The sequence below is a fragment of the Numida meleagris genome, chromosome 7 (assembly GCF_002078875.1).
Source record: "Numida meleagris isolate 19003 breed g44 Domestic line chromosome 7, NumMel1.0, whole genome shotgun sequence".
NCBI classification, from domain to species: domain Eukaryota; kingdom Metazoa; phylum Chordata; class Aves; order Galliformes; family Numididae; genus Numida; species Numida meleagris.
In genome coordinates this window covers 24,007,828-24,258,705 of record NC_034415.1, presented here as the reverse complement: position 1 = coordinate 24,258,705, position 250,878 = coordinate 24,007,828, and the positions used below count along the sequence as shown (strand labels likewise).

The 250,878-nt window shown below is 40.5% G+C and overlaps 5 protein-coding genes and 2 long non-coding RNA genes across 22 annotated transcripts; 4 read left to right on the top strand and 3 right to left on the bottom strand.

The window, feature by feature from the left end:
* NRDC (nardilysin convertase) lies at window positions 7-25,209 on the top strand. Its single transcript, XM_021404344.1, has 31 exons — window positions 7-210; window positions 3,793-4,108; window positions 4,297-4,378; window positions 4,766-4,919; window positions 6,049-6,122; window positions 7,470-7,565; window positions 8,507-8,629; window positions 10,099-10,156; window positions 11,147-11,220; window positions 11,395-11,464; window positions 11,862-11,939; window positions 12,402-12,522; window positions 12,601-12,659; window positions 13,026-13,080; window positions 15,187-15,291; window positions 15,551-15,674; window positions 16,185-16,271; window positions 16,880-16,999; window positions 17,763-17,814; window positions 18,755-18,905; window positions 19,093-19,220; window positions 19,548-19,710; window positions 20,069-20,100; window positions 20,388-20,526; window positions 20,811-20,858; window positions 21,242-21,294; window positions 22,231-22,314; window positions 23,464-23,554; window positions 23,867-23,983; window positions 24,179-24,268; window positions 24,548-25,209. Exons 1-31 carry the CDS (start codon window positions 20-22, stop codon window positions 24,743-24,745), a joined length of 3,333 nt encoding a protein of 1,110 aa, XP_021260019.1. The 5' UTR covers window positions 7-19; the 3' UTR covers window positions 24,746-25,209.
* Window positions 25,490-80,833, bottom strand: OSBPL9 (oxysterol binding protein like 9). 7 transcript variants are annotated; one of them, XM_021404353.1, is made up of 24 exons: window positions 80,615-80,833; window positions 71,989-72,039; window positions 67,973-68,051; window positions 56,645-56,721; window positions 48,754-48,849; window positions 46,967-47,014; window positions 42,982-43,011; window positions 40,472-40,522; window positions 36,360-36,398; window positions 33,514-33,607; window positions 32,900-32,998; window positions 31,913-32,072; window positions 31,211-31,323; window positions 30,894-31,012; window positions 30,152-30,237; window positions 29,731-29,905; window positions 28,528-28,612; window positions 28,172-28,282; window positions 27,940-28,003; window positions 27,688-27,828; window positions 27,276-27,354; window positions 26,873-26,964; window positions 26,366-26,501; window positions 25,490-26,258 (listed from the first exon to the last, which is right to left on the bottom strand). In XM_021404353.1, exons 1-24 carry the CDS (start codon window positions 80,723-80,725, stop codon window positions 26,184-26,186), a joined length of 2,211 nt encoding a protein of 736 aa, XP_021260028.1. In that variant the 5' UTR covers window positions 80,726-80,833; the 3' UTR covers window positions 25,490-26,183. The 7 variants fall into 7 exon arrangements, with proteins under 7 accessions (XP_021260028.1, XP_021260030.1, XP_021260031.1 ...); XM_021404355.1 differs by lacking the exon at window positions 36,360-36,398; XM_021404356.1 differs by lacking the exon at window positions 46,967-47,014.
* Window positions 80,920-84,173, top strand: LOC110402361. Its single transcript, XR_002441052.1, has 2 exons — window positions 80,920-81,041; window positions 81,239-84,173. It is a non-coding gene; the product is annotated as an uncharacterized LOC110402361 (long non-coding RNA).
* EPS15 (epidermal growth factor receptor pathway substrate 15) lies at window positions 100,090-143,196 on the top strand. Of its 7 annotated transcripts, none has more exons than XM_021404347.1 (26): window positions 100,090-100,219; window positions 106,290-106,331; window positions 108,093-108,182; window positions 108,531-108,578; window positions 109,514-109,609; window positions 110,017-110,082; window positions 110,538-110,663; window positions 111,114-111,173; window positions 111,461-111,661; window positions 113,235-113,380; window positions 114,283-114,442; window positions 118,033-118,118; window positions 123,627-123,699; window positions 127,856-128,017; window positions 128,581-128,778; window positions 129,962-130,159; window positions 130,653-130,730; window positions 130,980-131,070; window positions 132,336-132,371; window positions 133,245-133,381; window positions 134,775-134,844; window positions 135,915-135,991; window positions 136,445-136,607; window positions 139,293-139,393; window positions 139,975-140,025; window positions 141,295-143,196. In XM_021404347.1, exons 1-26 carry the CDS (start codon window positions 100,193-100,195, stop codon window positions 141,439-141,441), a joined length of 2,730 nt encoding a protein of 909 aa, XP_021260022.1. In that variant the 5' UTR covers window positions 100,090-100,192; the 3' UTR covers window positions 141,442-143,196. The 7 variants fall into 7 exon arrangements, with proteins under 7 accessions (XP_021260022.1, XP_021260020.1, XP_021260025.1 ...); XM_021404345.1 differs by having other exon boundaries at window positions 139,215-139,393; XM_021404350.1 differs by having other exon boundaries at window positions 139,989-140,025; window positions 141,295-141,437.
* Window positions 121,669-123,691, bottom strand: LOC110402362. The gene is made up of 3 exons (XR_002441053.1): window positions 123,575-123,691; window positions 121,877-121,916; window positions 121,669-121,781 (listed from the first exon to the last, which is right to left on the bottom strand). It is a non-coding gene; the product is annotated as an uncharacterized LOC110402362 (long non-coding RNA).
* Window positions 147,110-190,888, top strand: TTC39A (tetratricopeptide repeat domain 39A). 4 transcript variants are annotated; one of them, XM_021404360.1, is made up of 18 exons: window positions 147,110-147,131; window positions 156,856-156,960; window positions 164,000-164,131; window positions 164,698-164,774; window positions 165,277-165,344; window positions 167,361-167,425; window positions 169,829-169,928; window positions 170,634-170,699; window positions 176,215-176,323; window positions 176,968-177,035; window positions 177,166-177,225; window positions 177,979-178,140; window positions 179,756-179,847; window positions 180,843-180,963; window positions 182,526-182,637; window positions 184,722-184,836; window positions 185,540-185,656; window positions 188,996-190,888. In XM_021404360.1, the coding sequence occupies exons 2-18, from the start codon at window positions 156,896-156,898 to the stop codon at window positions 189,114-189,116; spliced, it is 1,650 nt and encodes a 549-aa protein (XP_021260035.1). In that variant the 5' UTR covers window positions 147,110-147,131; window positions 156,856-156,895; the 3' UTR covers window positions 189,117-190,888. The 4 variants fall into 4 exon arrangements, with proteins under 4 accessions (XP_021260035.1, XP_021260036.1, XP_021260038.1 ...); XM_021404361.1 differs by lacking the exon at window positions 147,110-147,131 and adding an exon at window positions 154,653-154,810; XM_021404363.1 differs by lacking the exon at window positions 147,110-147,131 and adding an exon at window positions 156,653-156,733.
* On the bottom strand, window positions 197,113-225,126 carry RNF11 (ring finger protein 11). Its single transcript, XM_021404365.1, has 3 exons — window positions 224,544-225,126; window positions 199,702-199,871; window positions 197,113-199,138 (listed from the first exon to the last, which is right to left on the bottom strand). The coding sequence occupies exons 1-3, from the start codon at window positions 224,664-224,666 to the stop codon at window positions 198,967-198,969; spliced, it is 465 nt and encodes a 154-aa protein (XP_021260040.1). The 5' UTR covers window positions 224,667-225,126; the 3' UTR covers window positions 197,113-198,966.

Sequence of the window (250,878 nt, the reverse complement as noted above, 5' to 3'; positions counted from 1 at the left end):
GCGCGGCGCGGCCGCAGCCATGCCCGGTAGGAACAAGGCGACGTCCAACTACGGCTGCCCGGAGCTGACGGTGGGGCAGCAGGCCGGGGAGAGCGGCCGCGACGCTAGGGGCCGTTCGCCTCACGGGGAGGAGGAGGAGCGCGGGGAGCTCGGCGCTAACCTCGGCGACCCCGACATCGTCAAATCCCCCAGCGACCCCAAGCAGTACCGGTGAGACCCGGGGGGGCTGGCTGCGGGCGGGGGGCGCGGAGCTGGGCCGGCGCTGAGGTGGCGGGGGAGCGTGAGGGGCCGTGAGGGAGAAGGAGCGCGCGGCGGTGCCTTGGCACGGCCTCCGTGCGCCCGTCCGACGGGCGAGGTCCGCGTTTCGGAGCAGCGCCGGCAGGAGCCCCTTCCCGGTTGGAGTTTCCGAGTTGTAACGCGTGTCTGCGAGTTGAGGCGACGACGTGACGCTGCCATTTTGTTGAGCCGTACCCAAGCGGCACGCAGCCGCCCCGCGGCTCTCGCCGGCGCCGTGTGAGCTGCCGCTCCGTGCGGGCCCGGGCCCCGGGCTGCGCTCGGGGCTCGGTGACATTGGCTGAGTGAAGTTCCCGGCTGGCTGCTGGCCGCGCGCTGCTCCCATTGGCTGTGCTACAGCACACACTCCTCCCTTCTCGTCCTGCTTCCTTGCTGCTTCCTGCTCGTGCCGCTGCCTCTCCCGCTTGCGGGCTGAGTTCGCAGCTAGAGGCTGTCGGCTCAGGAACCTTCTGCCTTTGGTTGAGGGTTGGGCAGCCCGCGGGAAGCATCGCTGGCAGCGTGTTCTGAGGCTCGGGGGCTTCCTCTGCGTGCGTGGGACCGGAGAGTGCATTTACCTGTACCAAGGAATAAACGAATATCGAGGTCTTCTGGAAATCCAGTGCTTAACAGATGGGTTTCAGGTGGAAGCCAGGAGCTGTGTCTCGTAGGGTTGGTTTGTGTGCACGTAGGACAGAGAACTTAGTGCTACCAGAAGCAAAACAGACCATGGTCAAAGAACTGTATTTCAAACTTTCTGAGACACTTAAAAGATCTGATGATGCACGTATGCTCTTTCTCCTCTGTTCGTAAATTACCAGTGATACATAATGCATCTCACTGTTGTTTTAATTTGTCTGGGGTCTTAGACTTTAGAATATAACGATCTTAGAATATAACATGCTACCAAATTATCTTCTCAAATACGCTGCTCGTAACAGCAAAGCAGACTGCAGAATGTATTTTCAAAAGTTTGTTGGGACAGAAATGATCGTAAGGGATCTTCTCCTCAGGGGATGTATTCTGCCAGAGTTAGGAGTGGATGGTTACTGAGGTGTGTTTTTTTCTTTATTCCCCCCAAATTTATTTTATTTAAGTGCCTCCACATTCCATATAAAGCGGAATTCTGGGCCATTTGGGAAATAAAAACATATCTCTTAACTGTTAACTGTGCATTGATACATATTTTAGCATTTACTTAACTGCTGAACAATTATCAGTGAGGTTGGTGTGAGAACAATCTGTTCCAACTTACCAAGAATGCATTCTGAAGAAGTTTATATTTAATACGTTATTTGCGTCAGTGCCCATTCAGTCAGCAATTGAACTACCTTGCTTCTCTTGCTACGTTGCGATTGCATTTTTCTTGCTGTATGTTGCATACTAGTTGATACACTTATGTATTGATTGCACTTGTTCTTTTCCATTGGACTGAAACATGGAAAAAGTAAAGAACACCTGTGTCAGTGGTGCTGCTAGGTACAGCCTGCTCCGTGTTCCTTCGGTGGAACCCGATAGCCTGCAGCAGCCGTGGAGTTACGTTGTTGCCTGCTCCTGGGCCCTGTTAGCGTGTAACACCCGCAAGCCTGCAGATGAATACTGTCAAATTAGTATCATCTGTTCCCTGGGTTTAATGGCAGTGTAGGGGAAGGATAAACACAGCTATTGGATACACCTGGCTGAGCAGCTCCGTGGTAATGGCTCTTCTGGAGGGGTAGCTCTGTGCTGTTCTCTGCCTGTATGGCTGTATTGCTCCCAGAGCTCCTCTCTGGGCACAGACAGCTGAAGCAGACAGCTGCACGAGGTTGTGGAGGCGGTGCTGGAAGGCGTGCTGCAGCAGTGTTGCCTTGTGCTGGCTGCAGCTCCTGCCTGGCACTCTCCGGAGCCTGAAGCAGCTGAGTGTGCGATGCTCCTGGCTCTGGGACTCCGTTGTGCATTCAGAAGTGCTGCAGCTGCATGATGTGACGTGCGTGGTACAAGCACACTCCTCTATTCCAGACCTTTGGAACACGTGGGTGATTGACTTTGTGCCCAGACATCTCAGCACTGTCTGTACCTCCTGCAGTTAGTCATACATCTGTGTACGTTATACCCGGCTCTGTGGTTTAAATGAACCAAGATGCAGTTGCTCTTTCACCTGGTTGTATCGAGCCTGTGGTGCTGAGCAGTCCTGCTGTGCACAAATCAGGTGTTAGTGATTAGGAAACCCTGGACAGAGCAGCTGCTGTCAGTTCTGCATTTGAGGAGCAGTCATAATTTATGAGCTTAACACAACTGTTACACGTTTGCTCTTTAGCTTTTTTTTTTTTTTTTTTTTGTAGACTTGGAAGTCTTAAGAAGTGTGGTTCTTTGACACAGAACTTCTTACCTCTTGTCACGGTTACCTTCCTTACCCCATTCCTCCATACTTCCCCATGACAGTCAGAAGCTGTGCCATTTGTTTTCAAGCTGATCATTTGGCTGTTTTCCCTGGAGCTTGATCTGCTTTGAAATTTATGCTGCTTCATTAACACAGTGGCCACACTGCAATGTTCTCATCTGGTACAAACTTGCTCTGCAGCTCCCATTTCTCTGTGAAGTGGGGTGGGCCCGTGGGGTTAGTTTTCATAGAATGGCTTGAGCTGAAGGGATCTTAAAGCCCACCTGGTTCCAGCCCCCTTGCTGCGCACAGGGCTGCTGCTCACTAGAGCAGGATGCCCAGGGCCCCAGCCTGCCTGGTCTTCAATGGCTCCAGGGCTTGATTCCTCTGGGCTTTGTACTGGAGCAGGTGCTGCCGGCTCTTAGGTTGGGTCAAGTAGTTTCCAGATCTGGAATTCCTTTGTTTCTGCAGTTGGCAGCACAATGAATAAATGATGCTGGGTAAAAATTTATAGATAGACATACACACTTTGTAACATACGTAGGTATACTCACATGTGTGTATGTGCACGCTGAGACCTGTGTGAGTTGATTCCTGATAGCAACCCACCCAAGCCACTGTGACTTCTTAAGGTTGTGGAGATGTGTTCTTTGAACACGTACCTGCCAAATCTCTGCACCCCATTTGATGGAAAGCATTCGTAAAATCAAATAAAATGGAGTCTCTGTGGCCTACTTTGAGGCAAAAACAAATATCTTAATTCACCTGCATAATGTATGTGACAAGAGCCTGCCAAGCATAATAGTCTACTGATGTTTGGTTTCACCTATTCTGAGTACATACAGCTTTCTCTAAGCAGGTGCTAGTAGCTCGTATATTTCAGAGAGAGGCATAAAAACCTAAATCAATGTCCAGAGCACTGTGGGGAGAAGGGCTTCTACTACTGCCTGTAATTGCTTGCTCCTTACTCTTTTAGCTGTTAAATATCAGAAGAGTCTTTTTACTTTTCCGCTGTAAAGCTGCTCGTCTTAGCTGCCTTTATTTTATTAGGAAATCTCAGTTGAAGAAGACAGAACTATTATGGGAAATACAGAAACGTCCATGTTTCTGAAAGTTCAGATCTGGGAACTGAGTGTATCCATTGTAAATAATTGTTCTTTCAGGTATATCAAACTGCAGAACGGCTTATGTGCACTTTTAATTTCGGATTTGAATTACTTGGATGGTGCCCCATCTGCGTTCTCTTCAGAAGAAGAGGAGGATGGTGATGAATCTGAAGAGGAAAGTGATGAAGATGATTCTGGAGCGGAGATTGAAGATGGGAGAGAAGGTTTTGATGAGGACTGTGATGAGGGGGATGAGGATGAGGATGACGATGATGAAGAAGATAACGAGGATTTCAATGATCCCGATGACAGCGAATTAGAAGAGCTGGCTGAAAAGGAAGAGACGAGAAAGAGAGGCTGCACAGAAAAGCAGGTGTGTATTTAAAGCAGTAGAGCGAACAAATATTATCGAGAGCTTCCTTGTGCTCTGAAACCTTGTGATTAAGCATTCAAACTCATTCTTTTTATTATGCCTGCCCTGGTTGGTTTGTCTTGTACGTCTGCCATTTTCCTGAAATATTTTTTGAAGCAGCTTTTACTGAAACTGTTCTATTTCCTCAGTCTGCAGCGGCCCTTTGCGTTGCTGTTGGCAGCTTCTCTGACCCTGAAGATCTGCCTGGATTAGCACACTTCCTGGAACACAGTATGTATCTGCTCCTGTTTTGTCTTCACCAAGAGCAAAATGAGTGCTAGCTAGCTCTGAATTCCTATGGTATTTCTAGTGCCGTTTTGTGTTCTAGCTTCCTGGCATTTATTTTCATTAGTTAAATAATTTTGTCCTTTTATAAAAACAATGCCCTAGTGAGGAGCTCTTAATGTGGGAGGAGGTGTCAGGCTATGCCTTAATGCATGCTGTTCTGTTAACCGTTAAACGTGGAGGGAAACATTACGTATGGTTTTATAAACCTTTTTCTCTGTAGCAGCAGATGGTCGATGCATAATACAGGCACAGAAACCACAGAAAGTTTCTGACCAGACATCTTAAAATGCTCGTTTTAATTCGCGGTAACTTTGCTGATTCCCATTTCAGTGGTTTTTATGGGCAGTTTGAAGTACCCAGACGAGAATGGGTTTGACGCGTTCCTGAAGAAACACGGGGGCAGTGACAACGCCTCCACCGACTGCGAGCGGACGGTCTTCCAGTTCGATGTGCAGAGGAAGTACTTCAAAGAAGCGCTTGATAGGTAACTTTGCAGAGCTGGTGGTTGGGTGTCAGTGGGTGTGTGTGTGTCCAGAGGCTGCTGTGGGATTACTTAGGATCCGTGTGCAAGTCCTAATGCGTGCGGCTCTTTGATTATTTTGCTTCCTTTAAGCTAGTAGCGTTGGTGATGGGAGAAATCCTGTGCAAAGCGACAGCTGTTCTGAGGGAGGTGCCCACAGAGCCCTGGTGGGTGACTCATCCTTTGGCAGGTCTGTCCTGGTGGAGTTAGGGCTTGGGTTTTGACTTTGCTGTTTCCAAGTGTAGTCTGTAAAGCTGCATGGGAGAATAGCCTGGAGTGTTTTGGTACAACGTGTGCCTCTAAATGATGCGTTTCACCCAGCCCTGGTTATCCAGTGAAGTGTGTGTCATTTGCGAGGAATTACTTAACCTACTCCCTAACGCTGCAGCCCCACCTTGTGAGTGGCTTCCTTCAGTGAGAAGAAATTACTCATTCACGAGGGCATGTCTGCTGTCGCTGTGAAATATCTCAGGAGGAGAGCAGACACCAGTGTGAATTTATTTTGATCAAAATACATTGCTCCCATGAAGCCAAGAGCTAGGGCTCGCACATTTTACCAAGTACTGTCCTGAGCTTTTACTTTATTAGATCAAATTCAGCTTTTATTTGCAGATTAGTCCAGCTTTTAGATATTTGAAAGTCAGAAAGAATAAAAAAAAAATGTATTTGTAATCTGTCACAGCAGCTCACTTAGTGGAGGGCAAACAGAAATTAGGAGTTGTAAGGAACAAGTGAGGGTTCTTGCGTTTTCCTTCTGAAGCATCTGGCGCCTGCCACTGCTACAGCCAGGAACCAGACTAGGTAGATCACTTGTCTGATCTGGAGTGATCATTCTCGGGACGTAAATGCAGATAATCCTGCGTTCCTCTCCTCTCACACCACAGCCTTGTCAAAAAGCAAAGGGCACTATCACAAGAATGGCTTTTATCTTTCCTTAAGACCACTATGGGTACAACTGACTTTATAAACAAAAGAGTAGATGCCGAGTTTTCTTTGTTTTCTGTTGTTTTTGTTTGATCACTTTGCTTTTTTTGTTTGTTTTGCTTTAGTTTAAAAGACACCGAAGAAAAGTAGAATTTTTTCTCTTCCATAGGTGGGCGCAGTTTTTTATTCACCCGCTGATGATCAGGGATGCAATAGACCGAGAAGTCGAGGCTGTGGACAGTGGTAAGAGTTTGTTTTTCTGCATATTTTTTACATCATCTTAAAAAAAAACAACAAAACACTTATTTTTAAACACTGTTTATTGGTTTCTGTTTGGGATTACCTTTACCTTTTGGTCAAGTTCATCTAATTTGACTGAGAGACAGAGCTCTTACATTTCTTTTAAATTTCATGGATATCAGTGGCTGACAGAGGAGAAGCAGTATGGTGCCACCACTGAGAGGTTTTACCATCTCATTTTTAATTTTAGGTTATTTGTCAGTAACTGGTAGGACAGTTCCATGAGCACGTGGGTAACCTTCAGTGAGCAACATGCCAGTAGCTCCAGCATAGCCCCAGTGTTCCCTCCTGCCCTCTGGGGCTGCTACAATAAGTCATGGTGATTGTACTTGTCTCCTTATCCTAACGCAGATTTCCCTCACAGAAGGAAATTGAACCTGACACAGAAGTGAGTGGAGCATTCACTCAATTTTTTAGTATGTAATGAATAGCTCCAGACTGCCTATAAAACTTCACTGCTTTAGGAGAAAAAAATGTTATTGGCCAATACTCTAAGTGGTTCACATATTTTTCCAAGCCTTCTTCTTCATCTATCCTCTGGTAAGAAAAACAGGGCAGCTTGATCTTGAATGTAAGGAAGTGTCAATACAAGCAAGGACCTGCCTTGTGAAGTAAGGCGTAGTTTCTTGAACATTTTAAGCTAACTTACACCTTCACTTGTGCTGACAGTGCGGCAGTGAGATGCCCAGTGGGTGCCCTTGTGTCACTCTGATGAACTGGCTGCAGAATAATGCAATCCAAAGAGTTAGTTCACAGCTCTGCTGTGCGTGTTTCCTATTACCAGAAGAACATGCATTGGAGAGGGTGAATTCTTAATTTTCTTATACTCGGATTAGAGTGAACTGATTGCAAAACTGCATTTTTGGAAACTGTCTTGCTCAGTTCTCATTTTCTCATGTCACTGTTGTACTAGAAGCTGTTCCGTGTGTTCTGTGGGAGAAGCAGGTTTGTAATTGTTCTCTGGCCTTTTTTTGCAGGGCCTGCCTGTAGAATATCAGTGGCCTTGTGTTCCCCTTAAATTTTACAGATGGAGGACATTCAGACAGGACAAACTGGAGCTTTCTATGCTTTCCCTGCTTATCCCTTTCTTTTCAGCAGTGAATTACTTTTTTTTCCTCTTCTGTTGGCTTATTTTCATCGTTGCTAGCATGTACTGTTTCGTATCCTATTTTACTATTTCATCATCCATTAAAACAAATATTCTAGATTCAATCAGTGTTTTTAGTTTATTTTTTTGTATGGGAACATGACCCCAAATTCTTACGCATGCCACTGCAAAATCTTTAACAGAGTATCAGTTAGCAAGACCCTCCGATGCAAACAGAAAGGAGATGCTATTTGGGAGCCTTGCCAGGCCTGGACATCCTATGAAGAAATTCTTTTGGGGTAAGTTCTGAATTAGTGTTATACAGCAATAATAGTATTTAAACTTCTAGCCACTTAAAAGATGCACTAACGTGAGCTGTCTTAACACAGCAAACACTCGTTTTTCTCAAAAGTATTTGTTTTATAGAAAAGCCCTTAGGAATAAAAGCAGCTGCCTACTTGAGATATTTTTCATTGCTGCTTTTTTAGCAGTTACTGCTTTTTGCTGATGTTGGAACTAGGTTGCCATAGGCATATCATCACGTAACTTTCTGTTAAGGTAAAGGTGGTGCTGTGTGACTCACCTCTGTCTTGTTTAAGCTTGTTTTTGCAATTGAAATCCCATGGAAAAATAACATTCTCGGATTTGAGTCTATTGAGACTTTTCAAAGCAAATAGTTCACTGTCAAGGTTGCAGAAGCAGACCTTCACAGTTAGGTGAGTGGAGCAGAGGGGAAGTTTGTCCTTTCTGTCCTGGGCAATGGAGTTTTCGAAGAGCTCCCTCACTCTAATGAGGCTGGTGGGCGTATAAATTGCATTGTGATGGCTGTGATGCATAATAGAGATATCCAGCTTTGAAATGTAGGTAATTTTTACAAAGTTCTATGGTGACATGTACTACATCACATTTTCCCCTCTTTTTTCCCTCCCCTGTTCTGTAAGTTCCATTGGTGAGGAGAAGCTGGTGGCAGACAGTGAGCTGTCCAGTGCACAGTATGGGCGATCTGATAATACAGGAGGACTTTGTCCTTTCTTGTCATGGAAATATCAACTGTCTTTATCTAGGAACTGGAAAAAATAAATTTCGGTTAAAATTCCCTTAACTCCAAACTTCTAACAAGTATTTTTAATGTGCTCACCAGGACTAGGCTCAATGACAGGGGAGAAGAAATTCTCAGTGTATCTGGCCTTGCTGTAACCAGTATCTACATAACTAACTAACTGCCTTTCAATGCTTACAGGTAATGCGGATACGCTCAAACACGAGCCTAAAAAGAATAATATTGATACCTACACAAGACTGAGGGACTTCTGGCAGCGCCATTACTCAGCTCACTATATGACTTTAGTTGTCCAATCTAAAGGTAACTTCAGTTGCTCCCTAAAGAAAGAATCACTGCTTCTCTTGGGGTAGTGTTCTTGGAACTAGTGCAGCATTAGCCCAAGCCATTAGAGTGGATTATCCTGTCCTGCAGGAGGTATTTGTATGCAGATTTAACCTGGTTTCCAAATGAGAACTTAAGTATTTGTGCTCTGTTGCTGTCCTTCTGACACTTCTTGAGGAATTTTTGACTGAAACAGATGAATAGGTTCCATATTAACTCAAAAGGTAAAACCTCAAAGTTATATTTAGAAGAGAAGCTTGTAGGATTTTAGCATCAGACCACCTAAGTGACTTAATGCTGCTGCTTTCCCTGCTGTCCACATTGAATCACCACAGAAAATGATACTTGGTGTCCCAGTTGTCTTGTTCTGTATGGGGCTTTTTCCAGGGAGGTTTTAAAATAATACACATTTCTCTAGGAAAAGTAGACATTGTAAGTGGGTGGGTTTTTTTTTTCCCACAGACTGAAAAATTATTTGCAGTGGAATTGAATTTCATTTCAGCAAAGATCTCCAGACTTATGGGTCGTTTTTGCTGAGACAAAAGGAAAGAAGTTGCTGAGAAGTTCAGTACGTAGTATAGAGCTGTGCTGAAAATGCAGCTGTGTGCATTCAAGTCAGATTTGTGCTTAGGTGTTTGCTGAATGCCTAAACCTGATTCCAGTTTCTGTCTGTGAGATGGAGGGGGTAATCTCAGAGGTGCTGGTTCTTCTCTCCTCCCGTGCTTTTATGTTCTGGTTAGACTGTAGACTTATGGCATTGAATATCTCTGGAATAATCATCTATGTAGTGATGGATTCTCATGTTGTTTCCTCTGATGTTTGAGAAGAAAAGCATGAGAACCGATAGCCAGACAGGTCAACTTTGTATTTCTATCTCTGTCAAAACAAAAGAAACTATGAATGCTCCCTGCAAACCCCACCCTGATTTTTTTTTTTTTTGGTCATTATTATATACAGTATTGCTATTGGAATGCAGAGTGATGTTGGCTCCAGCAGCACTCTGGTCATTGAAGAAATCAAACTTCTGTTTTTTGACACATCTTCTATAGAAAAGGAGATGGGGGAAAGAAATTTGTAGCGCCGCATTAGGGTGTGAAAGCTGCTGACTGTGTGCTGAATGTAGGAGGATGGGACGAGCCTGCTAGCACTGGTGGTTTGGCAGATCCCTGAGTCAGCAGTTCTCTTTCCCAGTCACACCAGCTGCTACCAAACTTTAAATCCCGATTGTATCAGGCCGGCTTCTCAGGAGGGTGTACAAGAGGTGTGACCCGAGACGTGTTTCAGTGGAATTGACTCAAACCAATTTAAAGCTTGTAATTTGGAACTTTGCAGTCTTAAAGTGTGCTGACCTACAGCCTCTTTAAAATAACTGAGAGATAGGATAGAGCATTTGTCTTAGGTCTGCAGGAAGTTACATTTCTGGCTTTCTTTTTTTCCTTCCTTAATAGAAACACTGGATACATTGGAAAAGTGGGTGACAGAAATCTTCTCCAAGATCCCCAATAAGTAAGATTTTTTGATATATAAAGGCGTTACAAATTATAAAATTCTCCATGCTTAAGATGACTGTTTTTGTCGGTTTGTTTTTTTTAAATCTCTTAATGGAGATATTGAGGAAATAAATATCTGTTTATCCAGAAAATGGACAGTTTTGAAAATTAAAGACTGATGTTAGTTGTTTCAGGAAGACTTTGTTTGCTCACAGCAGTCATTTAACCTGCACTCTGTGTAGTGCCAACATGCAGCTGTGTCTGCCTGATTTGTGCTGGTGCCTCAATTTTACCATGGATCATTTAAACCTAGTTTGTCATTTTTTCTTTCTTTTATTTGCTTTCTGTGAAGAGTAATTAAAAGCAAAATAAATTTAGACAGTTTCTTGAATTTTAATGTCATCATTAGGGTGGCAAGTGATTAGAACTTACATATATTTAACAACTCCCTTGCAGTTTGCTATCAAAAAAGGATGCTCTGCAGAGGCTTAACTAGCTTGGAATGCATTTCATTTCCTCTTTCAGTTTCTGCTTTTGAGTGACATTTACTTATGAAGCATATAGGAAGTGTGCTGGTGTCTAACACCATAGAGAGACATGTTTGTCTTTCTGACCCCTGTCCTTCTCTTGTTCCTTTTCCATACAACACAAGGTAGCTGGCCTCTGTGAATCTAAGGCTGGGGACAGATTGGTGCTGTGTTTGGCTTTCCGTTAGGAAAGCAAGCTTCTTATTGTTACTGCCTTGGAGAGGAGAGGGAGGAGCCGATGGATTAATCTAAATCCTGGGTAGTTACTCTGTTGTGTGGGCAGAGTGCAAGTGAATGTCAGGTTTCCTTCCCAGCTGGGTTGGGTGGGTCCTGAACTGCTCCCCTTGTTAAGGGCCATTTTCTGCTTATCTGCTGCTCTGCCTTCCTTGCTTCAGAGCTGTGGGTGCTGACTCTTGTGATTATCTCAGTGTAGCCTTGAGTCCTTGCCAGTAACACCGTGCTGTCATTTTGCTTTCAAGTGGTTTGCCCAAGCCCAGCTTTGGCCATCTGACTCAGCCTTTTGACACGCCAGAATTTCACAAGCTTTACAGAGGTAAGTAAAGTAGATTTGTTACAACATTTTGAATACTTAGGTGCATATTTCCTCTGTTTTCTGAAAGGATAAGTAATTATGTGGCTCTGAATAACTTTTAATCATTCTTCCTGCATTATTTAACATTTCTATTCTTCATTACGTGTTTATACTCATAAACTTATTTCTGCTTAGTTGTTCCAATCAGGAAAGTTCATTCATTGAGTATCACCTGGGCACTTCCCCCACAAGAAGAGTATTACAGGTAAAGTGGTGCTGTATTTTCCTTCTGCTGCGTTTGTTGTAAATAAATTTAATGACTTTCCCAAGAAGCCAAAGAATCTCATTTGTTTGTATTACAGATTACTTTGGGTCAGCGGGGAGAACATTTTAAAAATGAATTGAACTGATGCAAATACGATTCTTTTTATAAATTGAGTGTTATTGATAGACGGCTCATTTAACATCATTCCTCATGACTCATATCAGCCATCGTGTTCTGAACTCCCACATCCTTAGCTTATTACCCTGATGCTACCTGAAAATGCAGCGCTTGTCATGGAGGCGCAGTCAGTGTGGTTTTTAGTTGTTTGTGTAGTAATTTGAATTCTTTCTGTAAAAAGTATGACCTCGTGGCATTTGATTTTTAAACTTTCTTTTAGAGTGAAGCCACTTCATTATATTTCCTGGTTGGTGGGACATGAAGGCAAAGGCAGCGTTCTTTCTTTTCTTAGGAAAAAGTATGTATTTCTTAAGCATAATAACTAAATGCTTTGGTATGATTAAATGAAAGAAAACTGTTTTGTATATATATGTTTTATATATATAAATATATATTAAATGTCTTTTATATATTTATATATATAATATATATATATCCAGTCTACCTTTTTAATGTATTTTATAGTGGTATCTTTTGAACTGATATTTGTCACAAGTGTGAAATAAGTGGTTTCTGGTCTGTGTTCTGTGGATCAGTAGCACCGTGCCTGATTTTTAAGAGATCTCCAAAAGGTAACTCGGCTTTTTCACTCTTTCTCTTCAGCTCTGTATCTTGAGGCTTACCTCTTTATGCTGGAAAAACTTGGTGTGAAGTGGAAACAGATTGAAAGGCACTGGAATAAAGCTATGATAGCAAACTGTAACTAAGCTTAAATAAAGCTGAAAGGAGTTATTAACAAATACCTTTAACTCTTCCATAGGTTTTGGGCACTTGCATTATATGGAGGAAATGGTGAGACAGGATTTGAACAGAACTCTACATACTCCATCTTCAGCATTTCTGTAACTTTGACTGATGAAGGTTACAAGCACTTCTACGAGGTATGGTTTACCCTAACTGGATTTTCCTACTGTTTTCCTACTGCATGGAAAAAGTAATCCATTCCTTTCTGCCTGCAGGTGGCCCACGTTGTGTTCCAGTATGTGAAGATGCTGCAGCAAAGAGGGCCAGATAAAAGGCAAGCGTTTGCCATTACAGCTGCTATTGGCAAGGCTCTGCCTCTCCATTAACCTTTTATTTGTAGAGTTTGCATGTTTTGCTGGGTCATTGGCACACAAACTAGTCAGTAGGAAAGCTTGTCTGTGAGGGAAGTGTGCCTGTATTTAAGAACTAATTTATTACAAGTTCTTGTTTCCTGGTTTTAGTTTGATTTATTGTTATTGATCGCTAATTTTAATAAGCTGAAGTAGTGTAGATGCGAGGTGCACTTGTGCATTGATTTAAATAAATGTGTTACGACAGATGTGTGGAAGGCTGTGGTGTCCTGGTGTTAATCTCTGCGTTAATTTGGTATCTGTTTCACGTTCTTTCCTCTCATTTACAGAATATGGGAGGAAATCCAGAAGATTGAAGCTAATGAATTTCACTACCAGGAACAGGTATTCATCCACTGTTTTCTGTTGGCATATAGGTAAAGCATAAAAAGGATTTATTTTGTTCTTTTTTTAAATTTTGAACCGTTTTTTCAAAGTTCTGTGCACCAAGAAACAGATAATGCACTTAAGTAATGGGGCTGCATTTTACAGAAAGCTTTTTCCTCAACAAATCCCTATTCTTTTCATTCTCTATGTCCTAAGCTCTTGTTCTCTTCCAGTGTCAGTCATTAGGCTGCATGAAGTTCTGTGCCAATTAATAGGGTTCTGTGAACTGTCTGCTGCTTTTCAGTACTTCTTGGTCTAATTTCACTTTTGATAATCTGTTTTGGTGCTGCTGATTTCTAGGAGCAGGACAGCAGTGTGGGCTGGAAGGTTTGCCTTGCTAGCAGCTGGCCTTGCAGGGTTGGATGTTAATGACCCTTGGTCTGCTGTTACACCATTATACTGATGAACGTGGGTTTGGGTGAAGACTTACTTGCCTTATCAAAACAGTAGTTAGCAAAAACCTTAGGTCGTCTTATTAAAGTTACAAAAACATAAAGAAAGGAACAGCTTAGTTAATTTGAGAAGCCTCACTTTACCAGCTTTCTTACTCTCCCTACATTTAGCTGTGTTCTCATCTTTTTTTTTGGATGGCACTAAAATGTACTTTTGGGAAAATAAATCCATGTACTATATGTGGCTTGAAAACATCACTGAAGTTCATTGATTTCTTTAAAGTACACAGATGCAAGAAGGACAAAAAGAAATAGAACAGGAAATATTGGAAATGGAGATTTTTCCTTTCTAGATGCTCCAAGTCTTGGCAGACACTTGTAAGACCTGCCAGTCTGCGCTGAGTGTCAGGATGTTGGAAGCATCATCTGTAGCAAATCCTCCCCTCCGTAGCTCTGCCTCCAGAAGAGCATATGGAGGATATGGAGTGTCTTGAGTGGCCTTTGAATAGCAGAGGAAAGTGATATTTGCAAGTGGTACAGACAGCAAGGACTGCTGCCAACAACCCTAAGTAATGCATAACAGAGCAGATTTTTTTTAATAGGGATTGAGTTAACACTAATTGCCAAGTGCATTTTTGAAGTGTAGCGTGGTGTTATTTATTGTTGCAGTACAACTTTTATGAATTTGTTAGCCAAGTGTGATTATTTCAAAATTAAGAGCTGACAGTCTTCTAGCAAAAGCTTTCTGCAGAACAGCGGGGAAGAACTACACATCTCTAAGGGATGGCTGTTTGGTACCTTGGATATGGCAGGAATATCTGCTGCCCTGTGTGCACTTCTGTGATTCAGTCTTTAACCATTGCAAACTGTGGTTGTTCAGTTTGAAGTCTGACATTTTCATCAGTTAATCTGTTTAGTTCTGAAAGGTTCATATTATATATTCATATTCATATAGCTCAAGCTATAATTTTGTGTTCCCATTTCTCAGATGTGCAGTGTCTTAAGAAATTCTTGATCACGTTTCTGACTTCATTTATAAAACCCAGATGTGTCAAATTTGCCTTTTCTCGGGGGGAGCTGTGGTCCATACCAGGCCCCAGGATCTTTGCAGTATGATGCTGGCTGGTTTAAAAAAAACAAAAAACAAAAAACAAAACAACAAAAGCATGGAGTAAAAAGTCTCCTCTAGGCAGTCGTGCACAATTACCATACTTTCATGTCCAAATAAGAAATCTCTTCCTTCTCATACTGGACAGCGTGCCAGAGAACTTAGGAAGGAACAGAATGAGAGATATCTGTTAACAGCAGATCCTCAGCTTCTCTTTTCAGGTTCTAGAAATCCTGAAATCTTGAATTGTGGACCTCTGTTCCCTGGAGACAAGGAGCACGTTGTGCTAGGGCTTGAATCTTGTAGGTGTAACGGCTGTAAGATGGTCAGGGCTGTTTCTTTCCTGAAATGTCATCTCTGATGTTTTGGGAGTCTTAGAGGAGTCCTCAGGATTAGATACGGTTATGAAATATATTTAGTTTAATAACCAAAACTAAATGCTATCCCAAACTCAGCATATAACTCACACTCAACGTACTTGACCTCTCGAGGTCTGCTCTGACCAGGAAATTGATATTTTAACTTTTGATTATGCAAAAAATAGCTTTATTTATTTGTTTTCAGACAGACCCAGTTGACTATGTGGAAAGCCTTTGTGAGAACATGCAGCTGTTTCCGAAGGAGGATTTTCTGACAGGAGACCAACTCCTGTTTGAATACAAGCCAGAGGTGAATGTTCTTTGAACTCTGATTACATGTTTGGTGTAAGGAAAATATAGGCATACTATGTAATATAGGCATATAATTAGGCATGTTACAGGCACAGGTTTTGTATTTATTGAGTCACTTTTAATACTTAGGAAACAAGTTTTCCTGTGTGTGTAAGGTTGTGATGTCTTGTTATTCGTACGCTGAGATTAAGGAGTCCCAGCTGTGTCAGGCAGAGCCACAGTTGCGTGTGAACTGAAGTACTGTCTTGAAATTACAGATCATTGCTGATGCCCTTAACCAGCTCAGTCCTCAGAGGGCCAACCTTGTTCTGCTGTCTGCTGCCAACGAGGGCCAGTGTCACCTAAAGGAGAGGTGGTTTGGAACACAATACAGCGTGGAAGGTAAAACAGCAGCTGAAACATAAGGAGTGCCTGGTTCGTGCGTCAGAGCAGCACATAACACACCACATGGAAGTAGGGAGGTGGATCCCCAGTGGTAAAGTGACTTTGTTGTTAGTCAAGTACTCCGTCCTGCTCTGTAATGTGTCTTTGTATCTTTTGATTCCCGCTCCCCAGGTTTATAGTTTGAGGAGGCAGGGCTCTCAGTGAGTGCTCCGCTTGGCTGCAGGTCAGGTCCTGAACAGAGAAGTGAACACAAATAGTGGGGGACAGGGTGTCTTGGTAACTGGATTACTGATGCAGGCGGGCTTGATTTACTTCTAAATAGGATTGCTTCAGTCCTGCTTCATGGGAGCTGTTAGGAACAGATTTAGAAAAAGATGACATGAAGAAACTTACCATGCTGCAGATGCTCATGTAGATAGTAGGAGCTAAGAGATGAGATGACTGATCTGGGAAATAAGAAAGCATTAGCTTCCTGCTGAACTAAATGTATTTCATATTTATTAATAGATATTGACAAGTACTGGAGTGATGTATGGGCCAGTGACTTTGAATTAAATCAGGATTTACACCTTCCAGAAGAGAACAAATACATAGGTAAGGCACGCGAGCATGGATGAAGTCTTCCCCTGGTAGTTTATTTGAGAGGTGAACGTAGTTAATGTAGAAACAATCTTTATTTCCATCTGAACATCGACCTGTTTTTGCAAATGAAAATATACGGGAATTCTGTTCGCCTGAATTTTATTTAATAAACTTTTATGTCTAAGCTTGAGAACGGACTTCATAAAAAGCATCAACTTAAAGATTGCATAACCCTAACAGATCTCCCACGGTCCGTGAGCATTAACACAGAACTGTGGACACCTGTGAGGAGGAATCTTATTTGCTTCATCTGCTTTTTTTGAAAGTAAATAGCATCTGGCTTTGTTGCCAAAACCAAATGAAATAAAAGCCATAACTTACACCCTACGTAGAGCATAGCATTACCACTTCTGCACGGTTTCTGAGCCAGTATTCTGTTGGGAAACTGAAAAATGAATGTTCTTTGGACCCAGGGAAACATATTCTGTCATGTATAATGTAGCAAAATGGGAGGAGAAAAACCTGTTTTGCTGATAATTTTGAAGACTACAATGCATTTTGCCTGACTGACTGTGAAAGCCACTAACTTCTGCTTTTGGTTTGGTTTTGATTTTTGTTAGCCACTGACTTTGCTTTGAAGGTTGCTGACTGCCCGGAGACGGAATATCCAGTGAAAGCACTAAGCACACAGCAAGGCTGCCTCTGGTACAGGAAGGATGATAAATTCAAAATCCCCAAAGGTAAACGCCTTAAGGCTTTCCTGAGATTATAAAGCCCCTGTTTTCAGCAGCTGGAATTGATTTGAGGGGCAGTAACTCATGCAGGTCTTCACCATTTAAGATCAAGTGTTTTCTGCCAGCTCCTCCATGGGCATTCTGATACATTCATTGGCTACAATACAAAAGGAGCAGGTAAACTACCCTGCAACTAAGAAACCCTGCTGGTGCCCCAGGTTAAAAAGTGGAATCACTGAAAAATTTTGAAAATATTGGCTTCAGAGAGTCTGGCTATGGACAGAATTTGGCATGCAGAATGTATTACTGAGGCAGGTTGTGAGAGCAAAGAACATGATAGTTAGTGAAAGCTGTAGTCTCTTCTACAGGAAAAGAAAGATAAAGTCTGCATCTGGGACAAATGTGGGAAATACATTGCTGTCTTCAAGCAGAATGTCACAGTCCTTAGTGCCTGCTAAGCATAAATCTTGTGGAGTTATGTGGAGTTTTTTGTTTTTATTTATATTGATCACACCAAGTGTCGAAGTATCCTATGAAGCATGACTTTGAGTTTTCTAATAGTTGATATTTTTAAGGAAAGATTTTGGCTTGAAAAAGAGAAGACATTTGATGGTGACTTAATATAAGCAAAAACACGTTCTTATAGCTCAGTGACAATTTTCATTAGATTTGAACTGTGACCGAAGAACGATGGGATGGAAGAATGTTTGACTTTGGGAAGCTGTCACTTTTTATACAAGGTCTCACTGAAGTCTCTTTTCCCCACCAGGTTATGTTCGTTTCCATCTGATCTCTCCGTTGATCCAGCGGTCTGCAGAGAAGTAAGAGCTGTGTTAGTTGTGCATACCGTGCAGGGTAATCATAGTCCTGTACACAGTGAGAAAGTGTGAAGAGAGACTCATTTTAAACTGGAATAGCATAAGCCTTCCTTTCCTTATTCTTACATTTTGTTGTCGTTTTTTCTGTCATTTGGCAAGGGTGGGTTTTGCAGCAGGCCGTCACTGTAGCGGATGGGTGTGTGTGAGTTTCCTGGTGTGTTATTCCCCAGTGCAAGTTTTAGAAAAACTGATGTGCCAGCAGCAGCGTGCGTGCCAGAAGGAAGTGCTTGGGGAGGAGCCGGTCCCGCAAACAGCACAGTCATGCCCTAAACCGGGAACTCGGGGGCCTCTAGGAGCAAGTGAAGAGCAGGATGACAGCGTGTAGAACCGCGTGTTGCACAGACTCAAGATTATAGCTCTGCACATGCTGCTCTTCTGCTAATCTTAGGCTGGCGTTGCTGTCTGCAACAAATTTCATAGTGGTTTAATCCTAAGCCTGTTGAGACCTGCACAAGGAGTGTCTTAGAAATGCCTTGGGGCTTTATTTATTGCATTTTGAATTGGAATCCAGGTAGCAACAAAAATCTGGAAGTTTGAGACAGGACAACGATGCCCACACTGCAATCTGATTCACTGGAGTTTATTTACCTTGGTAGACAGTGACCTCATTCAAGCATTGTTACAATGCGCGCTCCTACGCTGAAGAAATCCTATAACATGTGAAACTGGAATCATTCCTTGCAAAGAACTGTTGAATGTCAAAATAATTTTTAAGCTGTGCATTCTGGGTGAAGGGAAATCTGTATTGTGTATTTCCAGATTTGTTAGAAATTGGCTTTCAGTCTCATTTTGCTCAAATTTTCATTTCTGTTGGAGAATTTCTTATGAGTACAGCTAACTCATGAGCCTCGACGTTTCTCCCTCTGCCCTTTTCTCTGTGCAGCATAGTGTTGTTTGATACGTTTGTAAACATCCTTTCTCACAACCTGGGTGAACCAGCTTATGAAGCTGATGTTGCCCAGCTGGAATACAAGCTGGTGGCTGGAGAGCACGGCTTAATCATTCGAGTGAAAGGATTCAATCATAAACTACCTGTAAGTACCAATTAATTAATTTGCTAAGGAATTGTTTAGTGAAGAATATCTAGCAGAATTGAGGAATGTGCTTTAAGTTACACTGTCTTTTATGTTGATCAAAGGATTATTTTTTTTTAATTATTATATTTGGAATAATTCTCAGTTGGTTGTCTTTTCAGAAAAATGACTTCTGTTTTCTTTACAGCTTCTATTTCAGCTCATCATTGATTACTTGGCCGACTTCAGCTTTACTCCAGCAGTTTTTGAAATGATAACAGAGCAGCTGAAGAAAACATACTTCAATATCCTTATCAAGCCTGAGACTCTGGCCAAGTGAGTTCTAGGGAATGGTAAAAGTGGCTGCGCAGCAGCTGTTGAGCTGCTCCGTGCTGGTGGAGGTTTGTTCCAGGGTGGCTCGTGGCTCTGAGAGCTCAGGCAGCTCTGCAGCCGGTGATCAAACACGAGGCTCAGACTGGGCCTGCAGGTAGCTGCTGTTGTGAGGCAGCCTGCAGCCAGCAGCAGGAGCTGAGGCAGGGCAGGGTGAGCCCACAGCAGTGCGCCTGGTGCCATCTCCTGTGCGTTCCTGAGTCGGAAGCGGGATCGCTTCCATTAAGCAGCTCCTGGTGACTTGCGGTTTTGTTTTCCTTCTGTTTATTGCAGGGATGTACGTCTCCTGATCTTAGAACACAGCAGGTGGTCCATGATAGACAAGTACCAGACGCTGATGAAGGGCCTTTCCATTGAGGCGCTCTCATCCTTTGTTAAGGCTTTCAAGTCACAGCTCTTTGTAGAGGGTCTCGTGCAAGGAAACTTCACTAGCAGAGTAAGTACAGCTTCTGGAGCTGATGCGCACTGAGATGTGTTCTTAGAATGGACTTAAACGCTGTTGCAAACACTCTTTAATCTCACCTGCAAGCTGGTGGCCTCTTCTGTACCAGTCTGGCAGCTTACTGGTGCAGGGCAGCTTCATCTCCAGCAGCTCAGGAGTGCCCATGTGGATAAGGCCTCGTGGTGCAGAGGTGTCCAGAGGGACTTGGGATGAAGTGAGGTAGTGAGGACAGCGGGGGCTGGGCTGTTCTTTGCTTGCGTGGCCACTTTCCTCACATTGTGTGCTTTGGTGTGTGTCTATGAATTGCAGCTAGTAATTCTCTTCTGAATAAAAACTATATTTTCTCTCTTAGGAAGCAAAGGATTTCCTGAATTATGTTGTTCAGTGAGTATCTGACTCCTACACCATGCATGTGGTAACTGTAATCAAGTTAAGGTTCTTTCCTGGAGGAAGGGGCTGGGGTGGGAACAGTGCAGAAATTCCCTTCTCCCTCGTGGGACACTGCTGCTGGCACATCCCGTGGGTCCCTGTTCCTCACGGCAGCACAGGCAGGACATCGTTCTGGTTTGGGGAAGATAATGGCAGTCTGAGCACGTGAAGGTCTGGGTATTGTACTGGCTGCTGTGGCTGTGAGCAGGTGTTTGACACTTCACTGCTTGTGCTCCCTTCAGAAAGCTCCAGTTCGCGCCGCTGGCCCATCCCTGCCCTGTGCAGTTCCGGGTGGTGGATCTGCCCAGCACACACCTGCTCTGCAAGGTGAAAACACTCAACAAAGGCGATGCCAACTCTGAAGTGACCGTGTATTACCAGGTAGCGTGTCGGCTCGGTGTGTACTGCCCTGTTCCCTCTGGTAGCTGCTGGTGCTGCAGTTGTGCTCATGTCACAGTTTTGAGAGCGGTTTCTGGACACGGATGTTACAGAGCGCTCCAAAACCTAACAGTGTGACCGTGTTCCCGCAGCTTCCATAGAGACAAGATTTTTCAGCTGTCCATGCTGCGAATTGTGTGTGTAGTCCAGGCTGGGGTGGGTCAGAGTTGTCACCTTGATCTATGTAACTTGATGAAATCACCCTAAATTCTTCGTTTTCTTTCTAGTCAGGTGCCAGGAGCCTCAGGGAATATACCCTTATGGAGCTGCTTGTGGTAAGTTGCAGTTTGTGTCTCATAGCCCGTGAAATGTTCTTACCTGCAGATAGTGCTTAGGACTAAGATAAGGCCGTGGGGCTAAATGGACAAAGGGGACAGTGAATATCTAACAAAGGGCATTGTGTATATCTGCTGCTCATTCCGAGTTAAAGTGCAAGTGTTTGGGACAGGATACCCAAACGGCTGCACTGAAGGGCAGTGTGGAAGACAGTTTTCTTTACTAACCCAGAAGACTGAGGCCCTTCTTTACCCTCTGGGTGTGGCTGGAAGGGCAGCAGTTCAGTTGTGTCCTTTGTTGTGATCACGTTTCTGTAGTGAGCCTGAGTGGTGGCTGCAGAACAGCACCTCTTCTGTTGTGACATGTTTGTGCTTTGTTTCAGATGCACATGGAAGAGCCCTGCTTTGACTTCCTGCGAACCAAGCAAACCCTCGGGTGAGTTCACTGTGGGCGTAGCTCCCGCACACCTGCTTCTGGGGTTCCCTGGTGTTCTACCTCTGGAAACTCTTTCCTGCACAGTGGCTCATTCCTGATGTAGTGTAATAGAAACAGCACTGGAACACATTAAAATTGCGAGCACCCGTTGACACAACCTGCAGCTGAGTTGCTCTAGAGTCTCTTTAAGAACCGCATCTGCTGCCTGTGTGTCGCCAGGGGAGACCTCATCACTCTCTATAACTACCTGAAGGGAGGTTGTAGTGAGCTGGGGGTCGGCCTCTTCTCTCTTGTTAACTAGTGATAGGATGAGGGGGAATGGCTTCAAGTTGCGCCAGGGGAGATTTAGGCTGGACATTAGGAAATACTACTTTTCTGAAAGAGTGGTCAGGCGCTGGAACGGGCTGCCCAGGGAGGTGGTTGAGTCACATCCCTGGAGGTGTTCAAGAAACGTTTAGATATAGCGTTGAGAGACATGGTTTAGTGGGGTTGTTGGTGGCAGGTGGATGGTTGGACTGGATGATCTTGTAGGTCTTTTCCAACCTAGCTCATTCTATGATTCTATGACATGGAATTATTCTGCACGAAGCTGTTCCTTGACTTCCTCTATCAGCTTCCCATTTCCCAGGGCTGCTTTCACAGCCTGTCTCTGGTGCTAAGAGTCAGAAGTACTTGTCTGCCCCACGAAACTGGCACAAGCCTTTCACAGCTACAGGTTTATTGCTGTGTTTGTTAATTGTAGAAGACGAGTTCAAACAAATGCTCTGTCAACCTTTAAAGATTTCCCAAAAACAAGAAAATACTGAAAAAAAAATTTGAGGTGTTCTTGGGTTTTCTTATTTTGTAAAGCACCAGCATTGCTATAACCTGTAGCATGTCCTGTGAATGGAAATGTAATTGTTCTTGAGGAATGACTTGTTTCCTCTTTATTTTAAGCTACCACGTGTACCCCACCTGCAGGAATACTTCAGGGATCCTTGGCTTTTCGGTCACGGTAGCAACGCAGGCAACCAAGTACAAGTAGGTGTGGAAGCGTGGCTGCTGCAGGCTGAGTAAGAAAGCCTTCAGTGCAGGATGCGTGGGGGGTGGTACTAGAACAGGGGTGCTCACAAAGGCAGGCTCTGGACCTTGTGCATATTTGGGCACCGAGTATCTTGGACATGGGGTGTAGAGAGTGATCAAACTGTTGTAGTTCATGGTGTATTTATACAACATCCAGCTGAAGAATTATTATTGGTGTTGCACAAAACCTTCTTTTTGTTTTGCCAGAGCAGATGACAGCTGTCTTCAGTTTGCTTATGAGTGCACCTGCTCCCATTTCAGTTGGTAGCATTAACAGGTGCCTGTCTCAGGCCATGGGCTTGGCTCTTAGAGGGCAGTTGTGTAAGAGCCCAAAGGGAATGTCAGAAAACAGCAGCCACTGCTTTAGCTGTGACATTGCTGAATGCAACTGTCACTGAAAACCATCACCTAAATAAAGCAGTAGCCTTAAGCTTCTTAAAACTGCAGCAGTCCTAACTTCATTAGGAAAAATAACTCAAGGACTACATCAAACATCCCGCTGCTCTCTGGCTCCCTGCAGGACTGCTAACTGGTACCAAGCAGATTCCATGTACCTTTTCTTCCAGCTCACTTTCAGGTGCCAGGACAGTCTGATGGTTTTGTTCACAGCTGGAGCTAACTACAAGTATTTGACCTGCCAAAGTTGAGGGGGTATATGAAAAACCTGCAACTTAAGAAACTAATTCTGTATCATTCAAAGCTGAGTAAGCACAGAATAGTGCTCTCTCCAGTTATTATATTAGGGTGGGAGTGGTTAAATCGATTGAGGTTTTTATGTTACAAACCCCACACCCTATTGCATGCCATTACATTTATATTACATTTATTTTATCTTAATGAAGTATTCACCTGCAGGGCTGCAGCTGGGGTCCTGACAGAGCATGCTGCTGCTGGCTGTACCACAGCCTGGTCCCTGCATTTGAGCAGTATTTAATTTAAATAAGAATCAAAGCACTGTTTTGATTCTCCAGTATAAGGGAAATAGAACTGCTGGTTTTCATGAGTGTGTGGGCTTCTGGGAGTGGGGAAAAGCCCCACGTGTTCCATAGATTTTTTTTTTTCCTTGTTTTTCCTCTGAGCTGATTTAATTATTTAACTCTTGTTTAGTTCTGAATTGGTTGACAAGAAGATAGAGGAATTCCTTTCTTGCTTTGAAGAGAAAATCAAGCATTTAACCGAAGAAGCGTTTAGCACCCAGGTAAAAGCTAAGCTTGAAAAGCTTTTTCTTTAACTGCTAAATAACACCTGAACTGGAGGATTTGGTGACACCAATCCAGCCTATTTCTGAGGCTTTCTAAACAAAAGACTGACACTGAAGTCCTGGCTCTTGCTCTCTTCTCTGAGCTGTTGCACTGAAAAAAATGTACTGACAAATTAAAGAACAAGGAACTGCCTTGTTAAAGCAATCCGTGTTTCCTTTTAACTTCAGCGAAGGTGAGGGTTGATAGGTAGCAAATTAAGGATATTTAAACCCTCTGAACCTTTTCTTTCCCCCTGCTCCCAAATGTAGGTGACAGCTTTGATAAAACTTAAAGAATGTGAAGATTCCCATCTTGGAGAAGAAGTAGACAGGAACTGGAATGAAGTTGTGACGCAGCAGTATCTCTTTGACCGGCTTGCCCGCGAGGTGGGTACACGTCCCTGCACACAGCCTGCTGCAGCAGTTCTAAATACAGCACAGACAGTGGCATTTATGCTGCCAATACCACATGGATTGTAAGCTCAGTGCTTTTAAAAGGTCTAAGGGGATAGCTTCTGTAGAAAAAAAGATTGTTTAAAGTCATTATTGTGCTATTTAAAACCTCTTCCCCGTGGGTTTCAGATAGAAGCTCTGAAGTCTGTTACAAAATCAGACCTGGTCTCCTGGTTCCAAACTCACAGAAGCAGCAAGAAGAAGGTGCTCAGCGTACACGTGAGTAGTTCCAGTCAGCTCGGTGTTGCCAACTTGTGAACTGCCACACTTTGAGAGATGGCAGTAAGGCTGTATGGATGGTAGGAGAAGCAATGGCCTCACTTCTTTTCATTTGATGGTTATCCACATATCTGTTTATATTACTTACCTTTCTAATATTGGCTCTCAGATTGCATTTAAGTTATCTGTACTTAATTGTCAGGCAGGTGGACACTGAAAGATACCCATATTATAGAAGCTTGGACCCAAGTTTTTTCTATATGGTAACTTTTTTCCCAGGTGGTTGGATTTGGAAAACACGAAGGGGATGCAGAGGTTACAGCTGTCTCAGAAGCACAGAATTCTTCATCTGGTGAAATACCTCATCTTAATTTCTTGCCCCCCTCCTCCCTGATGGCTCACGTTACTTCCATCAAGGACATCAAAGCTTACACATCAACTCTGAATGTTCTCCCTTACCATAAAATCTTAAAATAAAAATGACATCTTGCCCTGCAGTAACGTGTAATACAGGTGCTTTCTGCAACCGCTCTTACAAACAGATTTATTTTTATTAAAACAGGGCTGTAATATTAGCAGGGGTGAGGAAGCTTCCCTCATGCGGTTTTCCACCATTCCCCCCCACTCCCTCAGCACATGCCCAGCCTCCAGCAGGAGAGAAAGGAGAGCTTTCCCTGCCAGCAGAACGAGGCAGCGTTCTCCTGTTGTGTGAGGGCAGGGGCTGCTGTTCTGTTCCAGCCGTCTTGCACATCATTCCTACAGTGCTGTAGCCTTGTTTAATAGCAGTTACGTCTCCTCCAAGAAAGAACGTTGCAGTTCCCCTGTAGGAATTAGAGGGGGTGGGGAGAAACAGCCTAAGGCGTTAATCTGACACTGCTTTTTAAATTTTTCTGTATGTGTAAAATAAAACCGAGATGAAATAAAATAAAAACTAGATTTAACTGTGGAAGGAAAAATAGTTTGATTGCTGCATCCACCTACTTACCCCAAGTTTATTCAGCTTCAGGCTAAATCACAGAAATGAAGCAATTCCCGGTGCTCTAGCTGGTAAGTAGAAAGGTGAGGCCCGATGGAACTTACAGAGAAATGCTGTAGGTGCTGCCATTCTGCTCCTTGTGCTAGCTCATAACTTCTTTTAGGAAGAAGGTCTAACTTACTTGCAGTGGAAAGAAGCCTGCTATCAAAACGTTTTACATAAAATGGTCACCACTCAGCTGCAGATACAGACTTGCTGCAAAGGTTTATTATGAAATAAATAAAAAGTCCTTAAGAGAAGTTTGGAAAATCTATTTATGAAGCTTTAAGATGCATTGAGTAGAATTATCTATGGTTACATTTTAATCTCAAAATAACAAAGTTATTTTGGGCAAGACACTGAAATGCCAAAAGATTTGATTATCATACAGGTGGAAGATAACATTTATGTAGCAGTTTCTAACAAACCTTCCCCTCAAAGGAATCCTCATATTTACACATAGCAAACATTAGCTAGATTTAAATGATGTCTTGCATGTTGTTGTTTTTTTGTTTTTTTTTAATATGTAGGACCCAGGAATATAATGCAACTGATACCAGATGTCAAGGCCTTCACAGTGGTTATACAAGGTGTGTATGTCGCAGCCCAGATGCTTCAGAAGCATCAGTCGCAGGGCTCCAGCAGCCTGCCATTGCAGCCTGCGTGCACGACCAGTCTAGCAGAGTCCAGCAGAAGTCACCACACAGCCAAGACGTTTCCTGTTTTGTTTAATTGCTTATCTGCATCAGTAAGTCCGGTATCCCTGAGATAGGAACCACTGTAACTGGAGGGGACAGGTGCTCCAAACGTTACGTACGTGACAGCAGATGACTATCCTGGTATCAGACGTAAACTCCGCTAAGTCAAGGCCTGAACATTTTCTGTTTTTGTAGCCCCCTCTCAGTGTTTACTGGCAGCGAGTCGTTTCAGTAGCGGCTCATCATAAACCCAGCATTCTCCATCTTCATGGAATAACTAGAGAAAAGGGAATAACTAAGCGTAAGCTTTTTATGCCTAAATTGCAAAGGGACAGTAAAATACTACAGGCTGTAAGACATTAACACTCCTTGAATGAAGCTCACCCTTGTTTCCCATGGAGTCTCATTCTCCTTTCTGGCTCTGGCTTCAGCTCTTTGTCGTTCTTCAAGTGCATGCTTTGCAGCTGTAGCTGCATCAATGTCTCTTATTTTTAAGTTGTAGGTTACGTCTTTCCATAAGCTGAAAACAGAAATTTGAATGAAGACAGCTTTATAGAAGCACATTACTGCATGATGTTTGAGCTGATCACTTATCCAAAGGACAGAAATACAATACATATTAAACCACAACTGCATTGCCTATTGCCAGAAACAGGGAGGTTGTAGCAAAGCTCTCTGGCCCTCCCAGTGAGGATGCGACCAAGAGCTACATCTCCTCTTCCCTGTTAAATCCCAACTTGCTCATGCTTCAGTTCCTCCCTCAACAAGGGCCCAGGCAGAGCACAGCTGTCCATGCAGTGAGCAGAGTAAGGAGCACCCGCTCAGTCCCACTGCATACTGCTCAGCTACAAAAAGTAGAGCTGAATTTGTCAGTTGAACTGAAGTTCTTACCAGCGAGATTCAAAGTCCTCTTGGTCCTCCAATTTCCTTACCTTCTTCTTAATTATAGGCATTTTCTTGGTATCTATAAAGACAGTATTCTCCTAGTGAGAGAATTAGAAAAAAAAAATCAGTTCTTTATCTAGACTTATAGTTTATATTCCCTCTCATTCTTACGTACTGGTTGTCAGAAAATACATTTCAAACATTATTTCTTTGATTTTTTATAGTGAGAACAGAACCCAGTTACCTTAAAAAAAAAAAAGAAAATAAATTCAGGACTTCTATCCTGAATTCAGCATTCCTTTGATCTTTTGAGCATCCTCACACGAGTTCCCAACTGCTAATGTTTAATTTTATATTTTCATATACATATATATACACACACACAGTTAAAACATAAGAGGTACTTTACCCCTGTTGAATATTTTGCATACATGACACCATTCCATTCTCCTTCAACTGAGCAGAAGGGTTTCTTGTCATTAGGAGAACTAGAAAAAAAAAAACCAGACGTTTCTCAGTTATACTACAGTAACTGAAAAACCCAAAGGATCAAAACTTGATCTTAGGTAATTCAGAGGTGAAAACTTGAATTCCTTTCAGGACAACTAAGAATGCTTAAGAGCATGGCAAGCTGGAATGCAGGTTTATGGAGCTCTCCTCATGAATCCTCTGGCTGTAAATGGCATCCCATGGCACGTAATCATCACAACCCAAGTTGCTGGGTCCAGATGTTTCAGGATTTCACATTGGTGTCTTTAAAAAGCACCGTCAGCATTTAAGTAGAGAAAACTGAAAGGAACTGAAGAAAATTGTTTGCTTACAAGATTTCAGCTGTAATTCTGTGCTTCTTTCCTCCGTAAAATGGTTTTGTGTGGAAGACAATGGAAGCGTTATAGCCTGTCTTTGAGCAACTAATACTGCATTCTCCACCAAGCTCTATCCACGGCACAGTGAGAATAGACCTGCAATTATAAACATATGTTCACACATGTAGAGCCTTTTAAGAGATAAATATAACGTGTAAGATGTTACAAGGCAAGAAAAATAAAAATAGTAATAGAGTATTTACTTGCCTTCCATAACCATTAGGAAAGGTCAAAATATAGTGTTCATCATGATCTAGGCATGTGACACACCCTATTAAAAAGAAAAAATAAGATTTAAAAAACATCCAGCAAAACCTTTATAAAGATTTTCATAACGATCTCCTGAGATGCTTCATTAAAAAGAGAAAATATTTTTTTGTCAAAGTTCTAGTTGCACAATGTAAATTTCTGTTCTGGTGTTAAATTTGCACACACATACCTTGCCCTATGTTATGAACTCCAATAGACATTCCTAAGAATTTTGACTTGGTCCATATGTGAGCATTGAATTGTATCCTCTTGTTAAAACACTCTGCGTAAAATGCTGAAACTGAAGATAAAGATGAAAAACAACAGCACAAGAAATTAATACTGCTTCCAAATTCCTGTGTCAGGAAATATCTCAAAGTGCCTACAAATATGTAGCAACAGTTCGAATTTGTTTCTCTCTGTGAAAAAAGTTTATTGAAAAAGCATTCAGCTTTTAAATTCACAGAGAAAATGTAAATCCAAGATTTAAACCAAATGCCGACTTCAGTGTTGCCATTTCTGTTAGCAAAGTTATCGTCAGCTTACTTGGAGGATGATGAGAGACCTGCTCTGCCACAAACGTTACGTTGCTTTTGCTGACCCAGGGAACTGGTCCTTCTGAAACTGGCTCCTGCGTGATAGTAGAGAGGATTTTCATCAGTGATAGCGTTAACAAAATACCAGAAAGTAACTGAATGCTTCCAAGAGAAGCTGCTTCCATGTGTAAAGTAGGCTTCTAAAAAGACACTACAGTTGGGTTTTGTGCATTTGTCATTTTGCTAATTTAATGTGGAGTAACTTATTCCTGAAACTACGATGCTTTCCAAAGAACATACACTTTCTGCTCTCTGGGTTTTCAGTGTGAATGTATTTGGGGGTGATGACCATGACACTGAAACAACAGTTAAAAAGCCATGCATAATCCAAATTTAAAAGTAATGTTTAAATTCTCATTATTTTTTATTAGCTAATAACAGATGGGCAGCAGAAATCATTTTCATTTTTACTTCTCAGAAAGTCTGACATGCATACTAGTAATGGTCAGATTGTGTGTCTCACACAACATAACACCTTTTGTTTCTTGTGGCAAATCACAAAAAGAAATTTGTCAGAAGCACTGGAAGGAAAAATACAACTTGTCTTTACTCCAGAAAGAGTTCAAGCATTCACCTCAGAAACAAGAAAAAGACTACATATGATCTCATACACTAGAAGATTATTTCAGACTACGCCTCCTTTACCGGAGCAGGCCTACTCCAGTGAAGTGCAAGAGGAGGAGTGGCCAGACACAGATGTCCAACTAAAACATTGCACAAGCTCAGAATCCAAATTTGAGAATTTGTATCTTTCAAAGTTTCTTAGGAAAAGATTTTAAGACAAGAACTCAGTATACTGGACAAACTGTGCTGCTTTCCACATTTTAAGTGATGGACGTGTTCAAAATACACGGCATTGGAGAACTGATAAAAAACTGTTCAGGAAATAAAAGAACATTGTCAACAAGTCAAATAGTTCTTAAAAGAACCTGAAGGCTCATATTTTGTTATGTGTGGTATTTAAAACCTCTATCCAAAGAAAAGGAAGAAAAAGGAGGCAGGAAAAAAAAAATCAGTTAAGAAATGGCCACGATTTGTAAATCTTGCTCCTTGAACACAGCATATGCAACTTTAGCCAGTAAATTCATAAAGCTTTGGGAATTACTTGCATGTGTTATAAGCACCAAAAAAAACCATACCACAGAAAACTAACCGTATCATCTTCACCTTCAGTGCCTGGTAATACCCAATGACATCGGAAGATCTCGCCCAGAATGGGATTGTAAGGCTTTTTAGCAACTGACCCTTTTCTTCCTGCATGAAAAGCTGAGAGGTACCATTTAACCACTTGAACCATTCTTTCTTTTGGATCCTTCTGGTCACTAATGCTTCACAGTCCAAAACAGAGAAAAGAAGAACAGGCAACACGTCATACAAGTAGATATCTCAAATGGGAAAGTTTTTGAATGGTTAATTGCTTTACAGCTGAAGGTTTGACTAGACTACTATGACTATTTTTCAAGTTTTTAATCAATACTTAAGCATTTTCCCTCAAAATTAGTAACTTACATTTGATAGCCCACAAGAATCATAACATAAGAACCAGTTAATGTTCTACTTTAAATGTTGAATACCTGACAAATAAGTCCGGATGTGCAAAAAAGTCAGCATACATTTCCAACAGTGATCTTCTTTCCAGGATAAATGTTGGAAGAACCACCTGAGTAAAGAAAAGGAGCTCTTACAGACAGATCAAGGTATTTTGACATCCTGCACTGAGGCATTCTACATGCTAACTGTAAATTGCTTACAAACCACCCAAGGCTTTGTGTGTCTGTGAGGCAGTTTTGCTCTCAAATTCACCAGTGAATTCCCACTTAAGCAGATCACATTCAGGAAATATCCAGCTCTTTAGTTCTACATGCAGCAGTTGAAATAAACAACTTACTCAAAGAAATCCCAGTTCAGCAAAGTGTTTCACTACAAGCTTAATACCCCCTTTTGATTCACGTCTTACTGAATGTTACCATACGCTGGGATATCGCAGATCTTGTTCTCTTTGAACTGATCCTTGACATGCCTATAAATCTGGGGTAAGAGGGCTGCTGTATGCCGTAGCAACATTCCACCTGTCCTGCTTCCTACAACAAACAGTTACTTTCCACAGAAAACTATTTGTCCAATCAGATTCCAGGAGTCAGATATACTTATTCAGCATTCATTTTTCCTCTCCCAGTAACAATTCCAATTAAAAATAAAATGCCATAGCATAACTAGCCATTAAGTGCACAGTTAGATTATCACTTCAATGTTGAACTAATTTATACAGAACTCAGGGCTTTCCTCTCCCTCCCCATGAACAGTTGGCAAGTTTACCTTTGTTAGATCCATTCCTAATCTGACTTGTGACAAGAGATGCATGATAACACTCTTATGTTCTTCCACTGATTCTCCTTCTGCATCATCATCTCTATCATCATGAGGATCGAAGAGATCTAGGAAGACCAAATTGCTTTTTTCTCTGAACCTTCAAAGACTCTCTATATTTAACTAGCATATATATATACACATATATAAGCTGTTAGAAAGGTCTTATTTTCCACAAGTATCTTGTCGCATACATATATTGACACAATTTACAGACAGATTAACAATTAAGAGTTCCTTTCTTAAAGTTCAGTCAGTCCACATACCAGCATCATTTGTCCCATTAGACATGGAAGAATTGAGTGACTCTGTGGTATCCGGACGTTTCAAACTACTCCCTGTGCTGCTGCGAGTCAGGACTGCAGCAGACCCTGAAGAACTAAAGAAGAATCATAAGTTCTTGCAATTCACAATGAGAAAGTTCAGAAATTATTATAAGATTGCTGTACATAGGCTTCGGTTTTCTAAGGAGTTTGCATGCTGTTTCACAGAAAACTGTGTAGCATCTCTTAAGTTTCTTGTTAATAAAGAAGTAGAGTCTTTGGGCAAAGGTAGGCAACTTAAGGGGTTTTGTTTTCCCCCCCCTTTTTTTTTTTTAAATAATTGTGACAGGGATTTGTCTATTTACACAATACATACATATGAAATACACCCTAGTCTCAGATTAATTCTCTGAGCTGGTGGCTTCCCTATTTCAGTATATGTTCAGAGTCATGTCAGCATGTATTCCAGCTGGAACGGGAAGGAAACCGCATCCCTGACAGACAACTGTGCTGGGGATGAGATATTCTTGTTCTGTTGCATAAAGAGTGGCTTGCCTTTTTTGTATGTTTATTTTAAGCCACTCTGTCTTGTTTGATTAAACAATCTCTACAAGTAGATAGGCCATACACTTGAGACTAAAAAAAAAACAACAACAACAAAAATAAAATCTGCGTTCAGCACACACTGCATTTTCAGCTACTTACTCCATACATCGCTTTGGGGAAGAACTGCTCTGATAGAATTCATCAGCATCATAGAATTCATCCTCACTGCTTGAGTAAGAAAAATCCGGAACTGTGTTTGGAGACAGATTGACATGGCTTGGAGAAGTGAGGCTGCTGCTAGGTGCTGATTGCCCGCTTCCTGGAGAGTATTAAGAGTTACAAATTTCATTTCAAAAGAAAAAACAAAACAATAAAAAGAACCAACAAAAAACGAAATCCACCAATTCTAACTTGTGAGTAAGACTGATAAAAAAAAATCAATAAGCACTTAAGCAAACCCAGAAGCTAGGACAGCTTACAAAATTAGAAGCAATCATTAGTCAGGTTCATATTCAGCTTAACAGGTAACAAAAAAAAAGTCACAACAGTGAAGTGTAAGGATGTATTTTCTCCAAAGTTGTAGATTAAAGGCAAAATAGCGATACTGAAAACTTTTACAGATACATAGTATGGTTTATGTTGGAAGGGACCTCTAGAAGTCATCTGGTCCAACTCCCACTTGAAATAACTTCAAAGTCAGAACAGTTTGTTCAAAATCACATATAGTCAGATTTTAAGTATCTCCCAAGATGAAGATTTCACAATCTTTCTGCAGAACCTATTCCAAATTTGACGGCTCTCACTGTAAGAAAATGAAAACAAACGTTCCACTCTATGTGTTTCAGAAAAAAAAGACCATCTGACAAATCTACCAGGTTAAGTCAAGCCATTAACATGCAGTAAGTAAACAATAAGATCACATCAATGAAATTTCTGATGAAGGATTCCACCAATGGGAATTGTATCAATGGGAATGAGCAATGAGTATTGCTCCCAAAGAGAGTAGACTAACACATAACTAATAGTTTAAGATCTTCCTTTATAGTTGGCCTATGCAGTGTTACTTTAATAGCTAAGCAGACTACAGACAGCATATATTCAGCTTTTTTTTTTCCCCGTACGTCAGTCATTTACGCAGAGCTGTACCTGTACTATTTGGTGTTGGAGTCTGATTTCCAAGTGCTGCTACTACGGGTCCCACAGGTAAAGATGAGGGCCGCTGCTCTGACTTGCACAGCTGAGGTTCTAGGACATATTTTGATACGTTAAACACAAAAGTTACGTTTAATTATGAGAACTGTGCGTTCTGGGGGAATGAGATTGCACATTATGTCACCTCATTAAAAAAAATAAATTTTTGTCTAGAAAAATCTCTCAGAAAAACATATTTCTGTCACAGTTAGTTGGATTCTTATTCAGAAAATTTTTAAAATTTCAAAAGTTGCCGTTAGCTAAAAAGCATTTCTTTTCAAAAAATTACAGTTTCATTTATTCTAGGAGAGAATATTAGAAATGTAAGCTAGTAACTCAGGACAAGTAAAACACACAGGCTTATCCACAGAACTAGAGGCAGCGTTACCTGATGGCTGAGGAAGCTCCATGCTTCCTGCTCTTTTCTCTTGCTTTGCACCACCAGGCGCACTGAGCACCTGTACTGCACGCGTGGCATAGAAGCTATCCACCTTTATGCAGCCCCTCCATCAGGAGTGCAGCTGCACCTGCTTGTTTGTGAATGTTTCTACCAAGCTTCTCTTCCGTACCTGGAGGTATAACAGTCTGGGAAGGCATTGCACTGATCACTGGCTGTTCCAAAGGACTGGGCTGATATACTGCATCAACAGGGTTTATAGTACTCTGAGATAAAAGAGAAAAGCACATTTTTTTTCCTCAATTAAAAAAAAGCAGCATAGATAGAAAGAACACCGTGAGCACAAGAAATGCTTAAATGCAAGGCAACAAATTCCTGAGAGAGAAAGTGAAACACATATTGACAGCTGAGGACATGAGAAATACTTTCAAAATAGTAATATTCTGATTCCTTACACAAATTTTTAAACATTAAACTGAATTTGCTACAAGTTTTGCTTGTCCTATAAAGAATTCATACTTCAAGTCCTAGCTACTGGCACCCTCATGCCCATTAATAAATACTGCACGCAAAGAGTGGAAAGCTAGACACAAATCATCGGGCAAAAATTAGGACGGGTAATCCATATTTTTAAAAGACTTTTTTTCCAGAAATTAATCTGGTCAGACCAAACTTAGCTAACCCATACATTCAGTCAGGAATCACTGGCACATTTACACACATGAAGTGCCACTTTCTTGCCAAAATTCTTTGGAATGCAAGCTGGCAGTTTTCAGTAAAGGACACCTCAATCTTCTCATGAACACAGGTACTTCGAGAGCAAAGTGCCAGTTTGAATCACCATTCACAGAAGTCACTGGTTTCAGTATGAGTTCTTGGTTTTTATACCAGAAAAGCTTCCTGGAAACCTAAACTGCAACATCTTTTAATTCAAACCGGCATGATTTTGCCTTGCTTCACTGACCTGTTATTTTGTTATCATCTAAGCATTGTTTCTCATACATGTTTACATGGAACAACCTGAATTTGTATATTATTCTGTCTCATTACTTGGTTAGAGACATGTAAGACCCTTTTCCATACATCTTGCAATTGGAAGACATTGATCTGTGTCAAAACTGGGAAAATCTTTCTTTGCCTGCTTACTAGGAGATCCTGCTTCTGTACTTAAACCGAAAGCTATCGAGCAGAGGAAGTAATGCAATACCATCTCCTCCCAGCTTCCTACAGAAGGAAAACTCCATTCTTGCCTCTTCTCTGGTTAACTGTTTTCCTGAACCTTATCCCAAATTAAAAATCTGTGAAGCTCAGAAGACTTCTTATAGCACAGAACTTATTTCATATTAAAACAGAACTATTGTTCTCTGGTTATCTTGAAAGAAAAATCCCTAGTTAGAGAAAAAAGTATAAAAATTACCAAGTTTTTGTTGGTGTCATTAACTAGTATGCAAATAAACAGTCCAGTGCATATACAGTAACATATACTGTTACACCAATGCATTGCAGCACAAAGCCAACCTCCCTTAGACACAACCGTAATCGTTGTGCATTTATGCATGCAACGAAGGCAGCTCCCTGTGCCACAGACATCACAGTTCAAAATCATCATCCTGTTTTCAGAGTTGACAGACTTTAGAATAAAGATAGTCCCATGATACACAAGACAGTATTGCTGTATCTGTCTCCCCTAGTTCTTAGGGAAACTAGTAACATAATAATACAGAACACTGCTGTGATAAAGAAAAAAAAGAACTTCACCTTTTGACTTTGTTTGCAGGGTTGTAACCTTATTCTTAACTAATTCTGCACTATGCAGCATGAACTGGAAGTTTCTCCTCAGATATTTTGGGCTATGCCTTCACGGTTTAGAAACAAATGAAGGAAGACCTGAACATAACCATACTCTAACAACAAGGTTAAAAAAAAAAAAATAGCACGTAGGAACAGCCAACCTGTCATTCCACCGTGGCAAAAAGTTCAAACTGAAATCCTGACCTTTACCCAAGACAACACTGACCTCAGGAGAATCAAAATTTCAGCCTTCACAGCATCTTGCTGCATCATTTAATATACTTTCTCAGCGTAAGCCAGACCACAGATGGTAAGAATAGCAGAAAATCAAATTTAGACTGTGGTAAGTTGCAGTATCTGTATTAACATTTCCAAGCTGTAGATCTGATGTCCATCTCACCTCTACCATAGGAAACCACCACAGTGCAGGGCTGCATGCCCTCTCTTTTCCAGAACCTACTCTATTACACTAGGGTCTGAACTATGTGACACACAGGGTAATTGTTCATCTTGCAACAAGCATGAGGCCAAAACCTGTATGGGCATCTTTACTCCAAAGTTCACGACAGAAAACCATACCTGTAAAGCTGTATACAAAGGAAAAAACAAATAAAGCTTGGGAATTACTATCAACTGTAATTAAAACAATTTTTCATTTTTATAGTCATGTTTTACTGGAACCAATTTCCTATTAAAAGTATCTGAAAATGTACTCAGGTGACAAAAAAGAGAACGAAGAAAGAGAAGTGACTTAAACCAAAGAGGACAGAAGTTACATTAAAAATGCAGAAGTTATATTAAAGAAGGAACACTGCTTAAACAGACAGACTACAACTGTGTTGAATGAGCAGCACTGCAGAAAAGACAAGCTACTTGAAGCACATGGATAGCTGATCTATTTTATACATGAAGTTATTTCAGATGGAACATAGAACTATTTATATACCAGTGATTTCCCTTTCATCTGCTCACACGGCAGACTTCTCTAGGTGTTCAGTCATAACAATGCCATTTAAAACACTCAGTGTAAAGCTGGCCACTATATTTTCTAATGGCAAGGCTGTGAGCCAATCTCAGAAGTTAATAACTCAACAGGAATTTTAACAAGATACTTGAAGCAGTAAATTAGAGAAAGGAAGAAGAACATTGCAAAATGAGTGGAAAGTCAGGTCTCTGCTCACATGTTCTGCAGAAGTAAAGGGAGATAAAGATTAGATTTAAACTTACTATAAGTCCATCTGCGTGCTTCTCCTCATTATTTTGGTCCTTAAGGAAAAAATGTTAAGAGTATCAACAAATCAATCTTGTATGACTTAGCAGTTTTGTGTTATGTGAGAGCTCTAACAGCAAGCTTCTTTCAGGAACCTTTACATTTTCAGCCATAAGATGTTAGTGCTCCTCACCATGTGATACAGTAACTAAACTTAGAGGAAACAACTCCATTCATCATCACAGCACTCAGCAGATTAGTGTTTTCTGAGGATCTGTTCAAACAAGCTCAATAAATTTAGAAATATCCCTTCTACCCTGCAGAACACAGTCACATTTCACAATGTAAGTTCTTCCCAAATAGCTGAGCCCCCCAAACCACGGTCTGCAGCACTGGCGAGTCCCTGCAAACTGAAAGCTGAAGTTCTCAGTTTCTGAAGAACAGCAATTAGCATACAGAACAAGTTTTCAAAAGCATATTTTGCTTTGGAAAGGCAAAAGTACTTTTATAGATTAAATGTTTTGAACTTTTTCTTATCTATTAGACTTAAACCTTTTCAAAATATTTACAATCTAGTGTGGCTTATTTTTGTCTAGGAGCATTATGAGAAGGAGCAAGCAGTGCATGGAATAAACTGTCATCAAGGGAAAATTACACTAGTAACAGGCAAGTTCAGATCAACCTATAGCTAGCACAGGTTTAACACTGTACCAGTATTCAATTTCACTGCACACCAGGTGAAATTTCTTCACTTCTGCTGTCAGTTCCTATTAGCCAGAATCTTTGTGTAAACTTAAGACTTTAGCTTAAGACTTATCTAGAGATTATTCCCCAGATTTCCAGTTAAAGTTATGAAGAGGCTCAAGGGTAAAAAAAACCTGTAAATAGCATGAACAAATAAGGGGAGCATATACTTAAATCTCAATACTTTGTACGCCCTTCCTTAGCTTATACACTTGGCAAAAACCTGCTCAGACTTTGCGTCAGCTAGCTGACCTTTCCTAAGCAAAGTTATCCATGATGAAAAACAATACTAAGGGCAATGAGTTCCATCAGGTTGTAAACTTACAAAGAAGGAAAAATATCATTTTTTTTTTCCCCCCTCCAAACAAAGCTTCCACATCATGTTACTGTCTCTAACTCCTAGCACATAAAACACAAAGAAGCTGCTTTTATACTGATGCTTGCTACCCTATGCCCACAGCACAGCATCAGCTGCGCAGCATGCAAATGAGGCAGTGAAAGAAAGAAACGCCACTGAGGCGGGCGGGCAGGCAGAAGTGGCCAGAAATGGTGAAAGCAAAGATGTAAAGCTAAATATTTGAACTATGAGAATTACTTCATGAAACACGTCACATGTATTCCTGTCAGTTTACCAAATCATTGACTGACTATGACATACATTCATACATACAGTACCAGCAAAGTTGGGCAACTCCAATGGTCATACACAGCCAACGCTGCTCCTCTCCTCCCACTCAGTTTGGCTTAATTGCTTTTTGTAAGTCAGGAATATTATAATACATACAAAGTATTTATTTCATTATTTTCAGAGTGCCCTGGCTCACCTCAAATACAAGAGGCACAATTAGACCCTGCATTTACCAGCAAGTTTAACAAAAATGCAACTGCCCAATTCCTAAGGCAGGCTGTCTTAACGTGTAAAGCAGCTCAACACAACACACAGTAAGAAAACAACTTTCTTCAACACACCAATAAATGCAAATAGTAATTGGCTGTACGATGGAAACAGATGTTCTGATACAGAAACGTGGTAACAATTTTCACGGTATGCAAAAAAAATAGAAGGTAATTATGAAGCCTGACTCCTAATGAGAAAGGTGCTGCAGAAGTAGAAAGGGCAGATGTGGTGGGGAGGGGGGAAGAGGGTGAGTGTTAATACAATGATTTCATTTCAGCAGTGTAAGTCAGCAGCCATATTTGCCTCACAGCTTCAGGAAAAGTTTCCAGAATCTTAATAGGTTATACACTGGAGAACAGAAAGCTATCGGTCAGACGCAGTACATTTTTACATCCTTAGAACTTCACAGACATGGAACTAAGAACAGAGAGAAAGAAAACAATCAACAAAAGAAACAACACAAAAATCATCAGCAAATGTTTAATTATCTACAGCAGTAAGAAATCAAGATACCAACGCAGGTGAGGAAGAGGGGGAAGGGATGGGACAGAAAGGCCATGTCATGAACAAGTACGTTTGTCTAAGAGAGAGGAAGGAAGGAGATGGAAGAGATGAAGCAGAGGAGAGGTTATTAAGATACTGGGAAGACTTACTGCTCTACGAGAGCTTTAGATATGATTATTCTTTAGTAAAAAGAAGGAATCAAAATTTATACACCTATCGTTTTACAGTGATTAATATTAATTGCTAGTACTGAAGGACTTCAAAGTGGTTCAGCGTTACAGAAATCAAGAATTTTAGCATTTTTCTGGGACACAGATTCCACCTACCTTCACACTTACATGGCAGCTGGAGCCATGAAGCACTGAATCTCATCACAAATGACTATAACTGCCATTTCAAGTTCAATTCTGTCCATTCATGGCAAACTGCCTAACCAACTTCAAAGCAGTATACTTAGCATCAGCGCAAGATAAGCAATCATATTTGTCCTTAGCCCACTAAACTTACCCATAGCACACAGAAGAAATGGGATATGATCTTCAATGGGAAAAAGATTGGAACTCTGCTCTTTCAAATTTGCTACTAATTGCACAGTAGAACGTTCAAATAAATAATATTTCACATGAATTAAACTTCCCTGTAAATAACAACTATTAAGCACATTTATGTAGAAGTAACAAAAAAAGAGGATTGTTCCATATGGTTTCTTTAACAGCTACCTTAATACAGCAAGTCAGATGTATCTGTGTAAGAAAACAATCCTATTACAGTCTCATCCATCTATAATTGTTTCCTCCAAATGCCCCAAGAATGGCAGATTATCTACCAGTTTCATTATGCTAAAGCACTTTAAATATATTTAGCATTAAATAACAGCAAAATATTCGGTACTGTCAAGTCCCTTCTTGCTGTTACTACTGTGAAAGATCCAGATAGCATCACTGTACGTTAAACGTAAGCTGTTCTCACTCTACGTTAATGTGGCACAAAACTACTTCCATGTACCCTACTATTTGTAAAGACTTTTTTGTATGAACTCGTTAGCACCTTTCCTTCAGAACCTGACCATCTTTTTAAGCTACAGATGTGAAATCTAAGCATCACAAGATATGCAATGATTTTTAAGTAACGACTTCTGCCTCCAAAGCATCCTGATTCTGAAGGTTCCAAATACTTTGATTTTCACTAGCCTCAGAATTTTGTAAAATGTATCTGTAATGAAGATAAGCAACAGTTTCCTATTTGAAAACCATGACAAAAGAAAGAGTTGATTTAGATTGCAGAAAAAAATGTATACACATATTTCTGGATAAATTAGCATATGTTCTAATTGTCTTAAATTCTTTCTTTGCAGAACACTGCCCACCTTCACTTTGCTTTTGATGTACAAATCAGCATCTTAAATAACATATCCTAAATATATAGCATGACCTGACAAGAATCTGAATCTCACTAGATATACAAAAGTAACAGAAGTACAGTGAAAAGCCTAACTGCATTACCCAGATTGCATTCTCAGATAATATAGCCTAATTCAAGATGTTCCAACATGGTCATAAATTTCAGACCTATCAAACCTTGTCAAACCAGCTTAGATTATTAGCGTCATTATTTCCCCTTTCCCTATTCCTGCTAGTCACACTCTTAAATGAAACAGAAAGAACAGTTTTGTTAAGCTTATATTCTACTGCTCTTGTATTAGTTGAAATTCTGACTTACTCTGAAAATTCTGCAAGTTCATCTCAAAAGAAAAAAAAGCTTTGTCATCAACACAGCTATTAATATGAACAGACCAAACTGTCTGCTATGGAACTCAGTATTTCAGAAACTTCATTAAAACAGTAGCAGAAATCTACTTAGCATTTTTTGGATTTATATTCTGGATTATGAAGAGTACATACAGATTTCTAATTCTCAGAAGATAAAAGTTCTCACAGATTAATGTCGTATAAATAAAATTAAAATAATTTACAGTGTACTCACTTTAGCAATCTGTAGCAAGACAATGCAGTGTTTTATTGATTCTACCATGCTCTAAGAAAAAAAAAAGAAAAAGAAAAAACCTTATATCAGCATCTTACAATAATTGTATTTACGTGTATTTTCATTAGTTACATGAAATATTAACAGAAATATTTGTCAAGACTTAAATAGACACTTCTGCAGAAGCCCTACTTTCCCTCCCTTCACCCACCCCTTCATTCTGTCCTTCTTTTGCCAAGCACAGAAACGCAGCAGTAGGAAACTGAAGTTTCCAAAAGCCACATAAAGCACAGCATTCCAAGGAGAAATGGAAGTCAGCTTCCAACTTCCACAGAAAAGCAAGCAGGCAAATTCTGAGCAAATGCTGGTTCTAATGCATTCAGCAAGTGCTACTTCTTCCGTTTTGATTAGAAGTATCCCTCATTTACATACTTGACAAGTTCTCTCTGTAAGATGAAGATAAGGGGGAAAGGAAGAAGGAAAAAGTAATGAAAGTAATTAGTGTGAAGGTAATGGACGTTCTGCAGAAGATGATACTTTACACAACATAAGGCGCAATAAAAGAACAGCAGAACACCAAAGAAAAAGCTCAACACATGAGGCTGAAGCGACAGTAACAGAATATGAAGAAGGAGCACTGGAAAACATTAACATCAGTGTATAAAGAGATTCAGGATGACAAAACATGTAAAAAGAGAGAGAATTAAGGAAAGAGCAAGAAATGTTGCCTTCTTAAGAGAGTTGGCTAATGTGCTTCTGCACCTTGTCAACTGAAAACCAAGGGCCCTATAGTGGATTATCTTCGGCCATGCTGGGCACAACTAACAGGACAGAGCCACAGCCATTATCCACCACAGCATCCTGGGGAAAGCAGAAAAGGTCTGGCCTAGCTCACATTTAATTAGCACTAATAAGCAGACTCCTGCAGAGCTGTCTGAGCCTGTACCACACTTTAGAACAAGACAAACTTGGGTATTTGGGAGCAAATTCCAACAAAGGACTGGAAACAAAAATGACCGGAAATATGATTAAAGGAAGCCAGGATTGTATAACCTGAAGAGGAGGATGCACAAGGGAGACCTTATCAATGGGTATATATATCTGATAGGAGAGGGAAGGCATGAAGACAACAGATTTTTTGCACTGGTATCCAATGACAGAACAACTAGCAATCACCAGAAATCAAAATAAAGGAAAACCCGATGGTTTTCTAGCTGACCTTGCTCTGAGCACGGGGCTGGGCTACAGACCTTCAGAAGTCCCTTCCAACCTCAGCTATTCTATGATTTTACAATTCTAAGATGCTAGACATAAATCTGAAAGCAGCACCAGAACCAGGCTTTTTGACATTACACTACTTGATTTAATACAGGTTCCCAGAAACCCAGAGCACACACTGGGACAGTGCTCTGCAGGAGCTAGCCTTGCTCTGATATCAGAGCTGCTACAAGAGATTGAAATCCAGTGGGCCCCAAGCTGACCATGTACTGTGCTCCTTGAACTCCACATTGTGGTGAGATTTTTACATTATCCAGGGTAATCCACTGAGCACTACTTCAAGCAATGGACAGAGGAGGAGAAAGGGAAGCTGAGGACATAAGTGGAAGATTAACAGGCAGATCTGTGCTCTAGACGAATGCAGAAGCATTCAAGAAATAGAATCAGATCCTATAGAAGACTCAGTATAAAAGATAAGGTGAAGAAAAAAAAAACTAGAAGAATATGACAACATTTAACTGGAGGGGAAGATACTGATTTATCAGAACTCAGAGAAAATTAATTCAAGGCCAAGTGGCAATCTTCCACAATCATTACACAAACAGGACATCCCTATGATTTACCAGGCATGAAGAAATACTGATAAAGGACTAGAGAAGGCCTGGAGCAGACTCAATGCAAAAAACATAGATCGAAGAACAAGACATACATCTTAATATTCACTACAAAGTAAACGTCTGAAGAACTGAGATGAAGGGATGGAACAAGCAAGACAGAATGACAGAAAGCAACGTTCTCAGAGCACAGAATCCATATTCCCCACTGCAGGCAACGAATGAGATGTCAAAGTTTTAACAGATCAGGAGAAGCAAGTTATCCATGTTAGTACAGCTAAGCAGTCCCTATCGTGTGACTCTAAAGAGAACATATGTTTTTTTTTTTTTAAACAGATGTTTCTGCTGGAAGAATTGTGCATTTATCAAATGGGAAAGATAACCTCTTAAGAGGTTTGGGTTTGTTTTTTTTTTCTACTGTCCAATAAGGTTTTGTAAGGTTGAAATATGACCAAAAGAGAGAGACAGGTTATCAACATTTTCTGCCTGGAATGAGTGAAATAAAAGGTTATTTTATTCTGTTTCTCAACATGAAGTTTGAAATTCCATCACCCTTAATGGAAAAGCAAACAAAGAAACAACCTTCCATTATTCAGTAATGAAGTTTAGAATTTTTCAGAAGAAAATATGGTGATTATTCAGAATCTATGTACTAGTTAAAAAATTAAAATAACTTACACTGGTGGTTTCTTTCAGACTTTCAATTTTCTGTAAAAGAAAAATCCCAACAGTGTGGTTAAAGAAAGAACTTCCAGCATGCAGCCTGATCTAAATACTGTACAAACGTCATATTTTAATCTTAAACACATGGAGGGAATGAAAAAAAGCAATCAACACAAAGATTATTTCTACATAAAGACAAAATCTTCATTTTGCAACTGAAAAGACTGAGATCAAGCTGCTAATTAAAACCCAGAGCTGCCAAGCTTAGGAATTTCTGAGCAGTGACATTACACATATTTACCCATTGAAGTCCACACTTTACCTTTGCCTAACACTAAGAGCAACAAAGATGAAATTCAGTACGACGATTCACTCTAACAACACTACTCTAACGTAGTGTACTGGAAGCAGTACATTCCAACAACCAGTATCACTTGAAATTAATCTTTATTCAAGTGTAACAAGCAAACACAGGTAAACCGGATTTAAAAAAAAATCATGGAAAAATAGCAGTGCACACCTTTTCTTGCTTGTTCTAAACAGACAGTTCATGCACCTGGAAATCTGTCCTCTTATCTGGAAACACTGGTTCACAAGTATTTCCTGTGTGGAATTACACATCAGGCACACGAAAGGCATCTGCATGCCCTTCTACACATAAGCATGACCTATCTAAGAAGAACGTGCATCCTGTTGATGTCCTTGTGTCTACCTGCTGAAGGCAAAATTATCCAATTGGACTCAGTGCTGATCCTCTACAAATTCAATTACAGGACCTCTTTGTTTTGATTAATATGAATGTTTCATGTGACTTGAATCAGCTTCTTTATGATTCTTCAGTAATCTAAGTGTGTAAAGGAACGTTCTTCCCCACACAGCATTGCAAGCCAAATTCTACGCCATAAGAGAGCAACAGGCATCTGTTCATTCCTGTGGATTCATAGTCTTAGTTTATGTGAATAAAAATGCGGCGATGGTTTCCCAGCAAATGCCTAGGGAAAATCAGTTATACTCTGTTCTATACACTATTCATAACGATGCCATACATTTCCTTCAACCTCTAATTATGATTAATTGGCAAGAGGTGGCCAAATAGTGCCATTGGAAAGACTGGGCCACAGCCACGTAGGGAACTGCCTCTCAGGGATGGGACATTACATTTACTTCTACTGCAGGCACAAAACATGCCAACAGTTAAGAATTCCTTTATTATTTTTCATGTCTCTGTTACGCTTCCAGCCCAAACTTCATGAGCATGCACTGAAAAGAATCGTTTTAAATATGATGACAGCACTTCAAAGTTTTGAGCTTTACAGTACCAAAATACATGCACCCAAACACAAAGTTTTCATCAGCTGAAAGACGAAACAGCTGCAATGAATCATTCTGCCTCAAAGCTTTATAGCCAGCTGTAGGCAGCTGTTGGCAGTTTGATTATTCTTTATCTACTTTTTCCAAGATGTTATAACAATATTTACATGCCACAAAAATCAGTATTTTATTCCCCTTGCAGATAGCTGTTGAAATCTGTTAAATCTGACAGCGATGACAGGTCATGTAATGCAATTTGGTCACAGTGTTTTCCCAACCCGTCTGCAATCTTTCAAACAGTCAAATTCAGACATCGCTATTCTTGCACACAGACGCAGACAAAGCGTAACACATCTGAGGTTGCACAGAAGATCTGGGATGGTATAAAACTCAGGTACGCTGGTTACCAAGGCCTAGCCACAAATTATGCAATCGTAACTTTTTTTTCCCTTAGAGAAATGAAAAGTTTTTGTGAGGAGGCCAACCTAAGCAGAAATATTCTGCATTAATCCGATTTTTTTCTTCCACATTTGTGCCCTGTGGCTACGCTGCAAGAACAAAGCATGTGCAAATGGAATATTGTCTTCTAACTATGTTTATACATATACACAGGGGTTGGAACTTGATAATCTTTGAAGTCCCTTCCAACTCAAGCTATTCTATGATATCCTGAAAAGCCAGACAGATTCAGTCCTTGTGAAGACCCTTCTGAGGAGCAAATAGTGATATCAAAGTCTCCAGATTTTCATTAGCTAAATAAGATAAGAAGTATGTTGAAGATGAAAACCATTAGGCAATAAAAATGAAGCCAAATATCATATTCTACTAATTTATCACAATTTTCTCTCTTCAAGATCCCTATTCTTATCAATTAAGAAGAAATTTTCCTAAGATGGTTTCCCTGGTGTTAGGTATTAAACACATTTTCAAATGAAAGCAATTTCCTGCAGAAACTCTATCTGCATCCCTTGGAAAGTCAATCTTCTTCCAAATTCTTCAATTTATATTTGCAGAATGTAGCCACATACTATAACTAATCTAATCAACTCGCAGGCTTCCACTGGAACTGCTCCACCTAGTTGCTGCTTTTTGCACCTCCTTGATACCTGATTTCTTTTTTTTTAATTTTAAATAAAGCCACTGGTGATCAAACAGAAAGCTAATTTTATTTCACTGATCAAGATTTTTGCCTCATTCAATAATCATGTGGCTACAAGAGTCAGATCAGCTTGTCTGGCACAAGGAAGCGGCCAACTCACGGCCGGAATTAGTGAAGTGCAATTTAAATCCCTGCATTCAGCTTTAGATTTACTTCACCAAACCTACTTGCTAGGAGCCAAACAGCTTGATCAGGCTACACCTCCTCCACAATATTTCTCAGTCTTCACATCAAGTCTGAATCTTCTTCCAATTTCCACAAATTACCCTGTCTGAGAAGAAAATATCCAAGAGACCTTGAAGCACCTCAGAACACTCATACCCTAATCTACAGCATCATCTTCAAAAGACAAAGTATGTCCAGTGTTTTGTCCAATGCTCTTGCAAATACAATCACTCAAGTTTTAAAGGCCTGGCCACAAACAGCTGCAGAAAACAGCATTTAGCAATTTGGGAAACACGTAACACACAACTAATCACCAAATCTCACTTCCTCTGATGAAAAGATTATGGCTGGATGGCAGTACCCTGCAGTGCAGACTCAGTCCAGAGCCTGAAAGCTGAACCGTATTTACATAAACAGGAGAACTGCTAAATACAGTATTAAAAAGCCTCTTAGCTGCTTCAGTCCAGGAAGAGACACGATCAAAAAAAGTGTTTTGTCAGATCTTTTTCATTTTTAACAGAGAATAAGTGGAATCTATAGTAATACCAACACTTAAAGACTTAAAACTGAGGAAGCTGACCTCCTCTATATAAGCTTCCTTTCTCTACAAAGTCAATCTGTCTGCTCCATGGATTACTCGCAGAGATGAAGGCAGAAATCAGCACAATGTGCAGAAAGTCTCTAGGGATGAGAAGCACTGTCACGGGGGGGGGGGGAAGAGAAAAAAGTACTGCCTGATCAGCAAAGTAGCACCTGAAGAGACGTCAGCACTGAAGGAGAATTCTTCCCCAGCAGTAAATATGGACGGAAAAATAGACTGCCTTTAGATCTTACTCTTTTGGTCAGTTGTCTACAGTTTAAACACACTTATACAATCACCTGAGGAGAATGAAGTCTGATATTCTCAGACTGCCAACCCATAGCTTTACTGGTCGCAGAAATAGAAAAAAATGCAGATTTAATATGGGAAATACATGATTCTTGGTGTTTATTTTTTCCCTTCAGAATAGGTTTGCTATTCCTATAAACAAATCCATTCAATGCTCACCTTCATTATAAGATTAAAAAATAATTATATTGCAAATTTAAGTTATAACGCAGTGAAGTTGGATAATAGAATAGTAATCATTTCCTACAGACTGAAATCTTTTTAACATTATAAGCATGGCACCCAGTATCACTAAAAAATTAAGTTTACCATTTCCTCACAACACAAGTTGCAATGTTATGTTACTCCAGTTGCTTTTAGTGATTTAGACAACTTGAGAAATAGGAAAATAGAATATTTAAATATATATCATCTACTGGTGCCCAAAACCATCAGATCAAGCAAAATAAGCAATATTTAAGACAAAATGTACTTGCTTTTCTCTGTTCGTCATCTTTGCAGTTCTGGAGTTTTTCATCAAAAAGCTGGAAGCAAGAGAAATATTGAAAGGGTTTTTTTGCTATGTATCAGATAAAATGACTGAAAATTCTGAAGTAAGCACATTTAATAATTACTTGTGCTATATGATCTTGGTATTATTACCCAAAGCAGTTTTTGCTTAATATTTCTTTACAGTATTCATGATGTAACAAACTCATAACTCACTTTTTACATTATTGCATCCTGTCAGAGACAAAGCCTCAGCTCCCGAGGCCAGTCCCACAGCTCAAGCTGTCATGGTTCTACCACAGTTTCAACAAAAAGATGAGGTTAAGTAACAAAAGTGATGCTCATCAGAACACCTCAAACTATCATTCTCTTATTTCTGTAAAGATCTCTGCAGCATATGGAATGCTTACCAAAAAAGCCTAAATTCCTTATCAACACTTCCAGGTACCTTCTTAATTCAGGTTCATGATTCAAATCATTTAAGACTTGCAAGACCTTCTTTTACAAAGACAGAATGATTTCACACCTTTATCACTGCTTTTATTTATTTTATTAAGAGTGGAATATAAGATGCATGCAAATAAAGCAGAGACCCCCTTTCTCTTGAGAGCTCATTTCTGCTTCTACAGAATGTGATCTCTGGACATCCTCAAATTTGCTTTTATTTCTTAATTAATTCCTACATTCCCTCCTCTCTGCTGGTGTGAAATAGCAATTAAAAGGAATTAGGTTTAAGTACCTTCCTTCAGTGAAGCATGCTTCTCTCGTATAGTCCTGCTAGATGGCCTTGGAACATGAATTAAAGCTAACTTCTGAATGAAACCTCTGCAGATTAGCTTCAAATTTTGCTTGCATCTCTTTTCCCATTTCCATTCCTGTTGCTGTGCTCTCCCCCGTCTGCCCTGCCCTGCAACTGAATTTTTGCTGAATACTCCATATACGGTACTTGTCCATTATATCAGGGAAAAAAAAGTTCAAACCAGCAGAACTGAAGCAATCCTAAGAGCAATTTTAATCTGCTGAGTCATGGGAAAAAGCGTCCTAACCAGCAGCAGAAACTTTGTTTTTCCTCAGCAAGGTGAGTACTAAGAGATATGACCTTATCGCTCCCCACCAACCCCCCCTCTTGAAATAGATACACTAAGTGGCAAAGAACTGTATTGGTACACAACTTTTGACAGAATGTTTTCACTCAAGGACAGAAAAAACTCCAAACATTATTATTACTGCAACAAAGTCTGAAACGTATTTGCAACTGTGTTTGTATATTACTTGATAAAATTCTAAAATGCCACAAGTCAATGATTTAATTGTTTTAAAACTAAACTTCACTAATCTCTAATATTTCCAGAAGTTACACATACAAAAAGATGTTTCAACCATTGCAAATCATCTATATAATAAGTTCAAGTTATTCTGATTTTCTAGCTTTAACAATCTCAAGATCTACTCTAGGAGAACTAAAGAACGTCACTCTCAGCTTCTTCAGCTTTTAGCCTATTATAGCTTTTAATTTTCTTAGTCCTAGGAAAAAAATTGCTATTTCACATGAGAGCAAGAAATAATAAGGGAGCAATTCTAATATCAGCAGGTTTCACATATAAGAAAAGGATTGCTTTCTCCAGCACACATTCAGCTCAGCCAGATGAACTCTTTGCTTCCCACAATTATTAGAACACGTGCAAAGCACAAAACATTACTTTCTCCCTCTGTTGAGCTTCCTTTCAGACAGACCTTGAAATCCCCCCAGCACAATATCAGTTCATTAACTTACCTTCAATTGGTCTATCAAGATCTGTAAGTAAGCATCAGCCTCAGTAAGTTTCTTATCAAAATCATGAACGCTGGGAACAAACCCTGAATCCACACCCTAGATAGGAGAAGAAAAAAAAAACGTAAAAAAACCGAACACATAATTAGATGGCTTTTATGGAGAGAAAAAATTAACAGCAATATGGTTTTGACTGCCAACTGGCTGATAAATGTTGCCTTGCATGCACTGTATAAACAGGCACACAGCTGAACGCATTCATCTTCTATTTGCAGCTAAATCAGTAAAAGCAAATTGCTGCGCATTTTCAGTGTGGGTATAATCATAACACTGCAGAGCATTTCATTACTTATAATTGCAAAAAAAAAATCCTTAAATAACACTAATTAAAGTTCCTTTGGAAAATACAAAGGAGAATTCAGTTTTTTTTCCTGAAGAATGCCTTGTGATTCCATGTTCTCACATTTCAGTTAAGGAGGACAAAACCATACTCAAGTGCATGATTGCACTTTTCACACCTGAAACCACTTTTGCCAATTACAGTGCAGCTGAACTCACTGCTTCCCAGTGAAGGACGGAACAAACGAGTGCTAAACCAATTCTTAAACACAGGCTCACCTTCATACTGCAAAAACTTGCACTTCTTCCTCCTGTCTCTAGTTTCTTTACAGCTACAGTAATTTGCATCCTTTTCCTATATTTGATTTATTACATTTCATTGCTTAAATACCAGCGTGGACAAAATATAATTGCAATGAGAATGATTACTTTTCTGTTTTCTTGCTTGCAAATTTGTTTTCCTTCATAATGTAAAATTCAAAACATGCTTCTGTACAAAAACGCCCACTGTAACAAATTCACAAAACCCACTAATGGGAAGATCCTCCCAGCAAGAAATTTTTGACGCTCCCTCTAACTAGAGAAGTTAAAATATACAGAAACTAAGGCTAAAACTAGATGAAACTGGTATTCCATTCCCTTGTTGAAGAAGGGAGGAAGCAACCAGCACCATCATTTCAGGAAACGGTCTACCATGCTCAGTTAAAAAACTGTGGGGATAAGGTTTCATATATCAAAACTGCATGAACTGTACAGAAAATTTCTCCTGAAGATACGCAGCAATATAGCTTATGGTGCAAATTATCTGTATGCTGCATTAACATTACAGTTTTTATTTTAGTTATCAGTTTAAGTCTATTAACATGCAACAATCTAGTATTTATAGTGGTGGCTTAAAGATAAAACGCCATTCCTAAATTTCCTAAATTTTTTTTTAGTCAGGAAAACCTGACTAAAATGCGAAGTGCTACAACTGAACAGACATCAACACCAAATATTGAGTGAAAACTGTAACTAAAAAAGTTCTATTAGAAAGTTAAAACTTCAGTCAACACAAAGAGAACATCATAAAACCCAAGTGCAGTGAGTGCCAAGCTGATCCAGCGCAGAAATGAAATGTGAAAGTAATTAAAAAAAAAAATGCTGGGTACATGAAGTTGCATTTCACTCCAAGCTTGCTCTTGATCTGCATAAAGGCTATTTAGATGAAATTTGATAACCTACTGAAAAAAATTTACTAGTCTATGTTATAGGAGATTAGGTTAATAATTTTAAGTCCTCACATGGTTTAAAATCAGAAATCAGGAGACAAGTTACAAAAATATCAAGATTAGCAAAAGTATGGAAAAAAATTGCATAAACAGCAAAAAAAATTAATCCGTATTTCAAACTGGGCAGTAATTTACAGACAGCAGGCATACAAATAAAGAGCAGACATGAATGACATCCTTATTTCTTTGCTACGTGGTCACCCAAAGACACAGGAGAAGAAAAAGGGAGCCCTACCTCCTCTCTCTCCTCTCTTCCTTCCCATGCCATCTAGGAAACCAAGCTTCAAAAGAAATGAGTGAGCGCACTCACCTGAATGGCATTTAACAGCTTGTTAAATTGCTAAACTGCCTATCAGAACTAGCCATCACATTTTTTATTTTTTTTTTTCAAATGAGGAACTTGTATTATATAGCACTCAGCTACTCATAAACTGACAGAAGAGCTGCCTGCAGAGACTACAGAACCCCTACCCTCTTGAGGACAGAGTTCAGAACTCCACTGGGTTTGACCCTGGCCAAGTTTATCTAACTCAGGAGCTGGTCCCGCAGGAGGACAGGCTCAGACCAGGTTCACCTCCAGCTGAAGTTATGCTGTGAATAAGTATCTTCAAATCACAGAAAAGAATAGGAACTCAGGCTGTTTCAGCTCTTCAAAAATATAGATTCTAATATCAGGACCAATCCAAAGTAATATGGACTTTTGTTTCCACTGAACAACTAGACTTAGCCATAAGTATTCCTTATTTCCCTCAAATAAAGACTATGTTAACATCATCATTAAGGAACTGACAGCTGTGTTACCAGATGAACTGGCTGCAGAAACAAGTAGTTAATAAAACTTCTAGTCTGCATGACACCTCCCGTAACAATACGCTCAATATTTCTCTTCTCCCACAAAAAATCCCATATTTGATAAACAGGCTGTAGAAAAAAAAAAAAAAAGTATTCTTTTCTCTTATTTCCCCCATCTCTCCTCCATTTTCTGAGATTTCCCAGTGTCCAGAAGATAATTTTAAAGACTAGACTACACAGGGCACATGCCAGTGTTCCATCTGTGGCAGTTCAGCAGCACACTGACCTCCCCCAAGGAGGGGTCTCGGGTGTGACCTGCAAGATGCCCACAAAGGGGGTGAGCAGACAGGACAGCTGTCCTAGGAAAGAGTTTACACACTGGTCTGAGGTTGAGTAAGGAATTCCCATGCTAGAAGCCCTGCAGAATGCAGTCCTTTCATACCTATCCATGCCTTTTGGAGGGGGTAAATGAGAGGGCAAGAGCAAAATATAAAACAATTAAAAATATACATAGCATAAGCTTTATTTTCCTTACAACATTGCTAGCACTAAAGAATTTTATATGGTGTTCCCCGTCCTTCAAATCAGAAGTTGTGTACACCACTAGTGTATTTGTATTCAAAACTTGTCCATGCCAGGAAGTAATTCCAGCCTAATTTCAACTAGTTCTTTCAAACAGGATGGGATGAAAAAATTTAATCACTCTCAGAAGCAGCATAAAAGAAAAATTCAAATGTATTTCTCAAATAAGAACCTCTGTGGAAAATGAGCTGAATGAAGGCAGAGAAGCAAGGAATAAGATCGAGGCAACAGCGAAGACTTGATGGGGGTTGTTCTTGTAGAAGAGCTTTCCTGGGGGAGGAAAAGAGAAAGCTGTCCAGAGCAGGCTTTCCTTTCTTTTTAAAGAGACTTTTGCTACATCCTTCATCTAATTAGGCTTCCAAGTCCAGCAAACAATTTTGTGACTCAGTTTAGAGGACTAAGTGTTCTCAGTTCACTTTCAGTACCTCATCAGAAACATATGCTCTGCCTACAGAGTGTTTGATATTGTGAAGGACAGTGCCTGCAAGAACTACTGATAGAAAACTGAAAAAAGGACACAATAAGTAGTGAGCCAATAAACAACGGTATCTTCTGGTCTTTTATTTGCAGTCGTGACAAGCACTTTTTTTTCCCCTCTGCCAGATTTTCAAGCTCTATTAAAAGCTCAGAATATACCTGTCTCAATAAGAAAGTTTTATTCTATCCACTATTCTTGTTTGCAGCTTTAAGAAATTCATCAACAAACATCTTGCATAACAGGAGGCTAAGGGAACTGCTACTAGCAACACGTTTTCCTGAACACTTTACCAGCACACTTGAACCAGAAACAACTCAGTTTTCCTGTTATTTATTCCCACCCTTACTCTGCTCTTTCTTTTGAGTCAGCAAAACAGTTGCCTTGCTACATAGCCAACACAATATGCAAACTAATCCGAGCTGAAACTTAACTAGGAAACAGGGTTGCAGGAAAGTAGTTTGAGTTTCAGTCAGTTCTGACTGCAGCTCCCAGTGCAGCTCTTCTCAGTATGCTATCTCTTCCCTTCTGCTTGGGCAAGCAAGATAGGACTCCTTCCAGCAGCAGCACCAGCAAGTATCAGCGAAGCCATGGCTTAACTCCTAATATTTAAGCCACTGTTATCACCTTTCTCCTCAACCATCACAGATCCACTTCTTAGAACATACTTTTCTTACCCTCCTATTTCATAGAATCATAGAATCAGCAATGTTGGAAAAGACCTACAAGATCATCCAGTCCAACCATCCACCTACCACCAATATAACCCCACTAAACCATGTCTCTCAACACAACATCTAAACGTTCCTTGAATACCTCCAGGGTCGGTGACTCCACCACCTCCCTGGGCAGCCCATTCCAGCACCTGACCACTCTTTCAGAAGAAAGTATTTGCTACTTATGAGGTAAATATCTTGGTCAAATTATGGGGGCATCAAGCAATCACTTTTTAGCTAGTCACTACAGTTCCTTTGTCACCACAGAGTTCACTGGCAAATCAGGAGGAGGCTGGAATAGCCTGGGGTTTTACCTCAAGGATTTTCCTAAGTTTGGGTATGAAAGCCTTCAAGCTTGCAAGTATTTCGGTGCTTTCTAATGTGGATTATTCCTGTCATTATCTAGCCAGAAAGCACGCACATTCAGACAGTTACCAGATGCTCTAGCAACACTGGAATGGCGAAGGGGAAAAGTCCATCTCAAGACATGGGTTATGAAGCAAGAGTGAGAGCGAAGGTTTGAGCTAACGGGTGACGAAAAATAAAGAAAAAACAAGAAAAGGCTCGTCCCTCCAGCTCAGGGTGGGCATTATGGACAGGATCCTAACACTACCAAAGCACTACCAGAATAAATGCAGACATTATCAGCCTGTTAGAATGCTTAAATTTGTTCACTTTTTTTCCTAAATTCCCTTAAGGTATAAGAATACTTCCTGGAATCTTTTAAATAGATAGCTCCTGGAGGTTTTGTTGTTGGTTTTGTTTCTTTAAAGAAGACAGATATTTTAACAGGGCTCCTGCACTTTCCAAATCAAAAAACGAATGAACCATGTTATCATGGTACCAAGAGACATGAGTTCAAGTGGCTTTAACATGGGAGAACTCTGGAGCCAAGAAGCACCTGCAGCACTACAGTGCCACTTGGAAGACTGAGCAGGACATTTGTACTGAACAAGAAGACCTGAAGCACTTTCTGCTCAAATGGAATCACTGGTTGTCATCAATTCTGGTGAGGAACAAAAGAAAATTTGAAACAAGTTATCACCCCCCTACCTCTGCCCAGACAAAGAAGGAAACCAAGCCACAACCTATCTTCACTTCAGGTACACTCTTCCCCTAATCACTTGTGGGTGCAAAGCAACCAATGTGCTGCAACTGCACAGCCACTGACTGGGTAACGGTCAGTGCAGGATCTGCGAGGGGTATGGGGAAAAGCACAGGGGAATTCCAACACTATCACACCATCTGCTGTGGTCTTTTCAATAGACAAAGATTGTACTCTGAGAACTAAGAGTAACTTACTTTTAATATAGGAACATACAAAGACAGCAAGGAAAACAACAGACTTCAGCTTCAAAATTGAGAAAAAAATAGATTACAAGTGTATATGAAATGCTTCCTTCCCATTTTTATTTCATTTGGTACCATATTACTGTCAGCCCTCTGGATAGCAAACGTCACTTTGTTCATTTCTACATATTTATGACTCAGTTCTTCCTCAGTTCCTTGATCATAGCTCATTCTCACAAATTTTTTTTTCAAGTGTTTCAAAATCACTTGTATTCTAAAGACTGAAGAACAACATGGGACATTAAGGCCAAATAAAGCCAGCAAGCTTACATCAGAGCAGGGAGCACCCAGGCACCGCTGCAGCTCTCCATCTCACACCAGTTCCCTGTCCTTCACTGATCTGCTTCACACACACAAAGACTACCTCCTTTCAGCAAACTTTCTAGTGCCTAAGAGATGTCTGCTTCACACTAAAAATGAATTTAACCAAAGTCTCACTATCTGAACTAGAACTCCAAGACCAGACCAAGAAGACCGTTCTTCACAAAATACTGCAAGCTGCATGAAAATGTGATGAAAGAATCAAGAGAGGTATATAACTGGGGGCAAAAATAGATGCATTTTTTTGTATCCATTTGCACAGTTTTATACGACAGCAATCCACATTTCTGCCTGTGCCATCTAAGAAAACACCTTTACAGAAAATCCTCTCCACAACAGCACGGTGAGATCCGTAACTGTGGGGCCAATAATCCCTCACAATTAAGCAATTAATTGTGCAATTAATTGAGCAATTAATTTGTCTTTATCGTCCAGATAAGAGAAAGTGAAAGAATCGGGGAAGCCCGCCGGCGTTCGGGTGGGGAACCCGAGCACGGCCGGAGAACACCGCCGCTGCCCTCGGGGCGGAGCCGGCTTCCAGTCAGGAAGGACTCGGCCCCGGCGGCCCCCGGCAGCCTCGCCGCCACGGCCCCGCTCCCCGCCCGTACTCACACCGGCCATCCCTCGGCGCGCAGCAGTGACACAAGCAGCACGGAGCGGCGGGGCTGGCGAAGCGCCCGACCCAACAGCGCCGCCTCCGGCGGGGCGGGGAAACGACCCCGCGTGCCGCGGCCCTGGCCCCGCTGCCCGCATGACGGGAACAGCGGCCGCCGGTTGGCTGCCCGCCGGTTGGCTGCCCGCAGGGGGCCGCCCCGCCCCGCGGGGAATGGCGGTTGCTGTTGTGAGGCGCGGTGCGGGCGGGGTTGCAGCGGGGGCTTGTCCCGCGCCGGCTTCTATAGCCGGCACATTGGAAAAGGTTCTTGAAAATGAGCGCTGAACGCAGTACAGTGGCCCATGAGGTGTTACTTTCAGTGCTGAATTTATTTAAGAGGGCTGAAGATGTTTCTTACTGGTCTTTCTTACAGATTTTTATTTACTCCCTCAAATATTACTAGGTGAAGTAATAATTTAGTTGTTTGTGGTTTCTTAAGGAATGTGAAAAGGTTCTGTAAGAAAAAAAAAACAAAAACCCAGAACATTGCCAAACACTTTTTAGCAGGAAATTGAAGTAAACTGACTGAGAAAGCACAGGCGCCTGAGGTTGGATGGGATCCATTCAGGCTTGCTTAATCTAATGCTTTAGATTGAGCAAATGTCACATAAATCAGTCTTATAAGCTCCTTCTCCTTCTGTGATATTAAAGATTTTAATATGTTTATACAATGACAGCCTTTAAGACAATTCCCTTGCTGTACTCTGAAAACATTCTAAACCTTTATTCGGTACAAATAGCAAATAGCTCTGTTGTATTTCTACACTGTCACGATACACCTCTGTGGTACAAACCACGTGTGAGAAAATCCCTTTCTGAGGTCTAGGTTTCTGTCCAGGGCAAAAAATAAGGGATTATGGAGTCTCACGGACATGCTCATGTCTAGGACAATGCTGAGAACCACCCTCGCTCCACCATCCATTGTCAAAAACAGAGAATTACCAACATCCAGCTTGTGCAGTGGATTCAAACATAAGTATCATTTTTGTTACTCATAAAGAGGTTCAATGCTGCTGCTCTAATTTCAAAATGAGATGGCATACAAACATACAACAGGCTTCCAGACACCTCATTCTGCCTGACTGAAAAAGGACCAAATCCCAGTTTAAAAAAAGAAAAAAGAACTAAGTGTGTGACTATCAGTCTGGAACCAATTAAAATACCAGCTAATGAAGAGAAGTTTCATGCTGACTTTTCAAGATGGTAAGACAAGAAAATAGTAACAGGAAGATTAGAACCTAATCTCTGGTACTCATACTGATATCTTACTCTATCTTGATTGTATAGCCCATAGAACAAGCAGATGCTGTGCAAGATTTGGTTGATATTAGCAGTCATACCATTGTACTTTGTTGTTCTGAGAAGTAAAAAAAGCAAGAGCAAAAGTGAAACTTGCCTGCAGCTGGAGGGTATGGCGGAGAATGGTGTCCTCTAAAGCGTGAATCCACTTCTCTCTCTCATCAGCATCTCGAGCTGAAAAAAGCAGTCAAAAGATATTGTTAAGTTACATGGAGTCTCATGTACTAAAAGCCATAAGCAAACAGATCTGACGTTCTCACTAAATATGGAAGTAAAACTATAATATTTATCTTAAGTTATCAAGGACATAATTCCACAGTTTTCTTAATATCCTGTTTATTTTTCCGTGGTTACAGCTCCATAACATTACTGTGTTCATCTGCGTTACTGGAGAGATGTTTTAAGTCATCATGCAGGCAAAAAAACATTTATGCTTTGTAGAAATTTTCTTCTCCATACCATTAATATTCTCAGTTCCTGCTCTAATTAAGAATTTATTATTCCTTTACTCGTGAATTTGTTTGTTTACAATTGATTATTTTAATTCATGCTACTTTTTCTAATATTCTTTTAAGGGTAATAAAAATTGAGGCTGATTTAGATGCAACAATGTTCAGGTATGTAAATGTTTGACACCATCACAGTGCCCTGTAGTGAGACTTTGCGTGCACAATACTCACATAAGCAACATTTTTGTCAGGGTTGTATTTCCCTTTGCATATACCTAATTTGGGTTTGTCAATCAAAAGAAAACCACCAGAAAGATATGGTAAAAAGAAAGACTTAGCACCATGGGAGCAGAGATGATAAAACGACCGTGTTGCTGTGTCACTAACACTAGGAGTGTATTTCTTCAGCTTCATCATTACTTACAATGGAGAAAGCATGACTTGCTATATAAACAAACCTATTTTAATCTGAGCCCGTTTTAAATATGTGTGTGTTTTTCTGCTCAACAGACAGAGAGAATAATTTAAATACAATAATATTACATAAGAGTAATTCTGCTTTATTTCCATTTCAGTGATTATTTGTCCCATGTCCATCGTTAGGGACATACATGGGAAGAAAGTTTGCACAGACACTTCCTCAATTAATTAAATCATTTTTACATTTTCTTAGTTACAAGAAGCCGTTCAACCAGTACTAAGTTATCCATTAAAATTTTGTTTCAGCATGAACTTAGTAACTGAGCCCTGATGAACAAAGAATAAAACTGGAGTATATCTATACAGACATGTGTAAATCCAGATATGACATCTTCACTTTGCCGGTCTGAAAGAGCTCCTTGCTGCGCTGGAAGAGTGTTTAAAAAACAGAGGAGCAGAGTAAGCAGACACTAGGTGCATTAAAAGAAAAAAAGAAAGAAAGAAAAATCCAAAGGCCTTACATAGACAGTAGATAAACTGGCCCCTATACAGATTTAGAATAGTTCCTGACAATTGTTTCTCATTCCTCATTCAAGTGGAAAGTACTTAGAAGAAACAGGAAGTCTGCTAAAAGCAAGGAAAGCTGAAGTGAGCGAGCACCTATTATAAACCCGAGCACTAAGATTCCTATCTGACTTATTTGTTATGAAGGTTAGAAAAAAATCTCCCAGTTATTATATCGAAATGTACTTTCCAGACTCAAAAGGTCATTTTCAGTCTCCCCATTCTCACTCTTCTGCTTCCATTGCTTTTATTCCTCACAATTCTGCAGCCCAAACCCACTCATGCTCAAAACCAATACAGATCTTCCAAATATCTAAAATAAAAATTCCTCTGAAAAAAAATATTTATTACTTTCTCACCAATCAATTCCTTTAAAGCATATTTCATTGGGTGGTGGAAAGGGTGAGGGAAGGAAAAAATCAGAAATCCACAGAAGAATCCATCTCCTGCCTTTGGCAGGGGGTAACTGTAGGATTCCTTCTACTTAAGCATACGTGCACACAAACATCCTGTTCTTTTCATAGCATAGCTTACACTTCAACACTAATTTCAGGATCAGGTACATTTTCTTCCAACATTAATTTGAATTGTTATTTGCTTCTTTGGCTCTCTGCAGCAAGAACAGACCCCTTTGCCTACTTTGTGCTAACTTTCCAAATGTGTGTTCTGTGTGGCAGTGGTTGGCGTATTTCAGTGTATGTAAGGATTCTCGGGCTTGCTTTCTCTGTTGTTGTTTGTGTTTTTTACATAATCACCTCCCGGTCCTAAAGAACATCTCATTAGACAACTGTGGCACAAGTCATTGGACCAGACTGGTGCGTAATTCACAAACTACGTGATACAAAAATCCTGTGTTCAAGCTTTTTTGCCTGAGACTATTTAAACTAAAAAAGGAACAATTAAGCTGCGGACCAGTGAATTAATCTTTGTGTTGCAGCAGACTTCCTATGACCTTCCAGACTGCCAGCAAAAGGAGGTCACTGTATTAGTTAAAGGCTAATCTCAATACACAGTGGCCCGTTAATAAAGGTTATCACATTTAAACTTGTGTATCAAGTGCTGTACTCACAGAACAGAGAAGGCTTATAGCAACAGGGAAGACGCAGAAACCAACTATTCAGTCCAGCTCAAAACCTGATCTCTTTCTCATGCTCATGAACAAACAAAACTTTTGGAGGTTCTATTCCTTTAATAGCCCATCTTACAGCTGTTTTTGCCAGGGTTCAGCAGAAGGAAAAAAAACAAGCTATCTTTTTTTCTCATATACAAGAAATGACTACGCTACAGCATAGCGTGATCAATCTAAATGCACAAATCTCATCAGCCTTGCTACTAAGACAATGTCTCAGACATATAAACACAGGAATATTGCCACGGGAAGACAGCTTACTGCACATAAACAGACAGTACTGAAACCTTTGTCAGCATTCTCTGACCAGGACCTTAATTTCAGACCATCTCTCACCACTAACGGATCCTTCCAGCTCTCTATACACTCTTTTAAAAAAATCATGGAGAAAACAGTAGGTTACATATTTTAGTAAAGCAAGCTGCAAGGGAAGTTACATTAAATCTAATCAAAATGGCTGCTGTGAGATTAGGTGCAAGTAAAAGCTCCCTAATGGTAAAAGCAATTTAGAACTGAACAGCTGCCAAAAGATCACTGATGAAAAAAAATCAATGGGAACATTCAAAAAAGAGATTAGCTAACATACTCAGAAACAATTTATGGGAAAAATCTGCACACAATGGTCAGAGATCATTATCCATCTATCTGTAGGAAAAGCTGGCTATCCATTGCATTTTACCTTTAAAAAGGGTAACTCTGGAAAAAAATATGATAAAAATAAAAATACTGCAATATCTTTTCAGTTAAAAAGATTGTGATGCACACTGTGTAGTACTTGCTCTGCACCAGTAAATGCTGGAGGCTTTCTTCAGCTGATAGGAGACTCACCCTGCTCCTCAGTCCCCATCCCTTAGCGCAAGTACGCTGAAGTCAGCCTGACCTTTGTCATGCTTCGACCAGGCCCCATTTTAAAGTTAGCACCACTCCCCTCTGCTCCAGTTCTTAAGGGAAATTCTACTCCAGAATTTCTTTCTGCCAATATATTTGGGATAAGGCAATTAGTATCAGGATCAGGGAATGTCACCAGTACCTGTGCGTTTCTAAATGTGGAAGGACAATGTCTGGTCCCTCCTCACAACAGCTCTGACAAAGGGATGGAGGGTAGGGAACAAGGGAGAGACACGAGTTACTTTCCCTAAGCTGATTCTAGCTAGACTGACTGTAAGAAAACCAAACAAGGAACACAACATCTACACGAGAACTCTTTGGCATTTAAAAACCATAGAGGTGTTCGGCTGCTGATAGGTGATTGAAGCGCTTTTACACTAACTGGAAACAGCAACGAAATAGAGGAGCCCACATCACTATATGAATATTTGCTGTGGCCTTAGCCCGATGGGTTAATGCAGTAGCTACCTTGTTAGCCACACGTAAATGGTAGTGGGGCATCTGCTACCCACCGAAATATGCATACTATCTGCAATCTAGAGAACAAAACCAGTCCCTGTGTTGTCCCCTATTTTAAATGCAAGCATCATTACTTCAGTTTTTACTGTAATTTGCCAGTAAACATTTGCAAATGGAAGCAGCTAAATCCACAGAGCTATACATCAACTGCTGTATGCAAGACGCAGGAATCACTGACAGGTGAAACACTGCAAATTTACTGTGATTGTGCCAGTTAAGCTCCTGTTACATTTTTCTATTAGAACTAGAATTTAGGAGAGAAATTACAATTTGTTCCCTTACGCTTAACCTTTTAATCCTTTGAGTCTGCAGCACATCCTTCAAAAGTTACCTGCATAATTCATTGCGACATCTCAGGCATGTCACAGACAACCACTGGGTCCTTAAAGCAATCACAGCCCTATTTATGACCTGTAAGAAAGGCATGCTTAACCGGTATGCAAGTGCACTGCAGTGAGATTTACAATGACAATAATATTTGTACAAACTGTATTTCTTGCCATTCCACTAACAGCACTAAAGATGAGAATTACAGCTTCTGCTGAGGGCCTGCTATCATTCAGAAAAAGGATGCTTCACAAGGCCCAAAATATGCTCTTATCTCTGAATCTCCCAAACTGCCAAGCCGGATATGACAGGGATTAAAAAAAATTTTTTTAATCTATACTATGAGGAATAGGAGGCAGATGAAACGCAGCCACATGAAATGCTCTCGGCCTTTATTATGATTTTCCCAAATATAGAATAAATGTTGTAATTCAGAGTTCCTGTATTTGTTTTGTTGTGAAGAGGATATATATTTAAATAATGCACACCAAATGTTAAAGTACTATGTAACACATCACTTTTTCTGGCCTAAGCTTGGTAGCATCTAAAGATTAGATATAAGCAAGTTTGACAACTCTCCACAGTACGCGCTTCCCAGCAGCATTTCTAGGTCATGCACAGAAGTACTAGGAACACAGAAACTACAAAACACCACCTCAGAATTAGCAAGCTGGTGCTTTTTTTTTTTCCTGTGTGTGTCTACATGGGCATCGGGATGAAAGGAAAGCCTCAAGATTTAGTTATAAAAACACAAGGTTACTTATAAATACACCATACTGTCTCCGAGTGAAATGCATACTTTATTTTCATTCACTGTGACCTACTTACAGGCAGAACTCAGTGAAAAAAAAAAAGTCTATTACACCCACAGAGTCAATAGAGTCAATTATGCAGTCTTTATTCAGACAAAACTTCCAACGATTTTTACACAAAACTCCTGTATTTTCTCACCCCAGGTCAGAAGTAATGCAGTATCCTTACACACAAACGTCCAGATGACAGACATGAGATTCTTCCTATACTGAGATCAATAGGATTGATCCACCAATATCAATAGAGAGATTTTATCAGCAGTGCCCAGTAACGTGGAAAAGTCACATTTCATAGCCAATGTCAAAGGGCTGTTCTGTGATTAACTAAGTGGCTTTTTAAAGACATTGAGAGCCTTTGAAACCACAGAAAGACATGAGACAAAGCAGGGTTCCATACAAGCATACCAAAATACCATCACTGCATCGCTTACGTGTATCCTTCTAACACACAGTTCCTACACCTATCAGTAGGTTGAACACAATCTCAGTGCCTCATCCCCTCTGTATAATTGTGGAGCTGTCACAATCATCCTTTCCCCTTCTCCTAATCCTCTTGATGCCATTCTCCATCCATCCATAGAAACCAACCCTCCTTTTGTTCTTCCTCCACCCACTGAAGACACCAGTGCAGTTACTATAGATAAGCAAAGTCTAATCTTGTTCAAAGAAAAAGCATCAAATGGTCTCCTGTGCAGAACGTATTAGGAAGCTTTATCCGTGATCTTAAGAAACCAGTTAAAGTGCTGCTTCACTGTTACCTCATTACAACCTCCCCATTGCTTCATTGTCATCTGGAATCAAATGTATGGGTTGCTTTTTGAGTGAGCTCTATAATCAGTGCATAAACACAGCCTCAGGCAGAAACTTTTGTGACAAAGGCAATCTATGAGCAGGAAGCTATTGGTTCTCTCTGGGAATTCACAATCTGTAATGTAGCAATCAAGCATTTTTCAATGTGAGACAATCTACAAGTACCCATGTTTTCACTAGGAAGTGTCCATTCCAAGTGTCAAACTTGGAATTTCTTGTTAAAACAGAAGAAAATGTTGAACTTCTCAGTATCTGCCTATCCTTACAGTGAGACCTTTCCTGACTATTTCTCCCCCCTTCCTCACACAGCTCCTTTTCAAAACAGCTGCCACGTACCATACCTTGAATTCAGATAATAGATTCTGACTGGTTCCAAAAGTAACAACCAATAAATACATTGTTTCTTCTACAGGAAGGAGAAAAGACAACAACAGCCACACATACAGATACTGTTTCAGGGTATTATTTTCTTTGCTACTGCCAATTTTAACAAACATTTCAAAATTTTCTACTTCAGCCTTCAGGAAATGAAAAAACAACAGATGTGTACATGTGAGCATGAGAACTGAGTGCAGGCAGCTCCATCGAAGATGGCAAACTTACTGTACAGTAAGAAAATGATTTCAGCAGTAGATAATTGTAATACAAGATGCTGAGGGTGCAAGAAGGAATGGCAGGAAACAGTAAAAGCAGAGCCAGGCACCATTCCCTGCACTTTGGTCACAAGTTCTGACTTCCCAAAATGTTACTGAAGAATTTTGTAAGAAAAAAACCAACAGACAGACCGAATAGAGAGGATGTCAGAAAAATCATACTGCAAAAGCTAGACCTAGTTCTGCTTCCCAGGGGAATTTTTACAGTTTTTCCAAACAGAGGAGGACTATTTCAGCCTCAGAACTCTGTGTAGCACAGACCTTGCCAGTTTCAGAAAGCAAATCTATTCTATCATGAGAAGGGAGAAGGACAGATAGCACAGCTCTGCAGAAAATGTATGAAGAGACAAGTCTGGAAATTTTGCTGTTACATAGCTGCTCTTCCTCTTAACTATAATAGCATTGTTGAGCATAGAATAGAGAGGGATTCGCTGTTTCAGCATCACCAGAACCCCAAAAAGCCCTGAAAAATGTTAGGTTAGGATAAGTGATGCAGTCCCAACAGATAGAAAAATCACTGAGGAAACCAGCACACAAGAAGATTTTATACCAAAATCACTTGGCAGGCATTTTTCTATATCAGATAAAATTAAAAAAGCTCTCCAGATTTTTCAGAGGAAGGCTGCAATTCACAAACTGTCATTTAAATGGGGTAATGTGATGGACTGAACTGCCTTCTTACACCACAGGGGCAAGCTTCTGTCCTCCATTTGGTGGACAATGGTAAAGATTTACAAGAAGCTATAAATACTGAACATTTCCCCAAGTAGTAGTGAAACACAGATCTAAAGCCACTATATTTAATTTTGACAGCTTAACATAAATACGGTCTCAAATTCTGATACAAAATCAGCAACTAAGGCCTTTGTGGGCCCCAGGATATCCTTGGTAAATGCTGCACCTCACATTAAGAAAAATTCCCTGCATTTATAGCACTACCTTTCGCTGTGCATATACTCCCTCTTTTTTCAGCTGGGATGGTATGCATTATGCATCACAAAATAAACTAGAAACTGGGTCAGGATGGGGAAGAAGGAAAAAAAAAAAACAAAACTACCTTTACCAGCTGACAGGACTCACATAATGGAAGAAACAGCTGCACAGCAATGTTCCTGCTTCCTCTCTCAGATTACTTTTGCGGCAGGAATAGGAAAGGAGAGACAAAAGCTAAAGCAAAATCATCTCAGATCAATGCACTGGACCACCTCCAATCTTTCAGTTCTTTATTAAACACACAAAACAGTGGAGAGAAGACTTGTTTGCCTTCCAAGGAAGCATGCTGCAAAAATAAGAGCAGAGTTTTCAGGTAGGACTTTAGAAATCTGAATTCTTGTTTCTGAACACAATGCATGCTTATTGAAGTAATTCAATACAAATAAAAGCTGTGATTGTTTTTGGGTTAGATAGCAATTTGAACATCAAGAAAGCAAGAACACTTGCCAAACTATCCTGAACTCCTGAATTCAAGTCATGAGCACCCTGTGAGCAGAAAGAGCAGCTAAGCGATATGAAGGACAGAAGAACTTACTTTCCAGATTGGAAGAGCTTATAACTTGGTGATGATACGAAGATACTAAATGGGAAAAAAAAAAACTCACAATGTTTTGAAGGTTCTGAAATGTTTAGAACAGGGATATGTATTACAGCATGAAAAAATATAGTATCAAGAAAGAGCTTCCTGCCAGGAAGGTGCATTAAACTAACAGTATTATCCCAAACGTCTTCAGCTACTCGAACAGATCATCACATCTGAAATGAACAAACCCATGAGAGAATGAATGCCTTGAGATCTACCTCATTTGGAAGCCTTAGAATAAAGCCACAGAAGTGTATATATATGATGATCAAACAAGGACCAATCAGGAGATTAAATACATTACTTTTAAATATATTTTTAAATTTCTGTAGACGTTCTGCCCCTCCTTTAGAACCCCACAGAGTAAACAAGTACCAATACTGCAATATGTAATAACAAAGGGAACGAATCTGTGTGGCAGTGCCAAAATTGTGTTGACAGTAAAATCAAAACACGCTGTTTGTTTTATTGCCCACATGTATTCAGTTCTATTCCTTCCTTTAAAATCAGGTATTAAGTGTATGGATGCCATTTGATATTTTTGCAGTCATCATTCAAAGCCTGCACTTTCTTCCTAATAAAAAACTTCTCAACTTTTACTAATTTTCAACATAAAGATGGCTGCTAAAAAGCCTGGTTGCAAACAGAACAGGGGGAGATTGTCTCAAGCAGCGACAAAATGCAAACTACATGCTGGAAAGATTGAACTTCCCAAGATCCAGTCAGAGGCAAATCTTAATGGGAGATGCGGGAGGTTTAGTGCTTCAGAAATTCAGTTTCACACATGTGGAAACAACATCCCTGTGACAACCTGACAACTTATTTGGCCTTCATCTCATCACGGAGAGCACTGGAGTGTTAGACAGATGTGCAATTTTAAGCAACTGAAATTAAGAAATACAAAATCCAGTAAGAAATTTTTCCTTTGTTTCCTTCAAATTCTATCACTGCCCGTCAGCAAAATTTCCCTGAGGCACAAGAAGATCCAAATCTTCGCCCATCGGTACTGAGAAACTGTTCCCCTGCAGATGGGACTCTAACTTACATACAGGTCAGCAGATGGTTGAAATCTTGACATTTTTAAAGTTCTGACATTTTCCCAACTAGGCCCCAGGTTGTTTGGACCTCTGCCTGACTTTGGGAGTGAAAGAGATAAGAAGGAAGATGCTGTATGTTTTGAAAGTTGCTGTTTCTTTAGTGCTCCTCTCTTGCACAAGAGTTCTCTTACAAAGGGGGGATACACTTGCAGCTGTGACTATCTTGCAGAACAAAAGTTCCATCTGAATCATGAATAAAAATCTTAGAAAGAAATTCTTAGGAATACTGCATGTAGTCTGGGAATCTGTTCTACATCCTATGTAGTCCCAGAATACACACTGTAGTATTTCCATAATTATCCATTCACTATTTGTAACTGACAGTGATCTGTAATTCATCTAAACTAAAGCCTATATAATACTGAGTGAATTTAATATAATGAACAAACTTTGTATGAGGCATACAGCACGCATTTACACTGACCATAAGAACCACAGATATAGTTCCACAGAAGATGTTATACACCAAAATATCTCAGCACTAATATCTTACCTATATTTTTACATTTTCACTTTACAGACATATATTGTGATACTGTCCTAGCATCATTACAATTTGCCGGATGGCAGGGATGTTACTTTAATAATATGCTAACAGAAAATACTGTACAAGACCTTAGTTTTATATTAAAAAAACATACATACGATTGCTGACTTGATATAAAATGCACACAAATCAAGATTAAAAGCTTGTGGTGTTATGTGACAAAACTGGTCTTCAAAAATTAGCAGTATGATCTACAGCAGTATTTGGTATACAACACTGTATATATACATATACAATGCTGTATACCAAATACTACCAATCTTCTAAGACATTTAGCTACTCAATAGAGAATACAGTACATACAATATAATTGCAAGTCAGAGACATATTACAAAAGGTTTATCTTAGTAACTAAAGATGAGAGATTTCTAGATTTACCGCTATCAAGTTCTCAAATATTCAGCAGTATTTAACTTCATAGTACTGAAAGACTGCCAGAGTACTGCATTCCATTACTGCATTAGCAATTACCTTGCATTTTATCAGTTATCCTTGGGAATAGTAGACTTAAATACTACTGTTAGCTCAGCATTATGAAGGTATGTTTATGAGGCTTAATGCAGTGAAAAGCCAGAGTACAGCAGCAGCATTTAGGAAGAATTGTAGCACAAGGAATACAGATGCCAGCGACAACATGGTGTACAATAAATATTTAACATCAGAAATATTCACACAAACACAATAGGATTAATGATAATTTCCATTTCCAAATCACTGATTTAAAAAACATGTACAGTACAAAATACGCTACAGAACTGTTCCAGCTTATAAAAATTAACAACTGCTTACATGCTAATGTGCCTTTTGGATATTTAGTTTCCAGCTCTATGCAAAATAATTTAATTCTTCAGCTAATTCATATTAGAGGAAAAGCAAAGGGACTAACAAACATTAGCTGAAAATTATTTTAACCAAACTTCCCTAGGATTTTAACATTAGGAAAAGAGAAGTTATCCAGACAATATTATCACCGTATTTTGTTCTACTGCTGCAGAAAAAATCATTTAAGGAGTACATAACAATGATAATAGTACCTTACCCTTTCTACCGGTGAACCATAGCATGCAATGACGAAACATAGCAGTGGCAGATGGCATTGGTGTTAGTAAATGTGAATAAAAGGATAATAGCAGAGAAATGGTGACTGGCAGACAAGACAGAGAAATGTAGATGAAATGAATGCAAGCTGGTAAATCTTGAAGCAAAGCTCCACCTTTAAACCAAATGTTGCCTCTAGCCTCCTCATAATTGAGCATTAAGTTCTATTTGGATACAAATTGCAACCTGCCGACCAGTCTTGATTCTCTTCATATAGAAACGCATAACTGTATCTTGATAACGAAGATCGGAAACGTTCAGTAAGCGAAACCCATAATCAGAAGCCCATTACTTTCTCTCAGAGAGTGATTTATTCTTTGTATTTTAAATCTCCAAATCCTGCCAGAACCAGTCTCTTTCTAGCACATATGTATCCACTGCAGATGTAAATCCCTGCCTAACCTGCAGCACCCCTGGATCCAGAATGTTCTCAGCGTGCTCATTTACGCTGTTCTGTTGCCAAACATTTAAAATCATCCATCAAATACAAGTGGAATCTATTACAAGAAAAAAAACAATCTCTTCTTTCAGCTCACCCTGAAAATGGAAGGTTTTCTGATCAACAGTTATTGTGAAGGTGCTGTCGTCCTCATCGTCTATACCAATCACAGCTCCCTGTGAAACAAAGAACAAAATCCTGATAAGGCAAGCAGTGACATCAGCAGCATACACTCTATCACTACACCACTGGAATTTAAAAAGCCTTGACAAACTGCAAGCACACCAAATACTGGAAAGAGCAGATTCTCTGTTTAATCAAGGGTTGTAAGCCAGCTCTTTAATAGAATAAATTATAGAATTTACTAAAACAATATTTGTAAAACTTTGTGATTTGCTGGATGATAATACAAATCTCCTACCTTTGCAATGGTGGCTTTATGCTACAGCATCATTATAGTAAACAATATTCTACTCTCTACTACATTTTAGCTTACATTTTAAAAAGTGGGGAGCAATACTTTTAAAGTATTCTCCATGTCTAAAAAATATCAATTTGCTGCTGCTCTACAAAAGGAGCTCCTGACCTAATTTCGTCTACCAGTCTATAAAAAAATCATTCCAGCAAAATGAATTTGTTCCATCATGTTGTGTCACTGGTACACTGCATGATCTAATTCTCTGTCCCTAAGTAAATATCAACAATAATTCAATGGGATGCATCAAAGGCAGCTAGCTTTGTGTTTCAATTGGTGGTGACATTTCAGAAGGGAATGTAAAGATCATACAAAGATGATCTGTGCTCAGCTGTTTCCAAATCCATCCACTTCTACCATTCCTGACCCCTTCCCCCACAAAATATACAAAAAAAATAGCACAATTTCACCCAGGGGAGGAAGACACTGAAAATGAGTCTTTCTAGGCCTCCACCAACTCCAAACAAATTATGACATGTAGTTCAAGATACTTCAAAGATCCCCGAAGGATTTACTTGATTTCTTTCCTCTTTCTCCAGGAGATCCAGCATCACGTTCTGTCCTGTCCTTCCCCCCTCCCACAGATCAGGAAGACATCCCTGGCAGGTGAGCATGTTTAAAGGTTACATCCTGCCCTTACTGTGAAAGTACACAGCAAGTAACACCACCAGCACCTGTGAGTCAGCCCCAACAAGTGCTCTATCTTAGCCAAGTGTCACGCTTAGCCAAGTGTCAGCAACAGAGGAGGGGTAAGCACTGGGCTGGCCCAAACATCAGAATCATTTTGGTACAGAGCTAGGGGCAGGGAGATCTCTGTCAGTCTCATTTGTACACACTCCTCACAGCCCCTCTATGAGGTGTCTGGCCGATGGCATCCATGCCTTTTGCTGGGCTGGTTCCAGGCACCACAGGGCAGAGGAAGGAAGGAACAGCTCCTATATAAGAACAGCACCAACCATATGTAACTCAGGGCTATACAGCAGGCAAGGAGAGCTCCAGACCTTTTCCCCTTCACTGCCATAAGCGCACCACTTAACTTCTCCAAAAGCACACTTTTCAAGGACAGCTCTGCAATCACTAAACGAGGCACCTCAAAAGTACAGCCAAGCCAGGGTAATTCCGAATACTCTGGTACCATGACATAACAACAACCAGATGACTAGCCATTACACAGAGGTCACTCCAAAAGTAATGCCTCCCATTTATTTCCATGGAAACTACAACAAAGAGCACAATAATGTCGTTTGATAGAGCAAATTCTCAGCTACAGAACGCTATTTTTCAACAGTCACCACCATTAGCTGTGCATTTTTGCCAGCAATGAACAAGAGCCTGCATGCCCTGCTCAGAAACATCTGCCACTGCCGAAATGCACCACCCACAGCCTCACTGTGCTCACATCCACTGTCTGGTCTCCATAAACATTCAGCAAGTGTTGATGAATGTCAACGAGTGCCATTTTTTCCGTACGGAGGAATTCAATGACACATCTTTGCTTCATACGCACTTCCATATCAGATGTCATTTTGTCAGACTGCCCCTCTGCTGCCATCTGTCACACAGCAACAAAATATAACGGAGTATTGGTGGGAAGGTTCAACCTCTGCGGCCGTACCACCAACATCTGCCTCTGACATAGTGGGCCAATGCAATAAAATAGGAGGCATTACTTTTGGAGTAAATGCCTTGTATTTGAGGACTATCTGGTAATCATGCAGCATGCCAGTGACACGACATGATGGGCCAAAAGCATTTTGCTTACAGAAAGCTTAGGCAGGACCTAAGCACAGTACATATGACATAGATTCTTCTACGAACACAACTTCCAAAATAATCCATGACAGTAATAAAATACAGAATTCGAAGATGAAATTTCCAAGCCTATGAAGCATGGGTATAAAACAAAAAAAGGCAAGGAACAAGCTTTTAAAAATGCATTCAAGAAAAAGAAGGAAGCGCTTTAGAAATCACATGTTTGTTTATGTTCGCACCTACAGTTACAAATCAACAATTACTCTAAACAGAAAACCTCATTGATAGAATTTCACATTGCAGAAGCCCATCTGTTCAGGTCCTGGTATTGTCATCTGCCAGAAGAGCCGTGTTACAAAAGCAGAAAGAAGAAAGACCCCTTCCTCCCTCACAAAATCAACCCACACACGTTCAGAGAAAGGAGTCAGCAAATCTTTGCAAAATTCCTAAGAGTAATCTGGGGTGGGAACATGGCAGATGGGGAAAGAGAGAAGGATTCTTTTATCTTAAATGCAAGTAAAAATGAATAATGCAATGTTGAACAGATTGTTCACTTTTAATACTTCCTAAACTGACAGGCTGATGCCAACCTCCACACTGACAGGCTCACAACACTATTAAAGCAGACATGGTTTTTCAGACTAAATTTTTTTACACAATGCAAAAAACAATCTTTAGGAATGTAACGTTGCAAAAAGTGGTTTGAGTTTATATTATACCCTTAAAGAAGTTACAAATTATGATACCAATACACTAAAAAGGGGAAAGTGCAATAAAGTTATTTGAAATGCAGATGAACGGGGATTCTCTGTATGAGTCTAAGGTTGTTGGGACCCCTTTATTAGGCAGGCCCATAGGAAGATCGGAAAGTGCTAACAACAGAAGGAAGGAGTAACTGCAGTAAAAAGAGGCAGAGCTCTACTGCAACACTCATCAGATTCTGTGTCAGGCCACAGATCACCTTCCCTGTATTTCTCTTACTTCAAGACTCAAAATGCTCCCATTCACTTCCATTATCTTTCTGAGCTATTCACCCTGTTTAGATCAGCTCCTCACGAAGTTTACTGGAGCCAGAGATTCTCTGAGAAATCGGGAAAAAAACATAGCAAAAGGACATGTGCATGACCACTAAGCAGAAACTGAGTACATGTAAAGCCATCTCAGTATTCCCAGCTCACTTCAGTACTGTCACCTCAAGCCACAGAATGTCACAAGCCAGGACAGGGAACACTCTGTTTCCCCACTTCCGACCTCTGTTTCCCCAGTTTTTATCCCCTTCTCAGCAGACATTTTGAAATGTTCTGTCCTTCCCTTTCCAGTACTCCTTTGCTCTCCTTCTGTACAGACAACTGGCTGTGTGGCATGACTACACAAGTACCCAGAATGAAGCAGAGTCTGGTGGTAAGCCTACAGCACCCAAACTGGCAGAAGGACACAAGAACAGAATAAAGGAAAACTAGAAGAAGAGAAAGAGCAGTTTTGCAGTAACTTCTGTAGGTACAGAACTTATATCTACATACATTTATATCCACATGAAATGAGAACTGCAAAAAGCAACTATTTTACAGCCTTTTATTGCTAACCCATCGTACTTTATCCTGTGATGCTTTTTAGACAATGTATAAAAAGCACAATGCTTTTATACAATATCACAGAATAACCTGAGTTGGAAGGGAGCCATAAGGATCATCGAGTCCAATAACAGAATGCAATTAGTCTAGCATGTCACTTGACCTCTGATGTTTTCTTTCTTTAAATACTTTCACTACTTCATTGTTTTGCAGAGTCAGCAATAGAGCATAAACCTCAAAAGTCTCCTTGCAGTTCTCTCCCCAGACCATATTATCCACAGTGAGACATTAAGTACCAAAGAAAATAATACTCACCCTGAGTCTAACACATCCTCGGCGTGATCCTCTCATCATTTTGTCTTTTGACTGAAAGAAATAAAAAACAGATCACTGGATTAACAAATACAGTAAGAATTGCAAGGATGAAGTTGTTCAAGACAACTGAAGAACAGAAAAAAAAACCTTTTGGTACAATGTTTAATTGACTAATTGAACAATCTCATTTACAAAATAGGCTAGTTCTGACACAAACGAGAGTACAGCACCACAGCATGAAGAAGTACTGCTTCCAAATGTAAGAATACAATATCGTGCTTCAAAGAAGTTCTGTAGGTATCTTGAAGAAATACTTAGAAGATGCAGTCCACACCTTTATAGAAAGTAGGAAGATGTGAAGGAAGGCATTTATTAGGGAATATTAGAAATTCGGAGAGTACTGATTTACATCCTCCTCCTTTCCTGCTCTCAGGAAAGTGTCAATATAGCAGAACCAGCTGTGCAGGCAGAACTGAAGAATCAAATAATGTTTCTGTCAGAAAGTTTCCTGTATTCATCATCCTTTATGTACAGGCATAAATGTCATATTCAGACAAGTTTCTGACTATTTCCTAGATAGTACATCCTGCTTATATTCCAAGAGTTAGAAAAGTTATGTTTATAGCCATTCAAGTGATAAGATTCCAGATCAGAAAACAGGAGTCCTATGTCCACAACCAGTGCCTAAACCTGTAAATTACTGAACCTCTTCCTTAGTGTCTCTGCTTGAGGCACTGACCAGCTACTTATAAATATTCAACCCACTTCTAGCTTGTAACTGTTCTAAATTTCCAGGTACTCCTATCACTGATACAGAGTACAGTAGTGCATGGGAATTGCCAAGTCACGGCCTGAACCAATGGCTGAGCACCAAGTGAGAAGATGTGGCTAACCCAGGGAGCTTGGGTGCAAGCAGTGCATCTGAGCAACAGGAAGGAGTGGAGCCTGGGTTCACTCTTCCTCACCTTCATTTAAGGGTTCGCAGTGGAGGGAGCAGCATCTCTTTAGATACTGCACTCCTCTTGAGCTGTCTCTGGTTACTGGGAGGAGTGAGCTAATTTTTCTTTGTCGTCTTCTATTGTTCCATAGCACTTATATCCCAGTAGAAGGCAGTGCTATCGCCTTCTTTTGCCCCACCAGCTTCAAATGAAGTGAAGGTTTTGCTACCAGGGACACAATTCACTAGAGTACACTTACACACGTGTCACGTGTTTCTTTTACGCTCATTGCCAGGAGTGCACTTCTAAAATGGGAGAACACTACCGAGAGCTTCCTGCTCCCTCTAGTGGCTTCCAGAAGAAATACTAGCATGAGCTCAGCAAGAAAATAACACTTAGGCTGAGGACGCACCTCCAGATGAGCAGGAGAGAGGAAAAGCAATGCAGGCAGCTGGCAGCGAGGAGTGCAGGCAGGCACCACGCCTGGTGCCACCAGGTTTGGTCCTGCCCGGGTTCTGGAAGCAGTTGAGAGCAAGGATGATGAGAGCAAATCCTAGTGCAACGGAGGGCAGAATCCTAACAACCCTGACTTTCTTTGCACAGATTGATCAGCAACTCAACCGCAAAAGGTGCTATAAAAGCCTTTATTTTTCTTGTACATCACATTTTAATGGAGTGGAAACCGAGTTTAAACTTTATAGTGTGTAATGTTCCTAATCTGCAAAAAGATTCACATGATAAATCACAGGTTCAGTGTGGACCTATACACTGAGTAATTCCCCATCTTCAGACAGAGCTTTAATTGGTTCACATGATGACAATGAAGCAGCAAATCTAATTCAGTCTAAGTGGAATGAAGCACCTATCGCTCTAGTATCCAAACTGAAGCATGCAGCTATCCTCACTAATCGCGCTGTGCGCTCTCAGAAGAAAGCACATCTTTTACTCATCGCTGCAGAAGAGGACTTTAAAACATAGATCAGTTGACATTTCAGATTTGTTCCCCTTACCACCCCCAAATAGGATTTTACAAAAAAAAAAAAGAAAGAAAGAAAGAAAAAAAACAACTTGGACAGCTACTCCTTAAAGCTGGAAGTTTTACTGTTTGGTTGAAAGGGAGAACATTAGGCATGGATTTTCAACACGCTCTATGCTTGATCAAGAATTCCCGAATAAATAAAGCATCCTATAACTGTTTTAAGGAATGGTTCCATTTCACTGAACAAAACCTCATACAGCAGAAAGACATCTTGGAATGGGTATTAAAAAAATCACATTTTCCTTTCTTATTATACATAAAGTTTTAACATGCAGCTATCTTTCTTCAGTGATCAGTTTTAAAGCAAGATAAAATGGCATTTTCAATAAAATTCCCATACACTGTGTACTGATTTTGATGATAACAGACTTGAATAGGTTACAAGCAGAGAGCAAGAAAAGATAAAGCTCAGCTGAAGCTCAAATACAAATTCATAAAGAGAAACAAAGATATACGGTGTTACTGCATGGGGACTGTACATACCTGCCAAAAAAAATCCGTCCCTTATTCATTTCTTTTTGACATTCACATAGTGAAGTCTGATCAAGTACAGAACTGATCTAACATATGGCATTTCAGGCGACCTACAACGTCTTCGAGAAATGAAAATATTACCTGGGTCTATTTTAAAAACAAACAAAATTGAAACAAAATGAAGATCCCAACCTCACCCTCCGCAAAGCCTTCAATCCCCCTTCACATCTTTAGAACTATTTCATTTGCATTTTAGCTCTTGCATGGGAAGATTAAGATTTCAATATAAAATCCCACTGTTGTCTGCCTCCAAAACCTCTCAGGCACAGGCTCTTGAATAGGTACATTCTTTACTCAGGTAAGTACACAGATGAGCAATAACATCGTTCATGTCATTTATTTCCCCTCAGGGAGGAGGGGCGTGGAACAAGGTCTATTTATAAACAGTTTTTTGCAGTTTAACTACATGTACGGGACAATTTTTATAATAGCTTTTGTTCCTGTCAAATGCTAAGGCAACACACATTTTTCAAGCCAAAATAAAATGTGACAAATTAAAACCCCAACACACTGCTCCCAACCATTCCTGTAGCTCACCCCTCTCAAAGGAGGGCCTCCCCAAGCACAGAGACAGCACTGACATCTAACAGCAGCAACAGCAGCGGTTGGCAGTGCTTACAGACTGCTACAGCATCTTTAACCCCTTTAACCATTCTGGGTCAGGTAAAATTTACAGGAACAATGGCAACACCCCTAAAGTTTCTTGAGATCTCAATTCCTCAATTCCTCTCATTTCATTCTCTGAAATGAAAACCAACTACAGGCAGCTGCTGTGCCTAATCCTTTGACTTACGTGGACGCAGTCGTAAAGCAGGAACCAAAAGCTCAGCCACCTCTAAACAGCGAGTAGAAGCAAAAACTCCCCAAAAGCACTGTACCTCTTAAGTGCTTAGAGTCTCAGTTACATTAAATCAACATATTTCTTGCCTGACAGCGCACATGCATATATTAATTTGCACCGGCATAAAGGCTGACTGACTTGTAGAAATTAAGCACAAATTACAGTTTGCTTTTTGAAAGGAACATGCAGGCAGCTGAAGATGACAGTGAGCACTGGAGGGAAAGTTGCCTTCTATCAGCTGGAAAACTTTAGTACTGAACTGTTTTTAGTACTTCAGATCTGTGTAAGTAAAATCTTCAGAACCACCATTAGAACGTGACTTGCACACTACTGCTTCATCAAACCATCCCATCTCAGTTCAGAACCTGCACGGTCCCACCTACACTTCATCAGATCAGTGGAGCACACAGCACAGCTGACTTTGGGAGGGCAGGTGACATGCAGTTCTGAGTGCCAATACAAAATTACCCCATCAGATGCTTTTAAACAAATCTGAGCAGGCACAGTATATTTATAGCAGATGAGAAATGCCACAGACATGCAGCACAAAGTGATGATCAAGTATTGAGAGAACTGAAACCAGACACATTATCTAAATACTGAAGAGAACAGTACTAATTAAGCATTACTGAAAGCAAGTCATGTGGTGTCACACAGAAATCACCTCTGTTTGTTTCCAAGAAATAAGTACTGCTCAATTCTTTGAGTGAATATATTGCCTGGGAGGAAAATCCAGTGCCAGTCATGAAACCCTAGCTACCTGAGAAAGAACAGATTTTGGAAAGACCACATTTCTAAAGATACCAACATCTGCACCACTGTAAGAGGTCTTACATTACAGACAGAATTATGGCAACAGATTGAGGTATCACCTGCAAATTGGTGATTTATCTCCCAACCTTAAAACCCCCATGAAGAGAAGGGTTACCACACATCTAAGGCCAGCTGATGGAAATACCTGCTCCTCCTTTACCCGCACCCCTATCCTAAAATGGACAAAGCTTCAACAAGCAGAGTTATTATATTTGATGAAAAAATATTTCCAAGTTAAAACATACATTAACTCGTAGGAATATTCTTGCATTATAAAACTATACAGTGTCTATCAAATTCCTTATGGGTAATTTTCTCTTTATAAAAAGAGTGCTTTAAAAGATAGACAAAGCAAAGCCATATCTGTGTATTTTAAAAGAGCAGTACACACTAGATATACAAGTACAAGAGAAGTAGGAAAACAGATGCCTGGGGACACAGGATAAGAATGACAAACTGGTACGTATTTTGCTTGCTACAAGGAGTCCATTATGTAAATTATAATCCTGTAACAATTTAGTGCATCAGGACCTTTGAAACACATAGTTATAACTAGGTCAAAAATTCAATCTAGTGCTGAGTAACAGCCACCTCAATACTTGTATCACATCTGTAAATTCAGAATTCTCTTTTTACTATATAGTTCACTTACAGCTTTGTCTGGTTTTCAGATTCAGAACTGTTTGCAGTGCATGTGACAGACCAAATTATGGCAGAAAATGTGTCACATCAGCTCAGAGTGGAAAGCAGAGACCTCAAAAGGTACGTTTGTACAAAAGCAGATTTTTTTTCCTATTCTCCTCAGATTTTTGCACACAGCTGTTGACTGAGAAATCATATTTGGAAAAAGCAGGAAAATATCTTCAACTGAAAGTCTCTTATGATAGGGGCACTGAGCCACGGCTCCAGCTTCAGAGGCATCATTTGAAATCAAGTTAATAAGATTTGTTTTCAGTTAACCATCAAAGAAAGAGTCATGAAACCGTGGCAAAATCTGAGCTTCCCTTCTTAACATCTGGATTGTACACTGCACAAACAGTTCTTCAAGGCACCACAAAGAGCACTGAAGTTGCCAAGCAGCAGAAATCTTTCAAAAGCATAAGGGGAAAAATGCTGTTACAACATCACAACTGCTTCCTCCTACCAACTGTTTTCATACAGCTTTTGCTCCTGAGAGTGTTTAAGCATTAAAAAGTATTTTGATGAAACAACTAACAGAATCAACAACAGAATATCTACGCACTCGAATCTCTTCTTTAGGAACTCACTGGTACAAGAACTACAAAATGATTGGAGGCTACCCACTTTTGTTCCAAAAATGTACACTATGCTGGTATTTTTTTCTTTCAGCCCTCAGTCACTACTCAAGGCAGCTGTAAAGTCTGCAACAGTTCCAACAATAGCTCAAATAGCGACAAAGTTTTAAATACTTTAAGGAACTGCCCTCCCTATATCCTGGCCTTGCTTTTAGCACTGTTGGCATAGCTATGCCAATTCAGCTTTCCTTACAATTAAAATATTTATGTACAGAATACAGACGCAACAAGAATTTTAAATCAGACTTTCAACCTCAAGGGGCTCTCCGGATTATTTCTACAGGATTCCCAAGGGCAATCACAGCTAGAGTTGTGTATTTAAGACAGCACTGCTAACAGAAAACGCAACCAAGAAGCAAACTGTGTTCACCTCCCTCTTCCTCCATAGCCATTTCTTTGTCTTCGTGCTCCCTGCCAGCACAATGCCAACACGTTTTCACACTGACATGCAGAAAGCAAACTACAGAACGAACACTGAAAAAACAAATCAGCAGAAAGATATTTTTCAGCTGGAATCCAGCTTAAGGAACAACTTCACAACTCCTGTGACAGCAGAGATGATCTATTTGGAGACTTTTCTTTAAAATATTGTCAGTGCCTCCAGCTATGTTCTGAAAAAAATGCAGTGCTTCAGCAGCCTTGCTGCACCTCTAAGAGAAATAGGGGATTCACAAATCAAAGAATGTTAAAGGAATAAAACATAATTTGTCAAACCATTGGCCAAACCGATTCAAAATGGGATACAGTCATTTATTTCATATTTTGCTCTTCTTAAGATGAAAACAAAAGAAAAACAAGACAACAACAACAAAACAACAACCATTTACTGCTACTAAACAAATTATTTATCAGAGCTAAACTATATAAAGATGATCAATATTTGGATGGCAAGTCCAGGTCATACTCTCCAGAATACATCACTCATAAAAAAATGTACACAAATATAATTATAAGCAAAACTGAGGATGAGAATTGATGAGAAATGTACAAACACAAACTGCAAACTACACCAAAAGAAAGTAGAAAAGAGCAAACTTGATGTAAAAACTTTTGCCTTGCTCCTTGAAATTTTTTATCATGTCAGGAATGTGAATGTCATTGAATACATTCATTTCTCATGTATGTATTCAAAACATATTTAGGTTAATAACTACTCAACACTAATTTAGGTGCAGTACTACTGTACAGCAGCTCTGTTTAAATGCTCATTCTGCATGAAGGAGACTTTTCTGAAGCATATTTTACACTATTATGAAAGAAGATAAAATACAACCATGCAAGGACACGCCTAGGAACAGATCTACTCTTTGATATCTCTCTCTAGCAAAAAGTTCGGCTGCATCAGAAATTAAGGCCTTGCAGCTTTCCACAGCTCCTCTGCCAAAGGCTAGCTGCCACTTGCACCTGCTGGAGAAAGTTCCCGCATGCACAACTTTTTGGACTGAAATGGGCTAAGGAGTCTGTAAGAGGTGACAAGAAGGTAAAAGCAGATGAGTTAACCGTAAGCTTTCCTGTCAGCCAAGTTGTTTCCAGGTGCGCACTTATGCAGCCAGGCGCAAACAATCTCAACATACCCCACCCCTTGCATTACGCACATCAGGAAGAGCTAGTTTCAGGCTCAAAATCATGCAGATGCACCCACACACAAACTAAGACTGTATTGCTTCAGACTGAAACTGGCTTAGAGTGAACAGAGTGCTCAACTGCAGGTACTTGATCACACAGGTAAGCCTTTATTTCAAAATTCAAGCACACATACACAGAAACACAAGCAAAATCTCTGAATGGCCATTTCCTACACAAAGGTCCCAAACTCCTAACATTCCTAATTATTATTGCTTATTCAACACAATCTTTAAAACTACCATTCTAAAACTGAAGTACTTTGCAGACTGATACAGAAAGCATTCTGTAGGAACGGTTAACTGCAGGACTTAGTGGTAGAGACACAGAGCAGAGAATGTGGTTTGATTTTCTGATCCCAAGTAGAACTTGCAGGGCAGGTAGGTAAAAAAAGAACGTTTTAATCTGAGAACTGAAAGTCATTATAGTAACAGAGTACATTCTAAGTTATACTGAATAGAAGTGTAATGTTTATGTAGGGATATCTAACCACAGGAAGAATGAGATTTCAGAACCAGCATTCATTAAACTGACAAATACCACAGAAGGAAAGTCACTGCCGTAACTGGAATTATCATTCATCAGACATCAGTGACTGCTTCTATTTCTGCAGCTGAGCATAAAAAGACTTTGCACCTTGGACCTTCTCTCAGTAATTCACCTCAAACAGCTGACATATGAACAACCATTAAAAAGCTATAAACTATAAAGGCACCTTTATTTCTCCATCATATTCCAGATGCAGGTAAAGCAAGAGTTTTGAAACAACGCTGCTTTAGGTTTTATAACTGGTTTATGCTGAGTTATGAACTCAGGGAGCTGGGGAGCTAAGCCTTTCCCTAGCAGAGCTGGAAATTCAGATTTAGAGAGCCGAAGTTTTACTCTTAGTCATACCGTGAAAGTATTTGTACCAATGCAATTTTTACGTAAGAAGCTGAACATGCCAGCAAGTCGGTAGCAGTCAGCAGTTAACACAAAAAAAAAAAAAAAAAAAAAAAAAAAAAAAAAAAAAAAAAAAAAAAAGGCAAGAAACGCGTTGTGACACAGTTTTCTCTCACACTTCGTGTTCAAAAAAGGGAAACCCTCGACGGAAACGTAAAGTCAACGTCTAACAGGAAGTGCCCCGCAGCTGAAGCGGTGAACCGGGCACACAGCAGTACCGCAGCTGTGCCAGACCACCCGAGACCGCGGCTCTGAGGAAGCCACCAACGGCCGCCAGGGAACGCCCCTCAGCACCAACGGCCGCTCCCGCCCAACGGCCCCGCCCCATGGCTGCCCCCACCCCCGCGCCGGCCGCCAACAATAACAGCGCCGCTCGCCCCCACCGATAAATCTCCCCGCAGCGCCACCCCATTGGCCACGCCCGGCGCCTCTTCCTACCTCATTGGCCGCGCCCGCCGCCTTTTCCTTCCTCATTGGCCGCCCGAGCGCTCACACCGCCCCGCGTCCCCTCCCCGCCCCCACCCTGCGCCTCAGCCGGGCTCCCGGCTCCCCGCCCGGCCGGCCCGCCGCTGCCCCTCACCGTGTAGTAAGAGAGGAGCCCGGCGTTGTAGTCCAGCACGAACCAGCGGTACTGCCAGCCCTTCATGACATTGGTCCATTTGCTCAGCGGGCCCTCCATGATAGACGCCATCTTAGGCACCGAACCGGCACCGCCGCGCGCACCGCCCGTGCGATGAGGGGAGCGGGGAAAGACACGGCGCCGGCCAGGAGGGAAAGGGGCGGGGCCAGCAGCCACACAGCCCCGGGGGGCGGGGCGGGGCGGGGAGAGGGGCGGGGCTTGCGCGCGCAGCGAGCCCGCGAGCCGCTTGTTGGGGCGGGAAGAAGGCGGGAGAACTTGCAACCGCTGTGGCGCGGCGGGGTGTCGTGAGGCGCCGGCTGCGGGCGGGCGGGGCGCTGTGAGGAGAGCGGGAAGGTGGAGTGTGAAGAGAGACAGGGAGCTTGGATTTGTGAGTGTTAGCGTGGCCCTGAGGCAGTGGGCCTCCCCTTGAGCCTCGGGAGGCAGAGGGCGAGGTGCGAGGGTGGGCTGTGTGGTAAGGGCGTGACGCTCCGGTGCTTGGGTGGGGGGAACAGAGTTGTGGAGGCCGTTTTTCTGTCAGCTTTCCTTTTGCTGTTGTTTTTTTTTTTTTGTCCCCGTGCCTCTCAGTTTGCTTGACCTCTTGGACTGACTGGTCAAATCCAAGTGCCCAGATCTCCACGACCAGCATGTGTAAAAGTGTTCAGGGTGTGAGGTGAAAATCGCACTCTTTGGCATCAGAGTCACCTTGTAAGGGTAAGGCTGATAGAAACAGGACACAGCTTTCCTGCCGGCTGATCCAAGAATGTGGAATGAATTTCTCTGAAGCTGTGAACAATGGTAAATCTCCTGTTAAATGCAAGGCGTGTTCTTTGGCACTGCTCCACTTCAGCATAAATATGTAACTTCTGCTGTGCTTTAGCACAAACACTCTTGACATAGAGATACTCATGTTCCTCCCTAGGGATTGACAACATAGCAGCAGAGATGGTGCTTGTATTTGTTGAGTGAACTTTACAATATTTAGGGAATAACCTTTTTATTATTTATTTCCAAGCAATTTTTTTAATGTGATTTAAGTATAAAGAGCTCTTTAATGTAGGGCTGAATTGAATCTAGTGTCTTACAATGCTGCACTTGTTTACCAAATTAAACTAATTTTAACAGAAAAATCACCCCAGCTTCCTCAGTTGTGAAAAATAATCAGTCCAAGGCAGTTTCTGTGTTTGATTTCCAGAAAGAAGAAATGCTTCCTTATTTCTAATTCACCCTCCCATTTCACATACCACATTGCTCACTAGTTTGTTACCAAGTGGAGTTCGTAGTTTTGACTTTAAAGTGCCCCTTATTGTCACCTGATGATGTGTTTATGCGTGGTGTTACCAGTTTAATCTAGCTAATGTGTGAGTCTGTCTTGAAGCCCAGTTTGCTCATTTTGATAATGGTCTTTTCCAGACTGTGTATGACCTCAGTAGTCCATTTTCTTTAGTTTCACTGACTAAACAAAGCACGGCTGCCTAGAGATTATACCCAGGCAAGCAAAACAAAAACATCAGATGGTGCCAGAACATTACTAGTACTACCATTTAAAGCTTTAGCTGGATTGGAGCTTTATCTCAGATCGCAACTTTCACTGTTTTGTGCCACAAAAGTTGAAAGTATGCAAAAAAAAAAAAAAAAAAAAAACAGAAACCCTTGGCTTAACTGTGAGAGGGCTGTCTGTAGGCAGAATGTTCTCAATGAGAAATTCAACAGAAGGGCTTTCTATTTACCTTGGTTTGCCAGAGGCTGAAATTGCTAAACTTCACCATACACTGGAAATTTGTTCGTTGTTCTCTTTGACTTTTTTTGTTCTAGCAAAGGCAAGTCTTTGGAATGTTTCGTCTTAAAAAAAGAAAAAAATAAAGCGTGTGTTTTATCTAGCTCGGATTAACTAATAAAAGCCCTGCAGAGAATGGAGAAGTTTTAGAATGTATCTAAATATATTTAAAAATATAGCATGGGTATTCTTTTTAGGTAATTTGGCAAAGATAGGAAAATCATTGTTTTTAATTTAAAAAGAAAATTGTAATAAATACATATGAAATTGTGGTTTGTAATGAGCATTCAGGATACATTCTCATACAGTTTAAGTACTTTCTTGACGTACAAGGATGATGTGTCTTCTGCAAATCTTAAATTATTCCAGTGTACGTTGAACATGGATCATAAGGGTGTTGTTGGAGGGATTAGACTTTTTTTAGCTCCTTTAAGTCAATTCTAAGTGTCCATTCAAATGGTTTTGAGAGATCGGTGTCATAATTTTAATCAACAAACAGAAATCAGCCCCAGCTGTGATATAACTTGCATTATATACTCTATATATTACATCATCACCACCACCAATTTTGAATAAACTACTTGAAATAGAAGTTAGTAAGTTACTTCCTTAACAGAAGAATTTAGTTTGCCCTAGAGTGTTCCGTCTGTATCCAATTTGGAAGAGTTACAAAGAGCTGTTATTTTTTGTAATTATAGACAGTTTTATTCTGATGTTCTCCATATTTTGCAAAACTTGAATTAGACCAGTATGTCACTGTCTTTAACACCGAGTTCTTAGTGTCATCCCAGAGGATTACGTACCACAGAGATCGGCAGAGCTGGACGGAAGGTAGCAGCTGTTACCTTGTGCTGCCTTTGACACACGGCTCCATCAGTTCAGAATCTTGCCCAGCGTCATTCCCTTGGAGGCCTCGACTGAGTCATTTTGCTGTGGTGTCCCAGCTACAACATTTAGCCCACAAAGATAAGGCTAGGTCTCTGGGGTACTCAGACTGCCCCAGCAGGAATGCAGGGCAAAACCTCAGATATGCCTGATCCTTACTATGTTTTCCAGGACTTTTCAACTTCCCCTCTACTTTTTTTCATTTCTTCTTTCTTCTTTTCCTTTGCCCAAGCTTGTCAAATAAATTGCATCTGGTTTTTTGGCCGTTACAGTTTATGGTTTCTAGGAAAGAGAAAGATGCTGCCCATTTACAATAAATACCAGAGAACCAGATTAAAGGGATTGAGGAGGAGGAATACACTGAAGGAAAGGCTGATGCTTTGAGGGGGAAAATACTCTTCTATTGTAAATTTGCCCCCAAATTATAGCTGAAGTAACTTTAAAGAACCTCAGTGATGGAGCTGTGTGGCTTGTGGTTTTCCTTAAGGGTGTCTGGAGTGTGACTAGCGTCAGTGAAAGCAGCAATGGCTTCTCCCGACAGCTGCAATTGCTTGGGGTTCTGTGGAACATAAGGAAGCCATTTGAGGACAGAACAAATGACGTTTTGTTTCCTTTACCACTTCAGGAACGGGCTGATAGTTTCATTTTATGTTTCTTACCCTATGGGGTCATTGCCTCAACTGCTGATAAACGTAGTCATTGTTATTAAGACTGATGGTGTAATTTTAGCCTGGTGGTGGATGATTCTTTTTCTACCTGTTGGTAGCAAATAATGTCATTTATTTTTACCTTCAGGAAAAAAAAAAATCTCCATTTGATTTATGTGTTACAAATGTGCTAATAAATTATGATTAAGTGGAAGATGAAGCCTTCTGTGTCATCTTTGGTTTCCTGCTGCTGTTCTGTAAATACATTTTCTGGTCCCTCTGTGCATATGCCAGCTACACTAAGAAGAGAAACAATAGCAAAACCTGAACATTGTTTATTTTATTTCTTCAAAATTATGTTTGTTTCAGAGGATTAGGGAGAGGAAGATAAATAGAAAAGAATCACCTTTACCCTACAAGCAGTCATTTTTATAACAGGATAATTAAATTGAGTGTGCCAGTAAGGACTGTCATAAATAGATTTTCTCAATAGATTTATTATGCTGTCACTGTTTTTAATACAAGTGTTTATTAAAAAATGATCATTTAAAATGTCGAGAAGACAGTAGCTGGTTCTCTTATCTTTCTGAGGTAAACAAATAGTTCTATCTTGGGCCTTTCTTCCCACTATTCCTATATGGTCCCAGCTAATAAAAGCCATTAGCAATAGAATTTCCCGATCTTGTCTATTTTCATCTTATTTTTCTCTCATCTAAATGAATTGTCATAAATTCCTCTAGGTCATGGATGAAGAACATTGCTTAGGGCTAAGCAGACCTTTCTGACTCTTCAAAGAGACTGCAAATTACAGCAAGTTGAATGGAATAAAGTACTGGGCTTGAGAATCCCTGTTCTGTTTCTACTTAGAGCTTGTCCAGATGCTTGTCCTTTTGTTGCACATTTGCAGCTGCACTGGGAATATTACAATATTGGAGCTGTTTCCAGAAAACACACGGAATGTGTTCAGTCAGAATATAGTGCCATTTAAGAAAGGGATGAAGATTCTCTCTTGTATTTGAAGCAGAAATAGAGATGAATCTGAATCTTAAGATTTATTTTGTGTTTAACAGTGCAATATTTATGGAGGATTATCCCTCAAAAAGGCAGCTGCCTCACCTATCTGACTCCTGACTCTGGGCAAGAAAAAGTCTGTCAGATGTTGCAATATGTGTTAGAGATGGGGTGTGATGACATGCAGTTAAGCAATTTGTGTGACTCACTTGATGACCAAATCCCACTACAAGGCCTGTAGAGAAGCACATATTAAGGGCGTCATGAATTCAAGCAACTTTATAGCAATAACATAACTTTAATTTCGGTCTGGACTCAGAGTAAATCTAGATTACAGTTTTGCAGAGCAGTTTGCCGTGGCGTTATCTTGGAGTTGCAGGAGGTGTCAGCTGACATTTTAGGGCTCAACGTTTCTTCAGGAAGATATTTCTGAACTTGTGGAGAGGCTTTGCCCTTACATTTACCACGTGGGTACCTTCTGCATTCCTTTTGTACAGCGGAGTGCAAGGAATTCCTCCATGTGTCCATGTTACACCTGAGGTCTCTCAGTGATTAGTGATGGAGGTATTAACAGCAACACAAATATAATATAGAAAGTGCTTTCTAACTATCTGTAACTTAAATATACTATAAATCCATTCCAAAAGAATGAGGAAATTTGCCTTGCCTTTATACTGAAGAAAGATGAGCTGTTTTTCATCTGCAAGTAGATTGAGCTCTTAAAATCTAGAAATCAGTCTAGCAATTAGACAAATGCTGGAATGAATTTTGCAGGTAGAATGATTCACTGTAATCTTAGTTTTATTTTGTTATAAAATCTACAACAAAACATAATTTAGTTCTGAGAGCAACAGGCCCAGTATCTTTGCTGAGTGCTGGAGTTCAGAGTTCACAGCATGCTGAATCACGTTTTATGCCCCTAATGCATTGCTCAGATGGGTAATGTCTCAGCATTTGATTTAAGCATCCTATCATCTTGTGGGCAGAATTTATTTAAAATTTAATGCAGCAGTCCATGCTATTTTCTCAACCGCAAATAAGTGATTTCTACTCTAGTCTCCACAGAGACTTAGAAAAGATACAGAGGAATGCTCTGCAACTGGAATGTTTACTTCCCTGCCGCTTCAGTATGCGGCCTACTGGCACAAAAAGGCAAATAAGCATAATCTCCTTTCCCAAAGCTTTCCCACCACCACCTCTTTTCATAGTGTCTGGCCTATCAATACGTTTCAAATAAGCTTATTTGCTTCTCTAGTCAACGTGTTTTGCAAGTGTGCAATAAATGCATTGTTTGCTCACAAAATTTTGGCTATGTATAGAGGGGTTTGATGAGTTGCAAATTTAACAAGGAAGAGGTAAGAATGAGTTTAATATTCTGAACAGTTTTATTCCTAATCATGGGTATTATATATTTTGTTTATTTTCAAGAAGGACTGTTTCTTTTTTCATTATACAATGCATTTATTTATTATTGATCGATACTGTAATATCAATGTTTTTAAAACTAGCATACATACATATACAAGTAGGTTCCAAAATATGTGCGTGTTATTAGGCTGATATGAAGAGTGTCCACAGTGTCTGGTACGCAGTCTTATCTCTTGTTCCTTTTTTTTTTTTTCTGTCAAGGGGCAAAACCAAATAGTAGAGAAGCATAAATCTGAGTCCATTAATTTTTAGAGTACTAGGTAGGAAATCTGATGAAGTGAAAAGGAGGATAAAAGGGTAGTCAAGGAGATCTAGAACTGAACAATCAATCATAAAATACAAGTAGGTAGAATGAGCTCTATCCCGTGAGTACTACTATTATTCAATTTATTCCATAGCTAGCAGAGTATCTGCTGAAACTAAGTTTCAGTTGTGTCAATTCAGAATGAATTCTTGGTCCCTTCTGCATTTCAAATCTAGAATTTGAGGCCAAATTGTTGTTCCTTAAATCTAGAATCACACCGAGTGATTTCTACGTAGGAAGGGCCCTATATGCAATATAATTCCTCCTCTAATGCCTCTTGATTTTGGAATGCTGAAAAGACCTTTCTTGACAATTGCTGTTTATTGTATAAGGATTAGGAGACAAAGGTAGCAAATCTTATCCTACCAGAAAATTGGAGAAGGCTTTTCTTATCTGAGAACGGAAATACGCTTAAAGGATTTGCTTCCTTCTTGTTCTGATGAAAGTGAAAATGCAGGAACATTTTTTACCTCTTATTCAACTCCCTCTCTTCTATGAGAAATGAAGAAACAAGCAGAAAATTGATTTAATAGAAGAAAAACAGGTAGCCACCAGAATTTGCAGAGTAAACTCAAATTTATCACCAAAAAATCATGGTCAGCATTTAGACCTCAAATTTAGAGAGGAGATGGATGTTTTGCTATTTTGCAGCTGTCAGATTGCTTCAGCAGCATGTGAACTAGCAGGCCCATGTGCATAATGCAGCCACATCTGATCCTCAGATGAAGTGAGACCTAGATTCACAGCACCACCTCCTGCAGCTTCCCAGGGTTGGTATCAGCAGGGAGAAAAAACAGTCTCAAAGATCAGGGGAAAGCTCTAGCCCACCCTGGCTAGTTTCCAACCGTGGTGGTATGAAGGGAAAAGTCTGGAATGTGCTTTACACATTCATTTGAAGTCCAGACTAGAAACATGTCACACCAATGAAACACAGGCTCAGGTAATTTCTGATCTGCAAGTCACTGGAGGTTTGGAAAGCACACCTGGTCAGTCTCACCGCACGCTTATCTGCTCTTACCATCTTCCATAGCTACAAAGCATTGCCACTGCTGGAGATAGGAGCCTGGGTGATTTGGACCTTTGTTCTGAGTCTCTGCCTCTATTAAATTCTTATTTTCACAGTTAGTTAAAAGACTCTATAAGTATCTTTTTTGTTGTTTTGTACCTTAAAAGAGTGGGATTTCTATGGGAATCCTTAATGAGATTATAGTGTAATTTTACATTTTAATGGTAGAATCTTATTTTGCTCATTTTCTAACATTTGCAGTTTCACAGACTTTCACTGAAGATGAAATTGGTCAGAACTACTGAAATAAGCCCAGATGTTATGGACTGAAACAAAAGGAATCTCACTTAGCTCATAGGCAGCAGCACGGACAGGGAAGATGTGGCAGCTGTTACTCAGTTTTTAAGCCAGGATCTTGATGAAAATCGAGGCCTAGTTACAATTATTATTTCCACGTTTCAAATGTTCAGTCTGTTCAATTCATGCTTCCGAGTGTCCCGAGAAACTAGGCTGAACTGTGATTGCTGCGTAACTTCTAAGTAAATGCTACAATAACATAATATTCAAATCTGTAAAAGCTACTGGAGTTAACTGAATTCTCTGGATGATTGTCAGAAAATGGGGAGGTACATCAGTTGCTTTCTGTTGCCCAAGGGAGTTAATTTTTGAAAACGGACTTGTGGACAATATACTAACAAGCGAGTCTAACTACAAAATAGTGTGCAGTGAGTAATTTACATAGCAGAAGTTGCAGATGGTAAATTTTAGTACTTAATCATTTCTTACAGTTGTTTATTAACTTGAGACACAAACAGTAAATAATTTGTTTTAGTTTACCGTTCACGTTTGTGATGTAGTGTGTAGAGAAGAGGAGGATCTAAACTTTTTGTTAGTATTAAACTGGTTTATGCTGACTAGTTCTAATTTCATTGTTTCTAGTTGCAAGTAGAGGAAAGATTCAGATCTTCTACAGCAAAGTTAGTAGCTACTAAACTGTTTTATCAATCGTACAGATTTTGATTTGCATGTCTGACAGTTTTAGACAAAACAAAATCCAACCCACAGTTTCCCTTATCCAAGTATTTACATTTTGATAACGTTAGCTTATTTTGTCTGTAGCATGTCGTGTCTGTGTGGCTTTACACTTTTGCATGGTAGTTTAATCTGTTAAATATCAGGGGTGGTGTCTCATACATTTAATTGCTACAGAGTCTTTGCATTAAATGTAGTAATTGCAGTGAATTTCTGAAAGGAGAGGTGCACAAGGGAGCTGATCAGCCTTACTCTGAGTATGTTTCTTGTCTGTCGAAACATACATGCCTTTGCTTTATGTTTTTTTTTTTTATCTTGAATCCCATATGCCCACTATCCTTAATTCTAGACTTACAGTGCTTGAAGGATTTCTGGGGATAAGCAGTGCAGCACTGGCCGATGCAGTGCCTGTGTGAAGCACAGGTAATACTCCACTGAATAACTGATAGAAGTAATATTTGGCTGACTCAAGTGATGGCTGTCATTTCTGTTCCCAGTAGCAATACGCAAGCATTCTGTGTAATGAATGCTCAAACTAATTACTTTACAGAAATGCTTGATTTTTTTCATGCATAGTGAAAATCTGTGGTAAGTAATATGCCATTCTTTGTGGGTTTTGACTATACTATGCCAGGATTCCTGACGTTAAGAAATGCAGACAACTAGACAGAGTCTGGGGGGGATAGACAAATTATAGACAGATATATATATATGTAGATAGATGTGTGTGTCCTCAGAAAGAAATCCCAGATGGAAAAAACTGGCATATCTGGGCAAATCAAGATGTATGGTAGCTTTAAATCAAGTTCGCTTTATAGCGGAGGTGCTGCCTAAGACTTAATGATGCCTGCATGAACAGTGCAGGCTGTGAACCAAGTGTTCAGCAGGGGGTCCCATGGAAAGGCTAGGATCTATTACAAGCTGGGGAGAACTTTCTGGAAGCTGATTCCATATTAGATTGTTTAAATGGGAAATCAGTAGACTTCATACTCTAGGTACTTTGTTTGTGCTTAAGTCTTGCCAACCAAAGTATAATTTTAAAGAGAATTTTGGTTTCTGAACTCTCATTATATTTTCAAGCTTTTCTTGGCAAACTTGAAGGCCAGAAAGGCCTGATGTTTCTCTGCCTTTTTGTTTGATTTTCCTAATTAAAGCTCAGATAACACATTCAAGCTCTTAACTCTAGAGGCTTTATTAAAACAAACAAAGAAACCAAAAATTGGAAAAGAGAGAATCTTGCTAGCTGGTAAAGATGAACTTGTTTTCTCGAGCATGCCAAATTTGAAAAGAATAAGTAGAAAGGTAGAAAATGAGTAAAGAGCATCTTCCAAGAAGGTTGGCCCTATTTGCCTGAAAGTGGGACAAGGAAAACTTTTATCTCACTTAACTTTTACTTTTGGGTGGCATTTGAACAGGCCTTGTGTGTTTGGCAGCTCATCTGTTGAGCCATCTGTTTCAAATTATGCATGTTCAGAAGGCACTTTGCATCCAGGGATACAGTTCCCCAGAACACAAGAAATGTGAGCTGGATTTGCAGTCTAGCTATCTGTAAACATGGATATGCAATCATACATGCAAATAAATTCTGTTCATTTTGGAGAAATTGAAGCATTCATACAGCTGTGGAGGGCCTGTTTCTCTTGTACAGTGCTCAGGCAGTGCAGAATGAGAGAAAACCACATAATGGCTCCAGGTAGGAAATTTCTCTTGTAGATTGAAAAGTTCTTGGTAGACCAAGAGCTGACATGGTAACCAGTTTTACAGCCCATTTAAACAGTGTCTTACAGTGATTGTAGGGTAGAGAAACTGCAATTTGGTTCACTGCATTCACGAATCATCTTCAGACCCAGCACAATGCTAGGCATGAACTGGATGGTCAATCAGAAAGCTATAACCAACTCTTTGAGAGCCTTTGTGCTAGTACATCTTGGCCAGGAAACAGGATTTGGTCCATAAACTTTAATGGTACATTAAGTAAATTCTGTATTATTTATGGCATACTAGTGGCACTTAACTTTTTCATATGCTAGCTGTTTTGAACATGCTTTCTTTTTTCTGAATATACTGCTTGTTCTACCCCTCCCTATTCCTTCCTTTCCCCAGAACGCTGACTCAATTCCTTTTACTCTTTCAGCCAGCTTGCAGTTTTAGGCATTTCCTTGTCCAGTTTCCAGTGAAACACAATACTTCCCTCCTAGCTGCACTGGGCAGCTCTCATGCAACTGCACAGTAACGTAGACCACAGTCTTTTCAAAGAATACACTAAAACTATGGATTTGAGCAGCATGCAGGAGAAGAAAATTTTGCTTGTGTGGTGCAATGCTGGGAGTAACGGTAACTCTAGAACCAGCCAGCAGACTTCAGGGATAAGCTTCATTTCGTCAAAATTATCTTCCTAGAGTATTCTGTTTCCTTTCTATTGCTCTTCCTATTAGCCAAAGGCACAGCTTGTTTGCATTATCAGCAAAGCTTGAGTCTTCTGGTGATGAGGATCAGATTTAAGTGATATTGTTTATAATGAACTGACCAAACGGTGGGTCTGCTACGTTGTTTGGGCAGATCTTACTCAATGTGATAAGCATAAAGGTTCTCATTATGATGTCCAATCCAGTGAGGTGCTAGGAAATATTAATTTCTGCTAGAAGTAGCATGCATTATTATAATTGCATGTGCACAATTTGCACATCTACAAATTCAGTAATTTTACTTTTTGTGATATATTTCATCTGTTCATCTTATCCTAGATCTTGATAACACATTGCTTACTCAAGCCATATTACTTTTTAAATTAGTCCCCAGAAAAGTACAGGAATCGATGAACATTATTTCAGCATTGTTACAAAATTGTGACACCTAAAAGAAGTGAGTTCAATTAAAATTTTGCCAGCTTGGATCTTGTTAGTAGAATAAATGCTTTTCTCATTTGAACAATTTGTCAAATTACTATGAAGCTACAAGAGTAGGGGACAAAATTGTAGGCATGTAGAAATGTCAGATATATAATAACGGTAAGGAGGAGAGAGACAAAAAGAGAGACTCTCTGCTGTTTTTAGAACCTGCCAAGAGTGTGGGTGAAATATTTTGGGAAGAGGAATCTTTTAGACTAACACCATCTGGCTGGGTTTCATCTGTGCCAGTTGTTATACAGGCCAACCCCCGTGTCCTGCCTCCAAAACATTTCTTGAAGAAGAAATTTGATTAAAAAACACAGTAATTCCCTGTTACCTGACTGGAAATATATCAGTTAAGTGACTTAAAAACCCAAGCAAGCAAGCCAAGCTTTGGTGTGCCTGTCAGAGACCTTGATCAAAAGCTTCTTCATCCATGTTCTGAAGAGGTTTTTGGATACTCTTCCCCTTTCAAGCCTCTCTTGGAAGCAAGAAAGCCTGGCTGTACAATCTGCTCCAATTTGCTGTCCAATGCGCATGACAAATACGCTGTTTAAAATGAAATAGGTCATTTGTCTCATTCTTTTAATTAGCAATTACTTCTGAGATGCCGTGCACATTGGTTTTGTTTCTTGTACCTTATTTTTCCAAAAGACAGAGGTCTATCACACCAAGGTTTTTCAAAGCCTATGTCTGTGTGACAGTATTGGCAACTCAGTTAATCTATCCAATTAGTCTGTGAAGGCATGTCTCAATCCTATACTGCAGGTATCTGTATGTTTTTAATTTGTGATTGTGGCAATTCCATGTGCTGAAAAAAGGATTTGAAATTATCAGAATTAGAGATTGTATTGACTTTTCTTAATGAATTGGATTTGAATATTTTGTGATGCCATCCAGTTCATCTTTTTATTAACTTTAAATTACAAAAGTTAACAGACATATTGTGTATCTAAGAGAGACAACTACAAAAATAAGGAGACTTGAAAAGCAAGAATAAACATCAGATGCTTATAAATACAATGACATAGATTTTCTTGACCTTGATTTCTGGATCTCTGCCAGGTACTGGTATAGTTTGTATTTTTGGGCCATATTTGTGTCATCTGGCTCATAGGTCTGTTTTGTAGTCCTGTGCAGGAGACTCACAGCTCGTTTCCAGCCTTGGACTTATTCCTTGCTTAGAAGAATTGGGGATAAATGAAGCAACTCATATATTCAGTTTACAGTTAACTAAATAGGTCTACTGATGATTTCCAAATACTTTTTTTTCTTCTGCTCACTTGCATGTATGTAATTAACAGTCATCAGCAGCTATCACAAGAAAAGGAGACAAAAGCTCATTCAATCATTTTTCACAAATATTTCTCTAAATAAATTCCCTAGGGTAAACTCGATTGGAACAGGAACTAATTATATCTCTTCAGTAAACAGGAAGAGACTGACAAGAATGTTTCAGCTTTGGAACTGGAGTGCCTTTGAATCATGGAGATTCTTTTAGGAAGACCAAGTCCTCTTTTCCTGCAAAGCTTATGTAGTTATCTGGTCTTATCTAGTTTACAAGGCTTCTTTTGCTGTTTTATACTGAGGACCTTGTTACTTTCTTCTTTTACACCTCCATGTTCTTTGCGTAATTTTCATACTTCATTTCTATTTGTTATGTGAGCAATTTGGGGGTTTATCCTTCTAAAGAAGAACAAATCTGTCATGTTTGCACAAATTAAACTGATATAGGAATCTGAAAATCTGGTTTGATACTTTTACGTTGTCAGTAATTTTGACAAATCTGATACAGAAATTTATGTATAAAAACTGATACATTCTTCAATTACTTATTAGCTTTTTTGCATCTCATTTAAATAAATATTACCAGTAATAGCAGAAATTAACTCAGATTATCTTTCAAATTCTGGAAAGCATTTATAAGGGCAGAATATTTTTAAATGTAATTTTGTTTGTAAACCAAGCAACTTTCATCAAAAAACTGTCATGAGGCCACTGAATCCATGATGTAGTTTTCTCAATCATGGTAATTACTGCTCTGGAAATATTTTCCATGGCTGCTTTAAGAGCTACTAAAACTCAGTTAAAGACACTTTTTAATGGGTGATCGCCAAACCATTATAGTTACATCTGTTGCAATGCAAGAGGTGAATCTGCTTCAATTTTCTTACTACAAACAACAGAAAAGAAGCAGAAGATCACAGAGTTATGCGAGTCCTTGTCAGCTGGTGACGTGTGAAATCAAGCTCCATAATCTGAGGTTAGCTTATAAAGCAGGTATGTTTATTACGGTGCTGCGCCCACACCGGATGCGAGGGGGGTCGCCGCCCTACCAAACTCGCATCACCATGGGCAGAAATGTTAGATATTTAAAAGCCAAGCTTATACATATTCAGCAGGTTTCCCGGGACCTATCTACATGTTCATCATTTCCCGGGAATTCCTTTGCATACGGTCCCTCCCCCTGGCGCATACGTTGTAGTTCCTGCTGGTGGTCGTTGGATGAAGGCTCGACGTCTTCATCACTCTGCCCTTTTCACCCCCCTGCTGCTTTGCAGAGTCACTCCGGCGTCGGCCGGTTCCTTGTACTGGTCTATGCTGATAATGGAGTTTCGCCGAGTTCCTTTTCTTATCTTGCCTTATATTCTATTTCCCCCATCCCCATGCAATAGTTAACCCTTCGATCGTCCTTTCTAACTCACTGGTGGAGTTCAAATTTCACTTATGTTCCTTTACGTCTGATCGGTCACGTGCACACCTTAAGTAGTTCCATTAAGGCTGAATCATTACTGCGTTAGTTTTGTAACTTAATCTCAAAACAAAACAGAAAACAAATGAGTCATTAAAGCAATAAGTTGGTCATCTCTAATGGATTTCAAGTTTTCACTGCAAGTTTATGCAACCAAACAAGAACAAATACTAAATTTAGAACTTCTCACTGCACCCATACTTTGCAGTAAGGAGGTAATAAACTCAGACTTTGATATTTATTGTATGTTTTAAATATTTTTCACTAAAGAGCATATTTTAAGTGCCATCTCATCAGCTGTGTTACAGTGCTAAGAGTTCACAATACCGAACTGATTTAGAAGAATTGAAAAGGAAAGGTGATGTGTTTTAATTACATGTCAGTAGTTCAAGAAAACAAGGGAGGCTTTAAGGCAGCATTCCTCGCTCTTACATGCTGACACCAGCAGCATTATTTGTTTTGCACTTAAAGGAACACTTTGCCTGCCAGTGTTGTGCAATTTTTGGCCAAGGAACAGAACATATTTCATTCCCTGCTACAGAGCATTAAATCAAGAATAATCCCACAAGCTGGGGCTTTCTCATTTATGGACATACAGCAGGAGTGATTCTGTACAGGAGGAGAGCAGCAGAAATAAATTCCTACTGAATCACACCAAATTCCTTCAGTCTGCAGAAGGGACTGCACTATACTCTGATAGCCTTCACAAAGTGCAGCCTGCAGTCCCTCTTATAGCATTTGTGCCTGGTACCAATGGAGGCAAGTAATGCTTTGCTCTCCTTTCTCACTATTGTCAATAATTCATGATCTCCTCCATAGCAACAAAGGCAATGAAACACATATTTTAATTAGCATAGTTTTAAGTGTAGCTTAATCATGGTTAGCTAACGTAGTCAAATCAGCCTTGTCGACTGAGGGCAAAATCATTAACACCTTTTCAAATGCCATTGATTTTCCGTGGTTGTTAAGGCTTTTGACCCATCTGCTCACCGTCCCCTTGGCAGTCACAGTACCATAGCCCACCTGGCATCTCTGTTCCATCACCAGTGGTCTTGTAACCGTAGCTCATATACACAAGAGAGGTTATTGCTGAAACCAAGTGGAACATGACTGAAATGTAGGAAAGATTTTTACTAATGTAAAGTTAAATGCATGACTATTATGTTGTCCTGAATAAGGATGAGTTTAAATGTGTGTTTAAGTAGTTTGCTTTTTTAGTGCTTGAATCAGTGCTTGGCTTGAAGAGTTGCAGGTACTAGGTGAGTGATTTGGGAAAGTTAATTTTTTTGTCTGATGGCCCATATTATTGCATCAGTGCCACTTTATTACCATTATTTCCAAACCATGTTGATATTCTTAGGGTTGTAATTAAGAATAGAAGAAAATGAAAGACAACTGAGAGGAAACTAAGAATTTATAAAAGAGAAAAAGAAACAGGAGAACTGAAAAAAGAGAGAGTCAATGTTTACAGTGATGCCCTCAAAATGGCATAATGCCACAAATAGTCATGAGTTTGTTTTACTTAAAGACAAACGATTCCATGAGAAGAAAAACAATTTTAAGGTTCAATAACATGCTCTTTTACCTAATTACTTAATGTATCTTATAATTCTGAAATGAATTAAGAATCTTTCTGATGGGCAGAGTGGATTTGTTTTATGTTAGTTACATGCTGGGAGTTCAGCATGTAGGTTTTCAAAGTATATTTTATATTCATTTTAAAACAGAATGGACCTGTAATTGTTTTAGAAAGGCAAATCTTGCATTCCCTGGACTTAAAGTATGGACAACATGCCTCAGGAAAAGCACAACAAAGGATAAGCTTTTTTGCTTGCTGCTTTGTAAGCATATTAGTTTTCAATCTTCATTATTGTTGAATATACAATACACATTACAATATTGATGTGTTTAATTTATAATGAAGACTGTAGCTGTTGCATCAGTGGTATTGCTTGTTCTATTTCTGTCTGAGTGTGTATTAAGCTGCACAAGGAATGGCTGCATCTTCAACTACTATACCTGTACTGCAACATGTCAAATTAATGCTGTTGAAGATTTTTCTGGTTTCCAAACATGATCTTGAGCTAAAAATTAACTGCTATGTGAAAAATGTTATTCTGCTGTGTGTCATCCATTTAGTGTATTAGAGATCAAATTCGTATTTTTAATAAATATCTACATTTTGTCTAATTCTTTTGGGGCTTGAGGTATTGCCCCATGAGATTGGCCCATAAAAATAAGAGAAAATTTGCTTACAGTCTTATAAATTCTAGTCTCTTAATAAAAATTCTAAATATCATAGTTCAAAAATGATTTTGCTTTTTGGGTTTCTGAGTATTTGCAATACAAACTGCATCATTTCCCCAAAACAGAGAGGTAAAACCAATTATTCCACCCCATACTCTATTTTTATGTGACAGAAGACTGACAGAACAGAAGACTGTGTGTTCAGATGAGTAAATATTAAAGATGCCTTAACATCCTAGTTTGTGCTCCTTTAATACCGATACAATTTTGCATAAATTTGATCCTCCCACAGCCCCTTTAAAATGTTTTCAGTGCATCTATAACTTTGAAAGCCTGCAAACCACCAAGAGGAGTCAAGAGCACAGCACAAGAGGAATAAGCAGATTAGTCATTCGGATACAGTTTTCAGAATGATTGCTGTACGTTTGCTAGTAAGTAGGCATCTCCATAGAAGTCGTGCTGTAGCACTCAGGCATTACAGGCTTTATGCACAAAATTAACAGATGCCTGTGGGAGATCTCATGAAGAAGGTCAAGCTAGATTATTTTAATGGTCTCTTGTGGCCTTAAAATATAACAGCCTATCAGGAATCCTACATCCAGAAAACTTGCAGCTGCAGATAACATAAAGAGCACATAAAGCATATCCTGGGGTGTGTTACCGGTTAGACACACCTGCATTTGAGATTTCCTAAAGCAACTTGTGTCACTAGTCCTGGAAAGTACTCAGACATTTCTGATAAAAGATACCTTCAGTCCAAAAGGTCGCAGAGCTCCATGCTGATCTCACTTCTCAGGAGGGACCTGTCAGTACCAGAAGCGTGGTAAGATGCTGCTGTGTGTCAGGAGCCCAGCTGTTGCTTGACTTTCGGAAACCTGGGCAGCCTAAGGCAGTCGTTGCTTACCTGTAAGCAATTCTTTCTCATTCCCACTCTTCAATTAGAGAATTGCAGTTCTTTTTTCCCCAGGATGTTGTGTGTTTGCGCATATGTTTCCTTTTGTTCAGTGAAAATCCGAGGGTTTTTATCTCACAGTTTTAATCCTCCATTTGGTATCCGTAGCATTGGAGCTCCTAACCTGCCTTGCACTGAAATGCCAGAAAGCTGGCAAAGTCATTTCATGTTGAGGTGTGCAGGAGGCAGGAGTGAGTCATCGCTCCTGTCAGCATCTGGAGCACTCACGGGCTGTAATAATACTTTTCCTAGAACGAGCAGAACAGGTCACACAGAATGCCTACGTGTTGTTTGGGAAAAAATAGTGGGCTTCCTGTGTGCTGAGCCATAAACAATGCTATAATAAAGGAAGGCATGGACGCTTAGACATTATTTCCAGGGAGACCAGTGGATCTCATTAAAATATTATTAGCCTTACGAAAGGTACTTGATGACTAGAAGAGGTGTATAAAACACAGAGGTCATGTGTGTCTGATTCTCACTTGTGTGAGGCCTTTCTAAACTGTTTAGTTGTAGCACAGCTTCAAATTTGACTGTACTAGAACAAGTCCTGTTACACACTTGCACTGTGTCTTACAAAGGGGTTTTGCACTGAAATAGTTATGCTGTTGCTGCTGTAGCTGCACACAAACCATTTGGCTGTTTTTGACTTTTTAGTAGTCGCTTGTTTGTCCAATGTAGGTTACCTTGGACGTTTTGCTTTAAAAAAAAACAAAGAATGCTAAGGTCTGGTACCTATTTGCCAAAATGTCATACAAAATCCCGTTACACTTAAACCAGCTAGCTGTTTTAACTCAGGTAGTTGGGGGCCCAGGACAGGACTTCTTTGCAGAAGGTCCGGAACATCAACACCAGCAAAGCCCTACGTGACCACACCAACACAGTGTTGACTGAATGGAGCTCATTATTTTAATTTGCAGAGGCCACATAATGACTTTGAGTGATTCTTGCGCTCTGACTCCAGGCTGGGCAGTCATGTGTAGTGACCATGTGTCTTGAAAGTCTGGCTGCCTCTCAGAGGAGCTGGGCTTTAGAGGTCCATAACCACATCCCAGAGCTGCCCGTTAGCTTCTAACTTCCTACCATCAAGTCTCTGGCAGTTTATAGGGATCCAGGCACTCTCATTCTCTTCTGTGCCCCACAAACACCGACAAGCTCCAATACTGCTGTCTCATGGAGACACAGCTGTAGTTTTGCAATCTTCTGGTTTATTTTCCAGATACTTATTATTGTGGGATAGTATTCCAACTTTAATCAAAGATGAAAAAAGCAACCTGCAAAGATAAGTCTGTGCTTTTTTCTAGGAATTTTACTTCAGAGGAAATGAGCGTGAGGTAGAGGTGTGACAATCAATGTGAATGGTGTGAATACATTATATTATTTGTTTTTAATATTCTTCCCCTCCACCTCATCTTTTTTCTTGCTGAATTGATGACTCAGAAAGAGGTCTGTAAAGCAGAGCTTCTAGAAAACCTTTATTAGAGAAGAGGTGAGAAAGAGGGATCCCACGTGTCCCATACCAGATGTAGATAGCAGCTAACAAGGACTGAGGAATGACAGGATGCAGAGGTGGGTGTGAGCATTACCATAAGCATGAAACTGAGCTGGAAGAAGATTTCAGTGGTAGGGAATGAAGAACAGAGGAAGACACAGTGCACACTGTGAGGCCTTTCCAATAGATACGATTCCTGGTGATTTCCTCTGGGCTGAACGGTAGACTTGTACCTGGTCCATCTTTGGCTAAAGTACAAAAATAAGAATGCTTTTCCTCCCCCCTCAGTTCCTGATGTATGACTTTGTGGTCATGCAAAGCAGTCAGAAGAGGACAAAATAGCTGCTGAGTGGGAGGGTGCGGGTACAGGGGCAGGTTCTGTGTGAGGCCAGGCCCTGTGGCACAACACCAAGCGCTGGGGCATCCTTTTTAGCTGGTGCGCACGCAAATGTTTCTCAAATGCTGGGAGAATGCGGCACTCCCACCTGCTCCTCTTGCTGGCATGTTTTCTCACCGTTTCTTCTGCTTCCTCCTTGTAGGGACCCACTGTTCACCTAGAGCCTTGCAGGGAGCAGGTTCCTCAGTGGGCATTTCCCTCCTGTGAGCAGACAGGCCGGGGCTGACCCTGCCGAGGGATGTGTCAGTTCAGCGCGCCTTGCCGGATCCACTCCGCTTCCCCCTGGGCCCTGTTCCCAACTCTGTCACAACCAAAGTCCGAAAGCTGCTGCAGCTCTGGTCTGCGGACTTCCCAGCTAGGCGATGGCTGAGCCAGGGGTTCGGAATGCGTGAAGCATTAGTGCCGGCGGGGGCGGTACGGGAAAGACTGGGAGCCGAATTTTTGGCCACCATAGCAGGTCCGATCCGTGTCAGCCCGTAGATCCGGCTCCGGGTTTTTTCTGCAGCCGCCTCCAGCGCTCCGGCTCCAGCTGCGCTCCGCCGCCCGGGTTTGCTTTGCCGCTGCCATCTGCGGGCGGAGGCTCCGGCTCCGGGCCGGCGGGCGGGCGGAGATCCGGTGCCGGGTTTTGGCCGGGGCCGTCCGGGGAAGTTGCCGAAGTTGGGCAGCGAGTGCTGGGTCGCGGCGCGTCCTTCCTGCGGCCCGGCCGGTGCATGATGGAAGCAGCATGGCCGCCCACCTCTCCCTGACACAGGTACCTATCGCCGCAGGGAGGGGGCCGCCCGCCTCCCTCGGGCCGAGGCCCGCCGCCTCCCGGGACGGAGGAGCGGGGCCCGGGGCTGGAGTGAGCGGCGCGGCCCCCAGGAGCGGTTCGGCGCCGCCTCAGCCCGCGGCTTTGTGCGAGCCCCGCGCTAACGGCCCCGCGCTGTCAGGTGGCGGCCGCGGCGCGGTGCGAGGGCGGGCCGGGCGGGAAGCCCCGAGCCGGCCGGGCGCCCCCGGCCCCGCAACGCGGCTCCGCAACACGGCCCCACGCGGCTGCAGGTGCCGCTGCCCGCGGCCTGGGCACGGCCCCCGGCGTCCCTCGGCCAGGGAGCGGCCCGCAGAGGGCTGCGGCGGCTGTCAGCGCGGTTGGGCTTTTGTCTCGGGGAAAGAGCGGCTGGCTTCAACAGAACAAACGGAAAACAAACCCCAAGCCCTCCCCGCGGATGGCGAGGGCGGCTGGCGGAGCCGTGGGGCAGGGCAGCGTTCGCGGAGGGCTCCGAGGCGGTGGCCCGGGGTCTGGTGGCAGTGCCCGCGGGCTGTGCGACTCCGACGGAGCTCGGGAGGGGCCGTGGGCTGTGCCTGGTGTTCTGATGTTCCGGCGACGGATTAGCTCCAGAGGTACTTGTGTGGAAGGCGCGTTACCTCATTTTCGGCTACCTGCGTGCCATGGGGACGCCGCTTTGGCGTGCTGGCTGTAGGAGCGCCTCGCGGTGAGGGGCTGTGTGGATGATGGCCTTAAAACTCGGAGAATTTTGGCGTCATTTACTGATCCCGCTTCGCGTGTATCTCTTTGTCACTGGAATTCTCTACCTGGTGACGGTAGAATTACTTCTCTACGATTGGGACCACCTCTGGATTCCCTAGGGGTTCGATGGGTGATAAACTGCTAGCGGGGCTATTTTATGCAGCAGGGACAGGGGGACATTTCATTCCGACCCGGCAGGCCTGAGGCCGCCTCGGCACCCGTGCTGGTTGCTGCGGTGCTTCAATCCCGCCATCGATTCTCACGTTTATTTTAACAAAGAACAAGCTGCTAAATAAGCGTGACTCACCGAAGCACGCATAAGGCAATTATAAAGTTCTGAGCAAGGCTGCTCAGTTTGCAGTTATTCCCCCGTGGAGCTGGCTTTTGAGGAAATCCTCAGTCATTTCAAGTTTGAAACGTCCCCGTGCTGCAGAGGAAAAAAAGTATGCACAGAGCAGTAACTGATTCCATGGGCTGTTGTATGGGTACGGGCTGTTCTGGCTCTTCATGTGGGGAGAGGGGAGGAGTATCTGCTGTAGTGCATTCTGCAGTAAAACATGATTGCTTACAGGCTGTGTAATCCTGTCATTGTGGAATTAGTTGAGTTTTTTGGTCACGTGGAAGAGGAACTAAACAGAAATGTGTTATTGTTGACAGAAGCAGAAAAATTGCCGCTGTCCTTAAAACCATTGTGACTACAACTTGCATTAGTGGTTAAATTGAGGAAGCGTTTTCTGTTGTTGTTGACCATGTATGTGAGCGTTTCTTTTTTGGGGAGTGGGAGGAGGGTGGGTTGAATAAGAGTAATTTTAGAAAGTCAAACAAGCCTGAAGATAATTTCTTAAATATAGGCCCTAATTCTTGGCATTTTATGGTTATGAGAAGTCCTAACAAATCCTAAGTGTTCTGAATGTGTTTAGATGTAGTATGAGGAAGTGAAAATGAGTACGGGGTGGGTGGATGGGAGGGTACAGTTACCACCTGCAGTGAGATAATTACTTACACCAGCAGGAGAAGTATGCAGGCTGGTCCTTTGCTGCTGTAGACCTCAAGCAGAGTATCAGAAGCAGTCACGCTTGACCCACAGTTGAGCTTGCAGTTGTCTCAGATTTTCTTTTCCCCTTCCCATGTGTGTTTGACTGATTTAACGTAGCTAGGAAGTTGGGGGTTTCCAAAATCAGTCTGGGGTAATTTCAGATGGCTTTGCATCCGTGGTGTCTGAGAAGGCCAACATCCTTTATTTGAATATTAAGGCTCTACTAAAGTAACGTGGAACTTTGTTGGTTGATAAGTAAAAACATTTCAAACCTGTGTAGTTGTAATGAAATTAACTACACTGAGTCTGCTTACAGAGCGTTACAAAATGAATGTGATTATCTCTTTTCCTCTTACCCCCAGTTTTAGTAATAATCCAAGGTATCTTTAGTGTGGAAACAAGATAGCAGCACTAGTGAGGAGGAAGTGTTGGGTTCTAGCAGTGTCATTTGTTGCTGGAGAACTCAAATTAAGCTATAGCCAAGGAGAAGAGTTTTATTTCTGACCTTCCAACTATGGGTACTTATCTTGTTTAATTTAGAGAGGGAAAAGCAAACAGAAAATGCATATCAATAGTATGGAAGGAACGTATGTTGGAGGCTGGTAATACAGACATTCAGAAGCTCTGTTGTTTTTCAAGCTGTGGTTCAGCATGACAGTCTGTGTGCGACTGAAAGTTTGGAGAAGTCAAGGTGGGACTGCATCAAAGTATTCAGGGAGAATGGGAAGATAACTTCTTGTTTTCCTCATGTCTTCAAATATGTTTTTATGGAAATTGTGATAGTCATCTTAAAAAATAGTTGCGAGCTGCTTTGGAATACCCAAAGTCACATTGCAAGGATGTGTATCCTGTGTCTCTGTTTCAGCTTCAATATTTTGGCATAGGAGTCTGGAATTCCATGTGGTGTTGTCCAAAAGACTCATTGAATATTACAATGAGGCTAAGTTAGATACCTGTTAGATTCCTATCCAGTTACTGGAGTGTATAGGATATAAATTCACAAGAGGATGAAGGACTGGTTTGTAGTAATAGGTATGTTATGATGTAGAGCCGAAAAGCAAAGCTCTCCAGTGACTTAATTCTTTTTCTCATGAGGTACCTGGTGAACTCCAGATTTTTGTTAGGGATCACAAAATGATAAAATCAGGATCTTGATTTTTATTTTTAAATAAATATACATATATTATTTTACAGACAAGAGAAATCTGTTGTTCCACTTCCTGCTGTCTCTGAAAGATCAGGGAATCTGAATGTATGTGTGCAGGAATGTGTGTTGCAGCTTGTGCAGGACCAGTGAGCCTCCTCTGTAAAGCAGATAGGACTTAATTTTTTGGTTGAGATTGACCAGCCACGTTTGTTAGTGGCTGAAAGGCAGTGGAGCTGCTTCTTTGTGTTGTACAGACTTGGTTCAGCACTGATTGGAAGATGGTTGAGGTTTCCTGGAGTGATTTGAAAATAAAATTGAACAGTATTTAATTATGCAGTGACAGATGTCTGTGCAGAAGGAAGATGGCAGAGTATCTGTGCATGCTTCAGCTGCTTAAGGGGAACGAAAGTTTTGACTCTTGAAGATGCATATAATTTATAGAAAATATTTGCCTAACTTCACCTGTGTTGTTGTTAGAGAGGGAAAACCTTGTAATCTGAAAGAAGCTTTCACTCGATAACTTCCTTTAACATCTTCATCATAAATGTGAGAGAAACAGTGTGATTCCAGAAAACGATAGGCTATTTAAAGTATGAGCAAGAAATGTCTGTAGAGAATGCCTGCTCTTGTTTAAGAGTTTGGAATATATAATGCCGTGTGGTCAAATGAATGTGGAAGAGCCATGTAGGCCTAGGTAGGACAAAAGTTCGGAAGAATGGATGGAAACAATGTGAACATGCAGAATGTGCAGTAGTAATTGTCATTTTGGTCTTCTGTTGTGTGTATGGGAACAGAGTGACTGCGCGGCTCCTCTGTGTGTGAGACTCTAATAGTGCTGATGTCAGTGTAGTAATAAGAAATGGTATTTAGATGGAGGAATTCTATAGTGGGGAAAAATACACGAAGGCTAGATCCAGATACTTCTTTCAATGGATGCGTCGCTTGGGTACGTGTACTTTCTATAATGAAGCATGTCAGCTTCAAGCTGAAGTTGAGTTGTTCTTTTCTGTAGCATAGAAAGTGATAGAAAGCTTTACCATTAAATGCTTCAAATAAGAAAGAAAGGCAACAGGAGAGAAGATGGGTTTGTTATTGTTTGGAAGGGACATCACAATAAACATAGCTTGCCTTAAACTTAACTGCGTTTTGGTTGTGTTGTTGTTGTTGTTTGCTTGTTTTCTTGCTGGTTTCTCTTTTGCTTGTGACTCTGTCAGTACTGTGCCCAAACTATGCACTGCTGTAGGGATTCCAAGTGTAGTAGTTGTCTCTGGATGTTAGATTTGTCTTTTTTGGACTAATTTCATACTCTTCTCAACCTTTAAGAGGCAGCTGCTTCTAATAGTGGAAGAAGAACTGCTTGTACTTTATTCTTCCTTCCCTTTTTAACTTCTCTGAAATGGAGAGCTGAGATTCTTGCTATGTCTGAAAGGTTCTTTTCTATCATGAATCATCTTGAGACCCAGGAAAGAGCAAGAAGATGGCTATGTGAGGAATATTTACTACCACATGGTGTCATTCAGCATGGCAACTGTTAAAATGAATCCTAAAGTTGGGCATCGTGATAGAATACAGTATTTTGGTTGATACAGAACATCTCACCTTCTATCTTACCTCCTATCTCTTTTGGTTTGGAGGGATGCTTTATTTTTGTGGGTTTTTTTCTTCTGCAGATAGCCCCCCAGCCTGAACTTTTTCACTTCTGTGAGCAAAGGAAGGCTGTGGATGTTAGACCTAAATAGCACCGTGACAGAGGGGTGGAAACGTGGGTATAAAGGCTTGATTGCCGCTAGAAAATGAGAAAGACAGGTGTCCCTGAAGGTGGTTTTTTTATTTCCTGGGTTAGTATTCTGAAGTTCAAAGGTTTTGTAACAAAGGTGATAGTTACCAGAACAGACGTTACTCTTGTGAAGTGATAAACTTTTAAATGCAAACACAATAACGTATTTTTATTTTTGCATGCAGTGGAATCTGACCTTTTCTCCCCCCTCCTTTTTGCATTGAAAACAAGTTGAGGTTATGCTCTGCAATTGCACCTTACAAATCCCATAAAAAGTGTGCTCACAGGTAAATTCCATAGCAACACCTTAGGAAGGTGCTGAGTTGTATTTTTCTTCTTGCAGATAACAGACCATTCCTGACAATATCTTTTATTGTGTTACTAGTAAAAATAGTTGGGAATTTTTTATTACTATTATTCTATTTGGTGTCACGGGAAATTCCACTTGTTGCAGTGATACTGATGTTGAAAAGAACATTGGAAACACTGCTGAAACAAATAAGAATGACTGGCTTGTACTCCAAGTGTTGAATGAAAAGATTGTTTTGCACTCAGTGTTTTCCTTGCAGGACTCCAACGTGATATTTCCTGTCCAGGAGTGACAGTGATAAGTTTGGCTGTAATCATGAAACATTTGGCTGAACAAAGAGTGATATTGGGCAAGAGGGATGATGCGAGCTTTTACTTCTGGAGCACACACTGCCCAACTTTGTTCCAGTATTTTGCTCCTGGCTTTAGTGGTATTTTGTCTGTACTGCTACATTATGATGAATTAATGAATATAGTAAAATATGGTGTGTGGTAGGGGGTAGTGGAAGTAAGGCAGAAGTGGTCTTTGGCAATGATTCAAGTTAAAATGTCGCTCCTTTTTTTTCATCGTTGCTGTGGATTTAGTTAGGAATCCACAAACTTACTTAGGTATCTGGAAATTTTGCAGACTAATTTGCTTAAGCCACTGAATTCTAAATGATGATGTTGTGGATAATGAAATCCAACTATCTTCCTTTGTATTCATTAGTGAGCACTTATTAGACTGTATCATCTCAGGCTTCTTTTCTTTTATCTGCATTGGATCTTGCATAAGAATTTGTGTTGCATACTGCCTCGCCTGGTGACCTGTCTGACAGTAACCTGATAGTGATTAGTGTCAGTGACTCCAAAACAAGAAGTTAGTCTCCTGAAAGTCACAGTATAACAGTCCTCATCATTTTGCAAAATAAATAGAATTATATAAATTTGTAATGTTTTATGAAGACCAGCAAAAGTTGTTTACTAGCTCTAGTTATCTAGGGAGAAGGGAGTTGAAATACAGATTTTGTGGTTAATTGAATATCTCTTGTTTTCCCTTTTTTTATAGCTATCAAGTGCAAATCCTGTGTATGAGAAGTTCTATCGACAGGTACGTATGTTCTTGTTGAGAAAACAAACTTTATTTTACACAAAAGAATATTCTTTTGCTGAAGACTTCAGCATGGCCAGCAGTGTGTGAATGATTGAAGTTCAAGAAAAACACTGCTGACTTACAATATATTTTTTGTAGTAACTGACACTTTTGTCTGAGCTATATCAGTACAAAAGATTTGTATATGGCAGTTTGCTAGCAAATTCAACAAGACGTACATCTCTTTACAATCAGACTGTTAGCTATTGGAATGGAGTAAACCCTTGCCAAACACTGTGCTGATGTGGGTTTTTTTTCTATTTATAAATGAAACTGACTTGTTGTGTTTGTAGACCAGTCAGGTTTATGTAAGACTTACATTGCTCCTTGTTTCTCCAGAGGTTCTTACCCGCTGCTGTAAGGAGTGAGCTTGGGATGAAAGGCAACTGAATGCCAAAAGAATACGTGTAGTTCTTGCAGCTTCACTCAATAGATATAAATGTTTTGACTTTGGAATTTTATTTATCACTTGCCTTTTTATATATTTTTTTATATTTAGATCCAGAAGAAAATAAAAAGTTTGTTTTCATAAATACAGGGTTTAAAAAAAAAAAGTAGGTATATAAAACCATTTATCAACTTGTCAAGCCTCAAAAAGTTGAGCTCTCACCTCTTAAGAAGGACTTTTCTCCACTAAAGGGGAGTTTGGGAGTTTCAGTTTTGAAATTGCTAAACAAAAAGAGGGAGTTTAGCTTGGTCAAAGTCAGCATGGCTTATGAGAGTTGAAAGAGAGAGTTTTGTAAGGGTGATACTGTCTTTCAATCTGATGAACAAACTTTCTCTCTCTCTCTAGGAATTCAAGTCCTTTAGAGGCTACCATCTTATGGTTATCATTAGAAGGTCACAAGAAAAGACAAGGAACTCACTTTTCTCCATGTTAGATTTCCTAGCTCCACATGAGTGGCTGTATGACTTGCATAATCTTAGCCACACACCTGTCTGTTTCTTCTTCATGGTTGCAATTGCTTAATCACTAAAGTATGAAACAAAAAGTTGGATGTAGAAAGGGAATTACAAGCACAAATGTGATCCAGCTTCTGAAGTCACTTAGAATCTTGCATTCATTGGCTTCTACAGCCTAGTGACATTGGAGCATTGTTGTCTGGCAGCCTCAGCTGTATACAGTCACAGGGATTCCTTGAATCTGATGTTGCTGTTAGTTATGTTGTGTCAGTGGATTTGTTTTCCATTGAATTAGTCTTCTGACTTACTCAGCCAAACGCTTTTTTCTGCAAGCATTTGTACTAAAAAGTAGCTTTGGAATGTACTGTCTAAACGCTTTCAGTTGCACATGATAACTTTTTCCTTCTCCTCCTTTATATAAGGAGATGTCAGCTTTCAGAATAGCAGTGTTAGAAAGACATTTCCCTTTGTCTTATAGTACTAGTACAGCATGTCTTGTTTCTCTCATACTTGAAGCACTTAAGAGCATTCTGTACAAATGAAGAATAAATTCATCACCTGAAATAGCACTGATGCTTAGTACTCCTCCAGTTCCATCATAAACTTAGTCATTCATTTTACACAGTATGTACTGTGAAATCAAAAATAAACACAGCTGATACTGTGTTACTCTCTCTTTGCTGAAAGAGATTCTCCCAGTGGCTATGTTAACCTGAGTATTCTGTGCTAGCTTTTTGAGAGCCTCTATAAAAAGACTGCATCAATTCAAAAGCTGGTTTGTGATGAAAGTTGGCTTTTTTTTTTTTCTACCCCCAGGTTGATTCTGCTAATACTGGAAGAGTGTTAGCTTCTGATGCAGCTGTTTTCTTGAAGAAATCTGGATTGACAGACTTGGTACTTGGAAAGGTATTTAATGACAAGTATTTAATTATCCTGTCTCTTGCTTCAGTTAGTGTCCTCTGTAAATTAAAATGCCTTGGAAAGGTATGGCAGGATACATGATCTTCCCTAATGTGTTTTCAGTAGTGCTATTTAATAGTTTCAAACTTCAGTACCTATGCTTATTCTACTGTATATGTTACTTGTGATGGAAATTAAAACAGCATTTAAATTTGTCACCACGAATAATTGCTATAATAAAAGTTCAGAACTGGACTTCCATCCAAGAATTAAATTGTTTTTAAAGCGAGTGAGAACTTGCCAGCTTCCTCTTAGTGTTTTGGAATACCTTTGACTATTGTTTTTATGTTTTAGATTTGGGACTTAGCTGATACTGATAGCAAAGGAATCTTGAACAAACAGGTATGATTGTATGATGAATGAGGTTACTCTAATTGCTAGCAAACCTTGCAATAAGATAAACATTAACATTTCTGGTTCAGGAAGGCAGTTCTTCTAATAGGATTTTTTTTTCTGGTATGTACTCCCCATTTCAGTGTAAGCTATAATAAATTAAGTACCCTTCAGCTACCTCATCTGTTTCTCTTCAAGTCATAAAATGAGCTGCTGTGTAGGTGTGCAATACAACAGAGGAATAATTTAAGATCTAATGTACTGTATGTACTATTAAGGTAATTTTTCCTCTTAATCTTGGGGGTAAAAATACAGAAATTAAAATTCTATACAATCTTCAAAATCCCCATTTATCTAATTTTGTTGTATTTCACATTGGTGCATTCTGTTTGGACTTGTTCTTTCAAAGCTGCAGCTGTGAGCAGTATGTCAGTCAGAGGTGCATATGGTTTGAAGTGCAGTTACTTAAAGAATGGCCTGCAGAGAGTTAGTGTCTTTAGTCCACGGTCAGAAAAGATGCTTGTAGCATCTATTAAACAAATCTTTCATCAGCCTCCCAATGTGGTTCATCTCTTTCATATGCTGTACGTTTCTTCCCTCCTCCACTGCCAGCTGCCACCTTTGGGGTTAACTCAGTTCCTTCAAGATAAACAACTGTACTCACTACGTCAGATTCTTACTTCTCTGTCATAGAAGAACTGACTGCAGAGAGCTAATTGTACTAGCTGGGAAGCTACTAAATGCTTGAAGCTTTTGATTACAAGTTTTACCTCTCTGGAAGAATTCAGTATTTTTTTGACTGCTGCTTTCTGTCATTTTGTGACTCCTACCCTTCCAAGCTATTTGTGACCCATGTATATATAACAATACTAGAAAAACTCTTAATTCTTGCTCTTGAGTATTTTCATATAATAAAACTGTTACAACTGTTATTTTTCCTGTAGGAATTTTTTGTAGCTTTACGACTTGTAGCATGCGCACAGAATGGATTGGATGTTTCCCTGAGTAGTCTTAATTTGCCTGTTCCTCCACCAAGATTTGTAAGATATTTTTTTTCATATACATATTGACTTATTAATAAGAAGCTTTGAAGTTAACAATTAGGAGGACTTGTTATAAATAGCAAATATTTCTTAAAAAAATGTTGCAGGGAAGGGGAAAACAGGAGAATGTGGAATTAGAATAAGGTGCTACGTGTTCTAGAGGGGTTGTAAATGTAAAATTGTATGAAATTAGAACATATGGCACTTGTTCTATTAGTGTTGTCCTTAATGGAAGGAAGGTTTTAAATTTCTTACTGTAAATCTTGATCCCCTTAACTAAAGTATGCATGACTAAAATGCTTTGAGAAGCAATGATTTCTCAAATAAGGGAGTAGTTTTGAAATGTCGGAATTACTTATTTTTTTTTAAAGTAGGTTTTTTCTTTTTTTTTCTTTTTTCATTAGACTGATACTAGCAGTCCTTTGCTCCTCAGTGGAACAGCATCAAGTGATGTACCATGGGCTGTTAAGGTAAACAAAATATCATGCCACTACTTAAAACAGTGATGTCGTTTGTAAGGTAACACAAATCTGAGAAAAATACAGTACTGATAGCTGTAGTTCATTAAGAATGATAAATTGACATTCCTGTTAAATCTGTAGTTTGGCTAGTTCATCTAATATGTGTGGAGCTGGGAGAGGGGTGAAACCACTTGGGAAATCTTGGGAAGAAACTTGATGTATTGAGAATAGTTACTCGAGGCATGAAAATAAATGAGGACTAAATCTCAACTGATTTTGTACAAGTCTCTGATTTAAAAGAAGATGGGAAAAAAATGTAAGTTCTGCGTATCAGGAACTTCCATGTATGTTTTTCTCACTGTAGCTTTAACAAAAGTAAAGCCAATATTTTTGATATAACTAGTGCTTTGTAGCCTGCAAGTGTGACTGTTTCCATAAGTAATATTTTTCTTCTGTTCCTGCAGCTGGAAGACAAGGCCAAGTACGATGCTATTTTTGACAGCCTAAATCCTGTTAATGGACTATTGTCAGGAGATAAAGTGAAACCTGTACTCCTGAACTCAAAACTGCCAGTGGATATCTTAGGACGAGTAAGAATAGCTTTTTATTGTTATTTATCAATTAATTATTAATTCACAGATAATAACTGTGCTGCACTCATCGTTAGCTGTTTCTCAAATCCTGTGTTTGTAGTAATAAGCCTAATTACTAAATATTGTCATCTGGAGTGACCACACATATAATTGTTAAACTGTAAAAATTTTCTTTGATATTTTGATAGATTACCTTTTGTTATAATGCATCAGTTTTGTGTATACTTCAACACTTTGTTTTGGACAGGGTTCGGTTAGTGCTCCAATTTCAGACTCTTCTTTTGCATGGTCTGTATGAATGTATATCACTTACTGAAGCTGCTGTTACATTGGTATGACTTTAGATATAGTGGAAGGAGACTGTTCTCACATTTGTTTTTTAATGATGTAAATAGGCAAACACTACAGTTTAGGCAAATATCCCTATATTCCTCTTTTTATTGGTAGGTGTGGGAATTGAGTGATATTGACCGAGATGGAATGTTGGATCGCGATGAATTTGCAGTTGTAAGTATCCTATGTGTCTTGGAATTTTGAAAATGGAATGACAGAAGCTTAAAATGGATTAATTGTATGTTAGATTCTGACTGTGCGGTTTCATTTATTTCCTTTATTCAGAGACTTTAATCAAATTCTACTACTAACTTAACATCAGCTTATTGAATGTACCATTGCACAACAATAACTTTCCCTCTGGGCTAAATGAAATATTGTGAAAAGATGCTACAAAGTTATTTCTTAAGTGATTCTTTCTCTCCCTTCACATGTTTGTTTCTTTGTATGTATGTGTTCAGGCCATGTTTTTGGTGTACTGCGCACTGGAGAAAGAACCAGTGCCAATGTCCTTGCCTGCAGCTTTGGTGCCACTATCCAAGAGAAAACCTATTACTGTTCCAGGAGCGATGCCGTTAATTCCTTCTTCAGCATCTTCCAAAGATTCTCATCAGTCCTTGCCACCTGTAGGCATTTTAGCTGCCAAAACACCATTAACACAGGTATAATTCTGAAGGAAATTGGGATCAAAGGATTTGTTCTTAATGTTGTGCTTTGGGGTCTGCCTATATGAAGAGTTTTGGTAAACATTTTTTATTTCCTTCTCCTTGCCCTATTGATGATAAAAATTGAGGAGGCTGATGGGAAGACCAGATTAAGAGAAAAGATAATACAAAATTTCTTCAGATGCCTTCAAATTTAAACAGTTGGATAAAAGTATATTATTTAGTGAAGATTTTGAGGATATTTTAAAAATAAATTGTTTCAAAGCATCTAGCTCAATCCAAAGATCAGAACACTAGGAAAACAGTTTAAAAATGTAGTCCAAGTATGCGTAGGCAGAACGTGTGTTCTGACTGAATACTGATTTGAATATGGACAGTTTTTAAAACAAATTGTGATAGGAGTGTGTATGTACTTGCATGTTGTGCATGCAAGCAGTTTGAAGAAGACATTAATGAAAACAATAGATAAATGCAAGCTATGGAAGAAAAAGAAGACAAAAGGTCTAGCACATCCATTGAAATGCTTGAGATCTGGTGCTTGTTGTCAATGTAGTTACTAAGAAACTTAACTCCAACAGAAAAGCATCTTATTGAATCCCGATTGCTTTAGAATCCAGAATTTGGGAATATGTCTTTCCAAGTGGATTATAATTTACTGGTTATATTTAAAAGCAAATGTTGAGAAGGGAATCTGAGGTAAGAACTGAAGTACTTGAATGCGTAAGGTGCTGCTTGGATATTTGGGCACCTGTATTTGAGTAATCAACAGAAAATTGTCACCTTAGGTGTGGTGGTTCCAAGACTTGAATCAGGCGGTTTACTTGACTAGCTTAAGCCTGGGTAGTGTATGTATTACAAAGCTCTGCATTCTGGATGAGTGTCTTGGTGTATGTTTGTTTCATACAGCACCATTTGGGATTTGTATATTAAGTGTCTTTATACACTTAAATTATTATCCACAAGCATGCATGTATGCAGAAGCTGAAGCAACTTTTGCTCATCCTCCCCCCATCTTTATATAGTAAATAGTATAGTATTTGGAAAAATTGCTGAAGTAAGAAATGTGGCTGTAACTCCTGTCTTCGCCTTGATGAGAACTTCAGACCTACGATTTAGAATGTCCCAACTGTTAACTCTGGGCTTGGCCAGTTCTTCAGTCCTTCCAGCTAAAGCTCTCCAGCTGTTTACACAGCTCTTTACAGAGGAATGAAGTTGATAGAACCAGACTTTGGGTACAGTGGTGAGCGCAAAACCCCATGCTAGGAGGAGATCTGGGCCCAGGGAATACTTCTATTGCATAGCCAAAGAAGTAGAGCAGTATCAAACAACTGTGGTCTTTCACTGATGCCAATATTCCTGCTTTTGGAGTCTTATAGATGCCTATACATGTCTATTTTGGATGATAAAAGTGATTCATAAACTAGGCACCTATATCACTTTTGAAATATGTGTTGTAGTCCCTAAATTATGTAACTCTGAAAGTATGTAACTGTCTGAAAACAGAACTGTCTTTATCTTAGTATTGTGGGTTTTGTTTTTCTCTCTACCTCTCTCCCTCCCTTCTCTTTAGTGGGTTGTATCGCCTGCAGACAAAATTAAGTATGATGAGATCTTTGTGAAAACTGACAAGGACATGGATGGATTTGTGTCAGGTGTGGAAGCCAGAGAACTATTCTTGAAGACAGGACTGCCTTCTGCTCTGCTTGCACATATCTGGTAGGGATTATTTTCCCATGACAGCTGTTTAGGCGATGGCATGGTTCTTGCTCTTTCCTTGCACTTTTTGTGAAAAGTTCTATGTTGACGTGTATGGAAAATGAGAGCTATTTTCATATACAATAGCATGGCCTCTGTATTAGCAGCGGTAACTTAATTTGCTTCTACTTTTAGATAGAAATAGGGGGGGAAATAGGTTAATGCCATGAGTTATTCCCTAGCTAGAGGAGGTAAAGAGCCTAAAGAGATGGCTACAAACAAATACTGCATTTAGCTAAATGCCTCTCTTTAAAGCACCATAGTGTTACTGTGTTTGAACACTGAAACTGTTCATCTAAGAATTATCTGTATGAAATTCTTGGCGTTCAAGACTCAGAGTCCTTGTAATTTTGTGAATCATTTGTCCTTCATTGTAGCCTGTATATTATAGCCTGTAGTGACACCTACTGTGTGGTCGTATTTTTTTCTAAATTTTTCCCCGCTATCAGCTATTGCATGGCACTCTGATAGCAAAAACATTGCTTTTTTTTTTTTTTTTTTTTTTCAAAGTATGGTTAGTATAATTTAGGAAGTCTGGGAAAATGAAATAAACTGGCTGTGGAAAGTTCTTTAATTTAGCAAGTAAATTCAGCTACAGATATCCATGTGTTGCAACTTGCAGGCCTAGTTCTGCCTTTTACTAGATCAATAATTATTCTAACAAAGCTGTGAAACTTAGCACGAAAAGAGGAAGTGGTTGTATATGTTTCCATATTTATTACCATTGTTTACTTGTGTTTTGAATTATTTTTAATAGAGGAGATATACAATAGCAGTTTTCACAATTCTAAATGAAAGAAAGTATAACATGAAGAGTTGTACTTCTAGAAATGAAGATTTATTTCATGTGCATTTCTGTACAGGGCTCTGTGTGACACAAAGGACTGCGGAAAGCTTTCCAAGGAACAATTTGCTTTGGCTTTCCACTTAATTAATCAGAAATTAACAAAGGGCATTGATCCGCCTCAAGCTCTGACTCCAGAGATGATTCCACCTTCAGACAGGAGTGTCACATTACAGAAGGTAAGGATGGGTTTGCATGCTTGGTATTAATTTCAAAGGCTGCACAGGAGGCACTTCAAGTAGTGGCAAACCTTAAGTTTATCGTAGTATCAGGAAGAAAACAAGAATTCACAAAGAAGTGACAAAACACTGCTCCATTCATGTTTTGAGATGAAGCTGTCATTTATTACACCTGCCAACCAAGCAGAGAGATCTTATGTTGAGAAAGCATTATTTTCTATTTTAAAAGAATAATCTTTTTCCTATCTAAAGAAATCTTAGTTTGCACCTGAAGTAACACGCACAAGTTCTGTTTTTGTCCTAATGTGTTTTTCAATTATCTTTTACATTTCTTTTTTTCAGTAACTCTCAAAATGATGTGGACTAAATGAAGTTTATGTATTTCAAGTTTAAAAAGTAAATATCCACCATTTTATTCTTCACAGATGGTTTAAATATCTTGATAGCCTGTTGATTGCCATCTGTCTTAATCTAGCAGTGGACTATACCTCAACAGTTCAAGTTACGTTTATCAGAATGGCAGAAGTCATGGCAAATTCTTACTTGTTTTATGCATCATAAAGTCTTATGTTGGTTACCTTTTCTTGGTTGTGCAAAGCATAGACCTAATTCTACAACTTTCTTGAAAAGAATGAAAAATCAGCAACTGAAAAAGCTAGAAACTCAAAATTTGGCACTACTTTTGAGTTTCTGTAATTGAAATCTTATTTCTTTTTTACATTCTGTTTTTAAAAAGTAATTGCTTTATTTGCAACTCTACTAATCTTTTTTGTATGTTTGCTTTCCTTTCTATGTCTCTTTTCTAGTTTGGACTGTTTTTTCCATTCTGCACCACTCTGCTTTTCATCCTTATTATTCTGTCAGTTTGTTAACTCTGCTTTCTCAAGGTTAGAGAATCTTTGCTTTTCTAATATTTACTGTCTGTTGGTTTGATAATGAGCATCCTTCTAAGACTCTTAAATAACCACTGAAATAGTGCAGCACTTTTCTGAAGCGTCACAACTTGTTGCAATCTTAAATTATTACTGGTTTCCAGTGTTCTTCATCTGGAAGAATCTCAAGGTGCTTTGCAAATCTGAGCTAACGCAGTGTACATAATTCACTCTTGTGCAGAAAATGGTTTCTGGGGTAGACCTCTGTGGCTGTTACATGTTGGCTACATGTACTGCTGAAGGTTACAAAAGAAAGTGCTTTGCATTACCCTGTTGAAATTGCTGGGGAAGTGATGGTGGTTGTAGCCCAGTGTGGCAGGTGACAGTTTCCATTAGGTCTGATATCCGTGTGATTACTGATTATGTTTCAGAAAATGTAGTGGTCAGAACGCGTTAGATGAAATCAACATTGTTTACTGCTATTCTGTGTACGTTGTCTTCCCAGAACTCTTAAAGACATCAGTTGAATTTTGCAGTGATTTTTGCAGTGATTTTGCATTGCTAACACAAAAGATAGGAATATTATGAAAGAAGGTAAGAGATATCTTTTAGTTAGCTGTATAAATACTTACCCAGAACTCATTTCACTAGATGAGCTAAAGGCTTAGCTCATTTTGAGATTTTCCAAAAGAGATGCTGTCTTCTTAGTGGATATGGACGAACTTAATTGTTCAAGAACTGAACAAAAGGATAAGCAAGAGTTGTGGGCAGAAATAGACCTTTTTTCTGGATTTCTTGAAATGATGTGTCTTAGTTAGTAAAAACAGGTAGCATTTCTCGTCTGGTTTACCAGTATAAGGGTAGTAGCAGAAATATCAGTAACCACAATAGTAATCCATTATGTTCTTGAGGTACGGAAAGTTAACTTGCAGTCCTTCTTCGTAGGTGTTCAGAATTCATGTGCTGTTTCATATTGCTGTTCTCTTATATTTGGTGTCCTTGCGGAATTTCATTACCACAATAGTATAACTTTTATTTTTATTCTGAGGTTTGAATGCAGATCCCGTAAATGGGAATGAGCAGCAGCAGTCTAGTATTTGTTGCTGTGTGTTTTTTACCTAAAAAGTCACAAAACCAGCTCTTGCATTACCAGCTGTAAAACTTACGCATGCTTTCAAGTTCCTCTTATGGAATTGTGACTGAGATTAACTTTTATTAATATTTTGAGTTTAAAAACTTGAAGTGTTGCTTGCATGTGTGGTGTTGTGTGTTAAGTGGCAGCAAATCATTCCAACTTCTGTCACTTTTAAACTTGTACATTAAAGCTAAGAATGGCCTTTGTGGACCATGTCCCTCCCCAAAGTTCTCCTGAAGAACTGAAAATACAGTGGTACTACATTTTGTTCAAATTTGATGCTAGAGCTACCATTAGACAAGAAAGTCCAGAAAGAATTTGCACTTGTGGCTAATACCACCATATTTTCCTTCCTTCTTCTTCCTAGAAGGAAGGACTTCCTTGTTAGAACACCATGAGCAACTCAGCAAAACTCCTATGTAATTCTTGAGAATAGGATTGAACTTCATAGCTATTTTGCCAGTTTGAGACAGTGTACAGTAACCAGTTTAAGAATAGCTGTATGTTTTTTTATTCTCAATTTGTGCCATTTGCTCTAATAAAAATATGTATGAACAATCTGTAGTTGTGCTGAATAATATTCTCTGCCAGTATGTGCTCAGATTTACTGGTTAGGTCTTTGGTTGACTAAAGATTTCTCACTTTTTTTCCGCAGTATACACATGAATAAATAAGTAGTTAATAGCATCTTGGTTTATCTTCAGAGAAAGATAAATCTTTTTCTGCTGAATTTAAAGGTGTTAATTTGTGTTATTTTTGAGATATCACCAGCTGAATGTTTACGCTTGCCCTCTGAACTTCTGGTTTTTGTCCCAGATAACTTTATTCAAAGCTTGAAGGAATATGTGTATTATAGAATGTAGTTACTATGTCTGTGGCTTCCTAAATATGTGTGTGTTTTGTTCAGGCATAAAGGAACAATTACAGCATTTGTTACCTTTTGTCTTTAAAACTTGTTCCCTGGTCATTTATTTATACATTTTTGAATTCAAAAACATATACATAAAGTCATGAATGTATCCATAACTGGTATTATAGTAGTTGTCTTATTATAAAGTTGTTAAGGCAGTAAGAACTCATGGGCATAAATTACCTATAATTCTGCATTATCAAAGTTTGAATCAGTATTCTGGGGATTTGTGTTAATCTAGCTAGATATGACTTGAAGCATTGCAAACAAAGTGTTTTTACTTGGCATCAGGAGGATCACCAAGGTGAAGAAATACATGTATCAGTAGTAAATAAACCAAACCAGTTTTAAATGAGGTAGGAAACCGGCTAAACGTTAACCATAAAATAAATTTAATTTTAAAACTAGACTCTTTTTGTATGACTAGGTGTGCTTTTGTGGAAGACATGCTGTCAAGAATTTACAGGAGACAAACTTGTTTTGTATTACGAAATTCAGTGGGCGTACAGTATATTCTTTCAATATAGCAGCTGAGCTATTTTTTTTTTTTTTGCTTTTTTTAAGATGGAAGATTTGAAAAGTAATGCTACAAACAGTTGTTACTTTTGTGTTTCACTTGTAAAGTGAAGGTAGGTGTCAGACTGCATAAACAAACTTGTTTTTTTTCTTTCAGAGTACTCAAGGACTGAATTCTGTAGCAGATTTTTCTGCAATTAAAGAACTTGATACATTAAACAATGAAATAGTAGACCTGCAGAGGTAGGTAAAGGAGGGGTGTCTGGTTGTTCTATTTACTCTTTGCTTTTTCCACAAAAACAAACAAAAAAAAAACAGTGCATAAGAGAAAACCAGAAGGTAATATAGTCTGTTATCAATGGTAAGCAAATTGATAAATTTATTCTAATGATGTTTAACCCTTCTATTCTTTGCTAACTCATATGACTGCATTTAGTAACAGCAATACTGTGAAAATTCTGTCCTTGGTGACTTCTGGGCTTGTTTCAGAGACCTAGCATCCTGAGATCCACATATTCTCTTTTGTTCATCTTTATTGCCAGATGAAAATACAGGAGATCTTTAGGATGTGGGAGTCAGAACACAAATTAGTATAAGATGCCTTTGATTTCTAGAGCGAATCTTAGGGACTTTTTCCTAGTGGAGGTTGGGAATTGAGACAGGAAGGCTCAAGAAGGATGTAGGGTAGAGAGTCAGGAGGTGGCAGTTTACATAAGGACTTACATAAATCAGCTAGAATTTTTCTGGTGGTAAAGATAGACATGCTTGCCTTCTGTTTGGCGAAATTAACTTTTGCACTGTAAAAATAGTTTAAGTTAAAGGTAGACAGATGCTTAGTTTCCAAAAATTGTTTCTAAGCTAATTGAGATTATTTCAAGTCACTGAGAAAATCAAGTTCATGTGTATTGTATAATCTTTAACATACTGCCAAGACATAGCAGATACTCTTCTTTAGTGATTTTTTGATACTATTGTAAATGTACTGTAAGTTCATTCTATCAAAAACAGTTAAGGTGTTTTGTCTTGATGACAGTGTGTCTTATTCATGTCACTTGTAGGAATGTTTTAATTTGGCAATGTGTCAAAGCACAACCCATTTTCTAAATAGATGAATATTTTTGCACTTGAACTGCTTGTTACTCCCACTGCCTCCTCACTTGTCCCTGCCTTGGCTTCCTCTGTTCTTTCTTAAGTTGTATTAATACCAATTTTGGATTTAAATATATATTAACCTAAAATTTGATTTGCAACTACACGTATTTGTTGTTAGAAAGAGATAAATTGTTCACTAGCATGAATTTTTAGGTGAAGTTTTTTGGTTTTGGATTTCTTTTTATTACCAAATGTGCGTACAGCCAAACATCCAAGCCATTCTGTTCTCATCTGCTTTTTCTTTCTCATTGTGATGTAAGAAGGAACCCCATGGCCTTTGGGAAGTCGTTGCTTCCACTTCTTCAGTGGCAAATTATTTATTTGGATTATATTTGATTGTTGAAGATATTTTAGGGGCAATTATTAGCATGTTTTAAACTTTAGACAGCAGAAAGTTACTTTGTGATTTATAGGCCCAGAACAGAATTGCGGTACTAATAAATTCATTTTGATTACAGTAGCTAAATGATTGCCAAGTAAGAGAGTTACTTTGGTAGTGGAAATGTTCCTCTCCTGTACCTCACCTAAAGTACAGGTGGCAGTACTAGGCAACAGATCGGTCTTTGTGGTAGGTTTAGGAAATGTTTCATCTCTTGGGAACTCCGCATTTCAGGTATAACTGGTTAAGTATGCTTTCAGTCTTAATAGTTACCATATTAAAATGTCATCCAAACAACTTTGTTCATTATTAAACAAGACAAATTGTTTAACGATTAGACTCAATATGTAATAATTCTTACCCATGAGCTGTGGCGTATCAATGCAAGCTGCATTTCTGAGAGCCTTCAGTAGAAATTGGATCTATTTTTGACATACACGTTTAAAATAAATGGAGAAAACATCCAGAGGAATGTCCTCAAATAATGAAAAGAATGACAGTGTTGTGAAAATGCTGTTTGTTGAAAGACTGATTAAAGAATGCAGAAGTGATGTGTTTGTGTGGGAAAATGTCTGGTAACCAAGAGCTTTTTAATCTAATTTGATGAAAACATAAGATGAGAAAATGGAGGTTGAGGATCAGATGAGAAATAAAAAGCACGATGCCTATTAGTAAGACTAATTCCCCTCTGGTAGGGCAAATGACTTGCCTAGGGATGTTATGGAATCTGCATCATTTTGAGCCTGACAGCAGTACTGCTTTTTTTCAGAAGACCTTTAAATTCTATTTCCATTGCACTATATTTTTGGAAAGCTATTTCTGCATCATTTTGATCAGCACAGTGGGAGGTTAAACCGGATGTTCTTAATACTCTTTTTTGAGCCATAGAGCCTTTTTCTTCACCCAGCAAACCCTGCTTTCTTTTTGTGCATTAAAGCTAGCTGCGGCCCACAAGCGAGTGGGATTTCTTCAAACTTCACCAGTACAACATTGCTTTGTAAGTGTGAATAGTTGAGCTTAACTCAGTATATGTCACCAGAGGTGCCATCCTTTGAGTATATTGGACAGCAATAGCTGTATTTTCCTGAGTACAGGTCAGACTAGGGGGATTGTATAGCAGATAGATCAGTCTCTCAAAAGTAAGGAAATAGCAAAATGCCCCCAGGAAAAAAAACAGAGCAACCTTTCCCTGCCATATACTTGCATCAAATCTTTGTTTCAAAGTTCAGAGATGTAGAACTTCTTAGCAAGTGAGTAGTAAGAACTGTTAGCTAGCTGCTTTCTTCTAATCTCTGGTTTGTAAGTAACTGAGTTGTTACAGCTGAGAACTAGAGGGATCGAAGGGGAGGAGGAACTGAGCAAATCCTAGATGTTTTTTTTTAGCAATGCCAGAAATTCCCGCAATTGCACATGTATGTGGAAATAAGAAATGTTTGGCAACTGAGTTTTAATGATGCTACCAGGTCTATGAGCAGTCATCTATCACTTTTGGTGGAAAAGAACTGATCTATTTATTATTTTTCATTTTTAACTAGTGTTGTTCTAATTGTTAGCTATCAAGAAGTCAAGCCAGGATTATTTCATAGGTGGCTTAAATGGCTCTACTGACATGGCCCAGCTGAGCTGTCAGCTACTGCAGATGTTTCCAGTATGCTGGTACCCATTCAACAATAATACTTGATTCACAAATTGCAAAGGTTCTGGGTTTACTGATGTTATTTGTTTTGTATATCGTGAACTATGTGCATTGGGTTGTTCTTTTGTTAAATACATCAAAAATAATCATTGAAAACTAACAACAAAAAGGCCTCCTGACCTGGCTGCTACTAAGTTACCTAGGAAAATTGCATTGCTTTCCTAAATGGAGTTTGAGGTGGTTACAAATGTTGTGTATTGTCAAGGCCACGGTGTTTTTGTGTTTCCAAAGTGTTGTGCTATGGGACTATATGATCCAAGAAATCTGTCATATCCAATAATACAGTTTGGTTACTTGTTGGTTCTTTCAGTTGCTGAACATTCCTACAGGGGTATACCAGATAGTCTGTAAAAGAAATGGAGGAATTCAGAAGAATTAGTAAATTAAGTAGGTCTGTGTTACCTTTATTTGAAACAAAGATGCATTACTCAGGGTGGGGAGCAGGGAGGGTAGATGCCTTGTTCAGCCTCTATACACTTAGCTTGTTTTCCTTTGTCTGAGATTGCTGCCTAAGCTTTTTTTGTTCTTCCTGACAATAATTCTTTCACTTGATTTTTTTTTTTTTCCATTCGTTGTTTGTGTTGTGATCTGACCAGCGTAAGCTGGCTGTGGGTGGGTATCGTGGCCTGTTGCTTGCTTAATGTAGTCCAGGTTGCAAGATTTTAGTACCTGACCTGTGCTGAAATACAAGGGAAGAGAATTTCGTTTCTGATGATCTCTTCAAGCCTATCAGCAACAGTAATTTGGGAAGGCTATATATTAAGGCATACATACCTGCTTGCATTTTATTTCCTGCTCAGTTTTCATACCCAAGCTGGAAAAATAATAAAACAACTATTTGTTTATCTCGTCAATTATTCTGTCTCTAGGAATAATATGCCTGAATGCTTGTGTTTGATAAGTGTCTGAAGGCTTGATGGTATTTTTGAATTTGCCTTCTTTTTAGATCTGTGCTTTGAGATTGAGACCATTTATTTATAGAAAGTTATAAAAGACAAAAGTCAACTGGACTTATTTAAAGCATCACAACACGGAGTTGAAACATCTAAGTACAACTATGCAACAAATACTAGTTCATTGAGCTAGAGAAATGTACTAGGTTTGAAGGAAACAGTAAATTTGTGTAGAATTTCCATGACGGTATTTTTTCTGATGAATGGGGAATAGGAATTTTGGGGAAACTTGAAGGTTCACACCTACAAAATAGCTAGGCTTGTTCTTCAGGGTCCCTCTTTCCACATCTTTCTGTTCTCCTCCATGTAAACCTCTCCTTTAAGCACAGTCAGCAAGTTAATCAGATACTGAGGTAAACAATCACTGAACATGATACACAGTGATAATTTTTCTGAGTGAATGTTCATAAGGCCTATGATATCTGATTTTTTTTAATCTTCCATTGTATGTGGTTTAGCAGTAAACAAGCGTTGCTTAGGCTGAATAAAGACAGCTTTCTCAGAGGAGATGCCCCTTTTTACTTTGAGGACGGAAGAGCTTGATTTCTTGTTAGAGAAGAGTAGACAATAAGGTTCATAGTTTGGGACTGCCCATTCTGCTATTAAAATATGAAGTTAGCTTAATTTTAATACATACTAGTAATATCATTTGATAGCTTTTCCCTAAGGTAATTCATTTAGAAATGTTAGAATTTGAGCAGTGATGATCCACTGATCTTCAATGTATGTAGTCATTTTAATAAACATAAATATTTGAGTACAAAAGCTATTGTTAAAATCGCAAAGGCTACCCTACTACTTTTCTGCATCTGTTAAGGAAGAAAAGATTGCATATACTGTCTAGGAATAAATTCTTTTTTTTAAGTGAAGACTTCTGGGTTGTGTGGCTTTTTCCTTTCTTAAAGCTATTGTTATCTCTGGCTGCCAAGAATTTACTGATGGTAATTCCCCTGTCATCAGTAGTCACTTTTAAGCTTGCATAAATGTCTGTAGGGGCAGACTTGATATGACGCAGCAAATAACTATATATGGAGTCTATTAAGAATATACTGATTCCAGCAGGCTAACTTTTCTTCTTGGGACTGATCTTACCGACAAATATATCTAAAATATGATAGTCAAGGTGAATAATCTGCTAGGTTGGCCTCCTGAAAATGCTTTCAGCTGCTGTTAGCATAGGAATTACTGTATTTGCAGGGGTTAACAGATGGAATCTGATGCAATCCCTCCCACTTTTCCCAGCAGTTTTCATTAGACAAGCGCTCCATAGCAACAGTGAGATCACTGAAGACAGTATTTCATTGATTTTTCTCTCCCGCCCCCTTCCATTTTTGAGCCATTCTTATCACTAAAGTGCAGTTGGGTGAAAAGGCATCTTTTTTTTTTTTATGCAGAAGGCTTATGTGGGATTCTGTCTTTTAAATTATTTGGAAAGCAGAAATCCCTTAGATCTTTTGTGTTTAATGTTTCACTATGTATTTAAAGAGAGATACAGGTTTAGGAGGCTGGATAACTGTACCTGCTGTAGCTGATGTTCTTAAGTATTCTTGCATTGTTTGCTGGTCTTCTAGGGAAAAGAATAATGTAGAGCAAGACCTGAAGGAGAAAGAAGATACCATCAAACAGAGGACGAGTGAGGTCCAGGTAAATAAGACACAGAATTATTGCTCAGATATCTGATATTGCACCATGTGATGCTTTAATGGCAATGAGATTACTGAATCTTTAGATCGCATCACTTACTGAGTGGTGGCTAAGAAAAAGAATGTATGTTGAAGTATATTTGGTATACGAATGTGGATTAGTAGGGTTCTGCATCTTTATATAAATGTGTGAGCTCCTAGGATAAGTAATCTGCATGAGTTTTAAATGAAAAATATTCAAAATAATAGATTTTCTTTTAAGCAGGGCTATCTGGTATCTAATAAAAACTGAATAAGACGCTGTAGTGCCACAAATTAGTAAACTTAAGAAGCTGAATTAAAAGGACTTTTATGTGAGGCTGCTTCTTAGAAGTCTCAGTAATTAACCAGCTTGAGAGGAATGCTACCTAAAATAACTGAGTTCTAAAGTAATACATCTGATTTTTTTTTTTAAAGGATGTCATTGAACTTGCCATAATTTGAATAGAAAATTTGAATTTTGCAATCACCTTATGAATTAAAAATGATATGGTCAGCATCAGTGTTTAGGGTGTTAACAGTAAAAGCCCTGAATTAATACTGCAAAGCATGTTTAAATTAAATTGTAAGGTGCAGAAGCAGCTGGAATTGCAACATTAAGAAAAAACTTCAGTGTTATGTCTGATCATTTACATTTATTTCTCCTTTTGTTTCGGTAATCTTTATTAGTTCAAACACTCTCTATATGATTAAGAGCAAATAATATAAATTTCTACATTTTTACTTTGTTTTGAGGGTTGGATGGTTGGGAAAGAAAGACCAGTGTTACAACCATTGTGACTCTTGTGCTCAGCTATTTAATATCCTTAATGACTAGATGATAATTAATAGTCTGACCTTTCAGAAGATAATCAGATGCTGGCCTGTTGGTCACAATGGCAGCCAGATTCAGCAGCTGCTGGAACGCGTAGAGAAGTTGACCATTCCTGCAATTCTGGCTGTGCATGCAGTAGTCGTTCTCCTCCTCACCATGAAGAGAACCTTTTCACACTGTTAAAAATTCTTATGGATATTTCTATTTGTGCACACCTGGTGATTTTGTTAGTTCGTTCTGAAGCTTGTATGTTCATGTGAAGGTTGAGATCCCTGGTGCCTTTGTACGAGAGGTGTATAAAGCTAAATAAAACATCTGCCATTAGTATTGTGTGGCCTAAAATGTTACAGTGTTAGTGTGATCTTGTGTTTATTCTGTAGTCTTTGATAGTCAGCAGAGTCACAGAATCAATGAAATCATTGTATCCAGAGCAGTTGTGCTTGAAACAACTGTCTTAAATCTTTAACCTCTTAGTGATCACATCAACTATTTGCATCCTGCGAAATGTAAGGAGTTCTCAGTCTGTGAAGAAGGAACAGTCTATTACTGGCATGTCAGAAAAATGGGAAAGCATCAGGATGAAATGGGATATGACTCCAACATTCATTTGAGCTAGTGGCTCTCTGCCTCTGGTCTTCTTGTTCCTTAATGTTGGAGGACTTGCATGTTTCATGAAACTTTCTAGAACTTCACAGAATAGCAGTGACAGATGAAGAATATCTGTACATCATGATTTTTTTCTGATTTCTTACTCTAATGGTGATATTTCTAAAGATGATATGCACAAACTGTGTTGTAATCTGCCATTTTTGATCAAGCTAATTAGGTGGCATTACACTCAAGGGTTCGTGATGCCAGGATTATATCCGCTAACATAAATTATAATCTTACAGAAGCTTGTGTTGGATTGAACAGATCTGTATGGGGGAAGGGATAGAATGGCTATTTTTCCCCTATAAAACAACGTATATGCTATACAAAGAGAGGCTGAGAGGTAGGGACAGAAAAAGAGTTGGAGAGAAAATGTAACAAAGTGATATATTTTAATGTTTATTAAAATGTGATCTCTCAGCAATGATTAAAGACTGTTTTTCATAAGAAGTAATGGATGGAATAGCAAAGATTGAGAAACTAAGGCTTTTTTTGATTTATCCTGTGATACAGTTTGCATTTTCTTATAAATAACGGGGATAATAAACTCGGGTACGAGATGCTCTTCGTGGCAGAAGAGAACTCTGTTTTACAGAGCTAATGTATTGCTAAAACACTAATTTTTGACCACACAACAAGTATCATTTCAAAGCATCCCCTTGTGCTCTGATCACCAAGCTGCTCATCTAGTCCCAGGTGTTGGATGGAGCACAGAGTGTCTCAGCCACTAGGCACTGCCTCAAGATATGGGCTTTTGGCTACATTCCCAAGGCTCAGATCCTCCATCTAGCACTTCATATATGTATATGGTTTCTTAGTGTACCTGCAAAGACTCTGAAATAAATGGTGATTCTCCTGGTTTTCCCAACAATGATTGGGAAAGAATACCTAGAATAAAATTCCCTAGCATTCTACTGACATGAAGTCAAAAGCTGTTTCCAGTTTGAAGTGGAATATCAAAACTTTGTGAAGAGATTTTTAGATCAAATGCATTGAACTCCCGAGGGGAAAAAAAAGAAGCAGTATTTACATTCACATCTATGGAGGAAAGAAAATCTGTTTTGGAGATATCAGGTACAGTCAGGTCTCCTCAGTGCTTCTCTACTGCCATGGCTAGAACAGACATTGGGATTCAAGAAACAGTAGCAAGATTGGAAGTCATCTATATTTAGCTTATGTGTGTGTGAGAGGTGGAAGTAACAGTTCCTTTCAGCAACCAGATTGTGACTTATGTTGAGTGTCAGATGGTATTTGCTTTTTGAAGTCATGAAAAAACTGAATGGATCAGACAGGTTCTCAGTTATCCAAGTCACTAGTTCCTGTCAGAGATTTTTGCATATATTGATTTATTTTCCATAAATCAGAAGTAAGCAGTCTGGCTGCTCTAGGTTAGTCATAACATTTAAGCTGTTAATCCTCCTATTGAAGTTGATAAACGGATTTTAATTTTTTTTTTTAAATAAAAGAATCTATGTTGTTTCATTAGGCAATCTTCTGATCGTCTTGAGGTTCCCCATTTTGCCGAGCATCTAACTGCTGCACCATATGCATTTGTTTCCATCTCTTTTTGTCCTGGTTAACTGGAGGTGTTAACAGATACAGATTAACTTTATCCCCTTTTTAAAAAAGATAATAATAATTTAAAGAAAAATCACCTAAAAATGACAGCAGGATCATACATTAGAATAGCACAGGAATGCATGATCTGATCAGAATTTCATGTCAGCTTGTTTTCATGCTGTCCTCAATTTTCTTTCATCTTTATTCCTGTCTTCATTGTTGTATATGATTCTTTGTTCAATTACCTTTTTTTTTTTTTGGAAAGAAGGCAATCTTCTTTTCTCATTTAATACTTTTCCTTTTGAAATAATCCTTTTTTGATCTCTCTGCATTCCTCCTTCCTCTTGACTTTGACAGTTCTTGCAAAATTCTTGTCTTGATTTTTTTTTTTTCCAGCGTTATCTCTGCAGTTTGAAGTATAACCATTGTACAATGCTACTTTCTGTATCTTGTGTTTTATTTACAGCTGTTCCTTAAAACAAAACATGCCATGTTTTCATATATGGAACATGCATTTCTTACCAGGACTGTTACTTGGAAAAAAGAGTTGAGGTGATTTCAGCAAAAATTGGAGGCGGTGAAAATCTTAAAGGAAGTGCATTTGGTTAATAAGGCACTGATTTTGTTCCTTACCATGGTACTAAAACAAGTTTGTATTTTGGGGTATGTGTTTCTGAGGGGAAAGGAACAGAATAAAAAAATTCTGTTATTAAGGAACTCAATAAAATATATCGCTAAAATATAGGAGAGAGAATGTAGCAGCCTAAATAAGGATGACTTCTGGATTCAGAAAGGAAGCCTACCTCCCAGTGATTAAATAGTTAATCTCTGATTGGAAGTACGATCTTCAATATTTCAGTGAGGTTTAATTTTTTTTTTTAATGAAGGAATAGAAGCAAATAACCTGATTGTTATTCCCTTAGAATTAAAACTTGAGAATACTTGCTTGTATGAAGTGCAGTAAACATTAGCCTTTGAAAGGTGACATGTTTATACTCTGAAATCTGACTGATCATTACCACAATTTATACCATGAAATTTAGGGGTCAGAGGGAACAGTGAACAAAGGCAAAGCAAATCTGTTTTATTACAGGATCTACAAGATGAAGTAAAACGGGAGAGCAGTAATCTGCAAAAGCTGCAAGCTCAGAAACAGGAAGCACAGGAAATCCTTAATGATCTTGATGAGCAGAAGGCCAAGTTGGAAGAGCAACTTAATGATATCAGGCAGAAGTGTGCAGAGGAGGCCCACTTGGTAAGGTCTAGTGGCTTAAGCCCTTAAGAAGAAAGGAGAAAAAGCTTTAAAGAATAAACAGCCTGAGTTTCAGGATTTTATGACCAACAGAGAACAGGAGACATGTCAGTAATTTCACTGACCTCTTTATGTCTCATTGTGCCAATAAATACAATAAGATAGATTTGCACACAAATAAAGTTGTGTACAAACAAATAACACAAATGTATAATACAATGTAAGTGTAACTAGAAACACTAATTACTAGGACTGATTTCTTGGGAGTTAAATATATATATATATATATTATATTCGGAAAAAAACTATTTTGGGGGGTGTTTGTTTTTTGTATCTTTGATATTAGAGATATCTGGATTGGTCAGGAAAACAGTTTGGTCTAATTGGGACAAATAATGAATTAATCTTTTGGTAGAGTATGATCTGAAGTCTCTGCAATAGCCGGTCATAAATCTTAGTCTTTGCTGGATATATTTGGAGGTGTGGGTGTATTTTTGATGTGGTGTTGTTGTTTGTTGTTGTTGTTTTCCTAATTGTTGGCTTTGGAATACTTCTTTATGCTTTAGATTGCCATGCTGAAGGCTGAAATAACAAGCCAGGAGTCAAAGATTTCAGCATATGAAGATGAACTGACCAAAGCTCAAGAGGAGTTGAGTCGTCTGCAGCAAGAAACTGCAGAGCTTGAGCATTGCATAGAGTCTGGGAAAGCACAGCTGGGACCTCTTCAGCAACATCTGCAAGATTCACAGCAGGAAATCAATTCAGTAAGCCATTGTGAAAGGGAAAGGAAAAAAAAAAAGGAAAAATAATAATTTAAAAAAAAAAACAACAGCAGAAAAAAAGTAGTAAAACAAAAAAAACTGGTTTAGCTGACAAACTTTGATGTGGTTTTTCATAGGGGGAAAGTGTTTGTTTTTTTTCTTTTCACAGTTTGCTTTATGTTCCGTTGCTTGCATAGAATGTGTATGTATAGTAGTTATAATTCTTAGTGACTGACTCAACTTGCTGTAGGAATTTCCATACTATTTCTCCAAGTATTGATAATAAGAGGGAATTCATTATAATTCATAAATAATTTGCCTTAATGTAATGAATGACTGATGAGTAATGCCTCTTTAAATTCCTTATGTACAGTAGTTATCCAGGTTTTCTTCAGCCACAGCTTGAGCCACAATCTCGCTGTTCTTAAATTGATGTGACATTGGTATGGAATTACTTAAATCATTTACTTAGTGTATTGTTGAAGGAGGAAGGTGAGTGTAAGAGTATTGAGACTAGGTACTGAGAAGCAGAGAGATTGCTGCATTGTTTTTTAAGAACAAAACTGTACTTTGTGTGTGCAGTCAACAGTTTATTACTTCAGTGATGTGTTAGCTTGTGTACCTTTTTGTCACTACTCTTCTCTCATTTCTTGCTGAAATAGTCACATGGCTGTAGCTATCTGCTTAGGAAGATATATTTTGGATTTTTTAGACTTCAAAGGTTGTATGGTGGAAGATAATTTGTAATTTTTCTTGGAAGATGAGAATTCTGATTAAGCAGCCTTTTTCATTTGCAGAGTTTAAGGTGATTGCAGATGAGTAATGTAGAAGGGAATAAGCAAAACAAAAACAAACAAAACAAACCCACACCCAAACAAAGCCAAAGGGTTTGCAAGTCTTATGAGTTTGAGTGGAAACCAAACAACAAGTCTTTGATACTGCCAGTGATCACCAGTGATATGGCCTGCTTCCTTGGCACAGAAGTTTCTCAGGTCTTCTACTGTGTTATATCTCTTCGGGACCAGATTTGTACTTTTCTATCAAATTTCATTATTTTATTATACTTGTTTTTGAAATATAAGAATTTCAGATACATACCTTCTGTCTTACATTTAAGAAGGGAGAGTTGTATTCTAGTTTCCATGGTGCTACTGTACTGATACACATGCATTATTTCTGTTTACAGGTGCAGACAAAACTTCTTGAGCTGAAAGAACTGGAAAGTAACCAATTTAGTTGGCACTCTCAGCCACATAACGTACTTGTTAATGGAACTGCGGATCATTCTAGTCTTAGCAACAGCAGTAGTGAAACTGCTAACCTTAATGAGAATGCTGAAAGGGAAAGCATAGCTGAAGATGAACAAATAAACAGTGTATCCCCAGTGAGTAAAGTGTTTTGCCTCCTTGATCATGATGCAATGCAGCTGTGAAGTTGGAATAAATTAAGAATATATTAAGACTGATTATATTTTATTTTTAAACATTTGCAAAGTGAACTTTCAGGATGTTGTTCTGAGGGAGTATTCTAGTGATCTGGAAGCAGATAAGCAGAAAAAGAGGCAACAGAATTCTTTTTGTGCATTTGTTTCCAAAGCTAAATGTCATAAATTGAAGAGTAAAATTAATGTTAAAGAGCAGCAGCTGTTTCCAATTGGTGCAACAGAAATAGAATGAGGAATAATACAAAAATCTAAAAACTGTCTTGCTTTTTAAGTGTCCGGTTTTGTGTCTCAGTTTATTGAACACTTCAGTGTGTTCTAAGTATGAACCTCTTGAGGTATCCTTTAGTATATTCTTACAAGTTTGATACTTTAAATGGAGTAAGTACTGTAGTGTTCTGTTTACTTACACTGAATTGCTTTTCTCCTTGCATAGACAAGAAATAGTCCTGAAACAACAGCTGCTGTTGCAGAAGAAGACAAAGAGACTCCAGCTGCAAGTGTTACCAGAAAAGTGAGTTTGTTCAAATTTAGGGAAGGAAGAAGTGAATGTAAAAACAAAGAATAAAAGTAAATAAGGCATGATGTCACAAATGCATTCATCTTATATAGCAGGTTGATTTTTACTGAATACTCTAGTTCTCTGTTGATGAGTTCTGATGAATTCAAACTCATTTCAGCTTCAGAAAGTTTTTAAATGGTAGCAGGATGAGATAAATGTCTTAAACTTCATACCTTTCTTTGCTTCTTTCATATTCTTCAGGAGGATCCATTTGATGCTGAGTCTCATCCATTGCCTGATATAGTTTCTGAAACAAGCTTAGAATTCTTCCAGTCCGACCCTTTTGTTGGCAGTAAGTACGCTGTTCTAAATGCAGATTTGCAGAAATGTGTTTTGTATGAACACGCATTAATCTTCTAGTTTTTATGAAATAAATGTGGAAGTACTTGAGTTACAAGAGCGTGGAGCCAATAGCATTACAGAAATATAAATGAGAGTTCCAGGGTGTATCTCTTTCTTTTACCTGTGTTTTTTCTTCCCAAGTGCCTCTTTTTTTTTTTTTTTTTTTTTTCCTCTGGAGGTCTCATTTTGGTATTAAAGATGTGGGCATACTTGTGATACATGTGGTGTCACTGATCTAATTTGCAGCACAGAGCTACAAACAGATCATCTGAGGGTTCGGTGAGCTGTGGTGTGGGGAGTGTGTGGGTGGCTGAGAGTGAATGGCTGTGGCCTACTTATGGCGAGTTTGGTACTCAAAAAAAAAAAAAAAAGGTGATGTGGAACTGTACCATCTGTTCATCTTGTGGAAGTGCTCTGCTTTATTTTAAGAACTTGCCACTTAAGAATTCTGTTGCTCCAATTTTTTTCTACTGTTGGAAGGAGTGATCTTTCTGGATGGAGACACTTGGAGTATGGGAAGAGTTAATTTGGATTAACTGCTGAAGCAGATGTATGCAGCTAAATAAACTAAATTTATTTTGTATCACTTGGCTTCGAAAAGATTGCCAACGCAGATTTAAACGTTTGTTCATCTTTTTCACTTAAAAGTATTAAAACAGCTTCAATGATTTTCTGTAGATATTGTTCCTTTGTTTATTTTGAAGTAGTCCTGCTTACAGGGTATGACAGCCTTCCTTTCAGAGGAGAAAGATGTCAGTTAATCAACCTTCTGGATTTCATGTGCTCAGTTTGCTTAGAGGTAGATATCTAGAGCTGTAAGACCTTGTATATGTGAAATGAGGAAATCTACTGTTGCAGTTGGGACCTTACATCCAGTTATCAATTGTCAATTATCAAAAATGGGGCTAAGTTTCCATCAGTAGTTAGCCTGTGTTACTGAGCTGGTAAATACTGCACGATCTGGATGTTACTGAGAATAGCCAACAGAGATGCATTTTTCAGATGGCTGTTTTTGAGTGCTTCATGCTGGTAATAAACTACGTGATGAATATTTGCTTTGTCTATTATCAGCTCTTGTTCCACTGAAAATAATGAATCTGTTCCTCTGAGTGAGGGAAATTCTGGCTCTAGAAACTAGTTTGTATCCAAAAGACTTCAACTCAGTATACAAGCTTTATGCTTAAAAAGCTACAAGTCACTTTTTCCTTTAAACAGGTGATCCCTTCAAAGACGACCCTTTTGGGAAAATTGGTGAGCAACTTTGTAACTTATAATGTTTCTTTTTTCTTTTTTTTTGTAAATGATTCCTAGTAGAACAGTACATAGGGGGGGAAAGTATCACCACTTACAGTGTGAAAAAGGTGGTAATGACTTGAAAAGTCACTGTGGGATGGATATATTGCAGTAGCAGCTGCCCACTTGTGTTAAACCTTTTCAGAGAAGCCTGTTCCCTAGGAACTTCGCTCTTGCTTTTGAAAGTATTCTTAGTGGGATTTAAATATATGGAGGTGGTAAACAGAAGGCCCCAAACTCGAAGTACTTTTTGTTTGCAGAGAAGTAGGACTGTACTCTTAAAGGCTCTTAATTTAGCAACTTTCTGTAGCACAAAATTGAAAAAGATGAGAAGATCTGTTGAGACTGACTGTATAAGCAATGTCATTGCATTACTTGCTCAGTCCTGAACAGCGTTACCAGTGGCAAAAAGAAAATAGGCAGTAGGAAGGCTATAGCAAAATAGTGTGGTGCACCCAGTGTCAAATAAGGAAACATCAGTTATGTTTGGGGAGTGAAGGAGAGGAAAGTATGAGAGTCCTGAAAGACATTAGATTTTGTAAAAATGCTTCTTTTTAAGGGGGCTGAGTTAAAGAATCTATATGTGTACTTGGCTCTGGTGCTGAACTACTGGCACAATCTAGTTTTCATTGTGTGCAGAAAATGTTGGTTTGTCTAATGTTTGAACCATGGAATTCAAATTATTCATAGATCAAGGATTTTTGAAGCATCAAATCTCTCTTAAATGTGTCAGCATTCCTGCAGAATGAAAGAAGCAATATAACATTTCATTTTGAAGATGCTAAGCTAAAGAAAGCAAGTAGAATTGTTAATGAGATGTTTATTTTTTAGATCCCTTTGGTGGTGATCCCTTCAAAGGCTCAGATCCTTTTGCAGCTGACTGTTTTTTCAAACAGTCCTCCACTGATCCTTTTGTGACTGCAGGCACTGATCCATTTAGCGTGGCAAGCAACAGTAATAATACCACAGTAAGCTGATAGCATATCTTTTACTACTATGTATAATTTGGACAAAATTAACCATTTGGTGCATTTGGACCTACCTTGAAATGCTGATATTCAGAAATCATGTAGATAAAAGGTATCTTTCACCACATGGCTCTGTCTTGTCTCTTTCTGTTATGCATTCTAGAGTTGCACAGAAAACAGAAATAAAAACATTTTTAAATATTTCAGTGTGGAGCTCCATTGCTACACACATTAGAACGTTTTGAGACTAATGAGCTAAGCTGTATTAGTAGTTGGTGGAACTTAATAAACTTGAAAGAAAAAGATTAATCTCACCAGGTTCTATTGAGACATTTGACTTTTTTTGCCTCCGAAGCTTATAGGATCAATAAGTATGTTAATCTTATTTAAAATCTGGTGTGATAGGGAGTTTTTCACTCTGAAAACCCAAGCTTTTTTGCAGATGTGTTGCTTGGTTTTCGTTGTCTTTTTTTAATGAGTCACTGAAACCCTGTTGTAATGTGGAGATTCTTACTGAATGGCATATTCTTTCAAATATACTTAGGCCAAACTTCTAGCTGTTCATATTATAACTGAGCAGTGACTGATCAGTCGTCAGCCTACAATAAGTTAGAGCTGGACACAAAGCTTCTTTGATGTAGGATGTAACTTAATGAAAATACAGTAATATTTAGGGCTGATAGACACTTATTCGAAGAAGCTGAAATGACGTCATAAGCTTATCCTAGTCTTTTTGCTATATCCTCTCTTCAGTGGTGCTAATCATACCTCAGTTCTAGTTTTGTGTGTGCATAAAATCTGTATACATGTATTAAAAATACAAGTGGCCTATTAATGTGTGTAGGAAGCAAGTTAAGTGGCTGTGGAGTGTGCCAGAGGGCAAGCCTACAAAAATGAGATAGTGGGGAATCACTCCACCTAACAGCAGTGTTCTTTTCCTTCTGTATGATGTGTGTGTTATACAGATGTCGAGGTCATATTACCACACATCCAGCCTTAAAAACTGGTTTCCTACAATCTCTAGTACTTGCTCTGCACATTGTCCTCCAAATCATGATATTCTAATACTTCCAATTCTTGGACTGACAATAAGAGAAGTACAGAGGTGTGGGATCCACAGTCTGTAGTCGTTGATCCTTATGAGATCTGCATTTCTAAAGTTATGCATTCGTCATAAATGCTTTACTGCACCTTTATGTTATTGATGTCTTGTAGCAATATCATTATAAATAATATGTCGTAATTTTTTTTATTTTGATGCCTGGTGTAAAGATGCTAGACTAACATTATCTTAAACCTTCTAAACTGGAATGAATTATGATTGTATTCTTAGAATGAGAACTTCATCAAGTTGAAAAACAAATTTTCCTCTAAAGTAATTCTTTTGTTTTAGACAGAGATACCGAAGAAAAATGATCCTTTTGCTCCTGGTGGAACAACTGTTACTACATCAGATGATCTAGGTAAAAGGAGACTGTGCAAATGAAACTTGCATTTGTTGCTTTTTCTTGTTTTTGTTCCTAGTCTTGACTGAATTTGCAGTGGGAGCATTTTAAGGATTTTTTGAAGTTAAAGTTTGACATAAGGAACAAGTTCATAGGGAGTGTTTTTATTTAAAACAAACAAAAAAGTCAATATCTTTAGCGTGCATCACCAAAGACTGATTTTGCAAAAATGTTCCTCTCCTTCACCTAAAACTGGTGAAATATCCTGTTCTGAGTGTTTGGACTATTTGAGTGGTTTCTACTACTTCCCATTAGGGTTGCTTTTAAGAAAATTCATGTTGCTTTCAAAGTAAAATGCAGGGTAGTTATATACTATAAAAGAGGATCTAAGACTGAATAACTATTTGATCAGGGCTTCTTTTTGTATTGCTATGTCCCTCTCTTACCTGAGGGTAAAGATGTTTTTGGGAGGAGTCTAATCGGCTCTATTGCCAAGTTGCACCAGGAAGTACATGAATCCAAGACAAGAATCTTTGTGGTTTTGTACTGTAAGTGTGTTTAATTATAGTTAAAAAAAAAAAATCCAAAAAACCAACCCACTATTTCTGGAGACAGAGAAGTGATTATTGGTAAACATAGTACGCTTCTCACTTTACAATAGAATAGCAGTTTTTACATGCTTTGTGGCATACAAGAATGAAAGAATACTGTTGTATTACAGGTTGAGTTCATACAAGGTTTAAAGATACTTTATTCCAAAAGTGGGCTTACAGTTGGAAGTGAGCTCATTTGTATTCATAGTCATTATATATTTGTGGCTGAACACACACAAAAAATACCTGTCTCTCTGTGTACAGATACATCAGCAAAACCTTTCCAGGAGAATTATTATTGTTAATCAGTTGTTAATATTTAGGTTTTCTGTAAAAACTACTTAAATAGTAAGAGTGCCCACCTAATTAAGTATTTCACATAGAAGTAGTCTATGCTTCAATATGTGTAACAGCTGCTTTTTTGTTGTAGGATCTTTCAGTGTTTCATATTTGATTAAAAATCCCATTCTGTTTGCTTGATTTGTGTGTATTTAGCTACAGACCCCTTTGCCTCTCTCTTTGGAAATGAATCCTTTGGAAGTGGCTTTGCTGACTTCAGCACGCTGTCAAAGGTAATGTGAAATTACTATCACTCATAGAAAATGCATGAAACTCTGCAGCGACAAAGACATACTGTATTCTTATTTCTTATGATCCTTTTATTGTTAGTTTTGCCAATAAAAAAAAAATTTACAATGGTTAACTTTCTTGACAAAGAGATTTTGACAGTAAATTGTCTTGCAATTCCACTGTGAAGAATGCAAAGTAATCTTTGTGGCTTTGTATTTTCTCTGTATTTGAAACGGATTTGCATGTATACAGCTGCACTCAACTTTTCATTGCTGTACACACTAACTGTTCCCAATTTTTCTGTAATTTTCATCAATGTTTTCTTTTATTCTTCCTGGATGATGCATTTTAAAAACAAACTTTCATTTCTAGAAAAGTAGTACAATATTGAAAAGATGGGAAGTATTGGTAGAATTGCACTGAAGGTGTGTATGTTGCTGTTTTCTTTCTCAAAGGCCAACAACGAGGATCCCTTTAGCTCTTCCACATCAGGCTCTGTCAAAAATGTGGTCATAACTAAAAACTCATTTGAAGAGCCACCAGCCAAAAATGAGGATGTCCCTCCTGCGTTGCCCCCTAAAACAGGAACTCCCACAAGGCCCTGTCCGCCACCTCCCGGTAAGAGCTGATATGAGATGCTGATTAGCTCCTTCAACATTGGCAGTAGGACAATAATTACAAGGGGATGGTGAAGTATGATTCTAAGTATACTGAACTAACAGTGAATGAGTGAGAAGAGGTAAAACAAGTCTGTTCCTGATCTGTTTGATTTTTTTCCTCAAAGTTAAATTTTGCTTGACATTTGGCAGCATGGCTTGCTGGGTTTTTTTTGTTAGTGGTGGTGGTTTTTTTCTTAGGGGGAGGGACAAAGGATTTTAAAAAATGGGACTATAGAGAGTTAACATGAGTATCTGCAAGAACACAGATGGCTACAAATTAAATGGTTGCTAATGTCACAGGCTGTGAATATTGCACTAAATTATGTTTGAAGTGAGAAGCCATTGTGTTTTACCCATTGCAAAACTTCCAGTTTTAATGCTGTCTTTAAATAAATATTAAAGCAGTTTAGTGTGTATGTGGCTGGAGTAAAATAAATTAAACTAGAGTTAACGTGACTGCCTCAGATGTTCAGATTAAATTTTTCCAGGTTGCCTTGCCAGAGGTCTGTAGTTGTGAAGCTAGCCAATGCAATAGCAATAAACCCAGGTTTCCTGTGCTGTTCTCTGTTCAGCAATAGCTGAATCCTCTGGTTTGCTCCATGATATCCAGAAAATACTGTGATTGTTATCAAAGCTAACAATACCTTCTTCTGGTTGCATTAAGTCCCTGTTAGAACAGAATCCATACTTCTAATCTTTTTTTCTTTTGCATAGATTGGAAATACGTTGTATTACTAGTATTTGTTTAACTTTCCATCCTTTGTTTCATTCTCTTTAAAAACTTTACTGCATCGCTCTTTCACTCTTACACTATATGATTGAATCTTATGGTATTTTGGAAAACTGTAGCATGAAACTCGAGTAAGTATTCATCTTTTTCCCTCAAAAGAGGGCAACACAGAAAAAGTAATACTGAAAGTTTAAACTCAAGTGCTTAATTCTAATGCTGAAGTGAGGAGGTCTGTTTGGTGCCTTGCAAGTAGTCGGTTTAATTGTAAACAACATTAAAACAGTTGACATGACAAGTGGTGTTAACTCGAATGTTTGATAGTGTTACATTTTATGGGAGCCCTTGAAGGAGCCTGTGTGGGATTTGGACTTCACTGTTTAGGAGTGGCTACAAGGTGGTGTACAGGTTCACTTTTAGAATGCAAGCACCTAGTGGCAGAAAAACAGTATTGTTGTTAATAGATGGCTAGAAAAAAAGTACCCTGTTATTCTGGATATCATGATAACCATTCCCAACAAATTCTTTTCCCATCATGAATCATAAATTGAGATATTTAAGTGTATTTGTTCTTAATGAGTCTCTTGGTCTCGTTCAAAACAAAGGAATGCTTTTTTGAGGAAATGCCTGTCCTTTTAAACCTGCATGATAATGGAAGGTGTGCAGAAGAGCTACTTGCTTGCTTCTGACATCTGTTGCCTTTCCCGACACTGAGTGCTACCATTTCATGATTTTTGGGTGTGTTTGGCAATGTATACTTAATATTCTTACAATAATTCTTCCTCTGCAAAAGTATTTTTTTTCTGGACACCATTTGAATCTACTTCTCCCACAGTATTCAAGAAAATAAAAACCATGCTTTTTTTTGCCAGTAATAGAACATGATCAGTGAGTGTGGGCTTTCATGGGAAGGTTATCTGAGAATTGTCTAAATAAATCATGTATTCCCCAGGGGAGCATTCCTAAAAGCCTCTAAGTCATTGCTGAATTAGAATCTCTTTTGGTCTGTGAAAAACAGAAGCAAATACGACCACTGTAATGGGCAAACCACTTGCTGAATTTTCTAGGTGAATTCAAGAAACTGCAATGAAACCTTTACTATAAATAATAACATATGGAGAGAATGGTGGGATGAAATTTAGTTCAGCTGTTCTTGGAAGGAGTTGGGTCAGTGTGCTCAGAGGTGTTGAAAGCTGACTGGGGTTAAGCTGAAAAAAGAACAGGTGGGGGCTCACATCTGCTTCTGTTACATCTACAGCTACTTAGGAAAGGGTTAACAAAACAGTTAAGCCCCTTTGTTTTTGTTACAGTGTTTGTTATAGGGCTTAATTGTCTTCATTTTTCTTAATTTAAAAACTTTAGAAATTCTGTGTGCTAGCATAGTGAGAGGATGCTTTTCCTTGTTGTTTTGAAGACTTATATTTCTGTTGTCTAAATTAAATCGTGTTACTTTGAGCCACACAAATAATAAAAAATCCTTACTGGAATTAGCGTGGATAATTGATAAGCAGAAGAAATTACTGTGTTGATAGAATAGGGACCAAAGACTTAGGAATTCTCTTCCCAAAATACTACTACATCAGAACATAATTGTGCTCTTGAATCATTAACATACGTGTGTTCTTTTCCATCTGATTGCACTTCAAGAAATATTGGGCCATGCCCTCATTTTTTAATCTGGCAACCCTTCCTCTGAAGTCATTACAACTCCACTAATTTACCAGAAGAGGTTGCATTCCAAATAGCTTTTGAATATGTTTTTGTTCTTTTTATTAATACTATTTTTGGCATGCTATTACCTGCTATCCTAAATTCATTTTAAATTCATTTTAATCTAAGGGAAAAGACCTATCAATCAAATAGACTCTTCAGATTCCTTTAAACCGAGCGATCCATTTCAGCCTTTTCCCACCCCAGAAATGCCCAAAGAACAAGAAGCAGATCTATTCTGTGATCCATTTGCTCCCACCAGCATCAGTAAAGAGGCTGACCCCAACAATTTTGCAAACTTCAGTACTGTGAGTAAACACTTTTTACATTTGTTTCAGTATACTGACAGCTTTGAATCATTCACACTGACGTCTTCAAGTCTAATTTAAAATATTAACACACATCCCTTTTGTGCATGGGATATCACTTCCAGTTAAAACAATAGTTGCATTTAGTTTACAGCTGAGGCTGCCCTAAAGTAAAACAATGCAAAATGATGTAGTTAATGTTTATGTTGCATTGCTTTTGTGAGTTGGTAACATTTTTTTTCATGGAAGCCTCCTAACTTTTAGAAATAGGACATATTTTAAATATCTGCTCTAGGTATTATTCATTTTGTCAAAGCACACAGCAGATGTAAAATATATATATATACAGGTATATAAAGCACACTGTTAATTATCTAATTAAAAATACAACAAAAGGCTTAATTTTAATCTTCCTGTCACTGAACTGTTTAGTCATATATTTCAATATTATGACTGAAATAGGGATAAGCAGCTACATAATAGTGTATGTTAATGAAATGTAATGTGGTGAGTTTTGAATGGCTAGTAAATTCTAGATTTTATGTATGATGCAGTGAAAAGTAGTGTCTCTTTGTAACCAGAATCCATTTCATAGAAGTCGTGGTGTCCAAGCAGTAGAAGCAAATCTAAAGGTTTGTGCATGCCTACGTATATAATTTTTATTTTATTTTATTTTTGAGCTTTTGCAAATAGGAGTTTTGGAAGGCATCATTTCACTTTCATGCTTGATATCTGTGAAATGCAATTTGCGTTCACAGTAACATGATGATACTGCTTTTTTGGGGGGGAGGGGGTGATAAACCATTTGCTTGATTGAAGCAAATGGAGGGTTGACAGGTTTTCAGAATTGACTTGCACTGGTTGATGTGTCTTTATAGCATGACAATAATGTTACTGATTGCTTTTACTAGTTAGATGGTCTGAGAAGCTAGTTTGGAGGATAGAATGTGAAGTGTGGAGGGGGAAACAAACGCTTATTATTTTTATAAAGGAAAAAGCATTCTCTTCCAGTTGAAACTACTGAAAAATAATAAGTGAACTATGGAGTAAACACAAGCTTTTCTACACTTACTACTTAAAACTAGCTCAAAGCAGGAACTAACTGGAGTACATTGTGGTAACCCTTTAAGACTTAACACTGGGACGTTCATGAACATGCAGGCTTCGCCTGCCTCTTAGCTTTTCTGCATGCTGTATAGAAACAAATTTTAGTATTATCTTTTGTATTTTAAGATAATACCATGTTTTCTGACTTACAGTCGTTGTATCCCAGCAATTCAGTTCATATACTGTTCATGCTGAAGTACACAGAATCTGTTCTTTTCCTTTTCCTCTTATCACACCTACCTTTCTCTGTATTATTACTGGGATTCTAACTGTACTGTTACCTTAATATTCTGCTGCTTTTACCAAAGTGTTTTTCATCTGCACAATTAAAGTCATTCTAGAGCTAATTTTCATAGTCACTGTCATTTGGAAAAGTCATCTCTAACAAAAGTACAATTAATAAGGATGTCCTGTCGTGCTGGATATGGGTGTATTTGCAGTATGTTATCCTGAGTCATTCAAAATTTTTGTAAAGTTCTTTGTTATTCAGAATAGTTTGATTTTAAAGTATAGCAGTTTGCTGCTCCTGTAACTTTTTATCAAAATTTAATACTGAATTTTGAAACATGGTGTATTCAATTAAAAATACAGCAATAGGGTGGCTTTGGTGCAGTTCCTAATAGTTAAATCTTGGACTAAGCTAATAGTAATAGTTTACTGACAATAAAAAGCAAGTAATATTTGAAAACTGGAGTATGTCAAATGTTTTACAAAACTGAAACTCACTTAAACCAAGAACAGGATTAGTAGTCATTCCATTATTAATGTGGTTATTTTGTCTTTTAAAAATGCAGTATTCCACTGAGGAAGACATGATTGAATGGGCTAAGAGGGAAAGTGAGAGAGAAGAGAAAGAAAGATTGGCAAGACTGAAACAGCAAGAGCAAGAAGACTTGGAACTGGCTATTGCACTCAGCAAATCTGAAATATCAGAAGCATGAAGTTTAGAATAAGATGTTGTCATACGTCAACTGTTTTGTCCCTTTTTCTGAATACCTAACCTATTTAAATGTTAATCAGAAGATTACGTATATACAGGAAAGTAAGAAAGGTTTGAAACTTGAAAGTGGTGTGTTTCTGCTAAATTCAATCCTTTTGGTTATTTTTATTGTTTGAATAACTTAATTCTAGCATTCAGTTTCTCTTAAGTTTTCAGGAAAACAAGGAACTTTTCCCAGATGTAAGCAAATCAGTTGAAAATGCAGAAAATGAGACATTAGTTTGACTGTAATCTGTTAGCAGTTGGTAATTGAGCATAAAGTGAACATAGCAATTATTCTGCCATGGCTGATTGTCTCCCATCAAGCAGTTAGTCATTTGAAACCTTTTATCCTTCTAAAAAGATTTTAGTAATGCCAGAGTTGTGGAGTGCTTTTTTTTTATATGTATGGATATAGATTTTTCTCTTCATTGAAGATTCTGTTTGGACTTGAAATAACAATCTTCATGGAGTCTAAGTCAAAAAGAGCGTGTCTAACTGAAACCTTTAATGCTTTTCTTGCATGGTCATAGGTTTTAAGACCAGTTATTTTGTTTTATAAGCAACTAAATGGAAGATTCGTGTGCATTTGCTGTTGGCCAAGACGACTGTCAAATTACAAGGCCCCGCTGCTGTTTGAGCCAGTTTTGCCTGTGAAATATGCAGATAAGTAATTGGCAAGATTACTTACCTATTAACTGGCAAGATAATAAGTTGAAATGAGATTGAGAATAGAAAGAAAACACGTTGTCTGATTTTTCATTTTTTTTTATAAGTTTGCTTTTTTCCTGTATGTGTAATTTATTGAATGCCAACAGATAGTTGCACCTTAAACTGAATTTCTTTATGGTCACTGAGTGGGATTGATAATTTTAATGAAAATAACTTAATGAAAGTAACTTATTGTTCACTTTGAAAGAACTCTATTCTGGAGAATCAGTTTAATTAAAATAATTCCAAGAATAATCTTTTTTGCCCTATCTAAGAAAAATGGATGGCAGCAGCATAGACATCAAGAGATTTTTATTTTTTTTCTTGCACTTTTAACTTGTGGTGTTTCTGTTGAGGAAATGGAAAAGTTTCAACACGCAGCACTGGGAGGAGGGGTTGAACTCAGCCATGCTTCAATACATTTAACCTCTTCCCATGATCAGTCAATGCTGCTGTTGAAAGAGTTTGATAGTTTTCAGTTCTTCAGGAAAATGGGTAACCAGACTGGGATGTTTTTTCTTTTGCACTGGGAAATGAGCATTTAAACACCTGCTCAAAAAAGATAACTTAAATTTTTGCAAGGATTAAATAGTTAAAACTTATCTATACATCTTTGTAATGAGTGTACACTAATCTTGCAAATCGTGCTTAACTGGATTACATAGTTTCTTATCTTTTGTTAAAAAAAGTATACTCAGTGGACCAACACAATATTATTATGTATATATTATATATATATTCTTGCTTTCCTTTATGGAATTTAAAAGTTTTGAGTCATTTGATGTTACATTTCATGTTACTGACTCTGACTATAGTACTTTTACTCAGACTACCAACAAACCACTGCTGTGAGCTAAATGGCATTACTTATGAAGTTTTAACTTTTTTTTTAAAAGAAACTTGTTCAGGTGGGATTAGCCTCTATTTATAGACTTCCCTTTTGTTTAAAAATTCTAACAATAGCCTGTAATTATGAAGAAATAAAATTTAAGTACATAAGTGTGAACTGTTTGCCTATTTTTTCAAAAGGGTGCTGAGCTGTAAAAGAACATGCCAATGTAACGTGGCCGATAGAAGGTGCTCTGTTTGTAGTCTGATGGGAGGTGGTTAATTTTCAAAGAAACAAGTTGCTTGAATCGTGGGGTTAGCTAAAGTGCATATTAATCCCATTTGTCACTTGATTTATTAGGAGTCGTGGCAGTTTCAATGAAAATTCATGCTGCATCTGCCTAAGGTTTTTTGCCTGCGCAAGGTTTGCAGTGCTCAATTGTTACTTCCTTAGTATTCTTTTGTGAAGATATGTCAGCATATCAGGTGCTCTCAACATAAAGCACGTTTCTATGGCTTTGCAAATCTTTAGTTTGACCCAGAGTATATTCTTTTCAATATGCTGTGTAACATCTTTGCACCAGGATGTGGACGTAGACTGGTCAGAGGTTCAGGAGTTCCAGCAGCCATTTACATGTCTTTGATACTTTTGTTACAGCAGTGGTAGATATTAATGTACTCATCTAAGGGGCCCCAAATCTTTTTTCCTGGCTATCTTTTGAATGATGCATTAATTGGATTAGGCAATGTAATATCTTCATTAATTTCATCAAATTCATACACATCCTTGGGGTCATTTGTAACCATCTGTGGGTTTTTTTTTTTCTTTTCAGGTCCTCTACCAGGTTTACATCTTGGGCATACTTTTGCTTCTGACTGTGCTGCTTTCAACCTTGTCTTTCCTCCAAATGTTGTGCTGTCCCTACGATTCTATCATGAAACTGAAAGTAGTTGCTGTTCATCTTGAATAATTTGATATCCTCTTCTGTCTTTGTCTAATTTACTGTCTTATGAGGTTCTGTCATGTAAAAGTTCATTGGATTCACAGCAAAACATTGCACTTTTTATTTGAGAGATTATCTAATGTTTAGCAGACGAATTGGCCACTTGACAGCTAAATTTCCAATGGAAGTAACTTAATAAGAAATTGTATCAGTGGCATGTACTGGGGATTAATGTTAAAGATCTGTTATCACTGCCAAGTATTGACAAAGAATAAAATGGCAATAAAGGTGCTTAATAAAGGACCTGACATACGGAGTTGACTTAAGTTGTTTAGGAATCTGTCTGCTTCCGCACAGAGGACTTGAAGCTTGGAGACATGATGTGACAAACAGTGCTAACCCTTCTGCTTAATTCTTAAAATCTGTTCTGTCAGACATCAGCATTGGACTTACTGGTTTCCTTGGTTATACAGATTTCCTTGCCATTTCTTGGCACCTGCCATGCCAGCTGTATGTCGCGTCTTTTCACAAATAGCACCCAGCTGTCAGAACCACGTTGCCTACTGTTGTTTCCCCATTAACTTGTTAACAGTTTCATTTAGCTACTGAAATTTAAAATTCAGCATTTCAGAATTAAAGTTTTTAGCAATACTATGACTTCAGTGTTGGAATGCTTTAATTCTTTAGCCTGAATCTTCAAATGCATGCACTGTGTTTTACAGTATTTATTTACAGAACAGTATTTTTCATAACTTTTTTAGATAATAAAATAAAGGAAACAGAGTTAACTTATAAAAGAGTAAAATGAGAAAAGTAACTTATCTGTTCAGAATGTTGGCGTTTCCAGTTTTCATGGAATGCTCTTGAATTTAATTCTGTTGTTCATTAGAGTGGTGGTTGGGATTCCTATGCATCCATTGTTTACCATAAGGTAGAAGATTTGTCTTGCGCAATTGTAAAACACAAGAAAATGTCAAGATAAAGCAGACTGTCAGCAGTTATTAACTCAAGTGGATAGTAATCTTCCCAAATTGAAGATCCTTCTTGATGCAAGTTTGAAACTTACTTTTTTGGTAAGTAGAGTGGAACTTGAGTTACCGGTGTGGGTGTTACTGAACGCTTCTTGCAGTAGAAGTGAGAGATCTTGAGCTGCTAGGACCTTAGATTTTGAATGAAAATGAAAAACAGCTGTTAATGATCAGGTAGCTGATAGATAGGGAAAACGCTGCATTGCTTGGATGTATATTTAAGAGGTCAGGATGTTTCCAATTGTCTCTTGCTGAATTGACAAACCATTTTTAATGCTAATCCTCTTCCTGCTTTCCAAATGACAAAGGGTCTGGAAGTATATTATGTAACTGCTGAAATTAAGAGGCACTCTTGTGCAGAGTAAAAGATGGTATTCTGTTTCACTTGCGTATATTCTACAGGTAAGGAAGATGTCGCATGTTAGTATAAGTAGCCAGTCATACTCTAAGACTGTACAAACTGGAAGTAGATTAAGAATTTGGCAAAAATGCTGCTTGAAGCAAGATATACTTGCTTGAGTATTTAACTTGCTGATAACGCAGGTTGAAATTCTTGCCTTTATTTCAGAGGTCTGTCCTTGCTGCCATTGGCTGGCAAGAGGTCTTTTTAAGACCGTTTGCAGACTGTCAGCTTTCTCACCTTTCTATCTGACAGAGCCCAAGTCAATAAGGAATTCATTTATTAAATGCATTATTTCCATTTTCTCTCCACCCAGATGCCCCTGTGCACTGGAGCAAGAGCCAGGGCTCCCCCCTTCCCCACATTTTGCACTTCAGGAACCATTAATCAATTCTTTTTTTAACATTACACATCCACTGTTCTCTAATGTGCCCATTGTTTCATTATGTCAACCACGTCCTGCTGTTTGTCCTGCCACTCCCTGCTCTGTGTGTGTGTTCACCTTTCCCTTTTTTCCCCTGCTCATTTCCTTCCACAAACTCTTACCCCCATTAACCTGAACGCTAAGATTGTAATGCACACAATAAACGATCACATCGTTTGTTTTCAGCATCTCATAACAACTTGTAGTTTCAATTGCCTTTGCGTTATCTTCTTTTCATTATGTTTCTGTGTATGAAATTGTCCTTACTTTGTCCACGCTGGCGTGAGCTGTGTGCACTGTTGGGTGGTACCGCTTTGTCCAACCACTGCCCGCTGCCTTCTGGGCTGGGGGGCTCCACTTTCACACCTACATCCATTGGAGTGCGCTGACACGGCAGTGGTCAGTCCAAACCTCGGGTGGCAAGGAGTCATGCTATGCTCCTCTGAACAGGAATTGATGGCTATAACTCCAACGTGGTGCCAGCAGTGATGCAAGAGCAAATTGTAAAACATCACTCTTTGAATTTCTCAAGAGTGTCTTAGTTAATCGTGTGTGGTCTTTGGTTTTGGGTTTTAACACTGAATTAAAGGTAGATGTCTTGGGGGGTGGATTCTCTCTGGCTGACAACATCTTTCTCTACCTGCACTACTGTCCTCAATTTTTATTAAAACTGACCAATTTCGATTACCTGTGAGGGCGTAGGCCAGGCGGCACTGCGGGACGAACCCCGCGTGGGACGCGGGAGAAGAGGCCGAGTCTCGCAGCAGAGCCCCGCACCTGCTCACAGCGCCCTGCTCCCGCCTTCCCTGCCCGGCTCCGAGTCCTCGCCCCGCCCGGCCCGGGGCGGGCGCTGCCGCAGCCGCTCACCTGTGGGGGCGGCCTCTCGGCGGGGCCCGGCCCGGCCCTGCCCGAACATGCGCCGAGGCTCCCGGCTGCCGCCGCTTCACACCATGCCAGGTGGCTGCGGCGGCCGCGCGCGCCGGGGAGCAGCAGCAGCGGCACGAGCAGCAGCACGAGCACCGCCCCGCGCTTTCCTGCAGCCGCTGGAGCCGGACGCGACTCCCCCATGGAGCCCCCCGCGGGCAGCGGCAGGAGCGGGCAGGCCAGGTGCGGGCGGGGGGCGCGGGGCCGCCTCACCTCAGGCCGCGGGGGCGGCGCGGAGCGGCCGGGGCTGCGCTGCCGGATGGGTGAGCCCCGTCCCGCCTCAGCCGGGGCCTGGGGGGCTGGGCGAGCAGCCCGCCTGAGGCCGGCCGTGCTCCCAGCGCTTCCCAAGCACACGGTACCACCGAGGACGCGGAAACCGCCTTTCTTTTTCAGGTGCTTTTTTTCCTCTCTCCTCTCGCGTAGGAGGTCTGAGCAAATGATATACCTGTGCTGCAGTCCGTCAGGAGCTGCTTGCACGTCTATCTTTGTCTCTGCCGTCGCGTTTCGGAGCGGGGCGATGCTCCTGCCAGCACCGCGCCGCGCCTCGCCCCTCCCGGCCCGCAGCCTGCCCCTTCCACGAGTGCGCTCCCACTGCCCACACGGCACAGAAACTTCTCCTGTGTGCCTCGGAGGGAGCATTCCCTCGGCGGGATCGGTGTGTAAATAGCGTTCTTCCCTGAGGGTGACGCCGAGTTTTACGTGTGGGCGCGCTGAAGGTCTGTTTGCGGCCTCCCTGCTTGACTCCTGAAGCAATCTGCTTTTCGATCTACGCGGGGTTAAAAACAGCGAAGTTGCAGTTCTGTGAGGGGTCAGCGAAGTGGCTCTGCGCTGGAAGGGCGGCAGAGCCGGTGGCTCTCAGCGAGCTGCTGCGGATGGTTTGCTCCGTTTGTCCCTGGGCACTTTCCCTGTGTTTTAATATTGGAAACAGGGAGCATCAGTCTGAGACTTCAAAGGGTCTGCAGAAACCACGACAGAAAGCATTTCCTGCGTTGCAGGTTATACAGCCCATACGATAGCATTGATTTTTTTGTTGGCATCTGTGTTGGCGTCAGTCAGAATTAGCACAGAGGGCACCGCAAAATCCTGTCTGCTAAGATGGCGCAGTGCCTGGGCCCTGCCAACGGCCCGAAGTGATGCACGCATTTGTAACAGCTTTGTAACTTTGGTGTCACTCTGTCACAACATCTCTTTAATGGACCTCCCTGGTGGGGAAGGTGGGCCCTCTGTTTGCATAATGGCATCATTCAAAGGCTGCTGAGCTTCCAGGCCTCTTGTTTGTACTGCTGGTTACCAGCAGCGAACCCTGAGAGTTTGAAAATGCACCTGCCTGGCATGTCAGAAAGTTCTGAACGTGCAGAGGAACGTTTGCAAAGTGTCCCGAAGCAGTTTGTTGGATGCTCTTACATGGGGTTGTCCAACAGACGGTGCTGGGAACCCGGTGCTGCTGCCTCGTTGCCTTTCTGCAGCTCCATCTGCTGGAACCGGCGGTCATGTAGCAGCACCTGCAGAACTTCAGATGTTTTGGTTACTGTACTCCAAAATGCTGGAGTTGAATTGTGTTATGTATCAGGACTTTTGCTAATTAATGGAAAAATCATTAGTTAGTGTTTTCATATTATGCCTCACGTTTTTACTTAAAACTGCGCCTTTAACACCGCACTGAGTAATGTAGGAAATGTTTCTGTAGGTCTGAGCTCGTGGTTCCTGAGGTTTTGGATATGTTTTGGGAACAGATTGAAGTTATTAGGTTGTGGTTGGAGCAGAGGACAGTCTAGCAGGCTGCTTGGAACTAAGAACAAACATCAGGTTTTTGAACAGGAGTAATGGAAAGTGGACTCTCATTCTGCAGTTTTTCAGCCTTTTGTCTTTGATGCTAAAATTTCAGATGTCTTTTGTGGAAAACAGCAATGAGAAGATAGATATCTGAGTGTGAGGATGGTCATTCAGATAGACCTGACTGAAATCGCGAATGCAAGTCAGACAGAGTGCAGCGCTGTACTTATTACTATTCCACCTCTATGGCTCTGAGTAGAATTGTTGTCCTGAATTGGTGAAATCTTATCACTGTGCCTGCATCAAAATGTTTGATTTTTACCTGTCCACATTTCTTGTTAGAAAGGGAAAAAGTGCCAGGAAGTTCCCAGACTGCTCCAATTCCAAGTCCCAAATCCCCACTTTTTATTTTTATTTTTTAATCCTCATGTAAGTTTCTGAGTTGATTTTGCACCCTGAACTGGGGAGAATAGCCGTGTCCTTCCTGAGAGAGTTGTGTATAGAACAAACGTTCAAAATGGCTTTAGAAGCACTGAGTACCAAGAAGCCTTGCTGCTAGTACTTCTACTGTTCTTGAGTACTGATTCAATTTGCAGGTTCAAGAGAATTATAAAAGGGTTATACTGAAGTGCTGTGCTTCAATTTTTATTTAATTGGAGAGAATGTGGCATTGTTACTGGCCAAGGTACCGTGAAGTACGCTGTGCAGATAACTTCTCAAATATTAACTCCATTTATTGGAAGCTCTGAGGGAAAAAATACTTTGAAATTTTGTGTAAAGCAATAATTAAAGGCATGGCAGCGGTCTTCCGTTTGTCCAAAGTGTTTTGTCATTCCTGTATGTATGTTTATGAGAGCCTCAAGTACTGCTCAGCAAGGGAATTGGAACAGAAGCATGGTTTCTTTTTTTAAGTTGCAATAAAGCAACTGTGACTGAATAGTTCATTTTTAAAATGAGTTGCATATTTCTAATGCAAAAAAGAAACAAAACAAATAATTGTAGCTCAGAATAAATATTGCAGGAAAATGCCTTTGGGGCTAAAATGTGTACTTCATCCCTTTCGTGTTTTTCACCACATTGACATCTGAAAGAAGTAAGCGTGAAGTACAAACCAGACTGCAAACTGCTGAAGTCGGATCTGTGCATATCTCTGGGGACCTTCCAATTGGTCTTTATTCAGGTTGTTATTGGTAGGTAATGGAGAATCCAGCCAGAGGTAGAAATTGCCCAGCATCACTCCCTCACTTCCCACTGGATCTTATTTCAGTAATACCACGGACCTCTAACCTGATCTTGCTCTCCACAGAAAAATGAATGTCAGTGATGCTGTCGGGCTTCTAATGATGTACATGGCAGACATGAACTTGCATTTCACAAAATCCTTTTGTTGTGTGTGCTGTGAGCTTAAGTGTGCCCAGCACTACTGCCAGATAGTGGTCTAGAGCAGCTCTTGCTCGTTCCTTTTGATCTCGACAGGATTAGACCTTTACAGATTGAGAATAACTGCCAGAAGTTTAGGTCAGCCAGAGATAGCAAAACTGCGATTTGGAGGATTTGGGGAAAAGAACAAATGGGTATTGAAAGGTTATCTGAAGAACTTAAGACCCTTTTAAAAAAAAAAAAAGCGTTGTCATGATTCACATCTGTACTTTAAAGTGACAGACTGTGGAGTGTTTGAATCAATGAAAAGGAGCTGTTAAGCAGTAATACAGACTGATTTATGATGAAAATTTACTCCTAGTTGCAGTATTGCTGCATTCTGTAATGGGTTAAGAATTTGCAATTTGTCAGACTACATACATATGTACATTTATTTTATAAGCAGTCACAGCAGCAAACCGTCCACTGCTCACAGAAAGGGAGCTGCAGAAAGGACACACATACTTTTTATCTGTCTGAACAAATCTACCTAAGTGAATTTATTGTGCTGTTTGCCTGTTCAAATACAGGATGAGAGCTGTCAGCGTAATGCAACCCAGATCCTGCTCACTGCAAGTCAAACAGTGGTGGGACCAAGGGCAGAGCTGGAGTCTGCTGACTTGCTGGACTTTGCTCCTCTCCCGGACTGCTTGGCCACATCCCATTGTTCCGTGAGCTGTCACTGAAACCTAAGAGCCCGAAGCAGAGTATGTTTGTAAGAAAAGCCTGTGACACTGCTGAGATATCGGCAGCTGGGTGCTTCCAGGGCTGAGCTGGCCTCAGAAATAAAGGCAGGCTGTAAGAAGGAAGGGGACAGACTCTTCAATGAGGTCCGTTGTGATAGGACAAGGGGAAATGGCTTCAAACTGGGAGAGGGGGAATTTAGACAGTCTAGAAGGAATATGTTTTTTACAGTAAGAGTGATGGGGCACTGGGATGGGTTGCCCAGAGAGGTGGTGGGTGCTCTGTCCCTGGAGACACCTGAGGTCAGGCTGGACGGGCTCAGAGCCCCTGGTGGAGCTGAGGGTGTCCCTGTTTGGTGCAGGGGGTTGGATTAGATGGCCTTTAAGGGCCCCTTCCAACTCAAACCATTCTGTGATAAGCTGTGTCACCATCCCTTTGTGGTTTGAAGTACTGACAAAAGTCTGCTAGTTTTGGAATCGTATTGGTTTTGTGTTTCCCTATGAAACATTTGGAGAATATTCAAGCCTTTCTGATTGCTTTGCTGTTGGTAGAAATAATGGCATTTCTGCAGCACCTTAGGGGCGTTAGTCACAAGCCAGAAGCGTGCTCGAGAGCAGAGAACACTGCTGTGTTACTGCCTTGGCACGTAAACCAGGAAGGGATACAGTGGAATTAATTTTCTTACATAAACTTATTTGCTTTTGAATTATGAAAAAGTTTCTGTATTGTCTGAAAAGTGAATGGCAACAAATTATTAACCAGAGTTGCATTCTGGTTCTCCCTTTCATGGTAATGAGAGCAGTTCACACAAGATTGTTTCTGATCGGAATAGTTTGGGGTCTGTTGGCAAAACAGAAAAGGGATTCTTCCCAGGTGATGTGCTTTTTGTTTTCTTTACACGCAGGGATACTTTTCAGTCTTGGGATCAAAACATTTGTCGCAGAGCCTGGCTCTAAATGCTCGTCCATATGTTTAGAAAGCAACTGGCAAACTCATAATGGGCAAATGCGGTGACTGCAGTGTGTCCTGATATCTCCTAACTGCTCTGTGACTGTCCAGCATCACGACAGCACAAGGCAGTGTGGTATTAATAACTTCTGTAGTCAGTGGGGATCTGTTTGAGGGCATGCAATGGGACAGACGCCCTGCGTACCAGTAAGCCAAGTCGTGTTTGTGTGTTGGAGGTGCTTGAAATCAGGTAGGTTTTATTAAGAACCAAGTCTCTGACCTTACAGATATATGGTCTTGGATGCTCCTCAGGTCTGTGGTGGTTAAAGCTTTAGCACAGATGCACCCGGAGCAGCACAGTGTCTGTAGGCAGCCGGCTGCATGGCTTCATTACTGCTTCCTCTTTGGAAGAAAAGAAGCAGCTCTGGGCATTTGACTGATCTCTGTTCAGTTCCATTTCACGCTGCATAAAGAGATCGTTCAAGAATTTATTATTATTTTTTACTACACTTCTAGAAGGAGTGCTCCCTCAATGTAAAGGCAGTGCTAATGGTCATCTTTGTGTACATCGTGAGCTCTCCACCATCACAGTGGTGCAGGTGGGCTGACAAAATACCTTTGTATTGCCACCAGTACCTTGAAATAGAGAATTGTGTTGGTGCAACTCTGTCCTTTCTGCCAGTACAAGGAGAGTTTGTGCTGCCTTAAAATAGCTTGTGGTTGGCATTATCTTGTAAAAAAATGAAACTGTTAGAAATCCCTGGCTAATTGAAGCCAAAATATCACATTGTCCAAGCTGTTAAATATAAAATGAAATTAAGAGCAAATACTTCACAGTTACTTCACAGGAACCTTCTGAGCTGGATTTGTAGCCCTGCAGATGCGCTCTCCTTCCCTTCCATGTAGAAGGCTGTGTGCTCAGCAGCCTTTGCTGTGCTCAGAAGTACGTTCTGCTAGAAGAGCAGCTGCACATACAGGCAGAGCTACTGCCAGAACCCAGATTGGTGTTCGCTACAGTGGCTTCACTGATGTTCCCCAGTAAGATGAAAGCATTGCTGGCCATTACTGAGCACAGCTGCACTGGTGCTATGCAAGCCCCAAGACAGAAGGTCCCTGGCATGATTACAGAGATTTAAGATTTGTAGGTAAAAGTTTTAGATGTACTTTTTTTTTTTTTTTTGCAAAGTCCTCATAAATACTGAGTTCAAAGCAGTCAGTGGTTCAGCATTTTGCAGAATATAAGACTCGAGATTCTTTTTATTAAAGAAATCTGCAAAACCAGTAAGCATATGTGCTCCACACTTGTAGCAAGAAATCAGTCAGCATCAGTCAGTGAAATAAAACATATGCAGAAATATTTTAAGCCCTGTCTTCAGAAATAAATAAATAGAAATCTCCTTTTCCCTTTTGACCATGAAAACCATGATGATTCTTGTGCTTTTGAACAGGCTTAACTTTTCATTAATATTCAGGAATCTAATTTTGCTTAGTGTGCTTATGTATTTAGTTCTGTGTTGCTGTTGGCATAAAGAGGATCTGATGTTTAAGCAAAAAAAAACATTGCCTGGGATGCCCTGAGTCATTGTCCTTCTGGTGGGGACGCAGAGGGGTCAGCAGCTCAGGTCTCACATTGAGCCACAGGATGTGCTGGCCTTTGTGAAACACGCCGGCGGTGGTCCTTATGGCAGAGAACGATGGTTTCATAAATCATAAAACCGCAGTGAGAACCATGTGATTGTCCTCACAAGACCTGCAGCCAAAAAATCAAGAAATAGAACGAAGCTTCTAAAACCAAGGGGAAGAGAGGCTGAACTTGGAAATATTCCCGATCTTAGTTTTGTTTTCTTTAGTTGAAAGAAAATGTGGGGGAAGAGAGGTTGTCTGAGCTGTAATTGTTACCAGACAAGTGGTGCTCACAGGAAAGCAGCCAGCTCAAGTCTTGGAGAACTTGGCAGGAGCAGCGCAGCCCTCAACGCACACAGCTTTAGAGACCGATCTTGGAGATAAAGTACCAGTTAGACATCGGGTAAACTAGTGAAATGATGAACAGTCTTTCCAGAGTAGCTCATTATTACGGCACAGAAGCACCTGGGTTAATTGTAAGTTGTAATTAGTAATTATTTCCAACCGGGGGAAAAAAGGATAATGTCTTATCTCCAGCTGCAGCTCAGGTACACGCTGCTGTTAGGAACTTGTAATGCAGTCATTACAGGGGCAGCCTGTGGCTCTGTTAGGGTAATTTTTATACCAAGTGCAGCACAGGCTTTTCCTGTACAGGATGTCATAAAAACAGCAAGAGATTTCATCAGGTATGTTAATGTCTTCCAGGTATCTTCCTGAGATGATCCTTTACTCGTTTATCATTTTTGGGTCCTCCTCCAGCAGCTGATATCTTTGTTGTTGATACTGCTTTGTGTCACCTAACCGACAGGACCGTGCACAGGAGAAAACTTTTACCATTAGGTGATGTGCTCTTGGCAAAAATTAGCTCATAATTGATCAGCTTCTGCAGTGTAGCTACCTGGGTGACAGGTCATAGCTCTCGCTGATCGCAGCCACTGCCCTTACGTACAGGGGCAGTGATGCTGATGTGTCAGCAAAGCAGTTTGGGAGCATGCACTGTTTTATTTTGGACATAGTCAGCCAGATGAGCTCATCCCACTGATTCAGTTGTTAGTGCCAACCTGTTTCCCTTTGCGTGATGCTAAGGAGGTTTGTACAAAGACCGTAATTTCTCCCAACCTCCTAGGGCCCTGAGGACCACGCTGCAGCTCGGTGGTGGGTTCAAGCCTGGGCTGCGGAGTCATTTGCTGGGACAAAGCGCTGTCTTGTCCTCTCACCTGTCTGCTTCTCACTCTGACAGCAATTAGTGCCTCCAATCTCTGCATTTCGGTTGGCCTCGTTTGACTCCCCATTCCAGTTTGTAGGCTTCTGAGGCTGCGTGTGGTAATTTGGTTGGTTTGGGTCTGTAATTAGCAGGGTATTTGACTTCTGCCTTGGTGCTGAGTGAAGTAGCTGGTGCAGTACTAACTTCAGGCAGGCCTGTAGCTACTCTGGCAGCACCTCCCAGGTCAGTCAGTAGTAGCAGTGCTCTGTGCCTGGCTTCCAGGCGCTTGCCGTGACGCGCTGTGCCTGCAGGAGCGATGCTCGCACTGTCCCTGGCTGTGCTGGGGCTGCAGGCAGCGCCTGGGCATGCTGCACTGGGCACGGATGGCCATGTCAGGACACACCACAGCGCTGGCGGAAAGGTAAGGGGCAGGGCATGGTGTTTTCCATGTGGATTAGAGGCAGTTCTGATCTTACAGCTGAAAGCAGGAGGGAATCTGCAGCCTGCTGAAGCATGACTAATCACTTTGATACAATGCTCAGCATTTCTAGTTTCAGGTCTGTCTTTTTGTCCTGTTGCTTATAGCAATAAGTGATCGTTTGTAGCATTTATGTAAGATGTGTGCCTTAGTTTGGATTGTAAGCCCTTTTCTTGGGAGCTACATGAAATCTCTGGTTTCTTTGGAGCATTAGGGAAGCGTGCTACTCATGTTATTGCTGCTGCTGAGGGTGGAACTGTGCTAATAATCCTTATTCCTGAGAAGATGCCAGCTAATTAATGTATCTTATTTGTGCCTTGAACTTCAACATATTTTTTTAATTTATTTATCATCTTTCTGTTTTAAAAGGAGCATTTTGAAAAGGTGTATTTGTATTGAATGGGTTTTGATTTATAGTTCTCCTGCACAGTGATAAACAGAACAAAACAAAACCAGATAAAACGTTACTAGTCCAAATATTTTAAAACAGAAGAAAGTGTGTTTTATGTATTGCTAAATGTTTGTTTCAGGGTTGAAAAAGACACATAAGAACCATAATACGCGCAGGCAATAATTAACAAAGTTATGGTAAGTCAGGCTCAGAATTGGCTTGGGGAGCCAGGCTGGCATGTTACCGCACATTGCACAAGGCGGTGGCAGGGCTGGGTTAGTCCGTGTTTGCAGAGCACTCAGAGAGTCTCCTGGGTGCAGGATTTGCAGTGTATCTCAAGTGTGATGACAGCAGCCGCTATGAACAGCGTTGTATGATGTCTCTTCAAATCTACAGTCATGGTTTTCATATGTGTAGTAATGGTCTTTCTTCTTTGCAGTCTTTATTAAAATCAAAACCAGAACGCAGCTGCAGTGGTTATTGCTGATGCTATCTGTCTGTTCTATGCTCCCCTATCTGTTTTCCTGAAGATGATACCAGGATTTTACTGCCTGTTTCTCCTCTCAGCAGGCTGTTTTGCCCTTTTTTAAGACAGTAACAGTTTCCCAGTAACAAGGCAGTTTGCATCACTTAGGGCTGCTGGAGTCAGAAACTCAATGAGGATTTTTTCTGTATTTTGTTGGGGCAATTTTTTGACCAAACTTACATGTGACATATTAATGCTATGTAGCCCTTTGATCATTAGATGCAGATGTTTCAGCTGTCCTGACACTGACCAGGTTACTTTAACTTTGTTAGTGCAAGGCCTAATTTGTTTCATCTGTGGATTGATGTCCAGCAATTCTGATGGGGAGGAACTTGGGCCCAAATGTTTTCAGCTGGTCTGTGTTATCCCATTGCCAGTAACCCACAGACCAGCTGAGAGCCCTTGATGAAAGGTCAGGTTGACATCAGAGTGCTGTGAAGGAGAAAAGTGCAGTCAGACTACAAAGGTAATCTTCTGACTTAGAGATGTAGCAGCAGATTAGTATTGGAGTGCAGCATCGCTTCTAAGAGACAGGGATGTTCCCAGGAGTGTGCACAGTGTGAGATTTTAACCAAACTGTGAGTCTGTAGTAGTCTGCTGGTCAGGAACCAAGCTGAGCATGAGCTGAACTACAGCAGCTGTTCCGGCAGCAGTTGATAGAACAGTCTGGAGTGGGCTGGAATCATCTCATCCTTAAGCAAGTGGTAATCATAAAGTAATGAACCTGCAGTCTTTATGAGGCTCACACCCAGTGCTCCTGTGTTCCTGCTAAACGAGCTCATCAAAATGCCCTGCTCCCACCTGGTACTGCTGCCTACTCAGGTTCTTATTTACAGCACATGTGGTGCCTTTTTATCCTGAGGAGGCAGAAAACCTGAATTGCTTTCCATGTGTCCCAGAGCAGGAGTTCAGATAAGAGACAAAAAAAAAAATAAGGCACTCATATTATGTAAGCATTAGGAGCGGACTGGGAGTAAGGCTAGCCCTGAAGATGGGAAGTTGAAATGTACAAGTACTGCACTGCTAGAAGGAGAACAGATGTGCTGAGTTTATCTTCTCTTCTTCTGGCAGGTCACCAGCATCAGACCTCAACGCGGCACTGCATGAGTGCATGGCAGCTCTGGATTTATTTCTTAGCAACAAGTTCTCAGATGCTTTGGCTTCTTTACAAGCAAAGTAAGTTGGCTACTTTTACTAGTTTTCATTTGTTTATTTTCTGCTTTGCTCTCTCCCATAAGAATTAACTAGACAGCTAGTTCTCTTATCAATCATTGATAAGACTGTGTGGTTTTGGTTCAGGAGGAGAAGGTAAGTAATATATTACATTTTGGGGAAGCCTGAATAAGTGCTTTACACTTGGTTGAGTAAATAACATAATTGATCAAAGGTAACTACAGAAAGTACTGAATTTCTGTCCAAAGACATAACTCCTTTTGCTGTAGCACAGGATATGAGATTTTTCTCTCCTAAAAGAGTAAAATCTATCTTCTGACACTTTTTTTTTTTCTCCTCCTTTCCCATATTTTCTTGTATCCAACAGGAGTTACTAGTTTTATGTCAGCAACTGATAATGAATTGTCAAGCTTAGGGCATGTTACTCAAGGTTTCAGTTCATATGTTTGAGTTTGCTTTGTGGCATGATTGTTATTATTTTCTTAAAGTTTCTGCAAGTGGTGAAGTATTAATCATGCTTTATTTTACAACTTAGTGTTGTGCACATGTGTCCTAATTACAGTGTTGCCCACCTGCAGGCAGTGGGGTCCAGAACTTCTGAAAATTGTTTTATCTTGCCAATGTCTCTGATTTCTTTTTCATACCCTGTCCTGAAGTTACCTGTGCTCTTGGCTTGTTAAGTCTATGGTTAATTCATGTGTTTTTTCCCCGTCAGTTTGCTCCATTTATTTTTGAGCCATCAGCAAATTACGTTGTGCCTTCTTTCAGATGACTGAAATATCAAGTAAAATTCATAGATAATGGAAGCTTTCTGTTTTGCCACCTCAGTTTGCCATTTACTTTATCCTTAACTGCATGACTTCAGAGGTGTTTGGGGATATCCGTGATCTGATGAGTCACGTAATCGGAGCTCTGGGTGTTCACATGCAGAACTCAGTGTAAGGACATGCAAACACTTTTCAGTAAACACTATGGCTCTTGGTGTGTACATTTGCTCAGACCTGTATGAGGCCTCAGATATCCTCAGTGATAGCAGGAGTAGTAGCTTGCATCAGCTTCATTTCTGCCCAGCTGTCCTTTTACTCACCTCGTTTATGTGTAAGTGTAGTTGTCAGTGTTCTGCACCTCCTTCCCTTCCTTTTTTCATGTCCTCCACAGGTTGTGACTGTTCAGGCAAGAGCCACCTAAGGGCAGGAGTGTGTGCTTGATATCCATCAGGGATTAGTGCATGCTGTATATCTGCTTTGCTTTGCTGAGGTGTTCACCTCAGTTTTTGATACCAGAATATTTGGCTTACCCAGTTAAGTACACTCTGAAAGACATTATGATAAACTGTAGGCTCAAGTATATTGCTAGAACTGGTTTTATTCACAGCGATGTTGTGTTTATGTATGATCAGAAGATATCATTAAAATGGTAAGAGGAATGGCTGTTATCATTAAATTCTGGTAGTAAAGCCCCTGTGCCCATCTGGAAATGCTTATTCAGTGCCTAGCTTAAAATGGAGAGATACTTAATTGGAAGGAGGTTTCAATACACTGCAAAAGCTAGCAAGGCTGTGTTGTTTTTTGTAAATCCATTTTCTTGTATTGCATGTGCTTTCCGTCCAGCTTTTGTTAGGCCCTGCAGAATACATTTCACGAGCTGCTATTCTGTTTTTGTACCTGAGTGTATAGCATATTGCAAAACAATTTTGAAACTGGTTTTTCACATTAGCCTGTTGTTATGAGGAAGCCTTATTCCTATTGTCCTTTGGCAGCAAGGGAAATGCAGGCTTATGGTGTTTGCAAGCATGATGCAGAAACAGGATGCTAAATTTCCCCACAGATGATACCCATCAGGAACACGTTCCATCTCTTCAGGGAATGACGAGCTGTAGAGTGGGCACATGTGGTAATGCTGTTTTCTTTGGGAGTCATCAGTTCCTCGCTGTTGCCTTTTAGTGTGCTGAGATTCAAAATTGGTTTTCACAGTCCATAAACATTCTATCTTTGTTTAAAGAAATACTTCTCAGTTTCTACACGCTTGTAAAGAATATCTTACCCTAGATTTTGCTGCTTTACCAGTTGTGTAAAAGTTGAGGACATACTCTGCTCTGTATTACATTATTGTATATTCACTAAATTACTCACATTTGGCTTCCACAGTGAGTGTATTTCCAACTGATTTGTATCATGTGTAACTGAGAGCAGATTTTGGCAATGTATGAGAGTTAAAATCAGAAGCTCTTTCTTAGCAGCTCAAAAAGAAATAGCTGAGGATATTGTCTAGAATCGTCGCTGTGATAAAGTTCTTTTTTCCTGTTAGGAAAATAATATCCTCCATAAAGATGAGATTTTGTTTCATAAAAGCTTTAATCTGGCATTTTTTGCTTAACAGCACAGAACATTTTGTTTCCTGAGACATTTTTAAGTTTTAGAGTCAGTTTTCTTTCTTAACATGGTTATTGTACAACTGTGGTTTCTTTTAATTTCTGCACTGTTTAATTAGTTTGATCTCTTATATGGAATATTCATACTAAGTCTAAGAAGTCCAAGAAACTCCTTAAACTCAGTCACCAAGCACAGCAGTTATTTTTAGTATGTACCCTGTTAACTGTGACAGGGAGTATCAGTGAGACAGTCTAGTCACTGGGGTGGGTACACATCTCGTGTTCCTCCTCAATCTCAAGATACAGCAAATCAATTAAAAGCTGACTAGATTTTTAGCTCTCATTTAGTTCAAAACAGTTAACGGTCGCTGAAAGAGTTGATGAGGGCAAGATTTCTCATTCCTTTTCGTGAAACAAATGTTCAATATTTTAACAATTATCCTGCAAGAAAGAATGGCATAATGATAGTTTGCTGATACCAGGTCACTTGGGAGAATAGTAAAAAATGAAGATTAATTCATGACGCAGTACTCTGGATCACTGGTTAAGCTGCAGCACGTCTGTTTTGCTGCTTGTATATTAGAAGTATGAGAGCAATTCATTCTAGGCAGTAGATATTATGCAAGAAATAGTCTCCAAAAACCACTGGAGATGTTAGTGTCTATTTATTGTCTTGATGTCTATTCTAGAATGACTGTGTCTGAAAGTCTGAGTTAAATCCTTTCATATATGAATATGTCAAATGGGTATGATGACATTCTGCTTTATTGGTTACCTGTGAAATTGTTATTGGAATATTGGAGTTCTGTGGTACATATTTACTGTCACTGGAATTTTTAAAAATCCAAATTGCAGTATTAAATGTTGTGTATTCTGAGATTTAAAAAGCTTGAGGAAGTTATTAAGGTTTGAACAGAAACTTTTTGTAATGACTGCCTTTGTTGTGTGGTGAGATGTATTGTAAAAAAAAAAAAAAAGCTATGGGGTTGTTCATTGGTGCAGAGAAGGTTTCTCAGAACTATCTAACCAAGAAGGTCTGTGATGGTCAAAGTGAACAGTTCAAGAGTAAGGGGAAGCACATGGAGGTAGATTGATGCTCTAGACTGTGTTTAGATGAAGACAGTTCTGCTCCACAGAAAGCTTGAGTTAGCTATTTATGGTAAAGAATGTCAAGAACATGAAGAAGGTCATTATTTCCACTTTTTTAATGACTGGAGTCTGGAGGAACAGAACTTTATATTCTTTGTAAAAAGAACATTCATATATATTGTTGCCAAAACCTGACTTAATTATACGTCTCACCTCCTGGCTGAAATTACTTACTAGACTCCATATTTTATAGAACTGTTTATTTCAAAAAGGCTGAGGGGTACTTTTGTGAAATCACAGCTTTTTGGCTTTGACCAGATTTAGACCATTCCTCTGACATGTGCTGACTGGGGAACCAGACTGTTGGTTGATTTAAATGGTCTTTCCTAATTGTAAACTTAATACTGTTGGGGAATTTTCGTAGGAAATAAGTCTTTATTGGAAGATGTCCAGTTATCAAAATGGAGGCTTCCCATAGAAGCCCACGCAATAGTCTAGAGGGTTGTTGGGACTTCTGGTGGAATTTCTGGACGGAGCGGAGTAAACTTTTCAGTCCCCATATGTCCACATCCTCCTGAGGCAGCTTGGGTTTGAATCCTGATCCCTCATTCTTGGAAATGCCTTGATGAACAGACTCTTTCTCAGTCCTTGCTGTTGGGTTTGTTTCAGTAGATACAAGCGTTTTAATACTAAGAGCACAAAATTGACCCTGGGCTTTCTATAAGCTGGCGATGTGTGTCGTACCATTGAATTACTGTTAAAGAATCCCCAAAAGGATTTTAGGCTCTATGTTTCTCACACAAAAGATTGGCCTTGAGTCAATTCTGAGGTTAAAACAAGCCAAGCTTTTAGATTTTCACACTTCAGCTGGAGAGGAGAGCTGCTGGTATCTTCATGTAGGTACTTGTTTCAAGTGGGAATAGGTGATCTCCAGCAGGTCTTGAAGAAGGGCAGTGCTACAGAGATGATAATGGTTGTACTGCAGTTGGAGAACAGACATGTGGCATAACTCCATAAGTGCCTGAAGATATTACTAGTAATCCTCTTATTCAGCCATGTGATACCAGCTACTTGGGTAAGTCATTAATCAGAATATTAGTTTATGTCATAAAGACTTGTTAACTCTGGCAGTGTCCTGAGGAAGAGTTGAAATGTCTTGCTGAGGAATTGAAAGAAAAAAAAAAAGCTGTTACACTTCATTTTAAATCCATCCATATAAAGTGCAAGACTTATAGCAAAACATAACTGGTAATCTCAATTATTCATTTAGTATAAATGTTACATTTGGTTACAGATAGTTGCATTGATGTCTTATCTCCCAGCTCCAAGAAAAGAAAGGCTTAAGTTTTGATGTTGATAGATACCAATTGACTAATGAAAAACACTGACTTACTTTAAACTCCTGTAAAACATCATAAGTGAAATAGATGAAGCTATTGCTTAGGGCAGGATTGATTTGGCATCAGAAGCAAATTGCTGGAAAGGGAAATCCCTCTTCACGGTTGTGTATTTGAAAAGTATGAATTTTTCTTTCAGAACGGTGGATTTAATGTTTACCTGGTTTGATTCTGACAGCAAATTTCTGAAAATTTGGATGAGGTCTATTTTAGTGCCTTCCCTGTGCTTTGAATTTGAAAGGATTTTATTTTAAAAAATCTGAGGAGGTGAATTGTGTTTATCTGTGCCAGCTGAGGCTGGTGAGTAATCAAATGAATAGGAACACTTCATCGGTTGGCATGTTATAATTTGTTCTTTTTTTTCTACTTTACATTGTCAGTCTACTGAAAGAATCTCAGTCTGGGAGACTGAGACAGAGCTGTCCTGATTCCGTGGGATTTTATACCAATTTCTCTATTATTGGTTTGTTCTCCTTTTTTCACTCTGGAGATGAGGTGGATGTCAGCGTAGTTCAGGGGCTCACAGTGCTTGCAGCAGTAGGTCGTTTCCCAAAATGGCTTTTCTGCTGCACTGGCTTAGACGTTGGTTAGAGCAGCTTGTTAGGTAACCTGTGGATGTGATGTGTGCAACTATGAGTTAAGGACAATCAGAAAATGCTGATTTTGTGTGGTGTAAAGATGTGCACTGCAAATTTCTTCAGTGCAGCCAGCATGCTCTGTGCCATGTGTACTGGAAAAAGGGAGCCCTCAGGCGTCGTGATGGAGGTTGGCAAGGGAGGTACCAGGTGTCTTTATAATGCCAGCACTAGGTATAATTTTAATCCCTAAATCTGAAAACATATATATACAAGGCAAGTCTCGATCATACAATCGCTGGGATTTCTCTTTGTTCATTTTATTGCATGTTGTCACTGAGAAGGTTTTTTTTGGCTCTGGAAAACACAACCAAATGTCAGGGACTCCTGAGGACACTTCAGGGTGTTTCACTCCAGTCAGCAAAAGAATCAATGGGTGATAGTGTATGAATGGTTTAAAAAACTTAAAGGTGTTAGAAAGCAGAAAGAGGTTCAGATCACCACGGTGAGTTACTAGATCACTGATGAATGCAGGGTTGTCTTAAATTACCTTTAAGATTATATTTCAGTGCAATCCAGATATCGAAAGCCAGAGAAGAAAGCAAGTGAATTGAGGTGTCTCAAAAGCTGGGCAGTAGAGAACTATCTGATCCATTCTAAAAGTGTGAACAATTGAAATAACAAACATAGCTCTTTAGCAGTGTTTGTCTGAGTTGTGGGATTTGTCACAAGTGAATTAGAAAAGTCCGTAGGGAGTGCCTATAGCAGGAGTTCATCTGAGCTTTCCCTTCAACATGTTTCCCAAGTTGTCATTGTTGGACATCTAGGCCTGAAGATACTTGGATTCATTTTCAGATGGTTATAATGTGGGTACAAAGTAAATGTTCGAAGTGTGTGCAGTGTATAAACCCTTACTGCCAGAGAAACGGTGCTGGCAATGTCTGCAGATTAGGATTGCTTGTATTCCTTGCATTCTTGACATATCTTTTGGTTTTCTGTAAAAGAGGCACCATCTCAAGTCCCACAGAATAATACCTAAATTGAGCAATTTGTGGTGGAAAGTTGACAGAACAGAAGAGGAGGAAAAATTAATCATGTTCGGTTTAGACTGGAATACTTCTAGCAGGAAAATCAATTTGAAGAAGATGCTACTTTGGCTAGGGTTGTAGTATTGTGTTACTTATCTCCTTGAGCCTGTCCTGAGTAACTGTCCCAAAATAGAATGATGTCTGAATTTCTGTCATGTGTTGTTGAGTTAATTTAGGTAATTTATTAAAGAGGAAAAAAAAGAGATTTGTTTTCCCTGAATAGTTAGCCATGTGGTTAATTCCTGTACTTTATGTACATTCAGTACCTGTCCTTGGCTCAGAATTGGAACGTCTCAGCACAGTTATTGAAACTGGAGCTGTAGTCATCATTTCCTGTACAAGTCAGAATCTGTTAGCATTTCTTGGTTATATTAACTGTTCATAAGTCCTTTATGCCTGATTTCCAATTCATTTAGACCTAGTTCCCATCAGACTGATATGTTTCTGGAGTTGGATTTGTATTTGTTTTTTAAAGTAATAAAAGCAAAGCAGTTCTGCTTTGAATCCTGTGTTTTCTTGCAGAACTAAAGACAGTATGTATCATGCACTGACTTATGCCACCATTCTGGAAATGCAAGCTATGATGACGTTTGATCCTCAGGACATAATGAATGCAGGAAACACAATGAAAGAAGCTCAAGCCACCTGTCAAAAGTAAGTGTGGGGCAATTCAGTCGCTGAAGCTGGAAGTTGACATCATGGGGCCATTTAGTCCAACCTCTTGCTCAAAGGAGCCTCAATTACAATGTCAGACCACATACCTTAGTGTTTTCAGCAGTCTGTTCCTGAAAACTTTTGTTTACCACAATATGCAATTTTTTTTTGTCAATTAGTTTTTTTTGTCCTATCCATTGTACTGATTCTGGTGTGTCTGGAGGCTATTTACCATTAATAGATGCTGAGAATCTTTCCATTTGGTGATCATTTTGCTGTAACCAGCTGTCTTTGAAACGGTGTGCACATGCACACAAAATGATTCAAAAAGCCTCCTGACCCTTTCCACCATCGTGGGTTTCTGTGCACAAAGGATAAAAAACAGATCCCAGGAGGAGCATATTGGTGAAATTTTACATGGAATATTCTCATGTTTGCATATCTAGTGAGATGACAGTGAGTTGGTGAGCAATAGAGGTATCTTAGAGACTGTAAAGATAACCAACTGAAATATATGGTTCTCATGTTCCTTTGTGCTCAGAATGACCAAACTGACTTTTCTGCAGGTTTAGGAAGAAATCTACAGTAGCTGATTCCATCAACAACCTTGTGCATAGACAAAGCCTTGAAAACTTTACTGAAGGTAACACTGTCTCTTCTTTTCTTTTTTTTTTTGCTGGAATTAGAATTGTATAGAGTTGGTAATATGCAATAGCACATTAGGTGAACAACTCACTGATAAAACTGATGATTTACCAGCAATTGCTGGATTTGTGTTTTGGCAGTTGTTGTGTCACCAAAGTTGCTGACTGTTTTATGTTGGCTATTGACTCAATATTTCCAAAAATTACTGCATAAGGAAATACCTAGAAGTACATGGGGAAGTGCCAGAAAGGCTCTAGATCCAAGAATTTCTGGAAGTAAGCGGGGAAATTTCTGCAAAATTTCTCTGTGTACCATTACTGCTTGGAGCTGCTTAGTTAGTCTAGAACTGAAACACTGTAGGCAATTTTGAAATTATTTTTCTCAGTTTGAGATTTGAGTTTGAAATTTTGTGAGTTTATACCTTTATTAATGGTGTAATTTTTGTTTGTTTATTTTTCATCTGATTGATTTTGTTTTTCTTCCATTCCACATGACATTAGAGGAAATCCATGCCGAAATTTGCTATGCCGAATGTTTACTTCAAAGAGCAGCACTCACATTCCTCCAGGTATGGCTTCTTGCATAGCTCACTGAAAAAAAATACCATACGCACTCCCTTAGTTAAAATTAATGAACTGTAGAGGGCTGTCGTTTGACCTGATGGTGTAAGACTCTTTCATCTAGATTATGTTGTCTATTTTTTTCCATATTCCTTCTATTTGAGTAGCCTCTAGCACTGGGGACAGTTCAAATGATGTCTGAAGCTACGGCAGGAATGTTTTTCAGAACTTCCCCATTACGACTGTAAGAAAATAATGTTTAATGTAATGTCTCGTGGTTTTGAGCACTGTTTTCTCATTTATCCACTTTTAAAACTGCTTATAAATAGTGACAAATTACAGAGTAAGAAAATAATTTCCAATTTTCTTCTGCATGAAGAAGACTGGTTTATTTGCTTCCTCTTCTATTCTGTGCTCAATTTTTCTTGAGCACAGGAACTGGTTTTAAAAAATTAAAGACACTTCAGCTACTACAATCAGTTAATTTTGATGCTTAATGTAAATTATCAAACCCAATCGAAAACACATAGAAATTAATACCAGGATGTTAAGGGGGAGGTTGAACTTTTCTTGTGTTGGTTATCTCTGTTGCTGGTATCTTGAATATTCTGAATTTAAACATTTTAAAATCTTCTTTCATCTTTCCATTTTCCGTTCAAAGGAAAATATTTTCCTTTAAATAGGAAAAGAAAGGTATATAACTGAGAACATATGGTTAGGTATGCCCAACTCTTCCCTAACTATTAATACAATTTGTTCTACAGAACAAAGAAAAACAGGGTCAGATCTTTCTGTTATTATTTTGATTGCATATTATTGGGATTGAAGTCTCTGGGAACATATAATCAGGAATTGCATGTTTGCTTATGGGTACATAGCTTCTGTCCTCATCTGTCACTCCTGACATCTTTTCTTAAGGACAACTGTCAAAGACAGGTCGGCGGTGATGTTGCAGTCTGCAGAAGTAAGCCCCTACCCTTCAGTTCAGGACTTTAGGCTTCTAACACTAATTTATAATTCAGTTTCTTCTAGAGTTTGCTTTTGGTAAGTTTGATCGGATTGAGTTACTTTCCTGACTGGCAGAAAGATGGAAAGCTCTTTGGGCCGGGTTCTATCTCTTTGTTCTCTTTGAGCATGACTGGGGCCCATTTTCTTGTCAATAGCAGTAAAACATATCATCTAATCTATGCTCTTTTCTCCTAATCTATGCTCTTTTCTCCACAATGTGTTGTACAGACTCTCAAAATACTGTTACAGGAAAGAAAATCGTCTGCTAAAACATATGCAGCCACCTTGTCCCAAAGTAATAGCAGATACCAAAACAAAGCAGAATGACAGATTAGATGTGATTAGTGGAGCAAGAAGCTACCACCAGAAATTTATGAGACTAAAGATTTCTCCCTTTGGGTTACAGCTGTTGACTAAAGGTCCCCCAGATACTTTCCTGTAACTTCTCAGTTCATTATAGCTAGTAAAGTACCATGCTACCATACAAGTATGGAGCTCATACATACTTGATTCAGACCAGAAAGAGCATATCCTGCATAACTTTACTTGTCCTGCTTCCTTTTTTAGGATAGCAGCTATATTCTGTAGACTCCTGAGGACAGGCAGTTATTTGTGTTCTGTGCTGAGCCAGGAAACATTCAGATCTTAACCATGCTGAAGGACAAATGAGAGAAAGCTATTTTTTTGTTGTTGTTTGTTTGAATAGCCACAAGTGGATGTACTATAGAGGCCATTAATTAGCTTAGCTGTCTGTGCTCATTACGGAAATTCAAATGGTCCAGAGGTCATGGGGGCTCTACTAATCACAGAAGGCATCAAAGTTAAGTATATATATATCTAAACAGAGTAGAAGTATTTAAATATAGAAAGGAAGCCATAAATCCACATATTGTTTCTTAGAGAATTATACTGTGTGTAATGATGGTTATGCTCAAAGCATGTGTTCATCTCCAGAAGACAAAAGCTGTTTATAATGCTTATAAATTTGTATTGCTTGTGTGTTTCCTTTCTAACAGGATGAGAATATGGTTAGCTTCATAAAAGGAGGCATCAAAGTCAGAAATAGTTACCAAACGTACAGGTATGTTGGAGCGATGATAAAATTAAGTGTGCTCTTCAAGTATAAAGTCAAATTCTCCAATTCACAAATGACTAACTGATGTATTTATTCCAGTCTTTATTATGGGCCTCACATCTAGAACCTTTCTTATCCCACACAGATTCTTTCTTTGCAAAATGAAAGCCACTGATGTTATGGTTGATCTGGATTTTAAATTTCCATTAGGTAGACAGGGAATGGGGAAAAAAAGAGGTAGTGAACCCTTTCCTTGTTAACTCCCAAGGTTTGTCTGCTTCAGGTGAGACTGGGCACGAAACAGATCATCAGATATGAAATAGCATTTCTTTATTGTTCTAGCTGCAGCTTTTTTTGGAACATTGAAAACCCGTAGGTGAAGTGCAAGTAATTCCATTAAAAAGGCATGAAACAAAAAAATGAAGAGAAAATAAACTGAAGAGCTTGCAATGGAAAATATAAATGACTTCAAAGAAAGGTCAAACAAATTTACGGGAAATAGGCTTATCAGGGCTAATTAGCATAGAACAGATGCAGTCTCTCCACATCACGAAGTCCCTGAACAGGCAATTCCTAGAGGATGCTTTCCCAAGCACATGTCACTGTCTGCGTGAAATATTGGGTTAGCTGGACCTTTAATCTGTTTAAGTATGGCAGTTTTTGTCCTCTAAAGAGAAGGTGCATGCTATTAAAAATGATAAGCAGGGTTGCTTATCTGAACTTGCAATATGTCCATTACTTGGTGTCTAGAAGCTAAAATCATTTGTGAAAGGGTATTTATGTTCAGGAAGTAATGGAGAGCTATTTCCAACATGCGCCAAGTGTTCTGAAGCGCGGTAGTAAATTCTGAAAAGGCTCATTAAAATGTATACCATGGGAAGCATGCTCAGTTCTGCCTCAGAAAATTAAGAACAGTTTTAGCAGATGTAAAAAGCAAAGTGCTATAAAACTAGTAGAATTTAGGTGGTCTCCTTCAAAAGAATGACAAAAGCAACTTACATATTACTAGAACGTATTTTAACAGGGCAAGTTTTATGTGAGATTGACAGTTACAGGTTTTTGTACCTTTGATGTGGCAAGAAATAATTACTTGCAGCCCTGATGGCAGTGTAGTGCAGAAGGTTACAGAGAAAATGATGAAATGAGACTTTATTTGCATTGATTGATTGATATTTATCACAACGTAGTTGATGATATAGAAAGCCAACTTTCCTTTCCCTGCTGTCAGCAGAACAGCAGCAGCACCCCTGGCAGAGATGTTAGAGGGAAACGTTGCAAAGACAGAATTTTTAAAACTCTCTTTCAGTGAGGAAAATTTATCACATGCTATAAAAAAGATGGAATGAAATACAATAATTTAGAATGAAACATTTGCTGTGAGCGAGTAAAAAGTATGAGAAAGCTTTCATGGTAGTACAAGCCAGATGAATAATTTAAAAAGGTGAAAGCAAAATATGCCCTGTATTTTGTTTTATTTTAGGACTTCTAAATTTGTACTCAGAAAAGCCAAAAAGTTTGCACGTGTACCAGACCCATAATAACATCCAGTCCAGGTTCTCCAGAAGGATGCTGAAAGGGAGAAAGATGACGGTGTCCGTTTGTGCGGGCTGGTGGTGACCAAATGCAGGTCCATTGTAAAAGCTGCAACTGCAGCGAGGAGTCCTATATCCATTAGCAATCCAGTCAGCAGATGAAAACTGGGCAGCCTGAATAGAAGTGTATGGCAGCCATTGAAGCAATGTGTTGTTTTTTTCCCCACAGTATTAAGCAAAATGGACTAAAACAATACTGTGATAAACACATGGCTGTGGAAAGCTTGGGGATGTAACAGCTTCAGGTCTGGCTGGATTATGCAGGGAAATAAAGGGATACTACGGAACTGAGGTCTATGACAATTAGAAAAACAAGAACTAATTTCTGATAACCTACCTTTTTAAAAAAAATTGTCTTTTCCTATATTTAACTAAGTGTTCCTTTGATTGAACATGCACAAAATGAGAATACATAACCCATGGATTAGTGAAACTCGGATCAAATTTTCTAATTAAAAAATTGCGAATTTCTCTCTTCTGCAGTGACCCAATATCTCTTTTTGTAATAGTGAAGGCTGCTGTTGCTCCCAGCAGCCATTCTTGAAACTTTCAGGGAGAAGTGTGGTAGCAAATTGGCTCTGTCTGTTTGGCAGGAATTCACCTCCAGGACTCCGTATTTTTGAGTAATGGGACAGAAATGATTTGTTGATAAATCCAACAAAATGTTGTAGGTGTTGCTGACCTGGGTGAGATGACAAATTCACCTTTTTTGAACTATTGGGTAGTTCAAGGCAATTTGATCAGTTTCTTACTGAATTGTAATTAGTGTTTACAATTTTATTTACGGACAATGTAACACGATCTTGTGCTTTTTCAGGGAGCTGGACAGTCTCATACAGTCTCCACATTATGTCAAAGGAGAGAACCATCTTCATTTTGAGGGAGGTGTAAAGCTTGGAGTTGGAGCCTTTAATTTGGTATGTATCAGCAGTTCTTCTCTTAAGCTGAAGGTTTGAAAACTGAAAATGCTGATAACTTAAATACTTGAAAAGTTCTGTGGACATCAATATTACCAATCATGTGGTTAAAGGCCACTGTTTTCTTCAGTTGTTTGCATTCTGCTCTGAAAACAAGAGGTCAGATGGTAGTGGCATGGCACAGGGTGTCTTCTGCAGCACACAGCAGGATGCTTCTTGGTGGATCAGAGGCATTCTCCCAGAGGTGCTGAAGGGTGCTGTGGTTGTTACGATGATGGACTGCAGAAAATGCCTGGTGCTTCCTTTAGCTTGCCTTAAGCTGTGTGAGAGTCTGGCACGAGCCCCAGTGTTGGATTTACTGCACAAAGAACAAATATGTACTGTGCAGTACGCACCCAGTATTTCTGAAACTTCCCAGAAGTGCTGCAGTTCCTGAGCCCATGCTGTGTAAACATCTTTCTGTCAGGGAATCCTGCAGACACAGGAGTCCTGAAACAAACTGATATTTCTGTTTAAATTGTATACAAAAAACAGCAAGTATATAAATTTACCCAGGAAATCCTCAAATATATAAAGATGGTTTTAGTGATTTTATTGGCTATTTATTATGTTTGGGAAAGTGGTATGAGGCAGCCTGTAGCTGAGGTGCAAGAAGTCTGCTACCGTGTAACTGTTGGTTTTTTGGTTTTTGTTTTTTTTTTGTAGACATTGTCCATGTTTCCTGCACGAATTCTGAGATTACTGGAGTTTGTAGGGTTTTCTGGAAACAAGGTAAAGGTGAACTAAGTGTTGCTGGTATATTTCCCTCAATCCTAAATTAAAAAAAAATAAAAAAATGTCTGAAGTTTCTCTCTTCTTTCTCACATTAGTTGTAATGGAAACACATTGATAGCTGTGACAACATGTACATTGCTGGCACTGAGAGAGTAACTCCTGAAGCTCCTGCATGACATCCAGCTGGGAAAAAAAAATCCGTTTCATTTCTGATTCATTTTTTTCCATGTCTCTAATGATATCCATGGCACCTACATTCTCTTTGCCTAACGTGCTCAGAGTAACCGGTCTGACCTGTATTGCTTGTACGTGCAGACTGTGTCCAGTTTAACAATGAAGCACCAGTAAATATACATGAACTGCAGTAATTCTGCAGGGCAGATGGGCAGAAGGTGATACTCCCTCTGTGTTAGCTTTTTGTGGATGCATTGTTTCAAAATGGGATAGTAAATTATGTAAATTACTTATTTTATCTTGGCTTCAATTCCTTGTACCTGCCTTTGTCTCTCATTACACCACCAAAATATGAGTTTGATTCAAAGTTGGGTTCCTGTATTAAGAAAACATTAAGGTTCACTTAGCCTAAACTACTAGTTAAATTTTTTTCATAAATGATTGATAAGTTAAATGTTTGATATCCCTCAAACACATCAAAAGCTATATAAACAAATTAAAACTCAACTATTTTATTATAATGCTTTTTATTTACCAAACAATTTTAAAGGAGAAGAAGGGTTCCTTAATCAGAGCTGCACCCTTAGGTGACAAGTGGGTGAGCGTCATTGATATTTGAGTAGCTTACAGTAAGGATCTTAGATCTGGAAGTCAAGCATCGTGTTTAAAAACAAGGAATGTTTGGCAGGGCATTAATTAGAATTTGGAAATTTAGAGAGCTTATCAGGAGCTGTTTCACAGGCAATGAAAGCAAAAATCAAATACTTTCATCGGTCAGTTATGAAAACAGTATCTAAAGCAAAATATTATCTTGGAAAATGTTAAGTTAATTCACATAGCAGCAGAATTTTGCAAATAAAATCATGTAGAATCATCAATGGCTTGGGCTGGAAGGGACCCATCTAGTTCTTTGTTGAACAACCATCCTATTACTGCAGATGAAAATTTTCCTTTTAATTGAATTTCTGTTCTATTCCTTTGGCCCTGGGGTTTGTTGTATGGCTGTGAGTGGGCTGCTATTTGTGTTGATGAGTCAGCTCCTGCTCCAGTTTTTTAATATCTGTCTGAAGCATGACCTAGATTACCATAAATTTAAGCAAAAACCTGATATCTGCACACCACAAAAAAAAAAACCAGCATTTTAAGCATGTTATTTAAAGTTCATTGGTGGTCATTTATTTTAACATCCTGAGCAGCTTATAGTTCACCTGAAGGAGCTATAGTGCGCTAGAGACCTGTTTGCTTTTGGTGTGAATTGTGTGTTTATTAAAACTGGGTGTAAAATTGCGTTAAGATATCTCCCACAACACTAATCTGCCTTAGAGCCAGCAGACTTGCCTCTAGTGACTCTCCTTCTCTCAGTCATGTCATGGCTGTTAGTAGTTGAGGACGTGCCCAAAGCTGGATTAATTCCTCAGCCAGCTGTGGGCACTGCGGACATCAATTGAACAGCAGTCTGGAGTCCCAGAGCAGTAGGTAGGATATGATCAAGAAAGTATAAAGGTAGCCTGAGGCCACCCTTGTTCCCTTCCACTCAAAGGAGTGCCAGTTCTGCCGTTCTTAGTTGGAGCTCCTTTCCCCTTGTACCATTAGTCAAGCTGAGGGCTTATTTGTACTTAATGGTGCGGCCCTGCATTTAGGTATTGACATTCAAGGGACAGGAATGCAGTTTTACCTGATTTCATAAGAGATTCTGTGTGTTGAGGTGTATGTGTAGTGCATTGGCAGGTACACTGTTCTGTACTGGAGGAGGCTGGCCTTCTGCATTCGCTTGGGTAGTCGGTGAGGAATGTATCCCATCCAGACTTCTCTTGTTTAATGATGACTAACTTCTGGTGAGTGGTCACAAGACTCCTCAGGCTAATATATGCTGTCATTCTTAGTTATAGAATGCTACAGATAGCGTGCTGCTAAGCTGTAGCAAAGTTTGACATGAGTCCGCCATATGTTGCGTGCAACTTGTCAGAGGGTCAGCTGGCAACATGATTTCAGGAAAAGGCAGGAAAATTTTCAGATCGAACCAATTTCTTTCAAATTGTATGTTCTGGTGTGGGAGGACACTTTTTCCTAAGGCAGCTGAACTGATGAATATTTTTGATGTCTCAATTTATAATAAAATTAATTCCAATTTCCCACTGTTTTTGATTTACATTTCAGTCTCCTGCAAATTTGAAACTAAAGTTATTTAATGGGATGCATTCAAGTGCCCGGTCTACCAGCTTAATTAGTTCTTCATAAAAGCTATTAGTAGTATCCATCCTCGCCACGCCTTCAGTAATGTGATTAGATCATGCGACATGAGCAGTGACCTTGTTTTGCTTCCTTTATATAGATTTGTAATTAAACAAGAATGATGTAATACAAGAGCTTTCACTTCAGGAAAGTAGATGTATTTTAGTCACAGCTGATATAGATGCAAATTGGTTTGTGTGTTCTCTCATAATGCTTTTGAGCTTTGTCCTGTTCATCCCATGTTCACTGTGGGGATCCCTACTGCTCTCCTGGGAACTCCTGAATCAGTGAATGTTGAGTGTTTCGGATCCAATCAATGGGATATCCCTTTTCCTTATAATGTAGTGACAGTATAGGGAATTGAAAAATCATGAGATGTTCTGAGTAACTTACACAGAAAGATAAGGGGTATTGTACCGGATCATGATGTTTGTAAGCAAAGTGCATAGCTTTCTGTTCTGTGTTAGACCTTATGCTCTGCAGGGTAACCTCCATCTTGTGTTAATGTCATTTGAGTATTTTAGAGAAATGAATAACACTTATTGGCTTGACATCTCTTTGATATTGTAGCAATACGTCCTGTAATAGACTTTGTTTGGAAGCACATCCTGGTATTTTGGCATAGGTGTGGGAGTTATTTACGGATGTTAAAGGGTACTTCCTGACAATTACACGTAATGTACTTGCTTAGTGGCTGGCACCAGCAAGTTTCGTTTGTTTAGAGAGTAACTCTTCAGGCTCAAGTAGCAGCTGCTTGTGACTGGGCACGGAGATCCTCAGCTGATCCCATCTGAGAATCATATGGGTGTCATAACATTGCCTAACTCATGACACCTCTTAGTTTTGCTGACTAATCTCTGTAGGCCCCTTCTGGAGCAGGAGTTGTGCTTAGTGAGGTGATTCAGAGAGCCTGACAGGCTTCCATGCGGAGTTCTTCCTCGGAGGAGTGTGCCCATCTCTGCCAGCCACGTAGGGAGCTGGGGCAGTCCGGCTGGCTGAATGCAGTGGCAAAATCTTGCTTCTCAGTGATAGCAGTCATCATCCCACTTTGGTTATCTCACCATAACAGAAGCAGTTTGCAAGGATTTGGGAAGGAGAAGCAGCTTTGTTGAAGCCTCCTCTACGAGCAAGCATTGCCATGCTAGAAGGACTACTTCTCAATTTCTTATTCTTAGACTGTGTCTACTGATGATGTCATTAATTTATTATAGAAAGTTTGGGGTATTCAAGTAGCAGAGTAAAAAGCATTATATTAAGCAATTCTTGAATTGCTTATACAGGACAAAATGGGATTTTGGACATGATGCTTGGTGAGCTCCCCAGACCTGTGTAACTGTTCAGTTTAAGAATTCAGGCTGATGTATGCCAGATTTGCAACTATCTTTTCTAAAGAATAGGCAATCTTAATCCATTTCATCACAATTACTGCTTTCATAGATGCAGTCCCACGTGGGGTGGATATGGGCTGTATTCCTTTTTCATATAGATGACAGCCATTGTTGTCTATATTAAAATTAATTCTGGGGACTTAAATGCATAAGTGAGATCAAATCGACAGATACGTTGTTTCACATGACTAACGTTATTTGTTTCTCTGTCATTCATAGTGCTATTCACAAATAAAAGCAGCAGCCATTTAATATTTATTTTTATGTTATAAGGAAGATAGCTACACCTGTGGGGCCCGGGTGCTGCTGTCTGTAAAGGCTGAGTGGAATATCCACCCTGAAGATTCTTAACTTCAAAAAATCTGCTTTGGAAATCTATTTTGGAGTTGTATTTTTTTTCTGACAAAACTCATTCTGCAGAATGTTTTGCCTTCTATGTTGTAGTATTGCAGTGCTACTTTTTCAAAAAATCCAAATATTTGTGGTTTTCGTCTGAACAGCTGGAAGAAGTTGAGTGTATCATATTTTGCAAGATTTTTGTATCAAACCTCTGCTTTTAGCAGAAAATGCGGTTGGCTTCATTTGCTGAGTAGTTGCGTTCCATAAAGCCATTGATTTTCAGTGATGTTTTTCACATCTTTTAATTTCACATCTTCTAATTTCTTCTGAAGTGATATGCAAGTCAATATTTAAATTATTTTTCTCCAGGCTAAATGTGATACTAACTCACCCGCAGATGTTTGTGACAGTGGTACTTTTCCTCATAATAATGTAATCAGTTAAGATGTATTAAAACTCAATTTAACTGTATTTACATTTAGGAAAAAATTAGCCACACTAGTGAAGTGAAAACATTTGTATGATGGAAATAGAGTATGAGTACAGGCTTTGGGGTTCATACAGTAAGGGTAAAGGTCAGGCGGTGTAACACCCTCCATTGACAAGGATGCAAAAAAGATGAAAATCAGTGTTGAGATCGTTCTGTGAGTGCTCCCTGTGATACCTTCATCAGTGGCTCCAACAGACATCCCTCGGGGTCCCTATTTATAGTGTTTGAATTGGATGTCTTTATTGTGGCAAACAGCATGTTCCAGTAATTTTCCATTGCAGTCATAGTGCACCTTTCTAAACCGAATTTTCCCCACCACAAAGTGAACATTGTACTGTGCACATTTACTGGAAAGCAAACCTCATGGTTAATGTTTGCATATTTATAATATTGTTCTTGATATCATGGAACCAGTCCTAGAAATGCTGCTAAATGCTGTTGCCTCAGGAGCTTGAAACTTTTGCACTCACTTGAAATAGGAATACAGCTTTACACTTGATTGCCTTAGTTCTTCCCAAAGAGAACTGAAACATTCTTCTTTACATTTATATTTTTCCACCCATGATAGTGGTCCAACAGCACTGCTTCGTTGCACTGTTAATGTGCTTATTGACATCATTCAGCACTGCTATCCTTTGCCCTCCTAGTTGCAGGTTTTTTTTCCTTGATGTCTTTCCCAGAGATTAAGCACTAACTCCATGAAAAGCTGTTAGATAATTTAATACGTGTGTTTGTGTCTCTGATTGCTACGTAAGCAATTTACATCAGTGTATTTTGGGAATTTGGTGATTGAGCAGTCTACAAATGACACTGCAGAAATTAACAAACTAGCAAAAGGTGGCTTTGGTTCTTTTTCAATCCTTTGTCTTCCTCACCTCTGTCTGCACAGGAGCGTGGTCTGCTGCAGCTTCAAGAAGGAGCGTCCTCGTACAGCTTTAGGTCGGTGCTGTGTACCATGCTGTTGCTTTGCTATCATACTTTCATGACCTTTGTGTTAGGTAAGATTGTTTATAATAACTCTTGGATTTGATTAGTTCTTGTGGGAGATGGCAGGGGAAAGATGATTTCATCACCTATATGTTGTTGAAATGTTTGTTCACGATCAGATTAAATATACATCGTTTGTGGGTGGTTTCACAATAGCGATTATACCTGAAGAGAGCATCTTAATCTTCAGGATGGAGGTTTGTTTAATGCATAAGATGGGAGAAAATGGGGAATAACAGAAGAAGCCATGAGAGCTAAATCTATCTTCTGTGGTCAGTTTGAAATTTGGGAGATTGAAATCATAACTATAACTGAGATTGCTTTCCTGAATACTTTGATCATGTTTATATATCATCTTTGTCTTTTTTGGGTGGTGATTGCTTCTAACAGAGAGAATACATTTTCCAATTACCTACTACTAGAACTTTTTCGAAGTGTATTGGTCCATGCACACTTTCAATTCATTAAGCACAATATTGTTTGGATCTTCCTGCTTGCTGGCTTAGTGAAACACCGACCTGTATTTATGCCTGATTTATGAGATAGAGGAACTTCTGTATTGGCCAGATGAAGATGGCTATCAGTACCTTGCCTTCCTGTTTTGTCTTGTTTTTTACTTATTATTTTTTATCACTTGCATTTTTATGCTCTCTAGGGACAGGAAAAGGAAATGTTGAGGAGGCAGAAAGGCTTCTTAAACCTTACTTGGCTCGCTATCCAAAGGTAAACTGAATCATAATTCAGATTGGTTTGATTGTTTGATGTTTCCCTGCCAAATAGCTAAGATACAGACTGTATAGTCAGCTTGAAAACTGTTAAAGAATACTTGTATTCTTATTATTATTTATTACAGGGAGCCATATTCCTGTTTTTTGCAGGCAGGATAGAAACACTGAAGGGTAATATTGATGCGGTAAGTAATCCATTTGCTCTTGAGAAAATAAGCTTCAAAAGCCTCAGAAAAACTCCTCCAGGAACAGTGTTTCCTTTTTGTTTAATGCTTCCCATAGCTTTGGCCTGTATGAACTTATAGTTCATAAATTACAAGTAGAAATTTTGAAAACTATTTTGACCTGCTTGTTGGACCAGCTCATGTCACTGCCCTTGATGATGCCCTTGTGCTGATAAGCTTATCCACCAGTATCAGTGACACAACTTCCTCATTGTCTTTCATATCCTGAAGCAAGTCGTACCTTTAATAACATCCTGTGATTATCTTTTGCCTTCTGCCTGAACGGAGAGTTAGTCATACAAGACTTGCAAGAGTTAAAGTGCTGGAGAACTCATGTCCAAAATATTCCAAGACTGAGTATCAGCTGATTGCAGTGCTCCTTTGGACCTATGACACTAAATGCCAGCTGCACATTTGTCCTCTGATTTTAGTTTCCCAATTTCCCTAGGGACGAACATTCATTTTGCCTGCATGTAGGACTGCCTATGTATTCCAAGAGTGGGGAGCTCCATGGCAGGGATAAATTTGCTAACCCCCAGGGTAACCGTGGAGTCAAGGATCTCTTGCATGAAGCCACCAGACGTGATCTTGGGGAATGCTGGGTTGTTTTTAATTACAAAGTTGCAGGAACAACTATGAAAGCAGATCGTGGAGACCCAGGGTCTATTATACTTACATGTGATTAAGGCAGTATCTGGAAATCTCTCTGTTCAGGCAGTTAATAGGTACGAAGAGTGCTGTGAGGCTCAGCAATACTGGAAGCAGTTTCATCACATGTGTTACTGGGAGCTCATGTGGTGCTTCACCTACAAGCGCCAGTGGAAGATGGCCTTTTTTTATGCAGATTTGCTAAGCAAAGAAAACACCTGGTCAAAGGTGAGTTAAGCAGAACAAGGACTAAGGATTGAGAGGCATACGTAAGGCCCTGTAGTATCTATTTAAGTCTTAGTCAGGTAGAGATGGCTTTTTGTAGCTTTGAGCTGGCTGAAAACTGTAAAACAAATTCTGATCTGTTGTGACTTATAAAACAATGTGAAGTGTGAATATTTGAACCTGAGCAGACTGTGGGCAAACAAAAATCTTTTGGACCCCATTTGTAGATGAAGAGCAGCCTGCTAAAGATGTTCTGCTGTGTATTGACCGATCATTTTATCAGCACACAGCAGTTAGTGGCAAGCTGCCATTTCTCTCATTAGATTATGGATATAAGCTCTGTTGGTGATGAGTGAGGCTAATGGTGATAGTGCCTCTCTGATAATGTAATCAGAAGATGCACCATGCCATGTGCACATGAAAAGGAGAAGTTCTCAGGTCCAGAACCCTAATAGCTTTTACTCAACCTTCACCTGAGCCCCAGGGAAATCTGTCAGAAGAGTTAGAAGTCTGATAAGTGGGTGCTGAGGTTAACTGGTGTTCACTGCTTTGTTTCTCTGTGATGTGATCACACTGTGTGTGTATGGAGGTATATCGCTGTTTGGTTTTTTTTCTATTACATATTGTATGTATTGGCCAAATACAACCACAAGTGGGTTGAGGTCCAAACAGCCAGTAGAGAGCAGCTTGCAGTGTTCCCAGCTGGGTAAAATCTGTAGCAAGGACTCCTTGTGCCCCTGGGAATTTCAGCAGTGCTCTGAGCCAGTTGTGTTGGTCTGAGTAGCTCCCACAGGACTGTTCCTTAGTAGAGGAACAACACTCGACCAGGAGCTTAGATATCCCAAAACAATATATGATTAATATTAATGTGTGTCCTTTTGAACTGTGCGTAGATTTTGGTAGTATATTGCAGAGGCCTTAGAGCAGCACAGAAGGTGCTTCCTATTAATAGAAATTTGCTTGATAGGAGCAAAATATTAAATACATGAACTAAGTGAATAATGGTCACTTAAATGGAATCTTAGATTCTGCTGTAAAGGAATAGTCCAAGCTTAAGATACTTTTCCTGACAACTCCTGAAACTTATGGTTAATTTAATCTCTTTAAAGCAATACTCAAAACTCACAACTATTATCTCTACTGTTCCAAATACTGTAATGTTCTTACAGTACATTTTGGTATCTGAAATAATGAAATAATTTAAAAACTACTGTGCTTTTTCTACAATGTAATATTTGAGGTGTGATACAAAGTTGTGACTGGACACACAGACTACATGTTTTCTGTTGTTGTTTTCCCTCTAAGCATGACTTTTTCTTAAGTTTTCTAGTGCGTATTCATGGGAGTAATAACATAATTTACTGTACACGAGCGTGATACAATTGTACGCTTGTTCTTGGAATACAAACATAAGCTTATACGAAGAAACTAAAGACATTAATGATTAACAAACATTACTTTCTAAAATAATTATCTCCTGCTTAGAATTTTGTAAGACTACTTCTCTTTGTGAGCAAAAGCAGCACCTTCTTCTTTGTTGCAGTTTTGTTCTTTCTATCAATAATGGTAATGCTATAGATTCGTTTTTCTGTACAGATATTCTTGATTGCGTTTGCAGGCTACCTACATTTACATGAAAGCTGCTTATCTCAGCATGTTCGGACCAGATGACTGCAGTCCTTTTGGAGACAATGAAGTTGAATTATTTAGGTAAAATTTGCTAACAACCACTTGCAAGAGTTTTGTATCAAATCACAGTGTTTGGGGAAGAGAGGTAAAATTACTCATCTGCACAAAGAACATCAGAATTGATAAGAAATTGCAGGATGAAATTTTGCCTTTACACTAAAGGAGACCTTGAATGGAGACAGCAGATTTCTGCTGGCCTGGGAGTGCTTTAGAGACAGGATCTTGGTTTTATCAGCCAAACAGTGGCTGCTGTATTTGCATGTAGCGTTTACATTCTTTTTAGTTGTTTCCTTAATCCAAGTGGCATGGATCAGAAAGTCTTCAATGGAATATGCTGCAAGATGGATGCCTTCTGTAGCTGTTAATGGAAACAATTTGATTTGGGGAGTTTGAGTCTGAGAGAAATAGTTACATGTGCAAGTGGATACTTGCATTATTGACACAGTGACTTAATCTAATTGTAATGAGTAAGCACAAAAAAGCCTAACTGTTTCTGGGCCAAACAAAATTAACTACTTTGTTTTTTTGAGTCTATTTCTGTAAAATTTAAATAACACTATTTTTTAATATGCTTACAATATATTGATTCTTCTCAGATGTTCCGTATCATAAATAATAATTACAAACAGATTTCATTGGTTTTCATTGGGATCCAGTGCAAAGGGAATCAGTTTGGTCTTTGGGAATGCAAGAGCCAGTTTGCTTCTTTCTCACTCTGTGAAAATGGTCCCTTTATAAGTTAGGTGCATCATCATCTAATTTTTTTCTTTTGGATGGGGAAGAGTCCTTCTTTCTGCTGCTTGATTAAAGTGAAAGCCCAAGGAGAGATATGCATGCCCTGCATAAACAGCTTTTGTGAATACGTATTGCTCTGCTTCCCCAGAGATAACAATAGCTCAGTATGTAACATCTTTTGTTAGTTCTTTGACTTCATTTGTTTATTTTTAAGTTTGAATGTTGTTATCCCAGATGTTCCTGAAAGGAAAAATCCCTTACATTTCCTTTTAAACTTTCAGGATTGTTCCCAGCTTGAAATTGAAAATCGCAGGGAAATCACTGCCTACAGAAAAGTTTGCCATTCGGAAAGCCAGACGGTATCTTTCTTCAAATCCCATTCCTTTACCTGTTCCACCTTTGGTAAGCTAGAAACATTTCCTCCCCTGCTCCCTGTTACACTTTTCTTTTTTTAATTGGAAAGAAAACCAGGGTAATGGGAATAGTATCTTCCATGTTTCTAAGGTAAAACCTCTGCAGGAGACTGGAATGTTCCCAAAACAAAGCCAAATGAATGCAAGGAATGCTGTAAAACTGGGGCAGGCACCAGCCACAAGGAACTGAGCCAGTTGTTTGTGACACGTAAATGTGTTGCATGTGTAACTCATTATTCCAGCTGTAGACTAGCATGCTCCTAACAGCTTTCTTTTAATTACCTTTTGAGGAACTTTGCCCTGGGTTTCTTCTGTCACGTGTCATTTACTAACACTATTGAAAGAAGACTTTAAGTGAGGAAAAAAATCAAGAAAACAATGCTGGAACTGGGTGCTCCATGTAAGCATCTACTTAATGTGCCCCTGAATGTTTGCACTGTGGTGCCTCCAGAGCACCTCAGTGATGGGATGAAGCATTGACATGTCTCTATAGCCACTCCAGAGAGCTGCCCGGCACTGTTAGTTGTTTATGGTGGTGGTAGTTGTTTTTTTTATGCCTGTAGTGTTGCCCAGTTCCCCCTGGCCAGGTAGGATCAGCTGCATAATGCTCCACCCATTGCCTGGCTCATGCGGCTCTTAGAAAAATCTGTCTGTAAATACCAAATAAAAGAACATAAAACATAAAAAGAACAGAAAAGGTTTGCCAAGTGCTGAGGAGTTGCCGCTTGCAGTGCTCTAAGCTGTTTTATTTGAGAAACAGATGAATAATTAGTAAATACTCTTTAAGAGAATGCCTGAGCAAGGAGAGCCTCTTGGAGACACCAGCGAGTAGTCATTTCTCAGCCCACCAGCTGGGTATGTGACACAGTGCTTCCTGAAGAAATGCAGTCTCCTGCAGTAAGTTACAGCATAGTGTGGGTATTCACTAGAGGCCACTTTCCACCAAGTCATAAGACTGAAATGAGAGGAGATAAATGGGTGACATTGATTTGTCTTTCAGGTTGCAGAGATTGTAGGGAGTAAAGAACCGTACGCACCTGGGTTTGTTTGGGCTATTCTAATGGGATTTTAGCAAAACAGGTTTCTGTACTAAAGGCTTTCCTTGGATGTCCTTGTGGGAACATAGCAGTCTTTGTTTCTCCTGCAGTTGCATATTTGAGGCAGCAGATGTCACAGCTGAACAGTTAAAAGTACTCTGAGGATGTGGAATAGGGCGCAGAATGCCATTTCTAGAATTTTTCTTTACATTGTGAAGGGACTTGCTAAGGGAGAAAGGTCTTAACCTCAGATATTGAGCCTAGAATAAGTATAGTTTGAGTAGTTCTGCAGTATTCCTTGGCACTGAGTGCAGTCAATGGCTCTTTAGTTGTTTTCCAGGACTGATCTGCTCTGAAAACCAGTGGAACTTTTAATTTGCAATGACAATATGTTATGACAAACTGAGATTTTGGTCAAGGAGTCTGTAACTCGTACAGAGATAACAGAAGTATTTGATAGCTGCATTTATCCAGTACTGTAATTAACAACGCTGTCTTTTCTCCCTGACCCTAGGAGATGATGTATATCTGGAATGGCTATGCTGTAATTGGACAATGTCCCAACTTAACAGAAGGCATGTTAGAGACTTTAATTGAAGCAGAAGAAACACTGGCAAGAAGTTCAGGTAATCAGTGATATGGTTTAATCAGGTATTTTACAGTGCAATAGCTAAAGATATTATCCGTGAAGAAAGAGAGATGCTTGTTAGTGAAGTTAATCTGATCATATGAGGAAAGTAGATTATGAGACCATAAACTGTTAATGCAGACAGGAATAATTTTCCTCTTTTGTCATAGCAATGACTTACAATACTAGCAAGCTATTTTCCATCTACAGATGTATATTAGGAATAATTTATGACATATATTGAAGGACTATTTATTTTGCTAGATCAAAATCAGTGTATGAATTAACTTGATTACTTAGATCATGAAGGTTTATTTTTCTTAGATAGCGTATTTCAGTTTTGAAGGACAGAGACGAACGCCTGTCTTCTGTTCCATAAGTGCTGTCAGCTTACAAAGTGACCTTGGAGGGCTGCATAGTATTCCTGTGTCAGAAGCTGGGACATCAGGGATGGGCTTTCTTTGCATGATAAAGGAACATAAGAAAGGAGATAATGCAGAACTGGAACAGACTCTGCTACTACGTCTTTTGTCGCTCTGTTAATTACCTATTTATTCCTTGCCAACATTTCCTAACACCTATGGAATTGCAACCACAGCGTTTTCTCACAGTTTCCCCTTACATAAATATTTGATCTTATGTACTTCCTGTAAATGGATTGAGCCCACCTTTACAAAGGAATATGGGTTAAGTCACTGCATTGCAGTCTTTTCACGGTCCTTGGTGCATTGTTACACAAGTACTCTTTTAGAGTTGAAAGAGTTGCTTGACAGAATGGCTAAAGCTGTCTCCTTTTTAATTATTTGAGAACAGACAGAAAAATATTTCCCGTGAAGGTGACATATTATTAAAAGTAATTTGTCTGTTTCACCTCGTCACGCGTTTTGCTACATTATTTGGGAGAAGTGAATTATTTCTCTACTTCCTTTTTCCTAGCTGGTAAATAGTGAATAAGGCTGACTTTTTGCAGGGATTTGTGGGGGCTGATTCACATCTGTAAAACACTATGAGGATATGTAATTGAAAAGGGCAATGTATTTTACATACATCAACAATTTAAAGTATTACTTGCTACAAATAATAATTTGCTGTTTCTAGGCATCGTGCTTCCCTGGAGCTTTCCTGATGGTGTTTGAGGCTAAACTATAGCTTTTTCAAATATTTTCTTTCTTACTGCTGGATTCCTAATTCAAGAATCTAACACTGTAAAATCTTCAACCTGAGAATGTGCTTGTGACAGTATTATACAGATGAGTAATTCTGTTAGTGGAAATATCAGATTTGCATTTCTAGATGTTATATGCAGTTGTGTCTAGGATTGGCCCCTAAAACTTCCTTTTTTTTTTTTATGCAACTGGGGACAGTTTGTAGGCAGTATTATAAGTAAAGGAGATACATCCATGTGAACATAGAATCATTAAGGTTGGAAAAGACCACTAAGATCACCTAGTCCAATCATCCAGAAGAGATGCTCAGAAGAGATAACTGGTCTGCTGATTTTCTTATGAAATCATTCTTTTGTGGCCCTGAGACATCTGACAGAGCGCATTTGTAGTGTGTCAACTGTTGCCCTCTTTCCTGTTCCTTCTGAGTTTGCTGCATAGTCTTTGGGTGTCTTCCCTCAGTGTTGCTTTGGTGACTTATTGTATATCATCTCCCATGGAGATAGGACCTAGCAATAGGAGTGAATCTGGTTGCAGGATCAAGACCTCCAACAGCATAGTCTGAATGGGAGCAACAGTTCCATGCGGAATGTGTCAGCATTTTGTCAACTGGAGTGACAGAAGAAGAACTGGATAAAGGACCATAGTACATAGTAGAAACAGGGTGAAATTCAGCACAAGGTTCAGTGTCATACGTATTACTTAAATTTCTTATCAGCTGATATTTCGTGATACAAGTTTGCCTGTGATAGCAGGAAACTACCCTGAGTGAACTTAATGGGTCAGTTAGTGCCTTCTGTTTTGTGTTCCAGTAAGTAGATTTTATCATACTTACCTGTGTAAAAGTTTCCTTGTACATAGGAAAGTCTGTACTGCTCTAAAAAGTCTTCTAAAATATGCAATTTGCTTCATCTTGCAGCTACGGAATTGCTAGCAGATGACCAGTGTGTGATAAAACTGTTAAAGGGTTTGTGCCTCAAGCATTTGGGCAAGATCTCAGAGGCAGAAGGCCATTTTAATTACATCTACTTAAAGTAAGTTGTCGTACCTGGCATACAGGCAAACTCTTGAATTTCTCCGTACCTGTTCCTTTCAAGAAAGAGCAGGTGCAACCTTGATGTGAATAGAAAGAAGAGGATTACAGAATCTTTAGTATTTATTTCACTTGTTTCAATATCAAGAGATCGCAATTTAAATTGCCAGTGTTGTTAGCCATATAAGGAGGAAGAATTGCAATTTTGCACTCTTTACTGATATTTTCTCCTCTTTGGGCACTACACACACATACACGTTTTGTGATACTGCTGTTTTTTCCTCCCTTTCCTCTTACCAGTCACAAAGAAGTTATTCCTAAAGAACCAAACGCAGTCTGCAGAGATGGATGACAGCATGATTGTATTTGGAACTCCTGTACATTGTGCAGTGAATGGGATCTTTTTTCTCAGTTCACGCAGATAGCATTCATAATATTGTCACCTTTTTTAGAATTCCCCTTTTAATAAATGCTGGTAATTTTTAATCCCAAGAAATAACATGTTGTGTATGATGGTTATGGTAAAGTACATATTTAATAACCTAGAAGGTAGCATTGGACAGAGAATACAACAAATGTTGTAATAAAGATTGATTGCTCCTTCTGATCTTAGCTAATCTCCTATTTATTTTTGCTTGGAGCTGTTAAATGAAGGGAACAATAAATCATTTCAAGATCTTGAGGCTATTTTTTTTCCTATGCAGTGAGAAGAAGATAAAATACGACCATTATCTAATTCCAAATGCCTTGCTGGAGCTTGCGTTGCTGTATCTGGACCAAGACAGAAGAGAAGAAGCAATAAAACTACTGGAAAGAGCAAAGTAAGCAAGTTAAAAGCCTGTTCTGGTGGGTCAGTATGGTGTGTTACTGATGAGCAGGAAGCAGAAACTATTATAAAAACTCTGATTGTTGTTGTTTATTCAGCAGAAACACACATGCCTTAGGTTTGGTTGGGACCTTCTCAGGTAGTAGACAGCATCTGATGGTTCAGTCTGTGCGTTACCCATCCATTCTGATAAGAGCAAAAATAATTTTAAGGATGTGAATAAGAATGTCAAGGGCTTCCAGAAGAAATAATCCATGTGTAACAAAGTGTAATTTTCTTCGTAATACATTTACTAGTTCACAAAGATGTATTAAATGAAATCACAGCTATATGTTAGGGCTGAAAAAGAATTACTCTGATGGCTAGCAGTGCTGTTTGTTCCTTGATGAAATACATTTAAGACAATATTCCAGTTTGCATTTAGTGTCTTTGCATTTTCATCTGCATCTGAGACAGCTGAAGCACCTGCTGTTGCTATATTTGTTGTGATCGGTTTTTCTATCAAAGTAGGTTTATCTGGAATAGTTGGACTCAGTCATGTACGTCCGTTGTTATAAACCTAACAAATCAGGTTTTGCCTCTGTCCCAATCCTCGACACTTTGCTGAGCCAAAATTTCTGTCTGGGGAAAAGAAAGGAAAAAGAAGGAAAAAAATAAAGGCATTCCAAACCAAACAACACTGGTCTCCTTCAGGCATCCTGCAGCAGGGCAGTTCACCCCTCTGCCTGGATGCTGAATGAGTCCAGATGTCTGCGTGTTTCCAAGTGCAGAGTCACGCCAGCCACTGCTGCAGGTGTGTGGCTGCAAAACTGATCTCTGGCCCCATCTTTCAAAGAAGCCAGAGAGGTTTTGTGTTGATCTCTTGTCCAAGCCAGTCCACTAAGAGTGGTGAATTAGTCTGCTGAAGGTGATGCCAAAAGCCTGTCAACACAGAAATTAAAATATTGCAATTCTTAATCCCCTGTGCTTGGGAGCATGGTTCTCTGTAGGCTCATGGAAGATAGTAAGGGTAGCAAAAATTCTATTAGGAAAACGCAATGGAAATTATTGTAGTCAGTTTCAAGTTCCTCAAAATGCACCTCGCCTCAAGCCTTATTTGAATACAGATTATTCAAATCTCAAAGAGAGGCCCAGAAATTAATGTTACAGAGCTTCTCTTTCTGTCTAGTACTGCTGTCAGTTCCTGCTCAGCCTTTCCCCTTTTCACCTGGCATCTTGTGTGGCTCAGGTCCCAGACTCCTCAAGAGAAGAGGTTTGCCTTATAGAAGAGCTCAGCAGATAGCAGCTTTTAAAAGTTTGTGTATGAAAAGCTAATACTCAGGCTTGTTACACTCAAAGACCTCATGGAAAATGCATCAGTGAGGGGGAAAAAAAGAAAGGTCTCAGAATGGCAGAATCATTGATGTTGGAAAAGACCACTAAGATCACCCAGTCCAACCCCAACCCAGCCCACCATGCCCACTGACCGTGTCCCTCAGTGCCACATCCCCACGGTTCTTGAACACCTCTGGGGACAGTGACTCTGTGCAGGCCCTAAGTTACCGCCTGTAGCTGTTGCATCCTCAGTCAGAGCAGACAAAGGTTTTATGAGCCTTCAGCTAAAAATGCTGAACGTCTTTCTAGCCACTAGAGGGAGAATGTGTTATCCGTGGTGGGTTTCAGAATTGCAAAACTGTGTTCGCTGTTGGCAGGAGTGGAAATGAGTGCTCTGCTTGTGTGTGACGCTTGATTGGCTTGACCTAAATCTACATACTGCTGCTGGCTTAAATGTTTCAACTCTGGGAGAAAGAGTGAAATGAGATGATAACCACTTTTGGCTTGATCATGCATGGAAATATTTGTATTTGTATTACCACAAGCTACAAGCATCAATATCAGCCTGCTGATGGGAAATACAAGAGGCATTCATTAATATCTGCATGACAAAATCTAGTCAGTTTTCGGTAAAAACTCTGGAGCGTTTCAGATCAGCACGCAGCACAACCCGTTCATTTCCTCTTCTCAGTCAGCCCCTTGAGTGCTGCATACATAAAATTATAAGCAGGTATAGGATGGGCAAGGAATGCCTTGTTTTTGCTGGGAGGCCGCCGCTGCTGTAGTGGCAGATGCTTGCCTCCACGCTTCATTTGAATTATGAATTTTGAGCTGAAGTGTTTTTAAGATATACAGACTGTTTAATATGGGATGTAACATTTCTGTAAAGATGACAAATATCTGCTAAAAGAAAATTACCATGCTAATTTTCTTATCTTCCTTGGTATCTGGATTCTGTACCCATCCTGCAAGAGCTGAAATGCTAATTCCTAGTAAGTAGGATCTGCATTTTCTATGTTTTTCCATGAAAATACAGATTCTTCTAATGTCTCTGTGGCTCTTCAGGACGTGACTTAGCTACAGGAGGCAATAGGCAGGCAGCACTGTTCAATCGGCTGCTGGATGCTTGTGGGGGAAGTCCTGCCGGTCTTCCTGTGGGCTGGCAGATTGCTCTTCAAAAGCAGATATAGACGCTCATGTGTACCCACTTTCCAAACTTCCAGGGCAGCAAATTGCCTGGCTTTGTTTCCTACATGCACGGTCCTCGTCTTTGATAACTGCAAGATGGTGGTGAGGCGCTTCTCTCAGAAGAAGAGGGGTCAGGAAAGCTGCTTGCTCTCTCTCTTTTCTTTTTCCTTTTTTCCCTCTACTTCCATGAAATATGACTGCTCAACTAAGATGAGTCCAAGGTCCATCTGTGCTCAGGGGTGCTTTGTAGGTAGCACAGAGAAAGGTGTAAGTACTGCCTCAGAATAGGCTTCAGGTCTTCTCCTGAGCAACGTGACTGAGAGTAGCTTCAAGGCTGAGCATGATCCCATCTCTGTTTCTTTGGAAGACATAGTTTTTTCTTCCTGCACGTTGCTTCTAATCTATGTATTTTATTGTGGTTCTTCAAGTAAGTTGTAGACAACTTTTAAAAATTAAAAAAAAAAAAATCTGTTCGAATTTGTCAGTCGTACTTTGGGAAGGGGGGAAAAAAAACCTAATTTCTGAATGTAAACTAAGTAGATGTTATGGATATTCAATGTTTTTAAATATTTTTATTGAGTAGAACAAATCCAGTTCTTATTAAGCTGTATTTTCTGGCAATTGCCAGACAGTAGAACTACAAATAAAGAACAAAGAGCTGCATTGTTTGTCTAGGAGCACATGCCATGTATTTTACAGTAGGCAACAAAAGAGCTTATGAAGGAAGGCGTTGTGCTGTCTACAGTTGTTTTGCTTAGAGCAGTAATATAAAGATAACTTGAAAATGCTTAAAAAATATATATTCATCAGAGTTGATCTGCTTTTGTTTCAGACAAAACTACAAGAATTACTCCATGGAAACGAGAACACATTTCAGAATTCAAGCTGCCCTGCATCAAGCCAAATCCGCCCCAGAAAATGGAATGCACTCTGGAGCCTCGGCAGTGTCGTAACTTTTCCTTCTTTGATGTCCTGTTTGTGACAGACTTTGGTGCAGACAATTCCTGACACTTCGGAATTATTTTTCCTTCTCTTTCAAGTCGGTGAGAAATCAAGTCATTCAAAATTTTAAAGATGATACATAAAACATTAATGTAATAACATGGCAAAAACTCTCAAACCAACCATAATGCATAAAACATTTGTTTTCCCAACAGTCGCTTTTCAAATACTTACGTTTGTGCAGCTCACCTCTCAATCGTGTGCCTTTTCTTGCTTGTGTTCGCAGCATCTGCTAAGCAAGATACAACATCAAGTGCAACAACTGGAAAAACAAACAAAACTTTTGAGGTTCGCAGATTTAATCAGTTAGCTTTAAGCACCCATCTGGATTCGTACCGCTAGCAGTTGAGAACGAAGCATTGCTTTTTCCAAATATCTGCTTACTTGAAATGGTGTGAGAACGGTGCACAAGAAGCACAGCAGGGAGGAGCTCTGAATTCTGGGCATTTTCAGTTGTGCATAGAATGTCTCTTCTGTAGCTTTTAGTAGTTACTTTTTTGCTGCTATGAGAAATGTGCTGGTGGAAAAAAGCCATGCGAGTTTCTTGACTTTTTCTTCAGTCTTGTCTTTGTGTCCAGTCTGCTGTTTGTAGTGGCTGAATGATTTATGGGGGCTTGGGGGCAGAGAAAAAGATGGTGGCAGGATAAAGCTGCATCACTGCTTTGAAAAGCTTAAAAAAAAAAATGGGAGGACTTTAGGAAAAAGTTCTGTCATCAGAACAAATGTAATTTAAAGTTTTTAATGTATTTAAAGCACAAGTCCTTGAAGGTCACTTAAGAAACAGCAATATTCCACTGGACGCAGGGCAGCAAGCAGTCACTGTGACAGTCACTTCCTCCTTACAATGGCAGTTGTTGGGTTTGCCTGCTTGAGGTGTCCATGTTTGAAGAGATGTATGGCAACGTTTCCTGTGGTAAGGAGCTCAGGTTGGAGCAGGCTCTTCTGGCACAGTGCTCTGCCCTTTACAAAAGAGAGCAATTTTCCGTTTTGCTTTTTCTCGATGTTTCTGGAGAATCCATGAGGAAGGGGGTGCTCTGAGAACAGAGCGAAGGGCTATAGCTCCGTGTCCGATTCTGCCTGCCGTATCGATGCTGCTTTTCTGCAGAGCCAGTGCAGTCAGAGGTAACACATTTTCACAGTATTTACTGTTCTCCAGGCCACCTCCATGCTTGTACACCTGTGTTTTTTGAGGGCACACTTCTACCTCCCTTTTGAGAGAGATTCTTCTCAGTAACCAGTTCTGATGTGTGGAGATGGGAGGTCTTCTGGTGGCCCTTTTTCTCCAATGGAGATGCTTGTCAGGAAGATTCGTATAGAAGTACCTCACGGTGAATATTCTTTCTAAAGTGATTGTTCCCAGCAGAAGAGAAGACTGACAGTTTATAGCTCTGCTTTTACCTCTCCTAAGGAAATGTCATTGTTTTATAATGCAAATTAATATGCAGGGAGACAGAACCACCTGTTCCTCAGCACTGAGAACTTGCATTGTATTAAAAATAGACACCCTTTATAAAAGTCTTCTCCAGTTAAAATTATAGATGAAAAATTCATTTTTTTTAAAAGCGACTTTCTCATAAAATTCATTTCAGGTAAATTTCTCAATTCAGATACAATTCAAGATGAACAGTTAATGCTATTTACATATTGCATATGAAAACTTAAGTGTAAAAACTCAATCATTCTTTGTATAGAATAAAAAAAGATTCTTGTTCTATTTCATGCATATAACGCCTCTTCTTCCAGTTGTGTCCTTTTGAAATATTTTGGCAGTCTTAGCATCTTTTGAGCAAGTAATGCCATGAAAATTAGCATAATTTGTACTGTGCAGAAAGTGAACAATCCTTGTGACTGTAGATTCATCTGTCAAGGCTACTGAAATGCCCTTTGAAACTTCACCCACAGCTGAGTTTCACCCGTGCTCTTCGATGTGCCGCACAAAGGACACACTGTGCAATGTGCACTCAGCTCCCCTGATTCTTTGCCATGATGAAAATCCCAAGGTTTTCATAGTCATCTTTGGTTGAGCATAACCACCAGCCATAGCGTGCACCTGATCTCCAGCTGCACTTGAGGACCTTGTGTTAGTGTGATCAAGTCATCATTGCTTTCACTCTGACGTTTTAGCTCCCAGCCAGAAGGAAATACCACAGTGCAACAACAAAGTCTTGTGGACTGTACTACTCTGAACATACTAAAGGAGAATGACACCTTATTTGCTAAAGGATGAATGCATGATCAGGTATTTTACAGCCGTATGTTAGACTTGATTTCTAGATAAGCTACTTCTCGAATTGCCCACCATTACCCTTTAGTATACCTAATTTTGTTGCTTTTCTGTGGTTAGTGGTCAAAAACTCAGTGATGTGAGTATTGGCTAAACCTGAGGTGTTGATGTCTGGAACATCCCATTGGTATCTGGGATTGCCTGTCAGGCTGGAGAAGCTTCCCATTCCATCTGAAGCTGCTGCATTCTCCTGAAGAAGCTCTCCAGAACCGTAGGTTGCTTTTTCAGTCTGGAGCACCAAATGCAATGGATTAGGGAAAGCTCAATTGGTTTGAGAAGTTCTCAAACAGCTTCATTGTATTTACCTACGAGAAAACAGTGAATACCGCAGTGGAATCACAAATCAAGGATTTTCAGCACGGCCTAAGATTCAGGAAACATGAAGTCCTACAGGTGGATATAGTGAAGGCCTCATTTGCAGAAGCAGTTCTGTTTTCAAGCACGGCATAGTCTGACTAGCACCCCAGAACTGCTCTGTGTGATAAGCTTTAGCCAAGTGCTGGGATGAGCTCTGAATCCTCGACAAAGCCAGAGAAGTCAACCAAACAGAAACTAACTCGTACAGCAGAAAGCAGAAGCTCAGTATTACTAAGCCAGCAGCATAGGAACATGCTTGGATCTGTTACTGATGTGCGGTTCTGTTATGATCTGCAATTAATGCTTTCTGTCATGGATTATTAGTTTAAAGACTGCCCCATTCTAGCAGTGCCTTTCCTACACGGCACTTGAAGCTTTGCCTTTATAAAATACAGGATCGTATCAAACATTTCCTCCCATTTCACACTGATTTTGGCATTGCATTCTGTATTAAGTTCAGTGCCTTAATATTTCTAGTTGATTTATGGCCTGGATCCAAGGTAGCTCAGAGATGATGGGGTGACAGCTTGCCTATCTCTGGCCCAACAGAAGCAGCTGCAGTGAGAATCAGGCTCCTTCACAAAACCAGGCTTCCCCAGGGGTCAGTCCAGAAGGCAAAGGGCAGTCTGCCTCCTGCTCCACCTGCAAAACGCATCGCTTTGCTTCTCTAGCAAAAAGCACAACAGCAATGCGTGCGTGTGTGTGAGACGGTGAAACAATGTGTTCTACGCAGCTCCCCCTCTGGGAGGAAGAGGAGCAGATAAAGAGGTGAGTCACGATGTTTACTGCTCTACAGGAAAATGGTTAATGGTTGGAAACGTCACCGATGAACAAGATTGGAAAACCTGGACAGGCTGGAAATGAACTTGCTGCTTTTCTCACTATGTTCTGCAAACACCCTTTTGTGATAGATAACATGCAGGGTATGTATTGGCAAGTTCTATAATTGAATGATTTGTCATCATAAAATACTTTAAAAAATGCTTGCTAGGTTTGTTCAGGTGTTTCAAAAAAAAAAAAAGGACATATATTTTATTTTAATTCCAGTCCCTGTCTCAAAGATTTATGAAAAGCAACAGAGCTAATAAATATCTGTGTTGCACTGTGGTAAAAATCTGCATAGTGTTTGCTCCAAACTCAACAACATTTTGTAGGACTGGGCTTTGTTCCATTACTTTCTGGGTTTTTTTCATCTCTGGACCTACTTTCTTTCATTGCTGGCTGAACACAGGCAACACGTTTCCTTAGAATTATGCATTGTGCTGAATTCCACTTGCTTTAGCTCTCCTTGACTACTCCACAGAAAGGTACAAAGCGCTCACAAACACGGGGGTTCTTCAATTTGAAAAAGGAAAAAGCAAACATTTATCTCGTGGTAGTCAAGTACTGGAAGAACGTTTCCAGGTCTATGGCTGAAAAGTAATGTCTGTTTTTCACATCTCACTTTTACATAAGTCTGGTTCTTACTAATTCATCCAAATAGTCATTGGAATCAAACAGAGGCCATAATATTTACTGATTTTAGAAGAAACAGATGACTGAGTGTTGCATTCACATTCTGTGCTTGTAAGAGAGCCAGTGTCAGTTACAGATTATTACTTTAAATAAGGTAGCTAGGCCCTGTCTTTTTGACTGCTGTTGAAATAACTGAGGTTATTACAGACATGCTGATTTGAGTATCATTGCTGCCAACTGGTTTTAATGCCTGTCCACAGTGCTGCCTCAACTTTGCGCAGGTTTGCTGCTGGAGCAGAGGGCAGAGCTCAGAGCTGGGGCCTGGTGAAGACAGCTCAGCTGTGGCTGTTTGAGGTCCGGCTGTCCTGCTCCATGCGTGCCACGTGTATGCCTTCCATGGACTCTGCTTTTGCAGAAGGGCTGGCACAGAAGTTATCAAATGCTTCTGTGTTCCCAGTAACACGATGTCAGTCTGTGTTGGTGATGGACAGCATGTAAGGTGTGCAGAGTTCCAGCACCCATGTGTGTCTGAGAACAGCACTTCGTGCTTTGTTCTGGTGCCTGGTGGCCAGGAATCTGGGTTTGCTGCCATCTGAGATGGATGCTCGCAGAGCTCAGGCCTCCTTGAACGCTTGTTTTGGCATGGAGGTTACGTTTGTCCTGGATGTCAAGAGGGAAATAACGCTGTCTGTCCGTGGGCTGAAATCTGCCTTTGCAAACCCTTTGTGATGGAAGATCTCTCTGATCCTAGTGTTATCCCCAGCCAAAATGTTTAGAAGCAGACAATGTGGTTACCAGAAGGGAATTGGAGTTGCAGGATTAACTGTTATGGGTAGGAAGGACTTCGGTTTGGATGTTTTATACAGCAGCTGAACTTGGGGCTCTGCTGGGGCAGGGGGCTCAGGTCTGAGCCTTTGAGCTGCTGAGCCGTGGAGCTGTGGTGCTGTGCAATGCTCACCTCTCCCTGCTTTCTGGTCCAGCACTGCATGGGATGCACAGAAGTGAGCTGCTGGCACCAGTGTGGTGGTGGATGGTGGGCTGCGGTGCTGGAGCCGCGCTCAGTGGTGATAGAGCCACAGGCACAGATGTGGGGTGAGCTGGTGTTTGCTGTGAGTGCTTTTGGTGATGGTGTGAGGTGCCCACAGCCACCTCTGCTGTACCACCCAGAGATGCAGTGTAGGAGCAGAATCTTCCACAGAGCTCAGGAAATCATTCCGGAGAGATGAAGCAGTGTAAACTGTCTGAGATCGTGTTCAATGCCATCTTCCTTCAGGTACCCAGTGCCACACTGCCCCAGTCACAGGGCTGCTCTGAGGCAGCTGCAGACATCTCAGAAGCAGCAGCAGGGCCGGCTCAGTGCTGGCATTCTAGGGCTAGAGAATACCAGGGGAACTTGGAGTAAGGATTCCCTTCCGTGATGCTGGGCTCTGCCCTGGTGCACATAATTCCTGGTTTTCCTAAGGAGCAGCAGGAAGCTCGGGCCTTTGCTATCTGTCTATTGAAAGTATGTTGAATATTTTCATATATAATTGAATATGTGATTTACAAAGATATATTACAGTATCTATTATTGTATTATATGTATAAATTACAGCAGTCTTTGTGTAGCCAGAGCTTTTTGGAAAGTTATCAGAGCTATTGGAGCCATTGAAGTTAATTTTTTTTAAGGTGTGAAGTGCACGAAGCAAAAGCTTTGACACCTTTGGAAAACGCAGGGAGGCGAGGGACCTTTCCTGCTGGCTGTGGGAGGGTGCGAGGTACAGCCTCCAGCAGGGACACATCCCCCAGAACAGAGGCAGGCTGGGGAGGCAGTAGCGTACCTCACCAGAAAGCAGCTTCACTCTGGAGCATGAGGGAAGAGCAGAGCCCTGCGGCAGAGGGCAGCAGGCTGGTGGCAGATGTGTGTCCCGTGAGCAGGACTAGGGCCTGCTCTGTCCAGAGTAAGTGCTCCGCGTGGGCAGGCAGGGAGCACACAGCGTCTGCTGAGCTGTTGTTGGAATGCTTTCATTTGTAATGAAGAGGAACATTCTGTGAGGTTTTGGTGCCGTAAAAAACAGGTTTGTGAAGTTTTCTTTTTTCCAATTGAGGACAGAGAAGGTGTGGGGGTTTTGGTTGTTTGTAGCACGGTTGATCCCCTCTTGCTGGTAAAAACACGTACCTTTGTGCTGCTGGAAACAGGGGCAGGCGTTTTCACTGGTACTGCTTTCATTACACAGATTCCTTCCTGCAGCTTTACGTGGCTGTAAGTGGATGTGCAGAGCGGGTACTGCAATCAGTCACAGTGACAGCATGCAAACACGGTTATTTCTTCTGCTTACATCTAAAAGATGCTCTTGCAGAATGTATTTAGAAATTCCTTTCATCAAGAGGCATAAACTTTACTTTTCATTCACTAAGAATTCCAAAGTCAAAGAATAGGTTTAAATCTGCAGAGGACAGTTATGCACAGATCATATTTTTTTAAGTTAGACTGTATGTAACAGGAAAAGTTAATCCTTAAAGCTAATTTTTATTCTGGGTATTAAGTGCTCTTTGGGACAGATTTTATTTATGTGTTTATAGGTTATCCACTAGTTGTATGTTTTCAATAAAAATGTGGTGTTTCCAGCTGAGCAGCAGCCACTTTGCACGTCCCTTCTAACCCAGGATTTCACCTCGGACATGTTTGGTTTCAGCCATCTCAGTTCTGTTTAACTGACTCCGAAGCATTTTCTTGTAACCACGATTGCACAAGGACAGGAAATGGTGAAGTCTTGAAGCTGTGGCGACTCAAGTTCAGGTATTTCACAATCCCTCAGCCTGGCCACATGCCCTTGTAGTGCTGCAAAGGGGGCTGTCAGCTTCCCAAGCATGTAATTGCCTTCAGCCCTGGGAAGCCGCAAGACATTGAAAATGTTCTGTGGTTAAAGCCTTCCTCCAGCTCTTCTTGAAGAAATTCTCTGGGTTTAGATACGTGATTCTGTTTACCTCTCCGATTTACATAATGAACTGGCAGAACACAGTAAGGATGATCGTCTTTAGACATAAAATGATTAAAATGACAATTCCAGTAGCATGCAAGTATTTTAAGCATAAAGATCTTTATATAACTAAGTACCTGTAATTTGCCATTACATTCCTTTTGCCTTGCCAGGAATTTTGCTTTCTTTTGTTGTGCGAGACAAAATCCCTTTCCCTCTATAAGCTGCGAAGGCACCCAGTGCCTTCCCCACTGGAAGCGGCGATGCCCTCCATCCCCACCTGCTCTGGCACTGTGGCTGCTCTGGGTCTGGACATGGTCTGGACATGGGACGAAGTGCTGCTGTGGTGGCTGGTGGTGACGGGGTGCGTGGGCCTTCCACCTCATGCCTCCTGAAGCTGCAGAGGGCTGACCCTGCTGCTCCACTCAGGTGTCCCTGGGGCTGTGCCAGGGCTTGGTGCAGGTTACGGTTCAAAAGTACATGCTGTTTCGCTAGAGTACGTACCCCCAAAGTGCTTTAAAGCAACCTTTTTTTTTTTCTGGCTCGTTGACTGTTGATGCTTTACAATCTTGGTTACTTACACAGCAGAGTAGGTTTTTCCTCAATGCTCACCGATACAGAGTGCCCAGAAACACCTTCAGCTCAGTACCACTCGCTCCATATTTCTTCCAAGTCTTCTTTAACCAAGGCTTGTAATAAATAAAGACTAATACCACCATGACAATGATGCTTTTAAAAATTGTTCATTTGCCAGTTTTAACAAGATAAAATAACTAATACTTAATGTGGACATTGTTTTATGTAAAAAAAAAAAAAAAGAGAAAAAGGAACTAACCCTCCAAAAAAAACACCCCGAACCAGACAAAAGGAGGACACAAAGGAACACACATGGAATGATGAAAAGGAACAATTATTTTGCACTGAAAAATATTGCACAACTTCAGGTCTGTCCGCCCCGATTTTGCTCCATGTAAGTAGGTATGTATGAATTAAGCACAAAGTTGTGTCCAGACAAATCTGTAGAATTTGAGTGAATCTAGGACTACAGACTGCTTTATATCATTTCCAACTGCAACTTGGAATTCTTCAGTAAGAGCAGGTTGCTGTCAGCTACAGGAATAATAAATAAATCAACGTGTTGGTTCTACGTTTTGCTGACCAACCCTTCCAAAAGTATCCACGCCATGCACAGTTCTAGCTGGTCGATACACAAGGTCAAAGTACTTGGGTCTTTAAACACAACTTGATAGAACAAGCACTCAAACTGTACGTGAAAAACAATCAAGAACGTTCCCTGATTTGTTGTGGTTAACATGAGACTCCATCTCATTTTGCAAGAGTGAGACTTCTCAATGTGTCAGCGCTGCGCTGAATGTAGAAAAGTCACTGCAGGGTACTTTAAGAAAGAAAAAGGAAAAAAAAACATGCTAAGTGGATAAAAGTTCTTTACAGCTATAATCTTGCAAGACCATCTCCTAATAAGCACATAATTTTGCTGCAGAAATGAGCTAATGGTGTCGCTCTGGCTACAGCAGGACTATTTTCCCCCTCCCTTGCTGCTATGACAATCTGCATTTATATAAATTTTGCATTTATGCGCAGAACAAAGTATTTTTTCTCTGCTTGATAAGATTTCTTATCTGCTTGGTGGACTGGTGTGTCAGCCAGCAGGGTTTAACAGATACATGTAATACAGGAGACTGAGATACAGTATGTTTATTCTTAACTTCTGAAACCTAAGAACTACAAGAACAAGAGATGCAGTATCCATTTGCTGCAATTCAAGACAACCATTTTTTGGGACAAAAAATGTAAAATAAGTGATTGCTGCTAACACTACATTAGTTGCAATTTTTTTTTTTTTTGGTAATTACAGTAGCTTAACTATTTATTGCCCATCTGGCCCACTTTTACCTCGATCAAGTTCAAGTAGACATCCAAATTCAAGGACTTGTTTCATCCAAACCGAAATGAGTTCTAAAAGCCATGATACCATGATTTCAGTTGCAGGACCTGTTCTGTATCTTCATATTCAACATCACTTACAGAAAAGGGATAATGCATCTCAGTTTGCTTACAAGCTAGGAGATCACTTCGAAGTCTGCATATTCCTAACTGCAAACAAAATATAGCACTTGTAACAGGTTATAAATAAACTGGTTTTCAAGCATAGAGCCAGCCCAACAATAACAATACACTATTAAAAAGACCTAAGGCAATGAATTCCATCTCCAATGGAGGAAAAAAAAAAAAAAAGAAGAAAAGAACTGTGCAAACAAGCTTAAAACTATTTCTTTGTGCCAGTGTTATAAAATGTAGATTTTAATAAAGCCTTGACCCAAATGCCAGGACTTGTGAAAAGAATCAGAAAAAAAAAAGGTTACTTTATTTAGGAAAAAAAAAATAATCTTACTGCTAATAAAATTGGATACACGCAGTTTAAACATTTACAGTTGCAGTAACACTTTACAATTCCTATATATGGATGTAAGAACAAACATTAAAGACAATGGTGGGTCAAGGCTTTACATTAAAAATAACGACCTACTTTTTCTATAGTCTCTAAAATACTATGTTTTTTTTCCCAGTATTTGCAGCCATTCAGAAATATTTTTTATTCATTAGGAAATGTATGTTTTGTGCATGACCTTAATTCCTAATTTCTGGCTCTTTGGGCTGAATGACAAAAGGATCAAACCCATTGAAGTGGATGGTCTCCTTGAAGGTTCGTGGAGAAACCCTGGCTCAGTTAGTCTCGTATGATGAAAGCAGTGCTGCATCCACTGGCTCCATGCAGGATGGACAGGTAAAGGATCTCATCAACCAGTCATCTATACAGTCCAGGTGGTAGATGTGCATGCAGGGCAAAAATCGGATAGGGTCCCCATACACAAAGTCCATCATACAAATGACGCATCTGGGGAAACAAGAAATAGTTAAGGTGCTGTGAGCACACTGGAAATGCAAAGCAGTGTAGCATCTGTCAGATATGACTGTATCAAACACAATTCTGTTATTACTGACAGACATGGCAAGATTTCTCTGTGATGTCAGTGCTGGCTCCACCCAGCACTGGATTTCTTGGGGTTTTCTTCATACTGTGAGGCCAGGCTGCAGCGCTAGCAGGAAGCTCAGCAGCCTGCACAGAACTAGAAACGGGAGATGGGAGCCATGAAGCTGAGGAAGTGGCAGCATGGAATTATTATGACCCCCATAAAGGGAGGCAAAAAATAATAAGGTATAAATTACACGAATGAGGGAAAATACATTTCATTTGTAGCCAAAAAAAAAAGAATAAAGCAAAGAGGCTTCTGCATGCCCTCCCCATCCCCCCCCTTTTTTTTTTTTCCCCAAGAATGCTGCGACAAATTACACTTCCTGAAAGCAAGGCAACAACAGAAGGCCCAGATGAGGTTTCCCATGGGAACGGCATGGACCAATGGACACACAGAGTAGTTCTGTGAGGTCTGTGGAACTTACTCTCTGATCTTCTTCTCGGAGCCATCTCTTCCAGGATCATAGACTCCCTTAGGTAGGTGCTGGATAAGGCCTATCCTCTGCGCTATTCGGATTTGCTCTTCCTCTGTCAGCTGCGTTGCCAGCCGGGTCTGGCTAGGGGTCGGGTGATACACAGGAACGGGGACTTGCTCCTGAAATTAAAATATTTCAGTTCAAAAAAAAAAAAAAAAGAAAAGGCTTTCCTAGTATTTCCTAGCACAGTACAGGCAGCGTATTTAACTTTTCCTCTCTCAGTCCTACAAATGTTTCAGTGATCTCCCACTCCTACTTTGCAAATTCGTGGTGAACATTATATACAGACTGGGTTTGTGAGTGACTCCACAGCCACGCTTTGGCACTGACAATGCTGGTGTTCAGTTTAGTTCATTTCCTTAGGACGCAGGGCCCTGTTTCACAAAGTCACAGTTCCCTTCCAGAGCAGCTGCCTTTTAATAGTTCCCATGACCTGAAGGACTCTCTGTGCACGGCTGGGACAGGGACAGCCAGCAGCTGAGTGTGACCTGTCGTACAGCAGCACCCACGGCGTGGCTCTGACCTGCGTGCCAGGGAGACAAAGCATTGCTCCCTCCCAAATGCCGCACCTCTGAGCCACACGCATCAGCCGGGGCGGGGCCCTGCCCTGTTCTGGTGTTGCAAGCACCACAAGCTACCCCTGACTTTGTATTTTCATAGCTTTGCTGTACTTCTATGGATTACACCAGCAGGATAGGGCATTACTGCTCCTTTATTTCTCACAGAGACAGGAGTGTGCAACTTGGCACTCAGAGGCAGAGCCAGGGGAGGGTGCGGGAGTTTAATACAGCAATACAACTCCCTTGGTAAAGCCCTGACAGCAAGGGGTTGCAGAAATATAAGGCAAGGCAGAAACTGGAGGAAGAAAAAAGATCAAGGAACTCAAAATGTCTGAAAGTAGCATGACATGGAACTGCCAGTGGACAGCTGCACCAGCAGAACAGCAAACCAAGCACAACAAAACCACCTGAGCACGACATCGCTGCATAAGAAATTACAGTTAAACAAGAACCTGCTGCAAGCTGAACCCCTGCATCTTGGACAGCTCTTGAGATGATCCCCCAGTCACAAGCCCCAGCCGCTGACGGCTGCAGGTGGGTTTGGGACAGTAAGCACAACCGTGAGCACTGAAGGCCAAAAAAAGTCTCTCCCTTTTTCCAGTTGCATACCAGCACCTGCTCCTACCAGCCCCCAGAGGCCATTCCCTTGAGGATGCCCTCTGAGTTATTTTAGGGCCAGTGGTGCACTCCATCCCCTCCACACACCAAAGCACAGTGCCATCCCAGCACAGCAGCTCTCACCCTCCCGGGCTCCTGTCTCAGGTCCCCCCCAAGCAGAGCCACCACCCCACGTCCCCCGTTAGGGCAGCGGACACAGGACACTCTGGAGGACACGGATCCCACATCATATGTAGCACTGGCTGAGAACAGTGCTGCCTCTCTGCACAGGAACATGAAAAAACAGGGGGCGATGGCTGCCTGGCTGCTGTGACAACACATAAATCGTGTTACTGTAAATAAAAATGAGTGGCTGTTCCATTCCCCGATCCCTGACACACTGTCTGATGGCACTTTAATCTCTCCACCAATTGCTATTAAAAGCCTGCCCAGCCCAAGCCAGAGCCCGCTGTGTGGAACCGTGCCAGTGAAATGGAAGAACATGGCCATGCACGTTGCAGGGGTCAGACCACAGGGAGCACCCACAGTGACCAACCCAAAGCCACCCGCACCCCAGCAGAGGCACAGAAGCCCCCGTGGGCTCACAGCCCCTCTGCACATCTCGCACGGGCACCACAAGGGCACGCACCCTGCAGGGTGGTTCTGGAGCCCCAAGGCTGCAATCCAATGGCAGTTGTAGCTACAGCCCCCTGGCACATACAAAAATTAAAAAAAGATCATGTTACCCACATAATTATTGTTATACTCCGAAAACAAGCATGGATTTATTGCTCTTCTGGCTCACTTTTATCTACCATGGAAAATGTTTCTGCAGACAGAACTACAAAACACTGAATTCCTAGCCAAAGTCTGTGTTGTTTATCATTTGATAAAGATGCCAGGTGTTTCAAACTAAGACAAAATTTCACGCTAACTATTCCTCCATACAAATTTATATACATATATAAACAAGGTTGGGCCATATATGTATATGGCCAAACCAAATAATCAAACTCCCATATTAGCGCCAGCCAGCAAAACAAAAATCGCTCACTGGCACTCAGTTTGCTTTCACCAGTTTTCCTTCCCCCTCTGGAATGCAGGAGCAGGGCAGCAGTCCCCGCATGCCCCGTCTCCCCGCAGCACGGCTCTCCCTGGCTCTGTGCATACAGATCCTGTGCTCCTCTTGCTGGCCCTGCGGGAACAGCACCAATTCAGACTGCGGATCTACAGAGGGGTTTGTGTCTTCATGTCGTTCTCAATCCTCCTCCGCTGGCGGGGATGGAGGGGGAAATCATACAGGGCATCCAGAGGTCGGCATTTTTTTTACTTCTAGTGAAAATAAACATTTTCACACGTTGCTGGAAAGGCCCAGACACGGTTTCTGCACGTGGATTCCCAGGCGTGCTTGGGGTTCTGCCTAGAAAATGTTATGTTCAGCATGATTTTTTGTTGGAGGTTTTCTCATCAATGCAACTTACCCTGGTTATTTGTGCTGCTGTAAAACTGCTGCTATTTTGTTTTACCATGCTTCCATCTTGCTCCTGCAAGTGTAATGAATTTGTAATTCTCTGAAAGCAGGTCAGTGGCAGATCAGAAACTCTTAATCCCTGGATAAAGATTATTTTAAGATCCCTGTCCGCGGCATATCAGCAGTATGTTATCGGGGCTTTTGTTTGTTTGTTGCTTTTAATAATTGCACCAGCATGCACGGATTATCCTTTCGGGAAGGTCAGAGGTGAGACGAACAGTTCTGACATCCAGCAGCTCCAGAACTCAACGCCTCACTGCTGCCTCCTGCCCCTGCTTTCCACCTCCGTGCTGGGGGTTTCCAGCTCTACTTTTCCTTCCCCCCCGACCCACCGCCCTCAGTGCGTCACTCTGCATTACTGACTGGCACCTGAACACATCACCAGCACATCCGTGCATTCAGCCCAACAAAGGAGACAAACTTCCCCCCACCTATGTTTATCCCAAGTCTTTTTTCTATAGTTTTCAAATACCAGAAGGCACAGCACTTAGGCTCCCTGTGGTCGCTGCCTACTTAGTTAATACAAATAAGCTGTTCAAACTGAACGGCCCAGTGGCTCCCACAGCTCCTTTCTGCACTCGCTCCACTACGCTCATGTCCATCCTGCACTGTGCTGTCTGGGGGCTGCTGGGGCGGTTCACATTCAGCTGCACTGGGGCCACACCTGCCTCCCTGCTGCACCACTGCCCTCACAGCACCGGCACCGCACGCAGCTTCAGCCTCCCAGCTTCCCACCTCTAAGGAGCCTTGACACAGACAACTTCAGCTTACAGGTGTCAAGTCAGGAGGTGAGAAAAAAGATCTTGCTTTTTCTGCTTCTGGCAAAATCCCCGCTGAATTGTACGAAATGTTCTCTTCTCGCTACTTTATTACTCATAAGGAACTAACTGGGATAATGGTCCAGAGGCCTTTTCTGGAAATGCCATTCTGACCTGGATGAAAAGATTCGAGCTCCATCCGTATGTTAATACCCGTTCTGAAATAATATCCTCCCCCAAGACATATTACTGTAAAACCACTTGCCATTATAATGTGCATTATACTGCAACTACAGCTTACTTTAATAATCCTTAGAATATTACGAGCAGACTGCCAAATATAAAAACCTTTTTCTGCCATACAGGAGAGAACAGTTCATTTATAAAGCTGAATACCAGTTGCCATAAAACATCGTGTAATGAAATCGTTACCCAACCTTTTATATTCCTGCTTCCAGGTAGCCAAGCAGTATAAATAACTGCAATAGCTGAGCACTTACGCTAAGGAGTTCCTTTTAAAGAAAAATTCCCTCGTCTCACCTCTCCCATTTGGAAGAGACAGCAGGGACTGACAGCCGGGCCAGGAACGCACGCACAGCGAGAGGCATTGAGGCTGGGTTTGCCCAGCAGACCCAGGGCGAATTGGATGCACGCTGCCTTCCCAGGCAGTGAGAAGGGACGTGGTGTCACACTTGTTACATGTGCTGTCACACAGGCCGCCCACTGCCCAGCCCAGCTGATGGCTCCGTCCGTACAGCACCTGCTGCACTGTGGGGGCAGCTGGCTGGAGATCTCACTGCCCACCAAAGCAACCCTAAATACCAAAGATTAGCAAGAAGGAGTGGGAGGGGAAAAGTGGTAATTAAAAAGCAGTAATTAATCCCTGGAAGCACAATCTCTTGATACAACCAGATAATTTTTTTACATTTCCAGACTGCAGAGCAGGCTTCTCTGGCTCCAGGGCCACATCCCTGGCTGCATTCCTACTAAGAAGGTCCTTGGTCACCAGCTCCCTGCTGGATTTAGCTGCCCCTGTTTCTCTCTCCACCGATCCCATCAAATTTCAAGGGGTGAATTTCTCCAGCGAAGAGGTACCACACCCACCTGCACGTTCCTGTGAGTCTCAGACCACTCAACTGCCCATCTCCAGCCAGAGCCCTCTGACAGCTCCTCTTGGGGCACCAGTACACAGCTCCTGGGAGACAACACAGCCCTCACCCCACAGCTCCCAGCGTGTTTATTTTAACAGGCTATTTTTATATGTAGAGGGAAAATATCCACAAACAATTCACAGAAATCCACACGTTTCTGTCAAGCTGTGGCAGCAAGCAGAACCAGGAAGGAGAGCTGCCCCAGATGTTACTCAGGGGCACGCAGAGTGCTGCGCCCCAAGGATGACAAAGCAGAGCAGCCACCTGGAGACGGAGCAGCCCCTGCTGCAGCTGGTGCTAGCAGAAGAGCACATGTATGCACATCATCCTCACTCATACGCAAACAGAAACATCTGCACTGCTCGCACCGATCCTCTCCTCCTCGCACCAAGCGGTTATCTCTGCAGAAAGCCCCTCTCAGGACCGGCAAGAGGAGGCGGTAGTTACAGCACTATGGCTGTACATGCACAGCGCTTGGAGAGAGATGGCTGCTGGGAGAACGAGGAGCAGATTTCACAACAAATAAAGACCTGAAGTTTTGGGAAGAAGAAAATAAAACAGAGAAACCTGGCGCTGGAGAGCAGGGGGAGGGAATGAAGACAAACGTCACAGGCTGTCTCTGCCTGAAGGGTCCAAAGCAAACCTGCTGCATCCCACGCGCTCACTGCTGGCAAGCAGGAGGCAAAAATAGAGGTTAGCAAAAAACTGGTAAACAGCTAATGCAGTTAAGGTTTCTTTGAAGGCTGCATTCAAGCACGAGATGGGGGAAACACAGCAGAGCTGCGAGGGAGGGGCTGACAGAACACTAACCCACAGGAATCCTTCGCACTTCCTGCAGACGCCTATTTACGTTCTGGAAAGCGTAAGGCATCAATCACTGCAATTGTTTCTAGTGTAAACCAAAGGGATAAAGGCTAAAAGCAGCAGGGCTGATCGCCGCGTGCTCTCCCGATGCCAGGCCGGGGTGCAGCGCAGCACAGAGGCTCTGCCCCACCTCAGGGCACAGCAGACAAAACCCCGAGCTCACACACCTGCTTCTGCGAGCCAGGCCAAGCATCAGCAGCTCCTGCTCACCTCGCAGTGCTGTTCCGGAGCACGTGGGGATGAGGGTGGCCCAAGGTGATCTAACACGGCGCTGTCCCTGAAATACCGGTCCTGCCGTCTCCTTTACAGCAGCTCCCATCATCGGCTGTGTGGGCACCGATCTGACTCTTCACCTCTCCAAAAGCAAACACTTATCACTGACTGTGCGGTCACTGCAGCGCCTGAAAAGCTGGGAACCAGCACTCACCTGTCAGGGCCTTCAGACAATCCTGAAATACTGGCCCCAACACTTCAGAAATAGCAAGAGTGCTCAAGTGTATCTTCTGGCAATTCATTACTTCAGCTTGAAGGCGATTCTAAGAAGAACTCAGCCATTCCCAGTACTTCAGGAACAAGGTAGCAAAGTTACAGAAATCGGCTCTAATTAGCTAAGAGGAACAGCAGCGGGAAAGAGCCAAAATAGTGAACGTGAAAATACGCATGCACCAAAGACTTGAGCAATCCATCACGGGACGGCAGCCGAAGTATAAATATGTACAGGCTGTGCTTCCACGTGTCTATGTATATTTCAGTGTGCAGTACAAGAGCTGGTCTGGACTATTAACAACACAGTAACATACAGCAGAAAAACATCATTGATTCCTACGCAGGAGGAGGAATGGACTTCAGGAATATAAAGTGGGCACGATATCAAAGGATCGGTGACATCAAGTGAAGAGTGATCTCATCTCTAAGATCAGGGCACATGTTATCTGGGCATTATCTTTCAATGATATAGCAAGCATGTTCCCAAGGCAAAGAGGGCCACCCGGAACACAATAGCCTCATCTAAAACAAGTTTTAACGGATATCCACAACACAGCATCAGATCCAAGTCCTCATACAGCAAGCTCCTCAAACAGGGCTGACACAGACACAGCAGGTAGAGCTGGAACAATATCTCCCATGTACAGACTTCTGGGAGGTGTTAATTTAGCCTACAGCACGAGGCAACACAGATGATGAAAACAGATCAACGTCAGGTATCTCAGATGATCTACCTCTTTATAAATAGTCTGTTCCCCACCTCCCCACGTAAGAAGGGGCAACTCAGGAGAATGTTTTTGGCACAGCCTGCCAGAGACCTTCCCTCACCTGGGGAGCAGGCCAAGAGCACTCCAGCCAAGCTGCACTGACCTGCAATGGTTGGGAGCAAGGGCTTCCCCAGACAGGGCAAGCAGAACAGAAGTGCTGGAGACTTTTCCATCAGGCCCTGCAGCACCGAGTCCAGGACAGTGGGACACCATCACACAGTGCAGATTTCTGGCAGCCCTCAGCAAGAGGAGAGCAAACCAATGGTTCTGCTATAACGCAAAGAGACAGCTGGTGTGCGGCACCTGCTTTGAGACCGTGCCAGCCAGCAAGGCAGCCCGTGACAGCAGGGTTTGTTCCAAACCTCAGGAACCTGCATTACGCTTCACCTGATCATAGCCTTGTACTCAATCTGAAATATTTTAATTACACTTTTAACAAAGTCATCTTCAATTACAAGTGCTTGCTCAAGCAGGAAGCTGCCACACCTTGGTGGTTCGATGGCACACTCAGATCTGTAGTCATTTTTATTGTCTTAATTGCATCCGAATTTCTGACAAAGTGTCAGAAACACAAAGTGTTCCAGTCCAGCATTAAGTGCATGTCCCTGAGATCAATGCACATGACTCAAAACCTGAGCCCAGGCCACAAGCAGGGACCCAGACTGCACAGAGGACCCAGCAGCCTTCCAAGGCCAATAATAGCACACAGTCATGCTAGGTTTGGCAACAGCTTAACCACAGGGCTTTTCCTGCACGTTTCTCCATCAGCTCGTTAGAAAGCCACAGATAAGTGAAGGACACTCACCAAACCTGCCATGCACCGGGGTCAGTGCAGCAGGAGCCTCCCTCAACAGCTGTCCCATGTGTCACTGTAGCTCACCAGCTGGGAGATGTGTCCCCATCACCACCCCAACACCAGCTCCTCCCTTCTGCCCGGCCCTGGGCAGCCAGCAGGGCATGTCTGCAACTCCTCCAGCACTCTGAGCTGCAGTGCAACAGGGTTTGCATCAGGCAGCACTCCCAGCACTGCTGCTGCATACCAAGGATTTTCGTTAGCGATGCCCACGCGCAGCCCGGAGCATCGCACTGTGAGGAGGCTGTCACCTCTCCCAAGTGCACTCCCATGTCACACTCCTGTGAGAATTAACACATGCAAAAAAGGCAATGTGGCTATTCGTTTAGTGCCGTTTGATAATAACATTAATTATTTCAGCCATGAGTTAATGAGCAGCAGGAGTAAATGGCCAGAGGCATTGCTTCCGACTATCAGCTCATCTCTGCTGTCATTTATTAATCTGAAGGGAACGTCTCAGACATCAATGATTATTGCTACATGTTTTGGTGTTTTTTGCTCGGGTTATTTTAAAGTAGTACACTATCTAAAGACAAGGAATGACTGGACAAAAACTAAGCCATGCTAAAGCTTTATGTAGCTGCTCCCCTTCCCAATGCAGTATTAGCAGCCAACGCAAGGGCAATGTTTCTATTTTCTTCCAGCTCAGTCTTGTCCTCACAAGCAGTGACTCTGCATTTTTAGCTCGCAGGGCACGAATCCAAGAGTGATCTCATCCAACTGTCAAACCACTTCTAACAGAAAAAACGCCTGTGCCAAGAACAGGTAGAAAAATCATAAATAGCTCTCTCAGGACTCAGTTATACAAGCAGAGTACTTCCAGAACGTATTTTTCCTACTTATTTTAAAAGTTTTCAATGCACAGAGGCAGTCAATGAACACGGGGGCCTTCCCCAGCCTGTCACCAGAAAACACACCTTCTTTTTACAGTTGCATACGAAATGCCTTCAGTCACTGGAGCAGCCAGGCTGAGCCGTGCACGTTCCACTGCACAAATGAATAAGCTATGATGTCCTTCAGTAATTATGCAGCCAACCTCTTCTCTAAGCAACATCTCCAGTCTGTTACTTCTTTACATGCTCTTCTTTGGATCTTACCCATGTTTGTTTTACACAAAAACAACACCAACAGACTGGAGGCCACGGTGTCTTGTTGTCAGTCCTGACAACACAAAGCTGCCCTGCTTACACATGCTTTCATGGAAAGCAGCAAGAGCTCTGCTGACATTAAGACCAGCTACCTGGAGGAAAACTTGAGGCCTTACAGCAACAGCATATTGACAGAACTAGGCCCACCACACACCACTGCACCACCACTCTGTGACCAGAGACGTGCTGCTCAATGCAGGCAGCTCCTGCACCCAAACAGCACCAAAATACTTGGATCTGACCCACTGGCATGCTTGCTCGCACAAACACATGACTGGAAGGCACCACAGGACCCAGGAGACGAGCAAGCAGCAGGCCATGGGCCTCAGTGCAAGTGAGGCACGTGCTGAAGGGCCCTTGTGAGCCAGAAAGCTGTGTAAGAGGAAGGCCATGAATACAGAGAGGTCATTTTGCTGAATATGGACTGCCTGGCGGGAAGACAAAGGCCTATTTTACCCTGAAATACCCACATGTGAACAGCTGCGAAACTTGGAGATACCCAGCACGGCCTGAGCTCATCCCTGTGCAATGACAGGCTCTTCACGCTACATGAAGTGCACCAGAATATCTAAGCTGGTGCTATACACAAAGCCATTCCAGGGCTGGGGTTAAGAATGAAACCCCACTGCAATCCCACCCTGGCCATGTGCTGGGGTGCAGCTCTCATGCAGGTGATGCACTCACTGCTTCTGGCGCAGACACACACACCATGCGACATTACGCCACCAACACTCCTTCAAGGTATTACGAAGATGTAAGGAAACACTTCCAATTATCTTACTCTCCTGTCTTAATGTTTGGGATGGAATAGCCATGCCCTGCTCCAAGCCTGCTACAATCACTAAGAGAAACGTTGCCAGACACAAACAAACTCCGGTCATGTTAAAATACCAACATGGAGTAATGCTGAGCTACAGGTGGAAAGCTTTCAGACAGTAAATGTGGAGGTACTCCATTTGTTATGTCAAAAACAAACAACACAACCACAGTCAAACAGCTATCCAGAAAGCCCTGGGAGTTCTCTAGGTCTAATTTACAGCATTTAGCCTAGCATACACCTTGTTACTCGGGAGTCATTACAGTGAGACTAGAGGTAACTGCAATAGCTAGAGAGGCTTAAAGGGAAGGGGAAAAAAAACAGGTGGGAAACTTCTTGCTGGGATTCCAACTGCAGGAGCAGAAACACTGCTGCTCAGCTACTACAGAAATATGTTAGTTATCTTTCTAGATTATTTAAAGCTTGTTTGCTAGGCTGCACCCTGTCAGAATGCTTTCATGAAGCATTTGCAACCACAAATCCCTTTTCAACATTACCACAGAACTTGGGAGACCGTGGCTGACTTAATTTTGAGCTGTTCCAACAAACCCCAACAAAGCAGGAACTTCACCAGAGGCCTGTGTCTGAGCACCCCTCCGTCCCGCTGGGCTGGGTGCACTGAGTCCTGGCTGAAGGCCATGGCTGTTCTTGCGCATTTAAATGCAGTAACAAAAACATGGGTACTAATTTCAGTAGGAATTCTGTTCTCAGCTTACTGGATGGTTTCCAAAAGGACACCTATCCTAAACACATCTCTTTGAGAGAGAACAGTTGCGTCACGAAATAACCTAGGTGGACAGGATTCCCTGGGGACATTACAGATTTCCCAAGTCATCTCTCAGCTAATAGGCAAGGTAATAAAGTCAGTCTAAATTCCTGTCTTCACCTGGAATACCTCCTTTCCTACAGGCAAACCTCCACTGCAGTAAAGACAAATAGAAGTCACTGCAGCAAACGGATTCTGTTCTTCCACCTGTTTTGCATCAGGTAGCAGAAGCAGAAACAAAACGGCCGCCTGGGAAGTGGGCAGCTCCAGAACATACCTGGGGGCAGAAAAGGGCTTGGCGTGGCAGTGTCTGTGTGCTCTGGTAAGAAGGAGTCTGACAGCTTCACATGAGATCTGCCAAAAGCCATACGGGAACTGCCTATGGGGCACTTTCAGACTGGCATATCTGGTTAAAGAAACTTTCATTGCTCAAGTGAAGCTCTGCACAGAAATAGCCTTGAAATACCATACAGGCCTGGTCCTGGCTTTATCTGTAGGGGTTCACACAATGCTGCATTCCTGGTCAGGTCCAGGACAGCATAACCCGGTTTACTCAAATGAGAGAAGGTAATGGCTACGAGAATGTGCAGAGGTAGATTGCCTTGTGGATCCAAGCTGCATGTTCCACAGGTTTAATGGGAATGTTTTTATTACTTCCATTATCAGTCAAAATTCACTGCAAGACACTGAGCAATCAGGCAACAATCCTTCCATCACTTAAAACATGCCTGGCTTTTATATTTTTTTTTTCTTTTTTTTTTCTTTTTTTTTTTTTTTTTTTAAGTTTCAGTGACTACAAAATAGACAAGATTTTGTTTTTCAGGAAAACTAAGTTTCTTGAATATTATACCCACTGACAAGCAAAATAAAAATAGAAGCATTAGCCTAGAAAAACAAAGGTTGAAAGGTATTTAAGATTGATCTCTAAATAAATCAAGAGGGTAAACACTGGGAAGGAAAAACAAGATCTGTTTGGTACAAGAATAACAAGCACAAGTTGGCCATAAATACCTAGATGTGGAATAGCTTCCTGACCCTTAGTTCTCTGCTGGAGAGGTAAGGGCAGAACTTGACCAGCTTCTTGTAAAAATTGCATAGAATAACATGTATAGCATAAAATACATAAAATAACTTGCCTATAAAATGTATAATATATATATTGGAGAGAATAACTTCATTGATCATATGCATAGCTATTCATACACTTACTAATATGCAAGTTCTAATACTGTACCAAATAGGTCTGCTATCCAAATGAAAATAATCTATGACGTAGTGTAATAACCAGCAGCAATGCTTGGCGTATCTAACCCAATGCAATCTAAATAAAATAGAGAAGGTGGTGCTCATTAAATCTGAGCCTCGTTTTGTTGAAGTGATAATAAATGCCTACAGATGCTGTCATGAGCGATTTCACCTGGACATTTAAGACGCTAAGAAAAGAAAAGTTTTAAGAATGAAAAAAGTTCTTGGACAAAATCATTTTGTGCTACTAGTTCTGGAAATCAAGACAAATACGGAGAAAAGCCTTTGATTTTCTGATCTGGTTATAGATAGCGTGCTCTAGAGCACAGTGAATTAGCCTGTTTCACAGCCATTGCTACGTTCGGTTCACCACTGAGCTCTGACTATTTCTCACCACACCCAGCCCAGCATAAAGCTCCGCACAGCTTATGCAGTTCGGGTAGGCTCATGTTCAGCACGCAGCCGGAGCTCAACAGCACACGAGTCCTACCTCCTCCTCTTCTCCCAAGGACAGAACGTAGAACAGCAGCAGCAGACCTGGTCTAACCCCTGCTGGCTATCTGATAGCCGAGCGGTGGAAACCACCTGCAGCGGAAGCACAAACGTTCTTGGTCAGATCCTGCAGCACACTTTGCAGGTAGAGGCAGGAGAAAGGTGGGGCTGAGAACAGACCTGTAGGAAGCCCGTCCAGCTGGCAGTACACTCACTGAAGTCCTACCACACATGACAACCCCCAGCTTTACAGACCTGCTTTGCTGCTTGCGTTGCACCAGGCAGCTGCTTTGGGAGGACTTGGCCCGTGGCACAAGTGAACAAATACACACGAGGTTATTATGATCCACACTGACACGCAGGCACCTTGCTGCTGTAACACAGGAAACATTCTGCTTCTAGGATTTAAAAAAATAGCTATAGACATATAGAGATCTGCCTTACTTCAGTTGGGTGCATTACTTAAGTCTTCCTAAGGGAGAGAGGGTGATAGCTATCGGTCTAATTTAAATAGTTAGATTCTGTCCAGCTGAAATGCATTACTGTACTCAAACTGAAAGCTGACTAGCATATTTTGTAAAATAAAGTAAGGAAAGCAACTAGTGGGCTCCTTCAGAAGACAACTCCTGCAGCCCTACAGAGCGGTGCTTGCATCTGGGGAAGGCTGGCTGCAGCTCAGGGGCTTTTCCTGGAGGTCAAGCCAAAAACTGCTCTTGGCCTGACTCAGCTCTAGGATCCAACAAACTGAGATGGCTAGTTTAGCTTCTGCCTTCATATAATTATATAATTTCTTAATACTAAACGTTTTAGACAACAGGGAGCTTGTTGCATTAGAAGCCACATACCCCGGCAGTCCTCACATACACATGCACAAAGGTAATCAAACTCTTAACAGAACAGACAAAGCTTGCCAAGTTATATCCAGACTTTGGAAACAATCCACACAGTAATAACTGGAAGGCTTGTGTGAGAAAGGAGGCACCGCAGCACCCCGCAATGCACATGAATGATGTTACTGTAATCATTTGTGTCCCACAGGAGACCAGCCCTCTGCACAGCACAGGCAGGCTGTGAAAGTCCTCACCTATTCCTGAGCTTATAAACACACCCGTAACTGTTGGGTAATGTCGGTGAACTTACTTTAAAAAAGAAAGAAAAAAAAAGGGGAGAGAAAAGCATCTCAATTTTAGCAGTTGTGGTAGATTAATATTTTTTTATTAAGTGGGTTGGGGTTTTTGCTTTGTTTTTAAACAGGAAGATCACAATTAAAAAAAACCAACACAGAATTAAGGCTTTGTCTACATTGGACATTTGTCCTGAAGTACCGTAACTCCTTCAGCTGTAATCACTGCCCCTCTCCAGTTAGAAATGGCAAACTGAGACTGCATTTCACATCCAGACCGTTCCCCAGTGCACTCACTCTTCCAAACCAGCAGCAGGACTTCACCCTGTGCATGCTCTGGAGTGCAGTTAAGTCCAAGCACATCCTTAATTGCACTACGGAGAAGCCAAAAATGCTGTAACACTTTGTGGAAACAGCACACGTCTAATAGCTGGCACCTCTAGACCTTTCCAGAGATGTCAGAAAGAGAAATTGAATATATGGATTGCACAGAGTGCAGATAAATCCAATCTCCAGCAGGAAGTCAGTTCGGTTCACTAAGCTGACAGGAAGAAAATAAGAGAGAGAACCCGTTTTGGATGCTTTAATGGTGCGAGCTGACGCACGGAGGGATCAGATAAGCACCAAAGCCACCACAAAGAGAGCGCAGAGCACATGGCTGTAAATGGAAAACGGGGGGAAAGCAAAACTATCCATTCTGGCAGCAGCAAATAGCGAGGTCAGGCTTCTTTGTGTCGCAATCGCAGCAGCACACGATGTGGCTCACAAGGCACTGTGTATTTTAGCTTGGTTTCAACCCACGGTATCCTGAGCATAGAGATAGTCCCCAAATCTTTTCCTCAGCCTCAGCTGTGTTCGCTCCCCAGTACAGTCTGTCAAAGACATTATTTTTAAGTGGTAGAACAGAATCCTGTATCAAATCAAGTTAAATGAACACAGATTCATTTCCCCCACGTACCCGAGGTGTAGCACACTAACACAAGGGCACGGATGGTTTCAATTGGCATCGGTCCCTGGTGTAGCTACAGCTCCAGGACAGGGGCATTTGGTTTCATCAGACAGCAGCACTTTCCCAAGAGCCGCGGAAGTACCCCTGTCTCCTCAGAATCACTGCAGAAGTCCAAGCAAACTGAATCAGACTAACTCTCCGTACTAAGAAAATGTCTTATCCTGACAAAAGGATGGATGAATTCCCTTCTGCCTGCAGTACTCTGGCTGCTTGACTAGTTATTCTGAGATGGAAGCATTTGTCTGATCCCCCAACACCAACAACCTGTTTGGTAGCATCTGCTACATGGCTGTTACTACAGCTTTCCCAGTTTTCACTTCTTTATATAAAACTACTGCAGCCGCAGCCCAAGTGCTTAGAGAAATCTCCAAGAAGGGCAGTGGGCACAACCCAGCTAGGAAGAAGCAGGCACCAAGCCCTACACACCACGGTCTGAGTCCACTGCAGAACTCCTGCCAGCATGCACACTCGATCCAACCCACTCTTTAATGAAGAGTTAATTAGTCATTATTCATCTGCAGCACACTAAGAAGACACAGAGCTGAGACAGTAAGCTCCTGATGCTGCAGCTGGCAGTTTGAAAGCCCTTCCTACATTCACTACAGTGTTGCCTGGATAGCGGTGAGCCCATAAGCTATATTTCATAGACCAAAAAGAAAGGAAGGTAACACTCCCCTACTTCCTGCCTCGGCACAGAACTACAGCTCTTTTCTCCCCAGTTCACCAGCTCCAAGTAGGTGACAACTTCAGCCACACCAACAGACTTCAGGAGAAGCTACACGTAGGACGAGGTGCTCTCTTCCCCAGGAAGCACTCAACCGGGGTCACCTTGCTTCCTCTGGGAGGGAGGAATAACAAGATACTCTACAAACAAGAGGAAAGATTACAGTTTACAGAGGAAAGCAAAGATCACTTGGAGCATGAAATTGTATTTGTGTGCAAGTGGATGCTATTTTTTTCCTTTTCTAGAAGATCCTACAGAAGGATTTTGTAGAATAAAGCTAATTATACATTTACTACAGTGCCTCTGCATAGTCAACTCCACCCCCTACAAATCAATAAAGCCACTATACACAAAAGGAATGGGCACTCTTCAGCAAACATTTTCAGTAGGTTAGCTGCACAGTAACGCAAGCAAACACAACCTGAATGCTTACAAATTCCAGACAGTTTGTCTAAACGCAGACATAATGAAAACATCTCTTTTTGCACCTCGGTTTCAGTCCTCGCAGATGACTGGCTGGGAGGGTTCTATAAATAGCAGAGCTCCACATGAGTTACCATATGAAGCTGTTCCAAGGGATTCATTCTCACAGCACTACCTGCAGTCAGGGCGGGGCGGCAGACCCTGAGTGTAAGAGGTGAAAGACCATTAACGTAAAAAAGAATTCATAGTTCATTTCAATTAAGTATTTTTGCTTCCAATTTAAAAGTTACATCGTTTCCTTCCAAGGACAACATACTTCCAAGAATACGCCCCTCCATGAGACAATCTGCAGCCACCTTAACGTGCTAAAATAAAGATATAACATCGCAGAGCTTCGCGAAGCAGACACTAAAAGCAGTGACTTAGTCATACTTCATAAGCTAAACTGAAGACAGATGGATGCAAATGTAATATAATACAAATCGTAATACCTAAACAGAAAGCAACCAAGAGAAAACCCAAAACATCAGAAACTGGCAACAGCAATTAAGCAAGGACTATTAACAAGCAAAAAATAGAGTCTACAAGTATTAAGATTTTAATTTTTGTCTCAGCTAAGTTTGAATTTACAGTATTTGTTTGCCAGTCTGAGCCTTTTATATAGTTTCCACTGAATACAGCAGTTAACTGCTGTCTGTTAGGCAACATTACAGACCAAACCAGTTTAGCAGTTTGGAACGTCTGCAGTCGAGCAGTTCTTACAGCTGTTTCTTCAAAACCTGGGAGCAATCACTTCTCTCTCTCTCTCTGAAATTCTAATAAAATGAATTTATTCAGGCAAAATAAATATTGGCCTTCGCTTATACTGCAATGTTATACTATGTCTGAATTACAATTTCAACAACCGCGTTAATAAAGCACCACGATTAATGTTCAGCACAGAACAAACTCTGTATCTGGGTTTAATTACAGTGATGAATAAGCCAGACACAGAGGCATCGTCCCAGAGCAGTCATGCATTATACTGTCCTGTAGATACTGAAATAATGGAATCTGATGCACTTTGATCTCTTAGATACTTCTCCTGCAGCTGTAAAAGAGAGGGCGAGAGCACCCAGCCTCATCCAATTCTGCAACATGGGCACGCTGACTCAGAAGAGATTTGTCTTCCAAACTACTTATGGGAATAAATAAAGCCAGATAAATACTGCTCCGTTTCCTTAGGTCTAGAGTCTGCACACAAGTCATCAGGAGAGTCACATAAAGCGATAGTGGTGAGGGCCACAGGGAAATTGTGTATTCAGAGAGTAGTTCAGTAGGTGCTGGATGTATTTTCTATGCAGATATTTCTGAGTTATAACCTAGTTGGCCATTTCTTTTTAAATTAGTTTTGTCGTGACGAAAATTAGAATATGTGATTCTGTGAAAATGAAAATATCTGACAAAAATCAGCAGTTTAATTGAGGCTGCAGGACAACTGATTCCCTGCCTTTGTCCAAAACAGCACCAAATGTTTTTTTTTTGGTTTTTTGGTTGGTTTTTTTTGCTTACACTGGGTATTTGTGCAGCTTCGTTACATTTTATTAGTCATAAAACAGGCATTTCCTTGATGCTCCTAGGATTTGTCTTAGCAGTCCAAAGTCTAATGGCACACGGGCTTAGTTTGGAAAACTCAGCCAGCTGAGATTCATCTTTGAGGACGAGGCTGTCTCTGCGTGGTTATTTGGCCTTTGAGATCCAGGAACAAAGTACAGCGACTGCTGAACTGTGCCTCCAGACTACCAACTGCTCCAGGTGGGGAAAAAGTAACAAGGTCGTCACAGAGGCCACTCCAGTGCCCAAAGAAATATAATCATGGGAAATAAGATTCAGCATCACAAGGATAATAGCCCACGCGTTCACTGCCGCGCGCTGGGACAAAGGCAACTGACTTTCCTGAGTCACCGTTTCTCCCGTTCCTCCCCCAGTTTCAGCCCTCCCCCGGGCAGCACAGGTCTACATCACCTCAAGACTAAGCCAGTGGCTAAACACGGGCAGGATGAGAACGCTCAAAAATCAAACCAGCCTTCAGTATGGTTTCACACGTGTGTGCACGTGTGCAAGACAGGGAGCGTGCGCGAGCTTTCTGACGGCTCAGCAGAAACGTCCAGTGCAATAAACCAGCTGGTTGTGATTTGGCTGACGCAACTGTGGTAGAAAGAAAAGCTCTTTCATCTTCTCCCCCAGTTGCTGCACACATCTGCTGTTTGTCCATGCCGCTGCTCAGAGACCATGGCCACCAGCATTCTAACTTTCTACTTCGTTGTTGAGAAACAGTGTGGCCAACAGAGACTCCTACAGAGGGCTGGTAAATAAAACAACCGCTCTCTATAACTCTGTGGTCTCTGGGAAATTGTTTCATTAGCTCACAGGAAAGTCACAGTTGGTTTGCTTTAGTTCATTCCACAAACCATTATCTCTTCAGAATACAAAACTCACTTATTTTCTGTGGTTCCGAAACCCAACTCCAGATGTACAGCCAGCAACATCCGCAGATCGCATCGATAAACCAGTGGCATGTCCAGGAAACGTAGCAGCTTCCGTGACACAAGGTGGTCCTGGGTTTGGGGAGGGCTGGATGGTTCACTGGGATTGGCTTGCCTCAAAGAACACTAGAGCTCCCCGGATAATGAAGATTCATTATCCTGATTAGGCAAGATTTCTTATTACCATCTCCGCTGCCTCTTCATTTCTCCTAATTGAGCATCTGGAAGCATCTGGTCTGCCAAACAAATCCTAAATTATCAGATTGCACAACAGATTTTAAGAGAGATCTCTTGTCTTAAACTGATCTTCTAATAAAGCTCCCTCTCCACAGCAGATAATTTGTTGCAAATTCCTGCAGAGGTTCATTTTGTAACGGCAGAATACTATTTTATTAAAATCAAATTATCGCAGAACACTATACAAACAAGAATTAATTTACTAAGCATGTCTGCGTTAAAGATAAGCTTTATTACTCCTCATTTTACAGATGAGGAAACTAAAGCACAGAGCAGTTATGCGATTTGCCAAAAGTTAAAAGCTAAACGTCATAACCACGGTTTATGCTAGGCCTGCTCAAGTGACTCATGTTTTTACTCTCCTAAGTCTCCGTTTCAGCCAGCAGGAAGCTAAGCACAGCTCCAGAGGTGCCCACCACGGGGCTGTATGGGAACCACCAGGCCGGGTCATTGCTGCAGGCAGCCAGGAGGCTGGCAAAACGGTACAGCAGATAGCATCTTCCAAGAACGCATATCTACCTGCATATCTCACTGCTGAGATTTCCACAGCATCTCAGCAATTTTTTCATGCAGTCTCAGCCACGACTGGAGCTTCTTTTGCCTTTTATAGTCAAAGAATGGCCAGCTTTTTCCCCTGAAGAGATTTTACTCTAACTCAGCCACAACATCCCTAAAAACCTGCTCATTTTGTAATTTTTTGGTCTCTTAGGAACAGTTTCATTAGCTCACAGAAAAGTCATGGTTGATTTGCTTTAGTCCATTCCACAGACCATTAACTCCTCAAAATATAAATAGGGGTGTGTGTGTGTGTGTGTGTGTGTGTGTGTGTGTAGGCAACAGTAAGGCCAAGCACAAAGGCTGGAAGACACAGGTCTGTCACAAGTAAGCAGCGTTATTTTTATCTTCTTGACCTTACATTCCGCAACCAGTTCAACTAGAAACGTTAAAGGGTCGATGGCAGTGTTCATTAAACCAAGCTTTTTTCCTTCACTGAGGAGATGAATAGTGACACAGCAGACAGTGACAGACCTTGCGTAAAATCTCAATGCAACTTAGCCATTTCTTGGAGAAATGCACACAGCAGATCAACCAGGATTCTGTCAAATGAAGTTATGAGCACATTCTCTTCTTTTCAAAACCCATATTTCTAAACGTTCCAGCCAGAATGGTTAGGGACAGGTTTTCACTAATTGCTGACTCAACAACAGCAGTCAAGAAATTGACTCCAACGCTCATCACAGGAAGAGTGCAGCAGAACTCAAGCACGGGCACACAAATCCCATCTCCTCTAACCATGCCTATTTTATTTATAGCCAGTTGGAGTTTAAAACCTATTTTAAGCTGGCAAGGAATTCCAATATTCAGCCAAAACTCATTAAGAACAATTTATAACAGTATTTTCAGTATTATGCCAAAAAAAAAAAAGAAAGCTACCTAATTTTACAATACTACCTGGCATCCCTTATCTTCAGGCTACTCTTCCTTCCCCTCTATCCATCAGCTTTTTCCCCCAGCAAGGTGGAAGCCAGCACCACCCAGCAGTCTGACACCGCAACCAACGTGCATTAAGACAGCAAATAAAGGTGCCCTTTTTTTTTTTTTTTTTTTTTTTAAATAACTATTACCTATCAAGCTATTTATACATGGCATCCCCGGAAAACTTCCCATCTGGTGCTGATTACAAGCAACAAAATTCTCTGGATGACTTGCTAAATTCTTCAGACACACATGCAGGGCTCTTCAATAATGAAAATCTTGAATGCTATTACAATGTAATACACATATTTCTCTACAGATAAATAAACTGAATATCCCTATGCAGGTATTTTAGACGAAACAAAGCAGTTTGTTACCACTACAAATTTACTAAGTAACTTAATGTCACTACTACAGTTTACCAAAACAGCACATTAAGATAGGAGGGCTTACAGATTTTCTGAACATAGCTGTCCAAGTGGTACCATAACAATTTACTATGACTGACTTTGTCATTTACCGCTTGATCTTTCACAACCTCACTCCACCATTTCTCCACACAGTAAATCCGAAGTTTCAGCCCCTCCACTGCTTCCTCTTCTTGCTGAAGCTGATCCCCACCCATGCACATGGTGCCACAAGGCCCCAGACAGCACCACACAAACAGACCCTCCTGCCTGCACCCCTTGGCCAGCTCCATCATGAGGAGCTGTGGGCTGCAGCACTACCTCAGTTCAGATCCACAAATGCATACCTCCTGCACAACACCAAGGATGAGACCTGCATATTCAATTGCTAACACTCTCGTTCCTCTTACATAAAATTATTAATGGGTTTGAGCTTTGGTTTTGCTCTTCCCATGGCTAGCACTCAGCATGCAGTGCTTTGGCACTGCAACTTTTCTCCTCTTACACTGCTCCAACATACCCCAACAGCTCTGGCTTTGCACAGCCACACAGTCAGAGCACAATGTTACGCCGCTGTGATATTTCTCATACGATATATACCATCACAGATGACAAATCATCTCATTTGTGGCCCAAGAGAATTTTGCACGCATTTCTGCAAACAGGTGTAATTGCTATATCAGAATGCATTTGGATTGCAACATTTAACCATACCAATTACCATGCCTTTGAGAGGACAGCATCAGAACACCTGTGTATTAGTTAAGTCATAACATAAGTCGTGACGAGACAATAATAAAAACGTTGTGGTCTGTTGAGCAAAATACACCCAACACATGCATCCACAGTGGCAAGTCTCACATGCAGTAGACTGTATCAAGGACAGCCTCTGACTGTTCAAACAGAGGACTTTCTCAGATAAGGAACACCCCACCGAGCACTGAACCGAGGCTGCAGGACCTGCAGGGCACTGCACAGAGACCCACGCAGAAGGAAGCCCAGCAGGACAGATGGTTTAGGACAAGTACACAGCGAGCACCAACAATGCTCACTGAACAGAGCAGGCCCGAGGAGCCCATAGCTGGAACCTCAATTTAAAAGAAGCCATGAGATATCCCAAATTGCATTTTCAAAACCTGCTGCTGCCAACAGCTTTTGGAAGATTACGGGCACACCGCGCTGGCTTAAGCTCACATCTGTGATCTCTCGCCTCATTTTGTGCCTACTGCCTAATCAACTGACTACCCAGCTTGGAAGGTTTTAAATGATGCCTTCAAAAAAAAAAAAAAAAGGAAAAAAATCCACTGAAATACTTTATCAGGGCCCCAAAGACAACAGCGGGTGGTACGGAGCACCAGAGCTGGCTTTGGGTCTCCCCAGACAAAGGGACAACATATTTCACCAGCCTGTCCTCCACACTGACATTCCAAACGTGCTCCTCTGAGTGCAGGTTCAATGCTAGAAACTAGCACTTATTTCTCACACTTTTAGCTTATTCGTTCAGCAAGCATTGTACGTCTCTTTAAAAAGATCTCAGTGTGTACTGTCCACAGCAGTACCTTTTAGAAACTCGGGAAGAAAAGATGTATTCTGTACTCCACTGAATAAAATTCCAAAGTTTGGTAAACTCAGAAATTATTTTCTGCAGCTGTTAAGGAACTACTGAAGAACAGAAATACGAGACAAAGACTGAGAGGAGCAGCACATCTGTTCTGCAAAATAACACCACTGCAAAGAACTACTAGAGGCAAGAGAAACTGGATAAAAAACAGTGAGTTCTGTGGACAAAGCAGCAGAAGGCGTATTGCCAACAGATGGCAAAGGAGTCAAATGTGGAACAGAAAAACAAGCTTGAGAGCACACTCAATTTTGAGGACTTGAGGGGGTAAAAAGCAAAGCAAACCCTTTCCTTAGCAGATTCACTAGTTAGAGAAGGAGTTGCATGTGCTCAGCACTTGGAAACAGTTGTAATTTCAGGAGTCTAAAATGGAGGCAGCCAAAATCAGCATGCCTATGAAAATGCTGGTCAACTGTCAGTTTAACTTCCCCACATACAAACACACGCTCTTCTCTGTGTGTTTTAATTATTTCCCATGTTAGCCCTTAAGCTTGATGCACTGAAAAATGGCTGCTGTTTTAACAGACTACTTTTTCCATGAGTTTAGATAGCAGTTTAAGGGGATGTTCTCCGTGGGAAGCCTTTCTCATGTAGCTTACATCACGTTGACAAGGGACAGGTACATGCAGAGCCTCTGGATGGAAGGTATATTCCTCATGATTCCATGTATCTGTACTGACAATCCAATTTTCAGTTCAACTTTTAGAAGCAGGAATTTTATACAGCAGATTCAGTATCACTCACTGATAAAAAGAAATTTGGCATGCAATAATAAAGAGATTATTGGGTGCATATTTTGCAGCTGGAAGTGAACACCTTAAAAAAAAATCATTGCTTAACTAGATTCCTGTATGGACGCCCACAGCACAAGCATGCCAAAACACAGAAAATATTTTGAACATCAAGATAGCACAAACATTAGCTAAAAGAGACACACAAGTCCTTGTCTGCAAGGCTGCACCTACCCCAGCAAGCTTCCTTCACTCAGCTTGTTTGTGTACCTTGCAAGAGCGGCTCAGGAAGTTTGCACATCGTTGCTGCAAACCCAAAGGAAGCAAACCCAAACACAGCCATTTTATGGCTGAGGTTCCAGCAGTTCAATTTTAAGTTGTTAATCGTCCACAGCTCCTTGTGCACAGTGCTAGCTGCCACAAGCAAGTTTTCAAACCTCATTTCATCCTCTTCCTCGCTTTCCTTCCTCCGCAGGTCTGCACGTTCTCACACACACACTCTAATTCTCATTCAAACACTGTGGAAAGTATTTATCACAGATAAGGACAAAAATCCTATGTTCCCATTTCTAACACTGAATCCAAGCTGTAACCTGGAAGTTAAGACGAGATCATGACCTCCTGCTGCCACTACAGCAATAATGGAGCATCAGGAGTCCCCCAAGTTCAGTGCTTGGCTTGTGCACCTTTTGGCCCAAAACCAATTCGAAGTTACAAATCCCCTCAACCTCAAAGCATGTGAAATACTGCACAGTATGGAGGGGAAGGTCTTTTGTAATCACAAACCACTGCGGTTCTATATTTGTGGAATGAGTACCTTTGAATTTTGACTATGAGACGGTGAGGGTCTGGGAACTGCTGGGATGAGTGCATGGGGTTTGGGACAGCTGAACGCCTGCATGCACACCACCGCACTCTGGGGAGTTTTGCTATGAATTCAATTAGTAACAAGCGTCTGCAAGTTTGCTTATTTTACTGTCTACTGTGCTCTCAGTCAACCATTCACGCTTATGTAAAAGAAGTTCTTCTTTAAAAAAAAAAAAACACCAGCAACTGAGGAAGAGTACTTATCTATCACTGAAGTCAACAGGAGAAGGCCTGCACAACGCGATTTCTCAACTCCTGCAAGAGCCAACAGGTTGTTTTCAAAGGAAAAAAAACAACAAGCAACCAAAGTCTTCACAGAAAGTACAGCTGTGAATGCAGCCACCAGCACGGACAGTAATAAGTATGTTACAAGAACACTATGCGTTCCAAAACAGAACAGACAATTAGGACTGGCTTAGAACATCACCTTTCAAAACACCCGACACCAAGCACTTTTATTTAATGGACTTGCGCAGACTTTGCTGAGAATTCAGAAGAAAAAAACATCTTAGGAAATCTGTCCTGTTATTAAACACTCACACAAAGCAAGCAGCTCTGTAGGGCCCAGCGGTACCAGCATGGTTCCACCGCACCACCAAGGGCTGCTGCGCCCATGGCTCCTCCTGAACAACCCAGGGACCTCCTGTCAGAGCTGGTGTTCCTCTGCTTGCCGAGTATCGCAAGTTACATGTCTACCTTGCTAAATACTTTCTGCAGTTTTGTTAATTATACATTAAGGTCTGCACCTCCTGCACGACTCCCACCCTAAGGAGCTCTCAGGCCACCCCTCAGGATATCTCTCTACCTGTCACTGTTACAGATCCTTTCAGACAGGAGACTCACGTCCTGCTTAAAGCCACGTACATTTCTCGCTGAGGGGATGGAGATGAAGCAGGGGACGAGTGCAGGTCTGAGTTTGGTGTCCTCCTTTTGGGGGCCACCACTGCATAAAGCTCCAGGCTGGGCCGTGCTGGGACCCCATGGCTGTGAGGACGTGACAGAGCACCTGGCGTTCTTCCCCAGCTAGTCATCGAGACGTAAATTTACATATCCTCGCTAGCCACAAGACCAACCAGCCCTTCCTGGAACCCCACGCAGCTGAAAGAAATGGGATCTCCCGCTCCAGAAAAGTTACTCCAGATCAGCTCCTGCTGAAGCGCCCGCAGACAAAGCCGGGCTGAGCGCGCGGCCTCCGGAGCGCGGAGTGCCGAGAAGAGAGCAGCACAGACAGTGATGTCACCGCGCGACGACAACAAAGGAAGCGGCACGGCTGGAAACTCGGTGCCTTCCCCTTCTTTTTTCAGCCCAAATCCTCAGACAACCGCGGCGGCTCCGACCCCGAATCGGGCCGTGCCCCCCCCTCCCCTCTCCCCGACGCCCCGGCTTCGTGCCCTGCACGGCCCGCGGGGCCCCACGAGAGCTCGGTGCCCCTCCGCCGAGGCCGAGTCCGTGCGGGGCCGAGGGAACAAAGCGGCGCTCCCCGCACCACGGCCGGGACCCTCCGCTCGGTGCCCGGCGGGGACGGGCGCTGTGCAGCCCCGGGGGCTCCTCCCCACCCCCCGCTCCGTCCCCGTCCCCTCGGGCTCCGCCGCGTCGCTCCCCGCCCCCTCCCGTACCTGATATGGCGGCGGCGGCTCCTGATCCGGCTCAGCCCCGTCCCCGTAGCTGGCCCGGTCCGACTGGGACTCGTGGAGCAGCGAGATGTCATCCGAGGTGGGGGACTTGAGGCAGTTCCCCATCTTCCTTCCCCCCGGGGAGCGGGGCGTCCCTCTCCGCCCCCCCCCCCCTCCTCCTCACGACGGAGGGCTCCGCACCCTCAGCCGCCCCGCAGCGCGCAGCCCGCAGCCGCCCCGCCGGGGAGGCTCATGCCAGCCCGGCCCTAAGCGGCTTAGCGGCAGCGCGGCCGCCTCCTCGCGCTCCCGCACTCCGCCCCGAGCCGGGGGGCGGCGGGGCTCGGCTCCCGCCCGGGAGCGCTGGGGCAGCGGGGGCTCAGGTGGGGTCCGCCCGCCCCCCGCCCCGCGGCAGCCCGGGGCCGTTCCGCTTCCTGGTCACCAGCTTTCTGCGCACTGGGCTTTGTCGCACAGGCCGCCCCGGCTCCTCCTCTCACTCCGCCCCGCCGGGATCGCGCACGCAGGGCCCGGCAGCACCGCGCTCGGCGCACGAGAGCTGTGCCCGCCCCGGCGCGCTGAGCCGAGGCTGGCGGCCTCCAGCCCCAAATCGAGCGTCCGAGCGCTCCGCCCCGCGGCTGGTTGTGTGCGGGAGGGCCCCGGGCGTCTGACCCTGGGGGCGGAGCTGTGCCGGAGGCCGAAGTTCCTGCCCCGTGCTGGGCCCCGGCTCAGTTCTTGCCCCGTGCTGGGCCCCGGCTGCCGCTGAGAGCCGAAGCCCGGGCCGTGCTTCTTTGTGCTCGGATCCGGGCAGAGCTGTGCGCGGAGACAGCAGCAGGCGCTGCTTGTGCCGCTGCTGTGCTCCCAAAGGCGGCCTGTGAGGTGATGAGAGTTACAATACATACATGATTCGTTTAACGGTGTATTCAGCTCCTTTGTTGAGAAAATGAACTTTGTAATTGAAATATGGTTGCATGCACAGTGTAATAGTCAGTGTCTCACTCCCAGCATAACCACACCAACACAGCGTGGGGAAAACGAGTTTTTTTCCTTTTTCAGGACAGATTCAAGGGTTTCGTCCAGCTTTTGTTCTCCGGTACAGATCCTCACAATGCCTTCCCATCCATCAGATTCAGCCAACTGAATATATCTAAAATGCAATTTTTCATTATTGGCCTTAAAGTAAAGCAAATTCAGTGCAGGTGGTAGCAGCTAGAAATTGGGTTCTGAAGCATTACAGCATAGTCAGCTTCTATCAAGGGTGCCTCAGCTGATCTGCATCAGGCCTGATGAGCACAGAGCTCCCATCTGAGCTCAGTGTCAATAAGCCAGCTGCCCAGGCACAGGTGCTTGGCTCTACCATCTCCACTCAGACCTTTGAGAGGCTCTGTGGTGCTTGGAGGATAGGGAGCAGTGCTTCTGCTTGTTATCCGTGTGAGTTCCTCCTTGAGGATTTCTTTTTGTTATTGTTTGATGGTTTTGTTTTGCTGCTTGTCTTTGGATAACTTAAATGCTTTCACAGTAAAATCTGTAGCAACTGAGAAAAAAATTACTGGCCTTTATGGAGCTTAGGAAAGGTATTTTCAAGAAGCTGGAAGCGGTGCTTGAGTTGTGAGTGTTGCTTGTGATGGAAACACTTTGCAACAGCCTCCTGTAACTAACAATGATTGCTGTACGTGGCGTGGGTGTTTATCATGGGAGTACATTGACTTGGTTAATAGGAGAATTAAGAAGGTAAGCAGTGGTTGGAGAGGAGTCACTGCCTCTCCCAGGAGTACCTTCAAGGTGAGAGCAATGTCAGAGCTGCTGCTGCTGCAGGATTCTGTAGTGGGGTAGGGGGACAGTTAGAGGACCTTCAGCTGTGCAGTGGTGACATCACGGACAAGATAACTGGCAATGAGAAGGATGTCTTTAGTCTACTGCCACTTCTCATTTTATCATAGAATCCTTAGGGTTGGAAAAGACCTCAGATCCGCAAGTCCAACCTACCCCTCTATGCCCACTGACCATGTCCCTCAGTGCCACAGCTCCATGGTTCTCAAACACCTCCAAGAACAGTGACCCCACTGCCTCCCAGAGCAGCCTGTGTCAATGTGTCACCACCCTTTCTGAGAAGAAATCATTCCTAATATCCAACCTGAACCTTCCCTTGTGCTGTTTCATGTTATTTCTCTCTCCCTGCAGAGCTTCAGCACGTGTAGTTGCTGTAGCTCCATGTAGGCTGTGTAGGTTTGAACTAGGAAGAGCAATTAGCAGTCATTACCGAGCAGAGATGGGTTAAGCCACTTGTTTTTCCAGGCCATTTATTGCTGTTATGTCAGGTAGGTGGTTAATAGTGGCTGGGCACCATCAGGTCACAAACTGAAAAGCGATCTGGGAGACAGAGAATGGAAAAAATTCTTCTGTTCATAAATGCAGAAATGTGGGTTTTTTGTATCCCCGTACCTGCTGTGGTGTTACTGTGAGGCCACTAGTTTTCTACTACATTTTTTTTTCCCGTTGCAGCCTGGGGACAAGAAAGCAGTCAAAAAGCTTTTCAAAGCAGAAGTTGGTTATCCTTAGTGCTCAATAACCGTTTGGTGGGAACCTTTCTTTAGAGAACCTATGACCTGTTTTCACTGTTTTTCAATATTAAGTTGCAAAAAAATGGAACACATCTGGCAAGCTTCACTGTACTGGCTTTCTATAGATAGTATTTTTAACTTCATGGGCTGCTTAGAAGGATCTGTTTTTGTGGCAACAGACACGTAAGTGACCTTTGTACATACAGAATGGTACAGGTGACTATAGACCAAAACAACACATTTCTGATCTGTTTGTTCCTCACAGACGTGGAAGCTCCCAAATAGATTTTACATAGTCCTTTTATCTGAGGAGACTTAAAGGTACACTTGCCCTATACCAGCAGAACTGGAGGGAAATTTTAATAATGGCTTCATTAGTTAAATTTAATTTCTTATTTTCCCCTCCTTGTTTGGGGAACAAGTAATTCTTAAATTTGATCTTGTTGAGTCTTAAAATGATCACACAGATGCAACTGAATGTTTGTTTTATTTTGGAGAGTTTTGATATTAAGGGAGACAACTTATGTAACACTGTTCTTAAGGCTCATAGGAGCTCACCAGAGATTATGAGCTATCTTACCAAAAAATCCCTGAAGTGCTTTTGGGGTTAAAAATCTGATAACCCTGAAGACCTGAAAAGTCTTTCTTCTTAACAGTTTCTCTGCAGAGCTGACATCGTAAGTTGCCTAATTTAGAGGAAAAGACTTTCAGGTTAATTTTACGTGACCCATTCTCATATTATTGTTGGAAAACATTTTATGTTTAATGCGTCATGCTCCCCAGAAGTTTTTGAAAGACCTTTTGTATCAGCAAGGAACATGTTCTTTTCTTCCTTTTCTTCCATCAGCCTTATCTTCCCAGCATTTATCATCTCTTATTATGTCTTATCTTTCTGCTGGATAAGATTGTTTTATCAATTCATATATAGAAGCCCAGTTAACTTCTGGATGAATAACATGGCATGGAAAGTTTCACAGATAGCACTGTTTGCTCAGGTAATGGTGGTGAATAGACATGTTATTTTAGAACTTTTTTCCTGGAAAAAAATATACCTTTGAAGAAGTAAATGACATTCTTCTATTATTCGTGTGAATCTGGTTCTGGGAATGACCTAATTCATTAATTAATTTGGGTTTAAAGAACATAGCGTCTTCTAAATTGCATGACTGTGTTCAGTTCTGTTGATATTTTAGCTGAACTATAGCCATTTCTCTCTGTATATTGTAGATGTGTATTGTTTTCCAAGAGAGACTGAATGAAGGATGATAAAGTAATTAAAATACTAATATATTTCCCTCTCATTTCGTGATGTAGTATTTTGCTCGTTTCTAAAAACAACCGCATTCTACTTAAAGTATCCTGGTATCACAAACATCACTTAGATTAATTTATCCTAAAGATAAAGATATGATAGGGATGTGTTTTCCATCATTGAAATAAGTTGCCTTCTGTAATAACTGTTTTCCTCAAATCCAAAATATTTTATTACCAAAGAGTACCACGCATACTCCGTATTGGAGTACCTACGCTGCATGTCACAAAGAAAAGAGACAAAAAAAAAAAAAAAGCAAAGCAAAAAGAAAAACCCACCACACAAAAGCAACCAAAGCAATCATCATGCAAAGGTAACCTCTTCAAACACACCCCCTGTCACCCAGCTTCATGTAAATTTTGTGTAGGAGTCAATCTTCTTTTTTCCTCGGCGTAACACACAGGCTCAACTACAAGAATGATCAGAGACCTAGAAAACATGATCTGAGAGGAGAGACTGAAAGAATTGGGGTTGTTTAGTCTAAAGGAGAGGAATGTGTTGGGAAAAGTGATAATGATCTTCAAAAATATAAAAGGTTTCTGCAGAGAGAAGGAATAAATTGTTCTTCCTGTTCCACAGATCTAGGGCAAGAGGTAATGGACTCGGAGCTTTAAGGTAGACATTAGGAAATTATTTCAAACTGCAAAGGCAGCTTAGCACTGGAAATTATTACCCGGGAATCTCTCTCACCGAAGGCTTTAGAAAAGCAGGTTAGGCCAAATGGCCCAGGATTGGCTTCAGATGAGGTAGATGATATGCAGATAACCTCAAGAGGTTTCAGACTGTTTTCTATTGTTTAATTTCTTTCAGACAATTTACAACAGATGTACTATCGCTATATTGTTTTAATTCTCACTCTGCCTTATATCTTCAGAAAATTCCAGTAAGAAAGCACAGTGGTAGATTTAAAAAAAAAAAAAAAAAAAAAAAAGTAATGAAGTTCCCAATAGCAAAATATTAAGGAATCACAGTATCTGCAGGGTGACTGTTTTGCTTCAATGGAAGTGTGACTTGCTGTACTTCTGCATGACGGGCCTCGGGTGGCTTGAGTACTGGCCTGCCATAGTGGACATTCAGTGTCAGAAAGCCTGTTTTGAATTATCTTTTAAGTTTCAATTTAATCAAAGCAGTGGTCTGTCTTCTCTTTTTGCTGTGTGTGAATACTCCCTGAGTTCTCAAACAGCAAGCTCTGGGCAGAGTTCATCAGCGGCCATTGTGCTTATCGAGTGCCACAGGTTCTGGGACATTCCTGACTTCTCTTGTTCTATGAAAAGGGGTAAGAAAGGATAGCTGTACGGTCCTGTTTGATTTTGGTTAGATGGAAATTCCTCTAGGACGTGAAAATCTCAATTGTTTAAGCTGGCTTATCTGAGGCCTGCTTTTTAGCAGAACTAATCGCGTGCTGTTTAAGTAAACTCTTCACACAAACCAAAACAAGGCAACAAAAGGTACTGTAAATCTAGTCCTATTTAAAAAAAAAAAAATCAAAATATTTGTGTATAGGAATAACTTATTTTTCTTTTCACTTATTTTGAAGTGCACGCCTCCAGCTAGTTTTTGTAACAGCAGCATTTTTCCCCCTCTCAGTTAAGTTTACAGAAATTGTGGACTCTGTAGAGTGAGTTACTCTAACTTCTGCTGGAAGTGCCCTCTTCACAGTAATATCCTCTAACAGTGGCTTTGCATAATGCTTTGGAAAGTCCTATATTAGGTTATATACTGACTTTGTTCTGTTGTCCCAGAACAACAGGCACTTTATTTGGTATTTCAGACTATGCACTTTTCCAAAAAATCTCGTGAAGAAGTAAATTGTTGTGCAGAATCTCTGAAGGACGCAGGATGATTGTTGTGGTGCACAATGCGGAGGTTCAGGTCAAGGTAAAACCACTTGCTGCTATTTTGATTTTTGAGGGAATGCTTTTACCCGTGAAATGTGAAGTGGGGTTCCTTTTGTGAAGACTACTACTGTGCCAGAATTTATGAGCGTGGTGTAAAGGTGTTCTGTTGACTGTGGTACCATCCATAGCTTTTGCTTTAGAATCTTAAATATGGATGCAGAGATCCCTGTTGTAGAAGCCCCATCTTGTGGACAACCAATCAATGACTACTTCAGCACTGCTAAGATTCAGAATACTTAGAAAAGTTGAGGCTCATTTGGAAGACTTCACAATGAACTGCAGGGTCTTCAGAGTGTTGGACAATATGCAAACATCATTTGTGTGCAGGAACTGGCATATGCTTTTTGAAGACTGTTTCCACGGGTAAGTAACAGTGATTTACAGAGAGAAGGTAGAGATGGAGACAAGAATTTGTTGCCAGAACTCTATTTTAAGACTGAATCTGCTAAACACTAATGAGCCTGAATCCTGCCCTGAATTCCCAGAATGGTTTTCTGTAGCAATTTGTATAATACAAACTACTCTCTGGGTAACAAAATCATATGAGGGCAGAAGAGCATTGTTTGAAAAGTTAATTCAGACAAAAAGAATAGTGAAGACTGAATGGAAACCAAATCTGGAAATATTGGGAATATCCTTCAAGTTATGTTTTTTTCAGCACAAAATAATCAAAAAGGGCAAGCAATTCAGAGTTAATGAGCCAACATACTTAGAAGGAGTAGTATTGGGAAGGTGAGGAAAAATGTGAAAGTAAACCTGTCGTCTTAACTATTTTCAAATGCAAGTATGACTAGTAGAATATACTATATATATTGCATAGTATGTTCAATTACACCGAATTTTTATGGATTTATATGCATAATTAGAATGTATTTTGAAGAAATTATGATCCTATGTGATAATTTTCCATCCAGTAATAATAAAGACTATAATAAAATAGTCAGAAAGTATAGCGACATCTAGGGAAAGCTTAGCAGAAGTGCCTCCTTGCTAAAATCTAGCTCTGTTTTTACTTGTTAGGTTGGCATTTGACAGATGCAGTGTATTAAAAACAGAAGGTTAATTAGTGACATTTGCAGAGTCCTATGTGTTCCTTCTTGCACTATTAGATTTTTATCAAGAAAATATAAGATTATAATCTCAAGTGTAAATTTGGAGAAGAGATGTGTGTGTATATAGATTTACTTGAAAGGAAATTAAGAGGTGTGATTGGAAATTATTACTTTATGAGATGAGGATCATGATTCATAAATTAATGCACATGTACGTCATGTTAAAGAAATAAGGATGAAAATTTACGCACTTTATTTTACTACACACATTTTTGTATATATTTATTTTAGTTGCCTCTAGCCTTTCTAATATATTTAATCTTTGCATGTTAAGTTTTCACTGTTCAAACTGTTGAGGGATGTGATGATGTTGATATCCCTAGTGATTTAAGATAAAGATTTTTGATGGTGTTAGGGAAATTTACATCATTTGAAAGCAAAGCTGGTTGTGTTATGTTGCTACACAATTAAATATATGCAGTTGACCTCTGAGCTTGGTATGTAATTTTAGCATTTTCAACAGTTTGGATTTTTGCAGCTGGGTGGCACGTGATTTGTTTCAAGCATTCAAATGCCACTTCTGTTTGATTTGTTTGCTGCCTATCATTATTCTTTTTTTCTGCCAAGTTATTAACTTTTTAATAATAATTGTATTTAATGTTTGTCAGCGTATTAATAGAAAAGACTGATCTTTTCTTAAAACTCTGAAAAGAAAGCTCAGCGTGTCAGTCACAACTCGAGAACATGCTTCTGATTTAACAGGAGTGCAGGTCATGTGTTTGGATGAAGTAATGTGCTCAAATTGTATCTCTTAATAGGCGATAAGTTAAAATACCATCTCATTTGCCAGACTTCAGTTATAGGGTAGGTAGGTGTTATACGCCTTCTATTTCTTTTTCAGCATGCTATGAGGCAGAAATGGAGAGGGAAGAGGGGAGGGAAGGGAAATTCACACCTAGACAAGCTGAGAAGTCCACCAGATAGCCTCCACAATGCTATGGGTTGACAGCATAAGATGCCCTAGTAATTTTTTAAAAACGTACTGAAACCACAGATACTTCTGCTGACAAGTCTACATAATATAATGTCCAGCATTCTAAGGAAAAAAGAACAAGTATACCATCCATATTACACACTCACCTTGGACTTCGCTTAAGTAAGGAAGGTGTCATTTTGAGCTAACATTCTATGCAGAGTTCAAGGGGACAGAGGGAAGGGACTGTTGCATGGCTTGGTGCTGCATTGTTGGATATTGAAAGCATTACCTTCCCCTGGCACTGATTAACCAGAATGTGAGAAGGGATTTTCATTGAGCTTCTGAAACAAAATGTTTCAGAGGAGCTGAATCTTATGTATAAGCAAATAAAAATGGCTATGTCTGCAGAATCATGAAGAAGTGGGTGCCTAACTCTACCGCACTTTGGTTTTCTCTCTTTTCCTAAGCGAGGGAAGAATGAAGCTAGGAGATTTGCAGCCCAAAATCTGACCACACATGTGGAAGATGATTGATTTATCTTTAAAAGACAAGCACCTGTTTACAAACTCACCAGAGCAAATCCTTTGCACCAAAACATTTTTTACAAGACAGTGTTTTGGTTTTGCAATTAACTTTTGCAAGAATACAGTGTTGTAGGAACTATTAAGGAGCAACGTTGATGGTATTTTAATATTGTACCAGAAGAATGATAAGAAGTTAGCTGCTTATGTTTGCATGTCTGATGTCAGCCTGTTACACAGCCACACCTGTGCTGTCTCTGCCTCCTGTGCCTTCCCCTGCCAGCACTGGCCCCTTATCTGGAGCTACGCTGCTGCCACACTGCGGTAACCCCACCACCCCTTGCAGAAGTCACCACCATGGGGTCCACTTCCCCCGAGATCTTTGTGCCTGTGTATGTGCAGGTCAGGGAGCTAAGCAGAGGGAAAGGCCCCTGCCATCTCCAAAGACATCTTGAAACTCTTCTGACTCCCATCCAAAAGGTGTTGTAATTCCACGGTTCCTGATGGTAAGGCATGTTGTCTGGTATTAGTGTCAGGAACAATTCTAAATGATATCAGCCATTAATCACTATCACAGCTTCTAATTCTGGTTTTCTGTTTCAAATCTTCCCCGGTTCAATCAGAACCAAAAGTTAATGCCCGCTGGCTGATCTCCAGCACGTGTCTGCACAGAACAACTGTTGCCTTTAGCTGGTGGAGAGATCAAGGCTTGAACTGACAAAAGACATCTGTATCTTGGAAAACAAATTAATGTTTATGTTTTAATTTATAAGTTCCTGGCTCTTTTATAGTTCCTGTTTTTCAAGTAATATCTCTTTGGATCCCTGGCTGATGGAGAGTCAAAATGGAAAGGACCCATGAGAGAATTATCGCAATATAACATCTGGTCTGCATTGGAAAAAGCTGAGAAAGATATTCAACATCTTTGAGACTAAGAGGCAGTTATGAGGCTCTTTAAAGTCAGTCTGTGAAATATTGTGCAGGTTGTGACCACCTGGGCCAATCTCGTGTTGTTTTGGGAAGAGCTACTCTGCTTCCTAGCATCTGAATTTTAATCTCACTTCAGCATGGAAATGGAAGAGCTGGGAGTAATATGAGAGGTCTTTGCTTTTCATAATGTCAATCTGATTGCCAGCATTGTCCTAATTATGTTGTGATTTTTGCCATTCTCTCAATTTCCTTTTGGGCACGTTGGCTGAAGAGTCAAAAGGCTATCCCAGGTTTTTCAGCATAACTCTGTAGGTGTCTTTTACCAGAAAAAAAGGGATGTAAAGGATTCTGAATCTCTATATTTTCAGAATAATATGTTGTGTCCTGGTTTAAGCTTAATTCCAGAAGGTAAAAGGACATTAACTGCATTATTAGCTGATGCATTAGTATCTCACTTGAGCGGAGTTTTGCTGTACCAAATCATTTCTGTTCTCTGCAGTAGCAGACTGTGAGAAATGCAGAGAAATCACGGACTGAGCTGGGCAGTAAGAGCACCGGTGAAATTCAGAGAGAACAAACTCCTTCCAGCACATGGAAATTTGGTCCCTTAAGTCGTCATAGCTCATGCAGAACAGAAACAATTTGACATGTATAACAAGAAACACTGAGAACTGTTGGCCAGACAAAGATATATACTGCAGATGGAAAAGCTGATGAAAATTGTTTATAGTTGAGGAACTACATGTAGATTTTTCAAGAAGGTTACGCTCTTTCTTGCCAAAACAAACAAATCTGATAGAACATCTCATTGCTCTAGGCTGCCCGAGGACCTGCTGCAAAGTCCATGGGCTTTCTCTACAGATAAATTGTGTGTTGTCAATACCTAAGTGTATTGTCCACAGTTGCACTGTGGCAGCTGCAGAGGAAGTAGAAGGTTCTAGGGAATACGTTGAGGGAGAACTGGATTTTTGGCTCCTGAAACAGTATGGAGTGCTTTTGGAAACAGTGGAAGGTTGTGAGCTGAATGTTATTGCTACAGAGGGTTATCTGTGAGTTAAACATAACAGTAATTAATCTGCTATCTTCAGATCTCAGTGCTAGCAACGTGATGAGATTGGAAACTTGTACCATTTGGAACTGAAGTTTTCCAAGGTGCCTGCATTCCTACAAAGATACTTGGTATTGCAGTTATACCTTTAGAAATACACTGTTGTGCAGCTGTTTTCACAAGGCAATGTATAGTTGTCCCAAACAACTGTTTTTAATGGGCCACTTAATGAAAGAGAACTCTTAATGAGCATAAATGCAATCCCTGATGTGGACGTAAAAGGTGTATTAGCAGAATAATACAGTTTTTACTTCCCTGGTTTATGATAGGCCCTGGAATTATAAAACTGTGTCCTTAAAATTCTTTTATAGATATAAAAATATATATTGGAAAAGGGCCAACAGCATTCTGGGCTGCATTAGGAAAAGCATTACCAGTGGGGTAAGGGAGGAGATTATTCCCATTTGCTCAGTGCTAGTGAAACCTCAGTAGGAGTATTGCGTGCAATTCTGGGCTTTCCACGAGAAGGACGTGGACATACTGGGCTGGGTGCAGGGAAGGGCTACGAAGGCAATTTAGGGCCTGGAGCATCTGCCATGTGGTTGGCTGAAGGGGTGGTGGAGTTGGCAATATTCCAGCCTGCTCTGGGTGACTCTGCTTTGAGAAGGGAGGTTGGCCCAGATGGTCTTCAGGGGTGCTCTCAGCCTCGGTGATTATGTGATCATCTGAAACATTTGCTTATGTCAGAACTTGACTGCACAAGGATTCTAAATACAACAAAACATGCATCCCCCAAAAAAGCTTCTTAATATCTGGGACCTGGAAAAGGCATGATGGCAGCTGGTAAGTGTTCCGAAAGTCTCATCAGAACGATAATTGATTTAAAAATATAAGCGTAGAAGTGATTTGGGGTCTTACTGTCAATGAACGCCCATAATGATCTCCTAATTCAGCCAGACTGTGGATGGTATATTTGAGCTCCTATTTTAGTTTAATCTTGCTCTGGAAAATCTTACTGTGTACTCTACTCTATAAATGAATATTTGGTGGTTTATGATACAATCAAATTTGATGATTTATTACAGGTTTTCTTACTGATATTAACAAATGACAATGTATTTTGACACATCACTTTAGTAATAGGTACATGCTACGCTTCAAGGAATTGAGAATATCACAATCACATCAAGGTAAACTCAAAATATATAATTACATTGCATATTCTCAGGTATTTTATATAGACAGCTTGCAAGCATTCTTTTAGCACCATCAGAACAAGAACAAAGCTGAAATTCAGAAATCACTTGCAGTTTTATTAGACAAAGGGATTTATGTTGAAAGGTATTTTTTAGAGGAGCTGAATAGGGATGTGAACATTTACCTGTGTTTTTTCCATCATGAAAACACTGAGAATTAACTCGCACTGTTGAGAATTACCAGATCCTCTTTCCTTGTAAAACTTTTTGCCCTTCATATTCCCTCTAAGAAAAGGCACTCTGAAAAACAAGAAATTGAACAATGTTGCACAAATAATTAGGAAATAAATTGTAAAGCATTTGAATTCTTTTTTTTTTTTGCACTTCAGGAAAGGAAACAGTAGTAAATAACCTGTTTCTTAGTTCTCAATAGATACAGTCAAATCAGCTTTTGTAGAACAATGCATAAATGTGTTTTGATCATTATCGGAGGTGGTATTTATACATTAAACTTTGCTATGGATGAACACAAAAATCGAAGTCTTGATTTTGTGTATTGAAAACACAAAAATTAAGTCTTTAGGTTTATGTAGCATATGAAGGTCAAATACTTGTAGTCCAAGTTCTCTGCTATTACCAATTTTCCCTGTCTTACCGCTTTCACAGCGTATTTCCTCTGATTGTAATCATCTCTATGTGGGATGGGGTTATTTGGTGGTCAATATTATTTGAAATTGGCACCTCTAGCAGCAGTTCCTCCTTCTACTGTTTTCCTTTTATAAATGTATAGCCTGTTCCATCCATCCAAGCCTGGCATAGCTCCAAGTCACCCATTTCTCAGTAATACATGGAATTAAATCCAATGTTTAATAAGTGTGGAGGCTTATGCAACCTTTGTTAGCTGAACAAATACTTAGTATCTCAACAATATTAGTGTGACTTTTGATATTGTGCTTTGTTATTCTGTAGACCAAATTCATCCTACCTTTGGTCCAGGGGAGGCTGAGATTTCTCTATTGCTTTCTGGAGACTTTCTGAATGTCAATCAGCACTCCACTCGTGTTGAGGGACCCCCTGGAACCTTCATGTCTGGGGTTTGGTGCCCTTCTCCACTTCTCCGTACGTGACCTCTGAAACTGTTTCCCTCTAGTTCTTGTACTATGTAAAACAGCACAGGCTCACGGATGCTGTGGAAATTGATTTTGCAGTTGATATGCTAATTTGTCAAGAAATCAGTTTTTGCAGAAACCCACAGAAAATTATTTTAATATATCACCATGGTAGCTGGGTGACTTTCAGGAAAAAAGATAATTAAGATGTTCAAGGGAATTCCAAATCTCTGGAGAAAATACCATTGTGAAGATACAAGGTCATTTTTACCATACGGCTCATTAGCATCTTTATTAAAGGCAATCAAGGAGCTGAATATGATAGACACAAAATAACATTTTCACCTGCTCAAGAAGATGAGAAATAATTTGATGGACTGAGTTCATTATAACACTAGCCTTGCAATAAGTATAGTATATTCAGCCACCAGGCTCTTCGGAGGCCATGTCTATACCTTAACTGTCCTCATCCCTCTTCTTCCAAACTTATGCAGCAGTGGGTGGCAGCAGTGCTTATTTACTTCCTTTACTGAGGGTACACAACCGTAGGAATAGAAAACAATATAGCTGAGAAATCTATGTAACATATTGCCAAACCTCTTCTCCAGGGTAAGGTTTCCAAACTCTACTGGAGATGAGTTTGCTTCCCTGGCTGGTGGTCTGTCCTAGATTTGCTGTGCTGGGTTTCTTCCCAGTATGGCTTGATTTGGTTTTCTCTAATGCTCGACCTCTTTTTCTGAGAGTGACCTGAGATGTCAGGCAAGCAGCCCCAAAGAAGCTTGTTGACTGTGTATTTATTCAGTTAATTCAGCTCTGTCTCAAGAGGGAACAAAAATAGTTTTGAAAGCTACCGCTCTTCCTGTGTGATGTTCAGGAGAAAAGAGCAAAGAACTGAGAACACTGAGGCTAGTATTTATTGTAAGTTTTATTTCATATCTTGATCCTTAGGAATCAAATTTGTAATTTCCTTTGCTTTAGCAAATCTTGTTTGTTTGTTTGTTTTTTCCTAAATGACTGCTGTAGTTTAGTTGCTGTTGTTGACTTTAGGCAATTTCTCATTTCATGTAGCAGCGTCCACAAGGTGGTGCCACTGCTAAAAAATTAGCAATAAATAAAATAAATATAAGCTGATAATTCTACCTGGGCATCACTAGGGAATGAATAAGCATTTTGCAAACATAGCATCATCTTAATTTCCAATGACATTACAGATCTGTAAGATTTTAAAAAAATCATTCCCACATAAGCATGTACAAAAATGAGGAGGGTCAAGTAGACAAGTTAATGAAGAATGAGGAATTAGGTGCGTGGAGATTCAGACCAGCAGAGCTGTGTGTTCTACCAGTGCGGATGTGGTGCCCCACAGAGGCTACACTGCTTCCAATACAGGTATAAGCTTTGTCTGTGTGACAGCCTCATCAGCTGCTACCCAGCCTCTGCAGAATCCTTGCTGCCTCATCACTTTTTTTCCTCAATATTTCATGGGTTTGGAGGATTGGTACTATGTGTGCAGCTCTGGAGTGAGCAGGGACAGATCAGGTTCAGCACCAACTTGGCAATCTATCTTCTAAAGAGGAGCATGAGGTGTGTGTCCAAAGTGCTTAAGCAGTACCACAGGAGTCGGCACAAGCAGCATCACTCCTCCTCAGCTCCAGCCAAGTCATCTTGCATGAAGTCATGTGTCTACAGCACATTGCAGCTGAAATTTTAACTTCTTATCCTGTCATATGACAATTTACAGTGTACATGTGATAATGTACAGTTGATTCAGAAGGGATATGAAGCTCCTGTGGAGGAACCTAGAATGAGAGCAGCTGGATTAGCGCGTGCAGGCAGGATGTAGCAGTAGTCTTTTATCTCTTCAGCCCTTGTTAAAAGGGCAACCGTCCCCAACTGCATTTAGTACATGTGATGAAGTCCTTCCACACAAGGTCAGACCGGAGAAAATAAGAGACCGTAACAAGGAACATAAAATGACTATAAAAATTAAAACCCCTTTGCAGAACAGACAATAAAACTTATAGAAAAAGTTCTTTGTGTGAATGCGGATAGCTGCACTGTTTCATAGCAGACTCTTGTGTCCCAGAGGAGCTCACTCCTCCCAACACATGTGCTCCATTCTCCAGCCAGCCCTGGCCGCGCTGCAGGTATGCACAGCAGCAGCATCAGTGTTCTCTATGTGCTTCTGCAGTGGATAGATTAAGTATGAGCCATTTATTCATCACATTATTTTGCACCAAATGCACCAAGAGAACAGGGTAATTTAAAAGTACCTTTCAAGCAAGCACTACATTGTCATGTACTCCTCAAATCTCTTTTCAATATGGTACACCTAGATCAGAAAGAGAAAAATAATTGGGATTTTGGCACATTATGTTTTCTCTAAATTGCCATTTTATTATTTTAAAATAAAATTCTTATTTTAAAATAAAATTGCATGTGCCCAGGAATGCGCTCTGTCACTCTGCTTTAAAGCAGAATGATAATTAGGGGCTTTGTGAGCCTAGCTTTAAAAGATGGCAAATGATACCACTGCCTCTCTTTTTTTTTTTTAAGGATCATATTTTTAAATTATATTTTTAAATGGTTTTGAGCATCTTAAAATGTCTGTATTGAATGTAATGCCTGGAGAACCTGCTGAATGAAAGTCCACTGAACTGGTCATTTAAAGAAGAGATTTCATTTCTGAGTCAGCCCAGTAGAAGTGACACACTGCCAGTGTATTCCTGTAAGATTGTACTCGGTGTATGGCAGCAACATGTGTTGCAATTAAAATGACACATTTCTGTTTCAGTTTACAGTTTGCTTTTTCTCTGACTTCAAAAAAATTACTTCTGAGTGTGTATATTTTCAGATGTTTACTTGTAGATGCATTCACAGAGAGGAAATTATGCTCTATTCTAAAGGAAATAGCAGAGCATCTAGGATTATATATTTAGATTTCCACTGTGTGGAAAAAACAGATATGCATTATTTTGGTAACTTAACAATCAAGTTAAAATCCTGAGCATTCGTGCTTGTGTTTTGCTTGCAATGATTTTGTATTCTTATTAGAAATCTCATTAGTATTTTTAAAACACCGAAACAGTTTTTCCTCTGAGTTGGAATTTTCCTAGTTTCCCATTTAGGCAAACGCGAGTAAATCACAGTTTAGCTTTATATCCCTAAATCTGTGTCTATATCTATATTTAGATCCCATTACGTATTTGTAGGGGGCGGCTTCCAGAACGTGAACTCAGGAGTCGCTCTGAGCTCAGAAATCGTCCTCCAGATGCACAGTGTTCACCGGAAGCAATTTAGAATGGCAGTGGTATCCTGCAGGATGTGTGCAGCTCATTCAGCTCTGTGTTGATTTGCACAGTACTATATCATAGATTATACATTCTGGTAATTGTGGTATTATTACTACTAGGGTGTATCTAAGCACAGGAAATACATATAAGCACTTCTGAAGTGATAACGTCCACTCCTGTTTAAGATGTAATATTTTATCCCTGATGAAAAATTGATATGTAGTATAGCATTTGCAAGAGAAATCAGACAATTTCCTAATTAGTACTTAGCAAGACTTCTAGGAAAAAGCTGATTAATTGTGGAGGACTGGAACCAGAATTTGCAAACAAATGAAGATGAACTTTATTCTTAATGTCTTTAGAAATGTCTTTGTAAGAGTGGTCTTGATCACAGATAGGGAAGGAGACACTACATTTCCATCTGAAAGCATGAGAGATCAGTATAGATCTCACTGTCATCAAAACCACAGTACTAGGTTTCTATTGAGAAGAATGAGTAATAACTATTCCAGCTATGCAGAAGACTTTGAAAGGCAAATAATTTCATCTCACTGATAGAGTAGATAATATTTGTACATGCTACAAGAAAAACGATCCCGCTTAAAACCTCACCCATCTCTCCATCTCCATAAGAAAGCCCGCCCCATACCCATTTACCTGAAGTCCCTCTGTGCCTGCTTACTGAACACCAGGGTCCAGGAGCAGGCCCCACTGTCCATCCCACATCCCCAGCCTCCTGCTGTGGTTCAGGAACAGGTTGGCTCCAGCCTTGGCTTGGAGAGAGGCACCCACTGCTGCTCCCGCTTGGCAAGTGGTGCTTGGGGTGAGCCAGACCGTTCCCATAACACCTCTCACGTTTCCCTGTAGCAGTGCAGGCTTCAGAGCTGCGTGTCAACCTGGGGAAAGGACTTGGGGTGGTTCTGCCTGGAACTTGGAGGTTTATTAATTATTTATTAGTATTAAGAATACATTTGTCTTATGAAGTTAGAAATTATACTGGTCTGATTCATTTCTGTTACCAAACTTACAGTGAACAATCTTTCAGTTTTGTTAAATGTCTTACTAGCAAGATTTTGAAATAATAAGGTGGGTGTCGCTTCTAAATTCGTATTAATTTGTCTTTGCTTCTTGGAGTTTTCATTATAATTTTATTTTGGAAAAGTCTCCTATTTATGTAAACTCTGGTTTACAAGATAATTTGAAGATACGTTTCAATTTAACTATGGTCTTCAGTATGTTCCCAAATTGAAATCTCTCCTCCTAATTTAAACTTGCAATATCCTGTTTAACAAAGGAGCAGCTTCAACAGTACTTGGAGTACTTACTGTTCTGCAAGTTTCTTAAGTTTGTTGCTGGGGTCAGAGCTTTAAAAGCAAAGGTCAGATAAAGACCTTTCTTGGAACACAGTTGGAAATGAGCTGTAATGTTTATTTTTTCTTCATAAATCTACTTATTAAATAGTTATGTGAATGATAAAATTACCTTTAAAATAATTAAATTTGTGTGAGTCATGGGACAGCATAAATATACGTATTCTGTTGAGCTGCAGACCTAACGTGGCAGCAGTGTGTGAACCTTTCCACACCACATGCATATCTTGCTTTTCATTAGGCAGCAAGAGATGTTGCATGAACAATTTCACAACGTAAAAAAGGGATTGTAATGTCTATCTCTATTTCACATGGGAAAAACATTTCCTCACTCTTGCATATGATACTAAAACCATTGTGTCCTTCTTGAGTCATCACTATGGAGGATCAATTGCAATGTCAAACTCCAAGCACCACATGCAGCACAATCTGTAATCAGCTGGAGATATCCAGAGGAAATTCTGTTTATAATATCACGAGTGAACAAATATGTCTCCCTCTGTAATCAGCAGCAAAAATGTGATTTGCTTTAGCAGACCACAATAGGCTCCAGTCTTCGAATAACGGTTTATGGCATTTTCTAATACCAAAGTTATGTTTCAGGCATAATGAATTTACTTTAATCTGACTTGATTTGAGTTTATAAGAGCAATTTCTCAGTGGAAATATATATGTTTTAATTGAAGTCCACTGATGAGATCTTGTCGTTAAAATCTTGTGAGATCTACCACAAGGTAGAGGATGTGTGAGGATCTGTGGGGACTGCTGGACAACTCAGAACCTTCCTCACTTTGCCTGAGCAGTGTAATGTAACCCTGGGGATACCTGTAAGACTTTGAATGTGGTTTAAATTTCTGAAAAATATGTCATAAATCACAGCCTGATTATGAACTCTGTGTTACACTTCTTCATTTACATCTTTAATAAAGCTGCAAAAGGGCTGAAAAGCCAGCACCCCAGATGTGCTTTCTTCTTGTTTTGGGTAAATAATCCCTAAGGCCTGGCATCTTCTTTGCAGGTTATGTCTATGTACATTTGCAAACAGTTATTTTAGGTGACGCAACAAAATGGGCAGCATAAATTCAGAAAACTTTGCATAGCGCTCTGTCAGTGTGCCAGAACAAACTTGTAGGGATTTTCCTAAGGTTTAATTTCAAGTAATTGCCAGGTTGCAGAATTCCACTTATTCCACACTAGGACTCGTCTTAGCCCCAAACACTGTCAACGAGCTAGAATCAATGCAGGCAAAATGGCCTTTCTTCCTACAGCTTTAGCCCTCTTATCTCTGAGTCTGCTTTGTCAGGGTGTGTAGGCCGCAGCCAGCACAGGGCTCCTGCCTTCGGTTGCATGGCAGAAAGCCAAACTCAACCAGCACACCAATTTTTCCACAAAATAAAATTATTTTTAGCAACAGCATGGAAAAAAATTAAAACTCCTTAAAGTTATTAAATTATTTCTAGTTTTGAAAAGGGACATTATTGAGCAGATATTCAGAGAAGCAGTAAAGCCCAGTGGATTGAGAAACCTGTTTGTTTTTTCGAAACTCTCCTGACTTGTAAATGACCTTGAGCTGGCACTTCTCTGTGCTTCAGTTTCCCCATCTTTATAAGGAGGTTAATAATCCTCCATGATGATTTTAGGTTTACTGAAGAAGGAGCTGTGTCTGGGCTAGGCATTTCTTATATCACCCCATGTTGAAGGAATCTGGGGTTGAAGATGGACAGGATTTGGTCAATGCTCTGTGTGTCCCTGAAAGTCTGGGAAATAGAGAAGAAACTCTGGTCATCAGACTCCTTGCTTTCTACTGTCTCACAAAGCACGTTTTCATGTTAAAGGTCTTTCTTGTATTTCAGACTCTTACAAATATCTCTAGAATATTTTGTATTATTCAGTTGCTGAATTAATACAGTTCCAATGAACATTACTGAATATAGTGCTTTCCAAGGGCCTTTCAAGTTTGTAAAATTGATAATTTAATGTAGATAAAGTATTTTTGAAAAAGAAAAAAGATGTTTTCTAATGTTATAATTTACACATTTGAGTAAAAGTAGTATCATTTAGCTTATGATATAAGATACTTCAATTGGACTTTCAGCTTGAGTTTAAAATATTTTTATTTAAACTCATGAAACATACGTTTTAATTATATATTGATTTTGCATGTTTTGTATTAATATACAGCTACTAACTCTGTGTACAAAAAGAACAGTCTACATGCAGAACTGTTGAATGCTTTGACCTCAAGGGCATAGAAACTGTTGACTCATTGTTTTTACTGCATATAATATTAGTCCTTTGTCACATCCAGGGAATGACATCATCTTCTTCATTGTTAGCAGCAGGTTTGAATAACAGAAAAAGTGCAGCATTGGTTGTCTGCTGTATTTGCTCTTAAGAAATGAATGGATATCTGGTCCCAAGATTCAAATTCGTATTTCTGAGCAAATTCGCATTTCTTTCAGAAGGAGCCCCTGTGCAGAGCTCTCCTACTCACGTGCACACCCCCGTGCAGGCCAGGCAAGCTGGCAGCATGGAGGCGGTGTCACCAGTGGTGACATTGGCTGGTGGATGGGACGAGGGCAGCCAGGAGAGGAAGAAACTGCACACAGAGTGCAACAGAGGCTTTCTTTGGGGTCAGTTTAGTAAGAGCAATCCCTGAACTTCTGGGAATCAGATTTCTCTGGAATCTAAAATTATAAAAGGTAATTCTTTGAAAATAAGTCATCTCTAGGACATGCTAACAAAATGGGATCTGATTGTCTTCACGGTACACAGTACACCAAGAGAGGTGTGTTATCCGTTCCAAATTTGTATTCATGTCTGTTAGTCATTTATTAGAAATTAGAATTATTATAAATATTTGCTTATGCCTGCCTGTTTCGTGGAAGAACAGTGCATCGTTACAGATTGCAATCAGGCTACTGGCAGAGTTCTTTGAGTAATTAACCTCCTTCTTCTCCAGGATTCTGCTGAATTCTTTTATGGTGAGGAAGATTCTAAGTGTTGCTTCCTGGACAATAAATATTCCCAATGAAACAGAGTTTACTCTGGGAGAGATTTCATGAGTGATTGATAACAAGCCAAATCCTAATCTCTCTCCATTTTCCATTGCCCTTAACTCCTTTGTCCAGACAAAATGTGGTGTGTTTCACTAAAAAATTATACCTGTGTGGTCCCAGAAAGATTTTATTCTGGGTAGATGTTGCTGTGATGACAGCCTGAGCCAAACTGGACTTTGAAAAGCTGAAATACAGCTGTGAGAGAATGACAGGAGGCAGCGGGCTGGTAGAATTGGAGGCAATGGGTTAAGAATCCCAGATTGCCTAATGGCAGAGTGGACTCAGGCAAGGGGTGTGCACATGGAAATGCTACCAGAATGGCAGAGGTAACAAAGAAAAAAAAAAAAGGGCAAAAGTTAAACTCAGACCCGCTCACTTGGAAGTAGTAGGGATTTAATGCATTGGCATTTTTGCAGCAGACTACACCGTCTCTCAGATTGTGATAGCTACCTTGCAAGCAGATGGCTCAGGTTTAGGCAGGAGTATTAATCCCAATTCCTGTCCCAAATTTCAGATTTATCTATCAGGAAAAGTACCAAATATCAATTTTTCTTTATTTGTGCTTTTGCAGTATGAAGTCTATCTTTTCTCAGTCTTCTGTTCCAGCCCACATTCCCTCTGCAGCATTTTCAAAAGATGATAATGCCTGTCAATATCCCTCATTGCTTTAGAACTACTAACCACCTCTATAGAACTTGGTCTCTCTCTCTCTTTTTATTTTTTTTTAATAGCTTCTCTAAGTTAAACAGGTTGTGGCCAAATTAAATGCTTGGGAAATAGACCATATGATTCCTTTGCAATAGTAAGTTGTGTCAGCATCATTTTTCTTCCCCTCAAGGGGAATTCTATCTCAAACAAAGGAAAAGGTTAATGCAATAAAGATAATGTGAAGACATCCTGTTATTGGTCCTGACTGGAATGGTATCATCTATTCTCATGTTGTACATAATCAGCAAGCAGTGTAAAATTCAGAATTTCTTCCTACCATAAAATTATAGCCCTAAGTGCTACAGGATAATCTCTGTATTTCAGAAAAGTTGATGAAAATGTGGTGTGGGAGAGCTTTTGTTTGATTTTCATAAGTTGTAACAATTCTGCCCAATTTATGAACATACTAATAGGATTTTTTTTTTAGACAAGTCAGCAACATAAAGAGAACATAGGTATGTGAACAAAAGGAAAATTGCAAGCAAAATAACAGTTAATTTTGGAAAAAATATATATTTTTTTCTCTGAATTTGTAAATAAGGTTTCCCATGTTCGTGTAGGGACAGAAAAGACCTAAGTTTTTAAATCCAGCTAAAATGCAAGCTTTCAACTACAAATCTGTTTGAAACATTGACCTTGAATGTCAAATTCAGTGACAACAAATATCATATGAAAAGTCAAGTGCATATATCCAATAAAACTCAGATATAGTCACAAAAATTCACTGGAGCACAGCTTGCAGAAAACCTGTATGAAAGAGGAGTTTGCAATTCTCTGTTGCCCTAAAATGGCTTTTCCTCAAAATGGATGAAAGCTGATTCAAGGCAGTTTTGCTTGCACAAAAATTGTCATAAAATATGAAAGGAAATGTAGAATGTTATTTGCTTCAGTTCACGTACAATGCTCAAGCTGAACGATGAGGGTCTGCCTGTAGTTGGGAGCATTACTGAGTACTATGCATGAGCAGTGTTCCTCCCCACGTAAACAACTGCAGCTCTGCATGTGCACCAGTGTAGAAAAACAAGTGCTGATTTATTCACAGCTTACTTTCTGACTCCAGATTCCCAGAAATGCATTTGTATAACAACATCTAGAAGCAAATAAACCCGTTGATCATTTAAGCATTTTTTTCTTTCATTTTTGTGGCCTTGATCACTTTAAAAAGAAATGATATTGGTCATTTTTAAAAGCAGAACTTTTGTCTCAGCTCTAAGGCTCACTTCCTTACTTGTCTTGCAATATAGATTTTCTACACAGATTCAGCTTTCCCTATTTCATTTTATTTCAGACTGCCATTTCAGATATTTGTAAATATTTTATCTAACTGTTTCTCTACAAGGGGACAACTTGTTCTCTTGCTTTTGTTATTTGTGTATCTTTCTGAAATGCACTGAGTATGGTACAGGTTTTTTGTGCACATTAGTATGGATTTTTAAATTTGGTCATTTTGCAGGACGGTAATGAGAGAAAACAAATCCAATCTTTTATCTGATTGTGCCTGGAGTAGCTCAAAGGCTTTCCTGTGCTCTCACACAAAAAAAAGAACAGAGTGAAACAATAATGCTCCTGCATTTTTAGCTTAGAAAATATGTTAAATATAACACAGGAAAGCCAGACCTATCTGAGAGTGAAGTTTTACTCATCTTAAAGCAAGACTTACATTGCTCTACCATGGTCATGTCTGACCATTCAGGATCTCTTGGTATTTAATATGCTACATGAAAGAGGAAAAACTTATTTGTAGGAGACAAAACATGGACAGGATTTCACCCACTATAATGTTTCTGACACTCATCATGTCTGACACAGGTGGGTGATGAAAACTGTCCCTAACTGTGCTGCTGGGCACACCCTGATACATGGCAATGTGGGAAATCCTGACACTATGTTGTAGGTATTGACTAGGGCAGCAGAGGTGTATAAATTTATTTATAAATTAATATTGTTACTGATAAGTTCAATGTAGCCCTGAAAGTCTAAAGGCTGTGATGGAAAAACAGAAAATTTTGGGGGCAGGCAAGAAAGTAATGTTGTCCTCCTTGAATGATACCCTTGCTATAGGCAGAGGATACTGCAGATTTGCTCTGAACATTATATAATCCAAGAAAACAGTGGGATTATGAAAATCCCAATGGTAGACTTTAATTCTTTACATCTCCTTTATTATCTTCTCACATTAACCTTCCGAGATCCAAGGGCTGGACCTCTAGGAGAGCTTTAAGGAAAACTCTGAGGAAGATGTTCTTCAAAATAATTCTCTGTTTAGTTTCCCCCATATAGGAGCAGCTAGGTAGAACTCCTCTGACTCCTCTCAGTACTCCACAGACGCCCCCCCGTTTGCAAAAGGCACCTAATAACAAATACACTCTTCTCAGTGCTCCAAAACAGCCAGCACTCTCATTATCCATGTCATGTACCCAAATTGATTTCTCTCTTTTGGTGCCTCCAGTGCAAAATTACTACATTGTCAGAAATAAATCAAGCCTAACATGTGGGGGGGGAAAAATGGGATTCCATCATATGTTTCACATTGTGCCATTATGAAAATGGTATATTAAATTCAAATACTTCAATTGTACCATTAGATGGTGTCATTATGTGGCTTGCTAATTGATAGGTTTTTCAAATGAACATTGTAATTTTAGACTTCTTAGAAGTATCCACATGAAGAACTTCCAAACTTCAGAGAAGCAGACTGGGTGTTATGAAGGAAAACCATTTTCTGAGAGTATTTCCTAATGCATGTCACTGAAAAGCCATTACATAACCACTGTGCGCATTCCAGTACTTGGTGCAGTCTATTTTTAATACCTGGTATGAGAGAACTTCCTGCTACTTTTTCTCTTTGAAGGCTGCTTTGTGCCTCATTACATTGTGCCGTCAGGCCAATTTCTCTGCTGTCCTTAAACCTTGATAAACTGTATCAAATGGAAGAAGATGCTGAGGGTAAAATGCCATTATGAATGAGACAGGTTATAGAAATGCTGCAGCAGTCACAGAACTGAGCATTGCAAGCTGAGGCTTTAGTATTAAAGCTTAAAAGGAAATAAAAAATCTGAATTTGTTGAACACCTGCACTTCTAGGAAAGGCAAACACACGTGTGAGCCAAGCAGCAACACCCAGCATGAAAATTCAACTTTTTTTTTTTTTTTTTTTGGTTGGGGGTGTGAAGCCAGATTAACTCTCTGTGTAAACATACATTTTTATTAGAGCAGTTTTAATTTTCTCCTTTTCTCCATGCAGTTTTATCGCAGGTCACCGTTTTGAGCATAATTAATATAATTTCAGTCACTAACATAAAGCATTTTGCATAAATGCAGCCACACTCCTTCCAGCTCAGGCTGTGTGCAGCCCCACTCCAAATATTTTAACAGCTCAGAAAGTTCAGGGCATTGTCTAATTTTGCTGTTAAAATCACAAAGCCTGACAGAGGTGAACTGGCCAGAGGGGACCACCATTTCATCTGGGCTGACTTCCTGCAAAACAAAGGCCACAGGACTTCCTGAACGAGCTTCTTTTCAAGCTAGAAGATATCTTTTAGGCAAATGTGCTGTCAAGTGGCAGACAATCCATTTGTTCTGCTGACAGAATTGAAAAGCATTAATCTCACAGGTTGGAAAAAAAACACAGTGATTTACCTTGCAAATTAACAGGAAGCTCATTGTACATTAGAAAGGACTGCTGTGACTCTGCTTCTATCTCACTTAACAGAAAAAAAAAAAAATTGAAAAGTAACAATTCTAAATGCCAGCTAGCACCCAGCACTAGTTACTGTGCAGGTTTCGTCCATTGCACGGTGACCCAGAAGCGGGGTGGCTGACAACCCCAAACAAACTTCTTGGGCTTCTGCTGCTGTTGGTGTTCTCCTACAGCCAACTCCTTCACTCCTTCCTTCTGCTCTCTCCATCACATTTCATCCCTGTGGAACACCTTTTGATCATTTCTTTCAAAATGTGAAATGTGACTGAATTCTGCTTAATTCTGCCAACCTGCTACCAGAACAATTCTGTCCAGGTCACCTAAAAATCTCCCCCATCCAGGCCAGAGCCATGGCACTGCTCTGCTTTGCTCCCTGTGCTCCACCGTAGCATCGTTTTCCACTTGCTGGTAACAGTTGGGCTGACATGTTCCAAGCCAAATATCTGCCCCAGGTTTAATTTTTGGCAGTTTCTGGCTAAACCACGGTGGTCATCCTCAAGCATAAAGTTAACAAAATATTTTGCTCGTGTTAAGGAACAATGATAATCATAATAAAGTCGCTCCCTTCAGCAGTGTTGGTATCCCCATTTATTTACAGAAGGAATCTGAGAGGCAACACTAACACTGGCCAAGCCCGGCACTGCACCTTCTGAGTGGCAACTCGAAATCTAGCAGTGCAGCTGATGTGGTTTCACAGAAGTGCATCCAAATGTAACAGAGTTCTGAGACACTGTAAGACCTCAGCTGGAACGTGGTCGGGGATAAAGGGCAGCTGCAGTCCCCAAAGAGTGGCCTGCATGCTCCCAGGCAGGGGATCAGGCATTGTCACCCCGCTCCTGGGCAGCTGAGGCAGCCTGGGCTGGGGTCGGGTGGACGCAGTGTAGTGAGTCCTTGTGAGCAGAGCAACGTGGGGATAGAGTGAGACTCTGCTACGCAGAGGAGAAAGGATGTGAGAGGTGGGTAAGGATAATGAGGGTAAGGTGCCAGGGGAAATAATTGAAGAGGAAGAGCTGGGATGAGGTACAGATGAAAGGTTTGCACCGGGAGGTGAATATAAAGTGCAGGAGAGCAGGAAGGCAGAGCTTGGAATGGGGCAGGGATCCCCATAGAGTTGTGTGGGCAGGAGAGGTAGGGGCTGGGCTGGGAAGTAAGCTTGGAGGGGGGAGAGCTGAGTGTGCCCTGAGCATGGGCTGAGTGTCTGAGTTGGATATCTGTGCAAATTATGATTCATCTTTTGTGATATAAGAATAGGAATATAAGAAAATAAGAATAGGGTATGGGTAACTTCTATTGCAATACATTATTTTGACGTTAAAAAGCTGCTTTGTTCAATATTCTGGAGCTCTTGAGTGGGAGTTAAGGTGACTGCATGTCACTGTTTACTTTTCAGACTTCCTCTGCCTTTGTTAACAAACATTCGAATTGCAAAGTGCAACACGCTTCTTTTTTAAGCACAGTAAGAAATCATTTCTGCAAACTACATTTGAAAATACTTAGAGTGATTGGAAATGGGGCCGCCAGCAATGAGTTTCCCTGGGTTCGTTCACAGCATCTCTGCAGGAACTGGGCTCCAGCGCGGGGGGAGAGGAGCAAAGGACTGGGCTGCGGGGG

Bases quoted from the DNA above. Each gene is read 5' to 3' on its own strand.
- NRDC (XM_021404344.1), top strand. From the start codon at position 20: ATGCCCGGTAGGAACAAGGCGACGTCCAACTACGGCTGCCCGGAGCTG. The intron at 4,379-4,765 runs GTATGTATCTGC...TTCCCATTTCAG, and splicing joins AGCACACTTCCTGGAACACA to TGGTTTTTATGGGCAGTTTG. The intron at 12,523-12,600 runs GTATGGTTTACC...TTCTGCCTGCAG, and splicing joins GTTACAAGCACTTCTACGAG to GTGGCCCACGTTGTGTTCCA.
- OSBPL9 (XM_021404353.1), bottom strand. From the start codon at position 80,725: ATGGCGTCTATCATGGAGGGCCCGCTGAGCAAATGGACCAATGTCATG. The intron at 40,523-42,981 runs GTAAGTTATTTT...TTTTTTTCTTAG, and splicing joins GTCTGAAAGAAACCACCAGT to AGCATGGTAGAATCAATAAA. The intron at 33,608-36,359 runs GTAAGTTTAAAT...CTTTTATCTCAG, and splicing joins AGCACGCAGATGGACTTATA to AGTACTATAAACCCTGTTGA.
- EPS15 (XM_021404345.1), top strand. From the start codon at position 100,193: ATGGCCGCCCACCTCTCCCTGACACAG. The intron at 118,119-123,626 runs GTAGGTAAAGGA...CTGGTCTTCTAG, and splicing joins GAAATAGTAGACCTGCAGAG to GGAAAAGAATAATGTAGAGC. The intron at 133,382-134,774 runs GTAAGCTGATAG...CTTTTGTTTTAG, and splicing joins GCAACAGTAATAATACCACA to ACAGAGATACCGAAGAAAAA.
- TTC39A (XM_021404361.1), top strand. From the start codon at position 154,755: ATGCTGCACTGGGCACGGATGGCCATGTCAGGACACACCACAGCGCTG. The intron at 167,426-169,828 runs GTATGTTGGAGC...GTGCTTTTTCAG, and splicing joins AATAGTTACCAAACGTACAG to GGAGCTGGACAGTCTCATAC. The intron at 176,324-176,967 runs GTAAGATTGTTT...TATGCTCTCTAG, and splicing joins TTTCATGACCTTTGTGTTAG to GGACAGGAAAAGGAAATGTT.
- RNF11 (XM_021404365.1), bottom strand. From the start codon at position 224,666: ATGGGGAACTGCCTCAAGTCCCCCACCTCGGATGACATCTCGCTGCTC. The intron at 199,872-224,543 runs GTACGGGAGGGG...TTTTAATTTCAG, and splicing joins AGCCGCCGCCGCCATATCAG to GAGCAAGTCCCCGTTCCTGT. The intron at 199,139-199,701 runs GTAAGTTCCACA...TTGTTTCCCCAG, and splicing joins TCCGAGAAGAAGATCAGAGA to ATGCGTCATTTGTATGATGG.